The following is a 288,358-nucleotide window of genomic DNA, read 5'->3' on the forward strand; positions in this document are numbered from 1 at the left end:
TGGTCAGCGCACGTCATAGTGAGTGATCAAACTCCTGGTCGGTCCAACTCCTGAGGGGACATTTTGCATATTTGGCATATATATATATATATATATATATATATATATATAGTCACTTTGCAAACATTATTTTGACCCTAAGTACGATCTTGTAAGGGAAATAGTACCTTAGTCTTGCTTCCCAAATAAGAAAACCAGAGCTCTGAGAAGTGAAGTGTCTTGCCCAAAGTCATTCTGTTCGTAAATGGCAAAGCCAATGGTCTCTGGAGCGAAATATCATGCATTTCCCATGATAAAACAGAGCCTTAGTTATGGTTAAATAGGTGATAGTTACTGTTAGGTAAAGAAAGACTCAGCAGAAATGATGAATTATTAACATCTTATGTTCAAGACAGTAGCAACGGGTGGGAACTTCAGATTTGGAAGAGAATTATGGGCATAGGCTGGCTGACCTTTTTTTAAAATAACTATTTTATATTGAAAATTGGGGCAAGCCTTTTTGTTGGCAAAAACTGAATATTTTAATGCTTAGCTTTATGATAATTATATTTCAATCAGCAATATTGGAACACATTATAAAGTGTTACTAAACCAAAATAAATGTATCATTCTTTTCCAAATCCTTTTTGTGACATTTCCACCTGGATTGCCCAATGGTATCTACAAATTGATTTATCCAAACCAAGCATTTTCCTCTCCAAACCTGCTCCTCTCTCATTGTGCCTTATCTTTATATGTTACCCTTAAATTTTCCCATTCCTTCTGTGGCAGATACCCTAGTTATCTACTCAAAACTTGTTTTTCCAACATTATAGAGGTTCCTCAGAAAATTAAGATTAGGACTACCATATGATCCAGCAACACTTCTTCTGGATGTTTACCCCTAAATATGAAAACATTTATTTGTAAAGATAAAAATGAAAATATCTTAGGAGACTGTTGTTTTCCTGGGAATTCCAGCTGATGCAGGTTAGAAAAATGATTGATTATCCTATGAAGAGTTCCTAAGATTGTATATAGTCTACTATTGTGTTTTAAAAAAATAATTCAGTTTATTTTTGTTTTCCCATAAAATTTGAAGTGTATTTGATTCTTAAAAAAAAAAAGAAGCAGTTTCTTGATAATACTCAGTATTTAGTATATGGGGAAATTAGACACTCCTATGTGGTTGGTAGAAGTTTAAAATTTTAGCTTTTCTGGAAGGAAATTTCGCAATACATTTATCAAAAACCTTTAAAATATGCATATCTGTTGATACAACTTCATTTTAAGGAAATTATTATACAGGTACTCAAAGATGTATTTCAAGAATATTAATTGTAGCCTGGCCGGCATGGCTCAGTGGTTGAGCATTGACCTATGAACCAGAAGGTCACGGTTTGATTCCTGGTATTACTTTCTGTGTCTTTAAAAAGTTGTTCATGTGACTAGTTCAGCTGTATGATAGACGGCATTGGTTGGAGCTAACATGGAGGCCTACCCATTATTTAGAACATTATGCCAATGGAAAACATTCAGAGTTCCGAGTAACAAATTTACAAGTGTGTTTTTAAAAAATGTTATTGAATTTATTGGGGAGACATTTGTTAATAAGATTACATAGTTTTCAAGTGACAAACATGGTTTTTAAAGGGGGAGATTTCTTGTATCTCATCCAGTTAGAGATGCCTGTAACCTGAAGTTCTCTGGGAAGACGACACTTCACAGCCATGAGCTGCACACGGGTCAGGGCCACCGCTGCCTGCCTTCTTTTGTTCAGAAAGCCCTTCTGCTTGGCTACTGGCTGGCAGAGGTCTCCCTCCCGCTGTGAAACCTGGCTCCCTCCTCTCCGAGCTGCTCTCCTCCACCCCCTCAGCACCCTGTCCCGCATGGTTTTATGTGGCTCCTGGTTGCCCTTCACATACACTTCCAGGATCCGCTTAATCCTTTGTTACGTTGCTTCAGTGGGTGGTAGTCCAAGTTCATGACAACTTCTGGTTTGGGAATACAACCCTTTGCCAGCAGCAGCTAGGGACTTTTTTCTGTCAGTCTGTTAGAGGTGTGTAACGGTTATCTTATCCCCAAGGAATGAGGTTGAGTTTGGAGTATAACTACACCTGTGGGATTTTATGGCATTTTTTCTGGATTCAGCTTCATTTTCCTGTCAGTAATAATTTCCCATGCATGCCTAAAAATAAAGAAGTCAAATTTATAAGACTCATCCTTTTCCATGAGACAAACTGACTTTATTTCCTGTCTCTTGAATGGAACTGAAATTCAGCAGTTTGCTTTGAAAAAAACAATCTGAACTTCAAGCTGTGTGGGAAGAGAGAGAGGGAGGCATGCTATGGGGTCCATGCAATAATAACTGTGCTGGGCACTGTTCCAAGTTTGAAAAACACACACATATTATTTCATCTAATTTTCACCGTAGTCTTTTGAGGTACTACCATAGAAATTGAGACACGGTTATCTGCATGTTACAGCTGAAGAAATTCAGGTACAAGAAATTGATTTGTGCCCAGCCTGTCTGGCTCAGTGGTTGAGCGTGGACCTAGGAACCAAGAGGTCACGGTTTCCCAGTCAGGGCACATACGGGGTTGCAGGCTTGATCCCCGTGGGGGGCGTGCAGGACGCAGATCATTGATGTTCCTCTCTCATTGATGTTTCTATCTTTCTATTCCTCTCTCTTCCTCTCTCTCTATAAAATCAATTAAAAAAACCCAAACATATTAAAGAAGAAATTGATTTGCCCGCGGTCTCACGGCTCCGAAGTGGCAGTGGTGGGATTCCAGCCCAGGGACTGCGGCCCCGCCGTGTCATGTGCTGCCTCACTTTGGTTAGTTGTGCACTAACCATCATTGTGCCCAGAGGACAGGGGATTCTGGACTAGACATGAGGAGGCGGTATAGTGACTCCCAGCTTGATAGATGGCCGTAGGAGTAGATTGGTGAAGTCAAGGGGTACTTCAACTTATGAAATCTTCAAACTAAATCTTGAATGGAAGCCTCAGTGATGAAAGTGGAACTGCTTCTGTTGAAGGGGTGGGGGCTGGGGAGGAAGAGCAGAGTCCCCCCCTTCCCCCAAAACACACACACAGACTTTATCAAACTTCTCCCTTAAGACAATCCTGGGGCTTTGAGCAGCGTGGTTTGAAAACTACTAAGGAACCAAAAAGAGCACGAGATCTGAAATCATGAGACCTGGGTTCAAATGTGAGTTAAATACATCTATTTATAGTGGATTCAGTTTCTCATCAGTAAAACGGAGACCATTCCTGTTTTATATGGCTGTTGTGGAGGATTAACTGAGGTGAGGTATTGGAGCACTTTGAAATTGCAAAGCAATAGGTAATTTCTGTTTCCACGGAGCCTTGACTTGAAAAGCAGAGGCCCAAATGGCCATGAGGCATGCGTCAGGGTCTGGTGCATTGTGGGTAGCCTCGAGTATTCTCAGAAAAACTGGGAAGGAGGTGACTCTTGGGCAGTGTCAGAAGGGCGGCAGTTGGAACACTAGGGTTAAATAAGTTATGTCTCAGAGAAAAGTGTCCTTTTCCCTTGAAACAATCACCAACCTGCAACTAAGAAATGTTGTTTTAGAGACATCTTCACTGAATATAAAAGATGAACGAGGAACCACTGGCTATCTGGTTCACTGCTGTATGCCCAGAGCAGCACGTGTCTAGGCGTGTAGTAGGTGCTCAGTAAAAACCTGCTAAATGAATTGGGAAGAAAGGTCATAAGGAAAATTCACTCAGCCAGCGAGACAAATGTATTTTGTTAGGGCATGCGGCTATGCCTCACAGCGAGATCTGAATGTCATAGCAGCTCCAGAATGATGAGGCGACAGGGGCACAGGCCTTGGCCATTTCAGTTCATGTGCTGTGTTAGAGTTTCACTTTGGACTTTAATATTGTCAAATCCCTCCAATTTATAAAACAAGGATAAACTGAGATTTCTTTATCTAACTTTCAAAATGTATTTCAACTTCATTCCACTCATTAAAAAACCCCACCATTCACTTCAGGAATGTTGGGTCTCAGTTGTAAATGTGAACTGATTTATTTTAAGGTGTTTTAAAATAACATGGAGTTTCTCTTTCACACCTAAATATCGATGTAATTCATATATGTCAAACTCCTACAGAATGTGTCATTAGTGCCAGTTTTATTGCTTCCACAGCAGCCATTCTAGAAGATTGCTTTTCCTAACCTGGATAATATTTCAGGCTCCCCCATCTGAAAGACCCAACAGGCAACTGCTCAGTTCCAATCACGCCCTCCCCTTGGGCATGTAGCTGCCTCTATCTTTAGAAACATTTGGTATGAACCCCCAGGATAGCAGGTGCTCGCTCTCTTTATACGCCTCCAAAAAATTCATGGTAGTCTGTATTCATACAGGTTTTAAGCCCCCTCCAGTAGGTTAACAGATAAACTATTTTGGTGCAAGCGTGAAGCCATGAGGACAGTCTCCAGATAAGAATGATCAGTTCACTAGGTCTACGTCCAGCTCACAAACCTGACACTTTTGTTCCTGTTGGCACTGCAAAGGGGATCTGAGATCTGCATTCTGCATGTTCCCGGAGTCCCCGTCTGCTTTTGAGGTACAGGACCACATTTCATTGCCCAGCGGTGTCTGTAAAGCACCACGAGCATACCCTTCCCATTTGGGTCCTGGACCTTCTCTCTGTGCTCTCAAGTCATGGATCATTCAGCAGCTCTGCAAAATGATCCCCGCACAGCCTCTTGGCCCCTTTCCGTGTATTTATGGATATCAAATAACGATGCAACTATGTTGGCCTTTTAAGGACCTTCAGTATTGCCTGTGGTGACAACAGAAACCATTATTAATAGCACAGACACACAGGAGGTCCCCTCACATTCCAAATAAACAAGCTTCTTAGCTACTTTTTCATGTCTCTCTGCAGCTTCACTTTTTTGTAATCCTCACCCGAGGATATTTTCCCATTGACTTTTAGAGAAAGTGGAAGAGAGAGGGAAAGACAGAGAAACATCGATGTGAGAGAAAAATGATTGGTTGCCTCCTGCATGAGCCCCAACCAGGGCTCAGGCCAGGGAGCAGACTGCGACCGAGGTACAGGCCCTCGACTGGAATTGAACCCGGGACCCTTCTATCCACTGAGCCAAACCAGCCAGGGCTGCAGCTTCATTTTGCTGAGCAGAATAGCAGCTCTTATCAGAAGAAAACCTTTACTTTCTCAGATATTGGGGGGGTCAAGTATCGGCAGAAGAAAATATCTGCTATGTAGCATCAGTGCTTGATTTAAGGGGGAAATCTGTCCTACACACACGAAGTCCATGATTGCTTCTTTTTCACATGCATTTTATACTCTTCATGGTAGCCTCATGTATAAACAGTATTTGTCACTTACATTTGGTTTCCTTAAGTTCAATTCAGCCAAATATTAACTATCGCCTCCCTATTTCCCTTTTAAGGAAAAAAAATAAAACAATTGAAGCCTTTGGTATAATAAACCAAGGTCCTGATGATCAGTGTTCCAGGGTTAGGTGGAGAAGCCCAAGTTTGATAGCATTCTTTTATAAACATGTCTCCTTAATTAGGGTTGGGAAATCTGAGATATCCTCATTCAACTTCCCTATTTTATAAATGAGGACCCTGTAGGCTGGAATAGAAAATTATGGCTGGAATCCATGTTGTCTGGCTCCTAGCCCAATGCTCTTCCAACCGTACCAAGATTGGTAGACTATGCAGTAATGCAGATGAGACAAAAGACTTCCAGTGGTAGTTTTAAGCACTTCATATTAATGTGAGAGAATGTGACATATAGCTATGAATCATTTGGCTGTGAATCACCCCCAAGTAATCATTTAAAGCACGCTTTGACATTTTAGATTGAGATCAAATGAGGAACTCAGGTCTTCCAACACCGTCACATTCAAAAGTTTGCAATGAATATTAACTTTCAATAAAGGCACTTTAGTGGGGAGAAAAATGATAACTGAGCAAAGAACTTCCAGTTTTTATTTTTTAAACATTTGAAAAGAAAAACATTCAACCAAAAAATTTAAAAATTAGATGGATTAATTTACAATAAAATAGGCAACTTAAAATATCAGCCCTTTCATTTAGGGCCAAGGAGGCCAATAGTTGCCGTTTAAACAGCAGAATTGCACAATCAATCATTTGACCTATATTTGATGGCACAGAAATATAAAAGTCACACACCCATTGAGATCCCTTCCCTCTAGAGTAGAAGTCATACAATTGCTTCTTAGGTCAGTACTCAGGCTTTTAAAAATCACCAGTTATATTTGAAATATATCTATAACTACTTTTATAACAAGAACACTTTTCAAACAATTCTCGTAGGGAACACCTTCAAATAATTGTGGCACACTGGACTGCTTAAAGAAACAACAAAGATGTAAAACAATGTACAAAGTTATAGTCCCTTGTTTATGAAAACAACCCAAATAAAATATTTCCCCTAATTAATAATCCTGTTTCCTGTAACCTGTTAGCAGAGATGAGTTACAAGAAGCAGAGTGCGTGCACCATTTTTTGGTTCTTTGTTGTAGCTGCCAGCTTAAGAGTTCATGACTGTAAATGTAAAACAAACTATGATTATGCTCAGCAATTCCGGAATGGGGAAAAAACAAAATATCTCTTTAAAGTGTTTCTCTATTCTTGATTTCAAGTCAAGACAAAAAAATTCACAGCAGTTTAAAGGACCATGAACAGACTAAACACGGGGCCCACTAAAATACATGAGAACAATTTTACCCATTTCACTCCTGAAGTGGAAACTGTAACAAGTATGATACCGTATTACCAAGTAACATTCTATAGGAAGCTGTGGGAGCAAATACAGCACTTAACAGGGTAGGCGTGGTAGCCTTTACAGAGAACATCATATTTTCACACTCTTGAACGTGCAACCTTTAAAAAACAAAGTAATGTGTAATTTACAACAGCTGGCCAGGCACTTAACTTGGGGAGAGAGACTTTCAGATGTTGAGGTAAATTAGAATTGTTTTCAGCAATTACAAACATACTCTAAACACCACACTTTATACCACACTAACTGAAGCTTTTCAGCATTTAACTGTAACTTTGTCACTCTACTGTGCCAAAATTCACACCTAAATGTAACTTCTTAAGAAGCTATTAAAAGAACATTTTCAAGTCTGAATTCTGGCCCCATTTAGATACTTCTGTGCTTACAACATACTTGAGAGAATGATAAGGGCTATGGGCTAGGGGCTATGGGCACATACAAGGGCTATGGGCACAAGAGCCCCAAATCAGTTATCCTTCCCCCTAATTTGACATTAGAAAAAGAATCATACTGTCAGTAACATACACGAGAGGAGGAAGAGGGAGACAAGGACAAATGAGGGCAACTGAGGTGACAAGCTTCAATCCAGCCTCAAGAAAAATGACAAAGTGCCTGACTGGCCAGCGTGGCTCAGTGGTTGAGCCTTGACCTATGAACCAAGAAGTCACAGTTCAATTCCCAGCCAGGGCACATGCCCGGGGTTGTGGGCTCGGTCCCAAGTAAGGGGCGTGCAAGAGGCAGCCGATTGATGATTCTCTCATCATTGATGTTTCTCTCTCTCTCTCCCCCTCTCCCTTCCTCTCTGAAATCAATAAACATATTAGAAAAAGAAAAATGAAAGAGCAATGCTCCAAAAGCAGCAGAAACAAAGCAGCAGCAAGTTCCTGCTACCAGGTGTCAACAGCACTGTGAAAACTCAGAATGAACACGCAGGAGCACGGCTCTCTGAGTTCATTAAACTCTGGACACAGTATAGAGTGCTTCCTCTCTTCTGAGCTCACTTCAAGGCCATGTGGAGTTTGTGTGATAAGTGAAAATTCATACCAGAAGACAGAGGACCTCAGTAAGTATTTACACATTAAAAGACCAGAGCAGAAAGTGACCATTTTGGAATTAGGCTTTCATCAAAAGTTACCTAAGTCTATTTTTCATTAGAATTACCAGGATATTATTTGCAAATGGAAAAGCCAAGTTTCCCAAATCCTCAAAACTAACAATTCATTATGGTTTCCATTCCTTTCGTAACAGCAATTCCAATTCAACGGCTTCTTGCTCTGAGCACACTCAGCTTCTGTTAGCCTGTATGCAGACTAACCCATCAACACCTCGTCTTAAACTCTTCAAAGAACATAATGAGTAAAGAAAATTTTAAAACATTTCGATCAGAGGTACCCTCATTCTAAAAAACATAATGACAAAAATATTGGCTACATTTAGTTTCCAGGTGGCTGAAAGAGAGTCTAGACCAGGGGTGGGCAAACTTTTTGACTCGAGGGCCACAATGGGTTCTTAAACTGGACCGGAGGGCTGGAACAAAAGCATGGATGGAGTGTTTGTGTGAACTAATATAAATGCAAAGTAAACATCATTACATAAAAGGGTACGGTCTTTTTTTTTTTTTTTTAGTTTTATTCATTTCAAACGGGCTGGATGGTCTAGACACTTGGTTTCTGAAGACTGCTAAGCTGACCCTCCTCAGGGTACCAAGCCTTTTCCGTCATGATAACGGACTTGTGTGAACTGACCTTTTCTTTCCTTGCAGGATAACAGCTGCATTCGGCAAAACTATCAGCCAAGGTTACTGGTGCAAGGAGCAACCGTGGAAGAGTTGCTCCCTCTCCCTCTGTGATGCTAACAGGTTTGCTCACGTTTTGAAGCAGTAACCCTGGTCCATTTAGCACCATGCTTTATCAACTGAAATAATGAATCAAACTGCAGTTGCTGAAGGTGAGGGATGGAGGGTGGGGTGAAAAGGTGACTGAGGGCAATTATATACATCACTGAGATACCAAGATATGTACTGAAAGTGTGTCTATTAATATATTATGTCTGAGGCTTGAAAATCATTGATCTCAGTATTAAATAAAACAGCATCTAATGTTTACAATTTTGCACACCTGTAAATGTAGAGCTTTTTGATAGAACCCAAATTTAAATACAAATGGAAGTTCACTGATTATCAGTAAGCTAGAAGAAACAAATTACATACATTTCATAGGTAGTAACCTACCAAAAAAAGTGGAGCACAGGTAAAAAAACAAATGAAATATAATTGTTTCCAGTTTCAACTTTCTCTTGGGAGAACCTAAAAACAGGTTAAAGCCAACTTCATGTGGGTAAGAAATGGCATCTGCTACTGTATCGGCACATCTTTCCCTCAAAGACAGAGAGGTCAGACATAACTCAGACATTCATTTCCACGTGGAATGGTTTTTTAAACATCCACTCCACTGAAGTATACAGACCACTTCTAGGAAAAAGGCACTTCACTGTGAAAGTTAGATTTAATTGCATGAAAGTCGAGAAGAGTAGGAGAGACTCCAAAGTCTGTATTCACCTTTATGAATACAGAGCAGATGCCAGTTTATAGCCAATAACATTATAAACAAACCAAACACCAACATGAACTATATTCTCAGCAAAACAGTAATTTATGACATTTCCCCCTCCCCCCCCCAAATATAGTTCCAAGTTCAAAGTAAAAAGAAAAAAAAGATAATCACCAGCAGTTGCTACATTAGAGCTCAAGACATTGTTTTCTAGAGAATTCCATGTCTACAGTGTGGTTCTGTTTCAGAGCACGAATTGCTTTTCAGATGAAAAACCTGGGGTGGCAGAGGTGTTTGGGGAGAACCCAGAGTGGAAAAATATTGGGGAGTAACAAGAGGTTCATTTCTCTGGTCAGACAACCAAGTGAGGAGGTAGTTATTCTGAGAACTTCTCAGATAGAGAACATGGTACTGATCTACGGAGAGTCGGGAAGTAGCAGGAGCTTCTGTGAGACTGAAGACAGCAACAGGAATACTTGTTTCTCCTCCAGGGAAGTCAGGACCAGGGCGTCAGTGCAGCTGAAACGAGATGGAACGTGTGTGTAAATGTCACCAGAGAGTATAAGAAACACCAGGTGAAGAAATCAGTATGAATGACCCATTCATTTCCAAACGGGTCCTACCTGGACAGTGGCTCTTTTCTGATGCTAGAACTTTAGAAGTATCTATAAGAAAAAAAGACACACCATGTCATTATCATCTAGTTTTAATGCAGTGATTCCTCAAACTCCTGGTCAATGCCAAGAATGTGGTATTCATACATTTCATAAATAATGTCTTCTAATTTCTAATATTATTGAAAAGTAACCATGTCTGTAAAATAATGTTTAAAAAATAGGTTAAACCTCAATACTCTCAGGAGGGGCATTGTAAGGGAAACATTTTATAGTTGTAAGTGAGAAATTATCAGGTAAATTACAACATAAAAAATAATAGCAACACTCCTCCAAACTGTCCAATTTGTAATTATGCCCAGAGACCACATGCTCACCTTGTTACATCACCACACAAGGCAACCCCATGCAACCTTGAGTCCCATCATCACTGCTGTTGAGTTTTTTCATTCGGTACTGACGTATTTCTCTTACTAGTGTGTAAAAGGCATCTTCAACACCCTTTAAAAGAAAATGAAAAGACAGCCTAAAAGACACAATCCAAGTTGTAAGCTATCTCTCATTTCTTTATGTGGATTTAGAATTCCAATTATTAAATCACTAACTGATAAAATAGGGTGGCATAGAAAGAGGACACCGAATTTAGCATTTCTATTGAATCACATTAAGAGACAGATATACAAATGGCACATTTTGCAAAAATAACATTCCAGCAAAGAAAAACTGGTAATGTGGGACATACAGAACTACCTGATGTAAAGATTCCATTCAGAAGAACTTAAACCCTAAAGAGTGGCTGGTGTTGGAGAAAAGACTAATGCTTATAAGTATCTTGAATCAAAGGTCTTCATTTTAGTACTATTTTTGCATGTTAATGCAGGAGTATAAATGCACACCAGGATATTAACAAGTTCATTTTGGGTTTAAAGCAAAGATGAAAATAGAACACTATTAAAAATCTGTAACAACAAAGAAAGAGGATCAGAGCTCTAGCAAAGAGTCAATCAATCAAACCTTTCTGCCTTCAACAAACCCTTGCCAGGTGCTGGAAGCTGGACTCTACCTGTCTGGTCTTGGCTGAGGTTTCAATGAATGGAATCCCATAACTCTTGGCCAGTTCATGGGCTTGTTTTGTGTCAACTGTCCTTGTTGGCAAATCACACTTGTTTCCTACTAGCACCATAGGTACATCATCTGAGTCCTTCACTCGCTTAATCTGTTCCCTAAAAAAAGGAGTATGTTATAAGAATAAGCCTTTTGGAAGGAATAAACAGCTAGAGCAAAAGAAACCGAGCAAGTTTTATCTAGTCTATTAGCTTCTAGTAGTGAGTTTCACTCCCCTCCACTGTTTATAAAAGACCTTACATAATGAGACGGGTTTAGGCTTGATTCAGCAGCTAGAGGAAAGCCAAGTACCAGCTCAACTTCTAGTGGAAATGGATGGTTGGTCTACTTTGACATGTCCTTATTAGGCTCCTTGATTCTCCAGACCTTGGCTCTGGATTTAATTGGCAACTCCGAATCGTACTCGAGATTAAGGTCCGAAGTGCAAACAGTAAAGTCCACTGCCTCTAAATAACTTAAGGTTCCCTTGAGAGCGATGGCATTTAATGGAAGACAGTCTACCCACTTCTCTACATGGGTGGTGTCCAAACGTTTCCTTCAAACAAAATTATAGCTGGGAGTCAAGATAAAAAATAGAAGACACCAGAACTGCTCTTACGAAAGGTTCTGGAACTCCCAACTGACAGCACTTCCTTCAGTGACATTTAAGACACCGAGCAGTTTGGAAATGAATGCTCCAGATTCTCTTGACCAACACTGTCCAGTAGGACTTCTTACAATGATGGAAATGTTCTACATCTGTCATGTCCAACTATATCCACTAGTCCCGTGTAGCTACTGAACAGAGTCAGTCAGTGGGTACTATGGCCAAGGAACTGATTTTTCAATTTTATTTGATTTTATTAATTTAATTCAGTTAACCGAGATAACCACACACTGAACAGCACTGCTTTAGACTCTACGCTTGGATTACGTACACAGCCATGCACCTGAAATGCATGACAGTGGGGGTAATGGCAGGAGCCTATGCTAAGGGATAAGACAGCCTAAAAAGAAAAATAACTTCTAGAAATTCAGCAAGTATTAGATGCTTGCTAAGTGCTGCGCATTTTATTAAGTACCGCGCATTTTATTAAGTACCGCTATTATTTCCAGAGAGGAAGTGGAAGACAGTAGAGCAGGTTTAGGAGAAAAAAACCCCACTGGATTCAGTTTGGGACTAGTTTGCTTCTGTGAGCACACTTCTTCATACGGACAAGGCAGAAGCCAGGACTCAAGGTTGTAGGCACAACACTTGCACAGGTTTTTACTATGTGCATGACACCGTTCTGAACGATTTCATGTTTATCGATTCATTTAATTTTCACAACTCTTGGTAGATATTATAACCTCCATGTTATAGATAAGGAAACTGAGGCACAGAGTTTCAGTAGTTTGCCCCAAAGTCCCATGGCTAATAGATGATGGAGCCAAGTTTCAACCCAGGCATCTATATTCTTAACCATTACATTATTCTGCTTAAAGAACATGGAGTGCCCAGCTGGTGTGGCTAAGTGGTTGAGCGTCCACCCATGAACCAAGAGGTCCCGGTTTGATTCCAGGTTAGGGCACATCCCAGGGTTGCGGGCTCGATCCCCAGTGGGGGGTGTGTAGGAGGTAGCCAATCAATGTGTGTCTCTCTCTCATCGATGTTTCTCTCTCTCTCTCACTCTCCCTGTCTCTGAAACAATAAAGAACAAAATATAAAAACATATTAAAAAAATAATAATAGCCCTAACTGGTTTGGCTCAGTGGATAGAGTGTCGGTCTTCGGACTGAAGGGTCCCGGGATCGATTCCAGTCAAGGGCATGTACCTTGGTTGTGGGCACATCCCCAGTAGGGGGTGTGCAGGAGGCAGCTGATCGATGTTTCTCTCTCACTGATGTTTCTAACTCTCTATCCCTCTCCCTTCCTCTCTGTAAAAAAATCAATAAAATATATTTTAAAATAATAATAATAATATGGAGCTAAGAAAAGGAGTCTTGGAGTTTTGTTCCTGGCTCTGCTACTAGTAACAGTTAAGACTCCAAAAACCCAATAAACTACCTATTTCTGATTCTGTAAAATCAGAATGTTGTTTTCTTTTTTTATGGTCCAATTGAGCTTTGAAACTTTATGGTTTTACAGAGAAAGACAATCTTTACATTCCTTTGCCCAGCTTTCATCTTTAGCTACTCCCCAGCTGTTTCTTCCTATCACGATCTCTATGACTTACTGAACAATGTTTCTCAGGCCTTTTCCTCTCTGAAATTCCTTTGTGATCTAATAACACCTCTAGTTCGCAATCACTCCCACTAGCAAGCTTCCTTGATACACTATCACGCATTCTAGCCATGGTATATTACATAAAATAAATTCCAGCATTAACTTTCAGATTCTCAATGTCAAACAAACGAAAACCAACTCTTCCTGTAATGAAAAAAGCTGTATCGTTCCTACTGTGGCGTCCTCACTGCCCCCCACCCTCCCACCCCAACAAAGCTTCAGAACAAAGCTTAAAGATCATCCTTTCAGAAAACAATAACGCTCCTTGTACCTGTAGAGGTTAATATCTGCAAATGACTTGCTATTATTGATGGCGAATACACAGAGGAAGCCTTCCCCTGTCCTCATGTATTGGTCCCTCATAGCACTGTACTCCTCTTGTCCAGCTGTATCCAGTATATCCAATAGACAGGTTTCACCATCTATAACCACCTGTTTTCGGTAAGAATCCTGGGGGAAAGGGAGATTCCACTTTTACTAAAAATCACAGGAAATGCAATGCTACTACCAAGGTTAAGCAAGCTACTACCCAAGTCCATTTCTCTCTCTCTGGTTTGTCCCTCAAACTGCTAATATACAATTACAAACAAAATACTTAATGTCTTCCCAGGAAAAAATCCCCAATCCTATATGCCTGCAGAAAGGAAAATGTGAACACTCAGTTCCCGGAAAAGGTGAACAAATGTGGTCATTCAAAAGGCAGCTCTACTGCAGCTGGACTGGGGTTAATCACTGCATGGCACTAAGGTGTGCACTGAACGTTTCGTATTTGAGGTGTTTACTGTACATTTACAATTTTAAACAGACCTTCACCAATTTAGAACTTGGCCCTGGTTACAGTGCCACTTGTGCTTATGACTAAACACAAATACTTTTTATTTCAAATAAGGTCATAATACCAAATTATTTTTTCTCATCATGGCAGATTGTACCTTTGGGAAATAATCCTCAATCAATTTCCTAAAGGTTACAAACAAGACATAATTCATTTCTTAAGTAGATCATATAAAAACATACTTTCAATTGGGCTCGAAGGCAGACATTTTTACTTGTATTTTAATACTTAAATCCTGGGAATTCAAGTCAAATAAAATAACTTCACCATTCTTCCTAAAAGATCTGGCTCCAAAAACAGAATTCAACCTAATTTCCCAGCCCATTAATCAGTTAGTTCCTTTGTAACTCACTTAATTGCAGGACTGTACTTTCAAATTAAATAGAATTTACATCACCAAAACTTCTTAGAGCATGAAACATAGTTAAGTGTCTGTTCTAAGATGAGCAAAATAAGAATTATGAAGATAGGTTTTAGTCAAACTATTTTATGATAATAGAAGTCAGAGAAGTGGTTATCTCCTGGCAGGGTAAGAGAGCTTACTGACTGAAAAGGGCATGAGAACTCTCTGGGGCATAGGAAATAGTATATTTTTTAATCTGAGTGGTGGTTATTATGTAAGTATATATATGTTTAAAAAGTCACTGAGCTGTAGATATAACATTTACGTATTTTACTGTATGTAAATTACCCAGCAATAACTAAAACTCTGAAAAATATCAAAAGGTTCTATTATCACTGAAGCTGTTAAGCCTAAAATAAAGTTTTGCAAAGAACTAATGAATAATTTTTAATAAGGTTATATTAGAGTGCATTAAACGCCCAGTGGCTGAGTGGTAGGAAGACCAGGGTGTGGATTAAAACACAATAATCTCTAGAGTCACACATTTCTAAATTGAATAACATTACAAGGCCCTTTACTGAAAAGGTGTATTTTGCCACTCATTGAAGCCAATCTTTAACATGAAGTCCCACAAAAACAATAGGATCTTTAAATAAGTACTATTTATCCAGTGCTTTACCATTCACACAAAAATTTAAACACATTTGACTTTCCACTTCATCCCTGTGTGGTAGGCAGAACAAGCTTATAGTAATTTAAAAGATGAAGGAAATAAGGCTGAGAGAGAGAAAGTGATTGCTCAATATCACATAACTAAACAAAATGCAAACAGGGACTGAAATCTTACGCACAGTGACCCAAAATGTTCTTTCTACTCCAACCACAGTGTTGGCTGCTTCAACGAGCTAAGAAATTACAATTGCAGAACCTCCAGATCTCTGAATCCTTTATCTCCATCCTGCTATATTATTCAGACAATCGCTCTACCTATGGCCTGTGCTTCTTTTAAAATAGAGTTGTCATATACGAAGAAACTAAATGAGTCCAACACTGAGTTTGCAAGTTTACAGAACTGTTACGACTGTAACTCTTTAGAAAATCTTCAGCAGCTCATAAAAAGGCACTCTTGTCCACACACATGGAAAGCTTTGCTTATTGTATTACCGAACACAGTACCCAAAATAACTTTCCACTTTCTTTCCTGACGATTCCCTTAGCTAAAGGGTAAGGGCGAGGGTAAACGGAAGGAAAAGAGGCAGGGGCGGCGGACTGCCGCTGGGCCTCACCTCTATGGTGGGATCATATTCATCTACAAAGTGGTTCTGGATTAGCTGGATTGTCAGCGCGCTTTTCCCAACACCACCTGCTCCAACCACCACCAGTTTGTACTCAGTCATTTCACACCAGCAAGAACCTGCGGGAAAGCAGCAATGAGGGTTAACCGGGGAGCCGCCTCTCCAGCACTTCAGAGCTTTCTACAATCGATAGTGGCTAAAACCGGCGTTTGAAATGTATCGGTCCCATGCACGTGACCCTCCACTCGGTTCCCAGTGGTTCAGGAATGCAAAACCACGAGTGACCGTGGGTCTCGGGATGCTGAATCCGTCTTCGAGCTACCCCCACCTCATCTATTTTTCAACAGCCCGTGGGCCCCGCCCTCGGCCTAAGGTACAGGAACCCCCTTCCTGCTCCTCCCGCAGGGCTTCTCGGCGGCGGCAGGCTGCCGTCAGGCCGCCCTGCCCTTCCAGTCCCCCACCTGTCTCCCAGGATCTCCCCATGGGGCTCAAAACCAAGGACCCCCGCCCCAGGCCTTTGTCTCTGCTCGCGGATTCCGCCACTAACCAGACGCCTGCAAGCTCCACGCCCAACGCTACACGCGCCGGAGCCTCACCTCAAGCTCCGGTGCCTCCGCTGCGGACGGGTTTAGAACCACCACCAGGAAAAATGTTGGAGACCCCGGAACCGCCATGAACAGCCCCCACCAGGGAGCGGCACTTCCGGCCCCGCCCGCTACGTAATCAGTCGGCGCCCCGGGCGCCCGAGTCCCCGCCCCGGCCACGTGGGCCTCCGACCCGAGAGTCAAGCTGCTGGCCGCACCCAAACCCGCCCCTCCCACTCAGGACATTTCAATAATGAAAGCGCTAGGTGCTGGTGTCTCAAAAATCAGTAAAACTTTATTCGCTTCCATTCTTTCGCCATTAACAGAAAACTGGAGAAAGCAAAAATGTTGTGTTTACAAAGATAAATGGCCTCTTTACCCAGAGAAGATCAAAACCTCAAATGACAACGGGGAAGATAAAAGCGCCCTCCCCCACATCCCCTGAGCTGACCCTTGTCATCTTAGACAAAGCTTCCAGTCCACTGGCCAGGGATCCTGCGTGTGGCCAATTCAAGATGAGGGCCAAGAAATCAGACCAATCCGTTCCCGTGATATAAAGTTGAACAGAAGCTACACCAAGGGTCAAGTGCCTGCATGTTACAGGACACAGGAACCAGGCGGCTACTTATAAAAAAAACAAGATTCATTTCAGGCACAATTTTTTTATTTTTTTGTTTGTTTTGTTTTAAATCATTAAAAGAAACTGGGTCCTAGAAGCTGCAGTGATCTAAGCAGCAGCAAGTTTGTGCATTCGTCGTTTAAATACGTTTAAATTATCACACTGCTGGCACACCTCATTTGCATGAAATTCTGCACCACACATACTAATTGTGGAAAATTTACCCCCCACCCCATCCCAGGGGAAAAAAAAACTACTTTGGAAGATAATTCTCATTGAAATCTACCCAAAATTCGTTTAAGTGGACTGTGACAAGATTATAAATGATATGAAAAATAACATTTTAACATTTGGCCATCAACTTAAGAAAATGGTTTGCCTATACAAATTTTTAAATTTTTTAATATAGTCTACCCTCATATGGTCCTCAGAATTAAAGCATAATGAACAGGAAAGAAAAGGAAAAGAATGCAACTGAGTGCTAAGGCAGGACATCTTGCCAGAAGTAATGAAGGTAGAATATATGCTAAATATCAAGTGCAGAATTTCATACAGCCAACAAGGTAACAGTCTATATTTTTCACTTACACGGGCGAAGTGGATTTTGCAATTACCAGTTGCGTTAAATGCACCAAATAAAGCTCCTAAAATTGATACTACAAGGCGCCACCTTAAGTTTTCCAGGCTGCAACTGTGCATAATTTTAAAATGGTTTTCTTAAATTTATTTATTTTTTTAAACATAACATGAGGAAGGTGTTAAAACTGGTGTAATAGCTCAATAGAATAAGTATTCCAGATTTTGGGGAGGGATGAAGAGGGAGATATTCAGAACCCTTCACCAGAATCCCCCCAACTTGATCATCGTGGATTAATGATGTGCTTTGTGGATGTGGTTAGTCAATGACACCAGCCTGACGGATCTTTCTTTCTACACCAAATCCCTGTGAAAAAATAAAAGTGCAGTTAATGACCTCAGGGTATGACAATCACAGCACATTCACAATTCCAAAGTGAACTTCAAAAGCATTACTTTAATCATCTTGACCACTACCAGTTTTTCTCAGAGGAAATCTTACATAGTAAGCCCTCCTGATCTATTATCTACAACTAAGTTCAAATTATCAGGAAAACAAAGAAATGTGCTTCTTACTGGTAAGCAACCATTATGTTGGGGACTGAACCAATATGTAGGGAAGGAGTCCTAACTAGTTATAAGCAATACTAATGCTCCATAAGCACTCTGAGATATGCTAAAATAGGATCTCAAGTATCATGCTGGTCTGTCACATCACAACCTTCCCTCCCCCAAAACCTAGTATACCCTCATACCATTGAGTTATCTGGTCCCCTTGGCTGACGAAGAACCATTAGGCGAGGAGCACTGGCATCATCCAGAGTGATGTTCTTCAAGCGATTGACCAACCTATCAGGTCGTGGAGCTGCAACAGCCTTGGGGCCCTCGCTGTAACCAAGTCAAGAAGTGAGAAGCAGCAACACGTGGTGGGAAGAAGCAAGTACTTACAGAGGAGTGTATTTTCCACCTAACTACCCAAGTGACTCAGTTTTAATGAGGGGGACTCTTGCCTCATTTAGCTAGCTAGCTAGCAGGACAGGACAGACAAGTTTGTTTATGTTTTTATTCCCAACTCAAGGTTTATTCCTGCATAGGAGCTGGAAGAATCATTTGGGTGACGGTCATCCCCAGACTGGTCTGCATCCAGAAAGACCAGTTTCACAGACACATAAAACAAGGTAGTGGATGTGAAAAACCTTAGAAGAGTTATAAATAAAGAAATATTTCCAGAGACTCCCAGCTTCTAGCATGGTAACAATGTTATTTAAAAAAACTCATACACAAAAACAAAAAAACACAGTCAGAACTACTAATCTATAAAATTAGACTTTTAAGCACCATATAACTCAGAAATGGCTTAATGGAAAAACAAACAAACAAAAAAAACCCACACAAAAAAAGCTAAGCAGAATCCTTTAAGAACAAGGACTACATCATCATTTTATATTTAAGATCTATTATATAGCAAGTGCCTAATTAATATTCCACTGGGTCAGATTTATGAAACTAAAAGTTTACACAATGAAGAATAGAGGTAAAAGATACGAAGTACCAAGAAATAACCAAGTGGCAGTAGAAAATTAAGAAAAGCAGAGATGGAAAAGTGAAGAAATGTGATAATGAAGAGATTGCAAGTTGTCCAGGGAGATTGTTTTAATCCAACAACAAAAACTCACCAGACTCGCCAAACGTTACAAGCGCTGCACTTGCCAGTGCGCTGATTAAGAATCACTGAGAATTCCACCTCATCTCCAGCCTGTAGCTCAATGCCATCCTGAACTTCTTTCACATGGAAAAAGAGCTTCTTGCTATCTCCTACTTCATAGTTAATGAAGCCAAACTGAAATTTAAAAACAAAAATACGTATCACAGTGGTAGAGCGCCTCACTTTGAATGAAGCACAATGTGTGACCCTAAAAGAAGGGGTTTACAAAACATGGTATTAATACTGATGCTCCAGTTCAGCTGCCTGTGCCAGAACGTAACAGCATTGTAAGTCAGCATAACTTGCCAGGGCAGAAATATAAATGTGAAATCACTGCCTTGACTATTATAGCCTGGCTGAAACAAGTAGAAAGGCTGCCCTGTGCCTCATATATTATATGAGCTAAATTTTTGAAAAATGTAAAATCTTTAGTGAGCTGTTACATAAACATATGCATTGTTTTCATCTATTCCAGAATTATTAAGCTAGGTTATAGTATTATAAAAAACAGCCATACAAAATATTTTATTTACAATACTGATATTTAAAAATGTCCTGCACTCAGAGGGATTTTCTTGAGATCTCAGTATCAGGAATAGATTTGTTTGCCCGAAAGCTTATTTTATGAACACTTCTACACATGGTTTCTTTCTTTGTGTGGCTTACAAAAGAATCTCTGATCTTTAAATCTTTCTATTCTGAAAATCTCACTCTAAGTTTATTTTCCCCATCATGTAATGTTAGTTATCAATACTTTTTTTTCTAATATCACCATCTCCCTGCCCCTTAATGTAGTTTTCTTCATGTTTATATAAGCTAGCTCAAATTATTAAAAAAAGGGTACAGTAGAATTAAAAACCAGATGAATGTTGATGAATCTCCCTTGGCTGAAAAAATTTCAAGGTTTGGTTACTATTTGGTTACCAATTCATAAAAGGATCAATTTCAGATCCAGAAATACTGCCACTTACCTGATCTTTCACACATTCCACAGTGGCCCTACGCAGAGGTGTGATGTTGTAAGCCATAGTCTGTGCATTTTGGCCCAGGACACACAATTGGAATTTGACACTCTCCCCTTTCTGCAGGCAATCCCCTTTGTTGGCCATTCCAACTATGCCAAATGGATAGACCTCACCTTTCATATCCCCTGTAGGGAGAAAAAGGTACAAAGACTAAAGGTAATATTTCACAACAGCCCTCTGCTGATGATCCTAATAAATTTATAAAAGGTTCTAAAAAGTATTTTTTTTTTTTGCCCCTGAGATATTCTACTTTGAAAGCTTCAATGAAATCTTAAATACAATGAAAGCAAACAAGAACCTGTAGCTCATTACCTTGCTAGTGAACAGTTTTAAATGACATTTATGAAATTAAAAATAATACTATCACTTACAATATCATCACCTAAATATTTGAGCTTTTTAAGCACTAAGGGTTGCTAATATGATCCCCTGGATTATCTTCTTCTCAATGTCACCTATGAGCCAACCAAAGTATTCCTGACCCATACTCAACTAGGTATTAAACAGTAAGCCAGGTATATGCAAAGACAATGTAAATAAATTTCTTTGCCATTCTACTTCCTTTCTTTGTTCTGATTTTGACACCCTCAAATCAACAGGCACCTTTTTCTTAAATCAGGGCTCAGCACACTCTCTCTAGAGCACCGTTCTGTACACCAAGAGGTTGCGGGCTCAATTCCGGTCAGGGCAGCACATACATAGGTTGCAGGTTCAACCCCAGTTTGGACACAATAGATGTTTCTCTCTGACATTGATGTTTCTCTCTCTCTCTCACTCCTCTCTGCCTTCCTCTCTCTAAAATCAATAAAGAGTATTCCTCGGGTAACGATTAAAGGATAAAAGAGCTAGATGGTAAATATTTTAGGCTTATTGGTCATTCTATAAGTCACAACTACTCAACTTTGCTGTTGTAGTCAGAAAGCTACCAAAAACAATACAGGGATGGGCAGAGGTAGTTTTACAGTTGTTTGAAAATACAATAAACTGTTTCACATATTCATGACTACAAACCCACTTTTGCTCACCTTGTATGTAAACGAGGGGTCAGTTGTGTTTCAAAAAAAACAAAAAACCACAGCCCAAGATGGTTTGGCTCAATGGATAGAGCTTCGGCCTGCAGACTAAAAGGTCCCGGGTCCGATTCCAGTCAAGGGCAAACGCCTGGGTTGTGGGCTCGATCCCCAGTAGGGGGTGTGCAGGAGGCAGCTGAACAATAATTCTCTCTCATTGATGTTTCTATCTCTCTCTCACTCTCCCTTCCTCTCTGAAATCAGTAAAAATATATTTAAACAAAAAAACAAACCACTATATTTGCTGAGGTCTGCCCTAGAGTAAAATGTTGGCTGAAGGTCATGGATAAAAACCGGGCCAAAGAGTTCAGCTGCTTATCAATTCACCTGAATGGTGAATCTACTGAACCAAGAAAGGTGGAGAAAAGGAGAAAAAAAATGCAGGTGGAAGTAGAAGCTTCAGAACTGCAATTTCATTTAACCATTCTCTTGATTTTAGAGTCGAAAACCTTGAGGAGATACTTCTAATGTCAAGTCATGCAAAGGTTTAGAGGCAGTTGGTCGGATATAGTGATATTAACAGTAACTACCAAATATTAAAAACTTATATGGATTGATATTTAATTTTATTCTGAGGTTGAAGATATTATCCTCATCTAAAGATGAAGAAACTGAGCTAGGGAAGATTTAAGTAATTTGTCCGAAGTTATACAGCTAGAAGTGGAAGAGATGGTGTGCAGATCTAGGTCTCTATGGTCTTATCTTACACCAAGTTACAGATGTATTCCTAAATAAGAAAAGAACTATTCTCACCATCAAGTGGGAAAATGTGACCTGTCTAGTTCCAGAAATCTCTAGGCTTAGAGATTCAGAAAAGTTTTATATATCCTATAGCCAGTGTTGAAAAATAAGTAGATCGAGGGGTTGGGAATGCAAAAGGAAGTAAAAGGGGCACTTAGAGAGGAAGAAGGGTGATTTGATATTATCTCACGAGTTAGCTGCCCATGTCCCTAAGGCCCTTTTCGGGGTATGGTATCATCATGGCATTAGTTTAAAAGACTGGTTTGCTATAAAATGAACTCATATTTGGAGGTGTGTGCAGTGCGGCACTGGTTCTATGTAAAACACAAATTCCTAAGAACCTCATGAGGTAAAGGAACATGTTATGAAGGTTCACTTCTTTCTATGACCTACTCTTCCCCAGTCTATGTTCTCTCTGACTCAGACAACACAAGATTTCCTGTTTGTAAGCCAGGTTATCATCTTTGGTTGGAATTTCAAACCCTCTCATCAACCCAATTATTTTGGTAATTTTGCTACACTAATTATTCACTGTTCCCTACTATCATTTCTATTGCAAACTTATTTTACACACAAAGTGGACCTTCTTGGGTGGTAACTGTGGTGAGGTGTGGCATCAGAATCCAGGGAGTTACTAAAGATGGGGAGAAAAAAGCAGAAAGTGGAAAATATAGGGAGTCTTGGCTTAGAGACAAGCAGTTCGTAAAATTCCCATGGAACACTAAGTATTAAGGAATAGATATAGTGAACTTTTACAGGAAGCAAAAATGTTTATATAATTGAACGGTTAATTAGAGGAATGTGTTAATACTGATGTAAATAACCAGTGAATAATAGAGAAAAACTATAAAGTTGTACTAAATCAATTCTATTGCGAATATTTGGTTATCACAGACAATAAATGCATTTTTTTAAGTGTGAGATTCTGTTCTCAGTCTATTTCAATATAACTCAGTTAGTTGCACATGAATCAGTGATATGTTCGCACAGTAGTCATTTGTTTACTACATAAACCCAGGCTGATCTCATTTCCAGAGATATGAAAACAAAAGCCAGGCATGGGGAGGAAAGTCACTTTCCTTAGTTCAGTTTTTAAGGAATTGGAAACAACTGTAACCTAAACCATCATGTTTTTAAATCTTCAAAGTGCTCATCCAAAGTAAGGGAAACTGCAATCTGACAGAGATGCTCTTACCTTCCTCCATGATCTCAATCATTCCTTGGTACTCAGTCTGTGTTGGATCAACACTTCTCAAGGGACGAATGACTTTACCGGAATAGATGGTAGGATCTGCTTCTTCAGTAATGCCATTCACTACAAAACAGAAGTGTGTATTTCTCACCCTACAATTTTATTTATACTCTAGCTCACAGGAAAGAGAGAGAAATCATCAGAACAAATGTTAACAGATGACTGGTTGCCCTAGCCAGGTGGCTCAGTTGGTTGGAGCATCTCACCGAAAGGTGACGAGCTTGATCCCAGTCAGGGCACATAACCAGGTTTCTCGTTTGATCCCTGTTTGGGGTGCGGGCGGGAGGCAACCAATTGATTTTTCTTTTTTACACTGATTTTTTTTCTCTCTCCCCCTCCCCTTTTTCTAAGATTAAAAAAAAAAAAAAAAAAAGACTGGTTGGTTGCCAGCTATTTCTAAACTACTATTAAAATAAAGTTAATATGCTTAAGGAACTAACAAATATACATATTTAAAACATGTCTTGTTCTCTCACCTTTTCCAGGTGACCAAACGTCACTTTTTTTGTGAGGCCGTCCCTGGTCTTTAAAATGGCAACCCCAATACTCACATACAGTCCTGATTTATTTCATATTAACAATATATATTACTATCTTTCTAAACATACTACATACAATATTTTACTCATCTCCATTTGCTTGTAATAGGGGTTATAAGTATAAATCCCAAAGACCAGGAGTTGCTGATTTATTCACTGCACGCCCCCCCTCCCCATTCCCAAAACATAGCATGCACTTAATATTTATTGAACAGAAATGAACATCCTTGGCTGTCATTTCTCTAGGTCTAAACAAGAGAAAGTATTATTTGGGGAGTTTAGATAAAAGTCAAAAGTGCAGGCCTTTAAAAAATTGGAGATGCTAAAATAGCAAGGATTTTCTTAGGTTTCCATTATTTTTCACATAGACTCATCCTTTTCCAAAATGGTCTTCTAGAGGAATGCCCCTCTCCTCAACTCTGGGAAGATTTATATCTTGGAGTTATTTTTAAAAGAGATATTGATGCCCTGATCGGTTTGGCTCAGTGGATAAAGCATCGGCCTGTGGACTGAAAGGTCCCAGGTTCGATTCCGGCCAAGGGCATGTACCTTGCTTGTGGGCACATCCCCAGTAGGAGGTGTGCAAGAGGCAGCTGATCGATGTTTCTCTCTCATCCATGTTTCTAACTCTCTATCCCTCTCTCTTCCTTTCTGTAAAAAATCAATAAAATATATTTTTAAAAAAAGATATTGAATTGAAAATAAAGCAAATCATCTAAAATATCTAAAACGGTGGTTCTCAAACTTCAGTGTACGTCAGAATCACCCTGAAGGGTTTATTAAAACAGACTGCCCATCTCCAGGGTTTCAGAAGGTTGGGTGGGGTCAGAGAGCCTGTATTTCTAAAAGTGGCCGGGGGATACTGCTGGATCGGGGGATCACAGCTGGAAAACCACTGATCCAGAACAACTGGATTTTTTTGCTCCCTCTCCCAGCCTATTATCCCTCATTTCTCACCCAAAACATAGACTGAATAAATTACCTGAGTGTGTTTTGTTGACTTTTTCTGCACTGACTTTGTTGCCTTTGCCTTTGGACAAGCTGTACTCGACCATGTCCCCCAGTTCCAGGCTATCGACATCACCAGAGAACTCACTAGGGGGGAAAGGAAATGACATTTGAATAAGCAATAATCACAAGCAACAGTAACAAGCAGCCTTTCTTTCTTGTGTAACAACATTCACAGTGTGCCTAGCTATACTGCTTTAAGCATATTCTATGAACTGGCTCATTTAATCCTCATAAACAACCTGTGAGGAGGTACCATTACCCTCAGCTTCAAGATAATGAAACTAAGATACCAGGAGGTCAATTTCATTTGATAAGTTACACAGATAATAATCGGCAGAGCCTGGATTCAAACTTAACACTGCCTGGTGCCGAAACCGGTTTGGCTCAGTGGATAGAGCGTCGACCTGCGGACTAAAAGGTCCCAGGTTCGATTCCGGTCAAGGGCATGTGCCTGGGTTGTGGGCACATCCCCAGTGGGAGATGTGCAGGAGGCAGCTGATCGATGTTTCTCTCTCATCGATGTTTCTAACTCTCTCTCTCTCCCCCTTCCTCTCTGTAAAAAATCAATAAAATATATTTAAAAAAAAAAAAAAAAAAAAAAAAAAAAAAAACACTGCCTGGTTCCAAGAGCCCATGCTCTTTACCACTATTCAATCTTATAACATCAAACGCATACGTAGCAACATATAAAAGAGTAGTCTTTCACTGAACCAGAAAGGCTCCTATCTAATGTTCAAAACATATACAGGCCTTTCTACATCTTTCTACAAAAGGAGATGATTAACGTTTCACTAATATAAAATTTGGGATTAAAAAATATGTAACTGCCCAATACTAAATGTTTTTGACTCTAAAATCAAAGGATGAATAGTAAGCTGTAAATTCCTAAAAAGGCATTTCTTACCTGTAATGGAAAAAGATTTCCTTATCATGATTGGCTGTTTCAATAAATCCAAAATTATCCTTCAGAGTTGCCACATAACCCAAGAGCCTCTTGGAGTTAGAATTTCGACCTAAAAGTCGCACACAGGTTGCAATCTGCTGTCCAGGCCTCTGTTTGTCACTAATACTAAATTCAACCTGTGGAAAAATAAGGATGCTCATTAATACCATGTCATTTCCACACCAAGCTCTTAACTTAGACTATGCTTTCCACTCCAAATATCCTTTGTAAATAAATTCTTAATTTCTCTGAAAGAGGGCTATCAGAAAACCAGACATACTAAGTAAGAGAAAAATGAACAGCAATATAAAATCATTGGTGTGAATTCACTTTGATAATGTTTCAGTGGCTGTTTTAACTTTCTTACTAATATTAATTTTATCTAAGCTAACTGATTTAGGCATATCTTATCTAAAATGTTTAAGTATTGGCTCCGTAAAGAGCTTAAGAGCTTGCTAGACCCTGTTCTAACTGAGTAAACTGCTCTTAAATAGGAGGAGGTTCATATAAACTTGTAAGCACATAAAATTTTATTAACAGCACCATCTACTTGTGAAATTCCTACAATACTGGTAATAACTATTTTGCAGAATTAATAATTAAGATGACAGCCCTCAATGGTCCCTCTCTAAAATAAGGAGGATTATCTTACCTTATCCCCTATTTGAGGAGAAGTAGATCCGTCCACATCCTTAGCTTGAAAAGCAATAGTCAATTTCACCCCACAATCATCATAAGCAATAATACCATCCTCAGCCTCCTAAAGAAAAAGAATATAATGAAAAGAAGAACAAAAAAGCAATATAAAAAGTTATAGTTCTTATAGACCCTTGAGCCAACGAATTGGCACAGTTGTAAAAATTTCCCAATCCAGGATTCTAACAATAGATTTTTCAGATGAATGAAAGGCAGTCTTGCCTTAAGCCACAACTGATTCAATTTGCTGTAATTGGTTTCTTTAGTCTTAAGAAGCTAATTTTTGCTGTTGAGGGAAACCTAATTGAAAATTTGTTACATGCCCATTCCATACTATTCATAGCTAATGAGAAATCAAACTGGGCATGTATTTTCAACCAGGTGGAAATTCTGTAGGACAGGAAGACTTTGTGTCACCTATTTTGAATATCCCAAAGTACTCACAGTGTTTTGTATATAATGTTAATCAATATATTTGCCAATGCATGAGAATTTGCAGTTCAGAGTATTTGATATTCAAACAGGTGACTAAGCTATGACATGCCAACGTTTTCAAAGTAACACTTAAATCACTGTCAATTACCAGAAGTGATGCTAAGGATCTGACTCCGGTTAAGTGAAGAGTGATATTGTTCAGGAAATTCATGTCTGACTCCAATGGCATTGACTCTTTTGCCAGTTATCCAATGCCACAATCTCAGCATTCATTTTTGCTCTCTCTCTACCCATTAATCTCAATATCCAGTAAACATCTGACAAGACAGTATATACCAAATCTATTAAATAGAGATAAGATGATCCCTCTCTAATGTACCTTCTTTTGTCTATAACCATGCTCTTTGTGTCTAGTTCAAGAACTACTTAAACTATTAAATACCAGTAATTTCCTATCTAGCCTCTTCCATCTTTTGTCTTTCTCCACCCCCATCTAGGGTTCAGACTAATGCCAGTATCTTCCTGAACTGCACACCCGATGTCACTTTCCAACAGAAAACTTTTTCTGAGTATAGAACAAGGTCTGGATTGTTTAGAGTAGCCATCACCACCTTCTTAATCTATCTGTATCCTGATCTTTTCATCCTTATTTCTCCCACTCACCCAACCAAAGAAAAAGTACCTATGTTCCTGTCAAACTACTTGGTGCTTTCTAAAGAAACCCTGAATTTTCCTCCTCTGTACTTCTATTGTAATGCATGTCCTTTCCTCATTATTTCCACCTATTAAATGTCAATGCTATAGTGAAAACATCCCAGATTCTACTAGTTTAGAACTTCCCCAAAGTGAAATTGACCTTTTACATAAACATTTTATATTCTGTATGAATTACTTGTTTCTATAAAAGCCTCAATTTTATTTACTTGACAGCAGATTCAGTGGACTTTTCAATAAATGAAGCTCAAATGTGTGGCGTGCATTTACCGAAATTTGAAAGTTCTAAACTGCTTGGAAGAATGTACTGTCATTCTAGCGGGGGTCATTTTAGGACATTTGGCAGTACCTAGAGCCACTTTTGACTGTCACACAGGGGGAGAAGAGAGATACTGGCCTCTAGTGGGTAGAGGTTAGGGATGCTACTAAACATCCCACAATGCACAGAACAGCCCCACATCCACAAAGTATTATCCAGCCCCAAATGTCCATAATGCTGACATTAAAAAACCTTGCTCTAGTTTAGTTTAGTTAATATAACAGGGAATTCTGAAAGATAATATTCCATTAGTGTGTGGATAGTGTTTGCCTTTAAGCAGAAAAGGAATAAAGAGCTACAGAAATTATTGATGATGTAAGACTTACCTTTTCCTTGCCTTTATTTGGGCTAGTGGTTTTAGGATTGGAAAAAGTGGCTTCTTTTTCTACAGTGCCCAGAAAACGATGATCTGAATGGGAATGGAATGAAACCGTGCCCTTGGGAAGTTTTTTAATCCTAATAGCATGATTTCTTTGGGCAGAGAGCATATCCTACAAGTAATAAACAAAAATAACTTAAACTGGAAAAGAAAGCATAAAAAAAAACCCCACTATTACTTTTCTCAAAAACTACTCACAGGAACCACAGTAAACTCTACTTCATCTGCAATATGGAGCTGGTTCCCATCCAGAATTTCACTATAGTGGAAGAACATACGAGCATCGCGATCCACACACTTGATGAAACCAAAACCATCTCTCATCGCAGCAATTACACCCTGAAACACAAATAATAGTTTCACTGGCTGTGAAGCTTTTCAAAACAACATTCAAGCATGCAAATATAATCAAGTTAAATTAGGAATTCTTTGACCCAAATTCTGTAACCACAATGTAATTTTTCCTTCTATCTTTTTTCATTTTGAGAGTATGTTTATTAAAGCTGGGGACAGTGAAATAAGGAAGGGCTTAGGCTAGAAGGAGCAACAGGAGAGAGTCTAGACTGGGCTGTTTTGGCTGAGAAGTCAGAGAAAAGGGGGCCTTGGAGACAGCTTCAGCGGGTGAGTTTGGGACCAGCTGCCGCTGTCCATTGTTCCCCTGACTGCAAGTCTCGTGGGGTCCTTAGAGTTTAGAAACATACACCTGTGAGGAAAGATGAGGGGAAAGAAAAAGGTGTGGGTGTCCTCCTGGGAAGAAGAGTGTGCAGTAATTTTTTCATTTAATACAAACTCACTGCTTTAGTGAAGTAAACCAATTTCTAAGCAATTGAGACCCACCAGATGCTACACTCTTTGGCCAACATGCACTAGAAAAAGCTATATTTAAATGTAAATATATGCACACAATGTACTCCATTTAATTCTCAATTCTGTGAACTTAGTAGTATTATGTTTTTGCAAGATAAGATAGTCAAGGCTGACAGAGGTTAAACGATTTGTCCAAAGCACACAGCTAATAAGTGGCAGACAAGATTACACACAAGGTCCAAACTTAATGACAATATGACTTCCAGAAATGTAAAAAAATCTATAGGCCGATACTTCAAATACTTCAACAGTCAACTAAAGGTAACTCTCTGATCTATACCTCAAAAATTTATGTGAGTTTAGACACAGGAAGGACTTAAGGTTTAGGTCTGAAGACTAAAATAAAGAAACTCCTTTCCTCACTAAATTATCAGCTCTATGAGGGCATTACATCCAGAGTAGACGGCACATGGCAGGTCCTCAAATGTTCACTGAAGCACAATTATTGACATTTAATCCTTGCTAAATCCTGATGGTAGCCAAGCTACTCAACAATGAATCTCATGCCATAAAGCAAAAACAGATCCTGCCTAGAAATGGTTTTTTAAAATCATGCATTTAGATCTCCAGATTTTTAGATAGAGATATACTGTAGATGTTATGACCCAAAGCAGAACTAAATGTAAATTGCATTAGGGAAAGTTAATTCATGAAAATTGAGCTTGTAAAAAATAATTCTGGTATATGTCACTCCTGAACATATACCCACTAAAAGAATTCACAAAGTCCTGATGTAAAAACAAAAGAAACAAACTTCTCTAACTATTTTTAATCTAATGTTTACTAAACATCTTACAAAAACAGTTTGGAAAAATCTGCTTTCTAACTGATGGACTCAAATCTTCTCAGTCTTCATATTTAAGGGCCAGATAATCACTGACTCTCAAAAGACCCTGAAAATCATCCTGCCCAAATTTCCATTCTAAAACTTTCCCACATCTCTACAAGGTAAGTAGCAGAGCTAGATGTCAAACCTAGACGGACTAGCACTGTTATTAATTACCTTAACAAGGTAACAGCCCAATATCATCATTAACTTAAATAATTTTTAATATAGTATTATAAACTTGAATACTCCATCACTCCACCTTCATACTGGATACTTATAACAGTCAACACTTACCATTTCTCTGGCTTCATTAGTGAACTGAAATGTATTTGATAGAACTTCTATGTTGGTTGCTCGTTCTAATTTGTCACGTCGATCTGTTGAAATATTAAACCTAACATGGTCGCCTTCCAACAGGGTCACCTTGGATTTTGTATCTTTGTCTCCAAAGGGAAGTTCTTTAGGAATCACAAAGTTAACTTTAATGCGTCCTGGCAATGGGTCATTCTGATGAGAAGGAAAAACTATTTTTAGCTGGAGATTTCCCATCCTTCCTAGTTCTAAGTCAAACAAGAACACAGCAAACCCATGTTATTTATAATAGTTCCCTAAAGGGAAAAAAGGGGTCGACAACTTGGGTCCACTTTGAAAGCTTTGTGTTCTATGGTAACATAATAAAACCATGAAATCACAACACTACAATAAAGGTCCTGCACACTGACACAGAAGTTTTAAGGAAAACTGTTTTAGTTTTTTATGTTATACATTTCCTTAGCACTATCGCCGACCCCCTGTCCACTCTCAGGTCTCATCTCCTTTCCCCCACGAAAGAAACAAACAAACTGGCAGTGGGTGGCATAGTGGTGGGAACAAATGTGCACCAAAATTGTTGTTTTCCATTTTAACAAGCATTTATTTTGTTCCCTTTTCCTTATGGCTCAGTATAACAACAAAACAAAATTAAAAAACTACACTCATGGATAAATCAATCAATGGCTTCTCATTTCGTTTAATTATACATATCAAGAAATATTTCATTGCTCAACCACCACATAATTACATTAATCAAATGTGATAAAAATTCTGTTACTGATGAGGCAAAGAAGACTCTCCAGAAAAAAAGACCATTTACCTGGTTTTTACTGGTAACTTTTGGGATAACTTTGGTTACAGTTCCTTCAAAATGTTCAAAGCTGATATCTTCAAAAATGACTGTTCCTTGAGGCAATAGTCTGACATCTGTTGCAACTTCTTTACCCTAAATCAAAAGGGGGTGGGAGGGAAATGTCATTTTAAATGTTTCCTAAAAATGTAATTCTTTACTGATCTTACAAAGCCAAATAAAGTTAGTTAACTATCTTACATTTCTGTCCTTGATTGTGAATTCCACGTCATCTCCAGGCTGTAAGGCTTCTAAGTCACCCTTAAATTCACTATAGTGAAAGAATATCTCTTTTACAACATCACCTCTTTCAATAAAGCCAAACGCCTCCTGAAGCCAAACAAAAAATAACATTATATACTGTTAAGCGTGTGTATTTATGATTACAATTTACAATCAATAAGCTTTTTCATAAAATTATACTGCCATGAAACAATATATTTGGTCAAGCCCAATACTATCAATTAAATGGCCCATTTTAAAGAACATAATGAATTAGTAACCAAAGAATTTTAAGAAATTATTAAGGTTAACAGTAAAATATTTTCCAAGAGGAAAAACAAAAGCCTTATTAAGTTTGAAGTATAAGACTTAACATAGTCAAAGAAAAAACTCAAGTTTCTCAAATTGATGATATTTACCTTCATGGCACAAACTACTCCCTGACAGCGGGCTTGTTTCTTTTTCAACAGCATAATGTTTCGAGCACTTACAGCACCAGTACTGGAAGGGAATAATTGGGTGGGGAGGGGGGTATCAAAGAGGGGTGAAAAAATGCATTGGCTTGGTTAGATCTGATGAGTCTAGAGGAACAAACAATAAACTAGTTTTCTGAGGCCTCAAGAATTCTATCACTAAGAGCAAATGTAAGGCTGATGACACCCGATTCTTTTCACATGGCTTCATATGCAAAAAACTTTTGCTCAAAATCCCTAGCCTTCTAAATGAGGAACATATATGTAAGCATTTTTCTCTTGGACTGTTAAAACAACACCATGGGTACATGATGTTCTGCTTTTCCAGTCAAACAAAAGAAATAAAGCCACAAACTACAGGCAACCAAAGATGGGGAATGCTCATTTTAGGAAAGTCATTCATTAAATGCACATTTGAATAGGCATTGTGTGCTGCAAGCAAAGGTATTGGAGATAGAGATGAATACGAGATGGCCCGTTTGCAATGACTGAATTTAGTAACTATTTCATCAATTTTTTTTCCTGATTAAACAGCCTTAGAAAGATGAGTAAATGCAGTTATTATAGGAGAAATTTGCTATGCTTTAAAAAGTGATTCACTTTCACTGAAACCAGTTAGAAACATCACTTGCTGCTACATTGTCCCCATCTTTGAGCAGTAGCAATGTACATTTGATTTCGTTTTAAAGAAGGCACAGACTATAAGATGCAATAGTATTTGTTGATGTACTTGCTTTTTAAGAGCTGTAGACCACGCAATTACTTCTTTTAATTCTTCATGAAGAAATTGTAACTCAATTGTGCCTTTTACTTCAAAAATCAAACAGACTAACAAAGATACAGAAAAAAATTCCTACTTGCCTTTGCAACTTATTGAAGTGAAAAGATTTTAGACTCAGATTGGGATTTAAATATCTGCTATTGAAAACTTTAGGAAAGTTACTTTATGAGAACAAACCTCAGTTTACAGGTGAATAAACTTATCAGGTGAAGCTATCCTGAGGATTAGCAGCTATTTCATACAATGCTTGGCACATGTAAGAACTTGATAAAGGTTAAGTAAAGCCTTCACTGGCTCCCCCCTCAAACTCAAGCTCTATTCTCTGGTTTTCTTCTTGAGATTAAATTGAGGTATTCAGACTAAACTTTGTAATATCCAAACCTACAAACTCAATCTAATTCCTTCTAGTCTTACAAAAGATAAGGCTCCAGGCTAATGATTCTGCACAGGCTCTTGGGACTTTTGCTGTTGGAAAGTGCATTCCTAGCATTTTTCCAACTTCCTCACTTTTAACTTCCTTCTGTACTTGTACTTCCCATCTCCCCCACCCCCAAATAAAAATAATCATCCCTGGGCATTCCTAACTACACGTTCCTTAACTGCTTATGCCTTGGAAATCAACAGCTCTATTTCCTGCCCGTTACTAGCTCCTCTCACTTATAGGTGTAACTGCATATTCAATCTTCACCCAGAAATACAACAGATACCTCAAATTCCAAATGCCAAACCAAGTATAATTCCTTTCCCACCCTTATTTCACCACTTGACCACCCCTGGCCTTTTGTATTGGGCCCTCATCTTTCCTATTAACTCTTGTATTACTGCCTCTAGTTTAGAGCATCCCCACTCTCCAAAAGTCTACCTTCTCCACCACTTCCAATAATCTAATGCTATCATACTTAAACTCCTTCAAAGATTCCTATGCTTATGGGAGAGAGCTCAAGCTTCATCTTCCTATGATCCAGTCAATTCAATCAACTCAAAGTATCCCCAAAATACTTCCTCTACCCAGGACACTCTTTCTTCCCTCATCTCCCTAGTGACTCTACAACCTTCCCTCAAAACTTACAACACTGATGCTTTTGCAAAATCTTCACCAACCTCTGGAACAGCTAGCTCCTTGAAAACTGTTTTCTAATTATCTTCCTATTTCTGACACTCTGTACAATGCCCATCATAGAATGCACCTCCTCAAATACTTAGTGATTAATGAAAAATTCACAAGATCATAAAAATTATCTAGAGTTACAAGCTAGATTTATAACTCCCTTCAAATTTCTTATTTCGAAAAAAAAAATCATCTAGGTAGGGGGGGGAAAAAAGAACTTACTGTTTATTGTTATCAATTACAAAATTTATTTTATCTCCGGTTTCCAGCTGAACGTTCCCTTCCACGTCTTCAGGGGTGTAAGTCAGATAAAACACTTCCTGTGAATTAATAAGTTATTATTACTATATTGGCAGGATGCATGATTACGGTATACTGTGACTTACTTTGTTAAATACCTCTTAAACTGGCATTTTAAGCCAAATTCCTTAAAGTTAAATGCTTTATGACAAGCACATTGTTGTAATCATATAAACACACACTTCCCCTCCATGATGCTGATGACTTCTGCGAGTCCACAGCTGAGCAGCAATCCAACTTCAAAAAGCTTACACACGGGAAGCGTTTGCCCAGAGACTGTAGTTACATTTCAAAAGACCAATTTTTATATAAGGCATTCCAAACAAAAAAGCTGGAGTTAGTGCTTAAAAGGAACCAGAAAAAAGATCCCCTCCCTCAACCCCCCAAAAAGTGAGTAAAAGGAGCATTTTACCTTAATGTTCTAACTAAGGTCACACGTGGGCAAGCTAAAACACTTGGAAGTCCTATAGATTTTTTTTTGTTTTCAATTTTTTTATTATGCTGCACTCAAAGCCTTAGAAACCAAATTTAAAATTGATTTTATCTACTGCAGCTTACGTTTTCTATTTTGAATTAAAGGACGCTTATAGATCACATGGTGGATCAGGCAAAGGTTTAAGAAAAATACACAAGTTTACCCCATTACGTTCGTAGCATACACTCCCTGTTGGACTCTGACCCGGGGCAGCTGGAGATTTACTCTCTAAGTTGTGAGGAACAGCGCACACAACCTACCAGTCAAAAAAAAAAAAATTTCCATTGCTAATCATTTCAGGAGCAGCACTGAGCAATATAAACTGAATTTTAATATCCTCTATACTATACATAGGGATGCATTTTAATATGATCCACAAGAGGATGCCATGCTGCCAAGTTTCGAACTTACAGACATAAATTGACTGTAAGTATAAACTCTGGGTTATTTGTAAAAACCCAAATTGAGTCTTGACCATTTTTAAATTTCAGGTCAAGAAATGCCAGTGCTTCTGATATAATTTTAAAATAATCATCTTTATATACTACTATAGCTCTCTTGCGTGCAAACTGAGGAGACGGGGAATCTTCCTTTTCTAATGGGAAAGATATGCAAATGCAGGGCCCGAAGAAAACACAAAGCATCAAAGTCACTAACTTGTCCATTCATTCGGTCTTCAGGGAGGATTTCTTGTTTTATCTTCACCAGTTTAACAGCAATGGGTTTCCCAGTCCGCCGGTCAGATGATACTTCGAATTCAACATCATCTAAAATAAAGAAAGTGCTGTGTTTGTTGTACTAATTTTGGTAAAATGGTATCTCACGTTCAAGCTAAACTTAACGTAGCATTTGAGCTGCCTCATACTAGTGATTCCCCAAGCGCGGTCCCTGCACCAACAGCAGCCATTACCTGGAAGCTTGGCAGAAACACAAATTCCCGGGTCCCACTCCAGTCCTATTAAAAAGTAATCTTTGGGCAAGCAGTACAGCAATCTACGTTTTTAACAAGCCTTCCAGGTAATTCTAATAAAGATTGTTTCAAAACCATTGCTTTAGACTAAGCCATATCTTAGTTTTCATGCCATGTACACATGCTGCAAATAAGGCAATATAACAATCATGACCTTTGGCAAGTTTTTTTAACCTCTGTACCTCATTCGTATAACGAGAATTAACCGAAATAATACTCTCATAGGGCTTAGAGTACTTGGCACACAAAATATTCATGTTAACTATTCATACTTTTTTTTCTCAAAGATATTTTTAAAAACACACACTGAGACCTGGTAACTTCAGTCCTTATAGGAGTTATTTTTTCAGGTACTACCAAACTAGTACCTGGTAAAATAATCAAAACTAACATTAGAAAAGTTGAATCTTTCTATGGGCCTAAAATCAAATATAGTATAGAGAAAGAGTCATTATTAGGGGAGTAACTTAAATCTTCTAAGTATCTATTTAAAAAATATTCAAAGATATCCTTTAATCAGTCAAAAAGACAACACTACAATAGAAATCATAATTCTGCTAGTTTATATGGACATACTTCAGTAATTGGTAGAATTAAAAGACCCAAACTAACACTCTCATGAGCAAGTTGATATGGAAAAGAAATCTGTGATTGGCTTTTTAAAAAAGGAGAATCAACAGATTACCTCCTACTTTTAAGTCCTGCAGGTTGCCATTATACTGTGAACAGTGGAAGAAAAGTCTAGCTTGACGTTCTGAACACTGAATAAATCCGTAAGAGGTTAGCAGTTTTTCAATAACCCCAGTTTCACGCAGTGCTGCTGAAGTACCATTGGGGTACCCATTGTGTCCATTGTTGTGGAGAAGGTTTGGATCAAAGCTCATCTGTTTTGAAAAGAAAAAGAACTCAATATATACAGATCTGTACATTATCTCTACAGCACAGGTCTAATTAACAAATCACTATATTTTTAATATAAAAAGGCAAAAAAAATGAAGATAAAATAGATAAAAAAGGAAGAGTATGGGCTTTAATTGTTAAAATGCAAATTTAGCTATTAAAACATTTCAGAGTAAATATTTGAATTATTTGGGAAATTGCCCCAATTTATGGCCGAATTCTTGCTTACTAGAAAAACAGAATTTCCAGAGGCTAGTATTAAGGTAAATCAATGACATAAGTAAAAGCTGCCTTTATGTTAACTTTAGCAACAATCGTAAAACAATTTGGTAATTAATATTTGAGATGGCAACCTAAACTATGAGCACACTTCCTTAAGAAATTTATTAACACTTACTTTGAAACTTAAATAGAAACCTTAATACTATTTCGTAAGCCATGCACCTTGAAGACAATGACTAAGTTAGTAGAGATTAAAACAATATACTTTATATGCAATACTTATTTCAAACCAGAAAATATCAGAATGCATGCATGCTTAGGTCCTTTAATGGAAAACAACCCAAAATAGTGAGTTAGAAAGCAAGTGTTTTCTAACATAAAACTCCAAGAAAAAATAACACCTGAAAATGTTCAATCATTTCACAGGTGCTTTTAAGAAGTCTTCTCCAGTTTTAGACACTGATAAAATCTCTAAATGCTATTGTTTTTATGATCAGATAAAGCAAAGGAAAATGTTCCTTAGAGAAAAAGGGAGCTATTTAGATGTAATGCAATGCAACCTGTTTAGATCATCAAATAATGTCCTCACATTGGATATTTCATTTAACCATAAAAACAAATTATTTTTGGTTTATAAGCATTTCATTTAAGTGCAAAGTTGAACATTAATAAAAATGTTTTTCATTAGAAAAAAGTACTAAAGTTCTAGAAAGATAAAGCCAGGTACAAATACTTAATGTGTGGGATGGCCAAATCATGCAAACCAAAGCTATCACATCTGTAGGTGGTTAAGTTCTAGTTCTTTCATGCTTAATATTATTCTGTATCTGACATGTATTAACTCATTTAATTTTTACAAAAACCCATGAGAAATATTATCCCCATTTTAACAATGAGGAAACAGAGAGAGGCTAAAGACTTGCCAAAGTCAAATGGTAGTGATGTCAAACCAAGAAGTCCTACTGTCTACAATCAGGGCTCTAAACTAGGGCTTCTCAAGCTTGTTACCTGGCAATCTAGTGATCTGGTTAAAAATACAAAATCTGATTTCAGCGAGACAGGGGTTTGAGATTCTCCACTTCTAACAAGCTCCCAAAGTGATACTTCTGATTCTTGGACACACTTTGAGCAGCAAAGCCCCACACTACTAAACTTATCTTTCAAGATTCAAGGTGAAGGAAATGCTTAGGGAAGTTAGAAAGTGAGTTTGCAAGGTATTTTAACCAAACTGAGTAGCCCTCCAAAGTCATGCTCTAAACACAAAGCAAACAAGCTGGGGTGACTGCTTCCCTGACTTACAGATCTCTGATACATGGGGGTCCTCTTTTGTTTTTTTGTCCCAGATGAGGTAGAAGATGAAGATAAAGGTAAAGAAAGTGAAGGAGGGGATGCAGGAGGGGGATGAGAATCTGATGACACAGTAAAAACGTTCTCCATCTTAAACAGCTGTGATAACATAGCACAATGTTTATAACTGACTTACATAGCAAAGTAATATTCAGAATACAAAGATTAGGTTAAAGAAAAAGCACTTCTATTTGAAATCATTTCAATAGAATGAAATGGAAACCTTGATATTTAGTCTTTTACCCTTTTGAATAAAGACAAAGCAGTATTCAATTTTTACTATCTTACCTAACCCAGCACAATCAATCAATAACCATCTAAAATTATTTATTTTTAAAAACCAGATGAAGAGGTATGAAGAAACAAATAGGAAAAGCAAAAGATACAAATAGGCATTCTCTTCTTTGGCACACTATCCTTTATCACTATAAAGTGAGGAATCCTTTCTGAATTTCAAGCCTTTACAGTAGGTCCTCAGGTTACGTCGGATACGTTCCTACAGCCCAACATAACGCGATTTTTGCTCTAAGTCGGACCCACCTACATAAGCACCTACGTCACTCACATGGAGCACATACACAGCAGTAATGAAGTGAAATAGTAAAGAAAATTTAAAGATAACAATTCCTGACCTTTATTTGTGGTAAATAATAAAAACCACAAAGCACATATGTACATATGTTGAAATGATGAAACTTTTTTTAAATAAATAAATAAATGGGAAATGGCGACAAACATGGAGTCCAATGTAACCCAAGGACTGTATTTCTATACACTTTAGAAAATTTAGGAAGATTAAAAAGGAAAATTGACCTTCATAAACCTAACTTCCCCAAATTACCATTGTTTAACATTCCCTATTTGCATACTTCAACTCTGGATTACAGCAGATAATACAGTAAATTTCCACAATTTATGTTGTAATTCCAGCAAGTCCCCACTTAAACTGATGGGGACCTAATGCCATTCCTGAAGTCACTGCCCCTTCCTTAATTTTCTGGTCCTGCAAGAGCTATTTACCTCAGTACTCCCAGTTTACAAGGGCCATAGACCAAAGAACAGCTTAACTAGAGGGAGGTCACTGGCGCCATCCAGGATGGACATTAAATACAATCAAAGTTAACCATCTAACCAATTCTTGAGGGGGAGAGGGTGGTGAGAGTCCATTACAGAAGCTTGGTAGTTAGGAAACAAAGAAACTCAGAAATATATAAAGAGAAAATCACACTGTCTGAGTTCTTAGTTCAGGATCTGGATCTTAGAGTCCCCTGAACCAGCAGCACTGCTTTGAATTAAAGACTTTTCCTGAAACCTCTGAGTGTCCAGCTGTCTTCTTCCACGCCAATTCTGTAACAAAATGTCCCCATTTTTACAAACAGTTTCTAGCTTGGACAACTGGATAGATTATAAGTTATTTCCCTCCAAGCTCATCTTCACATTCAATTGGTCACCAAGTCCTATCACTTCTCCAGTAAAACACCTAGCTAGCATCTACCTTTCTTTGACTATACCTTAGTGCAGTGATGGCGAACCTATGACATGCGTGTCAGAGGTGACACACAAACTCATTTTTTTGGTTGATTTTTCTTTGTTAAATGGCATTTAAATATATAAAATAAATATCAAAAATATAAATCTTTGTTTTACTATGGTTGCAAATATCAACAAATTTCTATATGTGACACGGCACCTGAGTTAAGTTCGGGTTTTTCAAAATGCTGACACGCCGAGCTCAAAAGGTTCGCCATCACTGCTAGTGTTTACCTTCCTTATGCTCTAGCCACTGCTCTTAACAGGTCTTTCCATCCTCATGTATCTCTTAAAAGTGGACCTTTTTATCTTTAAAGATATACTTCTAAATATATAACTTTAAAATCTGAAGCTATCTCAGTTTTGAAATACAAAATCCACTAAACTCTTGCTTACAAACATCTGGCAACTTTCCTACAGAATAAAGTCAAATATAGTGGGCCCTTCAGAACCTGCCTCTAGCAAGCCTCCCTTTCCACTTACTCTCTCCAACCCCACAAAACTGTACTCTCTCCACTCTGTTCATGATGGACTACTCAGTATATACCATGTGTTTTCACTTCTGCCAGAAGACTCTTCTCTCTTAACAAAGTACTACTCGCCTTCAAATGTCCTTTCTCTGTAGGCTTTCCCCCTAGGTTACAAAGACCTCCACACAAATACCATTGTAATACAACGGGCATTCCTACCTGAAACCCTAGCTCCTAATTAGTACAGATGGAGTTTTTCTAAGAGACCAATAAACCAAGAGATCTGCATATAGATGAATAAATATAATCTTACCGGGGAAAAAAATCTCAATTTTGGCCATAAAAGTGGCCCCATCTAACAAGACAATAATTTAGTCTAGTGATATTTCAACTCAATAGTTGAAAATATGGTTTTCAGAATACTTTTAGAAGAGAACCGACTAAAAAGATTTTATATGTGATCAAATAATTAGGAAATCGGAATTATAAACTGATTACTGTCCATCAGGAAACTATAAACCTACCTCGCAGTGATAATCAAATATTGCACTTTCAGTAGTATTTGCTGATTCTTCTTTTTCAGCACACGTTTCAAAGGATGAAAGTTGCTAGTATTTAAAAAAAAAAAAAAAAAAAAAAAAGGAGAGCGAGAGAAAATGATCTAGCAAGCTAATAAAGAATACAACTGCTGCTGCACCGGGCAATCTCACAGTACAGCACTGAAGAAAACAAAGACTACTAGCAGCGTTGGGAAGTGCTCTTTCAAAGCTGTTGAGTAGGCACAAACTTCTTGTTTCAGATCAAGTGTTGTGTCTTCAACTTAAGTGTACTCTTCTTTGGTCTTGTTGGTTGTTTCAAGTTTGTTCTTTGCCTGATCTGAACTTGAAGCAGCAGTTTCAGGTGGTAAAGTCTGTTCTGTTACACTTCATACTAAGAGATAAAAAAAATAAAGACATTAAATATACCATAACTTCCTTAAAAGAACCCAGGACAGAGGATAGGTACAGGTACAAGCTCATTTCATTAACTTAGAATCAGTGGTCAAGCAAATAATACAGGCAACTTAGAAGCACATTCATTTGATGCTATTTGAGCAATCTCTCATGTGCTAATGGCTATACCTCCTTTAGCATCATATACTCAAAACCAGAAATTATTTCGGTCATTGTTGACACCCCCTCAAGCTCTAAGTTACATAACATTTAGTACAAGTGTTTTATAAACATTTAGCACTATATTAGGTACTGTAGAAAACATAAAAGAAGTTCCTGCCATTAGAGGGGGTTTACACTCTGCTGAGAAGAGTTATACATGGAGAAAAAGCAGACTCTAGGACAAAAATATCAAAAATTAATTTGCTAAACTAATATTTGGGTGCCCACTATGTCACATACCAGAAATACTAGGTATATAAACAATACTAGGTATTGTTTAATCACACATGTGTATCAAAGCAACATGGTGAGCAAAGTTAAAGAGGGCTTTTAATAAAAGGTGGAATTTGAGTTTAATTTGGAGAAATGGGCAGATTTTAAAGAGAAAGAATACAGCTCAGGCATGAAATATCACATAAGCCAAGTCAGAGTATGCCACTAAATTCTAAATCCCCTGAGAGCAGGGACCATGTATATGTTCTACACCCAGCATCAAGGGAGGCTTACTGCATGAATGACTGTGGTAACAAGTGTGGCTTGTTGTTTTCAGAGGAATCAATGGGCTAGTCTGGCTAGGACAAAGGTCTGGATTAAAGTGAAATGGGATATGTGGTGTGACAGGTGTAGTAGAGCCAGGCTATGAAGCATTTCAACTTGAGATAACAGGAAACAGTCTTAGTTCTTTTTAAAAAAAATTGATTTCAGAGAGGAAGGGAGGAGAGAAACATCAATGATGAGAAAGAATCATTGATTGGCCGCTTCCTGCAGGCGATCTTGATCCACTGAGCCAAACCTGCTAGGGCAGTCTCAGTTCTTGATAAGAGAGTATTAAGTCTTGAAATGCTTTGGGAGATGACTTAGTGAAGGAAAAAGAGAAACATTAATGAGCTGTTGCCAAAAATAGATGAGAAATGTCTACAGAAGAGAAACAATTAAGATGAGATGAAATGGAAAGAGAAATGAAATATACGTATAAATAAAAAAATTTGTGCTTTATATTAGCTATAAAAATTATTTTGCACTGATTCAGATGTTAACTAAAATGATTTATCTGGGAAGAAAAGGATAGATTTGGTCTTAGATAAGCTGAAAAATGAATATATATTTGAAAAATATCACAAATAAGAACCATAAGGAAAAAAAACCCAACATAATTCGGCCAAAGGCCAGAGTTGGTGAAATAGCTTAGACTAGCAGAGCTCAATTCTAATAACTGATCCTAGTAAAATACCAGTATCAAGTTATTTAATCTCACTAAATTTCAGTTTCTCATATGCAAAATGTAAATTTAGTAATAACTGATTTGTGGCCATTTCTTTTGTGGTTATATCTAACATCCCATGACATTACATTACTACTTCGAATATCAACTGTTACATTTGTCCAAACAATTTTATTTGGATCATTCTCCTATTACCCAGACTAGATACTTATTCTTAGAGCTATGGCTCTCAAATCACTTGGGAAGACTTAAAATATACCCATGCACAGTACCCATTCAAACAGTAATTTAAATGGCCTAAAGTAGGGTCACTTCTGTAATGACTGATTCCTACCTCTCCACCTCCACACCCAACGTTGCAAGTCTTAACAATATTTCCTTAAAGGTATCTTTTGTATTCATCTTATTTACTAAATGACATCATGTTAATCCAGGTGTCTAACACATCTGCCAGCTTCAGTGTCAATCCTCTCCATTTTCTGTCAAATAATACTGCCCAGACTGATCTAAAACTCCAATTTTATCCCATCTCCTTGTCCAAAATCCTCTGATTTTTCCAGCACTTTTTATGGGAAGGTCTCAATCCTGGCTGCATATCCAACCAAACCACCACCTGGGCAACTCTGAAAAAAAAAAAAATATCAAAGCCTGAACCCCACCATGACATTCTAATTTTTCACTAGCTTTAGCTCCCAGAAGTTTGTATATTTTGTTTATTCCCTTTCCCCAAGATGTTTCTGACTTGTAACCAGGGTTTAAGAACCACCACTCAAGATACCTCTGTTCTACCTTGCCATCTTCACCTTCTATTGCTCTCCAGTTCTTCTCCTAGACAAGTGCACCCGCTCTTCCCTAATCTCTAAACACCACTCTTGGGAGATTCTAGAATCCTCCACTTCTTTGTGCATATGGCTCTTTCCACATAGAATATAACTTCGCCATCTTCAAGGTGACAAAAAAAGCCACACCCACAAACAAAACAAACACCCTTTCTTGACCCTTTCATACAGGCATGGACTTATTACCTTAATTCCCACTATGTAACTCCTACTGCCGGTATCATTCTTTGGTATCAAATCAATTCTGTACTTTGCTTACTTCACGTTTACACATCTTGTTCCTCCAATTTAGTTCAAAATTCCGAGGCAAAAATCAAGTTTATTCATTTCTCTATTACAGCCACCTTTAGTGCCTAACCCAGTACTTCTAAACTTAACCATGGCAGAAAATAATATAGCAAAAAAGTAGTTGATTCATAAATTTTTGTTTTGGCTAACTATATAGTCTTAATTATCCAATCAAGAAATAATCTTTTGCCAGGCCGGTGTGGCTCAATGGTTGAGTGCTCACTACCTCAGGCACAAGCCTGGGTTGCAGGCTTGGTCCCCCGTGGGGGTTGTGGGGGGGGGGGGGGCCTGCAGGAGGCAGCCAATGGATATTTCTTTCTCACTGATGTTTCTTACTCTCTATCCCTCTCCCTTCCTCTCTAAAAATCAAAAACATTTTTAAAAATAAAGAATTAATCTCTTAAAAATAGACTTGGTACAATGGTTTAACCTTAATAACTTGGGTCTATTTATGAACCCAAAGACCTCAGAACTGCTATCTGATGATATCGATGAGAATTTCATCAAACTACTAACAAGGTTGTGCGTATTATGGGACGAAGTATCAAAAAAATGTATCTTAAAAAATTTGAACTGATTTAACCTAGTCTAGGGTGTTGTATTATGTTAAGAACTGCCAGTTTTGCCATTTAGTAACACAGAAATAAGACACTTCCAGAATCTAAAATCTGAAGCATTACAGGGCCAGTCTTAGGCATTAATAAAGTAAAGCTCAAGCAAACCCACCCAAAATCATGAATAATTCAGAGTGGCTAAGTTTCATTTCATTAGTTACCTTCACAGTTATGACATTTCCATGGTTAACTAAATACTTTTAAACCAAATTAACATTTAATAAAAAACAAGATATCCATTAGGTATTTTAATAAACTTGGCTATCCACTCATCATTAACATTATTAAACCAAACATTTAAGTCACATGAATTACAGAACACCAATCAAAAAATTAAGGACCAATTTAAATGTGGATTCCAGTCTCCCTGATCGCTAAGTAATCAACTCCTTTTTCCTTAGCTCTGTATGGAAACATCGCCAACTACTATGTCACATTGTTTTGGGAGTTAAAGCCAATTCCTTTACTTGAATTGATAAATCAAATAGTTAATCCCTATTTCACCTGTCTTAAATTTATCAACACCTATTTTGTTATTTACTAGCTCCCCCAGTTCCCTGCTCAAAAGCCTAGCAGAAGCCAAGCACATAGTAGGAACCAAGTTAATAAATTGTTTTGATATCGGTAATCCATCTAAAATATGTCACATAACCCAGTTTACCATTTGACAAATTCTTCTCAAAGTCTGTACAGCACTCACTTGGGGAAAATGTTAATGAAAGGCTACACCATTTTACAAAAGTCTCCCCACTGTGCTGGCCAGTGTGGCTCAGTTGATTGGAGGATCATCCTGTATACCGAAGGGTTGCAGGTTCAATTCCCAGTCAGGGCATATACCCAGGTTATGGGGTTTGAACCATGGAAGGGTGCTTACACGAGGCAACTGTTTGATGTTTCTTCCTCTCTAAAATCAATTAAAAAGTAAAACCATATCCTCGGATGAAGATTAAGGAGAGAGAGAAAAACAAAAGCCTCCCCACCATCTAACCTACTTTTTTTCGGAGTACCTTCTTCCTTTGAGAAGAGGGAAGACCCACAGAGGCAGCATGGGAATGAAAAGACTATTGTTGATTTACATGAATAATATTCTTGCCTTTAACTTTCCAGTTCATATTTCTTGGTGCATTAACCCAAGTTAAAATATAACGCATAAAATATAAATAAATAAATAAATAAATATATAACGCATTTTGCTATAATCTGTACAAACTGAAGTGCTTAACAGGTTTTAATTCACTTTTACTTTAGTATCTACGGAAAGTAATTAACCAAGCTCAAACAATTTATGTCATCAACGTATTGAATGGATATGAAATAAAAGTCAAATTGTTCCAACTATCTTTCTGTGCATGCTTAGTAATAATTATGCTGGGTTGTTAGTTACCTTATCAGCTACTAAGTTTTTTGAAATAAAATATACATCTATCACTTAACTGCTTCTACATACGCTAATACTTGAAATGGGACAAATGCCAGTGTGGGAAGAAGCTGAAGAAATGCTTCAGACACACAATCAGGTAACAGTGTAGACCAGCACTGTCAAACAGAAATATAGTGCAAGCCATATATGTAATTTAAAATTTTCTAGCAATCATATCAAAGTTGAAATAGGCAAACAGTATTCAGGTGAAATTACGTCTTAAGCAAATATATCCAAAACGTTATTTTCCACTTGTAATCAAACTATATGAGTTTTACATTCCTTGAAATCTAATGTTTTGCTTTGTTTTTTACAATTACAGCACATTTCAATTCAGAACTGTGCACAGTTCAAGGCACAATAGCTAGACATGGCAAGTGGCCACCACATTGGTCAGAGCAGGTGTAGACTGACGAGGGGAAAAGGCGTTAGCATGCCCAATAAAGCAACAGTAAAAAGTAAGGCCCTTGGGCAAAGACTGTCATTTTTTTAAAAATATGTTTTTATTGATTTTAGAGAGGGAAGGGAAAGGGAGACAGAAACATCAATGATGAGAATCATTGATGGGCTGCCTCGTGCACGCCCCCTACTGGGGATCGAGCCTGCAACCCAGGCATGTGCCCTGACCGGAATCGAAACCGGGACCCTACAGTCCGAAGGCCGACGCGAAGCCGGTTAGGGCTGGAAAACATTTTAAAATCAAGACAAAGGGATTATTTAAAATCCTGATTTGGCAAAAGGATTTAAAAACAAGAAATGATGGGATTAAAAAAAACCAAGTCATTCCTATCACAGCATCTTCACCATTTAAGACATTCTAGGGATTAAGTCTTTAAAAATAGTTATAGGCCTGGTGGGTGTTGTTCAGTGGTTGAGCGTTTACCCATAAACCAGCTGGTCGCAAGTTTGATTGGGTCAGGGCACACGCCCGAGTTGCAGGCTTGATCCCCAATAGGGCGTGCAGGAGGCAGGGGATCAATGATTCTCTCTCATCACTGATGTTTTTAATTCTCTCTCCCTCTCTGAAATCAATAAAAACATATTTTAAAAAACTTTGTTAAAAATAATTATAAATCTCCTAGCTGTAATCCTTCATTATGAAAGAAATCCTACAATTTTTACAGCACTGCATAAGACAATTTGGGTCCAAGGTCTCAAAGTAATTTCTCTGATCTTGAAAAGGCAAAGCTAAGAAGGCACATCAATTCTTCATGTTTCTTTAAGAAGAAGTCAAGATTTTAATTTTGGGGGGTAATACAGTTCTAAAATTCAACTCCTTAAAAATGGATACAAACAGCATTTCTATGTTTCAACTACCTGGTCAAAAGTATCTTTCTCACAATAAACTTAATGCCACTGAACTGTACACTTAAAAACAAAAAAGATTAAAATGGTTACTGTATGTACATTTTGTCATAATTTAAAAGAAACTGTTTTTTTTAAGGTTGCCCTGCAGAGTGTCTTTAGGTAGAGTGAGAAAAAAAACAGGAATAGGATAAGGCATGTCAGTTTTCATTCTCATTTTCTATTTGCTAGGAATTTATCAGAATTTTCAACTTCTCTAAAGGTCATAGTTAAGTCAGAACTTATTTACAAAAAAAGGAAACCTATCTTCTGTGCTTCAAATACTTTACTTTTCAACTCAGCTGCTATAAATACTCATCTCGATGGTAAACATCCAGAGCAGCTGCAAAATCATTCAAACCACTACCATCTTTTATTTCGGGCATAGGGCTAAAAGGAAACAAAAAGAAACAAGATCGAGTATTTATCTAGGTTTTATGACTGAGGCGTATGCCTTTTTGAGTATATAAATCCCCTCTTTACCTACACCAAGAATACCCATTACTGGTTAGTATCAAAAGGACACCAAGCTATACTGCCCCTCAATGTAGCATTGAGAATGCCTGCGTTCTAGAAACCCCCAATGAAAATTCCTCAGCCTGTGATCTAGAATAACTTCTATTAGGTGAACTATAATTTGGTACCCACATTTTATAGACCAGTAGCTCCGGAACAGTTGCCAGTTCACAGCGTCTTGATAAAAAGCTAAATCTCTCAAAGGAAATAGATTTAACTACCGGTGTCTTTGAGCGTCCTCCCTCCCTCTTCACCCTGTCCCCCAGCAGTCTAACGAGGACCACTCTTACCCGCATGTTAGGTGCAAAAAAGGAAACTGTCTAGCACACTTCAGATTTTTGTATTTGCAGATTGGGAGGCTGCTTTAGAGAGCGTTCCCTGCCTCACTTCCGAGCCAAACAAGAGAGGAACCATCTGGATGTTTGCAAAGGAAACCCTTAAAGCAAACGAACCGTGTCACTAAAAAATCGTACCGATAAAACATCGGAATGTGAAAACCGAGGAAGTCTCTCCAACCAGGGCTCTAAAAAACCAACTCTACATAGAATGACGAAGCCGAGCCGTCCATTGCACAATGTGGGGCTGGCTCTTGCACCGTAAGTATTAGAGAAGGTGGTTAAGGAGGATGGTTCCACGGAGCTCTCAGAGCACGCCCTAACTTCAGGGTATAGGGATGAGCCACATGCCTAAGATTAGGCTCTGCCTTTCTCCAACAGTGGAAGGGGAGGCGAAGAAAGGAAGGTTGGGTATAGAGACCGGAGAGGCAGATGGAGATGATCGGAGGCAAGGGTGATAATTAGGCCGTGCTACAATGCCAGATGTGGCCGGGGAAAGGTGTCTCTAGGCATTTCGATGCAGCAAGGCATCAGCCCGTACACAAAGGAGGCGCCAGTGCCGCACTGCGCTCTGGTACTCGTAGTCAGATCCCCAAGCCGATGACAGCCGGCGAAACTATCGGGTCGGGGGCCAAAGCAGGCCCTTCTCAGCCTCCGGCTCTTCCAGCCTCACACAAAGGACCGCGCCACCACCCCTCCGCCCCGCCCGCCGGGACTTGTAGTTCCCGTTCTCTCGCCAAGCCGCAGAGGAGAAAGCGGCCAGACTACAACTCCCAGCAGCCTCCGCGGCCGAGCCCCGCACCCCTGCCTCCATCTTGGCTGCGGTCGGAGCCTCCATTTTCGCTCCCTCCCCCCCTTAAGTCACCGCCACCGCCACACGCGCGGACGCCTGGTCTCGACTCTTCGTTTCGGCTCTGCGGCCTGACGTGAGGCCTCTACAGTCGAACAGGGGCCGGGTGGGAAAGCCCGAGGCGGAGACTCAGGGTGAGATTTTCCCTACCCGGAGCTCTAGGAGTGCCCACCTTGACTCAGAAGTCTCTCCCGTTAGTCTTGGTCTTTTCATCCGCCCTTAGTCTGGCTCCTTGCTACCCACAATTGGACCCTAGGGTCGTACTCACCCCAACAGCTCAGCGCCCCCTCTCCAGCGCCGCCATAAGCAGCACGGCCCGGTACGTAGGAATAAATCTCGCTTCTCTCGCGAGAGTTGCGGGCTTTCAGCGCGTGCACAGGAAGGGGAGGGAGCGCCTGCCTCATAGGCTTGCGCACGAGGGCCGAGTGACGCCCACGGGCGCGCTGCGCTTAACCACAACCAACATGGTGGTTACGTTCCACTACATTCCCTCCCCCACAGCCTGCGGGAAGCAATCTCTGCGTTTACTGACTCCGCGGGGACTCTGGGGGTGGGGGGGCGGGCGACTTGGGCGCTCTGATCTTTGCTGACCCGAATGTGCTTTCAGCAGCTAGACCTGCGTAAATGGCGAAGGCGAACAACTTGGAGGGCAGATCCGGGACTGTCATATGAAGGATTTCTCTTTTCCCAGCAATGATCCAAAAGCTCCCCAAGCCCCAGTTTCTTCTCGCAGTGTAAGCCTTCTCTCTCGTCTGTTACTTTAGACTGGAATTTTCATTAGTAGAGAGTCAGGTAATTTGGAAGTCTTAAGTGAGACCTTGGTCTCCCAGAAACTACCTTGCTAGCAACAGACGGACAAGAGTGGGCAAGGAAGCCTAATCATTAAAAGAAAAAAAGATCCTTTAGCTGACCTTTTTGTTACCAGGGGATATTGGTAGTGTATCAGGTAATCAGAGAGGCTGAATCAGTAACCAAAAGGTTGAAATCAGAGCAAACCATCTTGAGTTCTAAGAGGAGGCAGTACCCTACTTGTGATGTTCAAAGATTTCTCTCTCCAACTCGGTTGCTATTCCAATCCGATACCACCTCCAAGGTGCCTTTGTTCTCTTTTATGTCTTCCCACGCTTTCCTGGGCACAGATATTTGCCTCACTTTCAGTGCTTTCATAGCTCACTCTATTGTGATTATTAGTCTATTATAGCTAATGATACTTTAGGACAGGGCTTGTGACCTTCATCTTTGCAGTCCTGGTTCCTGACAGTGCCTGGCGTAGACAACTCTCAAAAGCTTGTTGAATGGATATCACTGAACAACAGTGTAAGGAGTTGTTAGAAATGGAAATGATTGTTGAATGAGTATCACTGAACAACAATGTCAGGAGTGGTTAGAAATGGAAATGTTCTGTTGGGGAAGTACAGAATGTAAACATGCCAAACCAGCTGTTTCAGTTTCCTTTGACCATTTCTTAAAATGACATCTCTCTCTCCCAGCAATAGATCTAGTCTGGATATTGTAATCTAATGTTACAGAGAAACTGCCCTGGGCTCTTGCTTTAGAAACAAGGTCATGTGGAGCTGGGCTAAAAGTAGAATTAGGTCTAAGAGCACACATTCTCAAATATCACAGCAATGGTAAATGTAAAAAGTAATAATCTTACTAAATTCTATAAATGCCATTCCTATTAATAAGAAAGAATAAAGTCTGGATTTCTACCATTACACAAGCTCCTAAAGACCTTCTTAAATCATATAACCATTACATCTCCTCATTTTGAATGTCTCAATTTCCTTTAAATTCCTCTTTGACCCATAATTTGTATCAATGTACATTTAACAAAATGCAAATATATATAAACCCAGAAGCATACATTTTAGCTTCCAGAGCATTAAAGAAAGTAAAATATGGAGTGATTTGACCTAAATCACTAGTTTAAATGATTTGTTCTTTCTACAGGTACTACACATAATTAGTGGTAGGTTTCATTTTTATTTTATTACATTATTTTTAGTAACTTGTGAAGTTTTTATTAAATCCACACAAGTGAAAACCATATTGTGAGGAGCTGGGGAATGGGGCTACCAAGGACTGGGAGCCAGGCCACCAGAGGGGAAGGGAGTGTGAGGGTGGAACAGGACAGACCCAGCTGAGCTTCAGGGTCCATCACCAGGGCCACTGCACAGCTCTTGGGCACTCAGGTCACCAGGCAAGTTTACTGGTGGGGGCTCACCAGCATAGCAGAGAACGTGGTGTCACCAAAAGCCCAAACTCTTTTGCCATGTCTTACAAGGCCCTAAATGACCTAGAACTCATTAAGTCTCTAACCCCTGCCTCACTGTGATTCAATTCCACTGCCATTTTGGTTCCTTGAACATTGCAAGTTTGTTCCTACTTCAGAAATCTTGCATTTACTGTTGCCTCTGCCTGGAATGCTCTTTCCCCAAATCATCACATATTTGGCCCTTTCTCAGAATTTGGGTTTCAGTTCACCTGTTAAGGCCTCACAAAGGTCTTTTCTAAAATAAAAGTACCTATTATTATTACCACCATTTCTTAAAAATACTAGTTTGTTTTATTGTCTTCATAACATATCACCATCCAAAATTATACATTTATGAGTTTAATTATTACCCTTCTGAACATTAGTATAAGCCTCAGTTATGTTTGGTTCATTATATCCCGTACACCTAGGTCAGTTCCTTACATAATAATAGTACTTAAATGAATGAATTGCATTTACTTAAAGCTAAGAAAGTATTGATTGTACAATATATTATTTATACATTATTTATGCACCGCAAGAATAAAATATGTTGCCATTTTACTGACATTTTTATTACTTAGAATTTTTATATTTATTAAGAACTCTTTTAAACTTATTTAGACCTAGATTTGTTTTTAAGTGTCACTCTCATGTGTATATAAAGAAAAAAATAAGTACTATTAATGATGTTTATTGTCGAAGTAAGTACATCCAAACCTGCGGAGAATTTTTAGAAAAATTCGAGTCAAACAGGATTCATTTGGAAGCAAGATCTCAACAGACTGAGAATAAGTGCAGTTTCTTTCATGTACTTGAAATGAGGGAGGGAAAAATTACCTGAAGGTGGAGAAAGAAAGGCGGAGATTGGATTACTAGATTGTTAAGATTATATACTCTCAGCCCTAGCCAGTGTGGCTTAGTTGGTTAAGCATTGCCCTGTGCCCTGAAAGGGCACAGGTTTGATTCCTGGCCAGGGCACATACTCAGGTTGTGGGGTTTTTTTTCCTCTCTCTCTCCATTCATGCCGGAAGCCGGTCCACCCATGCTGCTTGACATAGTCGCTGCAGGGAAGAAACATCTGCACAGCTTATGTTTCAAGGGACCTGGCGTATATGGCATATGTTGGCTCCCCCTTCTTAGCGCTATGTGTTTTAACCAAGGTCACCTCTCTGAGAAAGGTTGTTTAGGACTAAGGAAGGGAATCAGTAAAACCCCTTAACTAAGTGCCAGGCGGGTAGTTAATCACGCTTAAGCTACATAATCTTTACTTAGGATAATCTCCTTCAGTTACTTCCTTGTAGCTTGATAGAACAATAGAGTAACCTTGGAATGGAGATAAGAAACGCCCTAACCTTTGGAATAGAATGGATAGGATTAAAATCAACTGGTATAAATACAGATGTGACAGGACAATAAACACAGAACCTGGCTAGAGAACCTCCCTATGCTGATCAACTGAACGCTGCCTCCATGTCATTCCTTCTTCTCGGACTCCGTCCACACCTCTGGGAACCCCTGGACCTGCTGAGGATGGACCCCAACACAATCATCTAACATCAATAAAAATACTTTTTAAAAAAGATTACATGGCCCTAGCCGATCTTGCTCAGTAGATAGAGCATCAACCTGCCAACTGAAGGGTCCGGGTTCGATTCCGGTCAGGGGCACATGCCCAGGTTGCAGGCTCGATCCCCAGTAGGGGGCGTGAAGAGGCAGCCAATCAATGATTCTCATCATTGATGTTTTTTTTCCTCTCTCTCTCTCTGAAATCAATATATATATATAAAAGATTATGTGCTTTCTTGGGGATGGCTATGCTTTAGAAGAAGGAATCTGAAAGGGGGTATTCGAATAGTGTGTTAACCTAGATGCACAGAAATAATGGACAAGGCTTACTTACGGCAAAAATAAGCCTTTTACTAAAAGAAGTTCTGTGTCTAGGGCATGACTACCTACCATGAGTATGAAATTAGAAATTTATGATCAGATTACCCTGAGGTTACTTTCCATAGAAACCATTTTACCTTAATCATTTGGGTAGTGGTGTCTGCCAGGATTTCTCATAGTAAAGTTACTATTTTCTCCTTTATAATTACTAAGTTTTTGGGGGATGGATACGTTGGGACCATACTTGATTGAATAGTGTCTTCTCAAAATTTCCATCTACCCAGACCTTAGAATGTGACCTTATTAGGAAAAAGGGTCTTTTGCAGACATAATCAAGTTAAAATGAAGTCATGTTTGATTAAGGAAAACCCTAATCCAATGACTAGTGTCCTTAGAAAAGGGAGATTTAGACAGAGACCTACTGGGGGAACACCATGTGAAGACTGAGGCAGAGACTGTAGTGATGCATCTACAAGTCAAGGAACGCCAAGAATTGCCAGAAGCTAAGAGGGGCCTGGAATACATTCTCCCTTAAAGGAAGGAACCATCCTTGCCAACACACCTTGATTTCAGATTTCTAGCCTCCAGAACTGTGGAGAATACATTTCTGTTGTTTTAAGCCATCCAGTTTGTGGTAATTTTAAAAAATACATATTTTTTATTTCAGAGAGGAAGAGATAGAAACATCAATGAAAGAGAATCATTGATTAGCTGCCTCCTGCATGGGGTCTACTGGGGATTGAGCCCACAACCTTGGTATGTGACCTTGAGCGGAATCAAACCCAGGACCCTTCAGTCTGCAGGCTGAAGCTCTATCCACTGAGCCAAACTGGCTAGGGACAATTTGTGGTAATTTGTTATTGCAAATCTAGGAAACTAATACAGAGACTAAGCAAATATCCTTTTCTGCTTAAACTTTAGTCCACTAATTTTAGCATATATTGGTGGGCATCATTTGGCTCACAGATGGGCACATTATTTTCCACACAGAATTATTTTTGGCCCACAAATACTTGTAATGCAGCATTTCCTAAGAGTGCTTCATTGTTGTTTTTAGGATTTTATTCCAAACTGCTAAGAGCCACTGTGGTAGGTAGAATTCTAAGATGGCCACCAAGATTCCCACCACCTGGTGTACAGGCTTCTTTTAAGAAAATAGATATTTTTATTGGTTTCAGAGAGGGAATGATAGAAACATCAAAGATGACAGAGAATCATTGATTAGCTGCCTCCTGCACGCCCTCACAACCCGGGCCTGTGCCCTGACGGGGAATCAACCCTGACCTCCTGGTTCATAAATTCCTGTTCAACCCCTGAGTCACACCTGACTAATACATACTTCTTGAGCCTGGGCTGGACCTGTGGGTATTAGAGGATATCACTCCTTTATGGCAAAAGGAGTTACTGCAAATGTATTTAAGATCTATAATCTCAGGGAAGGTGGGTGGGAAGACATCAACCAAAGAACTTGTATGCAAATATGCATAACCCAAGGACACAGACAAAAGTATGGTGAAGGCCTGGGGGCAGGAGGCGGGGCCAGGCTAGAAGGGGCCAATGGGGAATGAAAGGGGACAAATGTAATACTTTCAACAGGAAGTATTTTTTTTAAAGATATCTAATCAGATTAATCAGAGGGAGATTATTGTGGTTGGGCCTCACCTAGTCTGGTGAACTCTTAAAGGGAATCTAGAAGTGGGAGATAAGGGAAGTCAGAGAGATGACCTCCTATTGGCCTTGAAGGCCTATATAAGTTCTATCCTATAAGGAAATGAATTTTGTCAACCACCTGAGATTCCAGAGGGTCCAGAGCCTTGTAGAGCCTTGTAGACTACATTGTGCTAATTACAAAATATTTATGAAAACCTTGTCTACTTAACAGGTTGAATGTGAAAAATAAACCTTTGCATTTCCTATTAGACACATTACTTAGTAAAATTAGCTGACGTTATCTAAATTAGTTTTTTGGTTTTCTTTAGAAAAGATAAGTTTGTACTTAGGCTTTGCAAACCAGTCAAATCCCTCCATCCACTGCAAAAGAAACATTAATAGTCACTCAAATCAAAGTGAAAAAACATTCTTTCACTTTGTTAAGTACAGATTATCTTCAAAGCATTAACACCAGCCAGAATTTTATCATGTGAAGTAATGAGAGCCCTTTAGACTCATACTTCAAGCTTTTGATTTGCTAGGGAGAAAGGTTAACATGTGGATGTATCCTGATATCTGAGATGTAAAGAACTGTAAAATAACTTAAAAGCACATAAGACAAATAAAGGGACACCATGTTATACCTTAATGGGCCATTTGATTACCGTGATCACTGAAAACTGACCATAGCAGCTGACAAACAGTATAGGGTACCTACCTCTTGAATTGGAATTGTAGGACATATGGTGGCACTTAGGGCATATACTTCAAGGCAAATGGCTGGGTTAAAAGATTACTTACTCTTGGGAAGTGGGATAAAAATGCCTACACTTGGGGCAGAGCACTTTTCAAATTCTATGCAGGACTTTGAATAGAAACTTGATGAATTCTAAAAGAATATATACCTATTCATCAAAGCCTACTGTTGCAGGCAAAGTCCATTAGCATTACTGGGATCAGATGCTTTTAGGATATCTTAGATTTTAACAGGATTTCATTTTTTATGGCAGTACAAAAGAAATTTTACATCACACAAAACATTAACATAAAACATTTTTTAATACTGTGCCTTTCCGATGCACTATGATGCTTAATGTTATTAGAAAATATTGACAGGTTTAGCATTTATTTCAGTTATTTGGGGATAAACCTAAATTGATAGTATAACATGAAGTAATGTGAGTAAACTGAGATGGGGGAATGAATTGATGAATGAGCCTAGTTGACTACTCAGCATTTGAATCTCAACATTGCTTGGTTGTCTAAAAGACATGTGAATGTAATAACTCTTGTTAGGTGATGAAACTGTTTCCTTGTGGAAATGGATCTAAAAAGAAGTCAACTATTGGTACTAATAATGAAAGATATCCAAGTAAGTGATAGTTCTTAAAAGATAAGTTATATATAAACAGTAGAATGTAGTACCTAAGAACTATGATGTGAATAAACCTATTATATGCTCTTCACACTAGGTCAGTGGTCGGCAAGCTGCGGCTCGGCAAACCGTGGCTCTCGAGCCACATGCGGCTCTTTGGCCCCTTGAGTGTGGCTCTGCCACAAAATACCACGTGTGGGCACGCACGTACAGTGCGATTGAAACTTCGTGGCCCATGTGCAGAAGTCGGTATTTTGTGGATGAGCCAGTATCTTGTGGAAGAGCCACACTCAAGGGGCCAAAGAGCCGCATGTGGCTCGCGAGCCGCGGTTTGCCGACCATGGCACTAGGTAAACTACCGTAGGAGGGAAAAAATGAAAAATTGATTACTAATATCTAATGGAATAACTGAAAGCAACTTTTAGCATTTGAGATAAGTGTGCATGTGTGTGTCCACATACACAGGACAAATTTCTCAGCATTCTTTGAACACACAATGACTATATTACTACTGGAAAAAAAGTTGACTTATTTTTAAGTATGTTTCCTGGAGACTAGCAGTAGGTTCTCTCAAATTAAGAGTGAAGACACAAGGCCATGAAGTGCCAACTCTTAGCACCAGAGAGACTTAAAACTTCATAGAATGTGAATGACATTACAAATCAGAGAATTTGCCAATCTAGTTCTGTGAAATTATTGTATTTTTCTCAAATGGGAAATAATCCAGATTTATACCAAACAGATTTAAAAAGCTCATCTCTTTTTAACTTTTTTCATAATTGCCATTTATAATCCTATATAAAATAAAATTGCTGCCTTTTGATACAATGCTCAAAGTTTCAGAGATGTGAAAAAAACAAAAATGAACCAAAAACATAGTTTATATAAATCAAGGTCCCAGATATGAAAATTAAAAGTAGTCTCTTAGAGAAAGGAATGGTGAAATTCAGTGTGTATTTTCACGAACACACCCCAAAACTGTTTTGTGGACAGCCAATTTTGACTGCCAATTCTAAACTGCCATCCGATTCCTTTAATCAACATTATTAAATCAAGTCCGAGGCAAGACACTGAAAGGACAATATTCAAATAGAAAGACAGTAACTTCCTTCCTTGATAAACCATCTCCAGCTGTCGTTCGGAGGCTGAAGTTATTTGATGGCTTCGGAAGTAGTGTCCATTGAGTTTTCCTTTCTGACCTGAAGCGACTCACTGCTGATGGACAATAATTCCCGAAGTTCCTTATTTTCAAGCTGAAAAAAAAAAGGTGTGTTTATTTCAGGTATTTTGACTGTTTAATTGCATCAGAACACATTGTTTCGGGTCAGGAACAGAAAGCATATTATTTTAATTTTTAAAGTTTTAAGGAAAGAACGGAGAGTTCCCTAAAATACTACTTATTTATTCACTGAACAAACATTTACTGAGCAATTTTTTTAAAAATATATTTTATTGATTTTTTACAGAGAGGAAGGGAGTGGGACAGAGAGCCAGAAACATCGATGAGAGAGAAACATCGATCAGCTACCTCCTGCACACTCCCCACCGGGGATGCGCCCGCAACCAAGGTACTTGCTCTTGACCGGAATCGAACCTAGGACCCTTGCGTCTGCAGGCCGACGCTCTATCCATTGAGCCAAACTGGCTAGGGCCTGAGCAATTTTTTAAAAAAATATATTTTTATTGATTTTTTACAGAGAAGAAGGGAGAGGGATAGAGAGTTAGAAACATCGATGAGAGAGATCGACCAGCTGCCTCCTGCACGCCCCCCAGAGGGGATGTGCCCGCAACCAAGGTACATGCCCTTGACCGGAATCGAACCTGGGACCCTTGAGTCCACAGGCCAATGCTCTATCTACTGAGCCAAACCGGTTCGGCTCTGAGCAATTTTTATATGCTTTGTTAGGACTACCAAAAAAAAAAAAAAAAACTCTCCACTAGAGGAATTGACTGCTTGTAATACTCTTTTTGGTTCCCCAAGTTTTGCTACTGTATTTTCTATCTTTCAAATTCCTAATAATACTTTCACTTCACTCAATCTTCTCTCCTGTATGTCCTAAAGGAAAGGAGAAGAAACTAATTAGCCACATAACCAGGTACCACGTGGGTGTCTTACATGTATTATCTCACAACCATCTGTAGGGTAGGTACCATTGCCTATACCCATACTCTCTTTAAAATGAGGACAATGTGGCTCACAAAAGTCCATAAACTTGTCCAAACTCAGATAACTTGGATGTGGTACTGCTGAGATCTCCATCTAATGCCCATGTTTTTTCCACTTAAAGTATTAAGTAAAATTTGTCTCATGTTTCCTGAGGGCTCTTTCCATAACTAAGGAGAATGCAGACAAGGCTGATTTTTCATTTGAACTAACTCCTAATTCCTCCTTGGAACCTTGTCACTCCCAGATAGGGCCGTTAGCACTCTTCATCCTTATTCTCTCTGCAGGAAATTCTGGTAAGCCATAGTGTTTTCAGGCAAGAATCAGAACCTATGGTCATTAAATCTTCTACCATATCAAATGCTTCCCCTTGTACTTTGTCTCTCTCTCCTGGCATTTATTTACCATGTCATATCTTACTAGAGGACAGGTGCACAGATTTGTGCACCGGTGGGGTCCCTCGGCCTGGCCTGTGCCCTCTCACAATCCAGCCCAGAAGGGACAGTAGGAGGTTGGCTGGCCAGGGAGGGACCGCAGGAGGGCTTCAGGGCATGTCCGGCCCATCTCACCCAATCCCGATAGGCTGGACCCCAGCAGCAAGCTAACCTACCAGTTGGAGCATCTGCCCCCTGATGGTCAGTGCACATCATAGCAACTGGTCGAGCAGTTGACCGAACATTCGACCCAATGGTCGGACACTCAGCATATTATATATGCCTAATTATAAGATATATATATATATATATATATATACACATACACACACATATATATACATACCTATATATATGTATATATAAGTATATATAATGAATTTACTGCTTGTAATACTCTTTTTAGTTCCCAAGTCTTGTTACTGTATCTTCTATCTTTCAAATTCCTAATAATACTTTCACATAAGTACAATAAGTCTTCATTTAAAGTTATCAATAGGTACTGCGACTTTAAGCAAAACAATGTATAAAGAAACCAATTTTACCGTAGGCTAAATGATATAAACAAGAGTTAAGTTCCTATAATATCTCATCAATGTTGTAATAAAATGACATTGAACAAAATGAAATTATTCAAGGACCTGCTGTACCAGTTTTGTTCCTTTTACTAGACTCTGAGTAGGGATCCTAGCTTTCTTTTTCTCTGTTATTTCTCAAAGGGCTCATGATAGCACCTAGTAATCAGCAGCATTCAAACAATCTATGTTTTTCCTTAACCATTTTTTTTTTTTTCCATGTGGGAGCCAATCTCTGATGTGGGAAAGGCTAGAGAGAGATCTCTCTGTCATCAAGCCTTTCCCAGCTCCTATACAATATATGTGGCAGAGTCAGGCCCATTTGAATTTCCTTAACCATTTTATGGGCATACTAACACCCCAGGCCTTTCTTTAATCAAAATATTTTATGAAAATAGCTTTAAAAAAAAAATCAAGATTACAAGGCTTATAAACAGTTATCCTTGGCTTTGTTCCCCAAAGGCAACCACTTTTAATACTTTTATCTGTTTCTTTAGTATTTACTTCTATAATCACCCTATATAATAAAAAGCTAATATGCAAATTGACCAAACAGCGGAATGACCAGTTGCCATGACACACACTGTCCACCAGGGGGCAGATGGTTAACACAGGAGCTGCCCCCTGATGATCAGTGCGGTCCCATAGGGGGAGCACCACTTGGCCAGAAGCCCTGAGCCAGGCTCACTGCTGGCAAGCACAGCGGCGGTGGTGAGAGCCTCTCCTGCCTCCATAGCAGTGCTAAGGATGTCCAAGCGGGCCTAAGCCATCAGTCAGACATGCCCCAAGGGCTCCCGGACTGTGAGAGGGGGCAGGCTGGGCTGAGGGACCCCACTCCCTTGGGTACACAAATTTTTGCACCGGACCTCTAGTTTTAAATAATATGCCTGTACTGCTATTTCCTTATCATCAACTTTAGACACTATTTGACTTCCTTTAATGGCAGATGAGGGATTTTAATTCACAGGTAATCTGTCCTGTCCACACTCTCTGCCCTCTGGATATGATAACATCTCAGTTTCTAGCCAGTACATAATTGGCATTTTCATTGCTTGCTGCTGACTACATTTCCTTTTATGAAAAGGGTATGGAGGAGTTTTAATTTTAAATCAGGAGAAGCACACAGAAAACTTCAATACATTGCAGTGACAGGATGGCGATGGCATTCTTCCAGACTCTATGAAAACTTGCTGAAATACTGTGAACCTAAAATAGCAACAATCTTACCTCTAATTGGGCTAGTTTTTCCTGAATCTTACAAAATTGGTCATCATCCACCTGAACTGCTTTCCTCATCACTTCTCCCATTTCACAGATTCTATCAATCTGACTCTCAATTTCCTGTGAAGATAACATAAAAAAGGTGAAAAAGTCATCTTTTCTACAGATATGAAGTTCATGAGAATATGTCCATTATGATGTTAAAAATTTAATCTATGCTACAGAGATTACACAGCCAATTCACCATAATCTGAGTCCTCAGGGGTAAACCCATAATAAAGTTATCCTGTGGTAGTCACAAATAATTTGTTTTCAAAAGATTGATTCTAGGCTAACCACCCGCTGGATGTTGGACAGCATCTATAAGGGGCTTCTTAACTTAAACTTGAATACTTTTATTGGCAAGAAGGTCAACACATTCAAAGGTACCTTATTCCATCTTTGGACTTACCTTTTTTTATTTTTACTTATTTTTAGAAAGAGAGGAAGGGAGAGAGAGAAACATCAATGTAAGAGCAAAACATCGGTCGGCTGCCTCCTGCATACTCCCTCGCTGGGGATGGAGCCTGAAACCCTGGCACGTACTCTGACTGGGAATCAAACCAGCAACCTTTTGGTGCATGTGACCTCACCCAACCGTGCCACACCAGCCAGTGCTGTTCGTATCTTTTAACAAGTTTTTCATATGAACTAAAATCTGTTTCCTTCAAGGTTCAAATTTTCTCCTGTAGTCTAAAGAAAATAAAATTTATCTTTCTCTTCCATATGAAAGCCATTCATATATTTAAAGCATCGCTGTTCCCGAAGACTTTTAAGTCAGTAAAATGCTTTCAGTGGAATCTAGGATGAAACTTTTCCTAAATTTCACTGCAGCAAATAGTAAGGCACTAATCTATTAATCCATGATTAAATGATACAGTACATGTGAATGTACAAGGACAACCATAAAGCACTCTACAGACATAAGACCAATTACTGGGTCTCTCAAGTTCAATCATAATCAACCAAAGTGTAGAAACGATGCCTTGTATATCTATTTTTAAACCATACTTTTCTCTCCTAATGAGCATGATGTTATGTGGTTCAGTTTAATAAAAGTTTCCTGACAGTCTGCTATGTGCCAGGTACTATGTTAGGGATAAAAGATGAATTTATGCTTCTTATAACCAAGAAGCTTACAAGTTAGTAAAATGTACAATCATAACCAATCAGGTATTTACTGGGCCTCTTTGACACTAACTAGCATTATGTTTTTTGGAAGAGATAAGCATTCATTAGCATCTTGGAAAGATATTGGTGAGGGAGAAAGGATCCTTAGTCCTATTCAAATGAAAGGACCTGAGGGCTCCTTATCCCCTTCTTTTTATTCAAATCTTTACAAAGCTACAGCAGAACCAACAGTGAATGAGATAAACACTAAAGGAAAAAAAAGCTTACTCTTCTTCAAAAACAGGCACACAAGGTAACACAATTTCAAGATTTCAATTCAGTTCATTTAGAATTTATCAAACTTTCTTACTGCAGAGTGAGTTTGGTGAGCTTTCAGGACTGGTTCAGCATCCATTGCTTTTTTAGCAACCATTAATTGTAGCATCTGTTTCCGGTATTTGCTCATGATGAGTTCCAAAGCATCCTGGTGTTCCTCCAAGGAAACCCACAGTTCTGTCAAAAAATAAAATAACTTGGCAGTGTTGTCTGAGAGAGAGCTTTCAAAGGCAAACTCTTAACAGTTGGGATTTTATGACATTCCATGAGATATTGTGATTCCAAATTTGTAAATCATTGTTTAAGTCCACAAAATACAACAGTTAAGGTCAATGTGAAACATAACTTTCTAGGCAGAGGTGGCATAGTTTGGTAGAAACATGGGATTTGGAATCAGAAGGCATGGGTTTGAGTTCAGTTCTCTGAGTTATTAGCTTAATACTCTTAAGCAAATCATTTAACCTCTCTGAGCCTATTTCTTATCTGGCTCATATACCTCAATATGAAAATATAAGAATACAATGGGATGATATATGTGAAAGCCCTCTGTCAACTGACATACAAATAACTATTCATACTTCTATCACTAATAATGTACTTACCAAGCCCAAGAATATACATCCTGAGTATAAGACTCAGCTCTTCCACTTCGTACAAGAACATAAAAAAAACTCTTCAATCTTTTTTAAAACTTTTCAATCTTAACTGTAGTACATTTGAATATTTAAACTTTACATTTTAATCCCTTGAGGATATAAACTCGAATTCACCTCTACTAAGCACTCTTTGATAAGCTGCCTATAAATACAGGCAACCTTGAAAAGGGCAATGTAACCAACTTTATTTTACTGGACCGGATACTTAGCACAGGATTCTTCTGTTAATAAAAGTACTGATTTGGAAATACAATGCATTTTAGTAAACGGTTGGGCAGTTTTGCGAGAACTTTCGCATTTTTATTACTGGGAATGAGAAAGTCACAATAACTACACAAAAAGGCCTGACTAACCTCTGTTTTCCTGCTGCAAGTCTCTAATCTGCGTGTTCTCTTGGGACAGCAGAATGTGAGGTTTGTATTTGGACATGTCCTTTATATCGGATGCATCCTCTTGATACTGGACAAACAGAGAGAGACTAAGCACAGGTGCGACCGAAGAGGCAGGAGGCAGGGCTCCAGGGCAGCGATCTCAGCCCCGATCCCGCAGAAAGGTCTCACCGCCGCACCCCCCACCCCCCACCCCGGACCAGGAAGACATTCCAGGCCGAGGTCCCACTTGACTTCACCCTCCACCGGTCAAGAGCCCAGAACCTGAGGGCACGGAGCCCTCCTCTGCCTGACCTGGTCCGGAAGCGCCGTCCCCGCCTCCCGCATAGCGGCCACCCGCCGGTGCAGCGCCGCCGACTGATCCACCAGCGACTCCGCGGCCGCATCGTGCTCCCGCAGCCTCTCCAGCAGCGTCTTGGCGTCGGTCAAGATCTTCTCGATGGTGCAGCTCATAGCGACTGCAGGACCACAGACCCAGCGCTGCTCGCCTAAGCCAGTCGCTCAGGTCCTGAACCTGTCCCAGCGTCAGAGACGTCACTTCCGGTATGCTTAAAAGGCATCGGCTTGCCGCCGCATGCGCCTGCGCAGTAGCTGCCAAGTCCGTGGATGACCTGCCTGCTTTCACCAGAGGCTTCTCCGCAGCCCCGCCCTGCACCGAGCCCGAGGCCTGCCCTTGCCACGCCCTTGGTTTCCTGTTCCCACGGCCTGGTGGGCAAGTTTGGATTTGCGGGGCAGGTGGAGTTTCTTTACTGTTTTGTTTTGTTTTGTTTTGTTTTGTTTTTTAGGGCATGTTTATTACAGCTGGGGACAGCGAAACAAGGAAGGGCTTAGGGTAGAAGAAGCAACAGGGAAGAACCTAGCTAGCTGGCGGTTTGGGCTCTAGAAATGTGGTAGGAAAGAAATGGGCCTAGGTGGGGCTGCTTTGGCTCCCTGAGAAGTCAGAGAAAGGGAGGCCTGGAGCCAGGTTCAGGGGGTTAGCCCCAGCCGAGCTGCCGCTGCCGCTGCCCACTGCTCCCCTGGTTGTAAGACTCTGGGGACCCTTAGATTTAGATGCCCTTCTTTGTTTCAGGAACTGTTCAGTGTCTGGGAATTCAGCATTATCTTTGCTTCCAAACCTGCTCCTCCTGTTTTAGTAAAGAGCACATTCATACACCCACTTGCCCAAAACAGAATCCTGAAAGTCATCCTTTATTCTTCCGACTAAGTCTTTACACTTAATCAGTTACCAAAGCAACCCATCTCTTTTGTATCTTTAGAACGTATTTCCTTTTTTGTATTTTACTGCTAGGGCCATCATTCTTTCTCACCAGTTTCCAACTGGTCTTCTCCCTACTCAAGTCATCTCCTCCTCTAGTAGCTCTCCCTCAAGGTTACCACAACCCCTTGCCCTTTTAATGGAAAGTAATTATTTCTGTGCCCCACCGCATTAGGACTGAGAATTAGACTGGTCATGCTAATTACACAATGAACTGACAAACAATTACTCTTACTTGCTTGTGTAAAACCTCCATTTTATTTGAAGTTTGTTTCATCTAGCTGAAGATTCTTCTCTCCCTCCTAATTACTTACCTCCTATCTTGGGTATTCTCCTTTATTCACAGAAGACTTGAGTTGGCTTACAGTCCTTTTGATTAATCCATATGTAGCTCTCATCTTGAGTGATATTCATATCCATGTGAACTATTCATGTAATGTTCTATTCTTCTTTGGCCTCCTCAGTTCTAGAAACATTTCATTTATTTTGCCTATCCATGGCCAAGCCCTTTATCATTCACCAAAAATTGTTCCTCATCAGAAATTTTAAGCTTTAATATCTATTTGATTGTAATCTTTGCTTCAATCTATCTAGTTCTCGTAACCCTTTCTCCCACTACTGTCTCTTTGACCTCATCCAGCTCTAAGATTTCTGAAAATACTCATATTCTATCAGACTCTTTCCTTATAGTTTAATTTTCTTTCCCTTACCAGACTGAGCTCTTATGATTGGCAATCTGAACCATTGTCTTTCTAACATCCCTAATTTATTTTTATCTGTCTTTTAAAGACAAATTCAAGCAGTGAACTCCAACCTCTGACCCATCCCATGATTTTAATAGTGGTTAAAAAGGGATACAGAAACAATGGAAGGCTTTTGTTTCTGTTTTGCTTTTGTTTTAATGAACAAATCTTGAGCATATTTAAAAGGCTTTATAGAGGAAGGATCCAACTGAGAAAGAGACACGAGAAAGTAGGGAGATTTTTAAAAATTATATTTTTATTTATTTCAGAAAGGGAGAGGGAGAGAGATATAGAAACATCAATGATGAGAATCATTGATTGGCTGCCTCCAGCATGCTCCCTACTGGGGGCCGAGCCCACAACCGGGGCATGTACCCTGACAGAAAAATGAATGACCTTCTGGTTCATAGGTTGACGCTCAATCACAAAGCCATGCTGCCCAGGCAGTAGGGGGATTTTTGAAGGAGGGAGAACCAGGAGGAGAAGGGGCATAATAGCTACTTAATCTTTGCTGGATATTGATTGGGATAATGGGCATAGAGTTCAGTACATAGGTGAATATGCTGGACTTGAATAAAAGACATTCCATTCTCCTTAATTACAAGGAAAATAAAAAGGATAGGAACAAATATAGATTTTAAGTGGGGAACCATGAAGTTGAAGGGATTGTAACCTTGAAGCCATCCCAGTGCTTCTGCATCCCTTCAGTAAACCAATAAGATAAGCTCAGGCAACTTTAGTGTTACGGGTATTACAGAATTACCCAACATCTCTTTTGCTTGTTCTATTTCTATTCTGACCTAATTTCTTTCTGGCTCCTGTTTCTTGGCTCCATTTCCTCATACTCTTTGGGCCAGGAAGCAATTTTGAGTCTCCCTACCTTCATTTTCAGATGGCCCTATCAGAAATTCTACTCCTGCCTCTCTCAGAGTATATACCTTATCCCAGTGATCCTCTAATGATCCAAATGCCAAATCTGACCGACAGGGCAGTGTTCCTGCCCCACTTACATGAGCTCTAGTGAGGGAGGGACTTGGATATTTTATTGAAAATCTCTCTCTGGTACCACGCCCATTGCTGTAGCAATACCACAGAACCTGAGATACCCTGCTCAGAGGTGTTGGAGGACGGGGGCAGATGGTGGTCCCAATGGTCCACAACAGAGACAAGGGTGGAGAGACTCAACTTTACCTGCCCCTAGCATCCCCACAGCTTCTGTCATTGTCCACACACCTACACCGCACCTTGCTGATGTCAAGCTTTTGATACCACTGGAAAAAATTTGCAGTAATTCAAAATGCAAATCTTTAGAGACACTTAGAATCTATGTTTAGGAAGCATAGATGTACAGCATTACATGCTCCATATTACATTTATTAACTAGCTAATTTTGCTCCTTTTTCCTTCTCCAAATTGTAAATTTTGAGCTTTCAGACCTATTTTTTCCTGTTGTTGCTAACTAATGGCTTTCTAGCACTTGGCCTTGAAAAACCCTCATAATTATGGTGAAAGAATTCTCAGCAAGATAAGGAAAAATGTTTAGTCTTCTTGAAAGTAAGAAAAGCAGATATTAGTTTTTATTATGAAACTCTCCTCGTAACTGTTAATTCTAATTAAGGGACACCTTGACTTTAGAAACCGTTGCTGCAACCTATGATTAGAAGGCTGTATTCTGATATGAAAATTCTTCAAATCTAGAGTTCTCATGTAATGTTTAATAAAGCAAGTATATATATATGTATATATAAAAATTTAATATATCAATTCCATATTGAAATTCCAAAAATTAAATAATAGTAGTGAATGTTTCTAAAGCACTTCCCTCTTTGACACTTTAGTTTCACCAGCCACAAGTGATTAGATTTATGCTAATTAACACAAAAACGACTATTTACACTGCATCTTCCTCCTAATGCCTTTACTTTCTATCACATTTATTTTTTTTAGGCTGAAGAGAATAGATCACTCTAATTTCCAGTGTTTAACTACAGTTATCAAATGTTATAAATCGAGTTTATTTTTTCCATTGAGTTGGTTCATTAACTTACCACTGCTTCCTATCTTGCCTTTCTAATGTTTTTAATATATTTTTATTGATTTCAGAGAGGAAGGGAGAGATAGAAACATCAATGATGAATCATTGATTGGCTGCCTCCTGCACGCCCCCTACTGGGGATCGAGCAGCAACCCGGGCATGTGCCCTTGACTGAAATTGAACCTAGGACCCTTCAGTCTGCAGGTTGACACTCTATCCACTGAGCCAAACCGGCTAGGGCTGCCTTACTAATTTTTAAAGAGTCAGTTTAAGTGAAATCTTATTCCAGAAATCTTCACTTACCTCCCCAGTTAAGTGTACCTCCTCTCTGCTTTCATAGAAGCTGGTGTGTAACTTTATTGCCTTTCAAGGACTTTTTCAGGATCAACTTCTATATCAGTTAGGATTCAGAAAAGCAGAAGTAGGAATTTTAAGAAATTTATTATGAGGAATTCGTTGATGTACTTGTGGAGCCTGGCTAAGCAAGACCAAGGTCCATCAGCAGGTGGTTAGGAAGAGAAGTTCCCCAGCAGGCTAAACCCATGAGCATGAGTTGTTTGGAGTCTTCTTTCACACTCCCTTTCCTCTTTGCATCATTAGTCTCTCCCCTCTTCTCTGAGATCATTCCCATCATCTGACATAGTCTACAACTTCATGTTAAGACCACAACAAAATAAAACAGGAAAATCTACAACCTAACAACCCAATCTAGATACCAACCCACTTCTCTGCTCCCCTTCACAGCAAAGTCAGAAACTGGATGTGTCAAGAAAGGTAGAGATGCATATTGAAGCTGTGCTATGTTATGTGAAAGTAGGACTCTGACCAGAACCTAGAGTCAGGTAAAATAGGAGTCATAAGGGCAGAGGAAGTGGGACTAGGACAGTGATTCCCAAAGTGGGCGCTACCTCCCCCCAGTGGGCGCTGCAGCGATCCAGGAGGGGCGGTGATGGCCACAGGTGCATTTGGGGGCGATGAGTAACTGCTATTAAAATTTAAAAAAAATTAATTTCCAGCGGCTGAGTAATATTTTTTCTGGAAAGGGGGTGGTAAGCCAAATAAGTTTGGGAATCACTGGACTAGGAGAATAGGAGTTTAGTGGTGGGGTGTGTTTTTTCACCTTACCTCCTTAGAAATGCCTTACAGGGATGAAACTATAAACCTAGTATTCAACAGATTGTGTTTATGTGACATTTAAAAAAATCAAAATGAAGTTATATATTAGAGGCCCGGTACATGAATTCGTGCACAGGTGGAGTCCGGCCGGTCAGGGGTGGGATTGGCTGGGGGCAGGGGCCATGGGAGGTTGGGTTGGGGGGCTGATCGGGCCCCGATCGGGCTGGTGGGCCACCACAGTGCATGTCATAGCGACTGGTCTTTCCGGTCATTCCATTGTTCCGGTCGCTTGCCTTATATATATATATATATATATATTTGTTAACTCATTGAATTTTCATTGGGTTTATCTCTGCTACTAGCTAGCCATGAGAACTTGAACAAGCAGTAGTCTCTATTTGTTTTGCAGTTTTTCTTGGCCAAAAAATGAGAGGATTGGAGTAGATGAGTTAAACACATCTCACATTGTACCAATTTATGATTTGTGTGTTATTCGCACTTCTATTTGGTTTTAACAATTTTTTTTGTGGCTAATGAAAAGTTGGATTTTTATAGCACCTGTATTAGTGGAATTTGAATTAATGAGGTATTTTTCTTTCTGTGTATATTAGTAGTTTGTAGAGGCCCAACGTTTTGTAACCAAAATGGGAAAATGTCAAATTCAATCAAGAAAACAAAATATTTATTAAGTAAACAATAAGGAACTCTGGGAGAATGTGACCTAAAGGTCTCAAAGGCTTCTATCCCTGATGATCTGGTTATTATTTGATTTATGTAAGCTTGTAACTGCCCTTTTTTGACCCAAGAGAGGGCTGTGTGGGAAGTTGTCTAAGAGATAGAGCTGAGTAATTGCTCTGCAGAGTGTCTGGAGCCTAAGGTTATGCAAAGTGCCAGTCTACTCACTGATAAACAGGGGAAAGGCCCAGTTTGCTCCATCTGGAAAGCTGAAGCCATTGCTGAATCTATCTATATACATTCTGTGAGGAAAAGGACTATCCCCAGTCATATCATGCAACTGTGAGTATGATGTCTTTTCAAAATAAGAACATTTTATAATTTTATGCCATCTAAATTAAATATGAATTATTTTGTTGGCAATTTAAACTATTTTAAACTGTAAGATGTTAATAAGAGAGTATATTTTGAGGTTTTTAGTTTGTATTAACATTAATTAAATTTTTGCAAAGTGAATAAGACAATTTTATTATGATAGTGAGACTATAAAAAGCATCTTATCCTTGAAAATAAGATATTAAGTAAATTGAACAGTAATTTGGTTCTTTCCTAAATAATGACAAGACAGTTTTGGACTGTAGTTGGACTTGACACTTGATGTACTAATGATATTGTTACATTTTAAAAATGAAACTTGTTTTTAAATTAACTTATTGACATTGCATAGATGTAATTTACTTAGCATAATATTTGGTATATATTAGTATTAAGGATTCTGTAAATATTTTCAATTTGTTCTAAATTCATTATCTTCTACAATTTTCTAGTATTCATTAAGATAAATATGACAATGTTTTACAGATCGTCCATGCCTTAAAAATAAGCAACATGTGGAAAATTTATAAGAACCAATTTTTAAAATTTTGTACAAATATTCAAAAATTTATCATCCAGAAGACCTACAGCATTTTGCTGGGCTTATAGGGAGGCTGATGGAACTGAGGACACTCAATGACAGCCATTCAGAAATATTTAGCATTTGGAAAACAAAGGACCCCAAATTGGCTAGTTTACTCTCTGAGAAATGGAATCTGAATACAAATTGCTGAAACTTTAAAATGTGGTGTGCCTTAAAATTCCTAAATCTAGGTTACTGTATCATTATAGGATGACTGATTTGAAAAACACGGGTGGCATTACTATAGTTCCAATATAGCACCATAAAATGGACATCACCAGGACTCATCAATTTTGTGGAATATATGGCCACCACTAGAGGGACATCTGGGATTTTTTTCAATATTGGATTCAAAAGAAGCAACCGTTATTGTTACTGTATGTTTCCTTCAAGAGGGAATAATGCTCAGTAGAGTTATTAACTGAAGAAACTACTTTTTCATTTAGTTTAAAACTGAATGAAAAATACGTAGATTTCTTATAGACATGAAAAAGGCTATCTAGGGGAAACAATGTAATCAGAATAAAGGCAGTTTGTGAACCTCATTAAGTAATATGTGATTGATGGATAAGGAACTAACATTTTAAACCTATTCCTGTTACAGTATTTTATAAAGAGGAAAAGAGCTTTGTTCAACTTTTTCCTCTTAATGTCTTCAAAAGAGATCTTTTATAAGCCCAAATTTAAAAACTTATGATGGCAAGATACTGAAAAAAAAAAAAATAGTGACAAATCATTAAAACATTGTAACATATATTGGGAAGTTTAGCACAATTTACTGCTCATTCTGGTAGACAATATTTTTTTTTTTCTCTTTATATTTTATTGATTTTTTACAGAGAGAAAGGGAGAGAGATAGAGAGTCAGAAACATCGATGAGAGAGAAACATCGAGCAGCTGCCTCCTGCACATCTCCCACTGGGGATGTGCCCGCAACCCAGGTACATGCCCCTGACCGGAATCGAACCCGGGACCCTTCAGTCCGCAGGCCGACGCTCTATCCACTGAGCCAAACCGGTTTCGGCAAGGTAGACAATATTTTTATATTTGTTTTGTCAATACCTTTGGTAGAAAAAATGAAGTTCTTAAAATCTTTCCACAAATATTTTCATTCTTGTGAGGATGAAAAGAATAGGATGGTTATACATTAAAAATAAATTTCACGTGAAATTCTATGGTGGCACTATTCTTTTGAAAGACTGGATGCAAATAAATACCGTGAATCAAGTTAATTTAATAGTGGGGGTAGCATTTTGGTTTTCAATAAAGAAAAAAAAAGACCATAGTTGAATTTTTCATTGTTGTAAAACTTGGAATATTTAATTTATACCCTCAACTTAAAAATATCTTACTCAGTGTATCAATTACTAGGGGATACCTTGGGCATATTCTTGGTATCATTTCTTGGAGGGAATATTTCATCCTTTTTAGGGTACCTAGACCCAGTTCTCTTTAAAATGTAAAATGAGTAACACTTGAACATCCTTTCCAGCTCCAACATTTTGTAATTTTAGCAGAAAATAGTATGGCTGATAAATTTATAAATTTAAACAAAATGGGTTATTTATTTTTTTAAATATATTTTATTGATTTTTTACAGAGAGGAAGGAGAGGGATAGAGAGTTAGAAACATGGATGAGAGAGAAACATCGATCAGCTGCCTCCTGCACATCTCCTACTGGGGATGTGCCCGCAACCAAGGTACATGCCCTTGGCCGGAATCGAACCCGGGACCCTTCAGTCCGCAGGCCGACGCTCTATCCACTGAGCCAAACCAGCTAGGGCCAAAATGGGTTATTTAAAAATATTACTGAAATCCTTTGGAAAGGCATCGCTTATATCCATGGAGAAAGTAAAACTCATTGCTCACACCTGGGACTTAACACACCGTATTTATTGTATCTGGTCTCCCAAGCCTGAAGCCAGGGGTCACCCTCAGACGTTTCTCTCTTTCGTTGCTCACTGTTAAAAAATCATATCACATCCTATCAGTTCCTGTTATTTTTGACACCTTTTCACCTCCCCTACCACTGTCGTAGCTCACACCTTACTCAGCTACTGAAACTAGATCTACAGCTCCAGCCTCATAAGCCTAAGCCATTTTCATTCCACAAATTTCCCTCTGAACTTGGTCGTGCCTCCCTTTCTGCTCAGTCTCCCCGGTCCCATTCAGGAGGCTCAGGTCCAGGCCCCGCGAGGCCTTCCCATCCGCCAAGTCTCCAGTCTCATTTCCTGCCGTTTTCCCACTTCGTCCTCACAACCGACACGCTTCTTGGACTCACTCACTCTCGTACGCATCTCTCAATGCCAGCGCCTTCACCAACCTTCCTTCTGCCACGAATACTCTTATTTATTTGATTTGAGTCCGTACACATGGTTTATTTATTTATTTTTTGAGGAAAATAGTTTTTTACAGAGGAGAGTTTCAGGCGCAACCATACCACGTGTTCATTTAACTGGCTCAATTAGGCTATGAAATTACATCCACAGGGAAAATGTTGGTTTATATGTACACAATATTTACAAATATTCTTTCATGACTCCATCAGGAATACTCTTTATCCCGTCCCCTACCTAGCCAACTCTGTAAGACAGTGGTTCTCAACCTTCTGGCCCTTTAAATACAGTTCCTCATGTTGTGACCCAACCATAAAATTATTTTCGTTGCTACTTCATAACTGTAATGTTGCTACTGTTATGAATCGTAATGTAAATATCTTCTATGTAGGATGGTCTTAGGCGACCACAGGGGTCGTTTGACCGCCAAAGGGGTCGCCGACCCACAGGTTGAGAACCGCTGCAGTAAGAGAAGCGTAGCACGTGACCAGGCCTCTCCGGACCCCCCAAGCCACAGTGAGCACCGCCTTCCCTGAGTCCTAACCTCTCTCAAAACATGACCACCTTTCCATGACGACACGAGGTTGTAACTGTTTGTTCGTACTTCCGTTTCCTTCCTAAGGCCAAGCCCTCGAGGACAGAAGTGGGTTTTCCACGCTCAGCTCCCACCCATCGCAGTGCCTGGGAGCTGAAAGCACGTGACCTGCACAGAGCGCCAGAATACCGGAAAGAACCGGTTACCGACCCAAGGGGAAATCTCGCGAGATGTCAGCCGTGCGTGCTCACGTGCTCACGCGGTTGACCGTTATTGACGGTTATTTAGCCGTTGAACCGCCGCCTGGCCTCGTCACATCACTCCGTCCTGCTGTCCGAACAGGTGGAGCGGTGTCCCCGCCTTTTCTGAAGTTCGGAGGCCGAGGCCTACGTTCTGGTAGGTTCTTTCAGCCGCCTTCCCAGGTGGCGGGCGGGGCCTCGCGGACTTTAATACCGGGCAGGTGTGCCGACTTCCTTCATGGAGGCCAGGACTGGAGCTCGGACCTGTTTTGATACTGCGCCTCCCAACGCAGGCGGCCGGTCTCCCGAGCCTCCTGGGTGGCGGGCGGAGAACCCAAGGCTGTTCGTCCCCCCCCCCCCCCCCCCCCCCGCGACGCGGAACCCGCCTTCCTTTCAGGTCACAGTGTGATGCCGCGTTCGAGTTTCTCGCAAATTCTTGTCGTCGGTGGGGGAGACGGAGGGAAAGAGGGGGTGGGAACAAACAGGGGTGCATATGCTCGGACCCCCGCAGGGACAAGCGAAAATCCCATCCGTTCCTTTAGATGGTCCCTGAGTATACCAACGTCACCTTTAATTTGTTACTTTTTAATTTATCTGTATTGTTGAAAGTATTACAGGTGTCTCCCCCTCCCCCTGCACCCACTCCTCCCAGGCCTTCCCACACTGTTGTCTGTGCCCATGGGCTGCCTATGTGCATACGAGTCCCCCGGTTAGTCTCTCCTTTTAAAATATTAATGAGACAGTGAAACAGTTACCCCTCCCGCTCCCCTCCCCGCTTTGGGGCAACAGGTCTTCCCGACCGACCGCACGAGAGAAGATGGAGAAACAGAAGCCGTTCACCCTGTTCGTGCCGCCGAGGGTGAGCAGCAGCCAGGTGTCCGCAGTGAAGCCGCAGACCCTGGGAGGAGAGTCCAATTTCTTCAAGGTAAACTTGCACCTGAATCTTGGATTGGACTGTTCTCGAGGCAAATGAGGCCGGTGTACTCTCTTAGTGGTGGTATTTTTTTATAAGGCTTTTCAGTTAATGTAGTCTGATTTACCCAAGAATTTTGTTTTTTAATATATTTTTATTGATTTCAGAGAGGAAGGGAGAGAGAGAGAGAAACATCAGCGATGAGAGGGAGTCAGTGATCGGCTGCCTCCTGCGCGCCCTACGGTGGGGATCGATCCAGCAACCCAGGCGCGTGCCCTTGACCTAGTGGAACCCGGGACCCTTCGGCCTACAGGCCGCGCTCTATCCGCGGAGCGAAGCGGCGGGGCCGCCCAAGCATTTGAAAGCATCGCTCCGGATGAGTGAGCATAATGTGTGCAGGAGACAGTCATGGCAGGAAGTGAGCACCGTGGCTCTAGAGCTCTGCAGACTTAATGGAACCTGGTTATTTCAACTCTTCCTCTTTCTTTAAATGATTAGAGGCAACCTTTAGGACATAGACAATGATATGGTAAAGTATAAATTAAGAACACGGGGATAAGTATGTCGACATACTAGTAAAAATTAGTGTGACTGACCTTAAAATTTGCCTCTGAGCTTCCTGGTTGGCAGGATAAAAAGGGAAATTCATTTATATAGTAGAGTTCTTGTCTAAACGAAGAATTATATCAAGTTTCTCAGGTGAACAAAGCTTTTTCTACTAAATTATTTAAACATTTTTTCATGTTGAACTTCATATTAGAGATGGAATGAAATAATGAATATTTACATTTTTTAAAATATATTTTATTGGTTTCCTACAGAGAGGAAGGGAGAGGGACAGAGTTAGAAACATCGATGAGAGAGAACATCAATCAGCTGCCTCCTGCACACCCCCTACTGGGGATGTGCCCGCAACGAAGGTACATGCCCCGGACTGGAATCGAACCTGGAACCCCTCAGTCCGCAGGCCGACACTCTATCCACTGAGCCAAACCGGTTCTGGCTGAGTATTTACATTTTTATATGCCATAGAAAACTTCTTATGTCTCTTTAGCCAAGAATGTAACATTAAAATATTATGTAATAAAAATAATCCTTAATTATGATGAAATTGAAAGATCATAATGAAATTGAGGAAAACTAATATCCTAGCCCTAGCTGGCTTGGCTCAGTGGATGGAGTGTCGGCCTGCGGACTGAGGGGTCCCGGGTTCGATTCCGGCCAAGGGCACATGCCTGGGTTGCGGGCTCGTTCCCCAGTGGGGGGTGTGTGGGAGGCGGCCAATCAATGATTCTCTCTCATCATTGATGTTTCTATCTCTCTCTCCTTCTCCCTTCCTCTCTGAAATCAATAAAAAAAATATTAAAAAAAAAAGAAAACTAATATCCTATGCTATTAATTAAAATTCCTAATGTTATTCTTGAATACTTACAAAGCATGTATTGCATAATAGATAATTTAGGTTCATCTAATAAGTGCGAATACCTAATTAAATTTTTTGCTTCATTTACATGGCAAAAGCATTTGATATTTTAAACTATATATATATATAGTAAAGGATTTATAATTACAGTTACTTCCTTAAGCAGATGTATATTATTTGTGTAACTACATATTTATACTGTTTTATATTGCTTGTTATCAGAGTTGTATGGGACAGTTTAAGAACTTCTTTGTGTTTTTAGAGTTTCAACAAAGATATTGAAGATGACACTTGTTTTCCATTTGCAATGACTAATCTCTCCAAACATGGGAAGAACATTGATTCAGGTAGGAGACTGGAAAAGCAATGTATCACCTCACATAGAAGCATTTTTAAAATCCACATTGCTAGATACTGAAAATATAACAGTATTATATTGATAGCCTTGACATTGAAGTTAGATATAATACTTAATGTAAAAAATCAGATGTTCACATACTTAATATCTGTTGTCTTTTATCTTGCAGATGCTACTTTACAGAAAGTTAACTTTTTGCCCATGCTTGAACAGGTCAGTTGAGTATAGTGCCTATAGATAGATATAATCGGTTTTGGCATTGAACTGCTTGCTTGAAAAAGAAAAAAATTCTTTAGTTGTTGGATTACTACTCTTCAGTATTTAATTGCTACTGTGTAGAAACTCTCATAAGAAATATTTTCTTATAGGAAACATTTATTCATTTTTTTAGGTTGATAATTCTGACAGTTGTCTTTACCAGGAAGGATTAAAGGACTCTGATTTTGAGGTCAGAAGATTTCCCATTCATATGAAATTTCTTGCAATCATTTGTTACTCTTTATATATTTTTCTTTTGAGCCTTCAAAAGAAATATTGGTAAATGTTTTAAAGTATACTCTTTGATTTTCCCCCTTCTTTTTTTTATCTTCATTTAAAATTGCCGAAACTCTAGGCTTCTGTATTTTCCTGGGTTATAATGGCATCTGCTTTTTAGGGGCAATTTAAATTTAAATCATAGAAATCAAAAATAGAAGAGGGAAGATGGATGCAATATGTGAAAAGACTGAGAATCAAACCCAGTATTTTATAATCTTTTTATTAATAGGTATGATTGTTTGGCTGGTTTACTGTCTAAGGAGTTTGTAGGACTTGCTATCCTTTTGATTTTAGTTGTAAAAATGTTCTTACTAATGGCACATACATGTCTTTAAAATGAGAACTTTCATGACCTAATAAAATAATTAAGTACTGTATGTTTGTTGCTGGATTATAGTATCACAGAATTTTAAAATATGGAACTTATTTTATATATTGTGATAATAAAGAGCATCAGTGAGCAGAAATCAGTGTGATTTAAAACAAAACAAAACTCTAGCTTTTACCTTGTAATGTAGAAATGAATAATGCAGGAAATCCAAGTAAAATCTGAGGCTAAATGAAAGTTAGATCTTGTGTTCACTCTTATTTTTCATCATTGTATTTTAAGCTTCATGTTCTTTATTAAACCTTCAAATGTTTATATTTCCAAAATGTTTCAAGACCATTGTTAAAGTTTATAGATTTTTTGTAGAGTGATTTATTTTAGCTTTTAACCAGCTAGATTCTCTCCTTGACTAAAATATTTCTAACTTCTGGCTTAGGTTCATTTTGAAGTTATTTGATTTTATTCAGCAAGGTATAACTTAGTCAAATGACCGGTAACTTTGTGAAGTAAAGTAACTAGGGATTGCCTTAGAATACAAAAAAGTTAATATAGCTTTCACTATGCTATTAGGAGGAGAGATTTGGTCTCAAATACTCAGAAACAATTACTCATAGATATTTTGAATAGGTTTGGTTATACTAACATTTTGAACAATTAACAATCTTTGTAAACCTATTTTAACAGAATTCAGAGCCAATGAGCAGACTATATTCAAAATTGTATAAAGAGACTGAAAGGATTAAGAAGTGGAAAGTGAATATAGAATCTGAACTGAAGCAGAAAGAAAATAGGTTGCAAGAAAATAGAAAGATAATTGAAGCACAGCGGAAAGCCATTCAAGAACTACAGGTATCCCCTAGCCGGTTTGGCTCAGTGGATAGAGCGTTGGCCTGCGGACTGAAGGGTCCCAGGTTTAATTCCGGTCAAGGGCATATTCCTGAGTTGCAGGCTCAATCCCCAGTAGGGGGCGTGCAGGAGGCAGCCGATCAATGAGATTCTCATTCATCAATGATGTTTCTATCTCTCCCTCTCCCTTCTTTGAAATCAATAAAAATATATATTAAAAAAAAGAACTTCAGGTGTATAAGATTTGGAATTGAAAATGTAGTATAATAAATCTTATAATACAGTTTAAAATAGAATGTTGAAAGACAAATATCACATGATCTCACTTATTCATGGAATCGAATGAACAAAATAAATTGACCAACAAAATAAGACCCGAAGCAGGGAGGCATGGAACAGACTACCTCAATGTGGGGTTGGGGGAACAAGAAGAGATAAACCAAAGAACTTACATATTACATGCATAGCTCATGGACACAGGCCATAGAGTGGTGAAGACCTGGGGGTTGGGAGTGGGAAGGGGCTGGGGGGAGGAGAGAATGGTGGGAAAGGGAGATACCTGTAATACTATCAATAATAAAAAATATATTAAATAAAAGTATTATTTCAGGGTAAGTTGCATTTATCTTGTTTCTGTGATGTTGATTTTAAGGACTGGTTTTTTGAAGTTTCATTGATATTAATTGCATTTCAACTTTAGAATGGGCACAGGATGAGTTGCACAAGATAATGCAAATGATTAGGGAAATATTGATTTAATGATTCTGATTTATTGAGTTTTATTCCTATTACTCAGGATGTTTTATTTAATACAAATGTCTTATATTGTAATATGACATTTATAGATAAAACTTTAAATTTGAAACTGTTTAGCTTTCATTTTTATGGCATAGTGATAGAAAAATGTTGAGAAACTGCAACATTGGGCTAGGTTGAAGATAAAACAGCCGCTCAGATGAAGATAAAACATCATTTCAAAATGTTTAGGAAAGATAACTTGATTTTAGATTGAGAAAGTGAGACCCATTGTCTTAGGGGAAATCCATAAGCTGTGACAAAAAAGTACTTTTTGGTGTTCAAAGAAAATAATTTTTATGGCCCATCATAGCGTGTTAGCAAAAAAAATACTGTTTGCATTGTTTACATAGCAAAAGTATTTGATATTTTAAACACTATATATATGTTAAAAGATGTACAATTATAGTCACTTCTTTAAGCAGATGTATACTACATATGTAATTGTATATTACACTGTTACACTCATTTATTTTGCTAAGCAATATTTGATGAACTATTCTGTTTTGTAAATTAGTTTGAAAATGAAAAAGTAAGTTTGAAATTAGAAGAAGGAATTCAAGAAAATAAAGATTTAATAAAAGAGTAAGTAATTTAATGAATTTGTTCTTTCCATTTTTTTATTAAAATAATTTACAATAATTTATTGAGCACTTTCTGTTATAAGCACTAACTTATATGTAAAATTCTACCTGGTTGTGTATGTTCCCCCACGTCCCGCGTGGTTTAGGGTTCAGGATCTGGAAGAGGGGCCGCACACAAATGAAAGAGATGAGACAAGAGATAATTTGGAAATTGGGGGGCCAGGCTAGAGCCCATCCCAAGAGGATGGACTCTGCTTGTGCTCAGGCCTTGCCATTATTTTATTGAGTTTGGGATAAAACCCTTAGGCAAGTTACTGTAACAGACGATCTTATCAGTAAGGATTTACATGATTTACATGACTATCTGGTGGGGAATTTGCTTCAGCTACCATTGTCTGGACTAAACAGTGGGTACATAGCCCTGACCTTTTTTTTTTTTTTTAAATATATTTTATTGATTTTTTACAGAGAGGAAGGGAGAGGGATAGAGAGTTAGGAACATCGATGAGAGAGAACCATCGATAGCTGCCTCCTGCACACTTCCCACTGGGAATGTGTCCGCAACCAAGGTACATGCCCTTCACTGGAATTGAACCTGAGACCTTTCAGTCCGCCGGCCGATGCTCTATCCACTGAGCCAAACTGGTTAGGGCGTATAGTCCTGACCTTTGCCAGGGCTTCAAGGGTCACCAGCATTCCAGGCTCCTTGTCCACACCTCTCTGCTAGAGAAGACAGTCCAGTGATGGTGAACCTTTTGAGCTCGGCATGTCAGCATTTTGAAAAACCCTAACTTAACTCTGGTGCCGTGTCACATATAGAAATTTGTTGATATTTGCAACCAGAGTAAAACAAAGATTTATATTTTTGGTATTTATTTTGTATATTTAAATGCCATTTAACAAAGAAAAATCACCAAAAAAAGTGAGTTTGCGTGTCACCTCTGACCCGTGTGTCATAGGTTCGCCATCACTGCAATAGGCGGCTTCCCACACCGGGTGCTGTGGAGAAATGAAGACATACTGTTTTTACATTCTAGCATTTGACAAACAATTTTAAACATGTCAGGCAAGAAAAACCATTACCTGGTTTCAAAAAGTTACCTGATAATTCTACAACTACCTATGTACATTGTCTACCTTTCTGTTTGACTATTGTTTTTGGTGCAGCACTTGCAAAGTAGGGCTCAACTTAGTTCCAAGCTAATTCTCACATTCAAATTTCCTGTTTTTGCCAGTGGCCCAATGATTCTTCCATTTATGTTGGCTTAAAACTTGAATATCATCTTTGACTTTTCCTTTCTTTTGTTCTAGACAATAGCTAAGCCTTATTTTCTGCTTTTATCATCTCATTTAGACTATTGTGCAGAACTTAATAGAAATATGAAATTGTTAAATTCATGTCAAGTAAATATTGGTTAGGATATAATGTATAGGTTTACATAGAGTACTGAATTTGTTCATCCCTTACTTGATTTAAGTTAAACTTACTAAATATGGTTCTAAAAACCTTTAACCTGTTAGTGAAGTTGCTAAGTGAATAATGCTGCCACAATGGACTGTTTTAGCCAAGTTGAAAGATTACCTGTGACTTCCTAGATAAATTTAAATGTTACACCTTAATTTTTTCCCTGCCTAAATGAAATTTGGTTATAGGGGGAAGGGAGAGAGAAGAGGAAGTTTCTAACGTGTGTGTACTGTATATTTGGTATTTACTGGTCATTTTTATATGGGTATGTGATTGAGTTCATATAGTGTCTTATAAGATAGATCCTGAATCATTGGAATTTTCGAAGTGTTGAGAGTGACAGTGGTATCTCTTGTTCTGTTAATGAGGTGACTTTCGGACCTTAAAGATGGGGGCTGGTTGCCAGGAGAATCTTCAAGGTGATTAGAGGGTTGGAACTTTCTGTCCTCCTGCTCCCACTTCCGCCTCCAGTGGGGGAAATACCTGGAGGTTGAATCAATTACCAAATGACCAATGATTTATTCAATCCTAACAATGTAATGAAGCCTCTGTAAAGACCCCAAAGGATAGTGTTCAGAGAGCTTCTGGGTTGGTGAACACCTAAAGATTTGGGGAGAAAGCATTGGAGCTCCACATTGTTTCCAAATACCTGGCCCTATGTATCTTTTCCGTTTGGCTGTTCCTGAGTTACATAGTTGTATAATAAACTGGTAGTCTGGTAAGTAAATTGTTTCTCTGAATTCTGGGAGCCTTTCTAAGAAATTAATTGAACTTAAGGAAAAGGACTTGGGAACCTCTGATGTATATAGCCAGTGAGTCAGAGATACAGGTAACAACCTGGGCTTGTGACTGGTGTCTGAAGTCATGTTTATTGAAGAGGCTGTCCTTTTTCCATTGTGTATTCTTGACTCTTTTCTCATAAATGAATTGACTGTATATTCTTGGGTTTATTACTGGTTTTTCTATTTTGTTATATTAATCTATGTATCTGTTTTTGTGCCAATACCATACTGCTTTGACTACTATAGCTTTGTAATATAGTTTGAAATCAGGAAGTGTGATGCCTCCAACTTTGTTCCTTTTTATCAAGATTACTTTGGCTATTCAGGGTCTTTGTGGTTCCATACAAACTTTATGATTGATTGTTCTATTTCTGTGAAAAATGCCATTGGAATTTTCATAAGGATTGCACTGAATCTCTAGATTGCTTTGGCTAGTAGGGACATTTATAAATATTATTTCTCCTAATCCATGAGTGCAGAATATCTTTACATTTATTTGTGTCTTCTTCAGTTTCTTTAATCACTGTCTTAGAGTTTCCAGTGTATAGTTCTTTCGCCTCCTTGGTTAAGTTTATTCCTAGGTATCTTATTCTTTTTGATGCATTTGTAAGTGGGATTATTTTCTTAATTAATGTATAGAAATGCAACTGATTTTTGTATATTGGTTTTGTATTTTGCAACTTTACTGAGTTTATTTATTCTATTTGTTATTTTGGTGGAATCTTTAAGGTTTTCTATCTATATAATAAAAGCCTAAGCCATTATTATGGTGGAACAACCAGAACGACCAGTTGCTAATATATGCGCTGACCACCAGGGGGCAGACGCTCAACACAGGAGCTGCCCCCTGGTGGTCAGTGCACTCCCACAGGGACAGCGCTGCTCAGCCAGAAACCGGGCTCACAGCTGCCAAGCGCAGTGGTGGTGGCGGGAGCCTCTCCCGCCTCCGCAGTAGCGCTAAGGAGCAGTGAGCCGAGCAGTAAGGAGCGAGCAGGCAGGTAGTAAGGAGCAAGGGGTCCCGGACTGTGAGAGGGCGCAGGCAGGACTGAGGGGAACCCCTCTCCCCCACTGCATGCATTTCGTGCACTGGGCCTCTAATATATACATACGTACATACATACATATATATACATATTGTATATGTATCTGTCTATGTATATATGTATCTATATATATAAAAGCCTAAGCGACCAAACTACCGGTCAGCTGGTCACCATGATGCGCATTGAACACCAGGGGGCAGACTCTCAATGAAGGAGTTGCCCCCTGGTGGTCAGTGTGCTCCCACAGTGGTATTGCCGCTCAGCTGACCAACAGATGCCAGAGACAGCTCATGGCTGCAAGTGCCACTGCAGTGGCGTGAGCTTCTCCCATTCGGGACTGACTGGGCACGAGCCTGCGGAAGGCACAGCGAGGCTGGAGTGAGGGGAGCGGCAGGTGGTGTTGGACTGCCAGTTTCTGCCCGATCCCCGCAGGCCATGATGAGGGACCCCACTGGTGCACGAATCTGTGCACCAGGCCTCTAGTATATAATAACATGCCATCTGTAAATAGTGGCAGTTTTACCTGCTCTTTTCCTATTTGGATCCTTTTGTTTCCTTTTCTTGCCTAATTGCTCTGTCTAGGATTTCTAATACTACTAGAGGCCTGGTGCATGACATTTGTGCACTGGGGGGTGTGTCCCTTAGCCCAACCTGCGCCTTCTCGCAGTCCGGGACCCCTTGGGGGATGTCCGACTGCTGGGTTAGGCCCACTCCCGGGCAGTCGGACATCCCTTGAGGGGTCCTTAGCTCTGCTACAGAGGCCGCTGCGCTCCCCAGCTGTGAGCCTGGCTTCTGGCTGAGCACTGCTCCCCCTGTGGGAGCGCACTGACCACAGGGGGCAGCTCCTGCATTGAGCATCTGCCCCCTGATGGTCAGTGCGCATCATAGTGAGCAGTCATTCTGCCGTCCGGTCGATTTGCATATTAGCTTTTTATTATATAGGATGCTGAATAAAAGTGGCAAGAGTGGGCATCCCTGTCTTGTTTCTGATCTAAAGGAAGGAAAAGCTTCAGCTTTTCACCTTGAGTATGATGTCAGATGTTATAATATATGGTCTTTATTATGTTGACGTACCATTCTCTCTGTACCCACTTTCATTGAGAATTTTTTATCATAAATGAATATTGAATGCTTTCTCAACATCTGTTGAGGTGATCAGAGGTATTGTTATTCACATTATGAATGGCTAGTCAGAATATTACCTATTTTATGTTTTTGAAGGTAAGGTAGCTGAAATATTTATGGGGTAATTAGTATATGAAAAGTCCAACCCTCTCTTCTGACCTTTAGTCCCTTAGGCAAATTTAGAAGTGTTTACTGAAAGGTTAGTGGTAGCTACTTGGGTAGAAACTTGTTAAGGAGTTATTCCTTTTATTTTTAAATGGAGGCAGCTTCAATAACAGTACAGTCAGCTCATTTTTTCCTTCATATAGTCATTTATGAACAATATGATATATACAAAATATGTGTAAGAATTCCTTTAAAAATTGTAAAAATAATGTTTTATAACTTTTATATATGATTTTGCTTGCAATCAGATTAAACTTAGGCTGTTTCATATGTTCCAGGAATAATGCTACAAGGCATTTATGCAATTTGCTGAAAGAAACCTGTACCAGATCTGCAGAAAAGACAAAAAAATGTAAATATATTTCTTGTTCTATGTGATTTTATCAATTTATTATTATTTTAACGTGGGGGTTCACAGTGGAAGAAATAGTCTTTTCACCATTTAGTTTTAGGCTCTCTTAAGTCAGTGATCAAATCAGATGGTGGTTTGAAAAATCTTTTAAACATTTTTTAGGTGATCTTTTAAATCAGCGGTTCTCAACCTGTGGCTCGTGACCCGTTTGGGGTTCGAACAACCCTTTCACAGGGGTCGCCTAAGACAATCGGAAAACACATATATAATTACATATTGTTTTTGTGATTAATCACTATGCTTTAATTATGTTCAATTTGTAACAATGAAATTGGGGGTCACCACAACATAAAAAGCTGTATTAAAGGGTCGCGGCATTCGGAAGGTTGAGAACCACTGTAAAATGAACTAAAGGTTATATCTTGATGTGACAGGAGGGATTTTTTTTCTTAAAAAATTCTTAATACTTCCCTTATTATATGTGTGGCCTGTTCTTTCTTTATGACTGTATCTTCCTCTCCCATTGAGGCCATACTATCTTGGTTCTGTTGAGAACATTGAGTAATTTTCTGAAATTTTCATCTGGATTCTGTAGAGTTCATTTTCAGTGATAGGCATGTTGTTTCCTTTCCTTTGTTTGATAGTATTTTTTCATAGGTATCATATAGATTTTCTTCCCTTATACATCATAGATAAAGGCAAGAACTATCTATACTAAATAAACTACGTGACAAACTGAGTTTGATCCTAATTTACCTCCCTTGGTTAAATAGTTGTATCCTCTTTTCATATTTATAATTGTATAGCAGGTCACTTAGCAGTTTCTAAAGTTTTCACCTTGCACAGTTGTGTCTTCTTGCTGTCCCTTCTGTTGGTTTTTTTGGTATTCTGATAAATTTTGTAGAGTATATGATTCTGAGTAATTTTAGTCAACAAACTCAAGCATGCACAAAATTTTTATATCTTAAAATGTTTAAAAAATCTTAATTTATAAAAATCATAATGCTTTGGTTCTGCTGGCATAAAAAAACTTAATCTTAGTGAATTTGGGAGAATTTCCCCTTTCCCTGGGGTTATATCTAAATTTGGGACTGCATATGTAATACCATGTGTGTAGAGGGACATTTGTTTTTCAGTCATCTAGCTATTGAGTCTTTTATCAGTTTGATTAGTATTCAGTTAATGGTCCACATGGGTTGCTGCTGAGTTGTTCCTTGTACCTGTCGTCATGACCCAACCAGGTCCCCTGGTTTTCTGTGCTTTATCCCACCATGCTCCTTTGCACAGGGTGTTGAAACAAGGGAAACTCCGAGTCTAAGGCCCAGTCTGTGGTAGTCGGAAGATTGAAGGTGTTGGTGATAGAATGCAATTCTTTAGTACAAATAGTTTCTGAGGAATAAAGGTTTGTTGCTGTATGTTAGGTAGTGAAAATGAGACAGTGAATAGGTGGAGTAAGAAGTTTGAACTATCTTTCTGTTGAAACACTGATGTGTTCTGCCTCTATTTCCTTAAGGTTTCCAGGTTTTTAATATTCAAATAAAAATAGTTCAGCTCTTGTTCACGTGCTATGATTAATTTAGAGGTTTCTCCAGTATTTTTGTTTAAATATATTTTTTATTGATTTCAGAGAGGAAGGAAGAGGGAGAGACAGAAATACCAATGATGAGAGAAAAATCACTGATCAGCTGCCTTCTGCACACCCCATATTGGGAGCCTGCAACGTGGCCATGTGCTCTAACTGGGAATTGAACCATGGCCTCCTGGTTCACAGGACCATGCCGCCTGGGCTCTCCAGTATTTTGGAAGGATTTAGGGTACTTATATTCTTCTAAAGAACCGCCTACTTTTTGGTTGTTTGACTCCTCATTTGAGTCTGCAATAGCTGCTGTTCTCTTGTTTTGCAGCTGTTATTGAGAATCTGGAACTAATACTGGCCAATTCAATGTGGTTTCTGTGCTGCTGGCCTCATTTGGGGGAAAAACCACATTTTCTTATACTGCCTTCTACCTTAATCCCCCGCATCACTACCTACCAACTCCAAGTTTTACTGAATGCTTGAGTAGAATTAGAGGGAATCATTACTCACCTAAAACCATACACAAAAAGGTCATAAGGGATTCATAGGGGGCTTCTCTTTGGGGCCATTCTTAAACTTACTCTTCCTATTTTAAGGTTTTCTTCCTTTCTGCCTCCTCAGAGATAGAACAAGAGACAAGAGCAAGTTTTACCTTTCATGTACCTCATGAATCTTAAATATACAAAGGGAAAAAATACTTTATAGAATAATTGTTAAACTCCTATTCATAGTAAAGGCTAAAATTATACTTTACAAAACTTAAATAAATTCATAAATAGTAATTTTATGAAAGGAAATTAGAGATAATTGAACAGCACCAAGCTTTTGAGGTTGATATAAAGTATAACCATGACTCACTATGAAACTGCTTTTGGTGCTACTTTAAAGGGCTCATAAGATATAACTGACACAAAATTTTAATGTTTTCCTGAGGCATTTTACTATTATCTTGTTGGCATCATAAGTGTTTTAAAATTTAATTTTAAAATATTTTATATTAATAATAGATGAATATGAACGGGAAGAAACTAGGCAAGTTTATGTGGACCTAAATAATAACATTGAGGTAAGTGGTAGTGAAAATTTAATACTTTAAACAAAGTTGTTTCTAAGCAAAGTAGAGTGATAGCTACAAAGATGTAGAAAACTGTGCTTGCCAAAGGGATTATTATTTATTTGTTGACATATGATAATATCACCAATAAAGTTCCCCAGGTTCTATATGATGAGTGTTAATGTTTTGTTACTGGGTAACTTTTGAATTTACATGTTAGTGACATTATTTAACTTAATACATCAAATAGTTATTACTTCCGTGTCAGACACTAGCACATTGTGACACAAAATCATTAATTTGAAAAACATAGTAGTTTAATGTATCTGGTTCCTGCTTATCCTGCCTTATCCCATCTCCTGTCATTCTCCACTTTGCTTCTCTGCTGTTGTCATTCTTATGTTTCTCAAACTTGTTAAGCTCTTTCTTATCTTGGTTCTTTCAATTTATTCCCTTTGTCTAGAACTTTTGTGTCCAGGATCTTATGCAAACTCATAAGCTTCATTCTTCTTTTTAATTACCTCCTTACTACTTTATCTAAAATATCTTTCTATTAAATTATTAATCTCTTCACCTCGTTTAACTTTTTTGAAGAGCATTTAAAAATACATGACAGTTATCTGGTGTACTTTTTCTTATATCTTAAGTGTCTAACACAGTACCTGGTATATAATAGATACTCAGTAACTTTATTAATTGAATAAATGAATTCATCCAGTTTTACAAATCAAGATTTATTGAATGTTGAATGAACTGAACTCATGCTGCCAGATGATGAACATGTAATTTGGACTCCTATGGGAAGGAACCTCACAGAGATTATGCTTTAGTGGGGAAGACAGATATTAAATAACTAAGTAAAAGTAAAGATAAAATTATAGATTTTGCTACTAAGGCTATTAAGTAAGTGGTAATCATTTTTATTGCTGTTTGATATTATGTAACTTGTCTGTAGTACCTAGCATCTGAGAAGCTAACACAATAGACAATACGTTTTTACAAATTATTGAATTATTAAAAGTTATAGGGTTTTTAAACAAATATATATTTTATTGATTTTTTTATAGAGAGGAAGACAGAGGGATAGAGAGTTAGAAACACCGATGAGAGAGAAACATCGATCAGCTGCCTCTTGCACACCTCCCACTGGGATGTGCCCGCAACCAAGGTACATGCCCTTGGCTGGAATCGAACCTGAAACCTTTCAGTCCGCAGGCCGACGCCCTATCCACTGAGCCAAACCGGTCAGGGCAAAAGTTATAGGGTTTTCATTGTTCAAAGTTGTATGGTTTTAAATGTAATGACCATGTAATAAAAATTTGTTAATATTTTTATAGTTTGAAGAAAGCTACTTAAAAAAGTCTTAAGTATGATTCTTAAAAGTTAAAACTTTGTATTTCAGAAAATGATAATAGCTTTTGAGGAACTTCGTGTGCAAGCTGAGAATTCCAGACTAGAAATGCATTTTAAATGTAGGGATCCTATTTAATTTTTATATTTTTATAAGTATAAAAATATTTTCATTAGATTCTGTTTATATTTTTATTACATTCTGTTAATGTTTAAATTCCTTCAACTTGATGCCTAACTCTTTTGATTTTTGTATTGTATGTGATTTTTTTTTTTTTTTTTAAATATTTTATTGATTTTTTTACAGAGAGGAAGGGAGAGAGATAGAGAGTTAGAAACATCGATGAGAGAGAAACACCGATCAGCTGCCTCCTGCACATCTCTCACTGGGGATGTGCCCGCAACCCAGGTACATGCCCTTGACCGGAACCGAACCTGGGACCTTTCAGTCTGCAGGCCGACGCTCTATCCACTGAGCCAAACCGGTTTCGGCTTGTATGTGATTTTTTAAGCCTATCAGAATCTTGTGGAATGTGACAGGGAATTGACGTATGTTAAAAAATATGTTTTTGGCTTCAAAGCTACACTTTCCCTGAAATAAAACTTATGGTTTGTATTTAATTTTTAGAAGTATGATTTGGTCTTATTTTTACATTTCTTGGTGAAGTTGCATGAAAAAATAACAATATGTATTTAAAATCTGTTATAAGGAACTTTTATATATGTTTTATGTAAAAGTAGAATTTTCTTTAAGTTATTGTTACTTTGCTATTAAATTCACTATTTTACTAAAATTACCAAGAAAATAGTTTTTGCTTGTTAGAAACATTTGGGGTTTGATATCTCGCTAAGTAGATTTCAAAAATTTAAGTTTTATTTGTTATACAATTATGTTAATATGTTAAAGTATATTTGTTTTACTTTTAAAGTAAAGGAAGATTATGAAAAAACCCAACACCTTGAAGAAGAATACAAGAAGGAAGTAAATGACAAGGAAAAGCAGGTGTGTTTTTAAAATTAACTTTCTGTATATTTGCATTTGCTAATTTACAAAATACTTAAAATTTCAAAAGAAACATATTTTCTGACTGCATGATAAATTTCTATTAGATTATTATAATATTATATATATTTAAATATCCAGCCTTTTCCCTAGCAGAATTAGTTTTCATTGACTTAAATATGCACATGTGATGAATGCTAGTCCTTTTAAAAAATTAATCTTCTACATTATTTGTATTAGGACATTGCTGCAGAAATAGTTTATTTTGAGAGAACTTCTGTTCAAACAACAACCTCATAAAATGTAAAGATCACTCTCCCACATTGACCACTCAGCCCACATTTCGTAATTTTTTTTTTTTTTAATATATTTTATTGATTTTTTACAGAGAGGAAGGGAGAGAGAGAGAGAGAGTTAGAAACATCGATGAGAGAGAAACATCGACCAGCCGCCTCCCGCACATCTCCCACTGGGGATGTGCCCACAACCCAGGTACATGCCCTTGACCGGAATCGAACCCGGGACCCTTCAGTCCGCAGGCCGACGCTCCATCCACTGAGCCAAACCGGTTTCGGCCACATTTCGTAATTTATTGTGAACTATACTATTATGACACCAATGAAGGTGAACTAAAAAAGTTTTTCTTTTTTCTATTAATGTCGCATAATGTTAGACTTAAAAGTGGCAAGTCTTTGTTCTTTGACATCACAAGAATGTTGGTCTCAATAATTAGGCCAACTTTATCAGTTTTAAGCCTTCTGCTTTTCAGTGGAAAGCAATATATAGAAAGGAATCCTCTTTGTTTCCTATGTTTTTCTTCTCTGATTTGCCACATGATACCTTGTAATGAAAGATAATAACGATATCTACTTAAATAATAGTAGAAAAAGTTAATTGAAAGTACAAAGAAGATATTAGAGTTTTATTTTAGTTCTGGTTTAATGGTAGAATAATTTGTGTCATGCTTAGGTACTTTGAAAGAGTTAGCAATTTTCTATATTTTAACTGAATTTTTAAACCAGATTTCTGAAAGGAGGTCTTTTTAAAAGTTAAAAGTGTGCTTATTATAAAGAACATAAAAATAGAATGCATTTTTAAAAAGCTTGTTGGAGTTTTGGGTGTATGGGCAGAGCTTATAGATTGTTGGGGTTCCCTGTAAAATGATGGTATGGCCAGCTAGTGTTTTTGCTGGGAACTCCTAAATGTCATCATTATTATTATTATTGTTATTATTATTGCTAGAGGCCTGGTGCATGAAATTCGTGCATGGGTGCAGTCCCTAAGCCTGGCCGGCGATCGAAGTGTGAGCGTATGGCATGGAAGGGCAGGTCCCAGTTGACCTCTGGGCCCTGGGCAACACCTGGGCCCCTAGGCTCCCATGTGCCACCTTTCACCTGAGTCACAGCGCCCAAGGCCCCACGCAGAGATGTGGTGAGCGTGGCTGGATACTGAGGGCCAGGGCGAGTGTGTGGGCCTCTGGGCTGCCCAGTGGCGCTGCACGGAAGCTGGGCGGGCAGTGCGCTCTCTGCTGGCTGGCCTCACAGACAGGCTTCTGCGTGAACCCATGGGGAGCCTGATCTGCGCCTGCAGCCCCAGTGGCTGCGGCCCAGCTCACCTGAAAGAGGCTGCACAGGTGTGGGGTGGGCTCCTCATGGGCACCTGGCACCTGCGTGCGGTGGCTTCCCTGGCTCGCAAGCCCTAGTGTCCCGGGGGGCGGTTAGCAGTGAGAGTGACAGCAAGCTCAGCCATTACCCTGCATTCTCACTGCACCTCCTCCCATCACCCCTGCACCCAGCTAGCTGGAGAGAGGTTGCAGTGCGTTGCCAACACCCGCCATGTTCCATGCCACCCCCTGGTGGTCAGCAGTCGAACTCTTGATCTCCCAGTCAAACTCCTGGTTGAACGACCACCCAAGGGAACAATTTGCATATTAGGCTTTTATCATATAGGATTTTTTTTCCTTGTCAGGGCCAGAAGGCCTGTTTCGTTGCCTACCAATATCCATAACCCCCTTGGCAACTCCACCTTCCACCCATCCCTCTCAGAATTTTAGCCATCTGAATATTTTCAGTTCTCTGTATGAAGCATGATCTTTTGATCCTTTGTGTCCTTGTATGAGTCTAGAACAGCAGTTGCCAATCTTTTGGACCTCATGGATCTCCAGTGGTCTGCAGACCACCAGTTGGTGACCGCTGCTCCAAAGATTTCCTTAAACCAGCAGTGCCAACCTTTCGGACCTCACAGACCACCAGTGGTCCCCGGATCACCAGTTGGTGACCACTGGTCTAGAATGCTTATTTCCCCATGTTTGCCTAGTTAATTTCTATTTGTCTGTAATACTTGATTCAGTCCTCTCTGAGAAGGATTACTTTTTTTATTACATCCCCCAAGATTGATAAAGGTGTTTCTTTCCCAATTCCTGTAATCTTTTTACCCTATTACTAATATATTCAAGTAGAGTTGTTTGTGTCCTAGTCTAGGCTGTGAGTTTTTTTGAAGGTTAGTTCCTTCATGTCTCTGTACTCAATGCTTATTATGGTTTCTGGAATGGTGTGGGTTCTCAAGAATATCTTCTATATATGTACAAGGCTAAGTGACTGGCTGACTGGTAGGTATGATGTGCACTGATCACCAGGGGGCAGACGCTCAACGTAGGAGTTGCCAAGTGACAGCAACTTTGCAGAGTGCCCTTTTGCACTCTGGGACCCCTCAGGCGATGTTGGACCTGCCAGTTTCTGCCTGATTCCCGCAGGCCAGACCAAGGGACCCTACCTGACAGAGAGACCACGCTTACTCCACAGATGCCCTTTGAGCCCCAGCACTGCCTCAGGTGCAGCCGGCTGGGAGGGACCAGGGGAGGTTGGCTCTAGGGTGTGTCCGGCCCTTCTTGCCCAGTCCTACTGGGAGGCCACCTTCTAATTAATTTCCTTTTGATGTGCACAAATCCATGCACCAGGCCTCTAGTTTATGGAATAAATGAACCAAGTAGATTTTATTATATAATGTCAGTAATAAGTTAAAATGCATACTATAATATTGGGAGTGTCATATTATAGTAAGCCTCACCTAATGTCATCAATAGGTTCTTGGAACGAAGTATAATGAAACCAATTTACCATAGGCTAATTGATAAAAACAAAAGTTAAGTTCCTACATCATCGCATCAAAATTATAACAAAACAACATTGAATGAAACATCATTTTTGAGGACCTGCTGTAGTTTCTCCATTCATTTAATAAAGGTTTTTTTGAGTAAGCATGTACTAAATGCTTGGCACAGCCAGATGAAAAACATATAAACAAGTACATAAAGTAATCATAGGTGATGATAAATGCTAAGGTATCATATTTTATTTTTCATATCTATAATATGGTATTTAATATTCAATTTTAGGTATCACTGCTACTGATCCAAAACAATGAGAAAGAAAATAAAATAAAAGAGTTAACATTGCTGCTAGAGGAATCCAGAGATAGAGTGAATCAATTAGAAGAAAAAATAAGTAAGAATTTATATAATAAAATATAACAATGTGTCTTATGTATTCTTTGTTATGCTTTAATTTTTGGCTTTCATCACAGTTTTTTAAAAAATATATTTAATTGATATTTTACAGAGAGGAAGGGAGAGGGATAGAGAGTTAGAAACATCGATGAGAGAGAAACATCGATCAGCTGCCCCCTGCACACTCTCCACTGGGGATGTGCCCACAACCAAGGCACATGCCCTTGACTGGAATCGAACCCGGGACCCTTGAGTCCGTAGGCCGACGCTCTATCCACTGAGCCAAACTGGTCAGGGCTCATCACAGTTTTGTTATAATGCTTTCTAGTACTGTAATTTCAAGCCTGGGGTGAACCTGTACAAGGAGAGCATAATAGAGTCACTTAGGGAGCTTTTTCAAAGTACATACACTCCTCTTTTCCTTTCATACTCTTATTTAGTTTCAGAAAAATGCTCTATGAAAACAGGGATCTGTGTCTTTTTATTCACTGATGCATTCCAATAACAACTGATTATTTTAATGTTCTTTATATTTCATCCTGAATTTTTATCTCTTTTTAGGGGAATGGTTTGTTGGATGATATACCTCCCGCGTTACACCAGTTTTAATTTTATATATGTCATTTATAGAAGTTTTATTTAGTTGATGGACATCTTCTTTACCTCTTTTCATTTTTAAAGATTGATTGATATAATACTTATTTTTAATAAACCCATAGTTAGTAATTAAAACATCGGAAATCTTTGCAGGTCCAAGTCTGCTTTTTGTTTATTCTGCTGAATTTGTTCATGGTATTTTATTTTCTCTTTTGATTTTTGATTGTAGGTCCGATAACTTCATCTGTGGAAATTCTTTAAGACCTGGGTTGGAAGTATATTTTTACAGAGAAAATTTGCATTTGTAGCTCTGGGATCCTGGGAGAACTTAAGAGCACTTCAAATTAAGTTTTGATTTGCAGCTTTTTGGGACATTCAGACAGCATACATTCAGTTACCACACACACCTAAGGACTAGTTTGTGGTTATAATTTCTCAGAAAAAACATTTGGTTATCAGACTATAATAAATAGTATTACAATGGACACCACAGCTTGGCTAGCATGGTTTAGTGTTTTTTTTTGTGGGGTGGGTAGGGGGAGGGGGCGTTAATCCTCACCCGAGGATATTTTTCCATTGATTTTTAGAGTGGAAGGGAGAGGGAGAGACAGACACAGAGAGAGAAACATCAATGTGAGAGAGACACATCAATTGGTTGCCTCCTGCATGCCCTTGAGCAGTACTAGAGATTGAGCCTGCAACCAAGGTATGTGCCCTTGACCAGAATCAAACCCAGGCCCCTTTAGTCCTCAGGCTGATGCTCTATCTGCTGAGCCAAACTGGCTAGGGCAATTCTATAATTTTTAATAAATATCTGTCCAAATTAATAATAAATAGCATCTGTATGGTCATTTATAGTGGCTACATGTTATACAATTGTATGTATGTACCACTATAATTTAATCTGTCTCCTTTTGGATATTTAGATTGTTTCCAGTGTTCAGCTATTATTAAAAATGTAGCATTGAAAATCTTTATATATTCACCATTGAGTGCTTGGGAAATAACAATCTTGAAAAGTCAATAAAAGTTGATGATGACCAATACCAGCATATCTATATTTGCATATTTCTTTCTCATTTTGGAGTATTTAATGGAGAAAAAAATGTAATTGTTACAAGTTATTTGTTTTCTTTTCTATTAAGTACTACTTATCTACAATTTTCTTTTTTAGAATTACAGGATGAAAACTTAAAAGAATCAAATGAGAAGCACGATCATTTAACATCAGAACTAGAAGATTGTAAAATGTCTTTGCAAAGAAGTGTGGTATGCTTTAAAAACTGATTAGTGTGTGATAAGTCTCACACTATTCATCAGTCAACAAATATTTACGGAATCGTATTACTATGTACAAGGACCCGTAGCTTCAAATAGAGAGGATACAATCCCTGTCACAAAATGCTTATGGTTTAATTAGAGACATTAGTTGAAAAGCACATTAAAATATAACTAAAATACAAGATCACTCATGCTAGGTACCAACAGTGTGATTCAGGCAAAAATTGCTGCAATAGCAGTAAGAATATAAGGACGCTGTAGGCTGGATTGGCTAGGAAGTCTCCATGGAGAGGGTGAGACTTTAGGTGGGCTTTGGAGGAATGGTGAATTGAAATAGATTAGTGGGTGGGGTAGAAGAGGGGAGTGACAGGATAAGGAGGGACAGCAAATTACAGAAGCCCAGGAGTTCAGCTTTCTTTCTTAAGGGCCTTGGATCATTGCTTTGTTTTCTACTTTATTTTATTCAGAGTACTCAAAAGGCTTTAGAGGAAGATTTACAGATAGCAACAAAAAAAATACATCAGCTCACTGAAGCAAAAGAAACTCAAATGGAAGAATTTAATAAAGCTAAAGCTGCTAATTCATTTGTGGTTACTGAACTTAAAACTACCATCTGCAACTTGAAAGAGTTAATGACAACAGAACATCAGAGGTAAAAATATTTCTTATTTAGATGAATAAAAAAGGCTTAATGTTCAGTGCATTTTCTATTCATTGTCAACTGACTTGTAATTCCTTTAACAATTGTAACCAGTCTTTTTTTTAAAGTATAAACTGGGAATACATTTTAAAAGTTTGTATTGGGTAGGCAGGTATACTAGGAAAAGATAGCAGGTATTTTCTAGGATCGTTCCCATGCATACTTTGCCATAAAATTAAGCTAAACAGATAAGCTGATAAGTGCTGATGCAGTTATATGACATATTTAAACTGAGTTATTATTGGTTTCATAGAAATAACTTCTTATGGGGAAGTGAGGTTTATTTTACTGAGGTCTGTAACATTCTTTCTGATTTGTAAAATTAGAAATTAACCTGGTACAAAGAATGTACTAAAATATTTTTATTAAACTAATTGATTAATGAATTAATAAATTCATTAATGGATTAATATGATTAATTATAAAATAAACTATTCATTCGCATTTCATCTGAAATAGTTTGTCTAAAATGTGAGTTAAAAACTTGATGTTTTTCATTACTTTATATTAAGGAAAAATTCATATAAAGCAGTGTTAATGAGGCCTCGGTAGTTATTTTTGTCTCATTAGAATTAGGGTAATTAGGATGAAAGAAACAGATTTTTCTCTGAAGTCATAAACTGGGCCTAGCAGTATTTCTTCTCTACTGCTTGTGTCTTGTAAAGGAAGAAAAGCTAGCTTTTCTAGTTCAGCTAATCTTATATTCTTGATTGACCTATCTAGTTGATTTTCAAACTTTAGAATTGTAAGCGATCTTAGATGTCATCTATTCTAATTACCTCAGTTTTATAGAAAAGGAAATGGAAAGGCAGAGGAGTTAAGCAAATTGCACGTGTTTTCATAATTATATTGTTCCTGAGGCAGAATTCAGTATAGTAGTAGTTACATACTCAATATCAAAGTTCTAGGATATATTAATTTGATTACCATAAATAAGAAAGAGATAAATTGTGACCACAAGCTTTAAGATTTTATGTAGATTAATTAATATACAACTATATATTTCTACTAGCAATATTTTATTTTATTTTATTTTATTTTTAATATATTTTTTATTGATTTTTTACAGAGAGAAAGGGAGAGAGATAGAGAGTTAGAAACATCGATGAGAGAGAAACATCGATGAGAGAGAAACATCGATCAGCTGCCTCCTGCACATCTCCTACTGCGGATGTGCCCACAACCCAGGTACATGCCCTTGACCGGAATCGAACCTGGGACCTTTCAGTCCGCAGGCCGATGCTCTATCCACTGAGCCAAACCGGTTTCGGCAGCAATATTTTATTTTAAAGTGTTACACTATCTGGCACAAAGTAGGTACTCAAAAAATGCTTTATAATTGAATGAATGAATCTGTGCTAAGATAAATTGCACCAATTTTAGTTATTAGATGAATTCTCACTAAAATAATATTTTACATTGCAAATTAATAATATGTTTTACAAGATTGGAAAAAAGTGAAGACCAATTGAAAATACTTACCATGGAGCTTCAGAAGAAATCAAGTGAACTGGGTAAGATTTAGAGAATTATATGTGTACATGATAATATTAACCAATTCTAAAAACATAAACACTATTTGAGAATAAAATATAGTTTCTCCTCTTTCATTTACCAATATTCATTATTTGATATTTTTTTTGCTTTTTCAGAGATAGAAAAAAATGTAAACCTTAGAAAGACTATTCAGTTCATTATGCAATTCAAATCTGACTATTTTGTGTTACAGAGTTAAGAGCCATCTCATTGCCTAACTTCAAACTCTTTAAATATAAGCTATCTTTTCATTGCCCATTTAAACTGGTGCGTACCAACTTAGTTAAAGTTAACTATAAATACAAAAACTTTGTCAAGTAATTTTATTCTCAGTTTCTTTTTTTTTAAAATTAAATCTTTATTGTTCAGATTATTACAATGGTTCCTCTTCCCCCCCCCATAACTCCCCTCCACCCAGTTCCCACCCCACCCTCCGCCTTCACTCCCCACCCACTGTCTTCATCCATGGGTGCACGATTATTGTCCAATCTCTTCCTGCAACCCCCACACTTCTCCCCTGCCCCCAAGAATAGTCAGTCTATTTCCTTTCTATGTCCCTGATTCTATTATAATCACTAGTTCATACTGTTCATCAGATTATTTATTCACTTGATTTTTAGAGTCACTTGTTGATAGATGTGTATTTGTTGTTCATAATTTGTATCTTTACTTTTTTCTTCTTCCTCTTCTTAAAAGATACCTTTCAGCATTTCATATAATACTGGTTTGGTGGTGATGAACTCCTTTAGCTTTTTCTTATCTATGAAGCTCTTTATCTGACCTTCACTTCTGAATGATAGCTTTGCTGGATAAAGTAATCTTGGTTGTAGGTTCTTGGTATTCATCACTTTGAATATTTCTTGCCATTCCCTTCTGGCCTGCAAAGTTTCTTTTGAGAAATCAGCTGACAGTCGTATGGGTACTCCCTTGTAGTAACTGACTTTCTTTCTCTTGCTGCTTTTAGGATTCTCTCTTTGTCTTTTACTCTTGGCATTTTAATTATGATGTGTCTTGGTGTGGTCCTCTTTGGATTCCTTTTGTTTGGGGTTCTATGTGCTTCCTGGACTTGTAAGTCTATTTCTTTCACCAGGTAGGGGAAGTTTTCTGTCATTATTTCTTCAAATAGGTTTTCAATATCTTTCTCTCTCTCTTCTGGCACCCCTATAATTCACATGTTGGTACGCTTGAAGCTGTCCCAGAGGCTCCTTACACTATCTTGGATTCTTTTTTGTATTTTTGGATTCTTTTTTCATTTTGCTTTTCCGGTTGGGTGTTTTTTGCTTCTTCGTATTTCAAATCTTCTACTTGATTCTTGCGATCCTCTGGTCTGCTGTTGGGGGTCTGTATAATATTCTTTATTTCAGTCAGTGTATGCTTAATTTCTAGTTGGTCCTTTATCACAACATTGAGGGTCTGACTAGATTTCTTGAGGATCTCACTACATTTATTGGTGGTTTCTAGAAAATTCTTGAAAAACCTAAAATGTGTGGTTTTGAACTCTATATCCAGTAGTTTGCTTTCCTCCATTTCTGTCATTTGTGTCCTGTTTCTTTGTCTCGGCATTTTTTATGCTTCGCTGTGTCGATAGAGTGGCTTTCTGTGCTAAGTGTCCCAGTTACCTGAGGTAGACACTCTTGGTGCACCCCCTTGTGGGCTTTGTGCACAGTCTTGTTGTAGTTAAGCCTTTATTGTTGTAGTTAACACTGGGAGGATTTGACCTCCAGGCCAATTAGCTGTGAGAATCAGCTGTGTCTACAGTGGGAGAACTTCTGTGCTAAAGACACCCTTCTGGGGCAAGACTTGCTTCAGTGGGGCTTTGGTGCTCACTGAGTCTGCCCCCTGAGTGTGTCCCTTACAGATTTGAGGAGTTGTAATTGGATAGTCCCACTCTGACCACTGGGTACACTGGCTCTTGGATCTAAGGAGGTGCTAATCTAGCTTCTGCCTGCAGCTACCCAGCAGAAGCCAGCTGTAAAGCAATGCAAGTTGCCCTGGGGCCTTGGGGCAGCTGCAGTTTGTTAAGTAATTTTCAGATTACAAAGGGCCGGGCCTTTCATATGCAAAAGCCTCCGTGCACAGCTTGGGCGGGGCAGGTCCCAGGGGATCAACAGGGCAGGCGGAGAGAGCAGTATGGCTGCTCTCAGTCCTGCCCTCAGAGGTCCCAGCAATCGCTGCGAGCGCCTCCGAGAGAAAGCTGCCCTCAAGTTCCAACCGATGCCAGACAGTCCCGTCTTGCCTGCAAGAGTCTGGGTCCCCAGAAACTTGCCCAGAACTGGAGCTCAGAGCCTGAGACTCCCTCCCGATTGAAAAAGACAATCAAGTCCTCAGCCACCAGCCCTCTCCGCATGCACCTCCGCACCTTTGTATTTTACTTCCGCACCGCACCTCCTCTGAGTCTGGGTATGCTTTTCTCTCTCCTTCTAGTTGTAGAAATTCCACTCAGCCAGCCTTCCGGTGGTTCTGGATGATGTCCGTTATGTCTTTCAGTTGTATTTTTGAAGTGGTTGTGCGAGGCAGCAATCTCCGGTGTTTACCTATGCCGCCTTCTTGTTTTTTTTCTCAGTTTCTTTACTTGGTATAGTTTTCATTCTGATGTTGCTGTAAATAGTTTTTGTTCCTGTGACCAGTTTTGTGTATATATACCCATGTTTGCTTTTACTCTAGGTATATAAAAGATTCTCCCTCTTGTGTTTTCTATTGCGTCTACTGCTTATTATTATATACTAGAGGCCAGGTGCATGAAGGCTGATGGGGGTTGGAGCGTCTGCCCCAGGTGGTCAGTGCACATCATAGCAACTAGTGTAATGGTCGAACGAATGGTCGAATGAACGATTGGACACTTAGCATATTACATATAGGATTATTTTGATGTGAGATAATATAACCGTGGAATTTAGACTTAGATGTTTATTCTTCAGTTAGCTTTGGATATATAATTAGGAACATAACAGACATGGTATTTGTTCTAATGAGATTTACTTAGGGAGACATACAAAACATTTAATTACAAGTTGGGATAAGTGCTATGAAAGAAATAAAAATGATGCAATAGAAGAAAATAATAGGGCCTAATGTAGATTTGGCAATCAGGGATGGTCTTTAGCTGAAACCTAAAAAATAAGTGAGAGTTAGGTAAGACATGTGAGTTGAAGAGAGCTTTTCTCTCTTTTTTTGTTAATCCTCAATGGAGGATATTTTTTTTCATTGATTTTTAGAGAGAGTGGAAGGGAGAGGAGAGACAGAGAGAAACATCGAGGTGAGAGAGACACATCAATTGTTTGCCTCCTGTAGGCACCCTGACCAGGGTAACCTGCAACCAAGGTATGTGCCCTTGACCGGAATCAAACCCTTCAGTCCATAGGCCAATGCTCTATCCACTGAGCCAAACTGGTTAGGGCTGGAGAGAGTGTTTCAGTCAGAAGTAAAAGCATGTAGAAATGCTCTTAAGTATAAAGGAGCTTTTTTAATTAAAGTGACGGAGTGAAAGCCTGTGTAATTGAGCATAACAAGTGACATGGAACAGGGAACGAAATGAGTTTGGGGTGATAAGGACCAAATCAGGGCCAGGGAAAGGAAATTTGATTTTATGCTAACAGTGAAGGAAAATCATTGTAAAATTTAAGTAGAGGAATGACATGATATGGTTCAAAATCACTAACTTCTGTATGGCACCCAAATTTGGTGGTGGGTGGGGAGTGCTGGTAGTGAAGAAAGAGTAGAATTGAAGAAATAGGATTGGAGACTATTTGAGTGGTACAGGTATGAGAGGATATCTTTTAAAAATGGAATCAGCCCTAACCGGTTTGGCTCAGTGGATAGAGCGTCAGCCTGCGGACTGAAGGGTCCCAGGTTTGATTCCGGTCAGGGGCATGTACCTTGGTTGCAGGCACATCCCCAGTAGGGGGTGTGCAGGAGGCTGCTGATTGATGTTTCTCTCTCATTGATGTTTCTAACTCTCTATCCTTCTCCCTTCCTCTCTGTAAAAAATCAATAAAATATATTTAAAAAAATAAAAATGGAATCCTATCACAATTATGTTAGCAGTTGGAGATGCCATTAATCTAAGGACTTTTTGTCTGGTCTCAGCTCTGAAAAATTTTCTTTCATATCTTCTCTACTAGTGTCATTGTTCTCTTACTCCCTGTAAGTGGATTTTGGGAGTTCTGGAACTATCCTTCATGTTTAAAATTTTTTTCTTATACTTTCTATCTTTTAGTTCTTTGTGGAATTTTGGGGGAAAAGGTTTTGGGTTTCCCCTGCTAATTCAATCTTTATGTTTATTTTGCTAGATTTGAAACCTTAGTTGTCAAATTTTAAATTCCCAAGAACTCTAAATAATTTACTTCATGGATATAATATGCTATTGGAACATACTAATGTTAACATACTTAGCAAAATATCTGCTTCTGTTTGTTCTATTAATGCTTTCTCCTTGGATTTTATTTAATTCTCTTAATTGAATTTGGTTCTTCTTTTTAATGGTTTTGCTTTTATTCATTAATTGTTGATTCTTAATTGTTTGCTCATCCAAGTATTTGAGAATTCATCTTCACCCACTTGTATGTTATAATCTGCTTCATCTGATTATGGGAATGAGATGGGAGATGCTATAAGGAAGGGTGGGCTTGGTAGCTTGTCTGTTTGGCATAGGCCCTATGCCATAGGGGAAGTTTTTCTTGCTTAAAGATCAAGAGCTATGGCACCGCCATGTCTCTTGGGCCCCAATTCCTAGAATCCTTGATTTAACCTGAGGCTGTGTGGTGGAAGATGTGGTCAGCTGGTGTAGTTGTTTAACATAGACTTCATTGAATGAGTATGGGTTTTATCCCCGACAAAGAATCCTTAACTTTTTGGGTTAATGGTAATGAGTCTGGTCTTATATATAGTCTTTCTAAAACAATTATGTGATTGGGAGTGAGAGTGTGGAGACATGCTAGTTTTTTTTAATATATATTTTTAAAATTGATTTCAGAGAGGAAGGGAGAGAGATAGGAACATCAATGATGAGAATCATTGATTGGTTGCCTCCTGCACGCCCCCTACAAGGGGGGATTGAGCCCACAACCCAGGCATATGCCCTTGGCCCGGAATTGAACCTGGGACCTTTTAGTCCACAGGCCAAGGCTCTATCCACTGACCCAAACCGGCTAGGGCAAAACATGTTAGTTTTAAAAAATTAATGGCTTTTACTTAAAATTAAACTTCATGGTTGAATAAGCTTTGCATGTGACAGGTTTTTCTTTTAGACTCTACATTGGCATTTCATATTTTGTTGATTTTTTTCCTTAAAGACTGTGGTCAATGATTACAAGTATTTTGTTTGTTTTGAATAATATATAGTTACATCTACAACAATTAATAACCCTCAACAGTGAGGAAAGACAAGTTTCAGATATAATAAAATTTAGGTGACATTTAGACATTGTTAGAGAACTGTGTAGGTAGTTAAAAAATGTTAGGAGGAAAAAAACCCAGGTGGTGTGAGCTGGAAAGATTTTATAATTCATTATCCTGATACTGAATTCATGGAGGCATATAAAGAAAAACATTGTAAAGTATTATTTAATGTGACAAGAAGGAAGGGTGTCAGAAAGAAAATAGGAGCAGGAGTTAGGAAACAAATCTGAATAATGCAAGGTCTGGAAAATCAAAGCGAGAAAAGTAGAGTGGTTAATAGTATCAAATGCCAGAAAGCTCTATAATAATGACAAAGAATTACACCACAAAATGGTTATTGGTGATCTTTGAGATATTAGTTCTGCATGGGGTTAAAAAAGAAGTTTGTAGGAAACCAAAAAGGAATTTGTCTGCCAACCCCCTCCCTCCCTGACCCCAGAGATTGACTATAGTATGAAGAGGCAGAAAAGTCAACCAGTTGCTTTTGTTCTTATTCAAATAAATATTTAGCTGTGATAAGGGAAAGTAAAGATTCCTCTACAGAGAGTCATTTTATATTGTTAGTAAAGAAACTAAAGTCTCAGAGGAGGTTGGAATGTTGAGATACAGAGTATAATGGTTAGAGTTAGCTGGAATTAAGTGGGTCACTTCTTTTAAGTTTGGAGTGAAGATTAAGAGGCCAGATATTTAGAGAGGGATGATGAGTTGAAAGTAAAAGCTCACATGCTGAATGACCACATTCCAAATACAGATAGATTGCTTATTTTGTTTAATCAACTCTGGGCTCATTTGGTTGTGGAATTAACTTTATAGCAGTGGTTCTCAACCTTGGCTGCACATTAGAATCACCTGGGAATCTTTTTAAAATCCTGATTTCTGGGCCTCATCCTCTGGAAATTCTGTTTCTTTGTTACTAATGTTGTGGCCCCACCCCAAAACAAAGAAACAGAATTTCCGGAGGATGAGGCCCAGAAATCAGGATTTTAAAAAGATTCCCAGGTGATTCTAATGTGCAGCCAAGGTTGAGAACCACTGCTTTATAGAAACATCCTATGTAATAAAAGGCTAATATGCAAATCTTCCCCTTGACCGGGAGTTGGACTGGAGTTCGACCAGGGGGTTGGACAGCCTGCCAACTGCCCGCAGCCCCTCCCATCAGCCGGCCCCACCCCTATCAGCCCCCCCACCCCAATTAGGGGCGGGGCTGCTGGCCAACCGCCCCCGGCTCCTTGCCCCTGGCCAGCCCGGCCCAATCGCCCCAATTGGAATGGTCCAGCTTGGACCCCACACGTGTATGAATTCATGCCCCGGGCCTCTAGTTGTTAATATTTATCTGTGATTTTGTATAGTTCCATTTGGACTTCTGGGCAGTGATTTTCAATTTTTTTCATCTCATGGCACACATAAACTAATTACTAAAATTCTGCAGCACACCCAACAATATTTGCCAATATGACGAAAAATAGGTATAATTTTGATTCATCACAGTGGATGACCATTGTTGTATTGGTTGTTGTCATTTTTTATTTGACAATAAGAGGGAAAAGAGGTCAGTGCCCCTGACTAAATAGTCAGGTATTGCATGTTTAAAAACTTTTTGCAGCACACTGCTTGAAAATTGGTGATTTAGGGTACTCCAGTTACATTAATCCATTTCTTAGTCTTCCCCTTTCAAATGGTATTATTCTTGTTTCTCCTTTCCTAGTCTTTTAATCCAGCTTTTAACACATTTATATTCTTTTGCTTACTTTAGAAGAGATGACTAAGCTTAACAATAACAAAGAAGTAGAACTTGAAGAATTGAAAAAAGTCTTAGTAAGTATTTAGTTTCTCTTAATATAGAGTAATTATTTTTCAAATCCACTGACTTAGACTCTCACACTATAGATGTTTTATGCTACTTTTTTTCAGATAAAATATTAAAAATTATATTTGATTTTTAGTAAAGCCACGTTCTTACCTATTCTAATATTTATACATCTTGATAGCTGTCTTCATGTCTTTAAAGGGTTTTAAACAATTTTTTAATTTATTGATTGACGAGAGAGAGAGAGAGAGAAAGAGAGAGAGAGAGAAAGAAAGAAAGAGAGACTTGTTGTTCCACTTATTTATATATTCCTTGGTTGATTTTTATGTGTGCCCTAGCCTGGAATGGAACTATGATCTCCTGGTCAATGAGTTGATGCTTAACCTCTGAGCCACATTGGACAGACTGTTGAACATTTTTGTTTTTGTGTTAACAAAAGCTATTTGCCTGTAGTGTTCTTTTCTTTGATTGTCTTTGTCTGCTTTTGGAATCAGGCTAATGCTGGTCTCATAAAATGAGTTGGGAAGCTTTTCTTTCATTTCTATTTTCTAAAGAGATTGTGTAGAATTAGTGTTATTTTTTCTTTATACATTTGGTAGAATTCTCCAGTGAAATCATCTGGACATAGAAATTTGTTCATTGTTATAGAACTACTCTGGTTACTTGCTTTATCTTGGGTGGTTTTTGAGGAATTAATACATTTCACTGAAGTTGTCAGACCTCTGTGCATAGAGTTATTTATAATATTCCCTGTTATCCTTTTAGTAAATTTTTATGCTTTGTGAGCCATGTGGTCTCTGTTGAAGTGATTCAACTTTGATGTTAATAGGGCAAAACAGGCATGGATAATACGTAAACAAATAAATTGGCTATATTACAGTAATGCCTTATTAAAAATAGGCAGTGGTGGATTTGGTCTGTGGGCTGTGTTTGCTGACCCTTGGTTGTCTAGAATGATGAATTCAATTCTTGGCACATTACTTAACACATTGCGCACCAGTAGTTTTATTGCTCGCTTTACCCAGTGGCCAGATAAGTTTCTAGAAAGAGTACAGAAAACATTTTACAAAGTATCATACTTTAAAAAGATATTAGTTTGTAAGAACATGTAATAAATAACTTCAAAATGCAATGGGCGTGCCTTTTACATTTATGTAAAACACTGATTAATATGAAAACATGAGAATGCTCGTGATCCGCCTGCAATGTGTTAAGATGGTATATTAAAGTGAGCCCATCCTGATGGAATGATGTAAATTAAAACTGTTTCATAGGAAGAATGAAAATATTCTTAAAGATTTTAGAATAGTTAAGAGAAAAGTTAGGGAGTAAATATTTAAAAATTTACTAGTTATCATGTGAAAGAGGAATTGGACTTTTACGTGATTAAGGAAGGCAGAATAATGACTATTGCATGAAAGTTATAGTAAAGCACATTTTTGTGCAATAATAAGGATAAATAGGATTGATAGAATAGTGAATGGCTAATAAATGCTAATAAAATGGAGTGATTTATACATAAATTAAGATTTGACTTCAGATGGCCTGTATGATTTTTTTTTAAATAAGAAAATTCCAGGGCTCTGTCCATTAAATCCTGTCATCATACTTAGTTTTGGAATTTACTTAATAATGCCAAACGTTTCTTTTAAAAAAATTTTTAGCCAAAGAGAAACTCATTATGTCTTCCCAACTTTATTTAGGAAGTTTGATTATTTTGAATATGTGTGTGCTTTAATTGTCATGATTTGTTAATATTTTTAAATAGGCAGAAAACCAAAAGCTTTTAGATGAAAAGAAACAGTTTGAGAAGATTGTTGAAGAATTAAAAGGAACAGAACAAGAACTAACCGGTGTTCTTCAAACCAGAGAGGTTTGTTTTAAAGGATACATTTTTCTTTCACATATTTTGTTAGTAGAGTACAGATTACAGAATAGATTATAGTGTAGCCATTATCTTTGTGAAAGGTTTCTTCACAAGATTTCTTTTTAAAGTATGTGTTCCTGCTACATTAAATATGCTAATGACTGATTTAAAACACATCTAGAAAACCTCCAAGGTATATATAATGTGGGAGAGAAAGGTCAATATTTAAGGTACCAATAGTATGTACACAATGCCATGGTTGTAACAATTACATTTCTTGATACCTTGAGTATTTATTAATCAATACATTTAAAAGTTAGCCTTTATTAAGTTCTTAGTTTACAGTAGTTTTTATAGTGCTCATGTTATAATTTTAGAATGTCATTTATTTGAAAAAGTTTGTTTTCAGTCCATAACAGCATTATAACTATCTTTTTATAATTATAACAGCTTAGTATTTAAGACGCTGATTTTATTAATTAATGTTTCTTCTTAATATTATAGCATTTTATTTAATATTATTTATTTATTTTTTAAAATATTTTTTATTGATATCTGAGAGGAAGGGAGAGGGAGAGAGAGATAGAAACATCAGTGATGAGAGGGAATCATTTATTGGCTGCCTCCTGCATGCCCCTCACTGGTGACTGAGCCAACAACCCTGGCATGTGCCCTTGACCGGAATCAAACCCTGACCTCCTGGTTCTTAGATTGACGCTCAACCACTGAGCCATGCCGGCTGGGCTATAGCATTTTAATTGAAATTATTTGGTAGAGTAAAAGTGACAAAAATTTTTTAAAATGTGTAAATATAATTTTACTGATTGAGCTTCAGAATATCAAGATGAAATTACTTATATTACATTTGTCATTGCTCATTGTTTTAAATTATAATAGTTATGGCACTGAATCTACTTAAATTTAAAAAATTTGATATATTCTTAACAATTTTGCCAAATAAATGACTTACTTGCATAGAGTGACCAAGTTTTTTAAATGAGAAAATTGTAAAAACATTTGTTATGGTTATACACATTTACTTTTCAGAAAAAAGTACATGATTTGGAAATTCAATTAACTACCATTGCCACAAGTGAACAACAGTATTCAAAACAGGTTAAAGAACTGAAAACTGAGCTTGAAAATGAGAAGTATGTTTTCTATCTATCTATGAAATAGCTTATGTATTCAATTACTAAGTTTTCTAGTATTTAATAAGTGAATTAGTTCAATATTTATTTGAATAAGCTTAAAGTTGTATTTTATTCCTAAAGATAAAAATAATTTATTAACTTTATTGCTAAGGGAAGTACATATCATTTATATAAAGAGTTCATCACGAAGTTAAGAACTGCTTAAGATCAATATATTCCTTTTCTTAGAGATAGTTGGTTTCTTAGGAAAAAACCATTAATTGCAGTTCTAACTAGTTATTTTGATTGATTTGCTAAATTATTTCATAGGTTTGAATTGATGAAATGCCAGTGACAAAATACAAATTCATTTCTTACATTATCCAATGATTTACCTACTCAGTAAGTTTAATTTTGAGAAAAAGTGAGAGGAAAAAATTATTGTGTTATTATTTATAGAGAAGTAAACTCAAGTAGCCAATCTAGTGGTGAGCATGATTTTTTTCTTTTTGGTTGCTTCTCAGCTCTATATAAAAATGAGAAGTAAACAGTTTATTCAGGATCTTGTTTCTTTCAGCTCTCATTCCCTCCTTCTGATATAATTTCAACAGTACTTTTTTAGGGGTTCTGGATGAAGTTTTTTAGCCAAATCCCTTTTAATAAATAGGCTGATTACTTATTTATGCTTTGGTATAAATTTGTTATCTTCAGTTTATTTGCTTTTTCAACCTTTCACTTTTTAATGAAAACTTTTATCTATTTTTTGATGAATTTCCATTAAAGTAGTAGGAGATAATAGGTGCTCCTGAAATCATTCCTAGAGCCACACATTCCCCTTCATTTAAAACTGATCCTTGCTGCAACCAATAACAGCAGTAATCTCTCTTCCAGTGTAGAGCATATGAGGCCTAGTATAGGAGCAGTTTAAATATCTGCACAAAGATTAAACCTAGTTTCTTTATTTTAATTTAAAATAGGTCATGCCTCATATATTACTTTAATCAAATCATCAGGAGCTTGAAACAGTTTCTAAGAGACAGTCTGTTAGAAAGAAAAATTATATGAAAAATATATACCCTGTAAAATTTGTGGAAAAGTAATGGGGGGTAATGTTGTGGGGAGTATGCAAAGAAATATATGACATGAAAAACTTATAGAAAAATTTCAAACATGTACAAAGTAGAGATGTAATAAACCAGCATGTACCTATCACCCAGCTTAAGAAATTAAGTAGTGGCCAACCTTACTTAATTTATAACCCTAGGTTATAATCCCTGCTTTCCTCTAAGGTTATTATGAAGTAAATTTCACATCATATAATTTCATACTTAAATATGTTGATATGACAAATTTTTTAAAAATAGGCTTAAGAATACTGAACTAACTGCAAGCTGCAACAAGCTTTCATTGGAGAACAAAGAACTAGCACAAGAAACAAGTAAAATGGCCTTAGAACTTAATAAACAGCAAGAAGATATTAATGTGAGTTGAAAAAGAAAGAACCAATGACTTAATTTTCTTACCTGTAAAATTAGGGAGTTAGAATAATGACATCTAAAGATTCTTTCAGCTTTAAAAGTCTAATTATCTTAGAGCTGATACTTTGTTTTAGAAGAAAAGTATACATACTGATCTTACATGGTGATGATGAGCAACAGAATATAGAGGTTACCCAATGATAAAGTTAATTTTAAGCATCAAGATTTGTATAAAGTATTCAACAAGTATTTATTAAGTAAATCATATGAGACACTGTGGAGGATATGGTGATGAATTAAAGGTCATCCTCTTTAGGAGCTTATAACTCAATAGAAAAAAAACTGCTCAAATAGCTTAAATAAAATAGTATATGTCTTGTTTTGGGGACAAAGTGTTATCCGCATCCACAGGATCACTTCTGCTTTGGTGGAAGAGAAGGCTTCAGAGAGAATGTAGCATTGATTTTAGCCTAAAAGATGAGTAATTATGAGTTCAGTAGGTAATAGTGAGTGGGAACACGTTCCTAAAAGCCACAGCAGTATAAATAAAGGATATGTCTCAAATTATCATTGGGAAACAGTAAATAAGACTTGTTTTGTTAGCTGCTGAGTAGAGATTGTTAAAGAAATGAAGTCTGGAAAAATAGTGTGGAACTATGCAAATTAGGCCATTCTCTTTGTGTGTGTGTGTGTGTGTGTGTGTATATATATATATATATATATATATATATATATATCACTAAATGAATTTTATGCTGACAGATAAAGGTCTTAAATATTAGTTTCAATTTTATTTTTGTTGCAACAGGATAATTAATATAAACAATATTGAATATTTCTTTAGAATATCAAAAAGCAAGAAGAAAGAACATTGAAACAAATACAAAATCTGGAAGAAACAGAAACACAATTAAGGCAAGACTAATGAGTTGGCGGCCTCTTTTGTCTAGCAAAGATTTTAGTATTCTTTTCTATTTATTATAGTTAATTTAGATTAAACTTATATTGAATATAATATAAAGTAAAAATTAGACTTAAATTACTGCTTTGGAATTCTGCTTAAAAATAAAGTTGTAATAATGTTTATTTTATACTCAGTGTTGAAATAGTGAGATTAGACACATTAATTTTAAAGCATCATAGCTTTCTAATATTTATTATTATTATTTTTTTAAAATATATTTTATTGATTATTTACAGAGAGGAAGGGAGAGATCTGTTAGAAACATCGATGAGAGAGAAACATCGATCAGCTGCCTCCTGCACATCTCCTACTGGGGATGTGCCCGCAACCCAGGTACATGCCCCTGACCGGAATTGAACCTGGGACCCTCCAGTCCGCAGGCCGACGCTCTATCCACTGAGCCAAACCGGTTTCGGCTAGTATTTATTATTAACTAAGAAGATACACTAATCATATGTCAAAATTTAGAAGAGAAATAAAAAATATTATTTTAAGCATTAGCCATGTTTTCAGACATTTTCACAATCATCTATTGTAATGCCTATATACCATTTAATCAAATGGGTATGACATTTTTTACTTTTAGTCCTTTATATTTTTGGATATTTATATTTTGCAGTTTTTAACTATCATAAATAATACTGTAGTAAACATCTTAGCACATAAAGATCTTTTTCTTATTTTGAATTTGATAGGATAAATTTCAAGTAAGTAGAATCATATTGAGTCAGAGGAATAATTATTTCAATGAAGAAATTGAGCAAAAAGGACATATCTTTTGTAAACCAGAAAATTTAGAAGAGAAATACAAAGTATTTAATATTATTTTGTCAAAAGGACAAAGGAACACATGGGGGAAGAAAACTATCTTTCTTGCCTTTGTCTCTGCTATACAGTTTCTCTCTCCAGAGGTATCACTCTTACCTGTGTATGTTTCTAGAGATACTCTGTTACATATATAAGGGTATATGTGTATGCAGATTTCTCAGTCATGTAGTTTTTCATTAAAATCACTTGTATTTATGTATCTAATTTATTTTAATAAAATTATGACTATGTCTCAGGATAATGACTGATTTATGACTAAGAAAATAGTAAAGTGATATCTTGACTTAAATTAGGAACAAGCATTTCTTTCCAGGAGTTTTTTAAATAGAAAAATAAGATAATTAATTTCAAAATAAATGTGTAATTTAAATATGAGAGTGAATTGTGCCTATTTTGTATTAAGGCATGAAAAACTACCCAGCAAAATGAAAATATAAACCAATAAAGTTTAATAGTTAATCATTTTAGAAATTCAGAAAGGGAATAAAATGAAAATATAAGTTTTATCTCAATATCACTCTTCTATTTCCTTTAAGGAATGAATTGGAATCTGTGAGAGAAGAACTAAAGCAGAAAGGAGATGAAGTTAAATGTAAATTGGACAAGAGTGAGGAAAACGTATGTTATATTTTATAATAAATCATATCACAAAATTTCTAATCATAAAAGCAATACCACATATCTAAAAAAATGGTGTCATATACTGTTGAATAAGTAACTAGTTAACTAGGGACTTTTATAGGCTGTTGAATTTTAAAATATAGGGCAGAGTTTGGTTATTTTGCATAGTTTATATCTAGAAGAAAGTAGTATAATTCTAAATTTCTTTTATAAATGCTCAATATTTAATGTTGATTTACATTTTTAGGCTAAATAAATGGCTTATGCTTTAGTAATATAGAATACTAGAGGCCCGGTGCATGAAATTTGTGCAAGGGGCTCGGTCCTTGCAGCCCCCAGCCCCGACTGCCTAGCAGCCCCAGCCCCACCCCCCCAGTGGTCGTTCTGGAAGGTCATTCTGCCATCTGGTCTAATTAGCATATTAGTTCTTTATTATATAGGATATATAAGATACTGATAAATTGAGTAATAAGTTCATTTTGTGCTTTGGTGGAAATGATTTAGTAAGTTGAGATAGGATCAAGGTCTTTAGAAAAGACCCCGACCAGGGCCAGGGATCCAGCCTGCAACCAAGGTATGTGCCTTTGACTGGAATCCAGCCCAGGACCCTTCAGTCTGCCAGTCTGAGGGCTGATGCTCTATGAACTGAGCAAAACCAGCCAGGGCCTGATAAATATTTTTGTAGAAACAAAAGGTTGAGTTTTATAATTCCATTTCTAAAAGGTACTTGTAGAAGAAAATAGTAATTCTGTTAACATTTTAAATCTGATGTCAAATATTATTTTTTAGGTTCGAAGTCTTGAATGTGAAGTTTTAAAAAAAGATAAACAAATGAAGATATTAGAAAACAAGGTAGTATCAAATTGCAAACATGTTTGGAAGTAGAGACTTTGTAACAACATATGTATGATTAGATTCTTTAGGGCCAACCTTGACACTTTTTTTTGTTTTGTTTTGTTAATCCTCACCTGAGAATATATTTTTAGGGGGAGAGGAAGAGAGAGAAACATGGATGTGAGAGAAATACATTGGTTGGTTGCCTCCTGCGTGCACCCCAACCGGGAGGAGGGTCCAGGCTGGGAGATACATGTCCTTGACTGGAATCAAACCCAGTTCTCTTTGGTTCACAGGCTGATGCTCTCTATCCACTGAGCCAAACCGGCTAGGACCAGCCTTTACACTTTTAACAGCCTTTATATAAATCTCAATTCTCCTTTGAAGGCTTTGAGGAATAATGTAGAATTTTTATTGTAGGTTTCTTTGAAGAGGCTCTGGGTTCAGGATTTTTTTGCACAATGCTTTGAAAAGCAAAGTTTCATTAAATTCCTTTTTAGATGTCTCTTCTCTTTCGCAAAATTTCATACTCTGTGCAGCTGCATTTGTTGTGGATATCTTTAGAGTGGCAGGATTTTTTTTAAAAAAATCATTCTTAGACATCTTTCCCATCTCTCAAGAGAACTGCAGAAAAATTTCTGCTCCATTTATGTGAAGTGTTCTTACTGGTTGGCTGCCCATCCCAATTCACTTTTTCTTTCTCTGTACCTCACTACACATGGGTCCTAAACCTGACTTTCTATAGAGAGAGTAGTCCTCTGGAAAGTATAGTTCACTTTCTGTAGTTCTGGCCTCTAATAACACCAATTTTTTTTCCTACCTAGAATTCGGATGATTAAAATCCTTTATTACTCTGCATTAGAGTTATTTTACTTAAAAATGAACCGTGATAGTTTAATACCTTTTCAAGATTTCTGGGCATTCTACCAAAAGTATTTATTTTAATTAGTCCTACATTTTGAGATTATTTATATTTAAAAGGATTGAAAATTTAAGTTACTTTAATTTTCATTAGCTTATTCAGAAAGAAGGGAGAGTGAGATGGGGCAGTGCGTGTTGTAAGAAAAATATGTAATGGAGAATTTTGTGCTAATGTGGGAGATGAAAATTTTTTTCATTGGAATTTCTTTCTACTTCAGTGGAAATTAGAACGATTTACGTATATGTAATGTAGTAACCTTTAGAAATCTATGCTGCTTTTATGGTACTCCAAATATTTTGGGGGCTAATACCTCTTATTCCGATTCTGCATGTGTACCCAGGTGAAGTAGTCCCTCAAAGTGAGATATAAAAAAAGTGGTTCAGCTGATATTTTTTTAAAACAGGAATTAAAATGTAGTTAGGAGGAGACAGACTATTATATTATTTCCCTCCCCTATAGATAATAAGTATAAGAGGTCTCAGAAATGAAAATGGAATTGTTTTTAAAGTAGTTAAATTCAAATGTTCTTTAAGTATATTAAGAATTCTTAAAAATTTCAAATTTGTATTGAGATAATTGTTAGTAAAATTTGTACCCATTTACATGATTTTAGACATTAATGGGATTATTTAACAATATGATTTTTGAAGTGACTTCTATATTAATTTATGTAATATTTTTATTAGTTTAAAATTACTTATGTTGACTAGAATATTGAATAAAATAATTATAATTTCTCATTTTTTTTAGTGTAACAATTTAAGGAAACAACTTGAAATTAAAAGCAAGAATATTGAAGAATTCCAACAGGAGGTATGTATTGATTCTCATTATCAAATTATTTTAAAAGATTTTTTTTCACTTCAGTTTTAGAGAATAATGCTTTTCTTTCCCGAAGTAATTTCAGTCTAGGTAAGGTGGTAGTGCAAGTTTGAATCATTTTGGTACTAAATGTAATTGTTTATTTTTAACTTTTAACAGAATAAGGCCTTAAAAAAAAAGGGTACAGCAGAGACGAAGCAACTGAATGTTTATGAGATAAAGGTATTTGGAATAATTTTTGTTTTTAAAATAGTAGTAAATAGATGAGAATATAAGAATTTTATTCCTTGTGATACTTATCTTTCTCTGACTGGCTTATTTTGCTTAGCATAATATTCTCCAGTACCACATGATCTCACTCATGTGGAATCTAATGACCAAAATAACCTGATGAATAAAATAGAATCAGAGACATAGAACAGTGGTTCTCAACCTGTGGGTCGCGACCCTTTAGAGGTCGAACGACCCTTCCACAGGGGTCGCCTAAGACCATCGGAAAACACATATATAATTACATATTGTTTTTGTGATTAATCACTATGCTTTAATTAATTATATTCAATTTGTAACAATGAAAATACATCCTGCATATCAGATATTTACATTACGATTCATAACTAGCAAAATTACAGTTATGAAGTAGCAACGAAAATAATTTTATGGTTGGGGGTCAACACAACATGAGGAACTATAGTAGAAGGGTCGCGGCATTAGGAAGGTTGAGAACCACTGACATAGAAGCATTGAACAGACTGACAAATTTTAGAGGGAAGGTGAGGGTGGGAGAGTGGGAGGGGAGTGATTAACCGGGGAGCTTATATGCATATATGCATAACCCATGGACACAGACAATAGAATGGTGAAGGCTTGGGAGGGATGGGTATGGTGTGGAGGGGGTCAATGGGAAAAAAAACCACACAAAAATAAACAAAGGGACATCTGTAATACTTTCAACCATAAAGATAAATTTAAAAAAATTTATTCCCTTGTAGCAGTTTTCAAACATCATCTGAGATTGTGGGAATCGTTCCTTTTAATTATAAGAGTGCTCATCTGTGATTTATATGTGTTAAAATCATCTAAGCAACTTAAAAATGTATGTGTGGGTATGTATATGTATGTATTCATACTCCTTACCCATACATTAAAAATTAAGGTTGAGCAGGTTTGGGGTGGAGTCTTGGAATCTACATTTTTTAAAAGCTTCATGTAATACTCTTTGTAATACTTTAAGCAATAAAAAAAATAAATAAAAGCTCCATATATGGTTATCTTGCTGCATAAGGGTTTTGATAACTACTGACTTTGTAGGAAACAAATTAAAATCCTGGAATGTAAACTCATGATGTCAGGGTCTTATTTTGTTTATTTTCTTAGTCCCTATTCCTTGAGATATAATTTACATGTAATAAAATGCATGATTTTGAGTATACAGTTTGATGAGCTTTAACAAATGTTTTTACAAACATGTAACAACAATCAAGATACAGGATTATTTCTATTATCCCAGAAAGTTCCTTCATATCCTTTTATAGTTTAAACCCTACTCCCCAGAGGCAACCAATATTCTGCTTTTTCTCTCTATAAAGTAGCTTGTCTATTCTAAAACTTCATTTAAATGAAAACATGCCAAATACTCTCTTGTTATAAGGGTTTATTTTGCTCAGCCTGTTCTGAGATTCACCCATGCTTCTGTAGGTATCAATAGGTCTTTTATTATTTCCAAGTCACATTTCACTGTTTGAACATAACAGATTTGTTTTTCTAGTTTCCTGTTAGTGGACATTTGAATTGTTTTCAATTTTTAATCATTATGAGTAAAGTTTCTATGAACATTCTTGTACAAGACTTTCACTGGACATTATTTTTTTAATTCTCACCTGAGGATATATTTTCCATTGATTTTTAGAGAGAGTGGAAGGGAGGGAGGTGAGAAGTGGGGGAGAGAGAAACATCGCCGTGGGAGAGTTTGGTTGACACCCCAACTCCCCCACCCTATTCTCCCTCCACCGGGATCAAATCTACAACCTAGGTACGTGCTCTTGACCAGGAATTGAACTCAAGACCCTTTGGTCAGTGGGCTGACACTCCAACCACTAAGCTACACTGGCCAGGGCTGGACATTTTAAAGTAAATATCTTAGAAAAGAGTTGCTGGGTCATAGAGTAGATGTATATTTTTATTTTTATTTTTATTTTTATTTTTATTTTTATTTTTATTTTTATTTTTACAGAGTGTAAGGAGAGGGATAGAGAGTTAGAAACATCAATGAGAGAGAAACATTGATCAGCTGCCTCCTGCACACTTCCCTACTGAGTATGTGCCCGCAAGCAAGGTACATGCCCTTGACCAGAATCGAACCTGGGACCCTTCAGTCCGCAGGCCAACGCTCTATCCACAGAGCCAAACCAGTTAGGGCAGTAGATGTATATTTAGTTTTTAAAGAAACAACCAAATCATTTTCCAAAGCGATTTTACACTCCCAACAGCAATGTATGAGAGGTCTAGTTAGTCCATATCCTACTCACATTTGGTGTTGACAGTCTTTTCAGTTTCAGCCACTCTTGTGGGCAGAACCTAGCTTCATGTTTAGTCATACAATGTCCTACACTTAGTTTCCTGCTCTATTATTGTCATTTTGAAATTTAAAATAATTTATGAACTAGATGTTCCCCCTTTTCATTTTGCATCAAGCTCTGCAAATTATATAGCTGGTCCTGCTCATGGGTATAGTAGTATCCCATTGTGGTTTTATTTTTCATTTGTTATAATAGTGTTGAACATTTTTTCATAAACTAGTTATTTGTACATTTCCTTTATAAAGTACTCAAGTATTTTGTCCTCTTTATTTTTTTTATTTTTATTTTTTAAAATATATTTTATTGATTTTTTACAGAGAGGAAGGGAGAGGGATAGAGAGGTAGAAACATTGATGAGAGAGAAACATCGATCAGCTGCCTCCTGCACACCCCCTACTGGGGATGTGCCCGCAGCCAAGGTACATGCCCTTGACCAGAATCAAACCTGGGACCCTTCAGTCTGCAGGCTGACGCTCTATCCACTGAGCCAAACCAGTTAGGGCTGTCCTCTTTATTTTTTATTGGGGTAAAATACCCATTAACATAAAATTTACCATTTTAACCTTTTAAAAAAAACTATACAGTTCATTTACATTATTGTGCAACCAATCCCCAAGACTCTCTTTATCTCGTAAAAATGGAAATTCTATACCCACTAAACAGCTCCCCATTTCCTCCTCCTCATAGTTCCTGGCAACCGCCATTCTCTGACTTATAACTACTCTATTTACTTCATATAAGTAGAAAAATATAGTATTTGTCTTTTTGTGACAGCTTGTTCATTTCTGATAAAAAGGCAGAATTTTGATAGAGATTGCATTGAAATCAGGACACTATTGAGTGAAAAGACAACCCACAGAATGGAAGAAATATTTGCAAATCATCCTATCTAATAAAAGAGAAACATGGTAATTAGCTGTACCTCCGCTACCCTTCCCATTGGTTAATCAGGGTGATATGCAAATTAACTGCCAGCCAAGATGGCGGCCGGCAGCCAGGCAGCTTGAAGCGAACAGGAAGCTTACTTGCTTCAGTGACGGAGGAAGCCAACGTTCCCCGCCTGCCAGCCAGCCTCTGAGCTTGCAGTTTGAAACATTGTTACAAATATAGAAGCTAAACAAAACCCCAGAAACCTGCTTTCAGCCAGCCGGGATCTCAGAGCTGGAGTTGAAACAGTGTTTCGATTATAGAACCCAAACAAACCAGATACCTGCTTTCAGCAGCCGAGGCCTAAGAGCTGGAGCCAAGCCTCAGAGCTAAAGCTGGCCCAGAATAAAAAAAAAAAAGAAAAGAAAGAAAGGAGCGGTTGGGAGCTTCAGTCACCCGCCAGCCTGAAAACAGCCCTCAGCCCCTCACTGAGATTGGCCAGGCACCCCAGTGGGGACCCCCACCCTGAAGGGTGTGTGACCAGCTGCAAACAGCCATCATCCCCTCATCCAGGCTGGCCAGACACCCCAGTGGGGACCCCCACCCTGATCCAGGATACCCTTCAGGGCAAACCAGCCGGCCCCCACCCATGCACCAGGCCTCTATCCTATATAGTAAAAGGGTAATATGCCTCCCAGCACTGGGATCAGCGGAGCAGCGAGGCCTCCCGGCACCGGGATCAGCATGACAGGGGGGCAGCGCCCAAACCCCCTGATCGCCCTGCGGCTCTGTGTGTGACAGGGGGCGGGGCCACAACCTCCCTATCCACCCTGCTCTGTTTGTGACAGGGGAAGGCACCCCAACCCCCTGATCAGCCCTGCTCTGTGCCTGATAGGGGGGAGCTCTCCGACCCCCTGATCGGCCCTGCTCTGTGTGTGACAGGGTGTGGCGCCAACCCTCCCCCCACCCACGGGCCCTGCTCTGTGTGTGACGGGGTAGAGCCATAACCTCCCCATCGGCCCTTCCCTGAGTGTGACAGGGTGCAGCACCCCAACCCCCCCCCCCCCCCACAGGCCCTGCTCTGTGTGTGACAGAAGGCGGTGCCCTAACTCCCCTATCGGCCCTACTCTGTGAGTGACGGGGGAGCTCCTCAACCCCCTGATCGGCCCTGCTCTGTGCGTGACGGGGGGGAGCTCCCAGCCCCCTGATCAACCCTGCTCTGTGCGTGACAGGGTACGGAGCCCCAACCCTCCTGATGGGCCCTGCTCTGTGAGTGACGGGGCAGTGCCCCAACCCCGATTGGCCCTGCTCTGTGCGTGACGGGGTGGCGCCGCAACCTCCCCATCGACCCTGCCTTGAGTGTGATGGGGTGGTGATCCAACCCCCCAATCGGCTCTACCCTGAGCATGACTAGGGGTGGCATCGCAACCTCCCGATCCACCCCGCTCTGTGCATGACAGGGAGCGGCGCCCCAACTCCCCAATCAGCCCTGCTCTGAGCCCGACCAGGGGCTGCACCTAGGGATTGGGCCTGCCCTCTGCCACCCGGGAGCAGGCCTAAGCCAGCAGGTCGTTATCTCCCAAGGGGTCCCAGGTTGCGAGAAGGCACAGGCCGGGCTGAGGGACCCTCCCTCCCCCCCGAGTGCACAAATTTTTGTGCACCGGGCCTCCAGTCCTATATAATAAAAAGCTAATATGCAAATCGACCAAATGGTTGAATGACCAGTCACTATGATGTGCACTGACCACCAGGGAGCAGACACTTAATGCAGGAGCTGTCCCCTTGTGGTCAGTGCGGTCCCATGGGGAGCACTGCTCAGCCAGAAGCCAGTCTCACGGCTGGTGAGCTCAGCGGGGGTGGCAGGAGCCTCTCCCGCCTCCATGGCAGTGCTAAGGACCCCTTCAGGGGATGTCCGCTTGCCTAAGGTGGCAGGCGGACATCCCCCAAGGGGTCCCAGACTGCGAGAGGGTTGGAGGCCGGGCTGAGACTGCCCCCCCCGCCCCCCCCGCCTCCAGAGCACAAATGTCGTGCACCGGGCCTCTAGTATATTTGATGATGATGCAACATTTAGCACATAAAAAGAACACTTCCAATTCAATAGCAAAAGCCAGTCACAGAAGGACAAATACTGCATGTTTCCTCTTACATGAGGTACATAAAACAGTCAGACTCACAGAAGCAAAGGTTAAAAATGGTGATTACCAGAAGTTGGGGGGAGGGAAAAGGGAAGTTATTCCTCAATTTGTATAAGGTTGCAGTTATGCAAGATAAATTAGTTCTAGAGTTCTACTGTACAGTATAGTGCCTATAGTCAACAATAATGCATTGTGCACTTAAAAATTTATTAAGCCCTGACCAGGTTGCTCAGTTGGTTGGAACATGTCCTGTATATTTTCGGTTTGATTCCCAGTCAGGGCACATATCTGAGTTATGGATTTGATCCCCATTTAGGGCATGCATGGGAAGCAACTTAATGATGTTTCTCTCTCACATTGATGTTCCTCTTTCGCTCTTGTTACTTCCTTTCTCTCTAAAAAATCAATGAAAATATCTTCGAGTGAGGATTAAAAAAAAAAAAAATTTACCAAATGAAAAAAGGAAAATGATCCACTATAATTTCCATGAATAAGTAATCTTTAAAAGATTCACAGAACCACAAAATGAACACAATATTGTCAAGAAATCCACAGCATTTACTAATGTTCATGTTATTTTTTTTTTTTACACAAAGGTCAAGAAATTAGAGTCAGAACTAGAAGGTGCCAAACAAAAATTTAAAGAAATGTCTGACAGCTATAAAAAAGAAATTGAGGACAAAAAGATATCAGAAGAAAATCTTTTGGGAGAGGTAGGAAAATTAAATATGTGTGAGAATTTGTTATACTAAAACTCTGTATTTGTTTATTAAGTAGCATTTTAAGAGAAAAGTAATACTTAATTTTTAAATTATGACTTTTAAAAGGTATAATAAATTTACACTAGGGACAGTTTCTTATAGAAGCTAAAAGTATCCTTGTTATTCTGTTTGAGTATTGAGTAGTTTATAATTATTTTGAAAAGATTAAATGATCATTAAAATGTTACACTGTCATTTCACTTGATAGAAATAAACCAAAACAGTAATGCATTTTTTTTACTTGGCTTTCCTAAATTTCTGGTGTTTGATTTCTGCATTTTATATACTAACATATGGTCTCTGCATTTGTATAGTAGCATATGGTCTCTAAATTTAAGTTAAATTTGTTTTTTGTATTTAATTTTAATAAACACTTAATTGATTTGATAGGCTGAAAAAGCCAAAGTAACAGCTGATGAAGCAGTACGATTACAGAAAGAAATTGATATACGATGTCAACATAAAATAGCTGAAATGGTTGCGCTTATGGAAAAACATAAGGTAATTTTTTTCTTTTTGTGTGATGAAAATTATATATTAGAGCCATATTTATGCATAAAATTAATATAGCATTCTGATTTATCAGAAGAATTATTGGTAGTTTTCTCTGATAATTAATAGATATTTATAGTTATAGATGTAATTATAGATAATTATAACTGGAATGCCCTTGATCTCCCATTTCTCTGGGTTTAAATCTTAACCGCACAAAGCTTAGCTTGAGTGTCACTTTGAGAAAATCTTTTATGATGGATGGAAGTGGTCATTCTTTATCTGAATTTTCCTAGTATTCTCTTACCGGTATAACACTTCCCATCCAGGATATGTGTTTTGTTAATATTTGTATCCTCTATGTGTGTCTAACATACATGAGGCTAAATGAACTTTTATCAGTGGAATAAATAGATGAAAAGCTTAATGTTTGTTGTGTTTGTGAGTGTGTTCTATTTTTTACTGTTGTTTAAAGTAATCATTCTGTTAGCGAATTAAGCCTTATTCTCTTCAGGATTTGGAGAGGAGGTGAGCTATATCTACCTATTCATCTTTAAAAATTGTTGCTGGGATATAACATTACTATGAGGTAACAAGTGAGGATTAAAAAAAACTTTTTAAGTATGTTTGTGAACTCATAGGTTTAAACATATTTGGTATATCTCAGTCCAATGCAGTTTTTATATTTGTCTCATCTTTTGCTAGTGGGGGCCTCTTCACACTGGTGGCAAGTCCTTTTGACTTGACTTTATTTTATTATTATTATTATTATTATAAAATATGTTTTATTGATTTTTTACAGAGAGGAAGGGAGAGGGATAGAGAGTTAGAAACATCGATGAGAGAGAAACATCAATCAGCTGCCTCCTGCACACTCCCCACTGGGGATGTGCTTGCAACCAAGGTACATGCCCTTGACTGGAATTGAACCTGGGACTCTTGAGTCCGCAGCCCGATGCTCTATCCACTGAGCCAAACCGGTTAGGGCTTGACTTGACTTTAATAGTCCTTGATAGCTTTCCTGCTTTTTCTTATGACAGCATTCCAGATTCATCATGTATTTCCTGCCTCAAATCTGGAATCAGCCATTTTTCTAAGAGGTCCTGTTTTTAAAATTAAGAAATTCAGTGTTTCCAATTAAAAAGAATAATTTCTTGCTCACGTGTTATTTCCAAGACAGTTATCTAGGTTTCATTGTTTATGTAATTGAAAAATTTCAAAAATATGCTTAAATATATACATCACTTAACTCATAGTCATTATTTTCTTTAAATTTTAAATGCACAAGGATACCAGTCATATTAAAGCATAATCTATTTGGGTTCTAATATACTGGTATTTAAAATGTTTTTTTTCTGTTTCATGTAGCACCAATATGATAAAATTGTTGAAGAAAGAGATTCAGAATTAGGACTTTATAAGAGCAGAGAACAAGAACAATCATCAGTGAAAGCATCTTTGGTGAGATACAGAATAAATAGCCATAAAAGCCAATTTTCATGTCAGCAGGGCTGCTGGTAAAGAATAATATTAAATAAAGCCATAATTTTTTGTTGTTGTTGCCTCCTGCAAGCTCCCCGACCGGGGCCAGAGCCTGCAACCGAGGTACCTGCCCTTGAACAGAATTGAACCTGGGATCCTTCAGTGAGAGGGCCAACGCTCTATCCACTGAGCCAAATTGGCTAGGACTTGACATAATTTTCGAGTTGTAGATTAAAAATGTCTTAGATCGGAAAGGAATCTTATAGTTAAATAGGCTTCCAATTTATTTTTTGAAATGGTGGAATGAACTCTTTTTCCCCCCAAATGAATGCTTATAAACTACAGTTACAAATAAGTTTGGAGCTCTGATTGAGATTGGGAGAACCCGGAAGGGGTAGATTGGGAGAGAATGAGGAGGAGAGATATATAGTGTTAATATTTCTTTAGAATCCTATATAATAAAAGCCTAATATGCAAATTGACCAAACAGCGGAGTGACTGGTCGGTGGGGGGTGGGGCCAGTGAGCGGGTGGAACCTGGCCAGCCAAGGCAGATGCCAGCAGGCAGAGGGAGGGGACGGCGGCGGCCCTCTGGTTGCCTCCCACAGAGGGAGGCCACAGGGGGTGGAGGGCCAGCTGCTTGCCAGCCAGTGCTGGCCCCCGATGGGCCCACCAGTCGCCTCCCACAGAGGGAGGCCAGACTGTGACTTAACCATCAGTTGGACATCCCCCAAGGGGCTCCTGGATTATGAGAGGGCACAAGCCGGGCTGAGGGATCCCCCAATTGCACGAATTTTTGTGTACCGGTCCTCTAGTAAACTATAAAATATTTGTATAAATGAAATCTTTAGGTATGTTCAAGTAGCAGCCTTCATATTAGTAGGCTTTTAAAGTGTATATATATAAGTAATTTATTTCTCTATAAAATTAAATTTATTTGAAACACTAGTTTGCATTTATATGTACTTAAAAACTTTGTGTTTTTTTCTTTAGGAGGTTGAACTATCCAATCTCAAAAATGAACTTTCGTCTATTAGGAAACAACTTGAAATAGAAAGAGAAGAAAAAGTAGGTTTTGTGGCATTATGAAGTAACTAATTGTAAGGTTTAGGTGCAGCCTTATATTTTTACAAATATGTAATATTGGAAAATAATATGATACATTTGAATAACTGGATTAAAAAAAGAGCTTTCCCTCCATTAGCTATTTCCCCCCCAAAAAAGTATTTATAATATAGCTTAAAACCAGAAAGTGATGCCTCCTACTTTGTTCTTTCTCAGGATTGCTTTGGCTATTTAGGATCTTTCGTAGCTTCATATAAATTTTAGGATTGTTTTTTCTACTTCTGTCAGAAGTGCCATTGGTATCTTTTTTTTTAAGGGGAGGCTCTTTTTTAAAAAAAATATTTTTATTGATTTTAGAGAGGAAGAGGCAGAAAGAGAGAGAAACATCAGTAATGAGAGAGAATCATTGATCGGCTGCCTCCTTCATACCCTCTACTGGGGACCGAGCCCAGAACCCGGGCATGTGTCCTTGACTGGAACCGAACACCCGGGACCTCTCAGCTGGCAGACTGATGCTCTATCCACTGAGCTAAACCGACTAGAGCAGCCATTGGTATCTTAATAGGGATTGCATTGAATCTGTAGAAGGCTTTGGGTAATATGGACATCTAAACATTATTAATTCTTCAAGCCATGAACACTATAACTTTCTTTTGTGTGTGTGTGTGTGTGTGTGTGTGTGTGTGTGCGCGCGCGCACACTTTGATTAATTCCATCAATGTCTTGTAGTTTTCAGTGTAGATATCTTTCGCTTCCTTGGTTAAGTTTATTCCCAAATATTTTGTCTTTTGATGCTATTGTATATGGGAGTATTTTATTTTCAGACAATACTGTTAATGTATAGAAGTACTACAGATTTTTGTATGTTAATTTTGTATTCTGCAAGTTCACTGAATTTTTTTATTAGTTTTAACAGATTTTTGGTAGCATCTATAGGTTTTCTCTATATAAAATTATGTCATCTGCAGATAGAGACAATTTTATATCTTCATTTCCAATCTGATGCCTTTTGTATCTTTTTCTTACCTGAGTTCTTTGACTGGGACTTTCAATATTGTGTTGAGTAGGAGTGGTGAGAGTGGATATTCTTATCACTGATCTTAGAGGAAAAGCTTTCAGCTTCTACCCTTGAGTATGATGTTAGCTGTGGACTTTTCAATATGGCCTTTGTTATGTTGAGGTACATTTCATCTATACCTAATTTTTTTGAGTTTTTATCATGAAAGAAAGTTCAATTTTGTCAAATGCTTTTAGACATAATAGTATTTTTGTCAAATACTATTGAGATCAGTATATGATTTTTATCTATTCTGCTAATGTGGTGTATCACATGAGTTGATTTGTATACATTGGATCATCCTTTCATTCCAGGTATAAATCCCACTTGATTATGGTGTGTGATCTTTTTAATGCGCTGTTGAATTCTGTTTGCTAATACTTTGTTGAGGATTTTTGCATCTGTTTTTATCAAGAATATTGGCTTGTAATTTTCTTTTTTTGCAGTTCCCTTCTCTGGCGTTGTAAAATGAATTTGAAAGTGTTCCTTCCTCCTCAAATTTTTGACTTCTGATTCTATCTCCTTACTTGTTATTGATCTATTCTTTTTTTAAAAATATATTTTACTGATTTTTTACAGAGAGGAAGGGAGAGGGATAGAGAGTTAGAAACATCAATGAGAGAGAGAAAAACATCGATCAGCTGCCTCCTTCACACCTCCTACTAGGGATGTGCCCGCAACCAAGGTACATGCCTTTGACCGGAATCGAACCTGGGGTCTTTCAGTCTGCAGGCCGACGCTCTATCCACTGAGCCAAACCAGTTAGGGCTGATCTATTCTTATTTTATATTTCTTCATGATTCAGTCTTAGTAGGTATATATTTCTAGGAATTTATCCATTTCTCCTCGGTTATCTAACTTGTTGGCATATAATAATTTTAGTAGTCTTTTATGATCCTTTGTGTTTCTGTGGTATTTGTTGTAATGTCTCTTTCTATGTTTCTGATTTTATTTGATTCTTCTTTCTCTTTTTAAATAGTCTATCTAAAGGTGTTAGTTATGTTTATATTTTCAAATAATCAGTTCTTAGTTTCATTGATCTTTTCTGTTGTTTTTCTGGTCTCTATTTCATTAATTTCTGTTCTGATCTTTGTTATTTCCTTCTGCTAACTTTGGGGGCTTAGTTTGTTTTCCCTTTTCTGTTTCCTTGAGATGTTAAAGTAGGTTGTTTGAGGTCGTTCTTTTTTCTTAATGTAGGTGTTTATTGCTATAAACGTTCCTCTTAGAACTGCTTGTATCTTTTAAGTTCTGGGATGCTGTGTTTCCATTTTCATTTGTTTCAAGATACTTTTGGCTTTCCCTTTTGATTGCTTCTTTGACCAATTGATTGATTATTTGTTGATTGTGTTTGATTTTCACATATTTGTGAATTTTCTTTCTATTATTGACTTCAAATATCATATCATTGTGATTGGAAAACGTACTGTCATTTAAAAAAAATTTGTTTTGTGATATAACATATGATTTATCCTGGAGATGTTCTGTATGTGATTTATTTTTTTAAATATATTTTATTGATTTTTTTTACAGAGAGGAAGGGAGAGGGATAGAGAGTTAGAAACATTGATGAGAAAGAAACATCAATTAGTTGCCTTCTGCATACCCCCCACTGGGGATGTGCCCACAACCAAGGTACATGCCCTTGACTGGAATCAAACCCGGGACCCTTGAGTCCGTAGGCCGACACTCTATCCACTGAGCCAAACCGGTCAGGGCTGTGGTTTTTGTTTTTATTGTTTGTTTTTTTTCCATATGTGTTTAAGAATGAATATTCTGGGCCCTGGGCAGATAGCTCAGTTGGTTAGAGTTTGATACAATACGCCAGGTTATGGGTTTGATCTCTGATCAGGATAGATACAAGAAGCAACCAGTGAATGCATAGATAAGTGGAACAACTTATCGATGTTTCTTTCTCTCTTTCTCCTTCCCTCCCTTCTTCACTCCTTCCCTCCTTCCCCCTTCCTCTCTCTATGAAATCAATCAATAAATAAAATTAAAAAATATTGTCTTGTTGGGTGGAAAGTTGTGTGTGTATATATATAGTATATATATATATCTGTTAGGATTGTTTGCTCTGCAGTGGTTCTCAACCTGTGGGTTGCGACCCCTGAAAATACATCCTGCATATCAGATATTTACATTACGATTCATAACAGTAGCAAAATTACTGTTATGAAGTAGCAACAAAAATAATTTTATGGTTGGGGGTCACCACATGAGGAACTGTATTAAAGGGTCACAGCATTAGGAAGGTTGAGAACCACTGCCTAAAGCATAGTTCATATCCTTTATCTACACCAATAAAAGACAAACATTCAAATTGACCGTACCTTCGCTATGCCTTAAGCCACGCCCACCATCCAATCAGTGCGACTATATGCAACTTAACCCAACCAAGACGGCAGCCGGCAGCCACGGAGCTGGAGCAAGCTGGAGACTTGGTTGCCCCAGTGATGGAGGATGCCAAGCTTCCCGCCTGCCACAGCTGCTCTGAGCTCTACTTAAAGCAACAAAGTTTCAATTATAGAAGGTAAATAAACCCCAGATACCTGCTTTCAGCCAGCCGTGGCCACGCTGGAGTGAGCAGGAGGCTTGGTTGCCCGTGGTGATGGAGGAAGCCAAGCTTCCCTCCCTCCCGCCCTGGCCGGCTCTGAACTCCTCTCAAGGCTACAAAGTTTCAAATATAGAAGGTAAATAAATCCCAGCATAAAAAAGAAAAAAAGGAGAGGCTGGGAGCTTCTGGCCAGCCTGAAAACGGCCCTCAGCCCCTCACCCAGACTGGCCAGGTAACCCAGTGGACCCCCCACCCTAAAGGGGGTGTGGTCAGCCTGAAAACAGCCATCAGCCCCTCACCCAGGCTGGCCAGGCACCCCAGTGGGGACCCCCACCCTGAAGGGGGTGTGACCAGCCTGCAAATACCCATAAACCCCTCACCCAGCCAGGCCAGGCACCCCAGCGGGACCCCCACCCTGATCCGGGACACCTTTCAGGGAAAACCAGCTGGCCCCCACCCATGCACCAGGCCTCTATCCTATATAATAAAAGGGTAATATGCAAACTGACCCTAACAGCAGAACGACTGGGAACGACTGGTCACTATGACACACACTGACCACCAGGGGGCAGACGCTCAATGCAGGAGCTGCCCCTTGGTGGTCAGTGTGCTCCCACAGGGGGAGCTCTGCTCAGCCACAAGCTAGGCTGACGGCTGACAGTACAGCAGTGGGGATGGGAGCCTCTCCCACCTCCTCAGCAGCGCTAATGATGTCCAACTGCAGCTTAGGCCTACTTCCCGCTGGCAAGTTGACATCCTCCGAGGGCTGCCGGGCTGCCAGAGCGATGTCTGACTGCCAGCTTGGGCCCGATCCCCCATCCTCCGAGGGGTCCCAGACTGCAAGAGGGCATAGGCCGGGCTGAGGGATCCCCCAAGTGCACAAATTTTTGTGCACTGGGCCTCTAGTCATTATATAATGTCCTTTTTTGTCTCTTGTTACAGCTTTTGACTTAAAGCTTATTTTGTCTGATATATGTATAGCTATTCCTGCTCTTTTTTGGTTTCCATTTGTATGGCATATCTTTTTCCATCCCTTTACTTTCTGGCTATGAATGTCCTTAATGCTTAAGTGAGTCTCTTATAAGCAACATACCTTTTATATATATATATATATATATATTCATTTAGGTATTCTATGTATTTTACTTGGAGAATTTAGTCCATTTACATTTAAAGTAATTATTGTTAGGTAAGGACTTACTAATGCCATCTATTGTTTTCTGGCTGTTTTTTAGTTCTAAAAGTCAACCAACTAGTGGTGGTTGATAGGATATATAATAACGGCAACTACTATTATATCAGTTTATAGCCATCTTCTTTCATGGTGAAGTGGGTTCTCTGGTTAGGAGTAACACCATGGGAGAAATACCATATTGTACACAAGACATTCAATGAAGATACATATTGACATAGGGATTATGGGTAGGTAAGGCAAGTTTTCCTAAAGTTCTATGCATTGGAACTTTCCCTTCTCTGATACCTTTAAGGCCCCAGAGGCTATAACAATTCTCTTTTCTAGATGATTGTCATATTAAAGACATACTATATATTCTTTTCTGTAGGACAGGTTTATTTTTTCTTTTCTTTTACTACTGAATAGACACACCCTAATCTCCAGTAAAAGTGATGTATTATTTCCCAAGCATTTTGTGCTTTTCTGTACTTTATCCTTCATCTCTTTTTAAAAATGTATATATTTTATTGATTTTTTTACAGAGAGGAAGGGAGAGGGATAGAGAGTTAGAAACATCAATGAGAGAGAAACATCGATCAGCTGCCTCCTGCACACCCCCTACTGGGGATGTGCCCACAACCAAGGTACATGCCCTTTTCCGGAATCAAACCTGGGACCCTTCAGTACGCAGGCCGACACTCCATCCACTGAGCCAAACCAGTTAGGGCTCCTTCATCTCTTAATCTTATGTTGAAAGTTCATTATTCAAGAACAACACACAGAGAAAAAGTGAATTCTGCCTCTAAAGGCCCATAATATTTTGGATCTCTTAGCAGCTCTTTATAGTTAGTTACCTATATGTATTTCCTCATTTTATAATCTGGTCCATCCACTTGATTTTATGAATGAGAAAGTTGTGATTCAAGTTTTTAAGAGACCTGCTCTTAAGATATTTGAAACTAAGTAACATTTCTATAGAGAAGAAATAATTCATTTTTCTATTTACTTTTTATTTTTATAAAATTTGTAGGTCAGTATTATTTTCTTGTTAATACTTCTTTGATAATAAGAACATTCATTGTGGTAATAGTAATGACTACATTATATGTACTTGATATTCATTTTTAATAGGAAAAACTCAAAAGACAGGCAAAAGAAAACACAGTTACTCTCAAAGAAAAAACTGACAAGGTAAGAGTTTTATATAATTTTTAGTTTTCTTTATAACCAATTCATTTTCTAACATTTACTTAGAAAATTTTTTTGTTCATAAGTAGGAAAAAAAAATTTAAAATATATCACACAATTTCATTTTCTGAATTGTTTCTTGCTATTATTAAAAAGCATTTGCTAAAAACTTTAAAGCAGTTGTCACTTGGAGATTTAGAGAAGTTTTCAACCTTCTATAATTTTTATTACAGTATTATCTTAAATTAGGTACATTTGGGTTTCTTGAGAATTTTCTGTTAGAGGCAAAATATTTTCATTAAAAATTCTAAAGCTTATATTTAGATTATGTCTAGTTTGGGGTTTGAGAGGGCTAAATAAATGACATCCTGCTTTTCTTAAGTCTGAACCAATTGAGAAAGACAATGAAAACCAAAATAATATCTTTATTATTGATAAGTAATATTGGAGAATGTAGCTTATATTTGAAGGTAAGGGGATTTCTTAATCTTGAAATCCCAAATTAGAAATATTTGTCTACTTTGTCACGGTAGATCTGAACTGGAACAAGTTATCCACTTAAAAATGGCTGCTCTTGTAAAACATGGCATAAAGGGGAGGAGAGCAGAATGTGTGCTTCCTCTGGTACCCAAGAGTAAGGAAGGGTTTGAACTTTATTTGCCTAGTTTCTCCTTTCATATTCACTAGTCCCATTAAGTCATTGTTCTTTCCCTAAGGAGAAAGAGGTTAGGAATGTTACCCTAGTGTTGCTTTCTATACATGGAAGGAAGCACCAGGTATGTGGAAGAGCGATACCCCTCAGTTTCTCACACATTACAGAAGAATTCTAAATGCAAGTTTTAATGATTAAACATTCTTTCTACACAGTGATATAATCAGTCCTAAGTCCCCACAGAGCTTGCTTTTGACTATAAACTGAAAGTGACAGTAGTTGACAACAGTTGAGTTTTAGGTATCTAGCAGTCGCCAACCAGTGGTCCATGTATTTGTAAAGCACTTAAAATAGTACTCAGCACACAGGAAATGCCATATAAGTGCTTAAAAAGTACAACAGAGAAAATCATGAATGTTCTGAATATATGCATCACTGGAAGTATAACATTTAGAAAAGAAGGTAACTTGTAGGAACGTGCATATATTTCCATGATGTATTACGAAGAGGGTTATTTCAGTATTCTAGAATGAGGAGGGGCAGTTGCATTTTCTTTTAGGCTACCAGGCTATCCAGGAAATGTTAATTCTCAGACATGGCCACATGGTGGTGTAGTTGCCATTATCAGTCCTTTTTGGGGAGAAACATTTGTCCATGAAAGCAGTTACATTTTGGAGACTACTGATGAAGAAGAATAACTTTGTTTTCATTAAAATTGTGCTATCAACTATGATGTATAAATGTTTAGGAAAAAGAATGCAGAAGTGCAACTGTGAAAAAATATTACTAAGATTCATACCTACTGGAAAAATGACTATAAAAGTGAGATCACTAGGACTAGTCAGGAAACCTACAAGTCACCTTACTTAGCTCCTTGATTATATAAATGGATAAATTTAAGTCTGGAGATACTTAGTGACTTAGTTAAAATCACCTAGCAAAGTAGTAAAAGCTCCTGGAGAAAAGAGCATACTTGACTCCTAGTTCAGTGTTTTTTATAGTAATTGTGGTCATGTCATAGTCCTGCACTCTGTACCCTGTACCCTCCTAATTTGAGTAATGATCTATCTCACTGCAGATTCAACCACCAACCTTTTGAAAGTGTAGCCTCCCCCACCTTTTGGTTGTTGTGTGTGCGCTTCATTCTTTCTTATAAGTGGTTGTTGCCTTGATTGTATTCATGGATATGATGGTGACCAACAAAAGTGGTAAAATAGAAAGTAATAGGCATGAGGTTCATGTAGGGTTCCACTAAAGCAGCTATTGTTACTAGCTTTTACTGGAAAGCTATGTCAGGTGCTGAGGGAAAGATATATAAAGGTAGAGAGAAAGGGAACCAAATAAATTGAGTTGAAATAATATCTAAGTATTTAGAGTAAATTTGCATTTTGTTTATTTTCAGAGTTGAAACAAATAGCTACTTTACATTTTTTCTGACAATTTCTCTAGTTCTTTATTATCGTAATTTTTGTTCCCCCCCTTTTTTTGAGGGGAGTGAGGTTGGTGGATAGGAAAAAACTGACATTTATTAATAGATAAGATATGAAAGCATAAAAGAGAATAAATGGAAATGAGAATACATTGCCCTCTAGTTTTTAGACTATTAGAATGAACCACGGATTAAGGCATTTTGCCACCAGGAATAGAGATTTTTCTTTATAGAATCCTCAGTTTTCGATCAGATAGAGTTGAGATATTGTCTTTGTTTTCATAGCAGCTCTCTGAAGACAGGAAGGGGCAGATACCATTTTCATCTTAAATAGGAAAATGAAGTGACCAAAAATGAATTATTTAATTTAATCACTATGTCATTTATTCAAAGTTATCTAGTCAATAATAAATTTGGGGGTAAATTTTACTTTATTCCTGTGTTATTTCTACTAGTTGCTACATTGTAATTAAAATGACATTTAACTATTTTATTCATTTCTGTTGTCTAATACAGAAAATACAGACATCTTTATCGGAAACACTTGCAACCAGTTATCGGAAATTTGATCCTAAAGTAGCTCCTTCACAAAATATATCTCGAAACTTCACATCAGCTGATTATGGCAAACCCAAAGAAAAAAAAGACAATCTGAGGACACCTGCCAAAAGTACTTTATCTGAACCATTACCAAAGGTTGGTTGGTAAAATTTCAAAAGAAGTAGTAACTTTTTAATTAAAAAAGACAGTTTGGTGTTATATACCACATATCTAGTATCAGACATGTTAGTAGATATAAAGCCAATTTCGTAAAAGTTTCAATTTTTTGTGATACCAACATGAAATGTGTTTGATTTTTTTTCTGTCACTGCCCACAACTTAATGGCATCTTGGCAGCTTTCATAAATTCTAGCATTCACCAATGCATAGGTCCCTGATGTGGGAAAAGTTTCTCCACCTGTCTCTACCCCTCTAAGCTAAAATACCATGTCTTTCTCTCCCAATTTCCTTAATATAACTGGGAATAAGGAAGTTTGGTGATTGTGGGGCTTGCTTTTACATAAAACACTTTTTAGTAAGCCCCAGAGAAGGACCTGGCCTTAATTATAGGTCACTTTGTTTAGAATATCTGTTACTAGCACTTTCCCCCCCAGCTGTGTGCCCCTGTAAACAATTCCAGAGCAAAAGGAAGAGTTCCACTCATATGCTGTTATATATACACTAGAGGCCCGATGCACGAAATTTGTGCAAGGGGCTTGGCTCTTGCAGCCGCAGCAGCTTGCCTCAGCTCTCACAGCCCTGGCTTTGTCCGGAAGGTCGTCTGGCTGTCTGGTCTAATTAGCGTATTATGCTTTTATTACTGTAGATTATCCAACTCAGAAGCTATGAAAATTAATTTACATAGCTTAGAGAAGCTTTCATATAAAGCTATTTTTTATTTACTACTATATTATTCAGAATATATGAAAAGATTTCTATTAAAGAATGACCTTATTTTAAAAAAACTTTTAATTGGCAGCTGCTTTTTGATAGGAATGCAGAAGCCTGAGGTGAGCTGCATCTGTTTAGATATATAACCATAAAATATTTTTAAATCTGAAAAAAAATAAAAGTAAAAAACTTTTAATTGAAATATATGCAAGAAGAACACATAGATCTTAATTATACAACTTGATGAATTTTTACAAAACCAAACATAACCTTATAACCATCACTCAGATTAAGACATGAAATGTTATCACCTCAGAAGAGCTTCTTATTCCCTCTTCCAGTTACTAGCCCTCCCCCAAGGCCAACTGTTTTTCCAGTAATACTTTTAATTACATGATTATACAATTTCTACTATTCAGTATTTTGTATAAAACCAGTTACAATATACATGATTTTCAAGTGTGACAGTACTTACCAGACTACATAGATGTGCAAAGTTTACTTGCCATTATGAAACTTTCTTAAAAATAACTTCAGGAAAATAAACATGCAACCAATTCTCTCAGCTTTATAAAATATGATTAGAAATATACATTTTAATTTAAAAAGACAATGATTGATCAAATACTGAATAATCAGTTACATTTTAAAACTTTTAATAATCTATACATGAGTACAGGTTAGATAAAAGTATTAATATAAAACTTCAGTACTATAATGAGATGGAAATATCTTCTGAAATTTAATTCTAGGCAATTGAGGTAATTTCCTACACAGTTCCAACTTCCAATATTAGATGTATTACCTCTTTTTGCATTTTCTATAAATAGAACTATAAATTTTTTGCTTTTTTTCCACTTAATATTATATTTGTGGGTTCATCCATATTGTTGCTTGAAGTTGTAGATTATTTTTATTTCTATATAGTATTTCATTGTGTGTCTGCACCACAGTTTATCTATTGTATTGTTAATAGACATTTGGGTAGTGCCCAGATTGGGTTTTATGTATAGTGTTGCTATAAAAATTCTAGTACTTAACATGTATGCATTCTAGTACTTAACATGTAGGTTGGCTATGTCTCCAGGAGTGAAATTGCCCATGTAAGGGCTATAGGCTTATGCATAATGCATTCCATCTTAATAGATACTGCCTGAGTTGTTTTTACTCTGATACAAAATGTATGTGTGTGTTTCTTATACTTCAGTTCTCTAACTCTCCAGACACTAACTGGGTGTCCTATAATTTGATTCAATTCTGACACTAACTATCTGGACTTAATGTAGACCCCCCAGATTAAGGACTCAATCCCACAAGGCTCCCACTTCAGATGGCAGTCACAGTCTTGGCTTGCCATCATTTGTACTACTGACCAGCTGGCTATAAATTGGGGCTTCATATAACCCCCTCCTCAATTTGCTAGCATGACTCTCAGAACTAAGGAAATTACTCACTATTTCCAGTTCATTATAAAGGACACAACTCAGGAACAGCCAAATGGAAAAGATGCATAGTAAAAAATGAGACCAAGGAAGAAATCAGAAATTATCTTGAGACAAATGAAAATGAATACACAACAGTCCAAAACCTATGGAACACAATGAAAGCAGTCCTAAGAGGGAACTGGATGAAAGGAAGGTGAAGGGATTAGCCAAAGGACATATATGCAAAACCCATATATGCAAAACCCACCAACAACAGTATGGTGATGGCCAGAGGGAAGGGGAGGCGGTAGCTAGATGGAGGTGGCCAAATAGGGAAAATAGGAAGATATTTGTGATAGTGTCAACATTAAAAATAAAGAAAAAATTTTAAAAAATAACATTTATATTGACAAAGTCCAATGACTAGGCTTCCTTAGAGACAGATTCTGTTGATTGTTCCCTCATTCTCCCATGTAAGGGCCATAATTTCATGGTTTTTGTTTTTTTTCATGTCTAATTTTTTTCTTGAAACCTGAAAATTAAAAATAATATAATGTGAGCTCTGGGAATCAGATTCTACCTTCTCCACTGGGTTTGTTGTTGCTTCTGCTTGTCATAGTTGTTACTGTTTGTTTAATGACATTTCTAAACTAATCCTGTAAAGTTTGTATTATTTTAGTGCCATTGAAGTCTCTACTTGGTTAGCTTTATGTTCAACTAATGTTTGAACAGATAGCTCCTTAAAAACTTGTACCAACAAATCTCCCAAACTTTGCCATGGACTATTTGTTAGGGCATGCCTTTAACACTCCGCTAGATAGTTGACAACTCAGTCTGAGCCTTCAATTCCTGCTTGTGCAGACCCTCAAGATCTGACAGAGGTAAAAGCTTAGGGCCGTTTCAGGTCTTTACTGTGCTTACTCACAGCCCTATGCATGTGCATAGCTTTCTATATTTTCAGGAGTATGCCAGAGCTTTTCAAAAACCCTTTGGACATCTCATTTATAAGCTGTACTCCTAAATTTTTGTGTAATCTATCATTTACCCCAACTGATAGTCCTTGTCTTAGTGAGCTGCAAAGTTAAAACACTTGCCTGTAATTGTTTTTGAGAAATGCTACTCCCTAATCTACACACACCAAGTTGAAAGGTTTTTTTTGTACTGAGTGAGCTCTGAGTCAGGTCAAAAACAAACTGCCTTGTAAGTGAGGACTTCCAGAGAACCACCATACAAGTCAAATAAGGACAGCCCTTTGGGGATACAGCTTTGAAAGAACCCCTAGTTCTGTTCTGCTCTTCTAAGGCTGCCAGGCTGAACCACGAATGTGGGCTGTTATTTTTTCAAGGGTAACATAGAGCTGGAGGACAGAGGATGGGACAAGGAAAAGTTAATGGAAAATATCTCTAGGTTATGGCAAGCTTTGATTAATTCTAAGAGTTCTGAAAAAGCTGACACCATTTTTCATCAGTATTTTCTTTGCTTTGTGAGAGAGCGAATTTTCGGAGCTTCTTTGCCATTTTTGCTGATTTCGCTGACCTTACTTTTTAAAGATACTTTTAAAAATTATAAAACTTACAGGGCAATATGGAATAACAAACATTGACTAATGTGAATTACTTTACCAACAAAAAACTGGCATACTTATTTTCTTATAAATAAGGATTTTTGTTGAGAGAGCAATGCTCACTCAATTGTTTGGTTTTAATAATTGCTAGAAAAATTAAAGCCCTTCTTAAGATTGGTGATTGTTAAAACTAGTGTTTCTTTCTCTTCCTTTTATTCTCTCCCTCTTCACCCTCTAATATCTTCTTCAGTAAGTTCAAGGGAAAGAGAAAGTACACTATTGTATATTTTTTTGAAGAAAGTTATAAAAGTTTTATTACCAAGAACATCTAAATTAAATTCTTATTCAAAATTTATACTTCATAAACATGCCAACAATAATGGAGAGTTATTGATTACTAAAGACTCAACTTGCCTTTGTTAATAACATATGTTTTATTTGATGGGATAATGTGTTGTTTTTCTTTTTGGGTAGGCATATACTGTGAAGACACCAACGAAACTAAAAATTCAGCCAAGAGAAAACAAGAATGCACCCATTGAAGAGAATACTAAAAAGAGAAAAATGGTCTTTGAGTTTGATATTAATTCAGATAGTTCAGAATCTGCTGATCTTCTGGTAAACACATTGCAAATAATCAGTATTTATTATTTGTTTACATTATTGTGTACTTTATTTCTTGATAAAGAAATATCCTATTATTTATCAATACTAAATACAGTAGACCTTTACTATAACAGAATCCTATGCTTTTACAGAATTTAAAGAAATTAGGGTTCAAATAATTTTTCTAAATTTTAGAAAACATTGCATTTTGAAATACTTGATATAACATAGTTGCATTTGAAATAATTAACCATATTGTTTTCCAACAGTGTTATAAAGGAGCTTTTACTACATTTTCTTTTCTTTTCAAAAAAGAAAGGTTAGCCCTAGCCAGTTTGGCTCAGTGAATGGAGCTAGCCACCTGGATTTGAATCCTGGTTCCACCTCTAACTAGTTATATAATCTTGAGCAAGTTACTTAATATTTGTGTCTCAGTTCCTCCCCTATTTAAAATGAGGATAATAATATACCTACTTCACAATAATTGTATTAAAACTAATTAAAATATGCAAAGTGCTTAAAACAGTGCCTGACATAAAGGGAAGTACTAAATAAGTGTTAGCTATTATTATTTGGGAGGATTACAATACTCATAAATTAATAACTGATATTTTAATTTTTATGTGATTATAAATGCGTCCTGTATAGGTCTTAAGTGTTGGTTGAGTAAGTAGGCTGTGGGAGTAAGGGGAGGAGAAAGTGGTAATAAAAAGCCTCTGAAACTGAAATAGAAGTTAGAAAAATACTATTCACACGCATCTTGTATTTTACATAGCCTTTCAGGAATATAGTTAATAGGATCAAAATTTAGGTCTTTGGCAGAATGAGGCTATTTTGTCATAGTCTTCTTTCTTTAGTATTCTTTTTTGTCTCTTTTTTTCTTTTTCCTCTCTCTTCCCTCTTCTTTCTTCCTCCCTCCTCCTTCACCTTTCCCTCCTCCTCCCCTTCATATGTGGTATGTAGACAAAATTTTAATAATGTAATATTTATGATGGCAATACCCAAGTTATATTTTTGTATTTTTCTTTAAGACCCTGGTTTCAGAGGAAGAGACATTGAAAAAGCTAGGCAAGAATTATTCTTCAACAACTTCTCATTTTTGTGTCAGAACACCAAAAAAGGTAACTTACAAATTTATTTCAGAAAGCACATTTCAAAAGCTGGACTTTAATTTTTTAATTAAACATATTATGATTTTATTTTGAATTCAGACCCCTTCATCTCTAACAGCGCTTGGATCTGCGCCGAAATTCGGAGCTATGAGGAAAATGCAGGATGACCGTTGGGCTGTGATTGCTAAAGTGGATAGGAGAAAAAAACTAAAGGAAGCAGAAAGGCTATTTGTTTAATTTCAGAAAATCAGTGTGATTAAGGAGGCTAATAACAAAATTCATAGTTAACTTTTTCTCACTTTATAAAGAGCCAATTTTTTTCTGTAATTGAGGCTTTTTAATGTTTGCATACATTATTTATTTCTTTATATTTTTGTGTAAATGTGAAATAACTACATGTTATCTGAAAAATTGTCATTGTATTTAGATGATTAGATGATTATATTTTGTTTTTACCTTTTTTTGGTATTCATGAAAACTGTTTTGGCTAAGTTTTCAAATTATAAAGTTAGCCATTGAATGCTAGGAATAGACTATTGAGATTTACTTTTAATTCTTGACTATTAAAATATTTTGAATGCAAATAAATGCTTCTCCTTGATTCTGCAGTTAGCAGCTCTACTTACTATCAATTATCTGTATTGTTTAAGAAAAAATGGAAAGGAGTTTAATAAACAGATTTTGTTTCAAATGGCAGATTATTCTAATGTGACTCCTACAGATAATTCAGACTTCAGATGGATAAATTGATTTTTAAAAAAGTATCTGTTGCACAAAATTTCACGGAAGTAGAGCATTTTGCAAGCTACCACACTCACTCTTTGAGGAGGGTAAAATATTAATAAGTCTCATTCTAGACAGCTAATCATTAAAATTTTGATAATACTATTAATTTTTAAAATCTTGAGCTCATTTTATCCAAAGTTTACAGTTCTGAAGCAACTTTACCTAGTTTATAAAATTGACAATTTTTTTAGTTGCTGGAAAAGGCTATACCAGTATAACTTTCTAAATTACTTCACTTATCCAAAATTCATTGTTGAATATTTATAGATTGTCTACCTAAGGATGAAGCATAGTTCTAGATCAGTGGTTCTCAACCTTCTGGCCCTTTAAATACAGTTCCTCACGTTGTGATCCAACCATAAAATTATTTTCATTGCTACTTTATAACTGTAATGTTGCTACTGTTATGAATTGTAAATATCTGATATGCAGGATGGTCTTAGGCGACCCCTGTGAAAGGGTCGTTCGACCGCCAAAGGGGTCTCGACCCACCGGTTGAGAACCGCTGTTCTAGATACTGGGGTACAACCATGAGCAAAACAAAATAAACCCTCTGTTCTTCTAGAGCTTACATTTTAGTGAGGGAAATAGACAATAAACAGAATAAATAAATGAAACATATAGTATATTAGTTAATGGTAATTGCTAAGGAGGAATGAGACAGGGCAGAGTATTAGGGAGCATGAAAGGGGTTGAAATTTTATGTAGGGTGGCGCTCACTAAAATGACAGATATATGCCTGATATATCTGGGAAGCAGCAAGGAGGCCACTATGGCTGGAGGATAATATGCAAAAGGAAGAGTAGAAGGAGAAAAGGCTTGATAATGAACAGGATGGGCGTGCAGATTATGTAGTGCTTGTAAGCCGCTTTAAGAGCTTTGGCTTTACTCTGAATAAGATGTGAAATCAGTAGATTTTTTGAGCAAAGAAGAGCCATGATCTGACTAACGTTTTAGCATATGGATCTTTCTTTTTGACCACTGTGTTGAAAACATTATGAAAAGGGGACAAAGACAAACAGAAAACGGGTTTAATAATGCATATGAGAGATGGTAAGTGACTTGAACAAGGGTGACAGCAGCAGGGGAATAAAGTGGTCAACTTCTGGATTCATTTTGAAAATTAGATGTGAGATGTGATAAGAAAGAGAAAGGACCAAGGATACCTTCAATATTTTTGCTTGAGCTGTAGTTTTGGACATGTTAGGTTTGAAATGTCTATTGGACATCCAAATAGAGATGGTAAGTTGGTTTAGAGACAATTCCAGGGTAATGGTATAAATTTGGGAGCCAACAGCATGTTTAAAGTTATTGAAGTAGTCCAGGTGAGAGAAGGGAAAGTTTCTTAGATTGGAAGTTTAAGTTCCAAACTTTTAGATTAGATCTAACACCTGTCCTAAGAAAAATATCCATAACTTTATCATTCTACTCCTAAAATGTCTCCTTCATGTAAATGTAAAAATTAATGATGTCAAAGAGCAAGTTGCTTTGGTTGATATAAAGGTTAGAAATAAATTATTCATAATTCAGGCAACCTGAATTGAGTATAATTAATAGTCCACAGGCTTTAGTAGTACATCAAGAACTTTAATCAGGGCAGGTCAACTGTGGGTTAGAAATAGGAAATGGCAAACAGGAGACAGATAAGACTTAACATTATTTAAGTTATGAAATCAGAGTTTAGAGTTGGAGGTAACTGAAAAGATTACTTAAACATCAGTAATTTGAGGCCTATAAAAGCAATAAAAAAGAAAGGGAAAAGATAGTTTTAAAAATGACTTAAATTCTGTATGCATATACATAATTTACATCAATACATAAATGTAATCATTTAAAATCTTAATGCCCTCTTTTTTCCCCTTTTGCTTTCTCCCTTACCCACTCTCTTTTCTCCATACACATCAGAGTCCCCCTCCATCAAATTCCCCTCTCCTAGTAACCTTTGAGAAGAACATAGAGGGTATCCTTTTTCCGCCCTCCATGATAAATTGATAATAGATGTAATGTATTTAGTTGTATTTTTACATATGCAGGCATGAGTTTATTATAGTAGGCATATAGTGGGATCTTACCGTTTTAATTTTCATTTTTCTGCTGACATATGATGTGGAATATCTTTTCATAAGCTTATTTGCCATCTGTATGTCTTCTTTGGTGAGATCTCTTCAGCCTTTTGTCCGTTCTTAAATCAGGTTGTTAAGTTTTAAAAGTTCTTTGTATATTTTGGATAACAATCCTTATCTGATACGTCTTTTACAAACATTTTCTCCAGTCTGTGTCTTCTCATTCTTTTGACACTATGGGCTTTTTAGCTAAACTTTCATTTTTAGTGGTTGTTCTAGGATTTGCCATATACATAGTTTACCTCAAATACTATTATGGCACTTCACATATAGTGTAAGAACCATACAGAAATATATTTCTACTTCCCATTTCTGTCTTTTCTTGACATACAGTTTACTTCTTGACATACAGTTTACTTCTACGTATGTTATAAATTCCACAATACATTGTTATTTTTGCTTTAAGTTGTCAATTGTCATTGTTTTAAAGTTAGGTGAAATTCATATAATAAAATGAAGCACTTTAAAGCGAACATTTTTCTGGTATTTAATATGTCCACAATGTTGTGCAAACACTACCTTTATCTAGTTTCAAATAATTTTCCTCATCCCCAAGGGAAACCCTGTACTCATTAAGTTATTTTCCCTTATTTCCTACTTCCCCCAGTCCCTGATAAACTACTAGTTTGCTTTCTGACTCCATGGCCTTACCTATTCTGTATATTTCAAATTAGTGGAATCAGACTATACGTGATCTTTTTGTTTTTTAATCCTCACCCAAGGATATTTTTCCATTGATTTTTGAGAGAAAGTAGAAGAGAGAGGGAAAGACAGAAATATCCATGGGAGAGAAACACATCCATTGCTTGCATCCTGCATGAGCTCCAACCAGGGCTTGGGCCAGGGAGGCTTCTGCAACCGAAGTACATATCCTTGACTGGGAATTGAACCCGGACCCTTCAGTCCCCGGGCCAATGCTCTATCCACTGAGCCAACCAGCTAGGGCTATACGTGATCTTTTGAGTTTAGCTTATTTCACTTCATTTGTTTTTTTAATACACATAGCGAAGGAAGTTCACTGCATTACTAGTATTAGTTTATTATTTCTTGGCTTCCAAGAAATAATAAATTAATTAGTAAATTAATATTTACTAACAGAATTCTTTGTTGATTTTTACATATAACAATACTGTGATTCTTTTAAAGTAAAAGGTGTACTAAACAAAGATGAGAAAAAATAATTTTTGGTGAGATTAATAACGTTGATTAGTTGCTGAGAAGTGGTTACACGTGTTATTGTGAGTACAGTTAATACTGCTCATATTATTCAGCTAGAGAAATAATATCTAATTACCAAGAGGTTATATAAAGAAAGAAAAATAGAGTGAATGATATACTAAGGGATAGAGAAGTAAGTTTTATATACAGGAAAGAATACTTGATACTGATCTTTTGTAACACTGAGTTTTATTACAGAATATGTTAGCAATTCCTATTAACATTTATATATGATCCCAACTTAAAAATGTTTTGAAATGGAGAAAGCTTTTGTAAATTCATATGAATGTGGCGTATTGGGGGCTTTAACTTATCAAAGGGAGAAGTAAGTTGACATAATTTTATACATATTAAATTAGTTTTGTCTCTCCACTTGAGAGCTTCAAGATAATACAATGATTAATATGCACATTAGGTCTAACTCTACTTACTATCAATTATCTGTATTGTTTAAGAAAAAAATTGAAAGGAGTTTAAATAAATAGATTTTGTTTCAAATGGCAGATTATTCTAATGTGACTCCTACAGATAATTTAGACTTCAGATGGGTAAACTGATTTTTTTTTTTTTTTTGCTAAAAGTATTACAAAGGGTATTACATAAGTGTCCTTTCCCCCCCCCCCCCCCGCCCTTGACAAACCCCTGCCCTCCCTTACCCCCCAGTGTCTTATGTCCATTAGTTATGCTTATATGGATGCATACAAGTCCTTCGGTTGATCTCTTACTCCCCTCCCTCCTGTCCCCCAACCCTCCCTGGCCTTCCCACTGCAGTTTGACAATCAGTTTGAGGCAGCTCTGCCTCTGTATCTATTATTGTTCAAAAGTTTGTAATGGTCTTTATTATCCATGAATGAGTGAGATCATGTGGTATTTTTCCTTCATTGACTGGCTTGTTTCACTTAGCATAATGCTCTCCAGTTCCATCCATGCTGTTGCAAATGGTAAGAGTTCCTTCTTTTTCACAGCAGCATAGTATTCCGTCGTGTAGATGTACCACAGTTTTCTAATCCATTCATCTACTGATGGGCACTTAGGCTGTTTCCAGATCTTAGCTATGGTGAATTGTGCTGCTATGAACATAGGGGTGCATATATCCTTTCTGATTGGTGTTTCTGGTTTCTTGGGATATATTCCTAGAAGTGGGATCACAGGGTCAAATGGGAGTTCCATTTCCAATTTTTTGAGGAAACTCCATACTGTCTTCCATAGTGGCTGCACCAGTCTGCATTCCCACCAGCAGTGCACAAGTGTTCCTTTTTCTCCACATCCTCTCCAGCACTTGTCGTTTGTTGATTTGTTGATGATGGCCATTCTGACAGGTGTGAGATGGTACCTCATTGTTGTTTTGATTTGCATCTCTCGGATGATTAGTGACTTTGAGCATGTTTTCATATGTCTCTTGGCTTTCTGAATGTCCTCTTTTGAAAGGTGTCTATTTAGATCCTTTGCCCATTTTTTGATTGGATTGTTTATCTTCTTTTTGTTAAGTTGTTAATTTTGGAGATTAGGTCCTTATCAGATAAGAATTTCACAGAAGTAGAGCATCTTGCAAGCTACCACACTCACTCTTTGAAGGAGGGTAAATATTAATAAATCTCATTCGTAGCCAATGCCATTCCTCTGTTTAGCTAATTGAATATTGAGGCTTCATTTTCCTTTTAAAAATGAGTCACCGACCCTGACCGGTTTGGCTCAGTGGATAGAGCCTCGGCTTGCAGACTGAAGGGTCCCAGGTTCGATTCTGGTCAAGGGCATGTACCTTGGTTGCGGGCACATCCCCAGTAGGGGGTGTGCAGGAGGCAGCTGATCGATGTTTCTCTCTCATTGATGTTTCTAACTCTCTATCCCTCTCCCTTCCTCTCTGTAAAAAATCAATAAAATATATTTTAAAAAAAGAAAAAAGTGAGTTACAGTTTTAATGCAATAAGAAGGCCATCGGGAAACTTTGATTTTAGTATGGCTTCATTGTAACTATAGAATATTAGAGCAGTTAATGTCTCTTTGTATCTAATTATAAACTCTGGAAATAGCACCTTCATTTCCACTTATTTACGCATTTAGTAAGTACTGATTGAACATCTAGTATGTGAAATAGTCTGATTTTACTATTTATGGGGCCTACATTCTAGTTGGAAGGGAAAAAAGCAGAATAAACATGTAAACAAATAATACAATATTAGAAAGTTATAAGTGCTATGAAAAAGGAATGAATGAGATAGTGGGATAAAAAGTGTCAGGGGCAGATTTAATGGTCAAGGGAAGCTGTTCTGAGGAAGTCATTTTTAAGCTGAGATGATGAAACTATTTGAAGATCTGGTGAAAGAGGTCTTCATCATGAACAAATAGCACATGCGAAAACCCTGTTGCAAGAACAGGTTTAAAATATTCAAAGGAACATAGTAAATAAAAGGTGGAATGAGACTGTGGTATGACATGAAGTCAGAGTAATAGGTACAGATCATTTCTAGCTGCTGGATTTTTAAGAACAGCTTTGTTGAGGTTTGACATACAATAAACTGCATATATTATTTTCCTAGGGCTGCTATAATAAAGGAGATTGTTTCTTAATTTCTGTTTCTGATAGTTCAGGGTTGGTGTATAGAAATACCATAGATTTTTGTATATTAATTTTATATCCTGCAACTTTAACTGAATTCATTTATTCTAATAGTATTTTGGTTGAAAAAAAGTAGGCTTACAGTTGTGAGTACATAAAACACAGTTTATTCTTGTATTATTACTACATATTATTACCATTTGAACAAATGTAAAACTACTTCTGCCAACCCCTGTATATATAGTATGTAATCTGCAAACTGATAATTTTACTTCTTCCTTTCTGATTTGGATCCCTTTTAATTCTATTCCTGCCTAATTTCTTTGGCTAGGTCTTGTAATACTATGTTGAATAAAAGTAGCCATATTGTGGATCCTTATCTTGTTCCTGATCTTAGAGGAAAAGCTTCCATCTTTTCACCATTGAGTATGATGTTAACTGTGGGTTGTCATATATGGCCATTATTGTGTTGTGGTACATTTCCTCTACATAGACTTTGTTGAGAGTTTTAGGAAAACAATGCATAAATGATATTGTTGTATCCCTATAAATATTCTTCAACTTTGTTCTCTGAGTTAGTTCTGTTGTTTGCAAATAGTTAATCCTTTTGGGTCTTGCTTTAAAGATTTGTTAGACAGGGTCAGAGCAGCATTTAGTCTAGGCCTAATTTCCCCCCACAATTGAGGCAAAACCCTTCTAAGTATACTACCTAATTTCCCATGAATTAGGAAATTTTCCACTGTTGTTAGCTGGACCAAGTACTATGCCTATTTCTGTGTGAGTCCCAAGACTGCTCTTATTAATCCTTTCAGGTATTTCTTTCCCCAGCCTCATCTAGTTTCTTCACATGCATGAGTTTACCAGTTTTCAGCTGGATATTCAAAGAGATTATCTGCAGATCTCCAGAATTCTCTCTCTCTGCATTTCTCTCCTCTGTAATATGTTTCCCTGTGAACCCCGAGTGCCTTGAACTCCATGGACTCCCAAGCCCATCTCCTCAGTTTAAGGGACACTTCTTGCCTCTGCCTTTGATACCCATCCCTGCATGAGAAACTTTCTTCCAGCAGTAAGCTGTAGTTCCTTTGCCTGTTTTCTGTCTCTTTGGGATCACTTTCCTATCTTGCTTAACCTTTCATGTGTGTAGAACCATTGTTTCGTGTATTTTGTCCTGTTTATAGTTATTTGAGATGGGAGAGTAAATCCAGTCTGGAAATGAAAGTTCAATCTGCCTGGATTCTCTTAACAGTATGAGATCATATATATTAGAGCCCCTTTGAAAAGAAAATTATTACCCAAATGCATGATATTTTTTACAGTTCTTTTAGTAGTAGGCCAAGAGTATGTCAGTTACCTATTATGTATATATATATTTCCCAGGGATATGTACATAAATCTGCAAGAAACTGAGTACACGAATCAAACTTTATCCAACAGAGGCACTACTTCCATTAGAAACAAGCATCTAACATTCCCACAGTTTCTGTACTTTTATCATCTTGCGTGAAATCACATGAAACAGGTTAAGTTTGCCATCCTCATTTTCACTTTACTCATTTTAGATTTCTTCTCTTACTACATATTAGCTCACATTCCCAAGATTTGGGGGCCCCTGAAATGGCTATTCCTGGTATGTCTTCCAGATTCTGCCCTAACCTCTTCATTCCCCCTCCAGGTAGACTTGCCTATACCAGGCCTCATTTTTTTCATTAACTTTCATTAATTATAAAGATGAGGACAAGTGAAGACTTACAGGGTTGTCAATAATCTATAATAACATCTATGATTTATTGATCATCTGCCATGTGCTAGATGTTCTATATATTTTCCCTAATTCTATTAAACAACTAACCACAAGTGAGGCCTGGGGGACTCAGAGAAGGTTTTGCAGAAAGGGTGCTTTCTCAGTTAAGTCATGAAGGATGAGTAGGAGTTAGGGGAGATGAAGCATGGAGTGGGGGGGGGGGGGGTCAGGCAGATGTTACACAGGGAATGGCATATGAAAAGACTTAGAGGGAAGAGAGTGTCTGACTAATTTGAGCAACTCAGTTCAGTTAGGCTGAAGAACATAGAAAGTGGAGAAAGGATGGAGAAGTTAAGGGGAGGGGTGGGAGCTGGGGAAAGATGAAATTAGAGATATGAAGGACTTTATAAATGATATTAAGAAGTTTTGACTTTTTTTCTGAGTATAATTGGAAATTCTCGTTGAACTTTAGGCTTATTTTTATTACAGTGAGGCAAATGGATTGAGAAGGTAAACTTGAGTTATAGCAAAGGAGATGGAAAAATGGTTTTAAAAATTTAATAATTATTCATGCACTTCCTTAGCCATTTATACATTCAACAAATATAGTGACTGTCCACTATGTATGAGGCACTGTGACTAAATATTTGCTAAGTAAATAAATGTTGAATTATTATAAATTAGCTATCAGTTATTGAAGACTTACTATATGCCAGACATGGTGTTAAGTGCTCTACATAAACAATAAATAAATGAAGAAACTGAAGTAAAGAGAGCTCAAGCATGCCAATGTCATATAGCTATTAAATGCAAGAGCCAGGATTTGATCTCAGACCAGTTTAATATCCTATCATATTTGGTCTTTACTTAAGTGATTGTTATTTCACATGTAAATTTTATGAATTTCCTTTTTAGGACTGCTTTTGCCATGTCCCAAAGATTTTGGGTTGTTGTGTTTTCATTTTTATTTGTCTCAAAGTATCTTTTCATTTATTCCTTGATAACACTGTTAACCCATTCTTGTTTAGTATCATGTTATTTAACCTCCGTGTGTGTATTTTTTAGTTTTTCTTGTAATTGATCATTTCTACTGTGGTCAGAGAATATGCTTGATGTGATTTCTTTTAAAAAATATTATAATTGATTTCAGGGAGGAAGGGAGAGGGAGAGAAAGATAGAAACATAGATAAGAGAAAATCATTGATGGGCTGCCTTCTGTATGCCCCACACCGGGGATCGAGCCTGAAGCCTGGACCAGGAATCAAATCATGACCTCCTGGTTCGTAGGTGGATGCTCCACCACTGAGCCACACCAGCCAGGCATGCTTGATCTGATTTTAATCTTCTTAAATTTGTTGAGACTTGTTTTGTGTCCTAACATGTGGTCCATCCTGGAAAATGTTCCATGTGTATGTGGGAAGAATGTATATTTGCTCTGAAGACATCAATGAAATTAATCAGATCTAGTGTGTCATTTAAGGCTGCTGTTTCCTTGTTGATTTTCTGTTTGGAAGATCTATCCATTGATGTCAATGGGATGTTAAAATTCCCTACTCTGACTGTGTTACTCTCAATCTCTCCCTTTATGTCCATCAAGATTTGCTTTATATATTTAGGTGCTTTTATGCTGAGTGCAGAAATATTTACAAGGGCTATATCCTCTTGGATTGATCGCTTTATCATTATACTAGAAGCCCGGTGCATGAAATTTTGTGCACTGGGTTTCGGGGGAGGAGGGGAATGGTCCCTCAGCCTGGCGTGCGCCCTCTTGCCGACTGGGACCCTTGGCTTCTTACTATCCGCCTGCAGCAGAGGTAGGAGAGCCTCCCGCCACTGTGGCTGCACTTCCCAGCCATCAGCCTGGCTTCTGGCTGAGTGATGCTCCCCCTGTGGGAGTGCACTGACCACTAGGGGGCAGCTCCTGCGTTGATCATCTGCCCCCTGGTGGTCAGTGCACATCATAGCGACTGGTTATTCCACCAGTCAGTCTATTTGCATATTAGGGTTTTATTATATAGGATAATGTCCTTCTTTGTTTCTTGTAAGTCTTTGTCTTAAAGTCTATTTTGTCTGATATAAGTATTGCCACCCCAACTCTTTTTTGTTAACATTTGCATGAAATATCTTTTTCCATCTTTTTACTTTCAGTTTGTGTCACACGTAAACTTATTATTTTTGTTTTACTCAGAAACATGTGCCAATTGTCCTGGATTTCTATAAAAAGTTGTCTTTGTAGATAAGCAGTAATTTTATTTACATCTAAATGAGCACTTACGTGAAATTTGGGGCACTCAAGCCCTAAATAAATTTTCATTTCCATATCTTACTTAGATGATAAGGTTTTTTTCTCCTTCTGTGTATATCCTTTGTTATATTAGTAAATATTAATAAAGGATGTATTTTAAAGGGTAATTTTATTTTGAAATAGGAGAAAGGGAAATTTATGCTGCAATAATGTTAGTTTCCAGAGGAAGCCCTGTTTATCTAAACACATTTTATTTGCGGTTCAGTATGAATTTTCAATAGATGTTTTTCAGATAAGAAAGCAGTAATTCAAACGCAATTATATAAACAAGAAGATCAGAGAGGACTTATCCCAAAGGGTATAAAATGAACCAAGAGGTTTTGGTCTGAGTCACTACAGCATCAGCTCACCAATGCAAAACAAAGTAAGGTAGGTGTCTACACTGAGAAGGCTTTGCAAAATGAAATGTTCTTTTTCCACTTTCACCATTTTAGCACTTATTAAAAAATGGCAAATGTTGAGTGATAATTTGGATTGGCTCTAAGAATTTTAATTATTGCTCCAAAATAGTTCTATGTTGAGTGAACTACATATATAAAAATGAGGAAAAAATTCTATTAACTCGAAGAGGTTAATTCCCTGATTGATGTTCATGGCTTTCCTTCCTATTTACATTTCAATTGAAATAATTTTATCAATTGTATAGCATGTTATTAAATTATGTCAATTACTAATGGTTATCTTTGATGATATACTTCTGGGAAAACTTAAGAGTGAATTCAATTTTGAATATCTGTAGGTGTGATTTACTCTGTCTTATTTCAGTTATTTAATAGCTACACCACCTTGGATAGTGTCCCGTGTGCACACCTGCCTTATAGTACATTTTACTCTCTAGAATAATATGTTGCTTTAGTAAAGTTCCTGGATTGTTTATAGGTGGGCAGTTGATTCTTTTCATAATGTAGTAAGGGATTTAGAGAGAAAAAAATTGGTGGAGGAAATTGGCAGAGCAGAGAGAAATGTGCTTATTGAGAATGAAGGTAGTGAGGGAAAGAAAAAGTGGAATAAGGGGCAAAAGAAAGAAGATATATTAGAATAAGGAAAACATTGGAAGTATAGACATATATGGGTATGCCACTGAAAAAAACATATCTTATTAGGGCTTAAATCATGCCTTATGTTTAGCTGCCCAATAAATAATTTGTGATAATGTTAAGAGAGGCAATTAAGTTGCCAAGATAAGAATCTGGTGATAAAAGAGAAATTGTGGCATATATGTGCGTGTGTGTGTATATATATATTTATGTATATATTTATGTAGTCTTCTGTAGCATTCCAAATTCATCATATGTATTGTTATGTTTTTTTATGAGATTAGGATAGAGCATATGGAAAAATGAGGGACACAAAGTTATTAAATTGACACACATTACAATGAAATTTGGAAGCAGAATTCTAGGTCACTAACTCTTAGACCAGGAGTCTGACACTAATTTATCACATAGAATCACACACTCTTTGTACTGAAAAGAACTTCCTGATCATCTTCTGGTTCTAAGCTTTGCTTTTCTAGATAAAGAAACTGAGGCTTAGAAAGGTTTTTTTTTTAGGTAGAATTTTATTTTCAGTTAAGGAAAAAGGATAATTTTTACTTTCTTTGCATCCACAAAGTTATACAGATACTTTGCTGATAATTCAGTGCTTTTAACATTTCCTTTTGTTAGTTTAGAGTTTTATATTTATAAGAGTAACTTTGAAAAAATGTCTATTGTCCAGAATGAATGACAATGGGTAAAGTTCCAAAATAGTTTTTGTTTATTCTACAATTTTAAAAAAGGTCAGGTGTACTTTTTTTTTTTTTTCCTTTCTGTTTTGCAGTTGGGGAAATAGGCCCAGACCAATTAAATATTTAAGTCAATTTCTCATAGATTCATGGGAATTCTTAAAATACAACTGTGTTCCTTAATCCAGGACCAATATTCTCACCACTAGGTTGCCACACATCTATTTTACATAGCATCATAGAGCTAAAAGTTAAAACGTGAAGTTAATGATTTCCTATGGCAAAAATCCAGTAGCTGGCTGGCTGGCTGGCTAGTCAGGCAAGAACCATATGATCAGGACAGGTGAGTATTTTATATAATGTTCTCAGTTGATATTTTTAAGATTCTGCAGAGGATCCTCCAAGTCTGTGGCTCTAAAATAAGGCAACCAATTCTACCATCGAGGGAGCTCACATTTGTGAAGCATTTGAGAAAACCAGATTCCATGAGCAACGAGTTCTTATATTTTATGTCCCTAATCGAAATACCAACAAACCTCCAAGGAAAGCTTGAATATGCAGCATTTTATTTAAAAGAGTTCACTAGACACATATGTAATACCTTAGTCAATAAAGAAATTAAAACTGAAACCGGTTTGGCTCAGTGGATGGAGCGTCGGCCCGCGGACTGGGGGGTCCCAGGTTCAATTCCGGTCAGGGGCGTGTGCCTTGGTTGTGGGCACATCCTTAGTGGGGGATGTGCAGGAGGCGGCTGATCGATGTTCCTCTCTCGTTGATGTTTCTAGCTCTCTATCTCTCTGCAAAAAATCAATAAAAAATATATATAAAAAAATAAAAAAGAAAAAAATAAAGAAATTAAAGATTGAAAAAAATAAATAAAAGGGTTCACTAGAAAACTCTTCTTAATGGGTTAGCTTACTTCCTTGTCTATATCATTTGGGGGTTTCAGAGTCATAATTTGGACTCTTTCAGAACACTTAGAACAATATGTATTTTTATTTTTAGTGTTTGTTCGTACTTATCTCCTCCATTATTAGACTGTCAGCCCTGAGGTCAAGGACCATAGATAGCTTACGCATTTTGTACCTCTCAGTGCCTGGTTCACATGCTCAATATATGCTTATCTAATTTTCTGCAATTCTCATTCTGGGAATAGGAGTGCAGAAATGTTTATCCCTGGTAGTTTGTTGAATGGGGCTTTAGTTTTCTCTTAAAAAGTTAATTAAAGATGAATTCTGGTTAACTGTGGCTGAGTCTCTAAGATTTCAGTCGGTGGAAATTTTAGTACATACCGCTTACAGATAGTATTGGGATATAATGGACAGATATGAGAAAATCCTGACACATTTTTGATAGAATAAAATGTTTACTGAATTATACCATATTTAATAGAAAAAGCAAACAAGTTTGTGTTCAAAGATAACTGCTTCACTAAGATGAATATTTCCTTTTCTCACAGTAATACTTAAGAAGGAAAAATACAATATACCTAGCTAACTGTACTATATTTGTAAGGTAAAACAATCTTCTTAATCTCTGAAGTGACCAATTACATTCAAAAGTCTGGATTACCTGCTCTCAGTAGCAGAACTAAAATAATTATGCCAACATTATCCGCTCATTATGATGCCAATTGATATTGAACAAATTCTTTCAGCAGACAGGCTCTCTTGAGATACTTGTTGTTCTTCTGACTGAGGCACATGGACCCTCTGGTATCTTCTATGCAGCCAAACATATCTGACTCTCCTGGCTAGCCCACAATGTATCTGCCATCTTGCTTGTTATTCTCACTGTGTCATCCTATAATTTTTGCATCTGAATTTTTCCCCCCCAAATGTATTTTTCTTGATTTTTAGAGAAAGAGGAAGGGAGAGGGAGAGAGAGAAACACCAATGTGAGAATGAAACATTGATTGGCTGTCTCCTGCATGTCTCCTACTGAGGACTGAGACGACAACCTGCGCATGAGGCCTGACCAGCAATCAAACCAGCAACCTTTTGGTGAATGGAATGATGCTCCAACCAACTGAGCCATCCGGCCAGGGCTGCATCTGAAGTCTTTTTAAGATAATGAATTTCATACATCGTCTGAGTAACATAATTTTTTATATGTCCAAGTCTACTTTTTTCAACATTAGAGGAATATCCTAAGGATAGAGAAAGAGAGTATCTAGATTTCTGGGTTAGCTCCTAATTTTATGTTAATGTTTTCTGGATTTTCTGTAGCTTCATCTTGTCTTCCGCTTCATCTTGTCTTCCTTGACAGGCAATGGGTAAAATTATATGCAATATTATTTGTATTGAGAAAGTACTAATATTTTGATTATGCATTTTCTTAGTTTCTTTGCTCTTTCTAATTTTGACCCATTTGTTGGCCTTTTAACCAAAGTTTTTTTGAAAACTAGAGTTCTGGGAAAGCCCTTACTGAAGCCTAACTGTTCATTCACTTCTTCCAGTCATAGAGGCAGGTATTTGGATTGTTTTCATTGAATGAATTGTTGTACACTTAGTTGGCACATGTGTCTCTGCCACTTTCCTGCTGTGGTGCTTCAGGCTTGCCATTCACTGTGGGGTATGTGAATCAGAGCCACATTTCAGTGTATAAAGAAAAATTACTGCGGGTATAAATTATGTAAAAACACCTAATATAGATCCTAGGACAATATAGGCATGGTATTAAAATATACATATTTTTGGCTCTTTCCAAATGTCTCTTCTTAATATCCTAAAGGATACACCTAATAGATTCTTTAATTTTACCTTCGATTTAGCATGACTGCTATCTTCCTGATATCCATGCTTTTTGGCCTTCTGTGTGGGCAAGCAACGTCTTTTTGTATTCCAACTGAGTATATGATGCATGTTGAAAGGAAAGAGTGTGATTATTGCCTAACCATCAACACCACTGTCTGTGCTGGATATTGTATGACACGGGTATGTAGTTCATCTTAATTCTTTTAGCTGTACATTAGGTAAACCTAGACTTTGTCCATATCTTAGCAGAAAGGAAATGAGATAAATCACAACCTCATTTTCCAAATCTAATGGTAATTGGCTCCTTAGAGGTAGAGGGCACAGGTTTCTATATGTTTATACTCAACACAGTGGGTATAGATAATTTTATAACAGTTTACTTCCAAACTTTGTTTAAGCCTTATCACGTTTCCATGATTAAGGATAAAAGGGAGTGTGTGCCACATTTGTCTCTTTGGGATTCAGTGAGGATGTGTTGAGTGGGTATTGGGGAATGGGACTGAGGAATCCTCCCCCAGTTCTATTAGTGACAAAGAAACATAAGTGAGTTGATTTTTATTTGTTGCCATTGACTATGTGCATCTTAAAGTGCTATTATACTATGCTCCTTTTTCTGTTCTCTCCTCAGGATATCAATGGCAAGCAGTTTCTTCCCAAATATGCCCTGTCCCAGGATGTTTGTACATATGGAGACTTCATATATAAGACTGTAGAGATACCAGGATGCCCACGCCATGTTAGTCCTTATTTCTCCTTCCCTATAGCTGTAAGCTGTAAGTGTGGCAAGTGCAATACTGACTATAGTGACTGTGTACATGAGATCACCAAGACAAACTACTGTACCAAACCTCAGCAGTCCTATTTGGTTGGAGTTTCTATCTAACTTCAATAGACTGTAACGTGCAATGCAGTTAAATGTGTTTTCCTGGAATAAAGCTAAAAATATATCAATATATTTCACAATACATCGTGTATATGTTGAGTGCTGGTTCGTCCATCCCTGTACTTATGCATGCATGAGAGACCTGAGGGGTGTTAGAAGAAAAGGTGACTGAAGGATGATTTCCACATGGAAGGGTGGAGTGCAGGGTAAATGGAGAACAGGGACATGAAATACTAATGAAAGCCAACCTCGAGCAAGCTCTTTTAACAGAGGGCCATGAATTTTGTCTTGACACAGAAAATGAATGTGGGAATGCTACAGTTATAAGGAATGGGTAATGTGGGAAGCTGAAGGAACACATGGCATTAGGTGCTAGTTAGGTTTGAACATTAGATTCTTTACTCATTAATCAAGTATCTGTATTTGATATACAGTTATCAGAGGGGATGTTATAATCCTGCAGCTTTAAGTGTCCACGTTATCAAGTGACATGAGAACCCAAAGCCCCAGATTAATATTTGGAGACCATGCTAATATCAACTTCCAAAGGACTGGAATGGAGGTGGAGCGTGGGGAATATGTGAAATCTGCAATATGGTACTTTATCCTACTCATTCAAATGCACAGGATAAAACATCACCAAAACGCATTAACAGTGCATTCTATTTACAGAACTATTCTCTTTAATTTAATTTAATTTCTCTGTGGGCTAACTGGCTTATGAAAGTTATACCCCGAAAGCCTGGAAAAGAGGCCACGATCATTTTACATGTGAACATCTAAATCCTTTGTAGTCTTTCAAGTAATAAGAGACAGTTTCTAACATTTATACCAAAAGCAACTTGTACTGTTTTGGCTTTTGATGTCATGAAAACCTAATATGATTATGAAAGATTTTAGGGACTGGGGGAAATTGCTAAGGGATTTTAATAGAGTAGAATCATCCTAAATTCTAACCTAAATATTGATCACGATTGAAACACTGTTTTCTGGCAAATGTACTTGGTAAGGGGCTGCTTATTTTTCTTTTCCTTCTGTAGGTACTATTTTGTGAGGGTTTGGTTTTAATTAGATGCATGAAGTGAGGCAGATCTAGTGCCCTGCAGACTTGACCTCAAGAAGATGATTTATCCCGTACCTGCCCATTTCTCTCCATCCAAACTGCTACTACCATCAGGGTGAAAATCAGTTGTTAGGAGGGCCAGTTGGCTTTGCTATATTCCACAGTCACTGGTTGCATTCAGCTGGGTATCTTGCAAATACCTACATGCTGACAGTGCCCGTGGAGGTGGTGTGGTGGTGTAGGTGGATTAGTACCAAGCCCATGCTCTTCCAATGGAGGAGGGAATGCTTGTACACTTATATACAAAGTCAGGAATTGATGAATTATTTTTACCTTAATATCTGAAATTGATATTAGCATGGTCTCCAAATACGATTTCAGAGCTTTGGGTTCTTGTGTCACTTGATAGCATAGACACTTAAAGCTGCAGAAATATAACATTCCCTCTGGAAACTGTCTATCAAACACAGATATTTGATTAATGAGTAAAAAACCTAATGTTCAAACCTAATTGGCATTAATCACATATGATTTTCATGGAATCTGAAAAATATTTTCCAAGAACTTAACTGTGGAAAAACTGGGAGGTTTAGGGAGGCCACTTGTAAATAGTCCAGCTCAGAAGACTCTACTTAAATGGGCTTCCTCAACCCAAAGGGAGGAGGCTAGACATCATGGGGTGTGCTGGGCCTGTGCCATTATGGGCCACAGAACTCGAGGCACATCAGAGACACCTTATTCCCTTCCATGAAAGGCACAATCCATTTGTGATAGATGCACATACAAATTATGTTAAACTGTACTTGAAAGCGGAGTTGTCCAAGATAAAGAATCCTTAGGAGAGAGCTTAGGGATTGGAATGACCAACAATTTGCTTCAACTGGATCCAGAAACTTGGACATATGGAAATGCTGTTTTGGAGGGTATTGGTATTCTTTGGGTTTAAGAGACAGAATGAAGAGAGAGCTTAGAAATGGGAAAGTGAAGGATCATTGCTTGTGTAATGAGAGAAAGATGGAAACTTTGGAATATCCTCTGAAGTGGTCTTTAAATTCAACCTAAAGTTTAAAGGAGTCAATTCTTGGCAGAGGAAGTTTGAGATCAGTGCTTTAAAAAAATCTCTCTTATTCCTCATTGGACTATGAAATATAAAGAGTTCTTTCACAACTAAATGGATTTGGGATGAGTGCAGCAGCAATCTGCTTTTCTAATGGCCAAGCTCTTCAGGAGTAAGAGAATGTACCGGGATGGATATATTGACAGGTAACAGCATATGCTTCTTGATAACGGGAAATTCAAGTAATAAAAGTTCTCTTTTACATAGAAATTGCCTCTCTCTCTTTTTTTGAGCAGCAAGTCTAAGTGCAATAACATTTCTTTTATTGAGGTAGCTTCTTCTCCAGCCCTATTGTTCAATGTTGGTTCTTACCTACTCTTTTATCCAGTTAATTAGTATTTATCTTTGAAAATGACCCTGTGTCACTTCTTCTGTTGCTTTCCTCCCTCCTGACATGTTTGCCTTTCTTAGCATCCATGTCTCTTCTTTGAGTTCTTCAGGGCTCAGTTTAGAGACCTCAAAATTTAGGAAACCTCTCTCCCATGACCATCCTCCCCAAGGTTGAGTGGGTCGACTTTGGGTTAATGATCATCAAAGCACTTACCTTATGAGAAGGAAACTTGCCAGCTCTTTCCCACTCTAAGCTTCTTGAGGGTAGAGATTGTCTTGTTCATCTCAGCATATCAGTGTTGTTATAGTTTTTTTCCAAATGTACAAAATAGTAGCCCAAAAACAAAGTAAAGGAAAAGAATTCTAACATTAGAGTGAGTTGCATCTTAGAAGGCAGAGCAGGCCCAGGAACTTGGGCTGGGGCTATTAATACCAAGCCTTTGAATTAAAATAGAATTGAGAAATATATCGAAAGCTATTCATTAATTAAGCAAATGAATGTGTTCAAATAGGTATTTGTAGAAGTATCTTCAGTTACACATGATTATGTATGTTTGATTTATATTTAACAAAACTCTCCCTGACAACATAATTAAAACAATAAGTAATATTCATTAATTGCCAGGTATACGAAGCACTTTGTTGGCTACTTCTTTCAATTTAAATCTTTTATTTAATATAAGTAAAGCCAACAGAAATTATATAGGAAAAAATTACCAAAGCTTTGGAAGGGTTTCTGGCGCATTAGCTAAAAACATTATGAAATCAGCACTTATTTTGCTTTGCCACATTTTGTTTGATTTTAAAAAATGTTTTATTGATTTCAGAGCAAGGAAGGAAGAGGGAGAGAAACATCAATGATAAGAGAGAATCATTGATCAGCTGCCTCCTGCACACCCCCTACTGGGGATCAAGCCCATAACTTGGGCATATGCCCTGACCAGGAATCAAACCATGACCTCCTTGTTCATAGGTCAATGCTCAACCACTGAGCCACACTGACCGGGCATGCTTTGCAACATTCTGGGTATATTACTTGTAATCTTCATGCTTCCATGTACCAAGGACATAGTCATCTGAATAGTGGATTCTTGGAATGCATTTAGCTTTCATTGTTAGAATGAGGACATCAATAAAATGATGCATTTTGCATTGGTGTAGTCTTTTTACCTCTGAAAGGATATCTACATATGATACCTTATAGCTATATTTTATAGGAAAAGATAATGAGTCATGTTGAAAGAAAATAGAAAACCTTTGTCTTTCTTAAAATATACATTAACACAAATTCGCTTTTGATGAGTCTAAACTAAGATGATGTCATTAATTAGCTAGCTTCCAGGGCCCATGAGTGCTTCCTCCTAGGGTTGGGGAAAATGGGGTTGCTGAAAATGAGGGGCTGGTGATCAAAGCAGATGTCAAAGGAGCCGTGAATCAGGAAAGTTGGGGTGTACCTCCTGAATTTCCAATTGCTGTCCTTGGAGCCATGGAAACCACGTTTTACCCACGATACAGAGGGTGCCTCTTTTAATCTTTGATAAACCTACTTCAGAAGGGAAAATATGTTGTCTCCTTCACTGCCATCTTCCCACAAGCCTCATTCTCACCAAGCAAACCTATTAGTGTTCTTCGCAGGGAAAGGAGAGCAACTACCATTGATGACTGCATGGGGGACCACGTTGGACCCTGTAACAAGTGTGCAATTTTACAGATTAAACCATGGACAGCAAAGGAGCTATTCTGGGGAAAAGGTATAAATTGGGTGAAACAATATTAATTGAAATATAACTACATGCAACGAAAGTCCTTGGGGTGTTGCTTTTAAGTCCAGCTCCCAACAGTTACCACTCTTGAGGGTTACCACTATTTCCTTTGTTCATCATATTTTTTGGGTGGATTGGTAGTTGGACCTTTGGATAAGTTGTGTGAAGGTGTGTATAGAGATATAATAGGATTTTAAGATAAACCAAACAAGCAATTCTAGTACATAGAAAATTTAATTTGAAACAACTTAAAATATTTCAAGAAGTTTTAATTCAGTGCTTTGGCACCAGGCGCTTAAGAATATGTTTGGGCCTGACCTCAGAATAGTTCAGGTAAACAGACATAACCAAACTTTTATATATGTATGTGTGTGTGCCCATATATGTACACATGTGTATATGCATGCACATATATACACATGTATACATATATTCAAGTTATATACGTATATATATTCAAGAGATACATATTAATCATTTATGGCACATTAATCATATATGGCACATTACTCTTAACCGGTGTGGTCTTTTTGAAGGTTGGTTATTCAGATATACAATGAAACTTCCTTTTGTTGAATCCAAGCTGAGTCTGAGCTGGAAGAAACCTGAGTGTGCACTTGGGCCTGTTTTTTGTCTTCAAGCAGACGGATGAACTGAAGCCACCAAGAGAGATGGACTGTTTGTTCTCCACCAAGAAGGTTGTATTTCTCAATGACTGGGATTCAAACCGTTACTTCATGAATTGATTTTCTTAAATAATATTTTTGTTAGTGGGAAACAGAAAAGTAGCTATGCGCAATTCAATTTTTAGCTCGTTTCCAATCTGACTTTTTTCTAGAAAAGCCTAGTAGCAGTAGTAAGTATGGCAGAGAGGAAATGTGGTTCTCTTTGGGAGTGAGATGATTTCAGACGGTTAAGCCTTCTCATTAAAATGCTTTGTAAAAGTTTCCTGGAAGAGCACACCCACAGACTTGCTTTCTCACACGAGCACAACCTTACTCAGGCATTTCCAAAGTCCCCAGTACTTTCACTTTTGGGTGGCTTTAAAAAATGCAATAATTAAAAAAAAACAAAACTCTAGGATTTATTTACTAAATGTACCGAGTTGTTAAAAATGGACAAATATATCAATTTAGATCCTAAATTTGGGTTTATGTTCTTAAAATGAAGCATCAAGACCATAGAAGAACATGAAAATTTTATTTTTATGGGGGATGTGCATTGGACTAACCAGATTTCTGCTGTGTGTGGACATGTTTTTGTTTCCTTAGGTTGTCTCTGTTGTGTGCACACAACCGGGAGAAGATGCTTTTCTTTGTTTATGTTGGATTGGCCAAGGACACTCATGATATAATATGTAACTTAGGATTTTGTTTTATTCATTTTAAATGGTGAAAACTGTAGTTCTTAATCGATGAAGAATTCTCTAGATGAATAAATAAGAAAAATAGGAAAATATGTAAACTCAAGTTATGAGGTATTTTAAAGATACAGTGCCAGTAAAAGTTCTCTTTCCCACAATGTCCAACTGCCAAGTGTCTTACTTTAGTCTTCCTAGCCTTGCATATGGAGAAATACAATCTGGAGATAAAAGCTTTTTTGTGGATGTGAGGGTTGCAGTAGTTCAAAGCAGCATCAGAAAAAAAGTAATAAAGCGATATTTAAACATCTTTATAGGAGGACAAAAATATTTTCTTAAAAAGTAGTTAAAAGTTTTTTGTTTTGTTTTTTTTAGTCCTTAAAACACTTGCTTTTATAGGACACATGATTGTCTGTGTGACCACTCTTTCCAGAGGGAGGTTTTTAAATACTAGGAAAGTATGACTTATTCAAATTAGATTTTCCATGCTATATTTAGTTTTACAGATGTATTTAGTTCTAAAACTGTGGTTTACTGTATTCAGGGGAGAGTATGTATATAAAAAAATCCCAGGAACCCTTACACTCTCCTCAGACATAGTCAATTTTAGCACTACACTGTGATATCTCCATTCCCATAGCTTATTGCTTCTGTTAACTAGAAATCCCTGGATTCTCTGTACCTAACTTTCTGTGGCTAGAGTCTGGGAAACCGATCCATTATTACTTTTTTATGCATAGCCAAGTGTTTAAGTTTCTCAAAGCTTTTGACCTTTTTCTGAGAGATAAACAGGTTGTTCCTTTCACTATGTAACAAGAATCAGGAATTCCCAGCAAACTGATTTCATTCTGTATAATGCATATACCGGAAGCACATAGGTCACACACGAACATGCTCTCAGTCAACATACATAGGCATTCACTCAAGGGGTAAATCACTACGAGCCAAGCATACATACATGTGCAAATGTACAATCGACAGCAAATTATTTTAGATCCTAATGTCCTTTGAATATTAAAAACGAGCCAGGAGACAGCTCCTGTGACATTTATATGAAAGCTCTAGATTGAAATTTTCACGTAGAAGTAGCTTCATATCACATCTCGTGAGTTTCGTATCGCGCAACAAAGGACCATGCTGAATATCATGCCGAAGATCTGAAACAGAAGAAAGCACTTATTAATGACTTTCAAATGATAAAAATTGATGCAAAGGTCAGCAAACTGTGCGTCTAACTCAAGTTAACATAATATAACCAATAATTACTGGTTATAAATGGTATTTACTTAATTATGACTACTGGTTAAAGACGTCCATATTAACTATGCTTAAAATGCATTCCTATTTTATTATTGTTAAAAATATAGCAAGACTCTGCTTTAAGAAAAGGGCTCTATTTCTAGCCTCTAGGACAGTTTTTAATTGTAAAAGACTAATAATACACTACTGGTTTGGGAATTTTATATTTCAGGTTAATCTCTTATATATTTACTTTGAAAAGTGTTTATAATCACTAGTTGTTTAAATATGCTTGTGGTCTAAATAGTTTTCTATTGTTGAAAATGCTTCAAATTTTTGTACCAGTGACAGCATATTAAAAAGTGGACCGTCTCTTCATTTCCAATTCATTTTTAAGTATAAATGATGCTTCACTATTTAACCCAATTGTTTTCCCAAGTCATAAACTAAGGTGTTTGAGCTATGGTTTGAGGTGTTTCAGTATGGTATTACTGATGTCTTCTACATCTTGGATACTTCTTGGAGAAGCCAATTACTTGGCAAGACCAGTAGCCACATATACAGTTTGAATAGAAGGATGCCAAAAGATCCCCTTGTTCTCAATCATTTCACCTACAATTCTGCAGAGCCTGAGGAATGTGCTCCGTGTGTACAATGTTTATAAACTATTGTCAGTGTTTGTTTAAAAAAACCAGTACCACAACTCTCTGATTCTCTCCTCAATCCTGACCTACATCATACTAGGATCTGTAAATGTTAAGTTAAAGAAGACGTGTTTATCAGTTATTTCAGAAGGGTGGGAGTAGACTTAAGTAAGGGAATGGCCTCCAAGCTCAGGCAGGGCTCCAAGCTTCTGGCTGACAGAACTCGGTTCCAGTGTGTGGCAGGGGAGACACCTAATGGACATTTGGTTAACTGACTACACTGTGCAACTCTTACCTTAGGAAGAAAATATTAAAGGAGACTCAGTCTATTGATTCAAGAAGGCCAACAGAGGGCATTCCCCCTGGACTATGGTTGTAAGGTTGGACGCAACCCCTACCTCACGTGGGCTGTACTCTAAAGAGATACCCCCAGAAAGAAACTTTACCAGCCTCATCCTGCCACTGTCATGAGTCAGGGGTGACTCATAGATGCTGATTCATCGAGATTGTAGAATTGTGAGGAGGGTCTACCTGATACTTCTATTATACAGAATGTTTTCAAATATTCTGCCTCAGAATGGTAATCAGGCTAGCCCCAGAGCAGGTGGGGCAGGCCTAAGAGGTGTTCCTGGACTGATAGTCCTCAGCATAGTATATTCACCCACTGCCCCACTCTAAATGCAGAAAAGAGGAAAGATGCTTGTGTGTCCCCTGAGAACTGTCAATTCATTGATTTCTTTGCAATAGAGGGTTAGAGGGTGAGTACTACCTTAGCATTAGCTATTAGCACGTGATCCCTGGACAATAAAAATCACCTCTATACTGGCCCCACCTGACTCCAGTCTTGCTTCCCTTCAACTTTATCATCACAGGTCCTTCTAACCCTGGTGGCTCCCCTCTTTCTACCCAATCTCTGAAAAGGACACACAAAGACTTCAATTATGTAGACCCTCAGACCCTCTCCTTATCATCTCTTGCTTGCTACTCCTACGATACCCTTCTGTCCCTATCAATCCTTGCACACTCTTCTTCTTCTTTTTTTTTTTTTTTTTTTTTAAATATATTTTATTGATTTTTCACAGAGAGGAAGGGAGAGAGATAGAGAGTTAGAAACATCGATGAAAGAGAAACATCGATCAGCCGCCTCCTGCACATCTCCCATTGGGGATGTGCCTGCAACCCAGGTACATGCCCTTGACCGGAATCGAACCTGGGACCTTTCAGTCCGCAGGCCGACGCTCTATCCACCGAGCCAAACCGGCCTTGGCCACACTCTTCTTTTGTGCACTCTTCTTTTGTGCTTTAGAAGTACCGGGCCACCTGCAGGTGCCTGGAGGCACTATGCCCCACACTTGCACATAACGCTGTTCCCTTTGCCTGGATTCTGGGTTTGGGAACACACAGGCTGTATAAAGAGCCAACATTTATTGAGTGCTATGTTCCAGACACTATATGAATTCATTTCTAATAACACTCTATATGTATTATCCCACTTAAACCTCACATTTCTTATGAGATCAGAAATTTAAAATCCTTCTTTTCAGGTGAGGGAATTGAGGCCTAGAGAAATTAAGCAACTTTGCTGTGATTCCCAAGGGCTTATAGGTAGTGAATCTAGGAGCTGAAGCCAGACAGGGTGATGCCAAAGCTCACACTGTTAATCATCACACTGTGTTGACTCTGTGAATCACAGATGAGAGGGGTTGACCTGATGTTATTGTAAATTTCTAATAGTAGGAAAATACCCAGAATTAAAAATCACTTGTCTAATTTAGGCATGGTGGCTTTAAAATTAGAAGTTATTACAATGATAAACTCAAGGTCAACATTAGGTTATGGTATTTGTATCATATTTTAGAGAACTTAGTTTTAATGAATTTAATTAGCTTTGTTCATACATGTCCTGTCAACAAATGTCTTTGTCTTTTAGAAGACATCTCTCCTAAGATACTGCCATCACACTTGAAGAGAAATAAGATGCAAAGGTACAAGGCTTCTTAGAGGGCAAGAAGGTATGTTCTGGCACTTTCTCACCGTGAGACCTGCAATTCCAATACCGACAATTCCGATGAGCTGGAGCTTAACACTGATTATGGTCTCAATTTCATCAATGCAGTTCTGTTGTGGAAAAAAAGAGGAATAACAACTGATGGTACAGTAGTCCTCCCTTACCCATGGGGGATACATCCCAAGACCCCCAGTGGAAGCCCGAAACCAGATAGTACCAAACCCTGTATATACTATGTTTTCCCTACACATACATTCCTTTGCACTTAGAGGAAGCACTTTACAGTTTCTCTTTGGCATATCTGAATTGCCAGCATCACTACTCTTGCCATTTGGGGCCATTATTGAGTAAAATAAGGGTGACTTGAACTGTGACACTGTGACGGTCGATCTGATAACTGAGAGGGCTACTAAGTGACTGAAGGGCAGGTAGCGTGTACAGCGTGAAAGGGACCACGTGTTTTTCAAAGAGTTTTCAGAACCTGGCATAGTTTTGACACAGCACTTAACAGTGAAGCATATATCAGCGCTGGGCCTCCCATGGAGAGGCGAGGGTAGCACCTTGGGTGTGCACCTCTGGCCCTGGTGAGCTGAAATTTTTGTTGTTAATCCTCACCCGAGGATATTTTTCCATTGATTTTTAGAGAGAGTGGGAAGGAGGGAGAGAGACACACAGAGAGAAACATCGATGTGAGAGACACATCAATTTGGTTGCCTCCTGCACATGCTCAGGGCTGGGGATTGAGCCTGCAACTGAGGTACATGCCCTTGACAGGAATCAAACCTGGGACCCTTCAGTCCACGGGCCAACACTCCATCCACTGAGCCAAACTGGCTAGGGCCCTGGTGAGCTTAATTAATGCCAGAGCATCTGCATCATTCCCCGGGGTCCCGGGAGACTGGGACTCCGCACTGCTCCCCTTACGTCACAAAGAATAAAGCCAAGGCCCGGAAGGCACAGGGAGAGGGCCTCCGAGAGTGTCCTCCCAGAGGCAGAGGCCATCTTACACTGCAGGCAGGAGAGGACCCTGCTGACACGCTTACCTTGTGTCCCGGGAGCTCCTTTGGGCATGTGGGTTGGACCTGTTCAGAACTTTCTTTTCCGCAGCACTGAAACTAGAGTCAGAAAAGAGCTTTAGGACCGGGACGGGGAGCAGCAGCTGCACTCTGGGCGCCATTGCTAAGGACCGGGTGCGGCAGCAGCACAGCAGCGACGAGGCCCCGTCACCGCACCCTGGAAAGAGCGGAGCCCCATAATTGTGCAGGCAGAACAAGAAAGTGACTTCTCTAAAGTTGGCTGAGTTTTATGATGGGAAGTGACTCAAGACAACCCAAACAGGGCACGAAGTTAATTTCAGTGTCTGTGTGAACTGCTGTTTTTTAGACAGGAGGTGGGCCTTCAGATTTTTTTCTCTCAGCCTGGGGTTAATGTAACCTGCTGAGTAGCTGAAGTTTTATGAGCTTCGGGAAGGGCTCATTCACTGGGGACAGTCTGGGACGGAGCAGAAGAGTGGCCACAGTAAACTCCAGGGGCTAAAAGATCAGGGCTTGAGACTGGCCAGCACACAGGTGTCCTGCCCTGGGGCTGGCTCTTCAAAGACAAAGGAACCTGTGTGCAGGCAGGTCCTGGGGGAGGGGAGGCTGAACAGGATAAATCTGGGCACCTTCCAGGTCATTCCCGTGACAGACAAGAACTGGGCTACCTGAAAACACCTGGCCCAGAGGCATCGCTCCGTCTCTGTGTCACAGTGGTTAGGTCCACAGGACTCTGTAAGCCTCCCTTCATGACGGCATGTAGCCCCGAGCTGGGCACGGAGACAGGTCTTCCCAGAAGAAAAGGAACCTGCTGTGTCAGGTGCCCCTTTAGTTTACAAACGAGGGAGCCGAGTGTCAGGGAGGCAAGGAACTTGCTCCAGGTCACAGAGCTGTCCAGAGGCCGAGCTGCAGCTAAGAATGACCTTTTCTGACCTGAAGGTCATGGTTATCTCTGTTACACCACAATGCCACCCGTGGAGAGAAGCTGATGTGTATTTGGGCTGCTTTCTGGGCATTCTTATTTGTGCTCTTTTGTCTCTTTGGGGCACATGTCCTGACGTCCTCTCATGAACTCTGTGTTGGGTCTCTTCCTCTACCGCAGTGGTTCTCAACCATCTGGCCCTTTAAATACAGTTCCTCATGTTGTGACCCAACCATAAAATTATTTTCATTGCTACTTCATAACTGTAATGTTGCTACTGTTATGAATCGTAATGTAAATATCTGATATGCAGGATGGTCTTAGGCAACCCCTGTGAAAGGGTCGTTCGACCGCCAAAGGGGTCGCAACCCACAGGTTGAGAACTGCTGCTTTACCGGATTCTATGCATGTGAACTTGGCTCCCATGAGGGCAGAAATACAGTGTTGCTACTGCACTTGGCCTCATTGGATTTACTCTTGTTTATTTATTGATTGAAGTTTACCAAAAAGAAAGTTTTATTTCTTTCTAAGTGTTTTAAAAATTAGGCCTATACAACCTAATTATATAGTAGAACCCACTATATAAAAGCCAAATAAAATTTACAACAGCTCTGGAAAACAAAAAATATAGTTTTTTGCTATTATATTTGCCAGTCTTTGTGAATTAAAGCTGCTTGCTTAAGTATCATGGCAAATAATGAATAAATATGCAAATAATGTATATACTATGATATGAATTCCTGAACATCTTTTTAGGTTGGGAAAATAGCATGAAGAAATATTTAGTAAGAAACTCTAGATATAGGAAAATTCTTTATGGATGTTTTCCAACAGTAAACTTACACTATTAGTATATGTATATATATGTATATATATATATATGCACATAGGAATACATGTACACATATATATACATATATATTATAACATGTAATTTATAAAACATATGCAATATCACATGCATCTTATTTTTAATCCAGATGATCAGAGAGAACCTGGCTCACGCGTCATCTTTAGAAGACGCGATTTTAAGGAAGAAGTAAAGTTACTTACTGCTGAGTGGAAGATAATGAGAGTCCCGTTTCCCCTTCCCCTGTCTTTAAGGTAATCGTTATAAGCCTCTTCATACATGGTCTGAACATGTCGGATAGCCTGAAAAATGCCAGGAAAACCGAGGGGATGGTGAGTGGGAGGTTTCAAACGTTCTCCTTTCATCAAGGAATACCCCCTCTTCCTTGCCCTTCAAAAATACGACCGTTCCATATGTTTTCCTGTATTTTTAAGATAATGCTGCATATATGGAACAGATGATAGATTCTGGAGTTTGTAAGCAACTTTTGAAGATGGAAGGATAGACTAATCAAGAATAATTTTCATAGACTAGAAAGATTTCTTACAGTGGAGGGTCTCGAACCTGAATGGACATCAGCATCAACGGGATGCCAGCCTTCCAGGCCGCCCAGGTGATGGTGATGCATGGCCAGGTCAGGACCTATGCTGCTTGGTACCCCACTGGTAAAAGTACTCAAATCTTTTCATGACACGGTTTCAAAGGTTTATGACCGGGCAAACCTGTCAGCATTCAAATATCACACAAAATTCAGAGAACAATTTTTTCTAGTATGAAGGCCTGGGATCCCAAATCCACAGAAATCTCAAAAAATCATGAGACCAATTCCTTTACTTACTAACATAACCAGCTACCTTAGGAAAATGCCAAACAAGGTGATATTTATTTATTATACATGTTTACCATTTTTTAAAATCTAAAATAATTTCATAAACACCATAGTGACAGCCCGTGAGTTTATGTGAAATATAGTAAACTTAAGATTCCATTCTTGTTCCTTTCCCTTTTCACTCCTCTCTCTACCACAGTGTGTTTTAATCTCCTAAAAGGCCACTTCCTCTGTGGGTTCTCCCGATGGCCTGTTCTGGACACCTACAGTCTGAGCACAAATCTAAATAAACTGGCTTCACTGGCTCACAGAGGTCAGCGTTAGTTTTTGAGGGTGACCTGGCCCCTGTCCAGGCCAAGCCCTAAGGACAAATGATGGTCACAAGGGATGAGAATGCACATTCTCCCCGAACCCTCTTCCTCATGTCTGCAATCTGACCCCTATTCCATTTCAAACAGGATAATCTTATACTATTGATCCTTTAAAAAATCATAGACCCCTTTATAAATCTAATGAAAGCTATGACCTATTTCCCCCCAGAAATGCGTGCACATATGTGCCGCACACTCATATGCTCAGTTCCAAACAATACTTGCAGGTTAAAGAGTTCTGCGTAAACAATATTTGTGGGGATTATTTGGTTTTGTAATATCACTGTGGGTATCACTGTCCTCATTTCCTTTGCCATAACAAGAACACTTTAGCCATTATGAAAAGAAACTGTAAGTCGGTTTTACTTACTATATCCTTGCCTATGAAAGCAAACACTCCAGTGGTTACTTCAGCAGCAAATATCACTAGCAGGCAGGTGAAAAACTGCAAAGAGAAGATACTAACTTCACTAATTTAGTAACTTTTCAATGTATCTAGCCTCTTTGACTCTAGTTCCACTTGAAAACTATTAGGCAAGGTTATTACTTTGAATTGATATAGCAAGAAGCATTTGCTCCGTAGTGCCCTTGTAGTTCATTCATTCGTTCATTCATTCATTCATTACTTCATTCATGTAGCAATTGTTTATTGAGCATTTATTCTGTGCCAGGCACTGTCCTTGGTGCTGGGTGTGCAGTGGTGCATAACTAAGATCCTCATGCCTCTGCTATCATGGACCTCATATTAGAAAGGAGAAGAGATGATAAATGAGTAACGCAATAAAAGTTGAGTAAGATAATTTCAGATAGCAATATAGAAATCCCACCACCTGTGTTCAGTGAGCACTCGGTGGACAAAAGAGGTTCCGTAAAAACATAAGAGAGGCAGTAGAGAGGGACTGGTGGGGCCTGGCTTTGGGGAAGGTGTGACCTGAGACTGCAGTCTGGAAGCTTTTTTGAGGAGGTGGCGATGCTTGGCGGGGGAAAGAGAGAGAATGGAGGGTGAGGAAATGAGTTAGACATTTTACATCGCAAAAATCAACAACTGCAATGAGCAAGGACAAGCGGCCTAATACACCTGCTGTGTCTGATGCCTTGTGGAGAAATAGAAACACTTCTCTTCCTGCCCAGCTTCTCCCTTCTCCCTGCTTCTCTTAGGTCACGCTGGCATTGGCTGCGTAGCAGTTAACAGCAATTATTCCATGTTTTAAAAGACACAGGCTGCTTGTTAAAATGAGCCACAAGAGGGGTGTCTGGTGAAGGTATTGCTCTCAAATGGCAATGCTTTTCCTGTAGATAACAGCCCTTCCCTGGCTATTGGAACCTGTTAGCTGCCTCACTTGCTATGAAACAGTATTTTTTTAAAGAACAATCATAATTGCCCCTTTTAATTACTACACACTTTTCCTCCCCAAACATCTTTACACTAATGACCTCCACCCCCCCAGCCCCGCCGCCCAGACTTTCCACTTGAGGCCAGGACAAAGATAATATTGTTCTTATGCAAGCGATGGAGGAACGAGACTCAGGGAGAGGGGTGATTGCCAAGGTCTCAGTGGGTCAGGGAAAGAGCTGGCTTGGAGGCCAGATGTGGGGCTCCCTGCAGATCAATTCCCTCCCCTCTCCCCCCTGGCGCCCACTTACAGATCCGAGCACACACTGTGACTCCCGCATGGCTCCGCAGCACCCGAAGAAGCCCACGGCCATCATCAGGGCCCCTGCTCCCACCAGCACGTACAGCCCTGTGGGAAGAGGGTGGACGGGACGCTGATCCCAGCACGTGCTCCCTGCACAGTCCTGCCACCACTGCTCCAAGTGGCTGCAGGGCAGGACACTGGCTGTTAATAATACAGTGGGTGACACTTGTGGAAAGCTTGCAGAGTCTTCACTCACCTGATTTAAGCGGCACAAGGATCTTGAGAGGTAGGGCTCCTATTGTCCCCCATGAGCAAAGAAAGCCAAGCTTACCAAGGTGAGGGGACCCGCTCGGCAAGGAGTGGAAGCTGGCTGGTCTGTCCCAGCTCCACTACCCCTGCCCTGCTCTCAATCCTCCCACAGGCCTCCTGTATGCCAGGCACCTCATCTTCCAGGTTCTCATCAGCCCTGGGGAGTGGGTGTTGCTACCATTGGTGTGAAATTGATGACACTGAGTCAGAGCAGTCAGGAGTCAGTACCAGAGCGGGGACCCCCCCCCCCACACCACCCTAGGAGCCCCTTGCTGCTCATGGGACTCTGGAATTAATGGCTGTCCCCATCTCCTGAGAGGCCATGAGGACACGGTGTCTGGGAGGGAAAGGGGCTGACATCTGCCCAGGCACAGATGGGGAAGCAGGCAGAGGATGGGACACAGAGGGGGCTTTGGTTAAGGAGAGGAGGGAGGACACGGCGATCAGGCAATAGGTTTTGTGTGAATTTTAAACTTTGGAGGGCAACACCATATACACTAGACCTATGGGAGGTTGTGTTACAAGAACAACCACTGAGGAGGTGAGAAGGTAACATACTAGTACAGCAAATAATGCTGCTATTAATATAACATCAGCTACCTTTATTAGGGGCTCATTTCTCCAGGCACTGATTTATTCATTTAATCTTCACGAAGCGATACCATTATTATCTCCATTTTTTTTTAGACAGAGGAACTGGGCTCCAAAAGGTTAAGCAATTTGCCTGAGATCATCGAGCTGGGATAAAAATATCCATCTCATGGCCATTTTCCTACCCTGCCTCTGCAGCATAATAGCAGCCTTAATTCAGCGGGAATTCCACTTACTACCGAAGTCGGGCCACAGGAACAGTTGTTCTCACAGGGGAAGAAAAGGGCAGAGATGTTCTTGTTCTGAGAGAAACGAAGCCAAGTCTTTTCTTATTTCCTCCTCTGATCCTGAGATAAGTTAGAACACAATACCAGGCCTGGCACTTGACTCGCTTAGAAAAATGCCGATCACCACTATGTTATTTTTTGCATTTTATTCATATGAGTCACCTGGAAACCACTCCCATTCACAGCAAGGGTGGGGAGCTGGGTGCCACACCCATGGGGAAACCCTGAGCCTGGCCTGCAGGGTCCCTCCGGGGGCCCCTCTGGGTGCTGACAGTGTTTGTGGGCACTGACCGATCTGTTCCCCGACGCGATGGCTGCTCTGCTTCCTGCCAGGCACGCACTGTTCTCGGGCCCTTTTCTGGGCCAGGGAAGCCCTTTGCTCTGCAGTCCTAGGAGCTTTGCCACTTCCTCCTCTCTCCTTCCCTCTAAAGGAGTGATTGAATGAGGAATGGATGTCATAACGAGAGAAATGATTCCATATTTAAATACTAGTAATACTATTGTTGGTCCCACTTCCTAAACACCTTATTGTTTTTAAAAATTTAAGTTTCAAAGCGTTTTTGTTTCTATCATCTCATTGACTCCTCAAAACACCCCCATAGGTAAGGCAAGTGTTACATTTCTCTTTTACTCATGGGGGTCAGGGGAGCAAGAGGGCTCCAGGCAGGACACACAGGCTGGAGGAGGTTCCTACCCCACCCACACAGGCTCAGGGCAGCCACCACACCGCCTAGTCAGTTTCCTCACAGAATGTCTCATGGGCGGACCATCTCATTGTATCCGTTTCCTGCTTACAACCGTTCATTGCCTCCCCACTGCAAGACACAGTCCACAGGTTCTGCTTGGGGCCACAGCCTAGGCCCCCCACCCCCTGATCTTTATCCATCTTGCACTCCAGCCACATGGGAATTCACTGGGCTCTAACCCCACCTGCTCTTTTCCATTTTGTGCATTTGCAGGTTCTCATATGTGTCTTTCTCTGTAGATGTTAAATCTTACTCATCTGACCTAGAATATGCCTAGTACATGGCAGAAATCTCAGTCAGTGCTGTTGGGTGTGAAGAGTAAGAGAGAGCAAACCAGATCTGAAGTCCTGTACTGGCTGCCTGCCATTGCTCATCGTGACTTAAGAGACACACGCTGGAAAAACATCCCAGCAGATGTCCAAGAAGCCACACAGGGCTGGGCTCTCCCAAGGTCAAGTAGCTGAGGACATGGCTGCATTCCCTGAGAAAAGGCCCCAGTGCAGCAGACAGAGGCCCCAGGGCCTGAGAAGGAAAGAGCTGCCCCCACTGGCAACAAGCTCGCTGGTCCCTCGGGCAGAGTCCTTGCCCTTCTGAAATCATGAGCTCCCTGAGAAAATGTGCTTATTTGTACAATATTACTTGTACTCATATGTTAGGCTGTCAGAGTCCCAGAACTCACAGCAAAACACCCTGATGCTGCCCCAGCAGCCCCAGTCCCGGAGGCCTCTCCTTAGCAAACCTCTGTGTGTATTGGGCCCCTGACTCAGCCCAGCGCCAATGAGCCCTGGTTGTTGGAGCTGAAGGGAAGATCAGGAGAAACCCAACAAGTGGCAAGGTCCCTTGGGCCTGCTGATCTAGTTGTTAATACTCAGCACACCACTGTGGCTTCCCAGGCTACCTTATTCTCTTCTGATCTGGCTCCAAAAATAGCTGTTGAATGAATACATTAATTGTCACATTTTAATTCCAAGATGGTTTCTGCAGAGCCCTCTCCCTCCCGCAGCAGCCTGTGTGACAAGTGTCTGACCTATTTCCCAATTCCCCAGGCTTCCCGAGGCCTATTCCCCTGGACTTGGAAAGAAGAGAAACCACTTTGAAATTGCATTTTTATCACAGCTGGGCCTCCAGATGCGTGATCCCCAGGTGACATGCTGCTAGAAATGCCCTGACCACACCCTCACTTGTTTCTTAGGTCTCAGCTTCTTCTTTTCAGTTAACACAGAGAGGAGACACAGCGCCCTCTTCAAAGCCCTGTCTGCGTCCGTCCAGGTGGCTTTACAATGGCCCCCCCTTCAGGGACTGGATGGTGCGTGGCACGGTCATTAATTACAGTGGCTTTGTGGCAGCAGATGGTTTTCATAGCCGGCTAATGACTATTTTTCATCTAAAAATATTTTTCTATGCCTCTGCAACTCTCCCTCCCTCTCTGCCAGCTTGCCCTGGACGCACATAATTATAGGTGTGTCTGGAATATTGGATGGGACTTAGTTCATGGGGAAGGTGAAATCTTGGGTTCTCTCTAAGGAACAGCAGCCATCAGTTACTGAGCACTGTTCTAACGTGTCAGTCACAGAGTCATTCAACCCACTTCCCAGAGCCTGGGCCTGGACAGTGCAGTCAACAGGAACCTGCTGCTTGAGAAGACAAGCAGTGACATCAGCCACTCTCCTGTTCTGACTACCTGGTGTCTAACCCCTCCTTTTGTCTCGTGTTCTCTTATGCGTCCACAGGCTGGCTCTCTCTGCAGCCTGCCCTCATTCCAGTAATAACCACAGCAAATATTTATTCAGGGCTATGACAGATCAGGTATTAAATCTGTTAAATCATCTACTCACACTGCCCTATGAAGTATTTATATTGCACAGCTGAGGAATCTGAGACTCAGAGAAGGTAAGTGATTTTCCTCAGAGTGCACAGCTAGTGAGGGGCAAACCTGGCCTGAGCCAGGGCTCAGCTCCAAAGTGCACACCCGAACTCCTTCCAATAGGAACTCAGAACGGGGACTCTCTTAGCTCGAAATCCATTAATTTTGCAATTTGTAAGTGCAGGAGGGTTCTTCTTCTTCTTGCTTGGGAAAAGCACTGGGAATGGGGGAGTGGGGGAGGGGAGAGCTGCTCTAGATTACTTGTGGGTTTTCCTGGAAAAGTACAGAGCTGGGAGCCAGAGATCCAGGGCTGCCAACTGGCTTTCGGTAAAGCCTCTTGTTCCTCAGTTTTGTTATCTGCGATATGGCCATAACGATCCACTCTCTTCTTAAGATGCTTTGGAGAAATTGTCTCAGCCACGTCAGCTACAGCCCATCTCTGTTATGCAGCTACCACGACTCTCGGGTACAACTGAGAACCCAGAAGTGAAAAAAAAAAAAACAACCAGAGTGAGTCAGTGTTTAAAAGGCAAGCCAGCCCCTCAGCAGGCAGTCTGGAACACAGTCTGTACACATCCAGCCGCAATCCAAGCCAGGCTCCACGACGGAATTCGACAGGGAGCGGCAGCCCCAGTCGGCCAGGATCCTGGAGAGCCCAGCGGCTGTTTTCTGTGGGCAACCCCTCCGTGCAGCCAACCTGCGAGCGTCCTCGGCTCAGACATGACTGCATGTGCTCGAGCCCACAGTCTCTGCAGCCTTCAGGCCGCCGGGACTGCTCCCAGGAGAATCCTGGGCCCTGAGGGGTCTGTCCCTCCAAGAGGCAGCCCCAGACACAAATGAACAGCAAGCCAGAGGGCAGCTGGTGGGATTTGGAAGGCGAGTTCACTGAAAGACGAAAAAGAAGAAATGGAGAGGGTCTAGGAAACACCAGGTCATTCCAACCGTTCCTGCTGCCAACTCCACTTTTGCTAGATTCCTTCTCCACGTTGGCACCGGTGGATACAGGCACCGGGGATTGGCTGCCAGGCCTGGGCCTGGACTCACAGGTCCTTGAGAAGAGGCAGCAGGCGGCGGTCAGTCTATCTCACTCCCTCATGACCCTGGTGCACTCCCCTTAGGCTGGATCCTGGCAGCGAGATCTTGTCCGGATCTTTATCCCAAGAAAGGACCTTCTCTCCATCACTAGGGAGGAAGGACCGAGGATCCCAGGAAGAAAAGCATCCCCCCAAAGATGGGAGGGTTTCTCCTACAATGTGTGGCAGTCACCCGCCCAGAAGCAGGGAGCCAGACCACGTGTCTTCTTGAGGTTTCTCTAGAGGGACTCGAGGCTGTGAGGCCCTATTTCTTTAAGAGCCACTTGACTGTGCCAAGCCTGTCCCAAACACTCTTCAACAGAGGGGTGATAAGAGCTCAATGGGTTGGTTGTTCTGGAACCTCTTCTGAAAAGAAAATACACAGACCAGTACCCTGTGACATGAAGTGGTTTTCCAAAAACCGAGCCTGCTTCTTTTAAAAGTCTGATAACCTCACACTCTTGGCTCTGCAAGTCCTTAAATGGTATCCTGGCATATTTTTCTTCTCGTTTTATTGCTAGAGAGCAGGGATCTTTCCTGTTTGGAAATTATTTATTGAGGAAAAACATGATTTCTATGAACATGTATATTGCTCAGTGGCTTTACATTATAAGGAGTATTTGAAGCGGAGAAAAGGTCCCTGATTTCACAGGAATGAGTGCAGACCTGGGTGTCAGTAGACCTGGCTGTGGGCTGAGCCCCCCAGGAAGAGCTGGAGAACCATGGCTACTGCCAGCCCCTGCTGCTTCCCCGTCTGGTCCTTCGTTTCCTGGTTCAGCTGGTGCTAGGATTCTACGATAACCCAGCTCCCTGAGCCCCGAGCACTGACCACAGGTGTCTTTACCACCACCAGCCACTCAGGGGCTGACGTGCGGAGGGGAGGTGTGGCTGACGAGGGAGAACCGGGGGTGGGCAAACCCACCGCCTGCCCCCGGCCACCAAGAATAAGCAAGAGGGATTCTGGCCCTGCAGTGTGGACTGCTGTTTCCCCCAGAATTCACTTCCTCATCTTCTCCATCAGAGAACCCAACCTCCTTGACTCTGAGGTCGGAGAGGGCGGATGCCTCAGCTCCCAGGCAGGTGAGAAGCCCAGGCTTCCACCAACGGCCCATCCTGACCACTGGCCACAACATCTGGCTTGGGAAGGGGCTCAGGGCCCAAGACTGCCAAGGAGAGGGGGGCTCAGGACTTTGGTTGCCTTTCCATTGCCAGAGTTGCTTGGGAGATGTACCTGGAGCTGCGGGCAGCCCCTTTGTTGCCTGTGGGAGGAAACCTGCCCAGATGGCGCCAAAGGAAAGCATGGCTAAGAGCTGGCTACAGACTGGATTCAGTTACATCACCCGTGGCCCCGAGACCATGCTAATCCTGGACTTCTGTTATGTGAGCCAAGACATTTCTGCTTTGCTCAAGATGATTTGCGTTGTTTCTGGGATTTGCAATGAAAAGAGTCCTTAAAGATATGTCCCTAAAGATATGCCGTGTCTTGCATCTCGAACAGCCGCATTGCTTTAGGTTAGAAAAAACGAGAATGTTTGCATAGAGCTCGTTGACCTTCTTACGCAGCACAGGGCTCTCCTGAATGGATACACGCCCCATTCCGATTTAGCCACGGGAGTGGTGTATTACATACCGCTGTGGAGGTGAGTTCACTTTCATCTGTGGAAGTCTGCTCAGCTTCATGAGAAAGGTTTTCTTGTGTTGGCCCCACATCTACACCTGGGAGCTACTAGCTCTTTGTTTCTGGAGCAGAGAGACCGAGGCTGCTCCCTGGACTGAGGTAGATTCTCCCCTCCCCCACTTCACACCCCCCCCCCCCCCCCCGACTAAGCAGGACCCCTTAGTTCTGTAATCCAGGTTCCCATCTAAAAATCATGACTATTACTCCTGGCCTTGTTTCCATTACTGGTATCATTTGTTCTTTTGATTCCTTCTGTCCTTGAATTTAATGATGTTTGATAATAGCCTATGTAATAAAAGGCTAATATGTAAATAAACCGAATGACTGGTCACTATGATGCGCACTGACACCAGGGGGCAGACACTCAATGCAGGAGCTGCCCCCTGGTGGTCAGTGTGCTCCCTCAGGGGGAGCGCCACTCAGCCAGAAGCCAGGCTCATGGCTGGCGAGCGTAGCAGCAGTGGCGGTAGCCTCTCCCGCCTCCGCAGCAACGCTAAGGACCCCTCAGGGGATGTCCTACTGCCGCAGGGAGTGGGCCTAAGCCAGCAGGCAGACATCCTCCAAGGGGTCCCCGACTGTGAGAGGGCTTACGCTGGGCTGAGGAACCCTCCCCTGCCCACCCCCCCCGCAGTGCACAAATGTCGTGCATTGGGCCTCTAGTTGTTTAATAATGCTTAGTAATGTTTGATAATGTTTATTGTTTTCTGTTCCTTTCTTCACAATTCCTACTGCAACCATCATGGGTTATGCCCTTATGTCTGACTGTATCAATAATCTAGCATGTTCTTTATTGAGTTTATTGGGGTGACACTGGTTCATAAACTTTATAGATTTCAAGTATACAATTCTATAACACATCATCTGTATATTGTATTGTGTGTTCACCACCTCAAGTCAAGTCTCCTTCCATCACCGTTTATGCCCCCCTATACCCTCTCTACTCAATCTAGCTTGTTCTTTTTAGTCCTGTGACTCTCCTCATTCCATTGCTGCCCAAAGAATCTCTTTAAAATTGCAGTTTGGTCAGACCTCCCCCGAGCCCTAAATTAGTCTTCTACTCCCTACCAGATTAACTAACCCAAACACTCACAGCCCTCTATACTTGCCCTCTGTCCCTCCCCAACATCTGTAATCTTACCTCCCACCATGCCCCAGCCCTCTACACTCCACTGAGACTCCCCTGCCCAGCAAGGCTGGCTAATCACTTCCTGCAGACATGCCTTGTCCTCTTGCCCCAATGCCTCTGCAGTCCTCATTCTTCATCCTCTCCCGTGATGACAGTCTGGTTTTTTAAACATAACTCCGTTCCCTCCTGCCTCGCCAGCCTGGAGTGACCTGGTGCACCCTCTGCAAACACCACTTCGCTGGCATCAGTCACACAGTAGTTCCTATTATAGTTAAATTGTCACATCTGAGAGTCTTTTCAAATAGATGCAAGTTACATGGGGCAAGTCCAGTGTCCTCACACTTTTGTGTGACCACAGAGCCCAGGATAGATGCTGGTTGATGTCCCCATGATAGATTCCATTTTTTCCAAACAGAGGAGCCTACAGAAAACAGAAAGAATAGAGGCACCCCTGCTTGAATGCATAACCACGTATGCCTAAAACCAAATACTTTATGAAATCCCAAATTTAAACTAACCACGGAGACATTTTAACAGCCAGATTTTATCATCGTTGAAAGGGAGATGAATTCTTTTACATTTTTCACATCACCTAGGTCTTTGTGGCATTTTAAAAAGGCTTTTCTTGCCCTAGCCAGTGACTCAGTGGTTAGAGCATCGGCCCTCACACTGAGGGGTCGAGGGTTCTATTCCCAGTCAAGGGCATGTACCTGGGTTGTGGGCTCAATCCCCAGCCCTGGCCTGGGCAGGTGTGGAAGGCAACCAATTGATGTGTCTCTCTCCACATTGATGTGGTTTTTTTTTTTCTCTCTCTCTCCCCTCTCTCTCCCACTCTAAAAATCAATGGATATTTTTTCATTGGGTGAGGATTAACAAAAAATAATAATAACAAAAATAGAGTTTTCTTTACTGTGGCTGAAATTTCCAGGTCAAGTTCAGAAATCACATAACAGTGATGACGTCTTTCAACCTCCAACATGGTGGTGTGGTGGCTGGTGTTAGGTGGTTAGTTATTCAAACAACCCGAAGGAGAATGTATGACTGCAACTGAACTGGTAGATGCTACCCAGGTGTGGGTTCTGACTGAGGGGACTCCTCCCCACCTACCTGAGGGCTTTGGATGGAAAGTCCTGGCAGTCACACCTGAGGACTCTGAGATAAACAGGGCTGCGGCGCAAACCCAACAGCACGTGAAGAGCAGACAGGCTGAATGCTAATACCCTGAACGCCAACATGCCTGGATTTTAGGAGCAAAGGACTCCCACTGTCTTATTGGGACTGACCTCATGTTAGAACATCAAGTAACTGAATTCAGAGCAGGGAGGGAAAATGATGTCCCCCTAAGCAACTATTGTGAATGGTTGGGAGGGGCTAGGTTAAGAAGACTCCCCTATAAGTGTATCCTGAACGATCAGCCAGAACCGCCAACCAGGAGGGAAAGGGTGGCGGCTGCCTGCCATTTATTTGTCATGCTGACTCAGCGTCCTGAATCGGGGCCCTCCCGAACTCAGGCTCCCTGGAGCCTATCCGTCCTCCAGGGCCCCGGTTAAGCGCCCCTCTACCCCGAGGCTCATCCCGCCAGCTGCAGCATTCTCTCTCAGGCTTAATTCAGTGGTAGCCTCTGTATCGCCCACTGGCACTTCACACCTGCTAGAGAGTCTTGTCTGGTCATTGTATATGTCACATACGTCTGGAGAGGCAGGAATCCCCTGAAAAGTGGACTGCACCTCGCTGTGGTCAATCCAGCGGGCACTGAGTTATGTTTATGCTAAAATGGAGTTAGAAATCGCAGGACAAGTTATGAAATAAATGGGCCTGGAATATCAGAAAATGAGGGAACTGCATCCCTTCTCCCCTCCCCTGCCTGCCCGTGAGTCCCTGGAGGTGGTGCAGGCGGAGCTTCATCTGGGGGTTGGGGTCTGCTCTGGGCGAGGGGAACGCTTCTGAGGGCTTCAGAGCCAGGGCTTCCTCCGGGAAGAGAGAATATGCTAAAGGTGCAGGCTAGCTTTCGCATGGAAGCGTGGGTACCACCTGGACACCGTGTGGGTGGAAAAGAGGAGTGTTTCCGTGTTAAGCCAGATGGCAGATTCCTCCGCTTCTTCCTTGTAACAGAACTCGGATTTAGTGTAAGTGTCAGAGGCCCTCTGGGGAGCCAGGGCCCCTTTCCAGGCCCAGGGGACTCCCACTCGTCATTCATTCTCTTCTTGGCCGTGACGGTTTAGGCATGAACACACCGTGCCGTTCTGGCCAAAGCTGCAGGGAGAAGCCTGCTGGAGACTCCTGACAAAGGTTTGATTCATTCCTGAGAAGGGCCGCATGAGGTGAAACTTCCTTTCCTCTCCTTTGGATGCTGCTGTATGAGGATCCGATGCTTGGAGCCACAGCAGCTGTCTTACAATCGAGGGGACCTGTGAGGTCCCGAGGGTGGTGAGTAGAGAGATGAGAAATACCTGTGTCCTTGATGACTGTGTCGAACCCTGAGCTAAATCTGGAATGTCCCACCCCCATGTTTCTTTCCCCACATTCCATCCATTTTACATTTTAACCTTTCTGAAATTAGGATGCATGTTTCATGGCCTGTTAGTCACAATGGCAGCGTTTCTTCTTTTCTTAGTGGAACTGAAAATAATTGGGTGTTTACAAAAAGGCTGCATCTAAGACTTGATGAGGCGTGGGATTCCTTATCGCTGTCCATCTTTTAGTAGGTTTGCTGTTACTTTCCCTTAAGAGTGCCCTCATGAGCCTGGTTGCCCTCCTCAGAGGAGGGGTGGGGTGGGAAGGGCAATGGAAGAGGGGGGATACAGTTGGGAGCGGCCCTTCGTGAGGACGTCCCTGGCTCTTTGAGGGGCCTGGACGTGGTCCCTCCCTGGAAGCAGCCCTGCTCTTCTTGGGGTTTGAGGCACACAAACCGGCCTCACCCAAGCACAGAGGCACCACATGCCACTGAAGTGCACTCTGCGCTGGAGTGGAGCTTACAGGGGCGGCGGCAGAGGGCCATCACCTGCACCGACAATGGTCTCAGGTGTGTGAAACCTAGAGTCCAGGAAGGAGAGAGAGAGAGAGAGAGAGAGAGAGAGAACTCTAAACCCAGGGGGAGGCTCAGCTCAGCCCACTTAGCACGTTGTCTCTGAATGGGAGGTACACCCTACCCCATGCCCCTCACCCTGTTCCTACAGCTGCAGGGAGCTGAGCGGTTGCTCCTCTCCCACTGAGGCCTCCTTCCCAGGACAGCCCTGCCCTCTCTCCCCCTCTCCCTCTCCTATCCTCTCTCCTGCCTCCCCCCACCCCGTTCTCTGCGGTCCCTAGTCACAGAGGGACTGACATTAGCACCTCCAAACCCTGTCCAAAGCTGTCTCTTCATGTTGAGCTCTGTTTTTGTCATAGACAATTTAGGATACAAGACCACGAAGTAGAACCCTGACCCTGCAGGACCCATCCCTCCAGATGGCCGAGTGAGTAATGGAGCGTGGATACCCACTTCACTGGGGCAGAAGGGAGGTCCAAATTCTTTGGAAATGAATTGTAGTTACATTCTGGGCTGCTTTTCCTGAAGTGGCTGAGAAGTACCCTGGGCCAGTCCTCCCACTGGTCTTCCTGGATTTTGGAGAGCAGAGGGGTGAACCATGTGACCGCACTGCCCACCGCAGGCCCAGGTGCAGTCTTCAGGGCGTGGCTTCTTTCTCTTTCCCTCTGTCCCTTCCCCTCCCCAAGAGTCCAGGACGGTCTCCCCAGGCCTCTGGGGCAGCCCTGGCTAAAGCTTAGGGAAGCACGTCACTCACCCACATAGAAGTACTCTGGGGACTTGTTCCCTGACGAGAAATCCTTCATGGTGCCTCCGAACCGAAACCATAGTCCAAAGGCGATGACGGCCGACCCCGCCAACTGAAAAGCAAGCAGGAGAGCTTTATAAAGAAGGTGAGGGACGCGCGGTGGCCAGGGTGCTGGGGGCTGGAAGGCCACATCCTTCCCGTTTCACAGAGGAGGTGACATGAAGTGCTTAGAGCCCCCGGGTCCCTGGTGTGGCGCTGGAACTGGAGTTTCTTCCATTCTGCAGGCTGCCCTGGGGTCATGGGCATACCCAGCCCTGGGCAGCCTGGAGGTGGCTCAGCAAGAACTTTCCATTGCCGGCCCCCTGGAAGGCACCGGTGCCTGCCCCCCTGTCCCTTAAGGGCACTCTGGACCTCCTGACCAACGCCACACAGACAGGGGGCAGTGTTTCAGACCTGGGTCACCAAGAGCAGGATGAACTCCAAGACCCGGGGGAAACACGCTTCTCTAATTTGGAAGCAAACACACCACCTCCGACCTGCCCACTCCCCATGGGCTCGCAGTGCCTAGTGAGAGCTGATTCAGAGGCATCTGAACCCCCCTCCCCTCCCCTGGGGCCTCCTCGGTCACGGTCACTGCCCTGCAGGCGGGGAGGGAGCTTGACCGTTTTTTTTTTTTTTTTTTTTGGTTGCTATTTTGAGTTTCCATGGAAAGTGAGAAAGGAAAAATAATTTTCTGAAAAAGCATGGTCTGTGTGCCGTGCGGTGCGGCTCATGGAGAGGCTGAGTGGCTGGCGCGGGCAGCGGTGGCCAGGCTGGCAGCTGGCAGGGTCATCGCCTGCTCCCTGTGGCTACTCTGAGGGCCTCGTGAGGCTCCCCACCGAAGCTGGGACGGTCCCCAATGCCCCGGCAGGCTCCAGCCCCGCGCCCCCTTGTCCACACACACCCATCTGGAATTTCATCGGATCAATCCATCCACAGACGTTCGCTGGGCACCTTTGGGACTCAAGGCACCGGGGACAAGGGTGCTGAGATGTAAAAGTAGCCCCTGGTTCTGCCAACCCCTCCAGTTAGCGTTGGGCTGCCCTGGCCTCTCACCCGGGAACAGGGTAGAGGCTGTTAGAGGCTGTCCCACCCCCACAGGGAGACAGAAGGACGTGGTCAGCGAGGTCGAGGTTTAATAAGGAAAAATAATATCAAAGTCAGGGGCCGGCAGGGCCCTTTGTCCACGGGATCCTTCTATCCGGGGGGCTATTTGTAAGACCGGCACCGCCCCTTGGGGCCAGCTGGCTGGGTTTAACCTGAGGATCTTTCCTTCGCACTCTGTCCCCTCTGGGCCAGCTCCCGCGGTGGCCGGGTCCTCAGAAGCGTGGCGTGACTTCAGCGAGGAGGAGCTAGAGGGCGGCTCAACCAGCTGGAGGCTCTAAGAGTTTCCACCGCTGAGTTAAGCACTAATTGGATAATGTGAGGGCAGACCCAGGCACTGGGCTCCACCAGCTTGAAAGGATTTTATTTTTATTTAAAAAAAAGGGTAACATCGCATGGAAAAATATTGGAAGAAATCAAGCTAAAACATTAATAATCTCTATCTTTGAAGGGTGGGATTGCAGGTGACTTTTTCTTTTCGCTCTATTTTCCAAGTCTTCTGCAGTTAAGCACCTAGTCCGCTTCTACGTTTTAAAATGTTGTGGTTTTTAAACGTATAATGTGGTAGTTTGCTCAATCAAGACAAAGGGGGGAGAGTTTTCCTTAGGTCGTGCTTTAGTTTGGGAGGAAACCAGCTTCAAGGTCATTGCTGTTTCAGGTGCGGGAGACAGTGATGCCCTTGGGAAAGCCTCGTCCTAGGAGCACCCGAGGCCGAGGGGCGGATGTGCCCAGCAGAGCCTCGGAGGCACCCATGCCCGCCTCGCCTCCGTGGCGACTTGATGGAAAGAGTTTCCAAACACAAAGTGAAATCTATTGACAGAGGCGTCAGGCCAAGGCCTGCAGCCACCCAGCAGACTGTGGGGGAGGGGACTGGTCCCAGGGACACCCTACCCCGCGGCCACATTTTTGGCAACTCCGTACACAGACTCTAATTTATGGCTGTCTGGATCATCCCCCCAGATGGAATACATTTGTCCGCGACTGGCACAGATGTGTTTGATGCATAATGGAAAATGAAAAGAGAGGTTGCAATTTAAAGCCACGGGACAATGAGAAAATATCTGCACTTTGCTCATCCACGCCCCCCCAAACCCCAAACCACACGGGTTTCCTCCTGAGTCAAGGAAACTGTGGCTTAGCTGAATGTCATCACTGTGTGGAGGGAATCCTCCCTCCCGCCGCTGCTGGGACACTGGGGACGACCGGCCAGCCCCCAGGCTGCTCGGGACAGCGGTCACTGCTCTGGAAAGTGGCATCGACAGAGACCATGTCGCCAAAAGGGTCCGTTTAAACTCCCCGTTCCTGTAAGGCTCTTGAATGACTGTGTTCGCTGGGCTTGGGTAGCTCTTCTAGAAATTGCTTGAAAAAAAAAAATCACACCAAGTCTAGCCCGGCCAGGAACACAGTGAGCGAGTCCACTGTCATGGAGTCCCATCGCTCTGTGGGTCCCCCATCCTGGAAGAGAAGGTTCATTGAGTGACGTGCCAGAAGCCTGCAGCCCCCTGGAATCCTACGTTTTAACCTTCCTAGCACTTGGAGTGCGGGAAACGAGTTAAGTCGGCTCGCGTAAATTGCGCGTACTCCGCGGGAGCCGTCTTTAACTCGGTTCATATAGATTTGCGGTGGAGTGCGGGAAACGTGTAAACTCGGGCCGATTGTAACTGCGTATTACCAAATATTTGTTTGTAATCCACCCTTTTGGTGGATGGAACAAAACCAAAAGACAGAGCCATCTTATATTTTGGCGGGAAATTCACCCGCACTCCAAGTGCTAGAACAAAGCCCCAGCCCCCACCCATACTTCCTTTCCTTTCAGTCTCCGCCACAACACTGCACCCCAGCCAATGTCAGAATAAGGAACACGGGGCGACCTCCTCTGGTCCCTTTCCTTCTCTTGTCCCCAGCCCCATCTCCTCTCACTTCCTCCCGTCTTTTAGGGGATCAGCTGTGGTCCTGGCCAGGGACGGAGCTAGGCATTAGGGAAGCGATGAAAAGGACAGGACTCACCCTAACAGGGAAGGTAACCGCATAACTAACCAATGCAGTGAGCTCACACTGTCCAGGGACAACCAGTGCTCTGCACAAGCCATTCCATTTTGATTTACATCTGGAAGAGTGACTTAGAAGTCCCTGAGCAGGGAAGAGCTGGAGGGAGGAGTGGACAGTGTGAGTAAGGACTTCGCTTCCTTACCTGGAACACTGTGTTGGGGAGGGAGGAGTCTGAGGGAGGTTAGAGCCTGGGACTTCAGGGGCGAGTTGGGGCCACCGTGGCTCATGGCTTATACTTAGCTTGCTACCAGCTTGGAGAGCCCATGGCTGAGCCTGGAGGGGAGATGGGAGCCACTCCCTTTGTGGGAACCATTAGGAGGGTCACCTGATGCCAGACACAGTGAGGAGCCGAAGGGAAAGCTCTGGCAGGCTGACAGGACCTCCCTCACAGCCCTTCCAGGGAATACCTGGCCAAGTACTGTTTTCAAATTCATTTGCACCAACACTGTGCAGACACCTCGGAAGGCAGTGTGAACACACTGGAATATACACAGCAAACACTTTCCCACAGAAAAACAAGACAAAACTAGAGCACGTGGTGTCAGTTCTATGTTTCCTAAACCTGCGGGGATGTGTGCTTCGCATCATACATGGACACAAAGAGTAACTCTATACATGCCTTTTACAGGCAGGAGCATATGAGCATTTAACACCATTATAGCAACACACACACTCCACTCAGATGAAAGAATGGGCAAAGGCCATACTGGATTCTGGCTTCTGCAGGGTGAACGCCATGTATAGACAGGACCCAACTCATTTGCATTTCTCTTCTTTGGGATGAAGTCACACAGAGTTGGAAATGACACTTGAACCCTACAGCTGCCATTAAAGGCTTTTAACCTGATATGTGCTCTTGGCAATTCTCACCCCGGATGGAGTCACGTGACTGCACACCAGCCTGACACACAGGACAGTGGTCTCGCCCTTCAGCAGGTGGACGGCAGAGGCGCATGTGCTCTGGAAGACGATGCTAATTTCTTCCAAGAGGAAAGCCAGCTCCCAACGCTTTCATCCCAGTGAAAGCCAAGGCAAGGATTCAGACGGCACGTTCTCAGAATTGAGGATTTTGTCAAGAAACACAGGAGCCCAATGCCACAGGACATCCGTGCACAAGCACCCCGAGGACCCTGGCTGCCCTTGTCTCAACGTCAGGACCAGGTGAGGTGGAACTGGGGGCAGGACCCTGGCAGGGGTGAGGAGATAGCTAATCGTAAGATACCCGTGGTTCTGATTTCCCCTAGGACTTTCCTCCTCATAATTTCCTAGGAACGGCGCATGCTAAGGAATTCCTGAAAGACCTCCTTCAGGTAAGGATCTATTTTTAAATCAATCCGTGCTTAATTCTGTGCACTGTTGGAAGGGTTCCGCACTCCAAACCACGACCACATCGGGAGTCTTATGCATCTTGGAGAGAACTTCGGGTTATGTATTTGTGCTAAACATACCTTCTTCTGTTTAGGTTGTTATGAAGTAACCTGCGTGGATCAAGTGGCATTGCCAGGAGACAGTAGAGAGGTGCTGGGGGGATACCACGCTCAGGGGAGGAAACTAACCTGATGAAAAGCTTGCTGTGAGTGATGAGGCTGATAAATATAAATAGTGGAAAGTGTGTTGTATTTATTCCATGGTTACACATACTAGTAATGCGCTTTCTCTAGAGAAATATAGGGAGAGGAGGAGAGGAGGAGGGGCCAGCAAGAATTGGGAGAAAGATGATAGCTGCATAGTTTCCTTTAAACAGCAAAATAAATGTCACAGACCACGGGCTAGTGGTTCCAGGGAGCAGATGGCTTTATCAAGTGAACATCAAATACACAGAGAACTAAAACCTAACCCGCCAGGTCACCCAAGTGGCTTACACGTGACGTCTGCCTTCCCTCACCCAGGAGATGAGCTCTCGGAGGACAACAATGGTCTTCTGTGTTCTCTGGACTTCTTCCTTGCAGCATCCAGCTGGCTCTTGTCCCAGGCTCAGCCACTGAGTAAACAGTTACCTGAGGGCTACACTGACTACTGCGACATCTCATCTCTATCGAGCTTTATGTCAACAAAGACAGGACATTAAACAATATTTACTTAATAGGCTAATATCTTTCAAGATAGCTTGAGAGCCCTGGCCAGGTGGCTCAGTTGTTTGGAGTGTCATCTTGTACACCAAGAGGTTGCTGGTTTGATTCCCAGTAAGGGCACATACCTAGGCTGTGGGTTCGATCCCCAGTTGGGGAGGGTAAGGGAGGCAGCTGATTGATGTTTCTCTTTGACACAGATGTCTCTCTCTCTCTCTCTCTCTCTCTCTCAAAGCAGTAAAACATATCCTTGGGTAAGGATTAAAGAAAAAGTCTGCAAGAACTACTCTTGAGCAGATAAACAGGATTCTTAAATATTAGTCAATGACAAAGTTCATCACCCAATTTTAGTTGTTACAGAGAGACAATGGGAGAATCAAATGTTTCAGCAGAACTCAGGTTAGACTCGGACAAGCCACAGCACTTTATTTATTAAAATGTTAGCTTGGATGGAATCCAGTAGAAATCATGAAAGGCTAGTTTGGTGTTCCAAAGAGATTTTTCTTAACAGCAATTTTACCAGAAACCACTGCGGGCATGAAGACGGGGGGGCCGGGCATTTACAGGGGGCTGGACAGATTGGAGGGTGCACAGGGAGAGCAAGGGGCTTCCTGGGTGAGTGGCAGCAGCTTCCAAGGCCCCTGCCCCTGCCCACAGCGGGACTTTGCCAGCCCTGCCTGACTCTCCAGCTAATCACCTGACTCCTTCCCAATCACCACTATGATGGGGAGGGGAGGGCTTGGCACACTCTTTGGAACATTTGCCAACTGCTCTTCTAGAAACTTTACCACTTCTGAGTGTTCACACTGAATAGTGACGCCCTTACACAGGATCTTAGCAAAAACACACGCATGCACCGAGCTGTGGTGTTGAGCAGCTGGAGGGATGAACACAGGGGCTCCGCGGCCTCCTGCTCTATGGTTCCAATCGGGCTCTGCCATGTACTAGTCTGTGATCTTGGGCAAGTCACTTAACCTCTCTCACCCTCAGCTTCCTCGACTGCAAAGTGAAGGTAGTAATAGTGCCTCTCCACGAGATTAAATGAGTTCACGTTACAGACGTAGAGCGGCGAGCGCCCAGCGCTTAGTGTTATTATGCTGGGAGGCTTGCTAATGTTACATTCAAACCGAAACGGAACCTGACTCAAGAGACGAAACACCACTCCCAAGGCACCAACAGCCTGGCCCTCCGCTGCTTCCTCTACTAATTCTGAGGTTCGCTCCACACTCTTTCCATGACACACGGAAATCCCTGAGTTTTCTAAACCTCCTCGCTGTGCCAGTGCCCCCTCCAGGGACGGTTTCCTCTCTCTCTTTGGTTTTAGTGTTTACAAGACCTAATAAAAGAAAAACAGGGAAAATAATTTATGAGAGAAAGAATAACTATATGTAGGCAAGAGCTATCCGATAGAACTTTCTCCAGTGATATAGATGCATGTGTTCTCTCTCTGTGCTGCCCAGTACTGCAGCCACTAGCCATCTATGGTTACTGAGCATTGAAATGTGGCTAGTGCAGCTTAGGAGCTGAATATTAGATTTCTTTGAATACTAGTTGAATTTGCTAGCCTCGTGTGAGTAGGAGCGTAGTCACCATATTGGACAGTGCAGGTCTAGATGCACGTGCTCATCATGGCTTCGAGCTTCTCTCCCCTTAGTCTGCAGCCTTGGAGTGGTTACCACCACTGAGTCCGGGCCACACACAGAAGTCCAGCTCCGTGCTGCCTGGTTCCGAGTCCCTGAGCAAGCCTCCCTGTTTTGTCACATGTAAACCGGGGGTGACAGCTGAGGGTCACTGTGAGGATTAAATATCCAACATGTAAAGCCACCAGCCCACTCTCTTCCCACATTGACAAAAACCAGAAATAAAGACTACCCCGCAACAAGGCCCAGGGAATTCCTATCTGCCTCTTGGGATGGCCTAGCTTTTAGGTGGACCCCAAAGAATACTTTCTTCAGGTATTTTTTTTTTTAAAGCAGTCTTTCTCAACAGGCCGGGGCTCTGAAGTTATAGTTTGAAAGAAGTTTGGGGAAGAGGAGGAGGCAACCCCTGTAAGCTGCCGTCTCTTCAAACATTTCCCACTCCCGAGGCCACGTGACACCGTCTCTCCTAACAGCACCTGTCAGGCATCACCCAGCGAAACCCCAAAGCTGCATCAATCATGGTAAGAAGGAAAGAAAGCGACCTCACCCAAGCCTTATATGGCATCTGCCTTTCAACAATGAACAGTCCCGCTTCCTGTTGGTGGGTTACCCCGAGCAGCTCGAAAGCACAATGATAGGAAGACGCTAAGCGTACAACAACAAACGAAGGAATAAACATGCCCAGGTTTCTCTCTAAACCACCGTGTGTGGCTGGCTGGGCTGCGGTGTGTTACTTACATTGCTATGCAACGGGGGAAAAAATAAAGGCGATTTCAGGGAAGGGCATGGAACTATGCTATGCAATTTGATTACAGCGTCCAAATTTAGACCCGACAGGTATTGCGAAGGGTTTCTTTAATGTTAGACACCAACCATGATAACAGAAATTAATTTAGTGGGGTTCATGGCTAGGCTTTACTTTTTTTTTTTTTTTTTTTAAATCCAGTGGTGATTACAGCCAGTGGCCCTGGGCCAGCCCTGGCCAGGTCTAGTTGAATGCTTATAAAATCAGGAGCACTGTCTAAGGCAACTTCAACCAACCTGCCTGAGGGGGGTGCAAATGATTGGTTAAATTTCAGATCCGCAAAGCAGACCCTGCCCACGCCTCGGTGCCGCCTCCCGGTGAGTTCCTGGCAGGAAAGGAGTGCTGTCACCGGGGACCTTATGCCTCAGAAGGGCAGGCGCACAGCATCCAAGGGTGTGTGCACACATGACCCTGAGTCTCAGCTGAAGCCTCTCCTTCCAGGAAAGCTGCCCCCCTGCCCCCGCGCCCCTTCCCCAAACCTCCCACAAACCCCTCTAACCAGGAAAAAACAACTTCAGAAACTGGGGTGGGGCTTCTCTGGAATCAGGTTCCCTCAGTGACCGTGGAGGGAGAGATCTAGATAGTTTATCCCTTTCCCTAAATCATTAGGTACCTGTTCCAGTTCGCCCCTTTGCCTCTGGTTGTGCAAGTACAGATGTGGGAGGCTGCCTGTGGCAGCTGCTGTTCCAGGACCCTCAGTCCCCTACCCGCCCCCCCCCCACCCCCACCATGGAATTAGGAGACAGGAAGGCCCCATTTCCCCCTCTTGGGCTCAATCTGTGCAAGCATAGAACAAACCAATAGGTAATAAGCAGGAAGACAGGGCCTCAGTCCTCTGGATTAAGTTGAGAATCCATTACCAGCGCAAATTGGGAAGTCCACTTGTACCGAGCTCTCTAACCTGCAACTCATTTATGCATGCTGCAGACACCTACTGAGTGCCTCCTGTGTGCGGGGGACTTTTCTAGACATGGAGATACAGCCGTGAACAGAACAGAAAAAAAAAAAATCTCCGCTCTCAGCGCGCTCTCAGTTCCAGTGGGGAAAGTCCACGAGTACAGACTGAAGATAATGTGCGGTTATCCTAAAGCGAAGACGAGCTGCAAGTCACTGGGCAAGCACACACTCTTCCCCCACACGGAGGGGGGAGGGAAAGAGCCAACTTCTACTGCCGCTTCTGTGTGCCAGGCACTCGGTAATCACAGTTTTGAGCACTTACTTTGTGCCAGGCTCTGAGGAAGGTGAGCTCAGATACGGTCCCCATTCCCTTTCAGTCCTCTCAGCAGCCCCGTTCCCCTAACGGTGCAGATGAGGAGACAGGGCTGGAAGTCAGAAGGCACTGCTCAAGCGCACCCTGGCTGGGGTCTCGGCACTGGAGCCTGATCCCTTCGCCAGATGGTGGTCAACCCTCCCTCACTCCGTTCCTCAGCTGGAGGCGGTGTCACCCCCTCATCCTTGCCCACCTCCATGCCTCCATTTGGTTCAGCTTAGACATCCCCCTTCTTCGGGAGAACTGTGCTGACTCCTCACTATTGCTGTGGACCTGTGCTGATCTCCTTCATTGGATCACAGGCATGAAAGGTGGTATCTGACCCCACCAGGCACTCAGACATCGCTGTCTTCCTACTTCCCCTCCTTATGGCCTTTCTGGTCAGAAATGTGACATTATTCACTTGACTTTATCCTGTCCGTTTTGTTTGTCGTTGTTCTATAGGCATCGGTCTCACGTCCTCAACTAGATTGGCAGCTTAGAGAACAGTGTTTCATATTTATAAATTATATATATTTACTAGAGGCCTGATGCACGAAATTCGTGCAAGAGTAGGCCTTCCTTTCCCCGGCTGCCAGCACCCGGGACCCGGGCTTCCCTCGCAGCCTCGGCTTCATCTGGAAGGTTGTCTGGAAGGACGTCCAGAAGGACATCCGGTCTAATTAGCATATTACGCTTTTATTATTACAGATAAGTTACATATCTATGTATACGTGTAGAAATTATCTTTATAATGCTTGTTTAAGGATTATTTAACAGAGTGGCTCTCAAACTTGAGCACAAATCCGAATGATCTGGAGGGCTTGTTAAAAGAGCTCACAGAGTCCCTCCCCGCAAGTTTCTGCTTCAGCAGCCGGGACTGGGTTGAGAATGTGTATTTCCGACAAGTTCCCAGGAGATGCTGCTGCTGCTGGTGCAGGAACCACTGGGAGAACCGCAGGTTAGGAGTGTAATGTACCACAGGGCTGAGCAGCAAGTAGGCTGAGTTTGAGTCACCACTCACTGGCTGTGTGACCTCAGGTAAGCCAACCTATCTGAACCTCTGTTTCCTCATCTGTAAAACTGGGGACAACAACAGTAAGCACATGAGGACTGTTGTGAGGATTAAAGGTAATAATGATGCCACGTGCATAGTACTGCCCCTGACACACTAAAAAAAGTTCAAGAACGCTTCCTCTCATCCCTGGGAAGGCTGGCACAACGACGAGCACTGAACAGGCACCGAACCCAGCCGAAGCATTCTTTCTCAGGCTCACATACAGCTCCTTTCCAAGTTGTAAGCAGTGAGAGCGAAGGAGGTCACTGAAGCACGACATTGATCATGAACAGCTTTGGAAATTAAGCCAGACTATTCAAAAGCACAGCAAAAGGGCCTGTAGAAATACTACCCCTCCCCTGTAGTGCGCTGGGTGCAGACGCCCAGGTGTACAAAAGCCATGTGTCTTTTGAAAGCTCAGGGGCTGTCTTCGGGCTACCTCCTTCACACCTTCCCTGGTGAAGGGTGCTCAGGATGGCTACGGCCTCCGAGAGCTTGAGTAGCTGGAGTCACCCAGGCTTCTGGGCTAATGGGTTGGCAGACACGAGCAGAGCCCATCATTCAATAATTGATTAGCTGCAGGCACGGGAAGACAACCTCCCCAGAGCAGTTAGAACCTCCTCCACCTCCCCCACCTCCCCCACCACCCCCACCTCCCCCATCCCGTTGTTTCAAAGCACCCAGGCCCTGCTGCTCCCTCCTGCCTCTCAGAACTTCTTCACCCAAAGCACGATCTGTGTTTTCCGTCTGGGTCTATCCAAGCAGTTATCCTGGCTGACCTTCTCTTCAGGAAGCCCAAGAGGGAATGTGCGGAGCAGACAATGTTCAGACCTTGTCCCACAGTCCCTTAGGGCCTGAGATAGGGTAGCCAGGGATCTAGGGATGGCCTAGACCTAGTCTTGCTCCAATATATAGGCGACAGGGGTCATGGCCCTTCTCTCTGTGGACCACGAATCCCGGGCATGTAGCTCATTCAATGCAAAGTTGAATGAGATCATCCCTGGGAGCATTAGTATGTAGCAGAGGCTGCGGGTTGGGGGTTGGGGGAGATGCTGCGGCCCCTCCCTTCCGCTGCTCCCCTGCACAGAAGAGCATCACCACCTCCTCTCATCCAGCCGGACCCCTCCCTAATGCTCAGGGAAAGGACCACCCTCTCCCCCTTCCCCAAACCCTTTTCTCTCCTACCCCCAATTTCCTGCCAAAACCATCACGCCAGGTGGTGAGACCACACACTCAGATGGGGTACCACCTCCGGCAGCCCCCCATGTAAGCCCCCCACCTCCTAACGCCCTGGCCGGGCCCAGGCTCCAGGGGGAAGGAGCGCGACCAGGGGGGCGTGCGCACAGCGGGAGGGAGCCCCCAGGCGTGAGGATAGCGAGCGTCCCCGCACCTGGAGTCCTCAGCTGCGAGAGGGACACCCCGGCGGAGAGGTTCCTCAAAGGGAAGAGCCGACGGTGTCTCCCCTTCTCACCATTTCTCGTTGCCCAATCCCTCTCTTTCCGTTCTGTCCTTCTCCATCCCGCCCCTCCCTCGCCGCCTGCCTTTTTTCTCATCTCTGCCGTGCGGAACACCCCGCTTTCCCCCGGAGCCCGGCTCGGACGCCCGCAGCGATCCATCCTCCAGGGACCCCGGCCCCGCGCCCCTGCCCGGCCCGCCCCTGCCCGGCCCCTCGGCTCAGGGCCTCACCCAGAAGAGCAGGTTGAAGCCGAGCAGCAGGTACTTGATGCAGCGCAGGCCCCCGCGGAAGCGCCCCATGCTGCGGCCGGGCGGCGGGATCCCAAGTCCCCAGGCCGGCGATGGAGCGCCCCGAGCAGCGGGAGCCGGCGGGAGGAGGCGGGGCCACAGGGGCTGGAGGCGGGGCCCGCGGGGCGGGGGCGGGGCCTGGGGCGGAGGGGCGGACCTGCAGGGGGCGGACCTGCAGGGGGCGGGGCGGGAGCCCGGGAGCCCGGCAGGGGGCGCGAGAGGGCCCGGGAGGACCCCAGCTGTGAGGCTGGCGAGGGGTGGGGGCACCGTGCGGCCAGTAAGGGCACCTCCCCGCTCTCCCCGGAACGAGGGACCGCCTCCTACCCTCCCGGTGCCGAGCGACGTGCCCCGCGGGCGCCCCGCCATGTGGTTATCTGAGCATCTGCCTGGAAGGAGCGTCCACTGGGGACCCGAGACCCACTTCCTCAGCGCCCTGCGCAGAGACGCATTTGAGGCTGCGGTGATGGTTGAGGATCAGGACGCGTCCCGGTGGCTATGGAAACCTAGGGGGGTGGGGTGGCCTAGGGTAGAGAGATCAGTGGGACCCGAGGCCGCCCAGACGCTGGCAGGACCTGTCCCGGGCACCCCGGCTGCGGGCTGCGGTTCTCCGGCGCCGGACGCGCACACTGGCCGCGGAGGCCGTTTCCTGGGGACCCTCCCACGGCCCCTCCCGCGCCCCCGAGGACTCTTACCTTAATAGGCAAGAAGCCGGGGTAGGCGCGGGATGCGGCTGTCCCGCCCGGGTGGCTGCTCCCCTCCCTGCTCAGCCTGGCCTGCGGAGGGGGCGTCAGACTCCCCGGTTCGGCCGGATTCAACCAATGGGAGGGCTTGGAAACGGGCCCAAACCCTCGGGGATTAACTGTGAAGTGGAGATGGAGTTAAGGGGGGAGGGTTTGTTTTGCTTTGTTTTATTAAGTTAGGCTGCTGGTGGGGAAATGAGGCTCCCACCCTGCCTGGTTGACTAAGTGTCTACGATATGCGGTGCCAGACAGTGTGGGGGCGAGGCGAACGCGTAAACTCCAGGGAGCCTATGCATTAATCCAGCAAAACTTTAAGTGCCTGTTCTAGGCCAGGCAGCCTAGCCGCAAGCCCGGGGACTCGACGCTGCGGAGACAGCGGGGCCTGGTAGCACCAGCACCGTGTCCGGTGGTGGAGACAGATCTGTAAGCAAATCGTTACTGCAGGGCGAGGAGGGCGAGCCAGGTGCTGGTCTCAGTGCACCGGGCAGGGAAGGTTTGGCTGCGGAGAGCGGGCCTGCTCTGGTCCGAAGAGTGAGTCTGAGCAGAGGGGAGGAGCAGTCCAGACAGATAGGGTAGAACGTGCAAATGGCACCGGGCCGAGATAACACGGCCGCCTGGGGAACCAAGAGCTGTAGACAGCCCAAGTGGAGCAGAGAAGGAGGTGAGCCAGGAAGATGCTAGGGCACAACTCTCAGCCAATTGGCAAAAGCACAAAACTATCTTCAGGCCCCAGTTTCCTCATCTGCAACATGGAGAGAATAGTACAAACCTGGTAGAGTTGTGGAGATTAATGAGTTAATATTGGCCTGGCTCAGAGTAAGTGCCATATCAGGGTTGGCCATTGCTATATTGTATCTGTCGACAAATCACTTTCTACCATGTCGCCATCTTTGCCTACATCTGTGTCTTTGGACATTCTGTTTGAGCATCCAAAGTGAATTTTATTTATGAAAAATGAGTAGAAGACAGAACAATGAAAGTGCCGATTCTGGTAATAAGCATAGGTTTCAAGTAGTGAAATAGAGACAGAGATGAAAGGCATTGGGTATGCAGAAAGAGGCTAAATCTTTAGCTTTAATCAAATACGTATTGTTCTACATCTGTCACCTGTTCTATTATAAAGGGAAAAACGAAATGTAAGAGTAGTGTCTAGTACATAGTAGGCATTCAATAAATCCCTAAGCTGAATGAACAACAATGATACTATATTTCAAATATATTGTTGAATTTTAGGTCTCTAGGACAAAATCCATTTACAGATTCTACACTCTCCGGGAACAGAACACCTATTATAACATATAAATCTGTTGTTCTTTCATACTACAGTTTTAGCACACATGCATTAGAGATAGATGGTTGCCTGCCCAGCATAACAGATTTGGAGTATAGCTTCCCCAGCTTCTCCCCCACCCCACCCCCATGCACAAAGTTGTGTCTTGGGGGAGCTGACCCTTGACAGGACTAGTTATCCTAACTGATAACACATTTCCAAGAGCACATTATTATGAAAGCAGGGAATTATATTAAATGACCTAATAAGGAAGTTAGCCTTTGAACTAGATGTTATACAAAGCCACTGACAAGCTCTCAGCAGGGGAGAAGATGGTTAGATTTCTGTTTTTAGAATGGTCAAACTGGGGCCCCAGAGTGGTTCAAAGTTAAGTCTTGAGACTAATTCCAGCAGTTTAGGTAGAAATGAGATCCTGAACCAAGACAGTGGCAGTGGGTGTAGGAAGGAGGCTGAGATTTGAAAGCTAAAAGACTGATGAAAGATCAAGATAGAGTGGAGATGAGGAATAGACGGGGAAAGAGAGGAAGGGATGACTCCCGGGTTTCTTACTTGGATAATGAGGCAGATCATGGAACCATTAACAGAGATATGGAATACAGAAGATGGAGCAGGTTTGGGGAGACTGTTCCAAATACTGTAGATGGGCTCGCCTGTCCCCCAATCCTACCTCCAATGTAGAGGATAGGAAAGCTAAGTGCTTTCTGATCTCCTTTGCACCTAGGGGTCACCATATGACACGACATTGATTAATGCAGCGGTTTGCTCAGCCTGTGGGTCGAGACCCCTTTGGGGGTCGAATGACCCTTTCACAGGGGTCACCTAAGACCATCGGAAAACACATATTGAATATATAATTACATATTGTTTTTGTGATTAATCACTATGCTTTCATTATGTTCAATTTGTAACAATGAAAGTACATCCTGCATATCAGATATTTACATGACGATTCATAACAGTAGCAAAATTACAGTTATGAGGTAGCAACGAAAATAATTTTATGGTTGGGGGTCACCACAACATGAGGAACTGTATTAAAGGGTCGCAGCATTAGGAAGGTTGAGAACCACTGGATTAATGGGATTGCGTGGAGCTCTGCTGGGAGGCTTCTGGAAAACCTGGAAGTGTCTGAATAAAAGGTTCAATTGTTACTGGCTTTGCTCGCTTCCCCATTTCCCCCCATCTTGAAGTCAGACATGATGCCTGGAGCTATAGAACATTTTGTGACTATGGGCAAAGGCCAAGGGAATTGCAGACCTGCTAGCCAGGAGATTGTTGAACGAACTGCTGAACTAATAACAAGATCCACCTACCTCCAGGTTTCTTATTCTGTAGGAAAAGAACCCTTGTTTTGTTCGACTCTGGTATTCTTACTTGTAGCTGATGATATTTCTAACTGACACAGGAAGACCCTTAATTTATATTTAGATCTGTTGAGTTTTAGATCTGATGGGAAATCCAGGTGGAAGGATCCAGGAGACAGATGGGAATATGATTGGGATTCTGGAGAGAGGTTTGGACTGTAAGTTTAGGTTAAAGATTCATTAGCAAATGGAGATAATAGAAACCAATGGTCTTTAAACTTTTGCCCACACATTCCTTACAAGAGTTTTGAAAAAGTATATTATCCTTATGAAAAAATAGGCCCCTCTTGCTCCCGCCCCAATATTTTATTGTGAATATTTTTAAATTTACAGAAAAGTTGAAATAATTAAGCAGTGAACACCATATACTCATCACCCAAATTCTACTGTAAGCATTTTGCTTTAGTTACATTACTTATCTCTACATTTGTCCATTTGTCAATCTATTTTTAATGCATTTCCAAATACATTTTAGACATTAATATGTTTTACCCCTAAACTCTTCAGCATGCATTAACATTAAGTAGAGTTCAAATATTTGTTTACAGGTTTTCTTTTTTAAAATAATATATTTTATTGATTTTTTACAGAGAGGAAGGGAGAGAGATAGATAGAGAGTTAGAAACATCGATGAGCTGCCTCCTGCACACCCCCTACTGGGGATGTGCCCACAGCCAAGGTACATGCCCTGGACCGGAATCGAACCTGGGACCCTTCAGTCCGCAGGCCAACGCTCTATCCACTGAGCCTAACCGGTTAGGGCGGTTTTCTTATTTTTCCCGAGATAAAATTTACTTCAATAAAATGTACATATTTTAAGTGTGCTGTTTGAGGATTTTTTATAAATGCTTTGATTTTCTAATCCCAAACCCTATTAAGGTTTAAAACATTATTATCACCCAAAAAGTTTCATTGTACCCTTTACCAGTCAATCTAGACCCCTACTCCTCCTAAAGGCAACCACTGTTCTAATTTTTTTCACTATAGATCAATTTTGCCTGTTCTAAAATGTCATATAAATGGAATGTACAGTGTTTATCTTCACATATTTTAACTTGACATATCAATTTCTTTATTATAAGTTTGAGTATTTGCAAAAGATGCCATTACTGATGTCTTTTAAATATTGACATTTTAAAAGAAGATGGTCACATCACTCATTTTAATGTATCAAATAGTAACGAAGTGCCAGCGTGATCTGCTATCTACCATCACCCATTTAAAAAAATACCTGGACAAGATTCGTTTTAACAGGGTGAAATTTTCGCATCTTTCCTTTTCTTCTTGAAATTGTATTTCCACTAACCTTTTTCCATGAAATGTAATCCTAAAGTAATGCATCTTTACACTTGAAAGATTTTTCTTGAATGTCCTTTTATACTTGTCTGAACAAATATTACTATGTTTATTAAAATAAATTAAAATTCTCCTCCTGAGACCATAAGGCTCTGTGTTAATTAATTTCTTCTAGACTGTTATAATCAAAATTATTCTTAGTACACACTTGATTAAAATAACAAATATAATTTAAATACTCATTAAACATAAAAGTAAAATATTACTGGAAATGCATCTCTTAATGAGGTTGGTGAGGTTGGGGTTTTTTTCCTTCTAGTTTGTGTATCCCCGAATGAATATATAAATTCCCTTAATATTAATTATGAGAAAAACCACACACACGCACGCACGCACACGCACACATTGTATTTCCACCAATGGACTGAGACCTGCCCCAACCAATTGGAACTGTGCAGGAATATCCTAATTTGCATATTTACTGACCAATCAGAGCACTCCATAATGACCAGTCCGATTACACAAAGGCAACCAATCAGGACACTGCGTTTTGGACCAATCAGAATGTGTAAATTTGGATTTCTTATTTGCATAAAAATGGACCAATCAGGAACCAGGGCGGGAACTTTATAAAAAACGCGGCAGGTGCTTTGTTTCCCGTGAGCGCACGCTGGGTTTCCGCCCATGTTTCTCAGGTTTGCAAATTGTTTACCTGAATAAAGTTTCTCCTTTCCCGCACCTTGGAGCGGGACACCTGTCAACCTGCGATTGGTGGCAGCAAACTTCTGTTGCCGCCAGAGAGAAGGTGAGAAGTGTTGGGCGCAGAAACTTTAGAACCGCAACAGTTTAAGAAGCGGCCTGACGAGGTATAACCCTCTCGGGGGCCAGGGAAATTCAAAGCAACTGGTGTCACGGCGGCCGAAGGAGGGATCAGTTCCTAAACGGAGGGAATGGATGGCCACAGTGCGAATCCCGCGGTGACAGCAGGTGAGGTGGTGGCTGAGTGAGTGTGAGCCTACGGTGATTTACGACAGCGACCACCTGGGCAGGGCAGTGTCGGGAGGTGGAGGGGGTGTGAGAAGCCGAGGGCAGAGTACAGTGGGGCCTTGACTTACGAGTGTCCCAACTAAAGAGGTTTTTGAGATAGGAGCCGTCTCTCCGCCGATTTTTTGCTTTGAGTTGCGAGCTAAAATTCGGGTTAGGAGCCAGCTTCAGATACCCCACCGCTAGCGAACGTCACAGTGAACGCCACAACATCAGCCCAGCATCACGTGTCCCACTCGTTCACTTTAAGCGGTTAGCTCTTAGTTGAAGCATCAGTGTTGTGCTCTCATTTGTGCTTGCAGTTATTTTGCAAAACTTCGTTTTTTGGGTGTCCGGAACGGATTAATGGCATTTCAGTTCATTGTAATGGTGGAAATTGATTTGACATACGAGTAATTTGAGTTACGAGCTCCGTCACGAACGAATTAAACTCGTAAGTCAAGGCCCCACTGTAGGGGTAATGGGCGGGGCTAAGCGGGGGTGGGGGGTGGGGAGGGGAACAGAGGCTTTAAAGAAGCTCACGGAAGCCCAGCGGCCTGGCTCAGGGGCTGAGCATCAACCGGTGAACCAGGAGGTCGCGGTTCGTATGCCCGCCATCGGTGGTTCTCTCTCACCATTGATGCTTCTATCTCTCTCTCTTCCTCTCCCTGTCTAAACTCCGTAACAAAAATAAATTTTTTTAAAAAGAAGCTTAGCTAAAATAAATCTACACGTTTGTTGGGAAAAAAGTTAAAGAAGCTTAGCTGTACAAGTGGTGAAGCAAGACGAGGGGGAAGCAAGTTTTCCCTTTTTTCTGTCTTTTCTTCCTCTCATGGGAAAGGTTTGGACGTGTTCCTAGTTCTGGGGAAGGAGCCCACGGAGAAAAAGAGGTTGAAAAAGAAGAAAAGCAAGAGCAGAGCTTCTGAGGAAATAGAAAGGGGCCCAGAGTCAGAACATGGTTGGGGGTTTGTGTTTGGAGGCAGGAGAAAATAGGCAGAAGTTGTAAAAATATTTTCCCCCTGTATCTCCTGATGCCAGTATTTGAACTCGCTGTGACCTGTTTGGTTGCCTGTGGACTTTTCTGCCTGTGGATTTGAGCGTCTTGTTTACTTGTGTATTGTGTGATACCTCTCTCTCTCTCTCTCTTTCTCTCTCTCAAAACTGAGCTCCTTTTTCCCCTTGGAAAATTGTGGCCCTTCTTTGAGTCCTCAGTTGAGGTTTTATTCCTTCAGAGAGAATTTTCTTGGCTTTTTGTAAATCATCTCGGAGCCACTACCGCGGACTATTAATTCAGACCCATTCACAGGCTGGCTTGTAGCCACAAGTTTCCAGGGAAGATTTCCTGCTACCCCAACACCAAGGTCAAAACATGCCCACTTCCTTGTCGTCCTCTTTCGCCTGAGGGTTTATGTCCTGTCGACTCTTGCCTGGAGGGTGTGGCCCTTGCAAGGGGCGCCAGGCTGGGCTGCAGTCTCCCAAGACTCTGCCTTCGTGCTTGACCTAATGGGCCCAAGTCCTTGCAGCTGTTGAAACCATACCTCCAGGCAAAGAGGCTCTTTGGCACCTGCTTACGCCCCACAGTTGCTGCGTTCACTTCATGTTTGCCTCTCTGTAGTCTCTCCCTTTGTGTTAGCTGAGCAGTGTGTGTTTTTAAGAAGATGCTTATAAATTTTATCCAGTGTTTCAGTTTCAGTGGAGAAAGTAGTTCAGGATATCGAGACTGCCCCGTGGTGGAAAAAGCAGCCTCGTGTCCTGCTATCATAACTCCGGCTTCGATAAGCAGGACATGGGCAGCTGTTGACTGCTAAGTTTACAGCACGTTAATCCTGTTGCTATGCAGTTGTTGCTGGAAAATAGTCTGTGGGCTCAGGGTTTCTAAACCAACCATGTCTTGGATGCCCAGAGAAGGAAGGAAGGCGAGGGCCTCGGTTTGCTGATGACAAACCATCTCCATGGTCACAGGTCGTGGGGCTCGCTCTCTTCAGTCACTGTTTTCCCAGCAGCATTTGGGCAGCAATAGCTTCCTTTCAACACTTTTCAACTGCTGGTGTTTGCTGGCGAGAGGAAGGAGTGTATACCTGCCTGTGCAGACACGTACGGGGCAAGGGGAGGCACTCTGAAGCGGGAGAGGGGAGCACATTCAAAGGCTGATCTGTTTCCTTAGGACCCTATGGGAATAACCTACTCATTTCCGGTTTCACTTTTATAGGGGTTGGGGGGAAGGAGAGGAACATAACCCATTCAGGTGGAAGTTCTAAGTCTGAAAATTTATTGTGTCTCATAGATTATTTCCGTTTGAGTCTTCGAAATTAGGAAAGACTTTTAAAAATTACAGAATAGCCCGGCTGGCCGGCATGGCCCAGTGGTCTACTTCGACCTATGAACCAGGAGGTCACGGTTCGATTGCTGGTCAGGACACATGCCTGGGTTGTGAGCTCAATCCCCAGGGTGGGGGCCTGCAGGAGGCGGCAGCAGCTCAATGATTTTCTCTCATCATGGATGTTTTTGTCTGTCTCTCCCATCCTCTCTGAAATCAATAAAAATATATATTAAAAAAAAGAAGAAGACCCTTGGAGGGCTTGACATGTTACCTGGAGTTTGGGCAATAGAGGAACTAGTATGGCCTCAAGCCCGGCACTGTCCCTGTCTACAGCAGGCACAGATAGGGCTACCATGGTAACGGCAGGACAACGATTCACAGGTTTCCTGTGGACCGGACATGGGTCCTTTGGAGGGACCTGGACTTGGGGGACCCTAAAAGGTACCCTGTCCAAAAGGTGTCCCTAACAGAGGGGTGGACTGTTGTCAGCCAGGAGCTTGAGGGATTGCCTGGCTGGAAGGGCCCAAATCAAGAGAACAAAGATGGGGAGGTGGCTCCAGAAACCTCACAAAGTGATACCTGAGAGAAAACAATTAGCACGGACATGTGCTCCATTGAGAGGTCAAGGATGAGCATAGAATAAAGAAATGGAAGGAGCTTACCGTGATCCCTCCCCCCTCAGGCTTTTACGCCTCAGATAGGCCCAGGTAAGGTGCTGGGAGTTGTCTCACCTGGAATGAGAATCAGGAGCTTTGAATGAACCTGGGCTGGTGTTCTTATTCATTGAAAGGGACCAGAAAAGCTGAGGGAACCGCCTGATACAGTGGGGCCTTGACTTATGAGTGTCCCGACTAACGAGTTTTTTGAGATACCAGCTGACTCTCAGCCGATTTTTTGCATTGAGTTGATAGAGTAATTTGAGTTAATGAGCTCCTTAACGAGCTCGGTCTCGGAACGAATTAAACTCGTATTTCATCCAGGAATGGTGGTAACGAGGGCTGCAAAGCATATTCCCTGGTAAGTGGTGAGAAAGAACAGCCCAATGCCTTGAGCTCTCTTCCAATGAAACAGACTAGCACGGAGGCAAGCAGGGGCTTCCCGTTTCACTCCAGTGTTCAACTCTTGTGCAATTTTTATCTTCAGTCCTTTTGCAATGTCTACTGACTTTGACGCATTGTGGGTTTCTTAAGATACGGTGACCCACATTTGAAATGTTCTTCCTGTGAGAAATTATGCATTGAATTAGCATATTCTGAGCAAAGCTTGCCTGTCCAGGAAGGAAACCAAGATGTTATTCCAATGCTAGATCTTCGAGAGCAGAGGTGCCCTGGCCCATCTCAGGTGCTTCCTGCCCTCAGCTCTGTCAGCAGATCCCAGGACTTATTTCCCGGGCTTTAAAAAAATATACACATTTTTATTATTTCAGAGAGGAAGGGAGAGGGAGAGCGAGATTGAAACATCAGTGATGAGAGAGAATCATCAATTGGCTGCCTCCTGCATGCCCCCTACTGGGGATTGAGCCCGCAACCCAAGCATGTGAACTGTGACCTCCTGGCTCATAGATTGACGCTCAACCACTGAGCAACACCTGCTGGGCTTCCCTGGTTTTTTGTTCTGCAAACAAAGCTCATCTATAGGTAACACTGATCCCTTCCGTCCCGCTCCCAAAGCAGAGGAACACTTCAGAGATCACCTTCATCCTCGGATGAATGCTGCTACATAATTAATTATTGGAGGGATGAACCAATTCCTTCTCAGTTTCCTCTGCCATTTCTCACTGAGCTTGGTGGCTTATTTATTTAGCGGTTACCTTATCTCTCGGAATACTACAAATGAGTCAGAGAACGAGGCCTGCAGGAGGGTTAGGTGATGTGTGACCTGATAGGAGGTGCCATCTGGCCGCCCTTTTCTCTAACTTCCCATCTCCCAAACCTCCTGTATAGCCCCCCCCCCAACATGATGCTGCCTGAGTTTGTTTCCTAGGCAAGACCACAGGTACATCCAGTTTGTCCTTACGATCCTCCAGCCTTTCTTCAGAATCTGTAGTAGACATCTGATTTTTGGGGTTCATTATCTCTTTCCACTTCTTTGGAAACATCACCCCAATTTCTTTGTGGTTTTCCTTGGGGAACACCCCTTCCCCTGGGAAGCTGTCTTGTTGAGAGACCGTTGGGCGAGGTGTGTTGTCTTCTGGTCAGGAAGTGAGCATGTGACCCAAGCTGAGCCCATCAGAGTCTGTGTCTGGGGAACTGGAGTCTCGAGAGGAGTAATGCCAGGTCTGGAAGGGGCTGGGGCAGAAGACGAGTTCTGATTCTGGTTCTGCAGCCAAGTAGCTAGGTGGACAGTAGCTAATTCATTTAATCTCATTAGGTCAGTCTCCTCATCTTTAAAATGGGGATAATATCTGTTCCACTATATACCACCTATGTTGCTGAGACTGTGAAGAGATCATGAATGTCCAAGCATTTGGGGAAATCACTGAGTGGATATAAAGTGTAAGAAATATTTATCATTACTTTATACCTTTCTCAGATCCATTATAATATTTGTTTTTTTTATAGGCACTCTCCAAATGCCAGAATGCCTTAATTTACCTGCTCTAGTACATGAAATAAGATGTACTAGTACTACTAGTTGCCACTGAGTACCTGCCAAGAGCCAGGCACAGAGAAGGGCTTCAGGTATGGTATTTCATTTGATATCTGTAAGACAGATATTCATTTTCCTCATTTGACTGGAAACTGTGGTTAGCAGAGGTCAGTTTATTCAAGGTCACACAGTTACACATCCAGGAGCTGAGATTCAAATGTGAGCCCACTGACTCATGGCCAGTGCTTTCACCAGGATCCACAGACCCCCCACTACAGATCCCTTAGGTGGCTGAGCAAACGTCATGCTGTGTGCAGTGCCTGCCACGCTCTGGGCACCTGTTGGCTGAGGGACAGACTCCCTTTCATTTTACTGTTTACAATGTCATCAGCATTTCCCAGATGAGGAAGCAGGAGATGAGAGAGGTGACCTGGAGAAAGCTGCCACAGGCCACCACTACTATTGTAATAACACAGTAATTAGGAGAAAGCTAGGTTCATTGTGAAAATCAAATCTTGAAAGAATTGAGAGCAGGGGAGACAATGAGTAGGAGGGGAACTAAACTAGAGAAGGAAGATCCTTTCTAGGCCAGCCTCTCCCTGTTGGTTTTCTCCCCTGGGGGCATTTGCCTTTCTGAGCACGGAGGTGGGCTTGACCTGGGGAAATACAGACCACAGAGGTTGTGGCTGAGAAACTGGAAGAGCCCCCACAGGCCAGGCTGATTTTCCCTATAGGACATTCTGGAGAAGCTGAGAAGAAGGCTCACCCGGGACCTAACACTCACTAAATCTGGGCCTGCGCTGTTGGCATCACCGGCCAGTTTTGTTCTGAGTTTCTTTTCTGGGACACGTGGGGCCCTAGGGATGGATTCCAGTTCTTCCCCTGGGCCTCTGTAGGCCCTCTGCTCGGATGGTGTCTGGATTCTGCAAGTAGCTTTTCGCAGACATTGGCGCCCCCTGCTGTTGAAGAGCAGCTTTGCACACACTGGGCCTGCCTTTACTTTTATCTGTCTTGACACTGTTCTCTGAAGATTCAGGGATTTAACCCCGATAATCAATTCCAAAGTCTGAGAGTTTTTCTTCCTGGTCCTTTCTACCCCTGAGTGTTAACTGCCCGATTGGTAGATGCCTGTCGCTGTCAGGTCTTCATCTGTGAAACGGAGTCAAGCGTATTGTTTGAGCATCAAGCGAGGCAGTGTATAAAGATCTAAATACTGCCTGGTGTGCAGTTAGTGCTCTGTAAACAGTAATAATAGTGTGGGGATCATTGTGGAGGCCGCTCCAGGTCCTCTCCAAAGCCCCCCAAAGCGGGCAGCACGGGGTGTCTCTCCGCAGTGGTGAGAGCTACTCTGACTCAGCTGCTCTGGGACGTTCAGAAGGTCTTGGCCCTCCTCCCAGCAGGACGCCAGGGCCCAGGAGCCTGGTGCCCGAACCTGAGGACGAGGAGAGGAAGAGGCAGGCCTGGGCTGACTGGTTCATGTTGGCAGTTCTCGAGCGTCAGGCCTGTGGCAGCTGAGGTTGCTCAAACTGTCCCTGAAAGCCTGCCTTTCTGAAGGTTGCCGCTTGGCCCCCTCTTAGGAGATGGAACCTCTGGCCTCCCCGAGAGGGAGGCGCTCTGTGTTAACTGATCCTCAGATCTCATGGAGGCCGGTGGTTGGATATTTCAAAATAGTTCCTGACGTGGTGAACTGCTTCCTGCCTCACCATGTGGGCCTGGTGTGGTGGGAGTTGGGGAGCCCTGGGTGTGGGGGTCACCTGCCTGGGAGCTTCCTGGTGCCAGGCTCCAGGGGAGAGGCAGCCACGCTCCGGGCCTCGGTGGCCCAGCGTCGCAGGAGCTGAGACCTTGGGTCTGTGGCTGCAGCTCTGGATCGCCGTTTCCTGTTTTCAGTTTCCCCAGCTCTCAGGTTCCGCTGTTACTGCATCCCTAGCAGCAGCGGCCTCACGGAGGTTTCTTTCCCGACCACAGAGAAGCCGTCACATCAGCCTGCATTCTGAAAGCACACCCTGTCCCTTGGGCACCCATCTGCGTTCCCCCAGGCCCTGTGGGCCCGCCCAGGGCCCTCTCTCCCGGTGGGCTTTGCCTCAGCTCTGGCTTGAGTGGACACAACTGGCTGCCAACCCCTGGACTTCTTTCTCTGGGTCCCAAACTGCCTACCACACAGGACGCCCAGGCAAAGGCCCGCGATGACGGGTCAGAGGCTGAGGCTTTGCAGGTGACCCGGCCACTCCCGGGCAGCCCCCGGGGTCCTGTTCCCACTGGGCCACCCTTTATTCTCTGTCTGCTCAGCATTATGGCTTGGTGACGTTGACATTTCTACCCACTTGCATTTGCCACATACATGGACTGAGGTTGGGCCTTGTGATTTTGTTCTGTTCTAGGGCTGCCAGATAAAATGCAAGATGTCCGGTTAAATAAATGTCAGAGACAAGGAATCACTTTTGTAGTTTTGAGTATCTCCCAGATATTCCATGGGACTAAAGAAAGAGTCCTTGTCTGTGTGATATGGACATTGAACTGGGTGTTCTATGTTTTTATTCGTTCATCCGGGCAACCCTATTCTGGCCTGGCCACCGGACCCCCACTGACCTGCAGAACTTTCTGGAGGGGGCTTCTTACCTGACAACAGAGACTGCACCACCCTTTAGAGGAGGAGAATTGTCACCAGTGGTTTCTTCTTTAGACTGGGAGCTCCTGGAAGGCAGGCCTCGCACCCGCTCCTCCCACTCCCTTGCTTCAGATGCCCTGGGGAAGCCCAGCTAGGGCCTGGCCCGGGGGCTCAGCACATTGTGGACTGTTGGGGGCGGGAGGTCCCTTTCCTGAAGAGTTACCCCATAGGGCCCAAACCACAGGTGTGCTGGTGCTGTCTGCCCCCTCATTTCCTGAAATGGTGGCGGGCTGGGGAGCGGCAGGGGGACTCTAAGGGAAATGCCCGTGATCACAGGCCTGGATGCCTGCAGCTGGGCTTCCTCTGGGTGCCTCACACCGTTTGCAGGACGGGAGGTTCCTTTCGTGCTTTCCTTGGGTGTGGGATAGAGGATCAAGGGCAGGCTGGGGCTGCGCTTATGCTCCTGGCTCACGCTCCACCTCAGAACAAGGGGCAGCTACTTTGTTATGTGGATGAGGGGAAGCAATTTGGCCAGAATCCACTCTTGCTCAGCAGGAGGCTGTCTCTTGGGGTGCTGGGGAGGGGGACACAGGGGAGGTTTAGCCACGTCCCGAGCTCTGACAGCAATTCTGGTTATTGCCTCTCTTCTTAGCAGAGATGACAGAAAGTGTCAAAGCTAAATATTTACTGGAGGCAAAGTCTGAACACTTCAAAGAAGATTCAGTGGCTCATCCGGTGGAGGGAAACTCAGGACCTGAGAATCCCGGAGGTTATACTCCGATAGCCCAGCTAATCTCAGGGGGACGGGCAGGGGCAGCTTCTGGTGTTTACATTTTGAAACTTCCCCTTTCCTCCTCTTACAGGAAAAGTAAGTTTTATCCTTGGGGCTGTGGAGTCCAGGAGGCCTCTGGAAGCCTGTGATGGGTGAGTGACAGCGTCCAAGTCTGCACAGGAACGATAGAAAGCCTGGTGACATTGAATCATCTCCAGCCACTGTGCATATCACAGCCACCTGGTTCTCTTAGAGCAGCGGTTCTCAACCTGTGGGTCGCGACCCCTCTGGCGGTCGAACGACCCTTTCACAGGGGTCGCCTAAGACCATTCTGCATATCAGATATTTACATTACAATTCATAACAGTAGCAACATTACAGTTATGAAGTAGCAACGAAAATAATTTTATGGTTGGGTCACAACGTGAGGAACTGTATTTAAAGGGCCAGAAGGTTGAGAACCACTGTCTTAGAGGGACAGAGGCCACCCCAGCTGTCCATCTGAAAGGGGGCCTCTTTCTTTAAAAGAGCAGACACCCCTGCTTTAGCCCGAGCTCTCCTGAGTACCTTCCCCACCCCCAATATGATCACCCTTTTGCTGCATTTCAAACCCCTAAGTGCCCCCCGGAACCTTCTGTTGGGACTTGCCCAGTTCTGCTGGCAGGGGGAGGGCTACTGCTGCCGGTTGGTATTTCCACTGGAGCCCCTTCCCTTGGGCTCTTTCCCACCTCCCATCCCTTGCCCACCTGGCAGCTCTTAGGGAATGATTGATGGCGTCTCTCATTACACTGCTGGAGGGGAGAAGGGGGAGAGGCTGAATGAAAGAGAGGGCCCTGGGGTGGGTGGGCTTGTCTCTCTGGAGGGGCCCGGAGGTCCTTTGTAATATCTTGAATTTCATGCACAGGTCCCTCTGTGGTCAATAAAGTAAGTTTTTAGTTAAAAGGAATGTTTTAGAAAGAACTGACCCCCAGCATTGATGCTCTGGTGTGAGAAGAATAGTTTATTCTTAAACAAGGCAGAAAAAAAACTCTGTTTATTAGACATCTTAAAGACAAGTTGCACACTGGGGGAAGATATTTGGGATGCATATAACTTGCAAAGGGTCAGATCATACATACAAAACTCCTACTTATAATTCAATAAAAAGAGAGCAACTCAATAGAAACATGCATTAATGACACAAACAGGTGTTTCACAGAAAAGGATATATATTCACTAAGTCCTCTTTAGGTGCTCAGGATTATAGGAGTGATTTAACTTTGAAAATTATAGTGTCACTTCTGTCTTACTGTATTGGAGGGAGCAGACACAAATTCAAGGGGAAGGGACATAGACGCCACCTCTCCATGGGAAGAATATAAAGATAACATTGTAAGAAAACATATGGGATGTGAGATATTGTTGTGACCATCTTTGAAAAATACAGTCTGCTGCAGCCCACCGTCTAGCTGTAACAACTTATATCCCTCTTATATGCAAACCTCTGGTTCTTTTCCCAAAGGTTGCCAGTGTTATTCCATGATGGCCTCAGCTTAAAGTTCAGGATCTCCGTTTAAATCAGGTTCGAATGTGAATGAGACCACTCAGGTGTGGTCCTCAGGGACCCACTGGAGTCTATTCCTCTTGATCTGAAGAACTGTGAACCACAGGGATACGTTTTATGCTCCCCACGTGGCTAACATACAATGGTAGGTGCATAAAGAGGAAGAAAGGAGGCATATAGCGGTCACTGGCCTAGAGCAATTCTAAAATCCATCTGGATTCATATTGCAAGCGTGTTCCGGAATTGGGGCTCAGTTCTACTCTCTGGGAGTTGTTCTGTGTGTGTCTTGGTTCTCTCCTCTGGGCTCTTGGAATTTTGGTTGTACCTTCTGGAGGAAAGGGGTGCGATATTAGGAGTCTGAGAGAATCGCAAATTGGGCAGAGTTGAGAGTAGATGATCAGTAAGGCCTCACTGAGGAAGGGACACGCAAACAAGACCAAGAGAAGGAAGAAGGCAGCCCAGCGAAGAATGAATGCAGTGCACTCTAGGTGGAGGGAACAGCATGCACAAAGCTGCGATGGAGAAAGTGATTATAATGAAAGTACACGATGTGCCAGGTATGATTAAAGGCAGTCCTCGCAGCAGTCCTGTGAGGCAGGCAGTTAGTGCAGGGCTGCAGTTCTCACCCCAGGGGAGGCCATGGAGGCTGCTGCTGTGCGTAAAGGCAAGAATGGCAGGAGGTGGGGCTGGAGCCAGGTGGGGGCCAGGGTCACATTCGCCTTGGAGACCACGGAAAAGGAGTTGGAATCTTATTCTGTGCACCGTGAGGAACTCCTAAAGATATTTTAGCAGGAGAGTGCATGACATAATAATGTACGTGTAAAAACAACAACAACACAGTAATAAACTTTGTTTTTCTAAAAAAAATTATGATTAGGTTTTATTTTATTTTACTTATAACTTGGTTTTATTTTATAAAACCCGCATATTGTTCATTTGGAAAACACAGAAGTAGACAATAAAAATAACCTCTTATCCCGCCCCCTGCAGACAATAGATAATCATTGAGAACCTTGGAATATGGTAACCTTGACATACATGGATAAATCATTGATAAATATTTGTATGAAGGAAACCAAGATGGCAGCATAGGTAAACACCGGAGTTTGCTGCCTCGAACAACCACTTCAAAAATACAACTAAAAGACGGAACGGACATCATCCAGAACCACAGGAAGACTGGCTGAGTGGAAGTTCTACAACTAGGAGGAAAGAGAAAAGCATACCGAGGCTCAGAGGAGGCGCAGTGCTGAAGTAAAATACTAAGGTTCGGAGTGCATGCGGAGCCGGCTGGCTGCTGAGGGCGCGGTTGTCGTTTTCAATCGGGAGGGAGTCTCAGGCTCTGAGCTCCAGTTCCGGGCGAGTCTCTAGGGACCCAGACTCATACCGGAGAAGCGGGACTGTCTGGCATCGCTCAGAACCCTAGGGCAGCTTTCTCTCCGTGGGGCTCCCAAGCCCTGCAGGGAGACTTTTGCTGGATAGCCTCAGGCAAAGGCTAGATTAGCACCTCCCTAGAGATCCAGGAGCCAGGAAGCCCAGAGGTCAGAGTGGGAACATCCAGTTTGCAGCTCCGTGGAACCATAAAAGACACACTCAGGGGGCAGACTCAGTGAGCACCAAAGCCCCATCGAAGCAAGTCTAGCCCCAGAGGGGTGTCTCCAGCACAGAAGTTCTCCCACTGCAGACACAACTCATTCTCACAGCCAATTGGCCTGGAGGTCAATTCCTCACAGTGATAACTACAACAATCAAGGCTTAACTACAACAAGACTGTGCACAAAGCCCACAAGGGGGTGCACCAAGAGTGTCTACCTCAGGTAATTGGGACACTTAGTACAGAAAGGCACTCTATCGACACAGCGAAGCATAAAAAATGCCGAGACAAAGAAACAGGACACAAACGACAGAATTGGAGGAAAGCAAACTATTGGATATAGAGTTCAAAATCATACTTTTAAGGTCTTTAAAGAACTGTCTAGAAGCCGCCGATAAATTTAATAAGGCCCTCGGAAAGACTGGTGAGACTGCCAATAAATGTAGTGAGATCTTCAAGAAGACTGGTGAGACCGCCGATAAATGTAGTGAGATCCTCAAGAAATCTAATGAGACCCTCGATGTTGTGATAAAGGACCAACTAGAAATTAAGCATACACTGACTGAAATAAAGAACATTATACAGACTCCCAACAGCAGACCAGAGGAGCGCAAGAATCAAGTCAAAGATTTGAAATGCGAGGAAGCAAAAAACACCCAACCGGAAAAGCAAAATGAAAAAAGAATCCAAAAATACGAAGATAGTGTAAGGAGCCTCTGGGACAGCTTCAGGCGTACCAACATCTGAATTATAGGGGTGCCAGAAGAGAGAGAGAGCAAGATATTGAAAACCTATTTGAAGAAATAATGACAGAAAACTTCCCCTACCTGGTGAAAGGAATAGACTTCCAAGTCTAGGAAGTGCAGAGAACCCCAAACAAAAGGAACCCAAAGAGGACCACACCAAGACACATCATAATTAAAATGCCAAGAGCAAAAGACAAAGAGAATCCTAAAAGCAGCAAGAGAAAGAAAATCAGTTACCTACAAGGGAGTACCCATACGACTGTCAGCTGATTTCTCAACAGAAACTTTGCAGGCCAGAAGGGAATGGCAAGAAATATTCAAAGTGCTGAATACCAAGAACCTACAACCAAGACTACTTTATCCAGCAAAGCTATCATTCAGAAGTGAAGGCCAGATAAAGAGCTTCACAGATAAGAAAAAGCTAAAGGAGTTCATCACCACCGAACCAGTATTATATGAAATATTGAAAGGTATCCTTTAAGAAGAGGAAGAAGAAGAAAAAGGTAAAGATACAAATTATGAACAACAAATACACATCTATCAACAAGTGAATCTAAAAATCAAGTGAATAAATAATCTGATGAACAGTATGAACTGGTGATTGTAATAGAATCAGGGACATAGAAAGGGAATGGACTGACTATTCTTGGGGCGGGGGAAAGGGGTGTGGGGGTGAGTGAAGAGATTAGACAATAATCGTGCACCTATAGATGAGGACAGTGGGTGGGGAGTGAGGGCGGAGGGTGGGGTGGGAACTGGGTGGAGGGGAGTTATGGTGGGAAAAAAGAGTAACCAATAATCTGAACAATAAAGATTTAATTAAAAAAAATATTTGTATGATAGTGTAATTGAGAAACATTTGTGTTGTAGTGTGACTGGAATGATCACACTGGGCGCATGATTTTGTCCACCAGCACCTGAGAAAAATATAGGGTTAGGTGGTAGTTCTGTGCCAAGGTTTTGCCGGAAGAAATGGACATCGGTGGGAGAAAAGGACCAGCAGTGTGGGGTGGGGGCTGGGAAGAAGTCCGCTGTGCTCCCGGGCAGGTAGCCAGGAGAAGGGTCGAGTGGGGCATGGTTTAGGGCAGTGATGGCGAACCTTTTGAGCTCGGCGTGTCAGCATTTCGAAAAACCCTAACTTAACTCTGGTGCCGTGTCACATAGAAATTTTTTGATATTTGCAACCAGAGTAAAACAAAGACTTATATTTTTGATATTTATTTTATATATTTAAATGCCATTTAACAAAGAAAAATCAACCAAAAAAATGAGTTGGCGTGTCACCTCTGAGTGCAAATGCCTGGCTGCCCTCAGGATTATAGGTTCGCCATCACTGGTTTAGGGTGTCCCTCTGGAAGGCTGCCTTTGAGCCACATGTGGGCCAGTTTCTCCGAGTGCTTCGAGGATCCAGCACCTCTTCTTCCCCTGCAGGCCTCAGCCCGAGAAACCAGCTCTCCCGTGCCGCTCACAACGTGGAGCGCTTGTCCTGTGCAGCTCTGAGGGCCTCGGGTCCTCTTCTCTCCACCTTCACTGGACCAGAATCCAGGCCTGCGAGGAAGGGCAAGTCGTGTGCCACAGCCTACCCCCCCGTTCAAGGCACCAGCACACCCGCCGGCATCACAGTGAGTACCCTTTCTCCACATCGCCTTCATTCATCCTGCCTGCAGTCCTCTGAGGTAAGTCACATTATCCTTCTCACTGGCGAGGGAACGGAAGCTCAGAGAAGAAGCAATGGCTAGCAAGCAGCAGAGCCGGTTGAATGTCAATGTCAGGCCTCCAATTCCATGTGCTTAACCACTTCTTCGTACAGCCCGTGTCCCCTCAAAGCCCTCTGTGTTCATCCTGGTTTGTTGACAGCAGAAGTTTACATGCTCTTCCTTGGACTCAGGGACTGGGCAGGGCTGGATGTGAGCGCCGGTCAGTGGGGAGGCCAACCAGCCGTGGAGCTGGGGGTGTTGAGGACGTGTAAACAAGGGGTGAGTGCGTGGAGGGCAGAGCCATCAGGGAGAGAAGGCTGGTCTGGGGGAAGCAGGGCCACCTTCTGCTTTAAGATCAGGGCTGAACGTCTGAATCCTCACACCCAGTGGCCCCCCCCCCCCCCCCCCCCGCCGCCACAGCGGGATCAGGATGGAGCGACTCCTCCAATGCCTGCTGGGAAAACCCCCAGGCTGCCAGGCCACCAGCTGCTGCCCCCTCCCTTCCATTGTGGAAAAGTACAGGCAGCGCTGGTGCCCCGAAAGCCTCCAGGCAAATGCCTGGCTGCCCTCAGGATCACACTGGCCAGCGCCGACTCACTGTCCTGGGTCCAGGGATGGAGGAAAATAGTTTCCCAAAAAAGCAGTTTAAAAAAACGTGGAAAATATCCACCACCCAAGTGTCTGCACAGACAGAATGGGGGCGGAAAGTCTTCTACGGGCGCCCAGCTGAGGATTCGAGTTCCTCTGCGAAGAGGCAGGGAAGGAAGGAGACCCTGTCACCCCAGGGCAGTGCATGCACGCCTGACACTTTCTGCTCCGATGGGAAGTCCCAGCTTCCTCACAGGCAGTGGTTTCGCACGTGGGCAAGTCCTGGTGCTGCACCTGGAACACGCGTGTTCCTCATGGATGCGGGGGCTGCCCCAGCCTCCCAGGGTTCACCTGCCCTCTGTCAGCTGCCCCTCACTTCCTACCTTATGTCCCGACGCACCATTTTACATCGCTCTCATTTGATCCCCTTGCAGCAAAGGAGGACCTGAGGTGTAGGAATAGATATCACTGGGCCTTTTGTACAGAGACGGAGACTCAGGTTCAGGGAGGGAAGTTGTCTGCCCAGAGCCACTTGGACCTCAGTCTTCTGTGAAACCAGTGTCCTCACAGCCTCCCCACGACCGTGGACCCTGCTGTGGTTATCTGAGAAGCAGGGGGTGCGGGGGGTGAGTGCTCTGGAGCCTGCCTTTCTGTGGCCCGGTGCCTTGGCCATAGCTGGCCTACTGATTGTGTACAAGAATGAACACATGACCTTGGGCAAGTCACTTCCCCTCTTCGGTGCCTCAGTTTCCCCACCTGCACAATGCAAGTGTGGAGTTGGATGACCTCTGAAGTCTAAGCCCTCCCCCATTCCAAAGTTTTGAGGGGCTAGACTTTCTGAGCAAACCCAAACTTCCTCACCCCTGCCCAGTCACCTTCCTCCCAGCCCATTCGGCCCGTTTCCCTGCACAGACTCTCTGCACCCACCGTGCCCGGGGGAAGTGGGCTGAGCACAGGGCTGGAAGGCGAAGGCCTGCACTTCTCTCTGCGTCTCTGCAGAGCCTCGGCCAGTTGCCCACCCTGTGCAAGCTTCGATCCCCTGCCTGGCCCAGCCCGGGGAGGGCAGAACGAGGCTGGGCTTTGGATCAGAGAGTGAAAGGTGTGGGAGAGTCATGGTCTCAGTGCTGGGGTGGGGGTGTGAGACTTTCGGCCGAGGATCAGGGTAAGGGGGCGAGGTTTCTGACCAGGACCAGGGAAATGCCATGGCTCAACCACCCTGGGCCAAGTCCTTTGGATCTAGATTGAATGTTTGGGGGAAGGGTGTGGTAGTGCGTGTCTTTGTTATGGTCTTAGATGGCTGTGTGTCCCTCGATTGCAGTAACGGTGTGGGGTGTAAGAGAGGCTCATTGATTGTGTGAAAGAGCAAGGGGCTCTGACAGATGTCAAGGAGCCGATCCCTGCAGCACCTAGGTGTGCTCAAGGGGCTCCGAGGGCTTGTCACACCCTGTGAGGGCCGAGCATCTTCTGGAGGTTCTGTCGACACCTGGTCTGGCTTTGCTGCTGCTGGTGGGGAGGCGGGGAGGAGCATGTGGAGCTGCCTTGGCAACGGGAGGACTGGCACTGGGTACAGGTGGGGCTGCGTTTGTGCTGAACGGCCTGCTTCAGGGTGTGCAGAGAGGGGAGACGGAGAGGGGAGGGGCGGGGGCGGTGGTGTGTCTCCAGGCTTCCCCAGCCCAGCCACCATGTTTGAAATGTGGTTTATTGCCTTTACAGTAAAGGTTTATGGGGCTTTCCTGGAAGCTTCTCATTGTGGAAATTCTTGTGCTGGCAGTTCGGTGGCTGGCGTCTGGTTTGCTCGGGAGAGTTTGAGTCAGATGGAAAGTTCCTCTGCCTGGGTCACTCGAGGGGAGCAGGCGGGGGGCCCGCTGGGCCTGCCAGGTTCTTGGAGGGGATGGCTTGTCCTGTAACCTGGTCCCCAGTGAACCCCCACTTGTTTCCTACCTGTCCACCCTCTGTGGGTTCCACGTGTCTTCTCAGGGGAAGCTGTGGTAAGGACTCACCCTGGTTATTCAGGCCCTTTCCATTATTTCTCATATATTTGAAAAGCATGAGGGTCCGGCCTACCGAGCCCAAACAAGCCAACTCCGCAATGTGCTGATGACAGACAGTGGAACGCACAGCACACGGGCCACGTCTGGCTCGAGTCCTTCCCCTGGCGTGAGGCGCCCCTCAGCAGCTCCTCTGTCCGGTTTTCCCATCGCTTCCTGGACTCCCGCTTTGCAGCTTCCTCCCCACCAGGCTCACACACCGACCTCAGGACACCTGGCTTCGTGGGGAGGAGGGCGGGGCGTTGGCTCTGGGATCTTTGAAAAGGCCCAGAAACCCAGTTTGTGAATGAGGGTGGCTCTGTCCCGCCGAGGCTCTGAAATGGAGCTGACTCCTGTCACCAACCTCCCGTGGCTGTTCGTGAGGCATTAGGGCCGGTAGTGCGGGGCCACGTCTCTCCCATGGGCCTTTGGTTTAAGCATGTATGTCGCTTCTGTTTTCGCTCTTTAAAGGGCAGGGATATTTGTAAAGCAGAACACACTACTTGGTATGTGAAGGGAAATCGTGACAATCCGTTGGGTTGTTAAGGCTTCTGCGGGCACTGGGGTGTGTCCCTTTCTATGAGAGTGTCCTTCCCTAGGAGGGAATGCGGTCCCTCCGCGGTGCTGGTGGACAGCCACCTTTCCAGTGGCCCTAGGTGTCCAGGCGTGGTCTGTGCTGCCCGTCACCGGAGAAGCCAGCTGTGCTTTCATGGACGCTCTGAAGGGAGGTTGCCGGGATGACCACTGAGCTTCCTGACCTGAGGAGCCAGGGGAAGCCAGAGGGAGTGGTCAGGTATCAGCTTTTGAGTCCAAGTCCCGATTCTCCCACGCACTTGGTTTTCTTCTGTGCTAAAAAGAAGCCAGGGCCATCAAGGCCGCTCTGAGGAATGAATGAGGCGATGCCCAGAGAGCACCTGGGATGTGGATGGCGCTCGCTGTTGTTCTGCCTCTTCGTGTCAGGTCACCTGTGTGCTCCGGGTACGGGCTCCACACTGCAAACAACCTTGTATTTTAAAATAAACAGCCACGTTGCTCCATTTGATACATGATATATACACACATGACTGCTCGAATCCTGTTTCGATTTCTCCCCACCGTCTGTTTCCGGCAAGTGTGCCGGGATGAGTGTTTCTGTCCTGGGTGGCAGAGCCCGGGGGGCACCGAGTCACACCAGGCACGGTGATCTGCCTCGCAGTGATGAGGCCGACGCTGAGCACCCATCTTAGTCATGATGATATTGGACATTTGCAGTAACCCTGGGCGGTGGATGGCCACCATTGGGAGACTGCCTGAGGACAGACAGCTGGAGCAGCACCAGGACCAGGCCCAGAACATGGGCCGGCTTATGGACTGAGCTCGGGACTTGCCAGGATGGCCGCTCTTTGCCTCCCTCCAGCTCTCCCAGACATCCTTCTCTTAACGCGCTCCTGAGCCCTTTTCTGAACTTGGCCTGAGTTCCAGTAACCAAATCAGATGGCTTGTTTTCCATGTGGGCTCTAAGGAACATAATCTAAAAGACAAGGAAACTTTGTCCCAGACCCTCCTGGGCTGAGGTTCCTGGGGTAGCTGAGGGTTCAGGAACCTGCAGCCCAGGGCCTGGGGGAAGCAGAGCCGTGGGCCCGAGGCCAGAGCAGGGCAGAGGCGCACGGCCATTTGTCCAGGGCCTGCAGGCTAACGGGCTTTAGACAGTGATGGTCAGCTGGTCAGTCTTTTTCCTCCTGAAGTTAATGAAATTGTTCGTTTATGCCTCTGGCCCACATGGCACATTATCCTCAGTGCTTTGTCATCCGTAGACAGGAAAGGGGAGATCCTCCCTGGCCGTGAGGGTTTGGCAGTCTGGTTGATGAGTCAACTAGTAGTGGAAATAGGCAAATGGCAGCCCCGGAGAAGAATCTAAAGGCTGAGAGAAAGAAAAATACCTGGCAAAACCAGGTTTAAATTCTGACTCAGTGCAGGAAGCCGAGAGCCTGCTGCGGAGTCCCGGGTGTGAGTAAGAGCAGCCTGGCCTCGGGTCACCCGTGGAGGGGAAGGTGAGACGAGTCTGAGCACACGCAAGGCTTCCACTTGTGCACAGGCTGGCCCTGACAGGACAGGGCACCTGCCCCAAGTGCATCTAACCCTCAGCCCCTCCAGCGACTTGGCCTTTGTTTTGTTTTGTTTGTTTTTGCTAATCCTCACCCAAGGATATACTTTCATTGACTTTTAGAGGGAGTGGAAGGGAGGGGGAGAGACTGAGAGAGAAACATCGATGTGAGAGAGACACATTGATTGGTTGCCTCCTGCACCCACCCCTACCAGGGCTGGGGATCCATGCCCTTGGCCGGAATCAAACCCAGGACCCTTCAGTCTGCATGCCAAGCTGATGCTCTATCCACTAAGCCAAATCGACTAGGGCGTGACTTGGCCTTTTTGAAACGATGAGCCAGGCCAGGTGAGATTTCCCTCTAACTGCTCTGAACCAGAAAACCCTAAGAGAATGAGGCAGCTGGACATAGGCCAGCCAGCATTTGAGAGCAGCCGGCGCCCTGACAGGCAGGAGCTGTGAGGTGGGGACAAGCTGCAAAGAGTATCGGGAGTCAGAGCTGCTCAGCGGTGAGGACGGGGAGGAAGGCATGGAAGGAAGTTAAGTTGTGTGGATGGTGGAAATCTACATGGAAGATGCACAAACTCTGCTGTTGAGGGCCAAGGGCTGCTGTGAAACAACCTCTGGGTGCTGCTCCTGCCCCCAGTGCCAGGCTGCCTGGCTTCCCTGGGGTTCCTGTGTCCATGGACCAGATCTGTCAAGAAACCCCCATGGCCTAGCTGGTGTGGCTCAGTGGTTGAGCATTGACCTATGAACCAGGAGGTCACGGTTCAATTCCTGTTAGGGCACATGCCCAGTTTTCAGGCTCGATCCTCGGTGTAGGGTGTGCAGGAGGCAGCTGATTAATGATTCTCTCTCATCATTGATGTTTCTATCTCTCTTCATCTCTGAAATCAATAAAATAAATATATATATATATATATATATTCTAGAGGCCTGGTGCATGAAAATTTGTGTACCTGGGAGGGGGGTGTCCCTCAGTGCAGCCTGTGCCCTCTTGCAGTCTGAGAACTCTTGGGGGATGTCTGACTGACGGGTTAGGCCCGCTCCCCGGGGGATTGGGCCTAAGCTGGCAGTCAGGCAGCCCGGGAGCCCTTGGGGGAGTGGGCCTAAGTCATTAGTCGGACATCCTTAGCGCTACTGTGGTGGTCAGAGAGGCTCCCACCACCGCCACTGTGCTACCCAGCCATGAGCCGGCTTCTGGGTGAGCAGCGGTCCTTCTGTGGAAGTGCACTGACCACCAGGGGGCAGCTCCTGCATTGAGCGTCTGCCCCCCTGGTGGTCAGTGCGTGTCATAGGAACCAGTTCCTGGTAGTTCCGCCATTAGGGTCGATTTGCATATTACCCTTTTATTACATAGGATAAAAAGAAACCCCCATGGTGAGAGGAAACATGGGCCAGTCTCAGTCTCATGCAAACAAATGACATATTAACCGAATGAACTCTTAGAGACCTGGAGAAGGAAGATCAGTGGAATTTTCACATGTACATGCACACACATACGTGCACACATGTGTATCTTAATTTAAACATATTTGCAGACCCAGTTGCAATGTGCAAGTTCTGTGAGTGTGGAGCAGCTGGGCTGTGGAGTGCTGAGCAATGAACCACGGATGGAGCAGCAAGGAAAGCAAACCCTCCCTCCTGGTCAGGGCAGCAGAAAGGGCTCATTTTAGTTTCTCTCAGGATGGAGATGTCATTTAAAGTGAAACTATTAACGTAGTTCTTTGAATACAGTTAACATGTGTCATCTGTACATATCTTTTTGGCACTTTATCACCTACAGTTTTGTTAATTGCCCTTAGAGGTTTGTGTTTATGTTGGGGTGTATTCCTTTCTTTGCCTCCCTGAGCCTGGGACCTGGGGTCAGGAGTCCCTGCTCTGGCATTCAATGCTGTGCGACCTTTGCAAGCCACCAACCTCTCTGAACCTCTATTTCTTCATCTGTACTGTGGGAACAATGACATCTGACCAGCCTTCCTGAAAGGGCCAGGGGTCAAATGGCAATGTTTGAGTGAGCTTTCTAAACTCTGAATTCTGTAGCTAAGTGAGGAATTGATATTATTTTCTTGTTAGGACTCTGCTTTATATTTTTTATTGGCGCTCTCAGAACCCAGCCCCAATCAAATCAGCACACGGAAGAGCAAATAGGAGGAGCTCACTAAATAACTGTTGAATGTGATCATCGTTTTCATCGCCACAAATTCCTTCTTAATGCCTGTCAGGTGCTGCGCAGAGAATGCACTCTCCCTGCAATGCTGGGAGATAAGCTTGGACACATGGCCTCGGGAAGGCATCAGGAAGTTATGTAACCTGCCGGTAGAGACTAAACATCAGGAACACAGAAAGGTTAAGTGCATTTTGGAGGGTAGAAAAAGCGACGAGTGAATAATCGTGTTAAGAAAAAATAGCTTGTGGAAACAGCAGTAAGATGTAAGATTCAGATTGAGGCAGGGCGAGGCAGGGGAAATTGCTTTTGTGTGATTAATCTTAAGAAGACCTTCCAGAGGAAGTGGGTTTTCAGGAGCAGGTAGACTGAGGAAGGGATGGGCGCCGGGAAGAGGTAGTCAGAAAGCATTCCAGACCCATGAGTTAGCTTCTGCAGCAGGACATGCTGAGATGCCTTCAAGGTGGGTCACTCCTTTTGACACCTTTGGATGGCTAGAGGGTGTGCACATGTGTGCACGTGTGTTGTGTGTAGGTGGCAGAGTTGGGGGAGGGCAAGGGGCAGACAGTACGGGAGGGAGAAAGGAAAGAAGGGAGTTGGTGGGAGTGATGAAGAAAATATGAGATTAATACACTTGATGTCTGAGATGTTTCAGAGGAACCCCTAGAGAGAGTTTTTACATTGTGTCTCATAAAGATGTTTCTAGTTTCTTTGTTTGGATTCAGAACTTGGACTTGGGGATATGTTCAGAATCCAATGGAAGAGACCATTAAACTGAGTGTCTGTAAAATCAGAGGTTAGGGGTGAGGACAGAGTAAAGAACCCATGTTCCAACGTCCACATGAAATTTACAGACCTCCCTGGAATTTAATTGAAATTTGGCCAATTGGCCCACCACCTTTCCTTTTAAAGGTTTCTCATGGAAACTGAGTTTTTATTTACTTGTTGCTCATTGAGGAGAACCATCATCGAAACCCCAAAATTCACATTTTTTTCTGAAAGGGCAAGGACTACGCCCTCCATCTTACCCTGGGTCCTCCATTTTTGGGCAGCTATGTGCTCGGCAAGGCTTGTTCCCGGAAGCCCAAGCCTCTGCTAGCCACACCCAGGATTTCTTTAAACTAACCAATGACAATCAAGGGAAGTCGCGCCATAGATATGACCACATCCTGTGTAACGAGATACCGACTTGCGCCTGGCCAATCGGCAGGGCCCACAGTCCCCTCTCCTCCCCTTACTCCACCCCCCTATAAAACTCCTCTTCCCACTGGGCTAGCCCTCTCTCTGCCACTTACTGCTGTGCCAGTAAGGAGGGTAGGGGAGCCAAGCCCAGGTTTGAATAAAAGACTCTCTGCTTTTGCATCGGACTCGGCTGGCTCCCTGGTGTGGTCTCTTGGGGATCCTGAAATCTGGGCATAACATTTTCTAGGCCTCAGAGTGAATAATATGACCAGTAAGTGCCCCGTTGGTCTGGACGTCTGAATGTGCACATCCCTTGAAGCGAGGAAGAGGATCAGGTCTTTCTTCCGTCGAAGCCAATAATCCAGACGTGATCTTATCAGGGCCACTCCCTAGAGGGAGGTGAGAGACACAGGACTATTTCATTCCATTTCCAGAGGGAGAAACTGAGGCCCTGAGCAGTGAGTTTTAAGGACAAGATAATGGCTGGCAGCAGTCTGAGAACACACTGGCTGAGAGTGGCTGACATCCAGTACAGTTAGTGTGTGTGTGTGTGTGTGTGTGTGTGTTCCTCTGTGGTCCACCTAAATCTTCAAAAGGGACTTTGTAGGTCCAACGTCCTTATCTGTGAGGCGGGAATAATAGTAATACCGACCTCAGACCACTGTTGTGATGGGTCATTGATGTCAGTCATGGAGCTAAATCTCAGGATCCAATTTCTGACCCCTAGCAGGACCCATGAGCCACCTGACCACAATGCCCACTGGCCTTGTCATCCAACATAATGTCGTCCAACCTGAGCCCACTCCCGGTTCCCCAGCCCAGCGATGGCGCCATGACCCCGGCAGCCTGGACACCAGCTATTCCAATGTGGGTCTGTGTCCTCTTAGGTTTGCTGTCCTCAGTCTGTTACCACAGCGGGGAGGAGCCAGCTTTGAGTGCCTTCAGTGTGTTGAGCAATTTTCTAGGCGCTAGGCAGAAGTGATTTTCTTGATTCTTTATCAGTCTCATGAGGGGTGTTGTCAAACTAAGGGATTGCATCCCTAAGAAATGTTGTACCTGGGATATTCCTGGATGCTGAGTGATAGAAGGAAACAAGAGGGATATTTACAGAATCCAACTGAAAGGACCATAAAGCTGAGTGTCTGTGAGGCCACACTCCTCTCAGCTCCATATACCCTTCAGTTCATTCCTAGACTTAGAGCCTTGGTCACCCTTGGGCAAGATTGATCACACTCCTTGAAGCTCTGTCTTCTGACTTCAGCGTTTCCTTTTAGTTTCTCTGGAGGGCAGCTCTTTTTCTTGCCCTTTGAAATTAGCTTTCCCTAAGGGTCTGCCGTCAGTTCTTTTCTCTTTTTGTCTTGACTGTTCACCTTAAGAGACATCATCCCTTCCAATGTCATAGATTATTCCCAAACCTCAAGTCAGTTTCCAGAGCTGCAGACTAAATAGTCAGTTACCAATTACCTCCCAGAATTTCCCCTTGGTTGTCCCTCAGGCACATCCAATTCTGCATGTTCAGAATTGAACTCACCCTCTTTCCTCCTAATCTGTTCCTTCCCTTTATTTCTCCTTTGATGAATGATATCACTATCAAGCTTGCCTCCCAAGCCTGGAGCTGGGAATTAGTCTAGACGCCTCTGTTTTCTTTACCTTCCACGCCCAACCTGTCACGAGGCCTGCAGAGCCTCCCTCCCTCTCTTCCTCCTTGCCATCTCTACATCTCAATCCTCAGTTCAGACCCTTGTGTTTTGCTCACAGTTCAGCTTCTGCTCCCATAACCAGAGCAGTCCTTTTAAATCTGTAAAATTGATTTATGGCTCTCTGGCTTCTATCACCTTTAGGACAAGGGCTAACCCCTCCAGGATCAGACCTCATTTACCCCTTTTCAGCTTCCTCTCTGCCAATGACCCCCACCTTCTCTGTCTCCCCCTCCCCCCAGATGGGACTAGAACATCTCCAGTTTGTGCTAGTCTGTCTGAAGACCTGGACCCCCCTGATCTGTTTGGTGAACATCTCAGCTTGAGGGTCACCTCTCTTGGGAAGACCTTCGTGGCCCACCACTTCTGCCTCTGCATGGCCACCATCCTTGATGCATGCACATCTACCGTGGCTTGTCTGACTTCCTCCACCAGCCTGAGACCCTCCTGAGAGGTGACCATGTCTTATTTACCTGTCTCCCCAGTGCCTGTCATTGTGGTTAGCGTGTAGTGCGAACTGAACCAGTATTTGTTGAATGAATGATGGAGGCAGGCAATGGAACATTTAAATCCACGCTGATATACACAGACCCCACAGGAGGGAGCGCGTGTTCCTCCCGCTAGAGGGCACTCTCGCCGTGTGCTTCACTGGTGGCCGAGTGAGGAAGGGCTTCACCTCAGACAGTTCTCATTGTCGGCTACACACACCCTTGTCCCGCAGAGCCTGAGTGTGCCTTTGTGAGCTGTGGCCAGTCCTCTTACCAGGCTCCTGTCGTGCCCTTCACTTGTATCCTGTATTTCTCCCTTTACCCTCCCTTCCTCTCCTCAGGCTCCCCTTGCCACAACCTTCACCTGTAGCAAACTTGATCATTCCCTACTTCCTCTGGTGGTAGCCAATAAAATAACTTTTTAAAGCCAACCAGCATTTTTTTCTTTTTCCTGTAATTGATTTTTTTTTCGGTGACATTGGTTAATAAAATTATGTAGGTTTCAGGTATACAATTCTTAAATAACTTGAGCTCAGACTAATTAATAACAAGTTCTGAGGGTCTCATTGTCCTATTGATGTAATGGCATGTCAACAATTGCTTTGAATGCCTTTTGAGTAACCTGCAGTTGTGTCCTGGTAAAATATGGTACCTATTTGCTTTGTTTAACAATGGACAGGTTACTTTGCTTTTCTAAATTGTATAAGTAATCCCATTCGATTGAATGTCTTATTGATTGTAACGTGACTATCCCATTGATTGTGATCTTACTGGTTATCGAAGCACATTCTTCTGTACCTGGGAAACAGGACAGCACAATTATCCTAAATTGTTTTAGTGGCCACAGATAATGGCGTTCCAGTTGACTCAGTGGTCCCAAGACCAGGACAGCACAATTACTCTAAATTGCCTCGATGGCTCTAGATCAGGGGTGGGCAAACTTTTTGACTTGAGGGCCACAATGGGTTCTTAAACTGGACCGGAGGGCCGGAACAAAAGCATGGATGGAGTGTTTGTGTGAACTAATATAAATTCAAAGTAAACATCATTACATAAAAGGGTACAGTCTTTTTTTTTTTTTAGTTTTATTCATTTCAAACGGCCGTAGTTTGCCCATGGCTGCTCTAGATAATGAGTTCCTGGCAATTCAGTGGTCTCGAGACCCGAGGGCTCTAGATAACATGCCTAAGTTTAACCCAGGTTCCTCATTCCAGACGCGAGGGCTCTAGATAATGTGTTTGACCCGGAGACCCAAAACTATAATTAACATGCTTAATTTTGCTTCTGTAACCTGCTTTTTTCGAGCCAGGTTCCTCATTCCAAACCCTGGGATGTAATCAATACCTTTGTAATTTTTGCCTATATAAACCTGAAGTTACGACCATCTGATCACTATGAGAATTGGGGAATGGCTCCTCATAGTCCCGGATTGCAATAAATGTGACTCTTTAATTCGACTTCTTGAGGCGCCCTTCTGTGATTCGCGGGGTACATTACAACACTGGTGGTGGGCACATGTTGGTGGCATGGACGGGGCTGCCCTCAGAGCCCCCAGATCACACACACGGTGGCCTGTGGGTGCCCAGCTCAGACTGATGTGCTGAGGGAGTGCCTCTCACAGACTCCGTGGACACACAGCGGGAGTGCCCATGTCTGGAAGCTAGTGTCCAGTTCTGAACTGGGCTGTACCTTCTTTTTAAGGAAAATGTTGTAAAAGTAATGCATTCTTCAGCTCCATTAGTGCAGTTTCTTCTTTATGGCAAGTTCCTCAGTGCTCTGTGTTGTGAAAACACACCTGAATGATTGCGTGCAGTTATGAGCACCTCCTTCTAAAGACAATGAGCATTATCCCAGGGTAACATCAAAAGAGGGTGACCAGAATGGGGGGGCGGGGCTCTGGGAACTGGGCCATTTGAGGGTCAGATAAAGAAACGGGGGCTGTGAAGACTGGGGCAGAAAAGATGTAGGGAAAGTGTGATGGCTGCTTGTCATGTGGTGTTTCTGTTTCCGCCAACATAGACCAGAAGAGTAAAAACCATAAGTGTTTTCAGTACCACAGAAGCTCCTGGGCCGCCTTGTGTAGTGCAGAATCTGGGGAGTGGGGTCCGAGAGAAAACAACAAAAGCAAAGCCCCCTGCCTCTCTTTAAAGCTCCCAATGATCTTTTCCCTAAATTTAAGGTCCAGGGAAAATGGTCACCTCCTGCCTGAAGCAGTCTGTTACCTGCACGGCCCCGGGGGGCAGAACCAATGGCGTTTTTCTCTGTTTGCAGGGCACCTAATTAATTAGCAGGTTTACAATCCCCCCCGCCCGCCAGTCTTCAAGCTCCTGGAAGGAGGGCGGCGATTCTGCCTGGATGTTGGTTGTAGCTCCAGTGCCTAGCATGGTACCTGGCACAGGGTGGAAGTCCACAGAATGTTTGTTGAGTGGCTACATGAGTGCAGTCAGGAGTCTGACCCCGCGTCCCTCTGTGGGGCTCCTCTGGGCGGTCCCCGGGGCTCTGACAGAAGCACAGGGTTTTCTTCCTTACGGCAGCTGATGCTGGGGTCCCAAGCAGAAATGCGTTGGGGCTGGGAAGCTTTCTGTGTGTTTCTCTTTTTCTAAGGCACAGTGAAGTCGGTGACGCTGGGTGCATTGCTTCTTCGAAGTCCTCTGTATTACGCCGGCCCCAGGAAATTAATTTCCCTTGGACACCTTCAGCCTGGCAGATCTTATTTTTTTGAATTACTAAGAGGTAACACTGTTCTGAAAGTTTAGATTTGTTTTGGGTTTTTTGGGAAGAAAAATTCCCTTGCTTTAGAAAAAAATGTTTTCCTCTCCCTCTTAAATTCCACGCTTGTTTAATCTTGTTGAAACAATTAAATTCACCTCAAGGAAGCTAAAAATGGAATCACTTTGGGGAGGGGGCCGGGGCCAGCACTCCTGCCCAGCCAGCTTTTCTTCTCTCTTCAAGAAAAGCCTTTCCCATCCCCGCTCTTCTGCCAACTGATTAACACCTTGTGATGAAGCCAGGCACCCAGCCGCGCTTCTCAGAAGGCCTCTTCCCAGCGGAGAGCACTTGTTCTTTGTGTAAGGGAGAACTTTTTACCTTTTTTTATTTTTGCATTTGATTAAAACTCTTGGATCCGATCCAGGCAAAGCTGTAAGAGGGTGAACCGCATGTGAGGGAGCTCTGGGCTCTCTGAGGAAAGAGCAGGGTTTGCTCTGGGCGGGGAAAGACCCTCTTTGGTTGTAGGTGTGCAGACACCTCCTCTTCGCTCTGGCCTCACTGTCGCTGAGCCTTAGCTCCCGGGGCTGTTTGCACTGTTTTCAGTTGGCAGCTCTGGTCGGGAGCTTGCAGGCTGCCCTGCAGCCCAGCGGCTTCAGCAGGGACAGAGCATCTTCCTGCAGCTCAGCCAGGTCTGAGGCAGAGAAGCCGTGCGGTGCAGCCCTCCGGGCAGCTGGAACGGAGAGAGTGATTGCAGGGGAGGGGAGGGGATGGCATTCCCAGATCATCTCGCAACTGTAGCGACCTGGCTGGCATATTTAAAACGGATGTTCCATTTTCCAACAAAATAAGACCCGAAGCAGGGAGGCATGGAGCAGACTGACATACCTCGATGTGGGTGTGTGTGTGTGTGTCTGGAGCGGGGGGAGGACAAGAAGAGATAAACCAAAGAACTTATGCACTATAAGCACAGCCCATGGACGCAGGCCATAGGGTAGCAAAGACCTGGGAATGGGGTGGGTAGGGGCTGGGAGGAGGGGGAAATGGGAGATATCTGTAATACTATCAGCAATAAAAAATATATTAAAAAAATAAAATGGATGTTTAGTTAGTCCTGGTAATAACAGCCACTGACATGCCAGGCATATTATATACATGATCATGTGTAGTCCTCAGAATGTTCCCTTGGGGGGAGCTTCCTATTATTCCCATTTTTGTGATGTGGAACCGGAAGCTTGGAGAGGGTGAGAACCAAGCTTGGCTCACAAACCCTTGTCATGGAGTCTACCCAGGTGCGGGGGCTGGGCCTTGAGGGTTGTGAGGGTTTTTCCCGAATGCCATCAAGTATGATCTATTGGATTCTCTCAAATGAGCAAGGAACAACTCCCCCAGCAAACAAATGATCAGATTAAACCACACACACAAGCACCCGGGCCAGGAGAAAGGAAGCTGCTGAAGGAAGCATGAGTGCTTGTTTCTGACTTCTCTCATTCACAGTTCCTGCTCATTCATTTAGTTTGTCTCGTGCTGGCTCTGGCTAACAGACAAGTGGTAACAGGCACCCGGGACAGAACAAAAATTTATGGGTGACATGCCTACAGTTGAGAAAAGTCTATATGTTCACAGTTTTTAGTGCATCGGGAAGCCAGCTAATTTTTTATTTACGCTGTACAACACCCCCAGGCATGCTGCCAGCGCGGCAGCCTTCACAGAGGCATCCGTTCTGAGCCAGGCTGAGCATAGATGACGGGCACAGGTGTTCGTGGGGTAAGGCTCATCCCAAAGTATGATCTGTTCCCTTGAGCTTGAAAGATGCTTCCGACCATTTTACAGGCAGACAATTCCCCTTCCACGTCCTCCTGGCCTACGTTACTGCAAAATGACCTGAAATGCTCAAGTAGACGGATGGGCCTGTGAAGTTGGCCTGAGTGTGCTAGAGTGAGGGTGGGGTGGGGAAGGTGCTGTGTGCTTGGAATTTTAGAAACAGCTCGAGATAATGCTGTTAAGTGGACCACTGTCCTCCAGAAATCCCCTTGTTAATTATCCTCTTTTCGGAAAGTCCTCCGACAGGCACAGACTCACAGACCCTCATTTTCCCCAACCTGCACAGTTTCTTCCTGAGAGAGCACTCTGGTGCATCTTCCCGTTAGCCTTCCTCGCGGAGCCTGAAGGTGTGAACACTACAATTCCCAGAGTTCAGAGGGTCCGGCTCTCTCTGCCTCCGCTGCAGCTGCACCGAGTAACTGTTATTGTTATGCACAAGGTGAGCTCTGTTAAAATCTCACAAGGACCTCTGGATGGGAAGGGTGGGAGAATGGGTGGGGCAGAGGAATGATGCCAAGGCCACAGCAATGCCAATATATTTTTCCAACTCACCTCTATTTCTAGTCTCTGCAGTGAACAGGGACTGGGCCCCAGACGATAAGATGCTAATGTAATACTTGTGCTGCACTTTGCATGTGTAAAAGAGAACCAGTATTAAACAACAACAACAACGGTAGAATATGCTTATGGTTTGGGGTGGAGGCCTCAGGAACTCGGGATGGAGAGCACGTGGAATACATCCATAGCTCTGTATAATGCCCTCTGAACTGATTGGGTTCAGATGAGAAACATTTTGCCAGAATTCCCATTACTGGGCGTGGTGGGGTCTGGTAGGGGCTCTTACCGGAGGGGCTGCCTTCGGAGCTGCCGTGGTGGAAAATCTCCGTGCAGCGCTAAGCCAAGGAATGGCTGAAGAGGTTCACGTTGTTTGTTTTAGTCTGTTACACAGAAGGTGTGAGAGATCAAATAGGAAACGCTCAGCAGTACGCAGAGGAGACCGGCTCACGTCATAGGCCATAAGAATGTCAGATTCAAGTTCACAGCCACACAGCCCTCACTGTTCTGGTATCCGTAATGGATGCTTTTGGTGAACTTACGGCAGGTTCGGATAATTCGGGAGACTGTGCACGATGAACTCCAGGGTACTGATGGCTGTTTGTGGTAAACTGTGTTGCTGTCGGGGAGCAGCGTGCAGAGCCCCCGCCCTTCCAGGGCTGGGGCTGGGCACCCCGTTCATGATCGGATAAACCACCCTGTGACTGCATTTGTGTTCTGGAAAAGAGGGAGCCAGAGGTTTTTCCAGAGGGCTCTGTCTCGGGTTTTCCTGCTCCTCTGTGGTTTGGCCTCCCCACGTGGGTGGCCTTAGTGGTCTGCTGTTTCTATCCAGTTTCCTTGTTTCTATTTCGATCATCATTGCCAGCAGTCATTGTTGCATGTTCTGGTGGAAATGTTACAAATATTTAAAATGAGATTGAGTTAGAGGTTTATCAAAGAGAGAGCCTTGCTGCATTTCGGGAGCAGTTCTAACATATGCAGCGCATTTACAAAGCCAGAGACTATTTTAAGGAGGCCTCTCCTTTGTGACATGAATCTTTTTTTTTTTTTTTAAAGTTTTGTTTTATAAAACGCAGTTTCCCAGGAGACTGGAGGGCAAGGGCATTGGGACTTGGGGCTGAGGAAGGAGGCAACAACGAGAAAATGGGCAACTAATGGGGGAAGGTGTTCAGATGGATGAGGTAGCAACTGTCAACATGATCAGAAAATAAACATCAGGTGCACAGGTATGCCACTAAGAGAAACATGGGGATGACTGATATGCCCAGTGTTTCTCATCTTATAAAAAATGGGGCATTTGGAATGAAGGGTGGGAAGAATGCTGGCTGAGTAAAAGGGCAAAGGCTGGGGTCGTCTGTGTGGGCTGCTGGTCTTGTCATATTAATTTTTCTCTTTTTCTTTGGTCTAGTTCAAATAATCCAGAGCCACAAGAGAATTGTAGCAGAGACATGTGCTCATTCTGGAAAGACAGGCTCTACCAGAGCTTAAACCAGCCCCTCTCTGCAGACTCTGACCTTGACTCCCACCCGAGTCCCACCTATGCATGTCACCCTGTTTGTTCTACTCCCAATGTGCGTCTAATTGGTACCTCACATTTGATATGTGTAAAATATAATTTTCTATCATTCCTTCCCCCCCCCCCCCCCCCCCCCCCCGCCGCCCCCGCATCTCCTGACATCCAGTTTTACTCTCTAATGCATTCCACACTTCTTCCTCTGCTTTTCATTCGCATCACCACCGCCATAATCCTCTCTCAGGACTCAATTACGTCATGACTAGTGTAATAGCACAGCCGTTTTCCCCGTCACCCTGACCCACATTCTCTCTTCTCTCAAGTCCTGATGCTAGAATGGCCTCCCATTTGTAGCCAAACTTAATAAATACTGCCTGAGTGCTTAATATGTGCACAAGGCCTGTCACTTATCGGCCCCAATAAATGTGTCTTGAATTACACCAAATTGAAATACTTTTAAGATGCATGCAGTCCCTTTCAGGAAGATAAATGCAAAGTCATAAAACAGAACAAGAGGTTGGAGAGGAACGTTCCAGGCAGCATGAGTAGTGGACTGTGGATTGATGGAAGATCCAGGAGCCATTGCTAGTTTGTGAAAGGCGAGTCAAGGGCAATCCTGTTCTTACTAGTTAAGGACTCTGGGAAGGTCAGTAATGCTCTCTGGGCCAGTGTTGTCTCACTTTCAGGGTGATAGTTAAAAAAGTAGGTTATCACCAAGGTCCCTCCTAGGGGATAATTCTTCGATCATTTCTTCGACTTTTCATAATTTTTCCGGTCTGTCCAAGGGCTTAGACTTAAGGTGATGATTGATGACTTAGTTCTAAAATAAGCAACTCAGTCACTTATTTGTAAATATGGGTCCTTGAGACGATAAACACCACACTGGCCTGCTGGTTTATGCTGAGTCACAGGCCGTTAGTGGGCATTGCCGCTGTTCCTGGTTCGCAATGATGGTGCTGTCCACCCAGGTGGTGTGTCTGCAAGTTCCCCAACCTGGCCTGACACCTAGCCACCACCCTCCTGTCCCAGTAAGAGTCCATCTTACGCTACGTCCTTGCTTACAGTGGTCTGAGCAGCGCTTCCAAAGCCCAGGCACGACACCGTTCTGGGCCATTAGCTAGAGGCCGGGACCTTGGATAGTCAAGGTCACCACACTGTGTGGGATGCAAGGGAGGCTCCTCTCACCGTGAACACGGCTTCAGGAAATCTGGTTCCAGAGTATAATTAACTCAATTAACTCAAATGCCAGGAGAGGAATTATGAGATCAAAACAACTCCAACTTTAAATATTGCTTAGCGTTTTTGTTTTGTTTTAAATTGGCTAATGTCAAGTACATGGTCTAATTTTCCTGAGCTATTAAATGCCAAAATATTAGTTTGAGGAGCAACACAATGGGCCTGGGAATGATCTCAGGAAAAGTATATCATATGCCTTTTCATTCTTCCCAAACCTGAAAAGACTTACTGTCTTGGTTAACCTAAGAAGTCTAGGAAAGGATTAATCTGGGTCCAAGGTAAGATTAATAGAAGGAAATAATTTGTCATATGCGTTCTTTGCTCTTCCAGGCGAGCTAATTTGCTGTCAGCATCCTCTCTCTCTGTGCATCTTTTGATTCCTTCGCTTCTATCAGGGTTTGACTCTTGCTTGTAATGACCTTTACCCTCTCTCCACAGAACTGTGTCATTGGGGTCCTTCCAGACGCATTCCTTATGGAACGTCACTACGATCAAGACATCCACTGGGAGGGTCACATGGGTGATAGTGGGCAGGACTCTTCACCCCTGTGCCTCATTATGTTTTTAATCTTTGAAACAAGAGAATGGAATATGAAGGACCTGTCTAGCCCTAAGATTTACGGCCCAAGATGTGAAATCCTGTGTGCATTTACCTTCTCTGTATGGACTAGCTCGCAGATTCAGCTAGAAGGAGAACAGAAAGAGACCCGTGGTTCTGTTTAAATGGAAATAAAACATAGACAACACATTTCATCACCCTTGGCAAAGCTGCTTTTCCTCCTCTTCAGACTAATGTTATCTCCACTCTTCCTGACATCCGCCCTGTACTGACAGGGCCATTTTTTATTCTTTCTGCTCCCGTGGACCCCCCTCCCCCATTTAAGGTCATCCTAGTCTGAATCCTGTTAAGTTGAAACATACGAAATGGGCTTTTTTTTTTCTTGACATGACAAAAATGGTCTAATATTGGCACTTTCATACAGTCAACCTAATACAAAAGCTTTGTTGAAGCCCTAGCCAGTCTGGCTCAGTGGATAGAGCAGCGGCCTGCAGGCCAAAGGGTCCTGGATTTGATTCTGGTCAAGGGCACATACCTGGGTTGCAGGCTCCTCCTCAGCCTGGGCCCTGGTGGGGCACATGCAGGAGGCAACCAATCGATGTGTTTCTCTCTCATCGATGTTTCTCTCTGTCTTTCCCTCTCTCTTCTGCTCTCTCTAAAAAAATCAGTGAAAAAATATCCTCTGGTGAGGATTAAAAAAAAAAAAAAAAAAGCTTTGTCGAAGCTGTTTCCTCAGTCTTGCCTCTCCTGTCACCCCCAGCCTTTATCATATCCCTTTGCCTAGCTGACCAACTTCTGTTCCTCTTCCGAGGCTTTGCTGCCATCTGAGCTCTACCTCCGCAGCTTCTGATCGCCTGGACTCACAGGATTCATGTGCTCCACACACTTCCCTCTGCGCCATGAGGTCAGGGTACCGGGAGGAAATGGATGGCACATCCACGTGGGGACATTAAGGAGAGGTTAACGAGCAGTAGGAGCGTTTTACAAAGATGTGGGTAGGATGAAGGGAAAGCAGAAGGGATGTTGAAGCACCTGGGGCTGGCGACAGCAGGGAGCCATTACCCACCCTAGGCCCCAAGAGCAAAGGCAAGGAAGGATTGCAACCCCGAGAGCCATGGGGGACCCCAGGGGTGGCCTGCATTTAGGGACTGTGGCTTTCGGGGGAGAAATGCAGCCGCTTCCAACCTTCAGGCCAGCAGGGAGGAAGCCAGGGGATAAGTACTCTGCTCTTTCTCTCTTCCTGTCCAGCCATCTCTTCTTCTGCCTCCTAGTTGCCAACCCAGCCAGAGGCCAGAAGGCTTGTCCTCACGGGTCAGCTTCCTGGGTGTAGAGCAGGGTGGAAGGGCATCTTCCCAGCTCAGCGACGCTTCTGGGTCAGGAACGGCCCAGAGAAGTGTGGGTGTACCCTGCTGCCGACTGCTGTTTACCATAAATCCATTTGCATCTTGAAGGAGGAGGAAAATCTGGTAGAATTAGATAGTTTATTCTTTGTGAGGGAGGTAAGGGTCTAGAGACTATCTCAAGGGAGATAATTCACATCCATTATTTCTTTTTGTTAGACAATATTCCTAAAACAAAGCGCACAACAGTAATGTAATAGATGCCTGATATACCTACCACTAGATTTAAACGATTGTTAATATTTTACCATGTTTGTTTCAGATACTTATTTAAAGAAAAAAAAATACTAGGGATTCAGCGATGGCCATCTCCCCCCAACCCCATTGTCCTCCCTGCCTGTGAGTAACCACTTTCCTGCCGTGATTTCGTTACATTCCTGCGCCACATGCATTGTATGCTTAAATATATGTCAGTGGCTCCTACTGCACATATTATTTGCAACTTGTCTCTACTCGGCTGTCTGTTTATGAGATTTATCCATGTTAAGAAGTTAGGTCTAGTTCACTCATTGTAGCAACTGCTCATTGTGTGGCGACTCCATCATTTACTTGCCCATGCCTATGGTGATGGGTGTTTAGTTTTTTTTTCTTTTTCCTTTCTGGCGATTACAAACAATGCTACTAGTACATTAAACACCCGTGGACTTGTGCACTGTGCAGGAGCACCTCTGAGCTAGGTACCTGGACGTGGAGTTGCTCATCCCAGGGCATTTGCATCTTTGACTTTACCAGCAGTGCTGAGTTATCCTCCAAATCGGGCCCATCACGTTACCAAGTTGGAGCAGCAGGTGGCACGTGCAGATGATCACGAGTCCTCCCTCAGTCTGGGCCTGGGTAGCAATGCGAGACTCTCCTTCTGGGCCCCCTCCTGCATCTATAACCGTGGTCCCAAAGGGAGGGAGAGAAAGGTCCTTGTTTGCCTGTGACAGCTTGTGATTTCCCTTGGAGAGCCCTTTGGGAGGAGAAAGTCTGCTTTAAGTGCGCAGGGGTGAGAGGGGTGCTGAGAGAGTAACAGCGGGAACTAGTTTTTGAGTCCTTACTACATGACAGGCGCTTTTATTTAATTACTTAATTTTCACTTTTTATTAAGAAATATGCACATGCAGAAATCTTATCATATAAAAATTATATACATAAGCAATATATATAAATTATATATAAATATATATATATGCTCAGTAAGTTATAACAAAGCAAATACCTCTGTAACCCCCACCCCAGGCCAAGAAAGAGAATACTGCTACCACCTCTTTCATGCCCACTCCTCAAAGTTACCATTATTTGATTTCTAATGCTATAGTTTAGTTTTGCCTGTTTTTGAAGGTTATCTAACTAGGACTATTTGGTAATTTTTCTTTTGCGTCTGGTTTCTGTGGTTCATTTATGTTGTTAAATGTACCTAGAGTTTATCAAGTTCATTGCTGTATAGTGTTACATTGTATACATAACCATAATTTATTTATACATGGTGGCCATTTGGGTTGTTTTTGGTTTTGGCTACCACCAAGAAGGTTCTATGAAACTATGAACATTCTTGACCAAGTCTCTTGGTGCCCATATGCATGCATTTTTGTTGGGTATGTGCCTGGATTTACAAGATATGATTTCACTTACATGTGGAATCTAAAAAACAAACGAACAAGCAAAAAAACTAACTCACAGATAGAGTACAAAACGATGTTCGCCAGAAGGGGAGGGGAGAAGGTGGGGGGTGGGTGAAAAAGATGAAAGAGATTAAGCTGTACATTTTGCCAGTTATAAAAAACAGTCATGGGGAAGTCCAGCATAAGGGACAGAGTCAATAATCTATATATATAAAAGCCTAAGCAACCATTACGACCGGATGACCTGCCGGTAGCTGTGACATGCACTGACCACCAGGGGCAGATGCTCAATGCAGGAGCTTCCCCCTAGTGGTCCGTGCGATCCTATAGCCAACCCCCCGTGGCCAGCCAACCTCCTGCAGTCTCTCCCCCTGACCAGCCGGCCCCGATTGGCCCGAATGGCCCCAATCGTCAGCCAGGCCGAGGGACCCCATCCATGCACTGGGCCTCTAGTATTGTAATAACTACATATGGAGCCAGGTGGGTATTAGGTTACTGGAGGGATCACTGCATAAGTTATATAAATGTCTATCACTATGTTGCACACTTGAAACTAGTATAATATTGTATGTCAATGGTAATTGAAAAATAAATTTTAAAAAATACTTAATGTCAAACTGTTTTACAGACTTTCTATACCAATTTATGCAACCACCAGCAGTGTATGAGAAATTCTGTTGTTCCAGATCCTTATCAACATTCATTATTTCTAGTTTTAAAAATTTCAGCCATGCGGATGGAAGCGTAGCGCTAGCTATCACTGTGGTTTTATTTGGCCTACTTCTCTGCAGTGCTACCTGGGTCTCTAACCAAGGATGCCTCTATGTGTGGATTTCTGAAATTGCTCTTTTATTCCATTGGTCTGTTTGTTTATCTTTGCACAAAACCCACTCTCTTACTTTTTGTGGTTTTAGAATAGGTTTGGTATCTGGACAAAAACTTCTCCCCAGTCGTCAGAAGGTCTTGGCGGTCCTTGGCTTTGAGCTTCCATACATATTTTAGAATTAGCATTCTAATTTCCACCAAAAAAAAAAAGCCTATTGGAATTTTTATTGTAACTGTGTGGAATTTATAGGTCAGTTCCAGAGAACTGAAAACTTTACAATGTTGGTTCTTCCAAACTATGGACACGACTGTCCTTCCATGTAGTCTCATGTTTTTGTGTCTTTTCTCTCCCCGTTCCTTTGCCTTGAATGCCCTACAAATCCCATTCATCACCTGGCTCACTCTTAGTCTCTGCAAACTCTTACTCATCCTTTAAGGCTCACCTTGCTCAACTTTCTTACCCTGGGGCAGAATTAATTACATCCTCCTTTTATACCACTATTACATAGTTTATTTCATTGGCTTCTAGTTAATTCAGAGCTTAGATACTGACTGCCCTCACAGCACCGAGCACAGTGCTAAATACATATTTATTAAACAACGAATAGAAATATAAAATATTTAAAATATACAGTGTAGCATTATATGACTTTTCATAAAATACCCGTAAAGGGTATTTTTATTTTTCCTGGTAATATATTGTGAAAAAGTAAACAGAGTCCTGGCCAGGGTAATCAAATTTCCTGCATTTGGAAATCAGAAGAAGTTTCCATGTCTGTTTTTCATCCCCTTTCTTTCACGTACAGTTTGGGGATGTGAGTTAGGACATCTATTAGGTTATCCTGATTTTCCAAAATGTGAGATGGAACTAAATGACCTCAGGGGTTTCCACCAGAGAAGAAAGTGGTGGTGGAGAGAGAGAGTAATCCCCAGGGAGGCCGGAGGGCAGGAGAAAGTCCCGCTTTCACTTCATTCATGTGACTGAAGTTCTTTCACAATCCGTGGATGTGTGTGTGGCAACACTTGGAGTAGTTTAAAACCGTAGCCATGGAATGACCTAGACATGATTCACTGGTGGTTGTCAGCGCATCTTCCCTAACAACTCTATGAGTAAGCTATCTGGGCCTGAGTGCTTTGTCCTGCCTTGAGAATGCAAACAGGATGCTCCAGAAAAGAATCTACTTTACGTCCAATTGGATAAAGATTTCTCAGACATTTTGGGAAAGAGACATGGAGAAAACTTTCAGCCCGTATTGCACATTAATCCCCAGAATTTCATTTCATGGAATGTCCACTATTTCAAAACATTTCCCCGCAGGGAATCCTATCAATGGCTGGGAGGTCTCCAGAGGTTAACTGATAAGAGCTGGAGTTCTTTCCTTCTTTTTTAAAAGCTGAATTCCAGGAACTAAACGACTTGATTCCTAGACCTGGTTTATGGTTTCATGTGTTCAGGCTCTTAGAATGTTGGAGCTGGAAGGACTCGAAGGAACATCTGGTTCAGCCCCCTCCCTTTGCAAATGGTGTCAGGGAGGTCAATGGCTTTTTAAGGTCACATAACTTGTGGGACCCAGGTCTCCTAACTCTTGGCCTAGGGGTATTCTCTCTGCACAAAAACTAGCAATAGGCGAATTCCTATAGGAGAGGAGTGGAGAAGTTTTAAAGGATATATACGGGACTTGAAGCACTCTATGCGTATGGACATGTCCCACTGCTCTCCTGGGACCTGAGCCTCACTCCAGGCCAGCTCTCAGAGGCAGCCCTGCAGGAAGCTACATGTCAGCCCTCATCCCGGACTTGCTTGTAGAGGAGCTGCAGATGTTGGCGTTGATGACTGATCAGTATTCCACTGAGCTGAACTGGTATCTGCTCTGTCCTCCCATTATTATCAGGAATCTCTAGCCCATCTTCAACCTCCAGCCTCCTCGGGCACTGCCTCCTGCCCTCCTGTGATCCAGTCCTGCCCTCCTCTCTTTCTCTCCAGTTCAGCCCCACTCCACCCAGGACACTTTGCTTCCTTGTATGGGACTCCTACTGGGCCCAGCAGAGCGCGGGTTCTACTGAGAAGACTCCTCTCCGCCTTTCCCTAAACACTTCTTTCTGGCTCCTTCTCACAACAGAAACATGTCTTCGCCCTGGATACTGTCCCTGGAACTTTCTCCACCAGAGACTTTCCTTCTCCCACTCCCAGTGGCTCATGGGGTGAGGAGTGTGAAGAGAGTGGGCTCCTTCATTTCCCTCCAAATTATGCTTATTAGTCATCTTCTGGCCCTCTCCACCCTTTTACTGTTACTTAAAAAAATTCTTACTGACTCACCAAAGCTTCCTTATGGAGTCTATTTCTTCTTAAAATCCTTTCTTCTCTCTTTAAACTTTGACCAATAGTTCCACTTCCACAGGCCTTGTAGATGGCTCCATCTCCTTCTTTCAGAGATGATTGAGGGTTTTCCTTCTTTCTATCTCAAACTTTCTATATATCTTTCTCCATACTTTTGTTCTTCCTTGATATTTCAGAGAAAGTTAAATCTTCAAGGCCAGTATCCCCATGGTTTTTGGATTCTTGCCCATCTACCTGCTCTAGGACATCATCTGAGTTGCATCTCTTGGTAGTTCCTTCTACTGGAACCTTTCCTCCCCCACCTGCACCAGAATCATCTAAGGTATTTAAAAATGCAATTTCTTGGGCCTTTCCCCAAAGAGTGCTGTCCAGTTAGTTCTGTATTCCCAGTGTCTAAATAAAATTCTTAGGGTCTGTGCCCACAACCTGCATTTTGACAGACTCTAAGGTAATTCTTAAGAACAATTCATTTAAAACTAGAATCACGTGCAGGCCTCCCTTACCAAAACTAACCAGCCTGTGTTAGGTACTCATTGCTGTGTAACAAATTATCCCCAAATTTAGTGGCTAAAACAGCATTTCTTTCTCTCAGATGTCTCTAGGTCTAGAATCAGGACATGGCTTAGCTGAGCCCTCTGCTTTGGGGTCTCTTACAGACTCAAGGTGTTGGCTAGGCTGCTGTCCACCTCAAGGCTCAGCCAGGGAAGGCTCTGCTCCTCATGGGCTGTTGGTCTGAGGGCCTTAGTTCCTTGTTGGCTGTTGATTGGAGGGCACCCCCAGTTCCTTGCCATGTGGGCCTCTCCATGAGGCAGCTCAACATGGCAACTTACTTCATCAGGGCGAGCAAATGGAGAAAAGCCAGAGAAAGAGTGTGAGGCAAAAACCAGTCTTTGGTAACCTAATCTCAGACAGGACATCCCCTAACTTTTGCTTTATTCTGTCAGATAGAAGTGAACCAGCCCATGAGCAAGGGAAGGGGGTTAAACAAGGCTGTGGATATAAGAAGGGGACTTATTGGGAACCTATTAGAAGCTGACTGCTATCTACCCCAACCTCAAAGCCTTTCCCTTAACCTGCTGCTACCCATTTAAGGTGCCAACCTATTTTTCTCCTTATATTTACCACTCGGCTTCTTAACGGAGGAGTCCACCTTGGCGGCCTTCATTTCCTGGCCACATATTCACCTCTTAACTTATTCCTTTGTGGCTCCCTTTCTTGACACTCTATGCAACTGTTTTCTCGAAGGTTATACATGAACTGCTGATGGCCCAGTCCTTTTCTCCTCCTCTGCCAGGACCTCTTTCTGTATCTGATGCCCCTTCTTTCTTAACTCTCTCCTTGGCCTCCATAACACCTTTCCTGGGTCCTCACTTCTCTGCTCACTTCGTTTATTCCTCTACTGATTCCTGCCCCCAAATTTTGAGCAATTATTACACTATCCTGAACATAATAATTTTGTATTTGAATAGGACATATATTATCTGAGAGAAATGGAAAATGTTTTTGGGACCAGCTCAACATTATACCTATGGACACAGAAATAACTAGTCCACTAAGCCTGTTTGGAGAGACAGTAGAAGAAAAAAGTTGCTTTAAAAATGCGTGCTATTGCCGAAACCGGTTTGGCTCAGTGGCTAGAGCGTCGGCCTGCGGACTGAAAGGTCCCAGGTTCGATTCCGGTCAAGGGCATGTACCTGGGTTGCGGGCACATCCCCAGCGGGAGATGTGCAGGAGGCAGCTGATCGATGTTTCTCTCTCATCGATGTTTCTAACTCTCTATCTCTCTCCCTTCCTCTCTGTAAAAAATCAATAAAATATATTTAAAAAAAAAAATGCGTGCTATCACCTGTCACAGTCAAGAGGAGCTTAAGAAGATGTAATGATTCAATGCAATGTGGTATCCAAGATGGGATCCTGGGACGGAAGAAAGACATTAGGTAAAAACAAGGAAATCTGGATAAAGTATGGACTTCAATTAATAGTACTTAATCAATATTGGTTTATTCATTGTGACATCTGTACCATACTAATGTGAGATGTTAAAAGTGGGGAACTTGGGCCCTAACCGGTTTGGCTCAGTGGATGGAGCGTCGGCCTGCGGACTGAAAGGTCCCAGGTTCGATTCCGGCTAAGGGCATGTACCTTGGTTGTGGGCACATCCCCAGTAGGGGGTGTGCAGGAGGCAGCTGATCGATGTTTCTCTCTCATCAATGTTTCCAACTCTCTATCCCTCTCCCTTCCTCTCTGTGAAAAATCAATAAAATATATTTTTAAAAAATGGGGAACTTGGGTGTGAGGTGTATGGGAACTCTGTGCTCTATTCACAATTTTTCTGTAAATCTAAATATATTATAAAGGAAAAGTTTACTTTTTACAATGCACACCCTATCAAGCTCTACTCTTCCCACACCAATAACTCTCACATTGACATTTGCGTCTCAGGTCTCCACAAGCCTCTACCCTCGGGCTTGTGCTCACCTTTCTACCTCCTTGGATCCAAGCCCAGGGCCCCGAATATTCCACAAGTAATTGTTGAATGAATGAGTGAGCGAATGAGCAAATGAGTGATTGTGAAATACCAGTGTGAACTCTTGGGCAGGCTGGTCTGTAAGGACATAATGAACCCAGTTGCAGGGGAATGGGAACGTTTTACTGACCTTTGCCTTCAGTTCATTCAGTTCAACCAAACCTCTAAAGTGGCCTGTTCCCACTTTCTTCTTCAAATTACATGTTCCTGTGCTGTTTTTATCTCTGTCACTTCCTTTCTTTCTTTTCTCTTTGTCTCTCTATTATTGTTTCTTCTTCTGTGGTGCACTTTCCACGCATTTGGACCCAAACAATAGTTGTTCTTCCTAATGTGTTGTGGTCTAGTGGGAAGTTTTCTGAGCGTCCGTTTTGAGCTGGGACTGAAGGAACAACAAAACAAAGATATTTGGTTCTGGAAGTGTGCCTCCCAGGTAACCACAGATCCTGGACAGGAAGGCTTTATGCCATTTCCCATGGAATTAGTCAAAACTGACTTGTTTTTACTAGCATTAAACAATTAGATTTACTCCCCAAATTTCATCATTTTGGAACAATTGTTTTGGTTTCCATTAGTTTTAGTAGTGTTTGCTCATGGATACGGTTATCAAATAAAGAGCAAAGTCTCCTTTCATGGTCACTCAGAGCTCCCATCTTACATCATAACTGACGTTTGCATATTTAGAAATATTTGGCATTATCTCCTCCTTTTCCCCTCTCCTTCTCCCCTCTCTTACCCCTTCCTCTTCTTTCTCCTTTTTTCGTTCCTCCCTCTTCCTTTTCCTCTTCTTCCTTATCCATCACTCACAGATAGATGGCTTGCTTACTCATGGATTTGGATTTTCCTGGAACTTGTGAACTGTCCTCTTTCTGTATGTTTCAAAAATAACATGCCATCCTCTGTAAAGGAAGCTAGGGCTATTGGCTGATTCTCAAAAAGGATAGATGGGAGTCAGCTGATTTCTATTCATCTTAATCAGCTGTTTGGGGTTTAAGTCCAGATGTGACATGAGAATAAATGCAATTAATGAGACTAGTGAGGTTTGACCTCAGCAGCACAATTTTCTGATCCTCTGACCTAACTGGCTATAGATTACAATTATAAATGCCTTGTATTTTCCCCAGTGTTTCATGTTCTTCAAATTCTATTTTATCTGCCCTGGGCAGGTGGTTCAGGTGGTTATTTTATTTGATTCTTATATTCTTAAGACATGGTTCTTTCAAGAATTGAGTTCTCAGGTTTTTATTTTTAATTTTTAAAAACATATATTTTATTGATTTTTTACAGAGAGGAAGGGAGAGGGATAGAGAGTTAGAAACATCGATGAGAGAGAAACATCGATCAGCTGCCTCCTGCACACCTCCTACTGGGGATGTGCCCGCAACCAAGGTACATGCCCTTGACTGGAATCGAACCTGGGACCCTTGAGTCCGCAGGCTGATGTTCTAATCCAGTGAGCCAAACCGGTTAGGGCGAGTTCTCAGGTTTTTAGACCAGCATGGCACTGGGTGAGAAGTGTGACTTTAGAGTCCTGGGTGTTGGGAGGAACTAAGCTTGGGGTGGACTTCCTTGGACTGTGTTTCAGCGTGGTGAAGGCTTAGTAGGGCCCAGGAAGGAATTTGTGGTCCTTCATGGAGGCAGGGACTCTGTTTGTCCTGTTAATGTTCTATCCCCAGTGCCTAGAAGAGTACATGGCATAAGGTAGGCACCCAGGGAGAGTTGGTTCAGTGTCTCTTTTTCTTGGTGGAAATGAGAGAAGGAAGCTTAAAGGGGCAGAAGGTACGTTTCACTCTCTTTATTCATGTCCCCAAATAGAGGTTTTAATCAACACTCTTGGGGAGGTTGTGGTTCCCAAATTATTTCTATTTATAGGAGAGGGGTAGCCTAGCTCTTTTCCCACTCCCCTTCTTGTGTCCAGTGAGGACGGTGAGTTGTTAATTAGATTAGTCACAGTCCAGGACACAGAGCCACATTTACTAGTGAGTAAGATGTGAAGGACAATGGGCTGGTGTGTGGGAGCTCATCTCTTTGGTTTTCTACAACTTCAGTAGAGTCTCAGGCCCAAACCCAGTTAGAAGGTTAGCTAGTTGGACATTGGTTTTACATTTGATGTTTTCCTTGTGCTCCCATCTCTCTTACTAGTAGAAACTCACAGGGAGGAGGGCTGGCTGAGTCAAAGCAGGTCTTGAGTGCTCCTGGACCGATTGGCAGGACCCCAACGAAGAACTAACCTCACCCAGACTCCTGATGCTGTTAGAAGCATTGTTCTCCCTCTGCTCTGCAGTGGTTCTTGAATCTGAAGGGGCCCCGGACAGACGTAGACATCGGTCACCAGTGAGCCCTCCCATGTGTGGAAGATCTTAGTCCTGCTTGTTCCTTCTCTGACCCCCACCTCCAGGCTTGTCTTCAGTGGCTCTTAGAAATAAGCATTGAGTTTGTTTCCTGAGATTGCTGTAACAAACCACCACAGACTTGGATTAAAGCAACGGAAATGTATTCTCTCTCAGTTCTGGAAGCCAGAAGTTCAAAATCAAGCTGCCAGCAGGGCCACAAATCTCTCCAGAGGCTCCCTCCTTGCTTCTTCCAACTTCCGGTGGCTTCCAACATTTCCTAGTTTGTGTCTGCATCATTCCAGTATCTTCCTTCCTCTCCCCATGGCTCTGGCTTCTTTTGTGTGTATCAAATCTCCCTCTGCATCCCTCTGGAAGAATACCTGCAGCCCACCAGGATTACATCTCCATCTCAAGACCCTTAACTTAATCACATCTGCAGAGACACTTCCCAAATGAGGTAACATGATAGATTCCAGAGATTAGGACCTGGTACCTCTGGGGCCACCATTCAGCTCCCTAGAAGCAGACTGGAGAAACCTTTTACCTCTTTTTCGGTCAAAGTGCCTTTTTGAAAAAGAGAGGGGCATGCCCATAGTGCATTTCCTTGAGCAGGTTGAGGTCTCATTCTTGGACACAGTGCTGGAAAGGGCCTTGCTCATTAAAGACAAGCAGCATCTCACTTTTTCTAGTTGTTGTGACTTATTCTGAATCATAATAGAAAACACAACTTCCAGTCAGGGCCTCCATGACACCAACATCTGGATACATAGCAAAAAACAAACAAACTCCCAAACCACCAGCCAATTAACCAGCTGCTTATTTCCAAGCGCCTAGAAGATGTTTGGCCCTTGTATTTGGGGTCCAGGGAACGCTGCAGAGGCAGTCTTGAGAAAAGGAGCAAGTTTGCCTTCACCCCCGCATGACCGAGGAAGGTCATAGGTGGTGAGGCAGCATATTAAGGGTCTGGAGTCCAGGAGAAGGGAGCGGGGAGGAGGAGGAACTTCTAAACGGAGTTACAGAATTGTGTCCAAGAACTTGGGGAGAGGCAGTATTGGTGGAGAATGAGGACAGAACTAGCTGCAAATACTGGAACTCTGGCCCCTCCGAGCAGCCATAGGAAAGATCAAAGGGACACAGTCCATGCATTCCAGACGGAATCAGGCAGCAAAACGCAGCTATGAAAGCATTCTTGGCTGTCATACTCTCGAGTGAAGAGAGTGGGTTCTGCCCACAGAGTGGAGAACGCACCTTCTGGGCTGTGGCGGGGGATGTTTTCAGTGCAGTCAAAACAAGATGCTTTAGTGCAGTGGCTCCTTGTTGCAACTTACCAGCTTTGCTAGGGAGCTTCAGTCTTCCTCATGCGAGGTAGATGTACTCAGGGCTAACCAAAATGTTCGTTAGTACCTGATTGCTCGGCATGAGTTAGAGGTGTGAAAGAATGTTCCCCCAAACTAAGATACAGAACCCGCCCTTCACCTGCCAGGTAGAGTAGAAACTGTCAGAACACTCTGACTTCCAAAACTAGCCCTATTGTGTCCTGTGTGGTCTTACTTATACTTATCCCCGGGACCTTGACCAGCCTGTCTATAGAGTAAAGATGATAATAGTATCCCTCCAATGGAGCTTGGAAAGTTGAAGGGAGATAAAGTAATGCGTATGCCTGAATATAAGTGAGGATTTATCCAAATTATTCCATGGGAGCAGCCTTGTATTGGAGGCCACACAACGGCTCTCATATTACAGGGAACTCTCTTGATGACTTTGTTTTGAACATCAGGTTGGTGGTTAGTTAAGTCCGAGCCTGAAACAAGCTTAATCAACGCCCTTTTGAAATGTTTTAGAGTTCTTTAGATAGAAACCATGAGGGGGGGGGGGGGGGGGGGGAAGCAGATAAATTTAGTATGGGGTAAACGATTCTTCCTGGAAGTAGGGCTTCCCACTTGTAAGTGATGGATGTAATTGCAAACAAGCCCTTTGAAGATGATTTTTAGATCATGAATAATCACCTATGAGAAGAATGGAAAACATAACATTTCTGATGCTATAATTTTCTTTTCCCTATTCTTCCCTTCTTGCTTTCCCAATCCCTCCCCCTCTTCCTCTTTTTCTATGAATGTGGAAACCATTTTCTAAAATACTATTTTATATATGATACCATTTAAAATATATTTTTAATTACATTTTCTATTGTAAGTGGATATTTAGCTGTTTTACCTACCACCCTGTTTATATATTAAAGCTGCAGGAAGAAATTTTCGGGTAGCACTGGATCCTGGGAACTGGGCACTATTTTTTTCTGCCATCTCAGCTTCTCTGCGCATGTCAACTTCATTGTGGAACTACTTTTTGAGCTTTCCTGATCACATTGTGGGAAAATGCCCCCCCCTCTACTGCCTCCACCTCCTGATTATTATTTTTTTTAAATCCTCACTTGAGGATATATTTAGTGAGAGGGAGGGAGGGAGGGAGGGAGAGAGAAAGAAAGAGAGAGAAATGTCGATGTGAGAGAGAAACATGCATCATCTGCCTCTCGTATGAGCCCTGACCAGGGATCGAACCCTCAACCTTTTTGGTGCATGGAATGATGCTCCAACCAACTGAGCCATCTGGCCAGGGCTGATTCTGTACATCTTGTTGAAGTCTTTAGCCCAGATTGAGACTGGAATTTCTGAGCCTCTATGCCAAGTTTCCCAGGGAGGGATTCAGACTGGCCCAGGTTAGGTCAGGGGCTCACCCCTGGACCCTCAGCTGTGCTGGGGCCACATGATACGGGCGTGACTGGCAGAGCTCCTCCCTCTCACCCTACATGTGGCTGGCAGTGAACTCTACAGGCAGGGAAGACATGTTTTTACTGAATTTGGTATGGGATGGGAGTTTTTGAGCAATGAGCTAGCTACATCTGAGGATGGTTCATCTGGTAATAATGTCAGGAATGATTTCAATGGCAAGAATGATTTACTAGACATTCTTTTGGCAGGGTGAGGGAGGGGAATCGGGAAGGCTTTGGGGCCTTCAAACGTTTTCTAATAATAGATTGCAATAGTCAGGGAGTGAGCTGCCTTTTCTGTAGTAACCCCTTAAGACTCTCTACAGAAGAAGGTGGCAGTGAGGAGAAAAGAGGGGGAGTTGAGCGAGGACTCTTGGAGGAGGGGAGCGAGTGCCTGGTAGGGGTTAAGTCACCATGCTGAGCCTCGGGCCTGGGCCTCATCTCACCGGGCACTCAGACACAGCCTCAAAACACGTGGCTCCTGAAGACAGACAGAACCCGGCAGAATAAGTGAGTCACGTGGCCCCTGGCACACGGAGGCCTGCCGAGCCTCACCTGGGTTGGAAGGCACTTCCCTTGGGGGAGGGCAGGTAAGCAGTGAGTCACTAACTGGACAGCCCAGTGACATAGCTTCAATAAAACGTGAGCCTCTTGACTCATCTTGGCTGGTGGTGTCTGCCGAGTGTGCGGGTGTAGATATAAACACATGGCCACACACACCTCCCCACGCCCCCTCACAGAGGGCGGGCCCACAGCTCAGGCGATGACTCAGAAGGTAGCAGCAGAGATAACCCGCTGACTCACGGTTTTACATTCCTTGGTTCCCTCCTCAGACAGGTCCTGGGTTTGAAGGACAGGTGACTCACAGACTGACCCTCTCTCTGGTCTGGTTTTTCCAAGTGCTGCCCTTAGTTCTCCAGGTTACCTCAATGTCTGGGCCATCCCTGGTCTGGAGGCCAATCCTTAGCTTTCTACTTAGTGTGTTCACTGGGGTTTCTGTTTCATCAGCCTCTCCATTTCTATATATATTTCAGAGAGGAAGGAAGAGGGAGAGAAAGCTAGAAACATCAATGATGAGAAAATCATTGATGGGATGCCTCCTGCATGCCTCCTATTGGGAATTGAGTCCGCAACCTGAGCATGTGCCCTGACCAGGAATTGAACCATGACCTCCTGGTTCGTAGGTTGACACTCAACCACTGAGCCATGCCAGCCAGGATCAGTCAACAAATACTTAATGTATCCACAGTGTTCCGACTCCATGCTGGGTGCTGGCATTGAACTGTGCACAGGAAGGGACCCCTGTCCCAAGGGCGCTATAGCCTGCTCTTGAGGACTCCTGATTCACTTTCTGTGAAGTTGGTTCTGTAGGAAAGAGACAACTGTCCAAACTTCCCTCCCCCCATGGCTCCAGCGGGCTCACGCTTCTGGGTGATGACTGGTGGGTTCCTAGTCTGGCCCAAATGGTTGGATCCTCTTCCCTTTACCTACTTCACACTCCTGCCACTTGAAGAGAGTGAATCCCCTTCCTTCCAACAAGTGTGTTGCAATTTGGGACTATTTTGATAGGTAAAGGGTTGGCTGAGTATGTTTTGAGCTTCACACATTCAGTAGCCCTTAGCCCTGCTCCTAGACCTCTGGCCGTTACACATGGACTTGCCCTGGGGGCAGCAATTGCTTTATTTGTGAATGTGTAATTTGATAATCACAACAACTCTATGAGATAGGCCTTTTGTCAACAGGTATATTATCATCACCATTATTTACATGTCAGAACACTTAGGCTCAAAGAGGTGAAATCCCTTAGATCACACAACTTGTCAGAGATAATCCTGTTTTACCCAGAACCCCCTGCTCTGGATAACTATATATATTATCTCAACCCCAGGGCCAGTTCTCTACCTTCTTGAGGGCATTTTTATCTTGAGTTTGGGGGCTGTTCATCTTCTGGCTTCTGCAAGTGCCTGACTCTCACTGGCCCAGCAGGCACGGCCTGGCAGCTGTAGGAAGGGACAGGGTGTAGGTGACAGCACGTGAGTCTGCTCAAGGAGAGTGAAGAGTTCAGTGTTGTCTGAGTCTGGTGACTGGATTGCAGGGGTTCCTGGGCAAGGCTATGGTGTGGACAGAATTTATCTTTAGGCTCCAACCCCTTTAGTCATACCTTCTCATAGTCCTGGTTATGTGGGCTACTCTCTGTGGCCCCATCAAGAATGTGAAAAGAGAGGCACTAGAGTTATAATCACCTGCTTTAGGGCTGAAAGAGGCCTCAAGAAATCATCGAGTCCAATTTCTTTATGTTAAAGACAAAGAAAATAAGAGACGGAGGAATGGTGACTCCCAGAATGGTGGCGAGGCCGGGACTTGAACCCTGGTCTCCTTTCTGTCTAGTGCTCTTTCTCTGACATCACCTTTCAGCGCTCTGAACAAGATTACAGGCAGCTTGAGAGGCTATCCATTTGAGCATGAAATACAATGGAGCTTTCATCTGTACAAGTCTACACAGATGGGCTCTTCCTTCTGTGGGCCTCCCCTCCCCAAGCAACCTGTCTTGCTCTTCTATCCCAGGTCCCTTGGGTCCGTCCTCCCCCGTACTTTATTGATGTTGTCTTATATCATTCCGAATCCGCTGTGTCAGAGTTACTTTCAACAAAGGCATCTGAGAGTGGAAAGTTTAACCGTAAGCTTGGCCGGGAGAGCTCGCATTGTGTTCCTCTGCAGATGTTCCCTTTCTCTTTCATTTGGCCCTGGTAACTCTCTTTGTTTTTCCTTTTGTGGGAGAACCTGTGTTTGGCGGAAGAGACATGTCAGCATCCTCGTAAAGTACAGTTTCTCATGGTGAAAGGCCTTGCCTAGCAGGTCCTTAGCTCCCTTCACTGGCGGCGAGGCGTCTCCTCCTGGGAACATCCACTGTGCCATGGTCCCCTCCACTGTGCCATGGCGTGGTGGGTGTGACGGAAAGACGTGGTTCCTGAGATCAAATAGAACCTGGTTTGAGTCCTGGCTCAAGCACTTTAGTAGCAGCCAGACTTTGGAAGAGATACGTAACAGCTCTGAATCTTGATTTCCCCACCTGTAAAATGGGCATGTTGGGGATCACACAAGAAAAGGCGCATGAAGGGGCCTTGCGTGCAGATGCCTCATGGAAGAGGCAGCATTATCTTTAGTAAGTGGAGGAGGGTTGGCAGCTGCCCTTGCCTTTAGAAAAACCCCACAGCCATCTCCCTGGTTCACACACGTGTGTGAAACCATCTTCCTCTTGCTGGTCTCCATGTCACCTTCCCCGGGGTGCTGTGGGGAGATGCTTCGGCGATGCTCTCACCTGTCTGTGGGTGCAGCAGGCCAGTGTGGTGGGAAGTGTGGCCTGGAGGGTCTTAATCCTTCCTCCAGCCGCCGTTTGCCAACCGCCCAGGTCATAGGGCGGGATTTCTCACTTCATTTTCTCATCTTTAAAGTAATAGGAACATTTACCTTCCATTGGGCTGATTAGAGAATTAAATGAGATGACGCTGTGGAGCTTTCAGCACAGTACCTGGCACACATTGGTGGTAAGTGTTGCTTATTAAATTGGCATAATTTCCGAGGGTCCCCGTTTTGAGGGTATTTTTATACTGTTAATAAGGCAATAACTTCTTCGTGGAACCTCCACAAGGAGGTGATCATGTCCCTGGTCCCCCCTGAAGTTTTCTCAGCTGGCTGGGCTGGGTTGCTGATTTGGGAAATGCAGGTTGCCCTCAGCAGAAAGGTGTCTGTACAAAAGGATCGAGGCCTACAGAGCAAGTAGACTATTGCCAGTCCCCTCCACTTTCTTTTGACCTTGATATGACCCTGCCAAACAGAATTTGGTGCACGGGACCCACCTGGCATTGGAGGAGAGAAGAGGGTTAATTTTCAAAGTGCCAGAGCGCTCTTGTACACACCTTTCCCCTGCCTGGAACGTGTTTCTCATTTCTTCTGGTAAATGCCTAGTCATCCTTTAAAAGGCTTTCTTTCTTTCTTTCTTTTTTTTTCTCTGGCAAGTTTTCTCCAGCCCTCAGCAAATTCCATGGCTCCCTTCTCTGTGCACCCAAAGCACCAGAACGTGTGCCATTATTAAGCTCTTGTTGTGTGCTATACACAGAGGTCCTGTCTGCTGCCCAGCTTCACTTTTCACCCCCCCACCCCCATTTTATACTCAAGTCTAACTGTGTTCCTCTTAGCTTTACAAATGCTCCATGCCTCCTCTCACCTCTCAGTGACAGCACTGGGTTCCCCTCCTCTGTGCCCCTGTCCTTGGCCCCACCCCCATGCGGTGAGCTGCTGCTCCTCCCTAGGTCTAGCTGAACGCCTTCTCTTCTGGGAAGGTATCCCTGAGTGTCATGTCTGGGTGGCCCTGCCATAGGCTTCATGGCACTTTCTCAAAGCCCCTGTCACACTGTCTTCCCTGCTCGACTGGGAGCATCTTGCTCCATCTCTGAACCTAGCACAGGCCCATTGTAGTAGTTCACGTTCAACCATCAGGTCTGTTTCCATGTTTGCCTCCCACTACCGCAGGCTGGCTGCTTCGGGAGGGAGTTCTCTCCATTGTCTGCTCGTCTGCAGTGGTTGGCCCAGTGCCCCACTCACAGGAGCTCGAGGCCGCCTTCTAGCATCCTCCCCTAGCCCTGTCCCAGTGGGCTCCACAGCTACCTTTCCCTGAGCAACCAAAGTTCTCTCTTTAGCATCAGAGAACCAAGAAGCTGGAAGGAGTCCAGAGGACCAGCCCCTTACAGAAACCCTTGGCTCGCTCTCCTCTCCCGGGCAGGTGGTCCTGCACGCCCTCCCTCTGTCCTCTCTCCACGGCCATGTCCCCCACCCCACTCCTACCCAGACGAGCTGTTATTGGCAATTAATGTAATGTTTCTGGGCTTCTCTTCAGGCTGAGACTCACTCTGGTGGGGGGTGGCTGACTTCCAGGTACCTCGGTGTTTAATGACAGTCTTGGTTCTCTTTGTCTTTTTTTTTTTTTTTGCAATGGAACAAATATGCAATGGAACATTCTGCCAGCATCCAGAACCCCGATCAGGTGGAGGCCCAAGTGTGGCAGCGTAGGGAGGGGCCCTGGGACGGAGACTCCCTCTTTCAATAGGTTTTGCTCTTCCCGTCATCCCAGCCCGAATAACAATGACTCAGCAGCAGAGAAAGTGGAGTCATTTCTGAATCCCAGACATGCAGTCTCGGGGGCTCCTGGTTAGCGCTCGGTCCAGGAGGTGGCTGGCGGGAGCAGAGAGGGAGCCGTCTGTGTGGGCAAGTGGGAGGGCGCCACTTAGAGTAAGGGGCCCTGGAACGCGGTGGCGACAAAGGAAGAAAAGCTCATGGTGACAGGGGTTTGCAGCCACGTAATGCTGGATAATGAGTACGTTCAGATCCTGGGTTTCAGGGTTGGGCTCTGCTCCCTGTTCAGACCAAGGCAGACGTGCAATAGAAGCTTGCTCCCGGGCTGGGCAGCCCTCACTCTGGGTGTTTGCAGACCAAATGTCTGCTAGGATCTGGAGCCCTGAGCCAGAGATGCCAACCTCTCTTGGCTGGACAAGCGTTTTTCTCAACTTTGGAATTGCAGCCCATAAAAGGAGAATTTACGAACAAAGAATCAGGTCCCTGCTTTGAAACATTGAAAAGTATGTTTTCTACATGAAGTCTTCATTGCTATTGTTTTCTGATAAACCAGTCAAATTCAGTAACCGTACTGTAGTTCCATATTCCTGTCACCTACCACCCCACCTGCTGAACTCCTCCGGCGTGCTGTGCGTACTTCTCATCTTGCAACCATCATAGGATGCCCAGAGACTGGGATATGGCCTGATGGGAAGAGTTAGAATTTTGGGGCCAGACAGACCCAAATTTAAGTCAAAATCCACCTTTTCAGTGGCTATGTGAATTAAAAAAAAATTGACTTAATGTTTCCTAGCCTGGGTTTCCTTCTCTGTGAGGTTCGACAATTCCTATTGCAGGGTGTAGTGAGGATTACCGGGGGTGGGGGTGGGGGTGGGGGTGGGAGGGAGCAATGCATTATAACCCCAATGTAGTAGGAGGCCTGGCGGAGGGCGGGCCTTATACTATGTTAGTGTCCATTTCTCTACCCAACAGATTGTAATTTCCTTGAACATTGTATCATACTTATTTCTGTCTCTCTCTCAACACTCATCCCATTGCTTTGTGTGTAGTAGGTACTCCATTACAAGAGAATGTACTCATTTTATTTTAAAGTCCAATTGGAGAGAAAAATGGACCAAAGGGCAGATGAAAGGAGTGTCTGATTGGGCCAGAGCCTTCTGACTCAATATGTGGACCAAGGACCACCACATCAGCATCTCTGGAGAAAGAACAAAATGCAGAGTGTTAGGCCGCACAGATCTACTGAACCAGAATCTGCATTTTAATCAGACGCCCAGGTGACTAAAGTTTGAGAAGCTCTGGGCTACAGTGCCGTGCCAATGACCATGCGCTACTAATAAGTGAAGGAGTAAGATTAGGAAGCTAGCAGAATAATTTCCTAGGACACCACTGGTTTCATCTAAAAGGAAAAGTCTATTAAAAATGAATCATAGCACTTAGACTTCTAAGTCCAAGGGGAGTTGGACCCCACTCCTAGCAGACCCCGGTCTGGCCCCCAGTCCCCAGCCACTGACCCCGAGATGCCTCTGGACTCCTGACTCAGGTTCCCTCCCCCCGAGCCATCTCAGGGGGGATTCTTTCCTTCTTGGAGCCCTCTCTCTGCCTGTCCTACAGCCGGCTGCCGTCTTGCTGTCCATCCCTGGCCTTATTTTGGAATCAAGTCTTCTTTTGGAATGTGTGTTAGTTTATATATCTCACCTTTCTCAGTCTCTCTCACCAGGTTTTCTATTTTCCCTTCCACTCTCACAGCTCACAGAATTCTCCATAGCTGGACCCTCCCAACCTGTGGAGCTGACTCATGCCTCCCACGGCTCCCAGCCTATGGTAAGGGTCACTGGGGCACAGGGCTTAGTTTACCTGGCTTTTCCTCCTGGAAATCCTGATGCGGCATTAAAGTCTAGGAATCCGTATTTTTAACCAGGGACTAACACGGGCTAACAAGATGTACAGAGTTAACTATGCTCCTGGGGACTCTTTCTTCAGGAAAGTTGGGGAGTCCCTGCCCAGGGCTTGCTCACGTTCCTCCTTCGCCACAAAACCCCCATGGTCCTCCCCAGCCCAGGATGCACCCACACCTTGACAATGGTGACAGCTCTTGTTGTGTTCCCTGGGTTGACATCTAACCCTCCATGAGCTATAGCTTTTCTACTCAAACAACCTAAATGTGAGAGTAAGCAGCAAGTTTTTTTCCCCCACATAGCAGACCCTCAGTATACATTTGGTTGAAATTTTACCTATTTTCCTCTCAATGCACGCTTTTGGATGAACATTGGAATTGTTTTACCTAAGCACCATCCAAAGGCAATGAGGGACAGAGCTGGGCTGGGTTCCTTGTCTGAAGAGCTGTCCAATCCCTAGCTCTGCCGTGGGTCCCTCGTGTGACCGTATGTGGGATGTCAGCAAACCCAGCCCCAGTTTCCTCATTATAAGCAGAAAGCTAAAGCTCTGTCTCACTGGGTGACTGTGAGGTTAAACGAGATACTGCGTGTGGAATCATTCTGTAAACTGTAGAGGACTTACCCTTAGTCATCCTTACGGTTAGTTTTCCGGCGCACCTGTTTTCCCCATTGCCTCCCAGCTCTCCTAGCTGAGGCATGTGACTAGAATGTGAATGCCATGCTAGGGAGCCTGGGAAATCTGCCTTCAACATCCCTTCCTACTGGAGACAATGGGCACCGGTGACTCAGAGCAGCTCCAGGGCAGCGGCCGGCTCAGACAAGAGGCGTCACAGAGACTCCGGGGCCTGGGAATGCCTTCTTGCCCGGGTGTGCCAGCGAATGGAGACAGGCCTGCTCTGAGCGCTTGTCCAAAAAGAAATGTGGAAACCAAACTAGCATTGGGTGGATATCTGACGTCACTGAAAACGGACATGATTTTCAGATGGTAACGCTTAACATCTGAACAACAACAAGAAGAAACAATGAAGGCATTACAGCAAAGGGGGGTGGTTCTCCTGTAAACGAACGCTTAGAAAACCAGATTTTCTGAATCTGACAAGAATGTGTCACAGGTGGCAGTTTTCAGAGTTCTCTAAGCATTGGCAGGGATGGGCTAGTCCAATGTGAGAAGAAAGCAACAGATTTAAAAAAATCTGTATAAACACCAGTAGAAATAAACTTGTAGCTTGTTGCGATGTACCCACATCGTTAGAGATTGCGCCCTTAACGTCTCTCTTTTAAACTTGACTCCAGGAAATAGATTTGGAACCTGATCAATCCCATCCTCGGCTCTGCCACCTCCTCCCAGAATCATAAACATTAGACCATTGCAGCGCGTTTCCTGCATGTGCCTTCCATGTGGCTCCAGTCTCAGCCTCACAGATGCAGCGAGCAAACACGCCCCAAGTGTGGCTCTGAAGTGTCGCCCATATGGTCCGCTCCTGATGGGGGAGGGGCTGGGAGGATGGGCCCAGGGAAGGTCTGCACTGGGAGGTACCCTGTCAGGGAGGGAAGCAGTTCTTCTGGTGGCGGATGGTTGAAGAGTCAGCCACCCTTTCTTCATCGCTTCGCATGTTTGGGGTGTGTGTGTGTGTGTGTGTGTGTGTGTGTGTGTGTTGGAGGGGTGGGCTACAAAGAAGGGTTAGAAATATTTTCTTTTCTTTCTTGCTTTAAAAATCCATTTCAATCTGTGCCATTCCTAGAAAAAATCACAACCCCCCTAGCAATCTCCAAGTCCTTCAGTTTTGAAAAACACCCATCTTCTCTGCTACTTCTTGCTTCTGTGGGTCTGTTCCGTGCAGCAATTAATTTCAGTGTGAATGAGTGCGGGCCTGGGCTGTCACTAATGTGTTAGGACTCCAGGCTCCTGTGGTTTGACACCACTTGCATACATAAATTATTAACGTTAGGAATATTCCCTTCTCCCTTCCGGAATCTCATATGAAACCCATTTTCCAAGGAACTGACCAAGGAAGCCTGACTTCTGGCCTCAATTGCTTAAAGGCCTCCAGTACTTTTTCCCTGGCCTGCTAGTCTCGATATTAGAAGGTGAGCTGAACTTCAAAGGGTAGCTCGCCAGATGTCTTCTTCCCCCACGGGGCTGACTTCCTCTCACTTCTCTGCACTCCGTGTGTGAGTTCAGGTTGCTGTCCGTTTCCCCGGGGCCTCTGCTGTTGCCAGGCTGCCCCCTGAGTGCAGGGCTGTCCCTTGTGCTATGCGCTGGTCCTGATGCAGCAGGAATTTGACAGTTCCTGTTGCCTGAGCTGCTCTGAGATGAGTGTGGGCACGAACGTGTGTGTCCTCCCATCAGCACTGGCCTGCACTGGCCTGCACTGGCCTGCACTGTTCCCTTCAGCAGCCACGGTTCACATGTGAACACTGGATTCCTGGGGATTCATATCAAGTGCTCGAAAGGTGGCTTTGGAATTGAGATGTGCTCCAAGTAAAATACACACCAGATTTCAAAGACTTGCTAGGAAAAATAGAATGTACACTATCTCGCTGGAATTTCATCTTTACTACATGTTGAAATGATACTGGGTTAAACAGAGTTGACTATGAATATTCATTTCACCTCTTCCTTTTGCTGTTTGAAGTGTGGCCGCTAGAAAGTGTAAAATGACATATGTGGTGACATAGATCAGGGATGGAGGCCTGAAGTGGCATTGGCTGAGTGACAGGCTTTCACTGCACTTGCCCTGGTGCCCCCCGACCTTCAGGCTGTGTAGGGAGTGACTGATTGGGCTTCCATATGTCGCATGTCATTGAAAATGCAGAGGACACTTTGTGTGTGTCTTCCCAATCCCACAGGAAGTTTCCTCAGGTGGCACCTCTGCCGTGGGCAGGCTGATCTCCTGTGCACGTCCCCACGTACCGAACAGAGCGGCTGGTGCCCACTGGTCTGAGGGTGACTCAGGCCTGGTCGGTGGCCCATGGCGCACTGTAGGTGTATTTGCCCTGGACAATATCCAGTCATTTCCCACCAAGTCTGCGCTGGATCACTTTTCTTTGAACTTGACATGTTTAGGATGCAGCGTAATGGGAAAGGGCTTTAAAGATTATGTCTCTAATCTTTTCATTTCACAAAAGAGGGCACTAAGACCCAGCTGCGCAGAGCTGGCGGGAGGCGATTATGAGCTTACGCTTTGGCAGAGGCGGTTTCAGGTTCAAAGCCTCTCTCTGCCACTTCTTTGCCAGGAGAGTCTGGGTAGGCTCATGGAACTTTTCTGGGCCCAGTTTAGCTCTCCATTAAATGAGGATCACCATCTCGCTCTCATTGAATCGTTGTAGGAATGCTATATGAAAGTGTATGCCCATGTTATGGACTAAATGTTACCATCCCTCCCCCAGATTCATATGTTAAATCCTAAGCCCCAGGGTGATGGTGTCAGGAGGTGGGGCATTTGGGAGATGACTAGGCCCCTGCCCTCACGAATGGGCTGATGCTCTTATTAGTGAAAGACAGCCATTATGAGCCAGATACCAAATCTGCCAGCACCTTCAGCTTGGGCTTCCCAGCCACCGAAACTATGAGAAATAAATGTCTCTTGTTTATAAATCAGCCAGTCTAAGGTACTCTGCTTCTGAACAGATTAAGACAGTACAGTACTCAGCCTGTGCTCTGGTAGAAAAGGAGGACTTGATAAATAGTAATTACTGGTTTTTAGATAATTCTCAAAAGGTCCTATGGCCGGTTAGCAGCTGAGGTTGGGTTGAGAGCCCAGATCTTGACTTCCTACTCCAGTGTCCTTGTTTGATCAGCGACACCAGGCTGGGCACAACCTGTTACACCTAAAGTCAAAGCACCAGGACTCAAGATCAGTTGCCCACGGCTCTGCCAGGTGCTGCTGCTGCCGCCTGGCCTGCCTCCAGCCAGCACTGCCCTCTTGCTCTGTACCACCCGTACCACCTGTTCGCTTGCCTGTGTCCCCCTCGGCACTGTGAGCTCATTGAGGGCAGGGTCTGCATTGCCTTCATTAGCATAGTCCTTTCATTCTTTCAGCAGGGCACCAAGGACTCTTGGGATGCCTCAGGGACAGGGAGAAAGATCTTGCCTTTATGGAGCTTGCGTTCTAGCTGGGAGAGATGGATACCATGTTGGAGGGTCATACAGGATTCAGTTCATGCACAGTCCAGACCCACACATGGTTGCCTGGCTGGAGCAGCTATGATAATGGCTAGGTCTATGCCTGCAGTCCTGGAGCCACTGCTGCCTCCCTGCCACTCCTACAGGCTAAGGACCGTCCCTCATGCTACCCACAGGCGACTTCATAGCCCCTCACCTGAGATGAGAGAGAGTGTGTGTGTATGGGGGGGGGAGGGGGTGGAATGACAGGGCACCTCTCAGCTCCCACCTTCCATGCTGATACTCCCTGTTGCTGCCAAGGTGATGGGCCTTCATGGCTTTAACCTGCTTTCTCATCACCTGAAGTATGCGGGCATTAACATCCATGGGGCAGACATTGACCAATGGGAGAGAGATACTGAACAATACACCTTTCTCCTTCCTGGGCACACTGCTTGGAGATGCATTAGCTTCATGCAGCCTCTCTGAAGATGTCCTGTGGGACTGAGCCATCACTTGTTACAGCACTAATGCCATTTGGAAACAAACTCCCTTAGGCTTGCTCTCCCCCTTCCATGCTTTATCCACCCTCTCCACTCATTCCTTCTTCCCTGGAATTGCATTCCTTCGAGCTGTGTTTTCTAGGGAACTGGGCCAAGGCAGTAGGTGATAAGTGCTACAGAAGAGGAAAATTTAGGGAAGGGGAAGAAAGGGGATCAGGTCTGCTGTTGAAGGGTTGCCATTTTCAACAGGATTGTCAGTGTAAGCCTTGTTGAAAAGGTGATACTTGAGTGAAGACTCGAAGAAGGCGAGGATGTTAGCCACTCTGAGGAAAGGGCAGTCTGGGTGGAGCGGAGGGAACAGCTGGTGCAAAGGCGCTAAGGCAGAAGGTGGCAGGCATGGTGGCCACAAAGAGCGATGAGGTCTGGGTGGCTTTGGGGAGGAAGAGCAAGAGTTGCAAGGAGATGAGGTCAGGAAGTGAGGGATGGGTATGGAGGGGGTCATTTTAGGTCTGGTAGGTCATTGTGATGACTGGAGCTTTTGCTCCAAGTGAAATGGAAGCCTGTGTTGAATTTTGGGTCGGGGAATGACAAGGCACCCAGCTAGTGTCTGATGGATAGAGCAGTGCCTGGCACATGGGAGGTGCTCACTCAGTGTCTGTTGATTGGCAATAAGACATGCAGTTGATCTTCCCTGGACCCTTCTCAGAGCAGCACCCTGCCAAGGACCCCCGGCTCTGTAGAGGGCTAGAGCCGGGCTCGTATGTTTCTAACCAAGAGTTGAAAACAGATGGAAACAAAATGCCAGCAGTAATCCAAAAGGCATGTGGAGGAAAGATCAAATGGGAGACGAGGATGAGTGTGTTTTCAGCGGAGCTGTGTGCTTGCTGCAGGACCAGATTTTTGGGAAGCCAGCCGAACCAACCTGGTGCCTCCTGGTGGAGACTGGAGCCCTGGAGTTGGGAAGAGTGCATCTATCGTCCCTCCTCCCTCAACCCCAGTGATGAGGGGCGGGCCCTCCACTAAGCGCCGGGCAAGTCCTGTGAGCTTTGACCTGTTGGAAACGGACCTAACAAAGCTTGCCATAGTTGGTTCTGTGAAATTTGTTTGGCAGGGTCCCCTCAGTTTTGAGTTCTGTGGCTCCCACACTTTTTAGGTCCTGGGGGGATCTAGTGGCTGGTTCCTTTCTTGGTCATCAGGGACAGCTGAGGACAGGAGGAGCATCAGAAACAAGGGCCCTGAACATGCATCCTTAGTTTCTCTAGGGCTTCTCCTTTACCCGTGGAGCCCTTTCTTTTATCCCACCTCTAAAAGGTTATGCGTGTTTGGGAAGGAGGAAGAGTCTGGGGTGGTAGCTGGGAAGTTAGGATATAGTTAAGGTGACGGGTCAAGGGGAATATCACAAATGTTCTCTCTAATAAGGGGGAATAACTGCCTCCAGAGCAGAAAAGAAGAGAAATATAACCACTTGAATCCTTTTATTCTGGGGCAGTGGGTCAGGGGCTGAGGGCTTTAGAGCCTGAATTTGATGTCAATGATTTATTTTAAGGAAATCTGGAGACTTGTGCCCAGGCCGAGGAACATGGTTGGCTTTTTGTCAAGAATCTTGCAAGGCAATCTTCCTAATCATCTTATTCTGATGCACAGCTACACCTCAGCTATGCTGCTCGGAGGAAAGTCAAAGCCTGCGGCTTCTCAGGTATTTTCCTAGCAAGACCACATAAAGCTTTGGAAACTAGAAAAGATAATTTAGTACCCAACGAGGGAAGAGGCTGAGACTCAGGCAGACAGATAAAACACTATGTGTCTGCAGACAGTCTGAGACCCTTACAAGTTGGAGCTTCCGATTGGGCAAGAGCAAGACTTAGAGCTGCTTAGGAAGTTCTGCCCATTTCCCAGAGGGGCAGCTGAGGTCATAGGGAAGTCCAGCTGCTCACAGGCCCAGCTCCAGGTGTTACCTGGCTTTTTAGAAACCAGAGGAACATGTAATAGCCAAAATGTGTATGACTTGTTTTATTATTGGTTTTTTTTGAATACCGTGATATGGTTTATAGAAATATAGAAAGCAGTATTTCAAGATTTAATGAATGGAAAAACAATGTAAGACCCCCATCACTGCATCCTTAATTATGGAAAACGGGCCGGTATAGTCCACCACTAAACAACTTATTGTCAGCCAGGGAAGCACCCGTGGAATCCAGGAAAGTATAGAGAACAGTTCTGTCCTTTGGTTTTGGCCCTGTATCCCATCCCATCCGGAACCCACAGGAGTGTGTGGGTTTGGGAGCAGCTTCTCATGCCAGTTGACCCAGCCCAGCCCTTCATCTACCACGAGACCCTTATTCTAAACCCGGGAGGACAAACCACACTCCACAGACCAAACCTGGCCCACTGCCTGCTTTGTATGTGAGCTAAGGATGATTTTTACATTTTTAACTGGTTGAAAAAAAATCAAAGAAAACTATTTTGTGACGTGTGAACATTTTATGAAGTTCAAGTCTCAGCGTCCATACACCAAGTTGGACCGAAACATAGCTGTGCTCATTTATTTACCTGTTGTCTACGACTGCTTTTGTGCTAAATGGCAGAGGCGAATAGTTGAGACAGCGAATGTCCCCCAAAGCTGAAATGTTTTCTACCCTTTACAGAGCAAGTTTGCGGGGCTCCTTTTCTAACCCTGAGCACCCCTGCGACATTCAGGTTGGCAAGGGAACCAGTGGCCTTGAACACTGTCTTTCTCCCCTCCCCCCTTGACCCTTTGGTCACTTCACCACTTTTCTCCCCGCTCTCCCCCATCTTATTCGTTGCCAATCACTCTGGCTGCCTCTGGAGGGCGGGAGTGTGGCTGGAGGTGGGAAGGAGAAGCAGGACAGAGGCAAGAGTCTCCCCCCTTGTCTGGCCACGGCTTGGAGTCGCCACACGACCACCAGACCTTTTACGCCATCAGGAGCAACTCAGTCTTTTCTTTCCTGCAGTATAGTCTAGAAGAATTTCTGAATTCTTCTCTACCTTGAGCTCATGTAGCTTCTCTTTATGCCTAGGCTCAGAAAAGCAGGGGTTTTGGGGAGAAAACAAGCTTTCCTTGCACAAAGGCTTTCCCTATGATGGGGACGAGAATGTACAATATAGAGGATGTCAAAGGTCATACTCTTACTGCCGACCCAGCTACTTACCTGTGAACACAACCTGCATATTACTGCTTCTTTGGCTTTGTTAATTCCATCCCTCCCCCTCCCCACACCCTCCTGCCGGGATCATCCTCTCTTCTTCCACCTGTATTTTCTTCTTCTTTTTTACAAGGCTGCTCATGTCCTACCTCCTTCATGAAGCTTTCCTAGACTGTATCTGCAAGGAAATGTTCTCAAAGCTTGAGTAGGTTCCTCTCTGTACTTGTCACTGGGCTCTTGGGATCATTAGGGACTGTCTTGTCATATGGTTTGCGTTGCCCTCATCTCCATGTCCTGAACTCACCTTTCTCCTGAGCCCCTAGAGGTGCCTAAGCCCTGGCGGTAACAGGTTGTCCCATTCACATTCTCCCTCTACACGGCTCTGAGGTGTAAAGCTGACCACCCTCACTCCTACCTCCCTGGCTTCAAATCCTCCACTGCCCTCTGGATAAACTTCATATGAGCTGGTTCCTCCCTCCCTCTCCAATCTATCCCCTCCTTCCAGTTCTGATCAAAACTGAACAGCTGGTGGCTCTTTGATGCACTCTTTCTTATATTTCCCACCCCGCCTGGGATGCTTCTCTACCCTCCCACACAGGCCCTTTCCTAACTAACTCCTGCTTAAAGGCTCAGATCCAGGGCCAGCGCTTTCAGAAACCCGCCCTGCACTTTCCTCATCTTCCCTCACCAGGTTGGATTAGGTGTTTATCTACTGCCTAACTTTGCAGTCAGCTTTTCACATTACATTGAAGTTATCTGTTTCCATGATTCTTTTCCCCCAGTGAGCTATGGTAAGGACTAAGCCCTCTTTATCTTTATACCGCTCGTTCTCTCCTCAGTCTCTGACTTATAAGAGGTGCATGAGTTTAATGAGTGGGCAGAGAGATGGATGGTAAATCCCTTTAGGACAAATGATGTTTTACAGGTTTGTACCCTGAGGACCTGGCTCAATATGTGTTTTTGCTGCTGATAAGGATAATTCCACTTTGCGGTTCTTTGGGTTGAAGATAGCATTGCAGACTCTTGGCCAAACCTGTGCCTCACAGCAGGGCTTGCAATGCCTGTCTGTCCTCCAACACACTTTTTGGTTCACATTCTATAATAATAAACAATTAATTATAGCCCGAGTGGCTGCTCTGTGTGTATGAGGTGTTCTAACACATAATCTCTAATTCTCAGCACAGCCCTGGAAGATTAACATTATTCTCTGCCAAAGAAACTGAGGCACAGAGAAGTTAAATAACTTTCCCAAGATCATACAGCTCGTCATTGGCAAAACTGAGATTTGGTTCAGGTCTGCATGGCTACAAAAGCTTTAATCATTCTACGTTATTTCTTTCTTCCTGCCTATAATTTATGTTTTAGCAACATCAACAAAACTATAAAGTAATAGAAAAAAGAAAGAAACAAAGAAAAACGGGAAATTTCAGCTATAACCCGGCCACATGAAAAATATCCAGCTGTTTAAATTTGCCCATGTTCTTGTCCTGTCCCTGTCCACATGTGTATCAAGTGAATGTGGGCAGACATGCTGTTTGTGTTCTGCTTTTATTTGAACCCGGCATTGCGTAAAGCATTTGCTAATGTCTGGTCACAGTCTTCGTAATTGTAATTTTAATGACTTGTACTTCAGTTCTGAACTCAGAGCTAATAATGAGACTCAAAACTCTAGTGGCACCTCCGTCCCCGCCCCTTTCTACCCACTGCTCTGTACGTGCATCTGGCCTTTATTGGAGGCAGCTGTGAAGAGAGTGCTGCACTTGGAGCCAACAAAGTTGACGGTGTCCCAGATCTGACATTCAATAGTTGTGTGACCTTGGGCAAGTCAAGTCCATTCACTTTCAAGCTCCTCCCTTGGTCTGTGAGCACCTTTAGGACAGGGACTGTTTTATTTCTCCTTTGTAGACCTTGAGAATACTGGCACAGAGGACAAGATCAAAACACGCTTGGTAAGGAGTCTCAATTTCCTCATGTGTAAACTTGGCTAATGAAGCTCATTCCATGAGGATATGGTAACTAGATGAAGTTTTACACACACACGTATGTAAATTATTATGGAAATAGAAGTTGGTGTAACTGCTAGGTTTATATAATTCACATAAAAGTCTACTCTATTATCTGGAGGAACAGTGAGCTTCCTGACTGAATGCTGCATCTTTCATCCAGATGTTTGGCATTCTGTAGGCGCAGTAGACCACAGATGAAAGGAATCCTCAGTCAGGGTTGATGTCCAATGGTCCCTGTTCCCTCTTCATGGTGTTCTCTGCTTTGACAACAGAGGTGGCATGTGCTTCACTTGCTGGGTGCACCTTGCTCAGCCAGGACCTTGGCAAGTGCACTTGGGTGTGATTAAAATGAAGGGGGGAATGTTAAGTGTTCAGGTCTAAGCGACATAGTTGTTTGTAAGAACTCCTTCCAGTTGGTGCAGTCCTTTGCCTGGGGCCGAAGCTGCTAGGATGGGTTGGTTTAATCTGGAAGGAAACAGTCCAACAATGTGGGAACCATTTTTCTTTCTTTCTTTTTCTTTATTGAATAATAAATACCTTCATTTAAGATTTCAGGAAAATAAGGTATTTGTTGACATTGAGCTGGGCAACAGGAAGAACTTCTAACACATACTGGGCTGTGTTCGTCTTGCTAGAGTCACATTTCTTCCCATATAAAAACGTTGGGAACAGTTTTTCATTCTTCCCCAGTTATGAGGACAGAAAGAAAGAGAAATAGTGCAGAGACTTGTAAAATAATTCCCATTTCATCTATCTCTATAATAATCTTTTCACCACAGAATCCCCAGAGTCACATTTTTTTCATCATCAACATAATATCAGCATTGTAATTCTCAGTCTTAATAAAGATTAAGTTGCTTTTAAGGTTGGTTGTTTTAAAAAACCCAGAAACATGTCGGCTACACATAATACTGGGAAATAAATCAAATGAGAATTCAAAATGACCCTTTATCTAGGGACCGGCCTTACCAGGATGGAGCTCACAGGAGTCTTGGCTTTGGTTTGGTTCCAGAATTCCTGCCTCTTCCTCATCACTCCACTTACTGCCACCAGGAGACACCCACCCGCCTTCTGCCCCAGCCTGACCTGCTCCTAGGGCCCGGGAGAGGGCTCTCTCCATGCGGAAGGAAGCTCCAGGGAGGCCCTTCTGTTCCCAGCAAATGCGCGGTGGGGGCCGGGATGGGTGATTTTCCAGGAGGAGCCATGTCTGTGACGTGTGAAGACTTCACTTATTCACCCAGAATTCAGGACCCACTTGAGCTGGCTAGTTCACAGTCTCTGTTTACAGGTTGTCCAGCCCTGCTGGGCCCTGGCCTGCGTGGGGCAGCCTTGCCTCCACCTCCCGCGTGGAGAGCTGGTGTGGTTCACAGCAGGCCGGTGCCCCGTGCCCTCTAAATGACACCCCACGCTTGGATGGTGTTCTCCTTGGAAACCGCTGGAGCGCACATCACCCCTTTATGACAGAAACACCACAAGAACATTCCCCAAGGGTGCTGTTTGCTGTGGTGGTTCGTCTACAGATTTTCCCACCAGGATCCTGGCGCAGGTCCAGTGTTGCATTGCCACTGTCACGAGAAGGGAACAGAGGACCATGGAATTAAGTAATAGCCCATCTCCCTGCCCTCCTCAACCCTTTGATTTGGGAAGATCTACACTCATTGTTTGTGGTCAGGACTCCTGGACCTCCGTTTTGAACTAGGAAGACATGGGAATGAGAGGTCTTTAGGGCTCTTAAAAGCAGCAACAAATAGTCCATAAAACCACTATCTGCAGCTTAAGCACCCTTGCTATGAACCTCCCTGGAGGACAGCCAGGAAAACAGCTCAAGTCAGCCCCCAAAATAGGCTCCTCGCAGGCACTTAGAGAGAGAGAGAGAGAGAGAAAGAGAGAGAGGGAAAACTAAAAAATATTCCACTCAGAAGCAGTAATAATATTTGTAGAATGCATTTTTACTGTTGCTTACTTGGCTCAAGTCTACATAATCTTGAAAAAATATGTTATTGGGCTGACAAATAGCATGGCTGTTGAGAGATTCATCTCTGTTTTTTCCCAGAAGCAGCTAATTTCAGATGCAAGTGAGGGCTCTGCACAGTGTTGATTTTGCTCTATCAAAGCTGTCAACATACGGGTCTGTGAGAAGCATGGCGAAGACTCCTTCTGAGGGTGGTCCCCATATTTTTCTTGCATTTTTTCCCCGAAAGGTCTTTCAGATTAAACAGAGCAGACAGCCATTTACTGAAAGGGGCCTGCATTGTGCTAGACACCCTACGAGTCACATCTGCAAATGTCGGCTCCTTTGGGCCTCAGAGCGACCCTTCTTGGTAGGTGTCATCACTGCCTCCATTTTACAGACACGCAAAATGAAGTCAGAGTTGGGGAAGCGACTTGCTCAGTAAGGGGCAATAAATTCTCATTTTCTGGGGCTGAGTTAATGCTCCTTACTCTCCTTTCAACGACTCACTTATTTTTATCATTTGACAACTTAATGAGAGGAGTTAGTCCAAGACAACGCTGAACCCCACCCACGTCCTGTCAACTTTGGCTTGTGCCTTGCCAACCCGATCTCTACCCAAATTTCTGGACTAATTTCCAACACCTCCACTTGGCTCTCTCATAGCTTCTCCCACTTGACAAGGCCAGAACAGACCTTTTTTAGTTTTACCCCCAAATCCGCTACTTCCATAGTCTTTTCCATTTCTATTGATTGTCTGAGCATCCATCCACTAGCCGAAGCCAAGATTTCATCCATCAGAAATCGTATTGAAGAGAAGCCCAGACAGGCCAGCCTTTCCATTCATCCCAACTGAGAAGGTAGATCTGAGTGTAGCTGTTGAGCACTTTAGTTGTATTTTTGAAGTGGTTGTTTGCGGCAGCAGTCTCCGGTGTTTACCTATGCCGCCATCTTGGTGGAGTCTCGCTGTTGAGCACTTTAAATGTGGCTAGTACAGACTGAGATATATTGTAAGTGTGAAATGCACACTGGATTTTGAAGACTTGTGTGATAAAAAGAATGGAGAATATTTCATTTATAATTTTTATATTACATATTAAAGTAATATTTTGCATAGATTGGGTTACATTGAAATATTTTATTAAAATTAACCTCACCTATTTCTTTTGTTTTTTAAGTGTGGCTACTAGAAAATTTTAAATTACAGATGTGGTTTATATTATATTTCTATTGGACGGCTCTATTTTAGACCATTTAGCCACAAACCATCCCAGACCAGAAGAAACACCCATCTGACCCACAGAATTGGAGCGAATAAAATGGTTGTTGCTTAAAAATCATTAAATTTTGCCATGTTTTGTATGTAGAGAAAACGGTTACCAGCATAGAAGTATATTATGCTTTGTAGATTCTACCAACTCAGCTCTTTGGCCTCTGCAAGAATGAGCCTGAGTCCCAGAGAGGCGTGGAAAAAAAGCAGGATATGGCAGAGAACCATGAGCAGTGGCACGGGGAACACTGATGAAAGGTTGTAGAATTTGGAGTGAGTGGGGGATCTTGAGAGATTTTCACCTTCTCAGATTTCCAGTCTGGAAGGCATGCCTCCCTGGTCTGTGGTCCTGGAGAGCGAGGGCTTGGGGAACCCTAGAGGAGCCCTTCTTCCTCTTTCCCACTCTCTTCTCCTATCTGCTCTGTGCATGCTCTGCTGTCCTGTCCCACAGAGCTCTGTGGGAAAACAACACTACTTCAACAACAACAACAAGATAATAAAGGGCATGTCAGTGAGAGAACAGGACAAAGGAGGGGAAAGGGTGATTTTGGCAGCAATACCCTATCATCTAGGGCCTCTGTGCTTCCCTCATCTCCCTCCTCCCTGAACCAGATGGGAGGAAGCCATAGAGATCATCCAGCCCCAAGAGGCACCACTTCTCTCCCTATAGGTGTCCAAATGATGAGCTTGGATGGCATATTCGTTGCATCTCCTTTGCTTCCAGACCGTCATTTCACCTTCTCCTGAGCACAGCACCTCTTCCTCTGGCCAACCCTCTCACACGGCCCCATTTACTGCCTGGTCACTTTTGACTTCTTTTTTTTTTTTAAATATATTTTATTGATTTTCCACAGAGAGGAAGAGAGAGAGATAGAGAGCTAGAAACATCGATGAGAGAGAAACCGATCAGCTGCCTCCTGCACATCTCCCACTGGGGATGTGCCCGCAACCCAGGCACATGCCCCTGACCGGAACCGAACCCGGGACCCCCCAGTCCGCAGGCCGACGCTCCATCCACCGAGCCAAACCGGTTTCGGCACTTTTGACTTCTTATGGACCATCTATGGCAATGATTTGAGCACATGTTGAGATGCTGTGATCATCCCAGGACTTGAGCATCCATATGGAGGCACCTCTGCCCTCCTACCTCAGTCCCTTGATGGAGTCTGCTCCAATGGCCTTTCTCTCTGTACTCTTTAGTTATGTGTCAGCTATATCTTTGGACTGGTTAGGATACCACACTGAACTCTAATTGCTTATCTTCAAGATTAGAAAATCTCTGACCTCAGCCTTCTGTATGCTGAGTTGTCTTACCCTGCTGTCTATGTGAAGTGTTCTCCCCTGAGGTCTCTGTCCTTACTTGGTCCCCTGCTGGGGTGAAGGTGCTCGGTGCTTCCCTTTGAGGAGCTTGCCTCTCTTCCTTGGAACTGAATGCTCATCTGGAAGGCTGCTCACTGCTGACAAAGCGGCATACACAGAAACATTGAACCAATAACCTTAAAGGATCTAGAAAAAAAAATCTGTCAGGTATCTGTAACTTGGTTACAATGATCCTAAGCATCTACCTGATTTTCTGAAAAGATATTCTACTTTTCATCCTGATGTTTAAAGTCAGGAAGATGCATCCAATATTGTGTAACTACAAAGCTTCTCACTACCTCAGTATCAGCAGGCAAATCATGAGAACATGGCCAGCTGATGGCAGATAATGGCCATCATACATTGAAGTAGTGGGCTTTTCGGTTATTTCTGGTCCACATGACAAGTGCTGAAAGTGAGTGTCTTATTCATTCTGGCTGCTATAGCAAAATCCACAGAATGGTAATCTTATAAACAACAGAAATTTACTTCTCACAGTTCTGCAGATGGAAGTCTAAGGTCAGGTTGCCAGCGTGGTCAGGTTCTGATGAAGACCCTTTTCCAGATTGTAGACTGTCAGCTTCTTCCTGTGTCCTCACGGTGGAAGATGCAAGGGGTCTCTCTGGGCATGAATCCCATTCACTTCTGGAGGCTGAGAAGTGCAAGGTCAAAGCATTGATGTCGGGTGTGGGCTCACTTCCTGGTTCATAGTTGGTTGTATTCTTGTTGTATGGTAGAAGGGCTGAGGGAGCTCTTTAGGGCTTCTTTTATATGGGCATGAATTCCATTCATGAGGACTCTTCTCTCACGACTAGTCACCTCCCAAAGTCCCCTCGCTCCTAATGTCATCACCTTGGGGGATAAGATTTCAACATAGGTATTTTGTGGGGACACAAGCAGACGGAGCAGAAAAACTACAGGAAGTGACATGAACATTGAAGAGAGAAAAAAGTATGTGATGCTATCCAGGAACCATCTAAGGAAACATCTCTTGTGAGACAGATTGAGAATTTTAAAACAACACTCTCTCACCCAACTGCCCCCTGACATCTGTTAACACAAGAGGCAGAGCGATTTCCTGGAAAGGCTCCTTGTGTTTACAAGGGTGAGACCCTCTTGATGTTTTTGCAGCTTTAATTAAAGAGCTGAAAGTTGGATTTACATCCCTGGTGGTTTCCATGGGGGAACACACGGGCTGGTTGCACACCATGCTGCACATTTGAATGAAGAGAGAAAAAGTCAATCAATTATCCAGATGTTTTTAGATTTTACATGAATATAGCCAGTGTGGGGATTTAATCCTTGATAATAATGTATTATTCTTGCAAAATGGCGGAGGAAAACATTTTTGAAAGGGAGAGGAGAGTGTCTTCGTGATACACAGACTTTCTTTTCCTTTGTGAGTTTATATTTAACAATATCAAGCAAAACAGAGGCAGAAAGTAGAAAGAAGCATAGGGCATAGACCCCACTCCAAATTGCAGTGGGTGTTCCTGGTTGGGAAAGAAGAATCATGGGGGTGGAGTCAGGGACAATACTCAGGCAGCAGCATCTGGCTGTCCCAGGGTGTGGAGGCAATGTCGAGGTAGCGTGTGCTCAGAAAGTATGAATGGCATTCAATTCTCAAACAGTTCTTTAATCTTCTTTTCCTCTGAAGTCTGACATTTCACCATTAGAAAGCTAGTTCTTCGACTTAAGTAAATGGTTCTCAGACATTAGTGTGCATAGGAATCATCCTAGAAATTAGGATATTAAATAGCAAATTTCTGGTCTGCCCCTCCCCTCCTCAGAGATTCAGATTCAATAGGTTTAGGGTGGTGCTCAGGAATCTATGCTATGAATAAGTACCCCAAAGTTTCAAGCATGTCTCTGTCTTGTGAAGTAATGAAGGCATGGCCTACTCTAGCTGTTGTCTTTCAGAAGGAGACCCACAGGTTGAAAGAGCAACTGTCCAGCTGTAGTATGAGAAGCAGGCTCCAGGACACGAGGATCTAGGCCCGTGGTCGGCAAACTGCGGCTCCCGAGCCACATTCGGCTCTTTGGCCCCTTGAGTGTGGCTCTTCCACAAAATACCACGTGCGGGCTTGCACGTACAGTGAGATTGAAACATCGTGGCCCATGCGCAGAAGTTGGTATTTTGTGGAAGAGCCACACTCAAGGGGCCAAAGAGCTGCATGTGGCTCGGGAGCCGCAGTTTGCCGACCACTGATCTAGGCCCATAACCCCATCCTTCTAGCCCTGTGGCTTTGGGCCAGACAATCAAACTCTAAGAACTTCAAATTTCTTACCCGTAACATAGAGAAGACAATTTCAGCATTAATTAATGAGCCGTTGTAAAAAAACATGATCAAGTGAAATAATGAATATAAAAGCTTTGAAAAGTGTCCAGTGCTTTGAAAAGCATTTCATTCTATACATATGTAAGTGTTTGTTACTGTTTCTTCCCATTTTCATCTATTAACACGTCCATTTGAATGAGTTTAGAGATTAAGTGGTGGGGTAAGAGGTGAACTTGGAGCTCAGAGGACTGCTCAGCAAGGGGCTGTGTAGAGAGTGCCACTGTGGCCTCCCTCAGGCTGCCCGGGAGCTCAGGGCGGTACCAAGGTGGGAGAGAGGCAGGCAAAACATGTGTGCATGTTGTGTGTGGGGGGTTGAGTGTTGGAGGAAAAAAATCAACTCGCTTTGCAGTTTTGTTTCAGGTTTCAGATTATTGGGCACCAATAACATGCTGTGTGTTTTATCCTCAAGATTTTTTAAGCCTTAAGCGTCATAAACAGAGTATAGGAGGGTAGTCTTTCATGGAAAAATAAGGAAAGAAAAGGAACGTTATGGAAATCGTATGGGGAAAGAATCAACTTCAACGTAAAACTTAAAGAATGTGTTCAAACCAGCCACAGACGGCCTCTCACCTTCTGGATATTCTCACCCTCCATTTGGAGAACAAGAGTGGCCAGAGGCTGGTCTCAAAATAGCCACTTCCCTTGGGAATTCACAACCAAAAAAGAAGCCTGCCTTCCAGGGACCGAGAAGGGAGCGAGCTGCGTGTGAGCACGCATCTCCCCCGCGAGTGGAGGGCAAGGCCTCCGTCTCCCGGCTGCTTGTCATTAGCAAACCTGGGAACAGGGATGATACCTGTCCCTCCGGCAGCACAGAGCACCAGGGGCTCACAGATGTGATTCCTAAAGGAAGGGGAGAGAGCACAGGGGGGAGAGGGGAACTGAGCCAGTTGTACGAGGACCCCCAGCCCCTGTATGAATTGGTCCCGGGACCCTCCACAACGCCCCCCCCCCCCCCCGCCCCCCATTAGACTTCACTCTGAAGGGAGACAACACCTGAAGCTCCCGGCCCTGTCAGCTCCGCACACCGGTTGGAGTTTGTGCAGCCGCTTGGCCTGGCACCATGGGTCACTGAAGGGCATCCATCCCCAGAGGGTGGGAAGTGGCAAACTACAAGTCAGTGGAGACAGGGAGACAGGAAATGAAGAGCAACACGTCTCCCCTCTCAATTCTGTGGGAGGGGAGACAAATGGAGCTTGGCTTATCAGCTCGGCACTGGGCCTGCTGGAACAGCGGGGGCCCGGAATGCAGAAGGGATGTGGTCCAACCTGCCTGTGGCAGGCCAGGGAGGCCTCTTGTGGTCAAGGGGAGCCGGGCCCGGAGGCCTGGGCTCAGGCGCTGGACGGGATGCTGCTTTGCTAATGAGGCAAGGTCTCCGTGCCTCCCAAACTTGGAGCAAGGGAGGTGCATGCAGATGTGGAGCTGTTTTCACATCCCTAATACGTCCCAGATTTGTGCTGCTGAGAGCGGGTCCAGTTGTGTGAAATCCCGCTGTTCACCCTTGCCTAGCAGAGCCCCGGGGTGCAGTGTCAGCCCTGTTTCGTTAAGCGGTTGATAGAATGTGCCACAGCGCTGTCAACCCTAGAGGAGCAGTCAAGTGGATGGTCCTGAGAGCAGGAGAAACCGCCGCCCCCCCCCCCCCCCCCCCATCACATATAATTAGTTTAGGAATGCAGGGCGTGGGGGAGGGGAGCAGGGGACAGCAGGTTTGACTGCACTGAGCTTGCTTTAGCTGACACTGAAATGCATAGGTATCACCTGAATCTTCACAAACTAGTGAGCAGACGCCCTGGTGTTTGTGGGCCCAGGGGGTGTCACCCTGCAATGGCAAATGGGGTGGAAAACTGTTGAAACAACAAAGTCACACATGTGTAATGACGTGTTTACTGCACTTGAGGATTCTTCTTAAATTGAACATGATGTAAACTCTTGGTTAGGCTTCTATTCCCTGTCTTAGTTCTCTCTCCTCTTCGTGATCTGGGAGTGGGAGGCTGTCTTCCATATACAAAGGAGGCTCTGAAGCCCCTGAGGATGGGCCTGCCCTGGGGGTGGCTGGTGATCAGAGTGATTAATTTATGGAACCTTCCAGGAGGAAAAGTGCAGATGGCTTCTGCACTGAAACCTGAAACAAAACTGCAAGGACTTCTGAGAACTTTGGCAGAAGTCCTTCACAGGAGCTCATGTTTTATGCCCCGTCTTGAGAGCTGGGACTGTACGTGTGCATCTTGGCTACCTAGAACAAGATGTGTTTTGTAGTGTAACAATTTTGCTAGACTCCTGAAGGGAAGAAGTCCCCTTGTTTTTACATTATTTCTGGTGTTAACTTCATCCCTTCTGGGTTGAGTGTGAGATTGAATTATCTGGCGTGTTAGGATGGTCAACACCTTGCTCACTTGGGCTCTTTTCAAATGTAGATTCATGGCCCCCCTTACTTTACAGAGTTCTTTGGGAATTTCTAGAGGGGTAGGTTGGTGTCTCGCCAAAACTTTCCTGCAGTCCAATCATCCCACCCCTCACCCATCCCACAGATATATTTATGGAAAATCTGCTTTACATTCTGCATGAACAGGAGGACGCATAGTGTAACCTATAGGCTCTGTTTCTGAACAAGGGTCTGCTGCCCGATGCACATAGGAGCCAAAACTGGCTCTAAAAGAAAACTTTCATTATTCTTGAGTCAACCCGGGAGGAGACAGAAAAATGCTGCTCCATTCTGTCTCCCTGATCTGGGGTCCGGACAAGTTCTAAGGGTCAGGGAGAAGACGGTGGCATGAGGTTATGAGGAAAGTTTTGATGGGCGGGTGTCAGAACATGGCCACTTATGGTGTAGGGTGACGGGCCAAGAGAAAGCACAAAGGAATTCCAATCTCTGTCCATGTTTGGCCTGGGCTTCCTTATTGAAGGACCTCTCGCTTGTAAAGGGCTCTGGCTGGCCACATTTCTGTTGCTCGAGTTCCGTAGACGAAAGATTCTTGGTTCTGGGGTCACCTTGAGGACAGGGCTGGCACATGCGCAATGCTCTCTGTAAAGTAACTCAAAGGTGGCATGAATCACCAGTCTGCTTATAGGGAGCAGGCCCAGTCTTAAGCCGATCAGTGTGATAGGTGTGCTGTTTTAATTCTGCTCCCCATTCTGCTCTTTCATGAAGAGGCTGATATATTTGGTACACATACTAATAATTGCTTTAAAAAAATGGCCACAATGTGCTGTAGTCCGAGGTGGACAGTTAGTAAGCTCTGGATTCTCCTAGAAGATGAGCGAGTTTTCCCGCTCATATAGGAAGTCTTCATAGAAACCAGTGTCATTATCACACCTTCTGGATGTTCCACAGCCAACAGCATATAGACTTGGGTGAGTTTTAGAAATCTGGCTCTGATAATAGCACCCTGACTTGAAGTCCCCAAGACCCTAGCAATATTGGGAAAGTCATTAGACTTTCCAAAGGGTCCCCGATGGAATTCGTTTTCTCCTAATCACAGCATAGATCTAAATCTTTACTCCATCGTGGATATTTAAGGGATCCCAGCCTTCCTGATCTATCAAATGAGGACAATACCGCCTACTCATAGGGTTGCTGTAAGGACTCAAGTTAACGAGCTGCCCCAACCCATGGCTCATAGTAGAATCTTAATTGGTTACAACTATTATAATCATTATTCAATTCTCAACTCTTGAGACAGTAACTTCTCTGTGATTGGTCACAGGATTCAGCTAGAAATGGTGTTGGGAAATGACACAGTAGAAACAAACCAATCTCACCATTTTATCACTTAAGACAGCGGTTCTCAACCTGTGGGTCGCGACCCCTTTGGCAGTTGAACGACCCTTTCACAGGGGTCGCCTAAGACGATCCTGCATATCAGATATTTACATTACGATTCATAACAGTAGCAACATTACAGTTATGAAGTAGCAACGACAATAATTTTATGGTTGGGTCACAACATGAGGAACTGTATTTAAAAGGCCAGAAGGTTGAGAACCACTGACTTAAGAGCTGTGGGACTGAGAGCATACGTAGTCTAAGTCCCAGCATCCTCCTTCGTGTTACTGCCTTCGCAGACGCGTTGGGAGGTCTGCAATGGCAATCATGGAAATGTTTTCCACTTTAAACGTGCCTCCAGTGTGATCGACTCAAATTTCCGCTGATAGTTCCTTTAGCGAAGCTGCAGGAGTCTCGGGTGTGTCTTCATAGTTCGGAAAGCAATTCCTGGGTCAGGAAGGAAACAGTGTGTGCCATTCTTCTTTATATAAATAGGGAAATGGAGACTTAGAAAAGTTGTGACATGCCCAAGATCGCGGTGAAGCCCAATAGGAACTTGGTTCTCCCTTCTGGCAGTTTCTGTCAGATGCTATAGAGCAGGAGATGGCCCTGTCGGGTGGAAGCGCTTCCCACCCTCCCCACCCCGGTTTTCCCCAGTGAGGTTTGTCTCCTGCTGGTTAAGCACCCAGCCCTGCTCTGGAGGGAGTTTGTCCAAACAGCTCTCCTGTCTCGGAAAGTTCATGGGAAATGGAGCTTCAAGGAATCCTAGGGATTGATTTCAGTCTCAGGTCCTGCAAAGACGATACTTTTAAGGCTCTTCTAAAAATAAAATTCCTCCGAGGAGATGTTTGGCCTGTGGCTAATGTGTTTGGAAACATGCTTTCTGTAAAACTCAACCCCATTAATCTACCTGCAAATCCAGAAAGACAGCTTTCGTTGCGCACATCAGGGCTTGTCCCAAGCTTCCCCTGCTCACAGAGGAGATGCAGAGGAGTGAACCACAGGCTCGCAATGTCTGTCTTGTTTTTCCCCAGACGGTTCAGAAATTGAGGATCTGGTCTGGTGTTTCGTCCACACTGAGCTCTGGAAGCAAGGGCACCTCTAGGGAGCCATCTTCTTCCCCTGGTCTTCCCATTCCCCATCCCCTGTGCCGCAGGGGGGACGTGGAGGGGGCTGGAAGCTGCCCCCCCCTTACACATCACAGCGCCCTTCCTCTCCAAGAAAGGCTCTGCCTCCCTCCGGGTCCTACCTACGTCCATGGCTCCTGGAGAACCAGCCTCTGACAGGTCCATTATTCATTCATCAGAACTGTCAGACCTTGTGAACCTCTGCTCCTTGCCTCTGGCTGGTTCGCTCTAAAACTCGCATCTGCAACAGGTTTCGCAATCCCCGAAGAAAGGGAAAACGATGAAGGACTGGATTCCAGCTAGCACGGTGATTGACTGCTGTGTAATTGGGGGAGTTGCCTTTAACAACTGGAGGAGACTGTCTCAAAAAGGGACGGCGTAGTGATGTGAGGTCAAGGACCAGGACTTGAGTGCCCACAGCGTGCCACCCTTCTTCCCTAGTTATGATGAGGGGGCGCAGTTTCTGTGTGGCATTTGCAGGATAGAGATGGTGGTGTGGGTCTCTAGCAAAGCCCCATGTGTCCTTGAGGTCCCCAGGGTGGAGTCCCACACTGGACAGACTCTGCCAGCTTCCATCAACTTTGCCTGGGACACTCTCCTTCCATATCATCAGGAACTGATGCAACTCACGGAGGATTAAAATCCTTCTTTCTTGACCTACATATTCCACATGCATATTAAGTGGGTTGTCTTAGGAGCAGCAGTTTTATGTTGGGAAATCTGAGCCTGGATTGTGTGTTGGGGGAGCTTTATAGGGCATTGCACAATGTCCATGTTTTAATGTTGCTTTTATTTCAACGAGACAAGATGTGTTGGCCTGAGATGCCTTTGGGCTCTGGCCCTGGAATTTATGAGGAGAGAATGCCGCAGGGTTATGGCATGGGTGAGACTGCAGGATGTCACCCACTCACAAGGGCTCAGCACAATAACATATGTTAGAAGAATAACACTGGAACAGTAAACACACACACAAACACACACACGCGCTCACTCACCCATGACATACAGCAAAGCCAGCGTCAAATCCTGGACACCCCTCTGTTTGGTCCTCATGCCTGCCTTTTTCTCTTAGCCGCTGGGGCTTGGGAGCTACTTCACTGGTCTCCCCTTTCTCTCTCTCTCACCGCTAAGGGAGGACCGGTGCCAGAAGCCAAGTGTCTGGGCCTCTTTTAGCCGTGCCTTCATTTCCACTTATCTCTGGAAATAATTCACCACTATTCTGTCCTCTCTCTTAATCCCTCCCTTGAGCACCCCCCCCCCCCCCCGCCCCCATCCTGAGCTGCCTCCAAGGTGGCAGGTGACAGACTGGCCTGGCCAGGAACAAAGACAGTTATCCTCGGCTGCCACCTGTCTCCCCGTGGGTGCCTGCCCCGTCTTGTTGCACTCCCTCTATGTGTCTAATTTACACAGCAAGCCCTCTGGGCAGGGGCTCTTTGTGCTTTTTTTTTTTTTTTTTTTTAATTCTCTCCTCTGTGGTTAGATGGCTTATGTCTGATGTTTAACTTCTCCACCCCCATTCCTCTTCATTCTTAAAAAGATACCAACAGAAAAATCTTTAAAGCGAACACGTTTGATTGCTGTTAGATATACAGAGAAGAGGGTAAAATGAGGTGTGGGAGGTGCTGTGGTTTGAATGTTTACGTCCCTCTGGAGTTTAGGAGTAGAAATCCTGATCCCCAAGGTGATGGCATTAGGAGGCGGGGCCTTTGGAGAGTGATTGGGTAATAGAGGGCAGAGCCCTCATGAATGGGACAGTGCCCTGATAGAAGAGGCCGAGACAGCTCCCTCACCCCTTCCACCATGTGAGGACAGTGAACATACGGCCACCTATGAACTAGGAAGGGGGCTCTCACAGGACATTGACTCTGCCAACGCCTTGATCTTGGAGTTCTCAGCCTCCAGAACTGTGAGAAATAAATTTCTGTTCTTTATAAGCCACCCAGTTTATGGTATTTTGTTATTGCAGCCTGAGCTGATTAAGACAGGAGGTTGTTGTGGGTGCCTGGGAGCAGCTGGTGATTGCCAGGGAGCAGAGCTGAATTAGCCAAAGAGGAGTCTCCTTGGTCTTACTGGGAGGTGATCAGAATGCAGACCAGGACCTTTGGTCTTGAGGTCAGGCAGAGGTGCGTGTGTGTGTGTGTGTGTGTGTGTGTGTGTGTGTGTGTGTTTTGTAGTAGAAAACCAGACTGGCCTCATGGCCAGAGAAAGGTATCTTTCTTGAGTACGTTTTTGAGTACTGTGCTTAAGATTCTTGTACCAAAAATAGGAATTTAGGTTTAGACAAAGTCTGGGGCCTAGTGGAAGTCACTGTTTATATCTTTAATTCATCCATCCACCCATCCATCCATCCATCCATTCATCCACTCACCCACACTGATTAACTACAGTGAAACAGAAGAAATATTTAAAAGCTAAGTGTTGTATGCCCAAAAACTCTATCCATCTGCACATAAGTCTCTGTGATGGGGCTAGAAGACTAGAGGGCTAAACATGAAAGGGGAAAGGCAGTGATCTGGGCTAGGAGAGGTCAACTTAGAAAGGTTTCCTAGAGCTGTGCTCGAGGTAGAAGAGAAGGGAGACGGAGGAGGTGAAGCAGTACAGGATGGAAGAAAGACCTACAGGATGCTCGAGGGTAGGAAGGAAGGGGCTAGTGGATGTGGTCCAGGGAATGGGACAGGCCATCCATGGGTAGGGCACTTTCGAGAGCAGTAATGACAGCTGGGGAAGAACTAGAAGAATAGATAAGAACTGTGGGACCTGCCAGGGTGCAGTTGAGACTCCGATGCAAAAGTCATGCATCGTCAGCCTAGGGGCTCACTGAGGGAAGTGCAACAAGAGGAGAAGTGGTCCTCGGTCCAAGTAAAGGTGAGCATTCCGTCTGAGGCTGTCTGCCCTACAGCTGAGGCTCACACTTTTAGCTCTGAGTCTGTGGTGGAGGCAGCGGGCTGGTTGAGATAGTGACAATATGGAATGTGTTGATGCCCAAAGGGCCAGGGCTGCTCCGGTGGCACAATGAAGGCATTGAGAGTCCACAGTCCCTGAGACCAGGGGCTCTGAGGACATGCCAAAGCCCAGGGGAATAAGAGTTGAGCACTTGCCACGAAGGTGCAGAGAGCCGTGGCCTCAGCCCTTGGAAGCATCATCAAAAGAAGCTGTTCAGAGCAAAATGCATTCCATGTGTTGTCTCTGCCCATGTGTTTCTTGTCAGCGAGGCTGATCTTCCTGGGTTCGGACGGGTTTCTGTTTGAAATTTTATGAGCCTTGGCTGGGAAGCAGCATTTACCCCGAGTTGTGGGAGTTAATGGCCTTTTCTGGCGGCACCACTCTGGGGGCCTGGGGGAGTTCCCAAACGCCAGGCAGGGAAAGACCTATAGCCCATATTTCAAATAAATATTGCGCTTTGCTTATAGGCAGCTGGGGGCCCAAGACTCCCCAGGGCCCTTAGCATCACCTTAGAATCTGATGTGGTGGATGTGGGCTCACAGGGCCTCCCTTGGGTCAGCACTTGGAGCTCATGCCAGTACCTTACAGGGAAAAGGTCCAGGGTAGGGGCCCTTTTATACCGCCCACCCCCCACATGCCCAATTGGGACAGGCAAGAAGCTGCATTCGTCCCTTCGTCTTCCATTTTGGCTATTTAAATAGAGACGTCAACACTAGTGCTTGCCACACTGAGGCTCGCTTCATTTGTACTTCAACCAACGCTTATGGGGCAGAGACTGGCAACTGATCACTGTGCTGAGCACCATGGTAGACACAAAGGGACAAGAAGGAGAAGGGCAATCGAGAAGGTCTTGGTTCAAGCCCTGCCCTGTTCTAATCTGTCAAGTTTTGTCATTGTCCCTCTCTGGGCCTCTTGAATCAATTAGTACAAGTGCCAATGAAATTCAGAGTACTGAAAAGATTCTTAAAGTCTTAGTCTTGGGAGGGTAATTGAAGGAGACTCTTGGATTTATGCAAACATTGGTGTTTTGTACGAGTGTCACTTAACTGCTTATTATCTGTGGCAGATTATCACCTGGGATGGCTTCAGAACGCTTCTTCCTGCTGCTGAGCTAGGCCACCTGGGACCCCTCGCCACCCTGTATCTTTATGCTAATGCCTGACATCTCCTGTGCTGATTCCCTCCAGAGGAGTGGCTGTTCACAGCACCGATCCCAGACTAGGTTCTTGACCTTCACTCATTTCAGTGTTCTTTGTGCCTGGGCCTGACTTTTGGCTCTCCCTCCTGTTTACTGTCTCCTGCCCTTTGGATTGAGGTTGTTCCTGTTCTTCCTGGCTTGCTTCTTAGCTTCCCCTCAGGGTCTTGGCTGGGACCTATCCATGGACTCGTGTCTTTCCAAACAGCCTCAGATAGGATTTGAGTGCCCTGTTTTGATCCCTTATGACAGCGGTCGCCAACCTTTCGGACCTCATGGACCACCAGTGGTCGGTGGACCACTGGTTGGCGACCGTTGCCTTATGATTCAACTCCTGACTCTGGGCAAAAAAAGAATGAAAAGCAAGGGAATCAGAAACTCTTGGATATAATACTTCCAGCTGGTTTTAGCCACCAGAATTTTAGCCAAAAGGAGGATGCATGAAGGAAACAGTATATGATAAGCTGAAATGTGACTCACTGAGGACTCAACCCTTGGTCCTAGTTTTATCGCTTGAGGTCACACATGAACAAGTCTAATTCCTTTCTCATAAAACAGCTCTTCCAAGATTGAATTGCAATTATCTAGCAATTATCTGTTAACTTCCTGTGATCATCTCACTCTCCTGCCAAGTCAACTCCTTTTTAGGCAAAATGTCATTTTCCTCTAACATTCCTTAGATATTATGATTTTGAATATTTTGTCAACCTGACTGCTCTTCCCAATCCTGTCCAACTGATGTCGATTGTTCTTTCTTTGAAGTGCCCGGAGCTGCATGCCACTCGAGAGAGGCTCTGATCAGCCAGGTTTTAGGTCCTGCATCCCAAAGTGAGTTCTGTTACCCTCGGCCCTGAGGCATGCTCTGGGGACAGAGGTGGGTGGTCAGTTATTTCTCAGATGGCCCAATATCTGAGAAATCCTACAGACTAGCATCTCTCTTGAAGATTTCAGAATGTACATTGAAGGATAAAAGGATCTACGTCATCCTGTTTACCTTTATGTGTAGCCTTGTACTTCCCAAATGTCACAGTCATTATCCTTTAGCAAGGAAGGTGCCTTTGGGCGACTGCTCTCAGTTCAGGGAACTGGTCTCTGTATACCCTGCCCTTCCCAGAACTTGAGCCCTTCTCTTCCTAGGATCCCTCTCCCCAGAACTGCTCCCCGGCAGAGAAGCAGTGTTAAAGTCTTGGGGGGAGCTGGGGAGACTCTAGGTATAGATTATAGGTTAGTACAGTTTTTCTGCCTGTCACACCTATTTTACAGAGAGCAAGTTTTCATCTGGTGGGAAATTTGGGGTCTCGAGGTTTATTTAAGAAAACTTGATGTAAAAGTATCTGAATTTAATAAAGAGAAGCGTGTAGGCTTTGCTGCAGAACTCACCACAAGTTTCCGAAACGATGTTATAAGTTACTACTGATGAAGCAAACAGGTCTCTGCACTCTTTTATTTCATTCTTACAAAAGTCCTCTGTAAGGACTTAACCCCATTTTACACATCAGAAATGATGGAGGAGACAGGAAGAGGTTGAATAACTTCCTAGAGGTCACACAGCTAGTAAGTGAAGGAGCCGGGATGCCCCAAAGCAGAACTGAGCCGCTCAGGGTCGTGCTTTTAGCTTGCAGACCACGGGACAACCCCCTGTAAACCTGAAACACTCACCTCCGTCTTCCTGGGAGCACACTGTGGGGGTGAATCCCTCCTTTCCCCTCCTTCCTCCAATGGTTACTTGTAGTATTAGAACAGCTGACGCCTCCTAGCTCTATTTCCTCGCCCAGGTGGAGGATGCTGGTGGAACGTTCTTAGATGACAAACTGTCAACAGGAAGTTGTGTGTGAGTCTCCCCAGACACCTGACCCTTCCCTCCTCTGAGTGAAGCCGGGGCGCCAGGTTTTGAATTAGTTCAGAGCTTCATGGAGGGAGCTAGAGGCTGTGGTTGCCCACCTATGATGTTGTCGGGGTGACCGTGGCCCTGAAGGAACCGCCCTCCTGTGGGTACCCTAGGATCTGTAGCTGAGCAGATGGGGGCGGGCATGTGGGGTGGAGGGTGGGGGGAGCTGACAGGAAGGGCCAGACACCAGATTCTGCCTTTCTTAGCCCTGGAACATTTAAGGATTTGGGGATTCCTCAGGCTTTCAGGATATGAATGGCTAATAACTAAATCTTCAAGGAAATAAATAGCAATTAATCTGACTTAATGTTACCCTGGGGACACTATTAAATTCTGCATTGTACATCTCAGTGTTATTGAATGTATGGCTTAGAGCAGGGGGACGTGGGCATTTGCTCCAGCTCAGGGAACTGTATGTGTAGGGATGACAGAGGAGGGGAAGATGAAGAAAAAAGCCCAGGAAACAAGTTGGGCGGAGAGAGTTGGAGGGGCTGACATAGGCCAACTGTGGGTCCCAGCCCTGCGGGCCGGTGCTCCATGCGCGAGGACAGCTCTCGCCCAGTGCACCAGGCCTGTGATGGCCACACTGGACCAGCCACTCCCTACTGCAGACAGTCACGTAGGTCCCTCCGAGGCATTGAGACCTCTGACTCATTGAACCCAGGAGGAATCTCTGGCCTCCAGAAGCAAGTTGTCTTACCTAAGGTCACCCGGCTAGTCAGGGGCAGAATGGCACTAGAACCTGACTTTCCAGACCACCCTAATTTGTGAGCTCTTTCTGGACCTGGGCTAGGACTCTTAGAGCTGGGTCTCAGTCACACACCTGGGGTTGATCGGTACTTGCTGGCACTGTGACCTTGGTCTTGGCCCGAATTCCACTTTTATCATCTGTAAAATGAAGGTCGCAGTGCTGTGGTGGTGAAGAGGGCATACGTAGAGTAAGTAAATGTCCTGCCTACTGGAGGGCTGCACACACCTTCCTCCCCACCCAGATCGGCCTCCCCGTCCTGTGTGTGGGCTCTGCGGGAAGGCCCGGGAGCCCCCGAAGGAAGGTTTCCTTTTGCGCTGACCCTGGGCAGAGAGATCCAGGCTGAGAACTCCTCTAGCTTCACCCCGAGGAAGCAGAGGCACCCCTCCGCCCTGGGTGGGGCCAGGCATGTGGGCACCTCTTCCCCAACGTCATTGCCTTCTACTCCTACCCCTTCTCCTAGAACAGTGATGGCGAACCTCTTGAGCTCGGCGTGTCAGCATTTTGAAAAACCCTAACTTAACTCTGGTGCTGTGTCACATATAGAAATTTGTTGATATTTGCAACCATAGTAAAACAAAGATTTATATTTTTGATATTTATTTTATATATTTAAATGCCATTTAACAAAGAAAAATCAACCAAAAAAATGAGTTCGCGTGTCACCTCTGACACGCGTGTCATAGGTTCACCATCACTGTCCTAGGGGATGGCCCTGGCTTCACCCCCTCCAAGCCCAGTGGACATTGGAGGGACACTGGAAGGTAGGAGGCTTTTTTTCTCCTTTTCCCTCAACAATAACAACAGCAACAACACATGTAGAAGAAAATGAACACACTTTACCTGCCATTCCCCAACTTGCCTTCCTCTGCACTCCACCCCTGGTATAAAATCTCCCCTAACCATTCCAAAGAAGGAAGGAAAATCAGTGTTCTGATTGGTTGATCCGAAGATCCTGGACCCAAACTCCCTGAGGTGTTTCCCTTCATTCCACTCTGACCAGTTCATGGGCATAATAAACCCTAAATAGTAATCCATAATAGTTGCTGTAACAATAATAACAATAGTTAGCAATTATTGTTTGGGGCAAGGTTTTATGCCAAGTGCCCACCTTATCTCATTAAATGCTTACAGAAATGGTACGAGGTAGGGATTATTACCGTTCTCATGTTACAGAAGAGAGAACTGAGGTTTAGAGACATTCAGTAATTAGCTCACAGTTGCACAGTGAGCCAGTGGCAGAGCTTGGATCTGAATTAGATTTGGCTGACCCTGGAGCCCCTCTCCATCTCGGAGTTTGTATAGGGTGTCCCAAAATTCACGCAAGAAGTAATTTTGATAGAAAACACAGGTTTATAATTAAAAATTGTAAAGTTTTTTATTGATTCATAAAATATACAGTATAGGGTTATGTATGGAATAGCACATCCGGTAAATGGCCTCCACGGCTTTGCTGGCACATATGCAAAGCGGTGGTCTTCATTGGTCTTCATTGTCCCTGCTCCTGGGCCATAATTGGTTCTTGGTAATGCTTATAAAATTGAAGGGATTGAAATCAAAGGGCAACAGATATTAGAATCTGATTCAATAAACCAAGTAAAATTAGGCTTTTATTTTTTTGTTGTTGTTGTTAATGCTCACGCAAAATTCAAATCTTGCATGAATTTTGGGACACCCTATATGACATACTTAATATCTAAGGCTCTGAGGAAGCTCTCCTGTGATCCTGCCACCCCAGATTGGGCCCACCCTGCCCTGTGTCAGCCACCAACCTCAGGTCTGCAGAAGGTTGGCAGCCGTGGGTGGCAGAGGCAGTGCTGGGAAGGACTCGTCTTCATCACTTTCACAGACGGTGACAGAAGCAAATAAAACACGAAGAGAAGGCATCCCCAACCGCCCAGCCTCCCAGTCAGTGGGGCTGGCGGTTTTAAACCCTTCAGCCACACCATGAAGGTCATAAAATGGGAAGACTGTAATTTCCTCCCTTCAGCACTGGGTCTGGCGGCATAAGGAATTGATGGAGGAAGGGACACGCCAGCCGGTCCTGACTCCCTGCTCAGCTGGGCCTGGGATGTCTCACTGGCTGTGCTGTGGTTGGAACTGAATGGCATTTCCATCTCTCACTCAGAAACTTGGGAAACGTTGCCTACAAGGAAATGTCAACCACCACTCACATTTGCAGTTTTATAATTTACAGAGCATCTGTGCTTGGTACCTTGTACCTGTATCTCCTGATATTTCCCACGTTTCCTGAGCCAAAGGTCATGAGTCTTTTTGACCAGAAGTATTGAAGTTTTCAATAAAGGCTAGCGAGTTAATTGAGAAAGTTGTTGTCAAATATTTCATCCCTTTTGCCCTTGAAGGGGCACCGGGTTATGAGTCAGAAGAGTTAGATCCTGAGCCCCGTTTTCTCATCTGTCAAGGGGGGATAACACCTATACAGCAGGGCCTCAAAAAACAGAATTGATTAAGCAGTTAATTTAAGAACATGGTGAGTGTGTACATCCCAAAATACATACACGCCAAATTAAAATAACCAGAGTAATATAATTCTGGTTCTGGTGTTTGCTCTAAGAAACCACGCTCTGTAGAGTACTAGTGAGATCCTGAGCCAGGGTAATTAAGGAGCATTTTTCTGGTGGATTCTAGTTTTGGGCCTTTGCCTCTGTTGTTCTTTTCTGGGTGTCAAATTGATTCAGAAGAGAATGTCTAGACTGGTCACGTTTTTAGACCAATCCCACGGGTTTACACTAACTTGGAGAAAGCTCTCTACGATTCTCTGGGTATGATTGGTTTAAGGTACAGAATTGCCACCCCCTTTTTAATGCAGTCTTAATTCTTCTCCTGCTGACCATTGGATGCATTTGTGCAATGTTGGACCTAAAGAGAGAAGGACTTTGTTTCATTGTCTTTTCTGCGAGTTTTCTTGCTTTGATGGCATATCACAGAACACCTGCTCTCCATAGCCTGTGGCAGTTGAAGAAGATTTATAAAGTTCCATAAGAGAACAACTTCAGGACGGAATGCTGCTACCTTCATCTTCCCTCATCGCTATGGTTACTTTTTGTGCCTTATCAAACCCTCCCTCCTCATTGGCCGACCATTTGTTGTTGAATAACCTCATATCTGCCTTAGTCTTGCACAGACAACTTCCTTCATACATTTGGTTAATGTAGTTCCTCTGCTGGTTTAGCAACTTCTCTTTTATTGTGCGCCCTACGCAGAATTGACATGGAGAAATTATAAAGGCAGTTAGGTTGGGTTTTGTGCCCCCTGACCTTTCCTTTTCTCTGTCCTTTATTTCCCTGGAGTGGTGGGGACAGAGGCCCAGGTGTTCAGGTATCATACGCCACCTCATCCAGATAATAGCCTGTGGTTTAGTGCAGCTTTTCTGGAAAATCTGTTCTCAGCTAGCTGTCACAGAGAAAAGGTGGTCACCGCTGATGTGGGTGCCAAGTAAAAGCTGGGCCATTCAGGAGGCAAGGGCCAAGGACCCGAGTAATGCACAAACACGCCCCAACTTATTGGGAAGAATAAATGACTTCTGGATTCCGAGACGAGATGGGAGAAATCAAGTAAGACAGAAGTCAGGGAGAAATGTGATCTGAGAAGAAAGCAGGGGATCACAATGAGTGCCAAGGGCCATGTGAGCGAGAGTGGGACGGCAATACGGGGAGGAAGCATGGAGAGAGGAGGTGCCTTTGAAGTGATGTATATGCAGCAGGTGTGAGGGGTATGCCCTGCCGTGTGAAGCTGAAATGTCTGAAGAAGCAGAATAGCTGATAAATTGTGATACTGCTTTACCAATTTCTCTCTCAGAAAGTGGAGGAAGCAGCGAGGTGAACTGCCATTCTGGATTTAATTTTTAAAAAAAAAGTATTGTATTTTGACAAATTATACCCAGAATAATTAACAAATATGTATGTATAACTAACTCCTGGAATTGACACACATTACTGCTTTGAGATACTTGCCCTAGACTTTTACTGGATAAGTAAAACATTCTGAGATCAAGTGAAATTCCCTCTGTTTCCCCACCTCAGTGTCCTTCCCTCTCTCCCCAGAGGCTGCCGCTGTGAATGTGGGAGAGTCCTTCTCTGGACTCAACGCTGATCAGTAAGAAACAACTCATTTTAAAGATAAGGAAACAACAGAACATTTGGGGGAAATAGTCTTAGATAGAAGTAGCCAAGGATAGGAACCCTGGCATCTTCCCTAGATTTAGGGACACAAATGTCAGAAAATCAGGTATAAATCCAGGGCTCTTGAAAAGTGGAAGCAGATTTAAAAGCCCGGGAGAGTCTAAGAATGATAATTGTGACTATTCAGATAAAATGAGCCTGATAAGGGGAAAGAAGGGAAACAACTTTACAAATAAGGAGTTTCTTTGGGAGCTCTCTTAGAGTTTAGCTTCCCATGGGCGAATCCATGGGGCCTGGCAGGTAGTGACTCAGCCAAGGTGAGCAGAGACCTATAAGGGGAGCCAGAGTTCTGAATTCGCTAAAGGAGATGAAGTTTTCAAATAGTGCTGAGAACAAAAACAAAATATCTTCTTTTAAAAACTATAATCAGAACAAAGGAAAGATCAGAGGAGTCACAGACCCACTTTTTGGAGCGGCTGGTGAAATGTTAACGGACGACAGGAAGAACCCAGAATGCCCAGATCCTGTTTTTAAATTAATTTGTCCACTAAGAAGGGTATCTTCTACATAGAGAACAATGTGGACCCAACACAGTTCGGCAGGTTCTGAGAGAGGTGAAGACTTGGTAAGAGGATGCGCAGTACCTCCCAATGAGGCAGACGAATTGCATCCCAGAGGACTGATATGATTGCAGACATGATTATAGAATCTTCAGTGCTTCAAAACCACTGGATGGGCAGATGTCCTAATTTTCAAACTCTGGTACAAGGATATTCAGGAATGTGGAGAGCAGAAAACTTGCTAAAGTTCTTTCTTAAGCAAGCAGCGCAAAGTGTGGTGTGGAGAGAAGCCCACGGGGGCAGATATTGCTAAGAGGTTTCCTCCACCCCAGGCCCTTCAGTTCCCAGTGGCAAAGGAACCAGGAGCCATAATCCTGAGGGGACATCCCTACCTCCGAAGGGAGAAGTTCAGGGTGGGACTCCCAGAAGGCAGTGCGTTTACACAGAACTTGGCTGCCATCGCTTATGGAGCCCACTCATCTCTGAACCTCTTTCTGGAAGAGTCTCCAGAAATCTTGTCCCAGCCCCTTAATTTGACAGACGTGGAAGCCTGGGCGCCTGGATTGGCAAGGCGTGGGAGAGGAAACAACCTGTCCAAGTTTACACAGCTATTAATGGCTGGGCTGGGATCAGAGCCAGTGAGCTGACTCACCACCTGGGGTTCTTCCCCTTTATGCTTCCCTTGCGTTGCCTAGCATGCTCTTCTCATTTGTGCCCATATATCTTTCATCTCCCCAAAAAGACTGCCTTCATTTCACTTTTATTGTGGGGCAGGCACTACCCTAGCTGCTTTGCAGGTATACAGATGATTAAAATTGGGTTCTGGGTTTAATGAGCTTCTAGTGTAGTGACCACTTACAGTGTGACACTCGATGGGAAGGGAACAAGTAGATTGCTAAGGAACCATGGTGGAAGGTGCCATTGTTTCCTGGAGGATTCAAGAAAGAAGGTTTTGCCCTAACCGGTTTGGCAGTGGATAGAGTGTCAGCCTGCGGACTGAAGGGTCCCAGGTTCGATTCTGGTCAAGGGCATGTACCTTGGTTGCGGGCACATCCCCAGTAGGGGGCGTGCAGGAGGCAGCTGATAATGTTTCTAACTCTATCCCTCTCACTTCCTCTCTGTAAAAAAAATGAATAAAATGTATTTTTAAAAAAATTAAAAAAAAGAAAGAAGGTTTTACCAGAAGGCTTTCTATGGACAAGGAGACACCTTATACAGCTTGGTATTCTTCACAGAGCCTTGCACAGCGTGATAAAAGCCAGGAAAACTGAACTGCCACAGTCACTCGAGGCCTCACAGAGCTTGTTTTCGAATTTAGAGGACTAGTCCATCCTATTCTTTTTTAAAAAAAATACACTTTTATTGATTTTAGAGAGGCAGGGAGAGGGAGAAAAAGATAGAAACAATGATAAGAGAGAATCATTGATCGGCTGCCTCCTGCACACCCCACACTGGGGATTGAGCTTGCAACCTGGGCATGTGCCCCAACTGGGAATTGAGCCATGATCTCGTGGTTCATAGGTTGATGCTCAACCACTGAGCCACGCCGGTCGGGCTAGTCCACCCTATTATTGATCCCTGCTCTGTAGGATGCTAGAGACCAAGATATTTTCCTTTCTCCTTCCCCTCTTTATTTTTTTCTTTCTTATGCTACTTAATTCTAGTTGGCTCCTCTTCAAAGATTTGATGGAGATTAAAACGTTGTTTTTGAGCCAGGATGTGTCACTAGCTGGGAAGCCAGAGACCGTGAATCACACCAGGAGGGTGAGAGTTTCTGCCCCTTACATTCGCTCAGCAACTGGACTACACCCAGGACTGCCTTCGGGAATGAGAGGAGGTTATGGGGCAGAAAGCTTTGCAGGTTGGAGCCTCCTCTCTGAGGCAGTATGGAAGCATCGACAGCCCGATCAGGAAATTCAGAGAAAGAAATGGAATTGACCACATGAATGTTGAGAATACTGCATTCTTTCCCATAGAGGCTTGCTCCCCGGGATGCAGGTGTACAGGGTGATTTAGAAGATCCAGCTCCCTGGGTATATGGCCTTTATTATGTTGAGATATGATCCCTCTATGCCCACTTTGCTGAGAGTTTTTATCGTAAATGGGTGCTGGATTTTATTAAATGATTTTCTACCTCTATTGATATGATCATGTGATTTTTATCTGTCATTTTGTTTATATAATGTATCACATTTATTGATTTATGAATGTTGTACTACCCTAGAATCTCTGGAATAAATCCCATTTGATCATGGTGTATGATTTTTTTAAATATTGCTGGATCAAATTTGCTAATATTTTGTTGAGGATTTTAGCATCTATGTTCCTCAGGGATATTGGTCTATAATTTTCTTTCTTTATATGTCTTTATCTAGTTTTGGTATTAAGATAATCTTGAATTTTTTGAAATAGTTTGAAGAGGATAGGTATTAGTTCTTTGAATGTTTGGTAAAATTTGCCTGTGAAGCTGTCTGATTCAGGACTTTGTTTGCTGGAAGTTTTTTTATTTTATTTTATTACTGCTTTGATTTCATTAGTTGTTATTGGTCTGTTCAGATGTTCTGCTTCTTCCTGATGCAGTCTTGGAAGATTGTGTGTTTTTAGGAATTTATCCATTTCACCCAGTTTGTCTATTTTATTGGCATATAGTTGTTCATAATATTTTCTTACAATCATTTATATTTTTGTGATGTCTGTTCTTACCTCTCTTCTTTCATCTCTTACTTTATTTATTTGGGTCTGCTCTCTTTGTTACTTGATGAGTCTGGTTAAAGGTTCATCAATCTTGTTTATCCTTTCAAAGAACCAGCTTTTGGTTTCATTGATTTTTTTAAAAATTTCTGCTCTGATCTTTATTATTTCCTTCTACTTACTCTGGGCTTTTCCCAATTCTTTTAGGTGAAGGTTAGACTGTTTACTAGAAATTTTTCTTGCTTCTTGTGGTAGGCCTGAAATGCTATGAGCTTCCCTCTCAGGACTGTTTTCGGTGTGTCCCATAGATGAACCATTAGGGTTTAAAAGCCAGTTTTATTCTTTTCTTATGAGGTTGACCTTTAGTCCTAGTGCACATACCTAATTCTCCAAGGCTAGTAAGGACTTTGTATTGCTGATGGGGGGTTAGAATAGAAAATCTCTAAAGCTTTTTCCATTTCAGGGATCTGGAATCCCATAAAGAAGATGTTGGGGAAAAAAAAAGAAAAAAAAAAGAGAAGACTTTGAGAAAGCCCATTTGTCTTCTTTTCTATCTCTATCACTATGTTGTAATTCTTTTTTTCCCTAATGACTAATGATGCTGAACACTTTTTTTTACTTATTGGCCATTTGTGCATATTCCTTTGAGATTTGCCTGTTCAGTTCTCCTCCTCCCCCACATTCTTTGCTGGAGGAGGAAATCTTTCTTCTTCTTTTTCTAAAAATTTATTTCAGAGAGGGGAAGGAAAAGGGGGAGAGAGATAGAAACATCAATAATGATGAGAGAGAATTATTGATCAGCTCCCTCCTCCACTCCCCCTACCGGGGATCGGAGCCCACAACCCAGGCATGTGCCCTGTATGGGAATCCAACAGTGACCTCCTGGTTCATGGATCCACGCTCAACCACTGAGCCACACTAGCTGGGCTATGTTGTAATTCTTACTAGCTGTGTTACCTTCCACTCTTCTCTAAATGTCAGTGTCTTCATTTATAAAACGGATATGATAGTTTCCACTATCCTGGGTTGTTGCAATGACTCAATGAAATAACATATGTGAATGTGTGTGATTAAGCTTTATAGGATAAAACTCCCTTCCTTCTTTGCTCCTACAAAGATACCGATGCAGTCACGTATCTAAACTGAAGCCAGTGTTCTCATATGAAGTTGCCTCAGTGAATAAGCATTTAGAAGACCCTCCTTGCCCTACCTCAGACAAAAATTTTATCTCCTGTAAAAGCTGTGATAATGACTGAGATAATGCCTGCTCTGGTGCCATTAGTCATTGTTTTTGTCATATGGTATCGTGCTACATATTAGTCATTAAAACTCTAGTGGAAAATAATTTTAAAATCATAGCTTCTTAAATTTAGGGGTCACTGTCCAATTCCTGCTGCTCCCCTCCCCCCAATTTTATTTTTGATAACTTTCTGACAGATGGTCATTGAAACTGTTCTTGAATAATTCCAATGGCAAAGAGGTCACTACTTTATAGGGTAGCCCATGCCATGTGGTGCAGTGGAAGTTGATTAGACATCCTTTTATAAGTTGAAGCCCACCTCCCCAAAACCTTGTTTCATTGGCTTAAATTCTATGAAATAGAGCAAACAGAGGTAAATTTGCTTCCTCTTTCATTTGACAGCACTTTAAATTAATTTAAAGATAGATACCTCTTTTCCACCCTCTATAACCTGGTTTATCTTATCGTTTCTCATGTGACAGTTTCTAGATCCTGGGACAGTTTCTAGATCTGTTACAATCCAGGTAGCTCTTTACTAAGAATGCCCACATTTTCCAGTGTCCTCCAAAAGTATCACCTGATCACTACCCCAGGATGGTTCTAATGTGGAGGATGGAAGGTGGAAATTGTCTGGATTTAGGCTGATAGCATTACAGGTTTTTTTTTTTAAATCAGATTACATGATTATTTAATATTTAGTGTCTGATAAATTAAAACCTCAAGGTAGTTCTACAGAAACTGTTATTAAATTAGAGCTTTCCTGGATTAGATTGTTATAGTAATCAATTAAATATTTTAATCTAAAGGCAGGTGACTTTATTTATCATCAGTTAAAGACCTCTCCTCACTTTAGTTTATTTTGGGCCATTGTTCTTATCTGTTCACTGAATTTTATTTTACTTTCATTTGTTTTTTTAATCTTTGACCGAAGATATATTTTTTAAATATATTTTTGAGAGCGAGAAGGAGAGAAAAAGAGACAAAAGAGACAAACAGCGATTGGTTGCCTTTCATACTCACCCCGACTGGGGATCAAACCTGCAACTTAGGTATGTGTCCTGACGGGGATTTGAACCTGCAAACTTTTGTTGTATGGGACGATGCTCCAACCAACTGAACCACCTGGCCAGGGCTGTTTGCTGAATTTTAATTTGTCAGTACACCCATTAGTGATCTTCTTGGCTTTGTGTCATCTGAAATTTTGAGTAAACTGTTCCAGTGGTAGAGGCCTTTAGTCCAACACTGAAGACTTTCCTAAACGAGCACTTATTCATCATTCTTGAGTAAGGTTGCTGAACTGCAAAATTATTTAATAGTTCTTCATTGAGGCTACGATCTTGAGGCTCCCAAGCCTGATCACTTCATTAGTCACTCAATTAGCAAGGGAAAGTTCTTTTGTTAAAAATCTGAGTGAGGTTATTAAAATGCATATGCTTAGAAGATGATATTAATCAGCATGAGGTTTCTGGAAGCCATCTAGCCAGGTGGACTGATGCAGGAATCATTGCTCTGGCCCAGAGGCAATATACTCATTCACTGAATAGTAGGAACATTGGGAAATGCATTGAGAAGTTCTTGATTTGTCTTGATGTCTCAGGAGGTTGAGGAAGAGCTGACTGGACTTAATTCTGGCAGCAAAAGGAATCCTGGCCTACTCAAGGGTCAGGATGCCCAATCTTCA

The 288,358-nt window shown here is 42.4% G+C and overlaps 6 protein-coding genes and 1 non-coding gene across 12 annotated transcripts; 2 read left to right on the plus strand and 5 right to left on the minus strand.

The window, feature by feature from the left end:
* Nucleotides 1-5,955: 5,955 nt before the first annotated feature.
* NRAS (NRAS proto-oncogene, GTPase) lies at nucleotides 5,956-16,502 on the minus strand. Its single transcript, XM_070395805.1, has 7 exons — nucleotides 16,401-16,502; nucleotides 15,796-15,923; nucleotides 13,603-13,781; nucleotides 11,025-11,184; nucleotides 10,339-10,462; nucleotides 9,971-10,012; nucleotides 5,956-9,866 (listed from the first exon to the last, which is right to left on the minus strand). The coding sequence occupies exons 2-5, from the start codon at nucleotides 15,904-15,906 to the stop codon at nucleotides 10,343-10,345; spliced, it is 570 nt and encodes a 189-aa protein (XP_070251906.1). The 5' UTR covers nucleotides 15,907-15,923; nucleotides 16,401-16,502; the 3' UTR covers nucleotides 5,956-9,866; nucleotides 9,971-10,012; nucleotides 10,339-10,342.
* A 156-nt stretch (nucleotides 16,503-16,658) lies between these two features.
* CSDE1 (cold shock domain containing E1) lies at nucleotides 16,659-49,007 on the minus strand. 4 transcript variants are annotated; one of them, XM_070396847.1, is made up of 20 exons: nucleotides 48,919-49,007; nucleotides 40,593-40,998; nucleotides 36,285-36,483; nucleotides 35,287-35,396; nucleotides 34,793-34,885; nucleotides 34,077-34,174; nucleotides 31,912-31,993; nucleotides 31,472-31,600; nucleotides 31,241-31,366; nucleotides 30,403-30,615; nucleotides 28,611-28,751; nucleotides 28,360-28,524; nucleotides 26,522-26,629; nucleotides 25,831-26,006; nucleotides 24,898-25,010; nucleotides 23,320-23,439; nucleotides 20,260-20,438; nucleotides 19,260-19,423; nucleotides 18,339-18,471; nucleotides 16,659-17,950 (listed from the first exon to the last, which is right to left on the minus strand). In XM_070396847.1, exons 3-20 carry the CDS (start codon nucleotides 36,481-36,483, stop codon nucleotides 17,903-17,905), a joined length of 2,397 nt encoding a protein of 798 aa, XP_070252948.1. In that variant the 5' UTR covers nucleotides 40,593-40,998; nucleotides 48,919-49,007; the 3' UTR covers nucleotides 16,659-17,902. The 4 variants fall into 4 exon arrangements, with proteins under 4 accessions (XP_070252948.1, XP_070252949.1, XP_070252946.1 ...); XM_070396848.1 differs by lacking the exon at nucleotides 36,285-36,483; XM_070396845.1 differs by lacking the exons at nucleotides 40,593-40,998; nucleotides 48,919-49,007 and adding an exon at nucleotides 38,021-38,167.
* A 6,480-nt stretch (nucleotides 49,008-55,487) lies between these two features.
* SIKE1 (suppressor of IKBKE 1) lies at nucleotides 55,488-63,259 on the minus strand. Of its 2 annotated transcripts, XM_070396348.1 has the most exons (5): nucleotides 63,041-63,259; nucleotides 62,711-62,816; nucleotides 61,736-61,878; nucleotides 60,223-60,336; nucleotides 55,488-57,075 (listed from the first exon to the last, which is right to left on the minus strand). In XM_070396348.1, exons 1-5 carry the CDS (start codon nucleotides 63,197-63,199, stop codon nucleotides 56,974-56,976), a joined length of 624 nt encoding a protein of 207 aa, XP_070252449.1. In that variant the 5' UTR covers nucleotides 63,200-63,259; the 3' UTR covers nucleotides 55,488-56,973. The 2 variants fall into 2 exon arrangements, with proteins under 2 accessions (XP_070252449.1, XP_070252450.1); XM_070396349.1 differs by lacking the exon at nucleotides 60,223-60,336.
* LOC138996506 (small nucleolar RNA SNORA12) lies at nucleotides 59,213-59,358 on the minus strand. The gene has a single exon (XR_011468793.1). It is a non-coding gene; the product is annotated as a small nucleolar RNA SNORA12 (small nucleolar RNA).
* A 102-nt stretch (nucleotides 63,260-63,361) lies between the features above and the next one.
* Nucleotides 63,362-136,529, plus strand: SYCP1 (synaptonemal complex protein 1). 2 transcript variants are annotated; one of them, XM_070396238.1, is made up of 37 exons: nucleotides 63,362-63,481; nucleotides 68,809-68,912; nucleotides 70,368-70,556; nucleotides 72,257-72,381; nucleotides 72,488-72,796; nucleotides 73,429-73,564; nucleotides 75,238-75,322; nucleotides 75,503-75,546; nucleotides 75,725-75,781; nucleotides 76,883-77,047; nucleotides 78,357-78,424; nucleotides 83,282-83,355; nucleotides 85,939-85,997; nucleotides 87,388-87,457; nucleotides 88,265-88,338; nucleotides 91,733-91,841; nucleotides 93,615-93,709; nucleotides 94,189-94,373; nucleotides 95,868-95,935; nucleotides 103,108-103,169; nucleotides 104,930-105,034; nucleotides 106,076-106,179; nucleotides 107,526-107,643; nucleotides 108,484-108,554; nucleotides 109,968-110,049; nucleotides 110,842-110,904; nucleotides 112,559-112,621; nucleotides 112,790-112,852; nucleotides 118,808-118,924; nucleotides 119,363-119,473; nucleotides 120,833-120,925; nucleotides 121,939-122,013; nucleotides 127,927-127,986; nucleotides 130,581-130,760; nucleotides 134,958-135,101; nucleotides 136,121-136,210; nucleotides 136,301-136,529. In XM_070396238.1, exons 6-37 carry the CDS (start codon nucleotides 73,457-73,459, stop codon nucleotides 136,436-136,438), a joined length of 3,000 nt encoding a protein of 999 aa, XP_070252339.1. In that variant the 5' UTR covers nucleotides 63,362-63,481; nucleotides 68,809-68,912; nucleotides 70,368-70,556; nucleotides 72,257-72,381; nucleotides 72,488-72,796; nucleotides 73,429-73,456; the 3' UTR covers nucleotides 136,439-136,529. The 2 variants fall into 2 exon arrangements, with proteins under 2 accessions (XP_070252339.1, XP_070252340.1); XM_070396239.1 differs by lacking the exons at nucleotides 68,809-68,912; nucleotides 70,368-70,556; nucleotides 72,257-72,381.
* A 10,681-nt stretch (nucleotides 136,530-147,210) lies between these two features.
* Nucleotides 147,211-152,335, plus strand: TSHB (thyroid stimulating hormone subunit beta). The gene is made up of 3 exons (XM_070396240.1): nucleotides 147,211-147,300; nucleotides 151,431-151,593; nucleotides 152,042-152,335. Exons 1-3 carry the CDS (start codon nucleotides 147,284-147,286, stop codon nucleotides 152,294-152,296), a joined length of 435 nt encoding a protein of 144 aa, XP_070252341.1. The 5' UTR covers nucleotides 147,211-147,283; the 3' UTR covers nucleotides 152,297-152,335.
* A 5,417-nt stretch (nucleotides 152,336-157,752) lies between these two features.
* On the minus strand, nucleotides 157,753-190,700 carry TSPAN2 (tetraspanin 2). Its single transcript, XM_070396378.1, has 8 exons — nucleotides 190,606-190,700; nucleotides 178,917-179,019; nucleotides 167,471-167,568; nucleotides 166,197-166,271; nucleotides 164,830-164,928; nucleotides 162,864-162,935; nucleotides 161,847-161,930; nucleotides 157,753-159,086 (listed from the first exon to the last, which is right to left on the minus strand). Exons 1-8 carry the CDS (start codon nucleotides 190,672-190,674, stop codon nucleotides 159,021-159,023), a joined length of 666 nt encoding a protein of 221 aa, XP_070252479.1. The 5' UTR covers nucleotides 190,675-190,700; the 3' UTR covers nucleotides 157,753-159,020.
* Between the last annotated feature and the right edge of the window lie 97,658 nt (nucleotides 190,701-288,358).

This window comes from Myotis yumanensis, unplaced genomic scaffold, assembly GCF_028538775.1.
Source record: "Myotis yumanensis isolate MYYU_CA2020_CCGP unplaced genomic scaffold, mMyoYum1.0.hap1 SCAF_17, whole genome shotgun sequence".
NCBI lineage: Eukaryota > Metazoa > Chordata > Mammalia > Chiroptera > Vespertilionidae > Myotis > Myotis yumanensis.

Bases quoted from the DNA above. Each gene is read 5' to 3' on its own strand.
- SIKE1 (XM_070396348.1), bottom strand. From the start codon at position 63,199: ATGAGCTGCACCATCGAGAAGATCTTGACCGACGCCAAGACGCTGCTG. The intron at 62,817-63,040 runs GTCAGGCAGAGG...CTGTTTGTCCAG, and splicing joins GGACGGCGCTTCCGGACCAG to TATCAAGAGGATGCATCCGA. The intron at 61,879-62,710 runs GTTAGTCAGGCC...ATTTTTTGACAG, and splicing joins CTTGCAGCAGGAAAACAGAG to AACTGTGGGTTTCCTTGGAG.
- TSPAN2 (XM_070396378.1), bottom strand. From the start codon at position 190,674: ATGGGGCGCTTCCGCGGGGGCCTGCGCTGCATCAAGTACCTGCTGCTC. The intron at 179,020-190,605 runs GTGAGGCCCTGA...CTTGCTTTTCAG, and splicing joins GCTTCAACCTGCTCTTCTGG to TTGGCGGGGTCGGCCGTCAT. The intron at 162,936-164,829 runs GTAAGTAACTTT...TTCTGACTCTAG, and splicing joins TCATTATCTTCCACTCAGCA to TTTCAGTGCTGCGGAAAAGA.
- CSDE1 (XM_070396845.1), bottom strand. From the start codon at position 38,158: ATGGAGAACGTTTTTACTGTGTCATCAGATTCTCATCCCCCTCCTGCA. The intron at 34,175-34,792 runs GTAAACTTGTGT...ATTAATTCACAG, and splicing joins TATGCTACGAACGTAATGGG to GAAGTGTTTTATCTGACTTA. The intron at 25,011-25,830 runs GTAAGAAATGCC...TTTCCCCCCTAG, and splicing joins GAAATCTTTTTCCATTACAG to TGAGTTCTCTGGTGATGTCG.
- TSHB (XM_070396240.1), top strand. The intron at 151,594-152,041 runs GTATGTAGTTCA...TTCTCTCCTCAG, and splicing joins CTGGATATTGTATGACACGG to GATATCAATGGCAAGCAGTT.
- NRAS (XM_070395805.1), bottom strand. From the start codon at position 15,906: ATGACTGAGTACAAACTGGTGGTGGTTGGAGCAGGTGGTGTTGGGAAA. The intron at 11,185-13,602 runs GTACAAGGAGCG...TCCTTTTTTTAG, and splicing joins GCAGATATTAACCTCTACAG to GGAACAGATTAAGCGAGTGA. The intron at 10,463-11,024 runs GTAGAGTCCAGC...TTTCTTTTAAAG, and splicing joins CCTCAGCCAAGACCAGACAG to GGTGTTGAAGATGCCTTTTA.
- SYCP1 (XM_070396238.1), top strand. From the start codon at position 73,457: ATGGAGAAACAGAAGCCGTTCACCCTGTTCGTGCCGCCGAGGGTGAGC. The intron at 75,547-75,724 runs GTCAGTTGAGTA...TCATTTTTTTAG, and splicing joins TTTTGCCCATGCTTGAACAG to GTTGATAATTCTGACAGTTG. The intron at 83,356-85,938 runs GTAAATATATTT...TATTAATAATAG, and splicing joins TGCAGAAAAGACAAAAAAAT to ATGAATATGAACGGGAAGAA.